The sequence below is a fragment of the Triturus cristatus genome, chromosome 1_2 (genome assembly GCF_964204655.1).
Source record: "Triturus cristatus chromosome 1_2, aTriCri1.1, whole genome shotgun sequence".
Classification (NCBI taxonomy): domain Eukaryota; kingdom Metazoa; phylum Chordata; class Amphibia; order Caudata; family Salamandridae; genus Triturus; species Triturus cristatus.
In genome coordinates this window covers 615,578,567-615,866,924 of record NC_140580.1, presented here as the reverse complement: position 1 = coordinate 615,866,924, position 288,358 = coordinate 615,578,567, and positions in this window count along the sequence as shown.

Sequence of the window (288,358 nt, the reverse complement as noted above, 5' to 3'; positions counted from 1 at the left end):
CCTTTAATTTTTTTAACTCTTTTTTTCAAGAGGAAGGAAGTGCCCCTGAGTCTACAACTTCCTGTTCCTGTCCAGCAGGCTCCTCCCAGTGCTTTATGCATGTGATGTTCACTTTCATTTGGATTTGGAGCTGGAAGGCTCACTTTTTGTGTCTGTCTGCTGCATCGTACCATTGGATTGGATTTATTTGAGGACTTTTGATTTGAGATTTAATTTTCTATAAGTAAGTTGGAGAATTGGTGTGTTTGTTTCATTGGGCTTGTATTACCTACATTTTTCTGGGTTTTTCATTGTTTTTTAAAATTATTGTTGTGGCGGGTGGCCTGTGCTTTCAATAGGGGCCTAGTTGTTTTTCTCTGCAATTTCAGCCAGTAGGGTACCCATGGGTCCATGTTTCGTGGTGTTTGTAGAATTTTCAACATCATGTAGGGCATGGATGGCATAGGATTATTTGAAATGCTAAATGTGGCTGTGGTGTATTTCACTGTTGGTGTGTGTGTGTGAAATACCTTTGTTGGATGTGTGTGCTTGATGTGTAACTTCTTTCCAATCCTTTCATAGCCCTGTTGATTTTCATTTCCATATTAAAGCTGTGTTGTTTAGCAGGCCTCCTTTGTCAGGTCATATATTATAGGCCTGCTTCAGTTCATTGTTTTCCATGGCCTGTGAGTGCCCATGTGGCTTGTGGCTTGTGGCAATTTTGTGGTGGTAGTTTAGTAGTCTGTGCTTCTTTTTCCATAAAGGCCTGCATTTCTTTTATTTGTTCCCCTTGGCTTATGCTTGTTGTTGTTGTTGTTGTTGTTGTTGTGTCCTCCTGGCCATGTGTGTGGTGGCCATTTTGTGAAGGCAGGCATTGTGCTTTTGCCATAGGCTTACATTGACTGTTCCAAGCTTGTGGCCTAGTCTGCCAGTAGGCCCAGAGGTAGTGAGCCTCAAATCTTTGGTGCGTTATTTAAATTTACAGTTTGTGTTGTCTGTTGATTTTTTTTTTTTACACCATGGATGGCTTTGGATTTTATTGCAAACTGGTAACTCTGCACAGCGCGACAACGGGGACTTAATAATAATAATAATAATACAGAGTTTTGTATAGCGCGAACAGCTACCTCACGAGGAGGTGTCCCGGCGCTGAGAGAACAGGTGTATCAGACCATGGAGGCTGGAGAGGGTAGCATTTAGCGAGACTGGGTAAACAGCCAGGTTTTCAGCAGGTGTTTAAAACAGGCTTCAGATGGGGCCTGTTGGAGGGTGATAGGTAGTGAGTTCCATAGATTGGCCACATTGGCCGAGAAGGTTCGTCCTCCCAGCCGGGCTCTTTTTACTCTAGGGGCTGTCAGACGCACATGGTTGTTGGATCTGAGCGAACGAGATTGGGAATACCTTGGAAGTCGAACTTTCAGGTAATTTGGGCAGTTTCCATATAAGGATCTGAAGGCCAGAGTGAGTGCTTTGAATTTTATTCTACTAGCAACTGGTAACCAGTGAAGGGAGAGGAGGTACGGAGAGACTGAGTGCTTGAACGGAATCCTCATTAAAAGTCTCGCAGCCGCATTTTGAACCAGTTGTAGTTGCTGTATAAGGTACTTTGGTAGGCCCAAATACAGACCGTTGGCGTAATCCAGCCTGGATGTGACTGTGGCGTGGACTACGGTTTTTCGGCAGCTGACTGGTAGAAGTCGAAGAATCTTACGTAGATTCCTCAACTTGCTCATACAGCAGCCAGCAACTTGCTGTATGTGTGAAACAAAGGACAACTTATCATCCCACCGCACACCTAGATTTCTTGCAGAATGGCTAGGCGAGGGTGCTATACCCATCTCTGCCGGCCACCATAGATCAGATGGTGGGGGGGGGTCTCTGCCAAAGAAGATCACCTCAGTTTTACTAGTGTTGAGTTTTAATTTATTGGTGTTCATCCAGCAGGCTACGTCTTGTAGGCACCCCTTAAAATTTGAGAAGGATGCCTCTGACACTTCTGAGTATGGGAACACCAATTGGGTATCGTCGGCGTATGAGATTGCCTTGATCCCCCAATTGGCGATCAACGTAAAGAGTGGAGCTAGGTAGACATTAAATAAAAGTGGGCTCAAAGCCGAGCCCTGTGGGACGCCACAGTTCAGCGCTTTAGGTGTAGAAAAGACGTCCCTTAATGCCACCTTCTGAGTTCTTTGAGTCAGATAAGACTGTAACCACTTTAGTGCCTGACCCTGGATGCCTATCTCCGCTAGTCGAGACAGTAGTATAGCGTGGTCGACCGTGTCAAAGGCGGCCGACAGATCCAGGAGCACCAGCATCGCTGAGTCTCCCGAGTCCATCGACCACCTTACTGACTCTGCCACCTCAATTAAAGCTGTTTCGGTGCTAAAACCAGGTCGGAAGCCTGATTGCGTCTCATGTAGAGTTTTGTTGTATTCAATGAATTGATTTAATTGCCGCTGGATAACTTTTTCAAGCATTTTGCCTGGTGCTGCAAGGAGGGAGATTGGACGGAGATTATTGAGATCCTTAGGGTCCCCATTAGATTTTTTCTTTAGGGGGAGAAGAGTGGCATGTTTCCAAGTATCCGGGAACACCCCCGAAGAGATGGACAAATTCCAAATGCGTTGAATAGCGGGGGCCACAAAATCAGCTATGCGGCTCCAGAGTTTAGGAGGGCAAGGGTCGTCTGGCGAGCCCGATTTGCAACGACTTAGTTCCTGCTTGACCGTATTTAGGTCTATTGAATCAAATTGTGTCAGGGTAGCATAGTTCGGTGTTAAGCCCGCTAAATCGGATTTAACCGTGGTCTTCACTGGCCCAAAAGACTCATATACTTTCTTGATTTTAGAGTCAAAAAAGTCCGAAATGCTGTTGCAGAACGAGATTGATGGGGAAACTTCCCTCTCAATACATATGGGTTTGAAAAATGACTGAACTATTTTAAAGGTTTCTTTGCTTGAATGTTCAGCTAGCTGAATCGAGTTCGCATAGTACTGTTTTTTTGCTTTTCTGATGGCTTTATGCAGTTTTTTTGAGGCTTCCTTATAGTAGGCCTTCTCTGCAAGATCATAATTTAGCCTCCAAAGTCGCTCCAGCTTTTTGCAGTGCGATTTTTGCACTCTGAGCTCCTCAGAAAACCAGGGGGCAGATGGGGAGTCTCGTTTGGATATTGTGGCTGTTGCCGGAGCTATAGAAGTTAGCATATTCCCGATCCAGTCATTAAAAAGCTGAGCATCGGTGTCCGCATTGGAGGAGAAGGTCGGCATGGTCTCCGCTAGGTGTGGACCCATAGTGGCTGGGACCAGCTTGCTCCATTGTCTCTTCATGAACGAGCACTTACTGGTCATAGGTTTATCCGCCGTTACTACAAATTGAAATGGTATCAGGGAGTGATCTGACCAAATCAGGGGTAATGGGGTGTTAGCCATCATATTAGTGATGTTGGAGAATATTAAATCGAGCATGTGGCCCGCTCTGTGTGTAGGGCCCTCGTTGACAAGTTTAAGGTTGGCTGAGTTCAGAGTGGACCTCAGTAAATCCACTGAAGAACAGTCTGTCCTGTCCATGTGAATATTAAAATCACCGACGACCAGAAACTGAGGGTGAGAGAGTGAGCTCTGGATGATAATATCCATCAGAGTGGTCAGGATGGGCTCTTCCCCCCCCGGGGGGCGGTAGATGACTAACCCCGCTAGAGATAGCTGAGCTCCAATCTGAAAGCAAAAGTGTAGTCCCTCCAGACCCTGGATGGCCATGGGGGCAGAAGAGGAGAGTGTGAGCTGTTCCTTAAATATGACAGCCACTCCCCCACCTCTTTTTCCACCTAGCCTGTTAGAGGAACACATTTTGTACCCAGGGGGGATGGCCAGTGCAATGGCGGTCATGTTATCATCATTGAGCCAAGTTTCTGTTAGAAACAGCAAATCCCACTGGTGCTCAACCAAAAGCAGCCAGATGTCAACGGCATGTTTTGCGAGGGATCTGCAATTCAGTAGTCCCGCTCTAATGTCTTTACTAATCGGTGGGTTGATGAAACGAGCAGCCCTTCTGCCGACTGGACTATCCAGTTGAAACCCACAGGTCTTGCAGACATATGGGGGATTGTGGGACCCAAGGTCAATGTTGTGAGAACATGTGTCGGCCAGAGTGTTTAGGGACCAAAGGTTTTCACGCGTCCAAACAATCTTATCTATGTGTGCAGTCTTACCGGCAGAGTGCCCGGCCCCGGTCGCGGTCTGGTCGCGGACGGGCGCAGACGGGCTTGCCTTTGGCGCGCCTTCGGCGCGCTGGCGGCGCGCCCGCTGCGCGCGTCCGCTGCGCGGCCGGAAAATGCACATGATTATTGAGAGAGGTGGGAGGGTAAATGGGGGTGTGTCCGCACTAAGGGGGCGTGGCCTGAGGGATCGACGGTGATGGCGTGCGAGGTGTGTGAAGCAGGACCTGCTGCGGCGCCAAAAACTGCCCAAAATCCCTGTCAGAGGCGAGTTCGAGCCCCAATTAGTGCCCAGGAATGAGGTAAGAACAATTTTAAAATACAGAAATCAGTGACACTCAAATTTATAAAACGACTAGCTTACTCCCGGCTTCCGCCTCAGGAGGATACGATTCTCAGATTGGTTTGAAAGCCGGAGACCTTTAAATAGTCTCGGTAGGGGGCGTGTCCGCACTAAGGGGGCGTGGCCTGAGGGATCGACGGTGATGGCGTGCGAGGTGTGTGAAGCAGGACCTGCTGCGGCGCCAAAAACTGCCCAAAATCCCTGTCAGAGGCGAGTTCGAGCCCCAATTAGTGCCCTTACAGTTTTCGTCATTTTTGCGCTCTCAATATGCGTGTTCACTGGATTCCAGCTAGCCTGGCTGATGACGGCTGATTAGCCAGAAACTGGTCCCAGGATGCTTGTTTCCGGTCAAGACACTGCCGCATTGTTAGTCATTGGTTGGACAAAAAAATTAGTTTTTTTGATTATAAGTGTGTTTAAACTCGCATTTTTAGTGTAACACACGGCAAGCATGGCAAATTTTTTAGAGTTACACTCCATGTTGGAATGGGAAAACTAGTTAGTGCATCTTTGTTGTTTACATTGATTGGTCCGTCATCGCTTTTTGTGCACGCTTCTGGATGAGAAGCGGAAGTAGTACCGTAAGAGTCAGATAAAGCAGGAATGTGGTGTTTTACCGACGCGTCTTTTTGAAGCTAGCCAGTTTGACGGGAAGAGGTAGACGAACTATGGTCTTGATGGATGCACGTTAAGGTAAAGAAGCAGGATAACTAGCAGAGAATCACTACTAGATAGAGGCTTTTTTTGAAGTGAGGGTTACAATGCATTTACTTTTCAGGTGGTTTCATCGAGGCGAAAGCGGCTGTTTCAGTTTATCAGTGGCTATAGAAGATACTGGGTGAGAAGTTTAGGGAATATTATTGTTTCTTTTGGGCATTTTTCATCAGATGTATCTATTGGATTCTTTTTAAGCATTGAGTGGCACTACGGAGTTAGTCTGCACATTTCGGTATTGTCTTTAAACACACCAGAGGTGTCTGTAGGGTCTTTCCTATGGAATTTCTTTCTTCAAGTTTCAAAATAATTGTGATTGATAAGAAGAAAAGTACACGCTGGCAATTATTCAGTGATATATGGTAAAGCTCATAAATAATGTGAAATGGACATTTGTGTTTCCCTGTGCAAAATATGGAATTGATGATTAAATAAGTACCGTTTGTATAATTTACAGATGTCTATCCCCTGAAGAAGGGCCAAAGGGGCCCTAAATGCATTGGGCAAGGAAAAGTTGAAACGCAATCTTTTCTAAAAAAAAAACGGATTAAATGGACATTCAGTATTATCTGTCTAAAGACTTTGTGTTTTGTATACGTTGAATTAAAAATACACAAACGAAGTGATGTTCACATAAAGCCTTTGATTTATTCAAAAAATTTGTTTTTTCAATCAACGTTGGCAAAAGGTTTATAAGTTTATTTTGTGAAATGTGATAAACTTTATAATAAGCAAAAGCTCTAGGCAACAGTGCGCAAAGGTCAAGGTGATATTCTTGATTTATTTTGTTCAAATTCATGACCTGTGCAGACAGCGGGTCAACCATTGCAGCACGCCAGTCATTCTAGTCAGTCCATGGAAAGTGAAAGTTGGTGAATTAACAGGAGTGCTCCACTTCATTCAAATAAAGTGAATTGATTTGAACCAGAAAATGACATATATATACACACAAATAAAGGAAGGTAGAAAGTAACAATTTGAAAGCCTAGTTGTCAGGGAAGAGGAGCTCGTCCTCAAACTCTGTTGGGTTGGACAAAAGTAGGTCAAGTAACCCACTACTTACGTAATCAAAGTCGCTCTCCTCTTCCTGCTGTGATTCACGTATTTTGTACTCCGGTGGCATAAAGTACTGATTCATTTTGATCATGGTTGACCTCTCCACGCTTTTGGGCGAGAGACTGGTCCTTTTCAAAGTTACAATTGCACCAGCAGCACTGAAAACACGCTCAGAAAAGATACTTGCGACAGGGGAAGCCAGATACTTTATCGCCAGCCGGCTGAGCACTGTCCATTGGCTTCTTTTCCCATACCAATACACCAATGGGTTTTGATCCATGAAGACCTCTGTTGGGTCATCCGGATAGGCCTGGACCGTCCTCTCTATGCTCAGGGGTGCTCCGATGTGCTCAGCCTCTTTTAGCTTTGCATCAGCACTGGACTTACCATACCCCTGCCGTAGAAACCAATCAATTGCCGATTGTAGTGTGGATGATCCTATTCTTGCTGTTGTTGATGTTATTGGTAGTATTGGTGTCGGTGTCGGTGACTGCTGGGAGGCAAACGCACTGCCCTCAGGCTCTGAAGTAGAACTTGACTCTGGAATCTGCCCTGTAGTAATTGTTCTGGCCTGGGGTGAGGGGCCTCTAAGTACCAGCCGTACATTTTCAAAGTCAATGGCTTGCTCAGCCATCAAAGTTTTGTACTTGTTAACATCCACTTCGGAAAAAGGAATTACTGCCTTACTGTTCAGGAATACTTTGTACCATGGATCCAAAATTGTGACAGTAATGTAATGTGGATGTGACACAATGTTATTTTGAATCCTTGTATTTTCAGTTATGCGAAAGGCTAAGGAGTCCACCAAATAATGGGCGTCTTGTTAGTCATCCACACCTGCATACATTTCAGACACCTCCTTCAGCTGTTGCTCTAGCATGTGCAACAATGGTATAGCTTGGACCATAGTACAGTCCTCCCTGCTGACTTCCATGTGAAGACCTCAAAAGGAAGTAGCATCTCTGTCAGGCATTTATCAAGGTCCCATTGGCCCATCTCAACGATCATGCCTCTCACAGTAGGATCCCCTAATCTTTGCATGACTTAAGCATTGAGTGGTATGTACTACTCAAACAGACGATCAAGCATGTAATAAGTTGAGTCCAATGTGTTGGCACCTCCTGGATGAGTGCTCTGACTGGCATTTTATGCTCACATTGAATGACCCTCAGCTGCTTCTGGGCTTTAAAAGAATGGCTGAAATGCGTGCATATTCTTCTGCAGGTGGCCAGTAAGTTGCTGACTTTGTTTTCATTTTTCAGAAAGTCTTGAGCAACAATGTTAATTAGGCCTGGGCGAAAATTTCGTTCCGTTCGTGGAAATTGCGATAATTTGACATTTTCACGTTCCGGGGAGAGCACAAAAATGTCAAATTTTCCGGTTTCCGCAGCTTGGCGATAATTTGTTTCTTGCTCGCGCTGTAAAATAATACATTCTCGCGCGCGATCGCCTTACCTGAATCCCTGCGTTCGCCGACAAGTTTTCTTGATCCGGTCGCGTTCTCCATGAGATGTTATATTGTTTTAGCCATTTGCGCTGTCTCGCGACAGTTCGCGCCTGCAGTGACGCATGCATCGCGCGATCACGTCTTTCTTCTCGCAATCATGCACCGCGAGACAACTCAAAAAAAGATGGCCGCGCCCGCAAGCAACCACATGGGTAAGTTGGCGACCTGCAACCATGCAGAAAATCTCGCAAACATGCGGGAAAAAAACTTCCGCATTTTTGCGATATTTCCGCCTGTTTACGATAATTTTAAACATTTTCGCAATAATTTGCAAAAGTTAATTTCGCAAATTCCGCCCACCCCTAATGTTAATGCCGTGTGCCAAACACGGGACCCTGAAATAGCCACAATCTTTCATGGCCCTAACTACATTACTGCCATTGTCCATGGCAACAAAACCAATGTTAAGCCCTCTTGGGCGCAGCCACTCAAAGACCTTGCTGTTAAACTCATCCAAAGTGTTTGCAGCAGTATGAGATTTATCCATGGCAAACATGGCTACAGTTGCATGTTTGCGAGTGGCATGAAAAGTCTCAGCAGGATCAACACCAGCAGATATCTGTTCTCTAACCCCCACAAAAGAGATCCATTGTGCAGTGATGCACATGTAATCAGTGGCTTGGCAACTGGTCCACATGTCTGTTGTCAGGTGGATAATCTGAACAGCACTCTGCTTCAAAGCTTTTCCAAGCAATTCCAGCACGTTGTGATGTAGTGCTGGAACAGCAACTCTGGCAAAATAGTAGCGGCTGGGAACCTACCATTTTGGGCAGATGGCTGTCACAAATTCCAGAAAACCCACCCCTTCAACAAAAGAAAATGGCAGAAGGCCCAGTGCTAACATTTTAGCCAGCTTTACATTGTACAAAGGTGCTATTGGCTGGTTGCGTTCGTACTGCCCCTTCCCCAACCATAGGTTTCAAGGGCGTTATAGTTGGTTGGACATTTCACTTGCACAAAACCATAGAAATTCCCTCGCTATAGTTAGTTCAGCTCACTATAACTCGCGCGCCCGCAATGCACTGCTGATGACGTCACATATTACATCACTCATGACATGGTCAGTGACATCACTGATGACATCTCAAATGACATCACTGATGACATCATCCAGTGAATGTGTGTTTTTCTGAAAATTAAATATGTTTTATATATGTATATCTCAAGGTCGATGGAATAATAAATTGATGATTTTTTTGTAAAATTGATTGTATAACTGACTGATTAAGTGTATCTTAGTGAATACATGGTTAGTGAGTAATGTTTAAATATGTAAACATCTGTATCATTCTCTCACCTTGTGTATAAGTGGCTGCATGGGTTGGTGAGTAGCTACATGAGTATCTATATGGGTTATTAGTTGGTTTTTTGAGTATCAGTATGAGTGTCTGAGTGTCTGTATGGTTCGGTGGGGGTATTAGTTAGTGCATTGATGCATGAATGAGCGACTCTCTGTTTGTATGTGTTGAAGACAGTATGTGTGCAGGACTGTATAGTTGGATGAGTGTGTGTATGGGTGTGTTAGTGAGTGAATGACTGTCTCATTAGTGTCTTTATGAGTAACTACATAAGTTTTAAACTAGTATATGTGAGTATTGGTGTATATAAGTGAGTATATGTGAGAGTGAGAGATTGGAAGAGTTCCTGTACAAATAAGTAGGTGTTTCTATAAGTGATTGTTTAAGAGAATAAGTATGTGTAAGTTTCTGTAGAAGTAAGTGTGGTAGTGTGTGTATAACTGTATATGCAAGTAAATGGATGTTTGATACTTTGTTTGCATGTGTAACTATGTGTGTGAGTAACTCTATGGATGAGTGGCGGTGTGTAAGAGGATGTATAGGTGGATGAGTACATATAATGAGTGGAGTGTTGGTGAATGAGTGGGTGTGTGTGTAGATCTTGGAATTACTGAATAGGTGTGTTGTCACTAGGCCTGGGCGAAGCACTACGCTACGCTCGCGTAGTTTGCGAAGTTCGCGCTACTTCGCACTACGCGAACTGCACGTAGCACAGTGCGAACACGCGTAGCGTAGTGTTGCGTAGTGCTGCGGTCATTTTTTGCTTGCTCGCGGTCCTCAACGTCAAGTTGGCGACCGCGAGCAAGCAAAATGACATCCTGGCGAGACTTTTTCCTTGTTCGCGATCGCGAGCATGGAAAACAAACCTCCCGGCGAGATTCCCAACGCGAGAAGGTCAGGTTTCTCATTGCGAGGGGTCGCGTATGCTCGCGACCGCTCGCGATGAGAAACTACCAGTTCGCGTTGAGAAAGCTGCAGCTCGAGTAAAAATCTACTCGAGCAGCAGAAAACTACAGCTTGCACTGTGCAAGATGCCATTTTCAATGATTGCACAGTGCCGGTTGCTTGTCCGCACTGTGCAATCATTGAAAACAACATCTTGCACAGTGCGAACATGTTACTTCGCAGTTCGCGAAGTGCTACGCGTAGCTCGCGTAGTGCGAACTTCACTTTGCGTAGCTTCGCGAAGTGCTACTTCGCGAACTACGCCCACCCTTAGTTGTCACTGGTATTGGTATGTCCATTGTTTTGAAAATGTTAGTTTGTATTTTTGAGTGTGTGCATCAAAGGTTATATTAGGGTGAGAGGAGGTCTTCCACTCTATCACAAGGATGATGTCATCAGTGATGACTTTTGAGATGTCATCAGTGATGTCATGAGTGATGTCACTGACCATGTCATGAGTGATGTAATATGTGAAGTCATCAGCAGTGCATTGCGGGCGCGTGAGTTATAGTTAGCTGAACTAACTATAACAAGGGAATTTCTATGGTTTTGCACGAGTGAAATGTCCAACTGACTATTAAGCACCTGAAACCTATGGTTTTTTCAGTGAATATATATATTTGCATTCGGATGGGGGACCCCAGCCCCAGGGACCGCCAACCCCTGGGGCTTTTCAAATATAATTGCGGGGAGGTCACCCCCGGGGCTTTGGAATGAAATGTGTGGGGGGCTCAAACGCCCCCCCCAAACCCCATGGACTGCCACCCCCCGAGGCTTATCTAAAATATTTGCAGGGGGCTCACAGCTCCCCCGCAGCCCCGGGGTCCGCTACCCCCCGAGGCTTGTTTTTCTTTAAAAAAACAAAAAACCTGCGTGGGGGGCCTGGGGGCCAACTAGCCCACCAGGTATCTCCAGTATGTGCCAGGGAGCTGCGTTGCAGAGAGGTATTCAGAGACCATGCCCCTTTTTACACCTCTCTGCAACGCAGCTCTGTGGTGCTTACTGGAGGTGCCTAGTGGGCTAGTTGGACCCTATGAACCCTCAGGATTCAAGGGGACTTAATCTCCTAAATTAAAATGGCCACAGGGCGTGTTTACACAGTGGTGAAGGGAGGGGACGGGGCCTGAGGTGACGTGTGCAAACACGCTCTGTGGCGCGTTTTAAGTTGGGGAAATAATTCCCCTTCAATCCTGAGGGACCCTGAGGGCCAACTAGCCCACAAGGTGTTTCCAGTAAGCGCCACTGCGCTGCGTTGCAGAGAGGTGGTCTAGGCTGTGCCCCTTTTTAGACCTCTCTGCAATGCAGCTCTGTGGCGCTTACTGGAGGTACCTAGTGGGCTAGTTGGACCCCAGGGACCCTCAGGATTCTAGGAGACTTAATCTCCCAAATTAAAACAGCCACAGGGTGCGTTTACACGGTGGTGAAGGGAGGGGACTGGGCCTGAGATGACGTGTGCAAACATGCCCTGTGATGCCTTTAAAGTTGGGGAAATAATTCCCCTTCAATCCTGAGGGCCCCTGAAGGCTAACTAGCCCACCAGGTGATTCCAGTAAGCGTCACTGCGCTGCGTTGCAGAGAGGTGGTCCAGGCCGTGCCCCTTTTTACACCTCTCTGCAACACAGCTCTGTGGTGCTTACTAGAGATACCTAGTGGGCTAGTTGTACCCAAGGGACACTCAGGATTCATGGGGACTTTATCCACCAAATTAAAACGGCCACAGGGTGTGTTTGCACACGTTAGCTCAGTTCCCCCCTCCCTTCACCAGTGTGCAAACGCGCCCTGTGGCACGTTTTAAGCTGTAGTTTTAATCCCCCTGGCCTATTATGTACTAGGGTCTTACAGAGGAGGCCATGGTAATCACAGGGGTACCCCAACGCATAGTTTTCCCTAGTGTATGTAGGTGTTTTAACGGTATTCTAAGTGTCTTTTAGCATAGCACTGGCTCTAGGACTGGTTAGTCAGAGTCAATTACCACCAGTACCCATCTGAAAAAGTTGAGGGTACAGGATGATTTTGCAACAAGGCCTCTTTCTTTTCCTCTGTTTGTTCTTTCTGCACGTCTTCCTTCTTCCTGCACTTTTCTTCGTCTTTGAGGACTTCTGTTGCTTCTTTCTGCATTTCTTTTTCTTCTTTCTGTGTGTTTTTTCTTCTTTCTTCACATGTCCTACCTCTTTAGGCATAGTTAGAAACTAGCATGTAAAAAACCATTGAAATTAACTGAAAAAAACATAGTTTTCAGGCACGTTATAGTTACAAATTAGCATTTAAAAAACCTTAGAAATTCACTGAAAAAACCATAGGTTTCAGGGGCGTTATAGTTAGATGGACATTTCATAGAAATTCCCTGTTATAGTTAGTTCAGCTAACTATAACTCGCGCACCCACAATGCACTGCCGATGACGTCACATATTACATCACTCATGACATGGTCAGTGACATCATTCATGACATTACTGATGACATCTCAAATGACATCACTGATGACATCACTGATGAACTCACAATAAAGTAGTCCGATGTGCTCCAAGGTGTTACATTGGATACAAGCACTAATTATAAATTTTACTACTAAGAGCACCGACAAAAACTATAGAGGAACGCATTGATTTAAGCACTGCACACGGTTTGGACCTGCCCAGTGAAAGGTGGGCAGGCAATATGTACTAATATCTTTGTCACTTTATCTCCTTGAACAGATACTACGAGTCTGATTTCAACCGTATGAATTTAATTTTGGTGCTCACACATTAGGTGTGCATCTGTTCTTTATTATATTATTTCTTTAGTATAGAGATTGTTTTTCTCACGGAGTGGTATGCATGGGGCTGGTCCCCATGTGGTCCTAAAGAAGAGGTTTAGGGGCACCTCAAAACATGTTGACCAAATACTAGGGACAGTATACACATAACAGTTACACTTCCTCCCTACTATTAACCCCTTTTTATCCATACCAACTAGGAGCAGGAATAAATTAATCGCTCACTAGCTAGGTATTTTTAGCATCACCATCACCACTCCCCCATACAGTGCACTACACATTTTTTCACAAAAAGCGCTCCTACGTAGTTACGCAAGTTGCAGCATGCCCCAGACAGTAGCAGTCTGGGATGACCCCAATGATGAAGAATGTCACCTAGGGGCAACCCTTGGTGAGTGAGGGGACTCAAGAAGAGAATTTTCTCTTCTTAGATTCAGGGCGTTGTTTCCCTTTGTTTAGGTTCTCTGATCTGTCATTTACAGATTTGTTAATAACTATACACAGTCTGGAGGATGAACCTAACGTCTACCTCCATCTCCCCCCTTTTTTGTTTATAATCAAACTGGTAGACCAAAAAAAGTGTATATTAACCACTATCCTAGTCCATATAAGTCTATACAAAGCTACACTTGGTTATAGATACTGATGTGTGTGGTTGAATCTGACAACATATTCTGTCAAGTTTCAATGTCTCACCTTTTCCGTTTCTCAGCCATGTTTGTACTTGTACATGAAGTCAGAGATGTGTGATGCAGCTGATGATCTTAATTTGAAAACTCTCATGCCATCAGACAGGCAATACTCAGGCACTGATCTAATCACTGAGACACTATCCATGCACTCTTCCAATCATCAAGGGATTTCTCTTCCAGTCATCCAATCACCCAGGCACTACTCATTCTATCATCTATTCACCCAGGCACTACTCATTCATTTATACATCAACCATTTCCTACTCATACACTCATGCAATTGTATAGCACTACGTATACACTCATCCAATCACTGAGACAGTACTCATCTACTCATCCAACCACACAGGCACTACTCATATACTTATCTAATCTAACAGGCACTACTCATGCACTCATCCAGTATATCTGGCATTACTCAAGCACCTATTCAATCACAAAGACAATACTTATCAAACCACCCACGCACTACTCATGCACTCATCCAATCAGTCAGGCACTACTCATGCACTCATGCAATCACCCAGACACTACTCATACACTCATTCAATCGCCCACACACTAACTAAAATGTTATCTATTCACACATGGACTACATATGCACTCGCCCAACTACCTAGGCAGTTCTTATGCATTGATCCAAGCATGCACACACTACTCATGCTTTCACCAGCTACCACTCAGATATGTATCCAATCTCCCATGCACTACTCAGGCACTGATAAAATCACTCAGGCAGTACCCATACACTCAGACAATCACCAAAGCTGTACTCAAGCATTGATCCAATCAGCCACAAACTTTGCATGACCTCATTCAACCATCCACATAATATTTATGCATTCATTCAAGCAGCCATGCACTACTTATGTACGTATACAATTGCCTAGGCACCACTTAGGTAGTCATGCAATTTCCCATGCACTACTGTTCCACTCGTTCAATCACTGAAGTACTACTAATGCACACATCCATTCACCCAGTCAAAACTTATGAACTCCTGTAATCATCCAGGTACTAGAAATTAACTCATCCAAACACTCAAACACTACTAAAGCACTTATCCAATCACCAAGTCACTTCCCATACACTATTCTATGTACCTGGGCAATCAACACTCACCATGCATACACTAATGTACCCTTTTACGCATATATACATGGAATCATCCACCCATTCAAACACACATACACAGAATCACCCACCTATATGCTCAGTAGAACATGTAGTCAAACACTCATTCACTTACCCATACATACACACATGTACCCTTCCACTCACACATACATGCAATCATCCACAACTTCAAACTGAGAAACACATAATAATCTACCCATATACTTACAGATACGTAAAGTTACACACCCATTCACTAAGCCATACATACACTGTTTCACCCATTCAGTAATATGTATATACAATTATCTACTCACTCAAACACACATACACGCAATCATCCACCCATTTAGTGCCTCATACATTTACTTATGCAACAGCTCTGAGAAAAATACATGCACTGATGCACCTATTCAGTTACACACATATGCAAGTATCCATCCTTTTAAATACATGCATGCAATCATACATCCATTTATGTAAACATATATAGATAAACATACCCACTCTCTCATACATACATACAATTATACATCCATTCAGTCTTACCTACATGTACTGATGCAGTCAATGACTCTCCCATATACACATTCATCCAGTCACTCACTCAACCAAACAAGCTCTGATGCACCCACACACTCTCCGATACACAGAATCATATATCCATTCAGAAATCCATATGTGCACTTATTCATACATGTACTCATACACCAAATTCCTTACCTATATATGCACTTCTCCAGTCATTCACTGATACATACTCATAAAAGCAGTTATGTACCTATTCGCTCATACATACATGCACTATTGCACAAATCAGTTAGCCATACATCCACTAATCCATTTCATAACATACAGTACATATACATTATCTTTCTTTAAACCACAATTGGTGGCTCCATATGAAACTTTTTTTTAACTATTTGTACATTTTGAGGGGGGGGGGTTCTTAGTTATATTTAGATTTTTTGGTGTTTTTTGTTTTTCTTCAGGAATTAAATAAAAATCAAGCACAAAACAGTGTGCTTTATATTGAGAAAAAAAATTCAACAACAATTAGTATTACTTGTCTCCAAAATTTTAGCTACTACTTGTTCTCCCACACTTAAGACAGTCCTACACTTTGGACAAAACAATCAAGTCTTTGAAAAATCAGGTGAGGTTACAGGCATGTTCGGAATTCTTTCCCCTTGAGTTGATGTTCAAGGCTTTGCATCTCCAGAACCTTGTGCACCTTCTTGCTCCATCATCCTGATAAACTCTGCTCTTGCAAGCCAGGTGCTGTGCATGGTCTACAAGTGTTTATACATGGAAGATGTTTTTCTTTCTGAGCTGAGTGACAGCACTTTCTTGCACAGCAGACAGGTAATTTTCTTTTGCCTCTCAGGAATGCTGAAAGATTTCCATACCAAACTTTATTTTTTTTTAGGTGGCTCTTCATTCTCCTGAAGCAAATTCTCTTCCTCCTGCTCTTCAAACTCTCTTGATGCTGCCATTTTCCTTTGCAGAAAACAAAATACACCAAAACACCTCCAAATAGCTTCTGCTCTAATAAATGCAACTGTAGCCATCCACACCCTTATGTAGAAGAAAGAGGGTGGGATCTGTCTTGGTTTATGATGGAAAACATGTCTAACCAATCATATCCTTTTATTTTTGTATCACATAGGGTGTGCGACCCCTAGGCGTATGGTAGCGTACCCAATGCAATCCCATAAAGTATTTTAGTTTTCAATTTAAACTAACTTTGGTTACATACCATAGTATTTCACTGACTGATAATTATACCTCTTCATTCAAACTAAACTAAATAAATCTTTATGTATATATATTAATAAGGTAAAAAATCTGTAGAGTCGTGTCCCATGTGCAAACCCAGAAATAAGTGCCGGCACCATACACAGACATGTTGTGACGCCTTAAAATAAAATAAACTAACCTTTTTAATATTTTCTATTTAATACTATAAAACTTTCTTTAGTATCTTAGTGAAACTCCAACTTTAAAATTAACCATGCAAGTATACATATATATGTTTTGATATTACAAAAACACGAGATGTGGAGGTGGCACATATTTTAAGCAAAACTGTTAAAGTAGCACACAAATTAAATCATGCACAACCACAATTAAGACTTTAAGATATCCCGTTAAAAAAAGTATAAAAAATTCTAAATTTATACGAAATAGAAAGATTACACCTATGTTTAAATCAGTATATACTATTTTAAAATATTAATATAAATCATAATGAGAACTACCATAAAGAGTCATTAAACATATGCAAAATCTTTTAAAAACCTTAGACATTCCCTGAAAAAACCAAAGGTTTCAGTGACGTTGCAGTTAGGAATTAGCATTTAAAAAACCTTGGAAATTCACTGAAAAAAACAAAGGTTACAGGGACATTATAGTTAGTCTTACGTTTCACTTGTAAAAAACCACAGAAATTCAGCAGTTATAGTTAGCTGGGCTAGCTATAACTAGCGCCCTCGCAATGCACCACTTATGTCATTAGTGAAGTCACTGACCATGTCATGTGTGATGTAATATGTGAGGTCATAAGTGGTGCATTTATACTGTATATTTAGTGCGTTAGTGATTGCATCATACTCAATACCATTATCTATAAAACCTGCCAATTATTTAGGTGACACCTTGTTGGTAGCTATTGTTAATGGTGATCAACCTGTTCATTTTCTCCTGGTCAGTTCAGATTCTTCGTGGGTTGGGCATGGCTCTCATTTTTTACATGAATTCAAGTTTATATCCAGAGCTGCTAAATCACAATTGATATATAACAAAACTTGTGTAACTTTTTAAAACCATGGACAATTGATGTTTATGCTTCCAAATTAATGTTCGGGAACTTGATCTCCTAGCAATCTGGTTTCAGATTGGGTTGCATAACTGAGAATGCAGCTCCCTAGGCTCCTGATGCCTGCATTAAGTACTCATTGGTGGTGTTGCTTGCTTGCTGATGCTGTCGTATGCCTCAGTTTCTTTCCACCAAAATTCCATGGGTCATACCTGAAATCTTTGTAAAACACAGGAAAATCAAGAGTGGATATTTTTTATTCTTCTCCAGACCATATCCATTAACTCAATATGGCAACTGGGGATAGCTCCTTTATTACTTGAGTGAGAATTCACATAACCAGTTTTTTATAATTTGGTGAAATTGTATGGAATTCTAACAAAATGATACTGTTATACATATTGTGTCCATTTTTTTTACTGGAGAGGATACCCCATGTTAAAAAAATGTGTCAGGTATTTTTGATGTGAGATAGCCTCCTCCTGGTATCTTACAAGGCTTTCTCTGGCAAAAAACGTTATTCATAATTTAGTAATATGACATTTTGTAAATTCACTTAAGGGCCACATTTGGGAATTTTTAAAATGTTGCAAGAATATTTAAAGTTTTTCTTACGCCTATTCCTGATCCCAAATCTTGTGTTCCTTATCGTCTTCCACAAATGACATAGTACAGATTCTTGGTCCCCAATATGACTCACAGTGCTCCCTGAAAGTGTTACTAAAACCCGAAAACACTCTCACGAGCAGGTGGAGATAGCAGGTGAGGATTTAGATAATTTCAGTTAATTTCTTTTGGGAATTTAGACTTAAGTGAGAAGACACTTGGTGCTAGGGGCCATTTCAGGTGCAGTCCTCTTTGCAGACTGTGCCCAACCAATAACTGGAGCCAGTTCTCGTTAATTTCCAGAGAGCACATTCCTGGTCTTAATCCCAGATTTCTCTTACCTACAAAAAAAGTTTGCCGCTTCAAGCCTGCATATCAGCTCTAATGAGACACTTTACCTTGCATCGAAACCCCGGCAGCAGAATCCTAAACACCTCACAAAAATGAGAGGATTAGAAATAAAAAGGTTTGTCCCTATACTTTTAGGAGACCCCCACAAGTAAAAGAATTCAAATTGTTCAAGTCCTTAACAGGACCAGATCCTCATTTCTTTTTATCCCTTTCTTGACAAATCATCTAGAAGGAGTATTTATGACACAGTTAAAAGTATATCTTTCACTAGTTCACTAACTAGTGTTGAACTAAGCGCATAATATAAGAGCAGAACATCGGAATAACTTCATCACCTATCTGACTAATAAGTCAAGACTGCATTTGTGAAGTAACAAGCACAAACTTGCAAACCTTGATAGGATGTTAGTACAAAATATATTTAAAAAAAATGTGTAACATAAATATTTTGTCAAGAATATCGTAACACATTACTATTGATGTATTTAATATCGATGTATTTAATATTGATGTATTTAATATCGTTGATTATATCAACTTTTAGTAAAAAATAGTGTTTAAATTCTATTTTTGTTTTATATGCTTTTCTATTTACAGTAATTCTTTATAATTGTTTTAGTACCTTTTTTACTAAGAATTTTTCTAAATTATATTTTGAGGAGCAGGAACACCAAAAAGTATTCCTGCATGAAAATGTCATGCTGTGCAGGAACTGGGGTGCATGCACACAGGTGGACACATATTATGCCCCCATGCATACCTCCCCATGCACATGGGCAACAGGGGGCCCTGTGGGGTCCCTTTGTTTCAGGACCGCCAGCCTTTTCCTTTTGGAAAATCCTCCAAGACACCGCTGGCAGTCCTTAAAATCGTGATATTCATGGCGATGCTACAGCTGCACCACCAGCATATTACTGCAGCCCTGACAATGGCGGTCCAAGTGCCAAAATTGTGATATTGCTGTTGGACGGCCGGTCCAGAGGTGGCTGGATCACCATCATGCGCCCCCATGAATCGGGCGGTCCATGGGCCGCCAGACTCGAAATTAAGCCCTTAGTGTTCAGCACCTTCCTTGAGTTTCGCTATATTGGAGTAAGAATATTAAATATTGCCCCTTTAGTGTCCAACACCTTCTCTGAAATATTTTATTTTGGATTTTGGAGTGTGAATAGTATATTTGATAATGTTAGTGTCCCAAACCTTCCCTGAGATACATTTTTTGGCAGTGGGGATGGATAATGTTGTGTCTTAGGTGTTTAGCAGTTTCCTGAGTTAAGTTAAATTGAAGTGTGAATTGTAAATGTTGCCCCTGTAGTGTCCCACACCTTTCCTGAATTATTTTTTCTTGGCATAGGAATTGTATGTTTAACCCTTTTAGTGTCCAAAACCTTTCCTGAGATAAGTTTTATTGTAGTGGGAATGTACACTGTTGACAGTTTAGTGTCCACAGGGTGCAGGGTTTTACACAAACTCCCATTTCTCTATGGAATCGTGGGATACGGCTGGTTTACAGCTGTAGGACAAGCTTCCATAGAGTAATGGGAGTATGCGACAACACCGTGTCATGTGGTCGATTCCATTAAGATGTCCGTTGGAGACAACTCTGGTGGACATCATAATGAGGCCCTAAGTGTCTAAATCCTTCCCTCAAATAAGTTTTATAGTAGTCGGATTGGAGAATGTTGCCTCTTTAGTGTCCAGCACTTTCCCTGCGTTAAGTTAGATTGGAGTGAGAATAATAAATGTTGCATTTTTAGTGTTCAACATCTTCCCTCTTGGAGTTGGAATATTAGTGTCCAAAACCTTCCCTCAGATAAGTTTTAATGCAGTGGGACTTAACAATATTGCTTCTTTAGTGTTCAGCGCTCTCCCTGATTCAGTTAGATTGGAGTGGGAATAGTAAATGCTGCCCCTTTAGTGTCCAACACCTTCCATGAATTATTTTATCTTGGAATAGGAATAGTATATTTAATCCTTTTAGTGTCCAACACCTTCTCTGGGGTACAGTACGATGGCAACCGTTGAGCATGACACGGATTAGAAGTGCAATCAGTAAGTGCTCTCTTAGAATGCCAATGGAAGGGTGTTTTATTTATTTTTTATTAAAAGCAGAAATATTCTTAGCCAACATTCCACCAGGATTAAAAAACTCCTATAAGCAATTTTGAGGGATATATTTAAACATAGGTTGAGGGGGATAATAAGGTGTTGGTACAGAGCTCCTGGTCATAATAAACAATGTCCCCTCCTCCCTTTGCATCTAAGTAAAGTTGAGAAGGACAGATGGATGAATGGAATGAGATTTCACAATGTAGTCATAAGCTGTTTAGTGGAGCAAACTCAAGAAGGATGGAGTTTTTCTCAAGATGGCTTCTCTATTATATCCTTAACCCCTTCCCTGCTCATGACGGAACCGTTCCGTCATGAGCCACGGTTGGCGTGTGCTCATGACGGAATGGTTCCGTCATGACAATCCTGTTGGCGGCCGCTCCGCCTGCGCGGCGCTGTTTCCCCGCCTGTGCGGGGGGACAACGCAAATGGGCGTAGTCATGACGGAACCGTAGCGTCATGAGCACAGCTCAACTGTGGCTCATGACGGAGCGGCTCCGTCATGAGCACAGGCCCACCGCGCTGCCCCCCTGCCCCCCCCAGCGCTGCAGCGGAATGTCCGCAGCAGCGAAGGGAGTTTTAAAGTGGTCAAAACGTTGTTTTGTATGCAAGTAAAACGGAGGTGCTATTTGGCTGCACATAATGAGCACTTGTCAGAGTCTTAGGGTTTTCTGAGAATGTGGTTTTGTTTTTCGAAGTAGTACATTTGGTATCATTCTCTGCTATGAGGTTCAGGTCATTTTGTGTGGCCATGTTAGGAATTAATTAACTCTTTTAGGTACTTAGTGCAAGCATATTTTTATATCTGTGTCCATTGCTTGCTCATTGTTTCTGCAAAGATGGAGATAGGTGGACATGCCTCAGTTGGGACATTAAAAGGTAAAAATGAAACAGGTGGCCTATTTTAAATTAGTCTACACCAAAAGGAATATTCAGTTAGATAAAAACCGGGCTAAATTACATAGAATGGATTTTTAATTGCACCGGACCTCATAGTTACTTTTTGTTTATCCCCAAGGTAATTAATGGAGTGAGAGTGAGCTACATAAGGATATTTGTTTGCTAAGATTAACTATTTAATCAAGAGTTTAGGGATATCTTCTTATTTCTTTTATGTGTTTGCAATTGAAAACATTATGGATTTGGGAGTGCACTCTTGTATCTAATGTGTATATGACCTTTTTGAAAATATTGCAAAACCCTTTTTTGTTTTTTGAATCTATGAAGACATTGTTGAATTTGGTCACATTATGTTATACATGTTGCAATATATTTAGAGAAATAGCATTGTTTAATGGTAGTTTAGGTAATTAGAATTAATTTTGTAATGTGATATGTTTTGGGGGTCTCTATTGATGAATTTTCTGTTGTTTCTTTCTTTTTTCTGTATGATGTGCTGACTCTACTCAACAAATGAAAAGGTAAAACAGAATATACTAGGAAATACTTTTTTTAAAAAACTCCACACCCATATCCCTATTAACTCAACATCCCACTAATAAAGAAATTATTATTCAGTTTTAAATTACCAAAATAAAAAACCTAAATCATAAAACAATTTTAACTAAAGCACATAATAAATATATAGTTTTAATTTAACAAATATAACCTTTTTTTGAAATGACAACACATGTATATCTTAAATTAAATAACATATGAAAGTGAAAACATTATCAAAGTATCAACAACTATTTTAATCTGAGAAATAAATAATTCAACTGCAGTATTTTTAAATTATAAAAATTAAAATAGAGAATTTGAACAAACATACTTAAAACTCTTGTCATCATGTTGCCTTAAAAACGTTCTCAGGAGCTCAAGAGTAGGAAGAGGTTTGGTGGCCAGGTCCAGCTACATAAGTAAAGCATGTAATGAGAAGTTGTATTGCTTGTAAAGTTGCAGATAAGAGTTTAAGGGTGTTGCAGTCTCTGTTTTATCCTGTTACATGCCCAATATGCTACTGGAAAGAGTGACTATTGACATTGGAGGGGTCCCATCCAAAGTAAAATGCCATTGTTTTAATTGATTACTTATCTAAGTGGCCAGAAATGTCAGTGGTTTGTTGTATTTACACAAATAAAATAAAACAATTCTTAAAAAATGTTTGAAAGAGATGGTGGATCAGACTTGTTAGTCATTGATAGAAAAACTCAGATTAAATTAGAGGAGGTTAGAAGGTGGCTCCAAGAATTAAAGATAGACAGAAATTCACATCATTATTTAATCTCAGCTGTGATGATTGCATGGACATGTTTAATAGGGTTACCATGAACTATATTCAAGTGTCATGCAGGAAAGATGAATTACAGGAACTGTTATGAGCATACAGAGCAACAATGAACCACAAAATATGATTTAATCTCTTAATTAAATATTTACTAGGTTGGATGAAAAGATTGAGAGGATTAACTTGTTTTTGGATGTGCCTGGGGAAAGTCCAGAAATCACAAGAGGTTGGACCACTCTAAGTTATAAACACAATGAAACAACCTCACGTAAGAACATTTTTGAGGTTTTTTTTCATACAAAGAAATAAAATTAGTTGAGCAATTGATCCTTGCATTATATAATTCAAAACCATTTTATAGAAATAGTTCATATGGTTATAGATAATTTCAATATACCATACGTACACAGAATATGAGTACACATAATACAGAATTCTTATGTACAGGTCATCCATTTCTAGAAGATATAAAATGATACAAAAATATGAATTAAAAAAAGATGTGTGCCAACACCTTGTTTTTGTGAGAATGGACAATGGCATGTATGCTTTCTTTAAATATTATTAATGAACCCCAGTTCATCATTTTTTGAAATGTATGTATGGGTATTTTATTTGAAATAATCGCCTGTCTGTCTTCAGGATAAGGGAATTTGTTTGCGGAGAAATGGAATTCAGCATAGATTCCAAGCCTACCTCGGTGAATAAAAAGGTATGGTAAAGGAGCCCCAGATGCTGGAGCATTATGGCCTGCGGAAAAACAATGGTGTGTGGTGTGAGTATGAGGTTTGCCATAAAAAATGTTTGGGGGCTGAAAGCAATGTGCATTAAAATAACTTTGAAATACCTTCAGTCACCAATTGGCTGGAAATGGTTCTTCAGTGATTTGAGATCTGTAATTCTTTAACAGAACAAGTCACATGTCAGGCTGCTCAACAGTGGTTGTGAGCATTGTGGGAGAGATCAGGTGTATTTACTTCAGTAGTCGAGAATGTACCAAGGGAGTTCTAGGAAATGCGGGCCCAGGTGTGGGAGCGGTCAAGTGGTGAGAAAGGACCAATGGAACCGTAATCAATAACAAACAGAGATGGGAAATGCAGTTTGTTGAAGTCCGTGGTACAGTGTAATGCAAACATTTTAATCAACATTAAAGATAGTGCATTTGACATTAAGGAGTACAAATAGTAGTATTTGGATAGAAATACTTCACAGATGAAAAATAACGGAGATTCAAAGACCATCATCAAAACATTTGAGAGTACTGCAATGCCCTGTATCTAAATGTCAACCAATACTCCCTAAACAAGCTCCAAATCATCCAGAATGCTGCCGCAGGACTGACATCTCTTCATTGGCTGCCATTAAAGAATTGAGTGTCCTTTAAAGCTCTCTGCTTGACACACAAGGCTATTCACTCTCAGGGGTCAAGTTATCTCTGGACAACCATGAATGGATATGTCCCTAAGAGACTGCTGCATTCGGATGGACAAAACAAAGTGCCAGTACCTCGATATAAGAAAGCTAGTTGGGGGAACATGCCTTTATAGTGGCAGCTGCCAGGCTTTAGAATTCACTTACGGAGCAAAGCAGGTGCCTTAACTTGCACCTGATGTTACGCAAGCAAGTTAAAACTTGGCTTTTTGTGGATTAGCCCTCCTTTTGTTGATGGGTTGGTGCGGATCATGTTGTTCTGAGCTGCCACCTCCCTCACAGTTCTCTCCTCTGCACAACACTTTGATGTCATTTTGGCCTAATGCACTCTTTAAAGCTACAAATACTTTCTTGAAGAATCTGAAATAGTGTGCCTTTAACGGCAGGGGTAGGGTCTCCAGGGATCTACCATGAAAATTCCTGATGAGGTGTCCCTCTGTCAAGTATCCGTCTTCATCTCAAAGAACAACTGCCACTCCCTTGTTTGACAGCTTTATCACAATAGATTAAATGCAAATTGGATTAAAAGACCAGCAAGGGCAAGCAGGGCCCCTAAAAATCCTATTTTCAATATTTCTGATAGTTTAGGCCTCTTAAAGCAGTGTTGAATTGCAACATTAAACGTACCTCTTTTTTACGGTTGATGGCTTCCAAATCACCCCTTCTGGGATTCGGTGTGATTGTGTTAAGTGCAGTCCATCTGATGTCATCTGCACCATGAGAGCATGATCTGAATTGATTCATTAAAGAGGCAGCTTGTTTTTTGCACCTAATGTGAGATTTGTGTTGTATGATTTGTGGGTGGAGTTTCTGGTCTGTTTCTCTAACACATCATCTCTCACAAGGACACAAAATGCCATAAACCACATTCTTGGTCTTAATGTTTGAGAATTTGGAATGTGTCCTCCCGGTGCCTGCATGTGTGAAAGTGGTCCTTTCTATGGTGTAGTTGCAAACTGAATAATTCCCACTCTTATGGTGTCCCTGTATGTGTTCAAGGCTTCATAGTTCTCTCAAAGACTGTTTTGAAGATGATTCCGAGATAATATTGGCTCTAACAGGGTGGTTTCAGATAATTCTATTGTTTTTAGGAGCAAAACAAATTCTCTCCACTTTGCATATGATGATTGATGATTCTTTAAGAATTATTCATACTTGGGCAAAAAGTAGAAATGCAGATTATTTTTTTAGAATCTTACTTCTCCCGTCTTTCAGACAGACATTCTCATGGAGTGAACCAAGGTTCTTTTGAAGCATTTTTAATGAGTTTCCTTTCGCTAATCATATATGAGACAGAATATCTGCTTAGGTGAAATGACGAACATGTAGAAATTGCTCATACATTGGGTTATCTCGTTGACTTCTCAGGTGTAAATTCTTATAACTCAGAGCATTACTTTTGTTTCTAAGCTTTCTGTATAAGGATACACAAAATATTGTTGCGCATAAAAATATCGTTGTCCAAAAAATGTATAGATGCTTCTCCTTTTGACATGTTGAACTTGATGTCCAGTGATCTGTATTTAACTATTGAAAGAATTAATTCAGGAAGGATTAATGACCCGTCCAAATACAAAATATGCTATCAATATATCGTACCTGAACAGCAAAATGTTCAAGAAAAGGATTGTAGTTGTTTTCAAATCTATCTTTGAATTCAGTGCTAAAAGGTATGGCTGTTTCTGGAGAAAAAGCACATTCCATACCTGTGCCCTATACTTGCAAAACAAATTCATTGCTAAACAGAAAAAAAAATGTTGATAACAGTTTTAGCTGCAGCTAAAATGAAATGAGTGGGTACACGGGATGCTCACATTTCTAACTCTTCCAGAGCTTCATCCCGAGGTATATTTGTATAAAATAATACAACATCAAGGGGTCCTTTACGATGTGGCCCGTTAAGGCTCTGACCAACTGTTGGAGCGTTCAGGGCGGCATCATAATGGGCTATTTGTTTTACTTTCCAATCGCCTAATTATGACATAGCCAGTCAAAAAGAAAACTGGACGGTTATTCTGGCTCGCTTTTGACGGTCTCCAGGAGCCCATCAGCCAGTCAGTAGCCGGCCAGTAATTTCAAGGAGGGGCCTTTCAGCCCTAAGGATTACATTGCACGGTTTCCAGCATGGTGTACATGTTGGACTGTCTGACATGGAAAACCATGTCAGAAAGCATGCTTGGGGTCCCCAGCAGGGTGAACTTGTGCTTGTGGTCTCTGGTTGGGGCCCCCCCTGTTGATCCCTGCACCCCGTGGCAGGCACCTTGAAGTGCCTGCTACAGGTTGCAAGGTTGAACTGCACCTCCCATTTCCCTATGGGAGAATGCATTACGGACGGTTTATGGACTTAATGTATGCTCCCAAAGGAAAATGTAGGAATGCAACCAAACAGTTCAGTTGCATCCTAATGAGGCAGTCGGGACTGCCGACCAGAGGTCGGTTGATCCCAGGACCGAGTTAGTGTTGGGTGGAAGCAAGAGCATCCAACATCGAAATTGGCCCCCAAGTGTCTCTAGCCATTGTGTTTCATTGTCAAAAGCGAGGCCATTCACAGTATTAATTAAATAGTTGATTTCACTTTAGGTATGAATGGACATAGGAAGGTATACATGTACTTGGAGATGGGTTCCAACATAATGTCCAGATACAATTGGTCAGCCTGGAGGATGTTGATGAACTTTATGAACTGCTGGAGGCATATACAAAACCAGAATGCTGGGTGTGATATGATTGAGAAACTGAAATTCTTTCGGTCCAATATAACTATCATTAAAACTTTGTTGAGGAATATGACATAGGGCCTGATTATGACCCTGGTGGTCGGACCGGAACACAGCTATCGGTGATGGTCTGACTATCGTATGTCTGATGGTCTGACAGCCGCCTACACCAGGATCCTGGATCCTGACAGGATGGCGGTGTGGAAGGCAGTGGTCGGCTGTGGCTGTGCCGATCCGCTGTGCAGATTGCAACCGGCCATACCAATGAGCTGTTCATGGCGGAGTACAGGTTGGTGGTAAGGAAGGAAAGTGGGTCCAAACAGGGCTACCAGCGGTTATTTTGCCCAATGGGCTTTGTGGTGGGGGCACATTTCATGCCCCCCCTATGCCTGCACTGTCTTGGAAGGCATGATATGGTGCATGCTGCACAGTGCACGCATGACCTGGAGGTGCTGTTACAGCGGCATTATGCTTTATGGGCTCTCCTATGGGCCATGCATACCGCCACACTTGCACCGCCAGCCCTGGATTACTAATCTGGCGGGCGGGAGAACGCAGGCTTGTCGGTCTTCCTGAGTCCGTCACTTCGGCTGTCCGATGGGAAGACCAACAAAGTCCAAATCGGGTCCTTAGTATGTCTTTAATCTCAGGAGTACAATTTCTGATGAGGTGCCCCTCTACCAGGTACTTATCTTTATCAAGAACCACTGATCAGCCCTTGTCTGTCGGCTTTAGCATGATTGAATTAACATGCTTTAGATGAGCTCTCGCAGGCAGCAACATTTTCTCAAATGAGAGGTCTTTGCTAGACATCTCATTCAAGGGGACTCTAACACGGCCAGTTGGTCTTGAGATAGATGGAGAGAAGACAGATTAATAACTGAAGACTTAACGTATTCATGTAGGTTATGTGTCTCGTTAGCAACTTCCATGAATGACTGGCATGTTCGTATATTCCTTTTCCTCTCTGTAATAAAAGGACAGAATAACTACAAAAGGCAGAATGTTGTTCGGGTGAGAGCTAAGATACCAAGAACTGTCAGAATCTTAAGGTGACAAAATTACTCATGAAGTAAAAGTCCAATCCAAATGTTTAGATTATTTTAGATTAGATGAAGCTCTGAGCAGTGCTGTCAAACTCGAGGATGGGTAGGCGTGACATATGGAAAGCTTGCTTTAGGCAAGAGTGATGGTAGGCCAGTGGAAGTTCCTCAGATTCATGGTCAGTATCTGTGGTTGATTTATCCTGTTTTTATTATTTCCCCATATTAGATTTATCTTTAGTCATTTAAAAGGGGAACGTAATTGTAGTGTGTATTGTAGACATGTCTATACTTAGGCACTGAACAAAATGTTACTTGTTGTTAGACCTGGCACCTTGGCGTGCCTGGCACCCGCCTGTTAGCAGGAAGAATTCTATCGCTGCGAACTTGGTTGCAGAGCCGGACGCTGCTGTGTGGATTCGTCACAGAACAAGCCAAGATCATCGCACCGCTCGTTAGCGTGAGTAATTTTATCGCTGCGAAAATCGTCGCAGACTCGACCAAGATAACCGCTGGTGAAATTGTCGCCCCGCTCGTTAGTGGGCCGAATTTTGTCGCATTGTGCCTTAGCGTGTAAATTTCTACCGGATAAGCTACACCTTGATTTTCAACGCTGAAGTGACGCTAGGAACTTTTTATCGCATCATAAGGTACTGTGGGTTAGAACGGATGCTAAGGTGAATGATTTTGTCGCTAACCTAAGAACTCTTTCTAAAAGCATATTCTTGAACTGTGTATGTCATTTTTTTCGCTATTTGGTCTTGTGCTAAGCCTTTATATAAAAGATCACTATTTTTTATATAAATCTATTGTGGTGTCCATTTGTGCTGTTGTCACTGGGTTACTGTATGTGGTCACAAATGCTTAACCTATAACGCTCTGAGATAAACCTTGTCTGCTCGCTCCAAGCTACCTAGAGGGTGAGCAGGGGTTATTTTAGGAGTGTAACCCCTTACCCTGACTAGACTAGAGGAGAGGGTCCCTGCTTGTCACAAGTACTTACCTGTGCCAACCAGAGTTCCCCAATTCTAACACTTGTATATAGGAATGTCCCTTTACGTATGTGTTTCTAATGGTTGGAAGGTTATACAGGAACCTCACTAAAGTTCTAAACAGACATCGAAGGTAATCAGTTGCTAAAGGTTCAATGGTGAATCCGATGTGTGGATTTGAGGAATATAGCTAATTTGTATTCCCTGATTGTCCGTTCTTCTTAGCATACCAACACTATAGGGCTGTCAAAGGGAGCACACGGGTGAAAAATGAAAGTGTTTCCTAAATGTAATAGACTGGAGTGGACAGGGCAATGCAGGGAGAATGTCAGGCATCACATTAGAACTGTGCAGGTCTGCATGGGGGCACTCAAGTTATAACTTTATCAAAGATTAACAATGCTAATGATACTTAGAGCACATTAGGAGCCCACGGAACATTTAAGCAGGTTACATTATGGACGCAGTGAGTATGGTTATACATCGAAATAGATCGTGGGTTGGGTTAAGGGCATCCAAGGGAGACATGGTGGGGCACTGTTTGAGAGTACAACAGTATAATAATGCAGCTGCCACATTCTTTCCCTTCATTTAGGGTTGTTGTGAGTAGCCAGGCCAGGGCTAAATTAATGCAATGGGTGGGGGGGGAGGGGCTCAAGAGCTTCTTTTTTACCAATTTCACCATGGTTTTTGTGCCAAAGGATATTTGACTTTTCGAGTTCACATGGCCAGCACTGACAAAACACTCAGTAAGTCTAGATTTCGAAGGTCAGAAATGCCTAATAATACATATAAGGGTACACTATTATTTTTTACCCAACAGGCGCTTTCTTCGCATCAATAACCTGTGAAGCACATGCGTGATGTGGGTTCTGTCATCCTACATGCTCTTAGTCTGTCATCTCTAGCTGGGTATCGGGGCATTTGGTTATAGTAAAAAGAAGTTTTCATCTGAGTGTTTGAAAAGTTCTCTTGGCGGCTGACGATATACAAATCGCCTCTGTCACAGGTAGAGGGCCCGTAGACAAGGAGCGGGCTTCTAAGGGTCATACCATAGCTGGAAAGGCAGACTGGTAGAAATGAACGCCCTCCTTGGGTAAAAGCCGTATAATAATGTACCTGTTGTCACGGGACCATTTACATGTACACGAATACATATATTGTGCTATTAATATGCATGAAAGAAATGTCAATTGTCAGATAAGCCTTCGCTTGGACTCTCTCTTTTTTATGTTTGAAAGCTTTATTAAAGAAAAATAAGTATTACAGTAAGGTGATATCAGCAAATATGAGAAAAAAAAAAGGTATAAAATGGGACAAAGAAAATAGAAGCAGCCAATATCACAGCAAAAAATAAAGCATTTTTAAGTTATGGGGAGGGAAGGAGGGGGGGAAGGGAGGAGAGAAGAAAACAAAAACATGGTATTTATCGTAGAAGATGGATAAGCAATAATAGGAAATACAGTAAATGGCAATCAGTAAGTACAGTAAAAAACCATCATATGAGTAATTGCATGAATGAAACAGAAGTATGGAGAAGGTCAATACAAAGCTAAATAATTACAATATTGAGACTGAAAAATATCATGAAAAACTGCAGGGAAGAGTACATGTGTTCAGGGGGGCTTGAAATTATCCGAAGATAGTGGAGAGTAACTCTTTTTGGCGGATTGGTCAAGGTGTAGAGTAAGAGGTAGCCAGTAAAATTCAACATTTCGGGAGGGTTTACAGGAGGAAGCAAAGGCAACATCAAGTCTGTGTGAGTGACATACAAGACTCCACCAACAATTGAGAGACAATTTGTTCAGAGATTTCCAATTAGAGACAATATGCTGTAATGCCAGAGCCAACATAAGGTCAAAAAGACCGCGAGAATGTGAGGGGAGGTCTAAATCCTCTGAAAGGCTACCAAGAAATACTAAAGAAGGAGAAAATTGAATAGAGAGGTTGAAAATGCGAGAAAGGCGAGAGAATAGCTGAGACCAGAAAATACGAGTTGAAGGACAGAAGAAGAAGAGGTGGAAAAGATCCGCAGAAGGGGCATTACAGGTCCAACAATTAGATACAGCATCAGGTTGAAAGCGAGAGATAGAAAGAGGAGAAAGGTATAGTCTGTGGTAAAAGAAAAATAGGGATTGAGTGAGAGAGGCAGTACGGGAAATCTTCAAGGATCGAGCCCATATTTTGTCCCAGAGAGAAGTGGGCCATGAAGAATGTAAGTCTGACTCCCAAGACAATTCTAATTTTGATTTGAGACGATCTGGATTGGGGGCTGAAAAGTACCGGTAAATGACGGAAGCTTTAGGAGTTGTAGAAAGGACAGTGAGTAGAGAGGAAGATGAGGTAGGTAGATCTTCAGAGGGGAGAGAGTAATAACGATCTAGAATGGTTTCCATAAGGATAGGGAATTTCTTTGCAAAAGAAGGAGGGCAATGGAATTGAGACCGAAATGCAGGAAATGAGCAAGGGGATGACCCATCAAAAAGATGACGTATCCAAATGATACCTTTCGCTCTCCATGAAAGCCATGCAATAGGTCGGTTGTTAATTAATAGAAGTGGGTTGTACCATATAGGCAATAGTAGGAAGGATTCCTGCGTTACTGAGGAAGGTGAAACTAAAGGGCGCAGAAGAGAAGAAGTATGCTTGAATAAAAGGGGATTAAGGCATGGGGCTTTAGAAGTAAAACGAATTACTTCTTGGAAAGAGTACGGAAGCAGTAGTTCCTGTTCAACAGAAAGCCAGAGGGGAGAAAAAGGGGAGGGTACCTGAGATAACCAGCGGGAAGCCTGTCGAAGGGAAAAGGACTTATGATAGAGGCGAAAGTCTGGAAAGTTGGTACCACCATTGAGTTTAGATTTACGTAAGTTGAAAAGCGATATGCGGGCTTTTTTCTGCTTCCAAAGAAATTTGGACAACGCAGAATCAATGCGACGGAAATAGGAGTTTGGAATACGAAGTGGGAGCATGGATAATAAGTAAATCAAAATAGGGGCAATCATCATTCTGATGGAGTCAAGACGGCCCCACCAGGAAAGAAATAGTGGATTCCAAGAGGTGAGTAATGAGTCTATCCTAGATATGACTGCATTCATGTTGAGTTGAATGGAGGAGGATATAGAGCTAGAAAAAAGAACACCGAGATATTTAATTTTTGTAGAATTCCAAGCAAAGCCAGTAGCCGTGAAAAAGTGGGGGAGACAAAGTTTGGTTAAAGGAAGAATCTCTGTTTTGTCCGAGTTTATTTTGTAACCGGAGACCAAGGAGAATTTCTGAAATTCGTCTAGTAATGCGGGGACTGAGGTAGGCGGATCAGAAATAAATAAAAGAATATCGTCAGCATATGCAGACAGTTTAAGATGACGTTTACCGTACGGGAAGCCAGAGATGGATGGATTATTGCGTATGGAGGTAAGGAAAGGTTCAAGCGCTAAAATAAATAAAAGGGGTGATAAGGGACAGCCCTGACGAACACCACGTTGGAGTGTGAATGGGGAAGTGAGTTGACCATTAACGAGAACAGATGCTTTGGGCATAGAATATATCAAAGAAATATAAGATATGAATTTGGGGTTAAAGCCGTGCCATTTTAAGGAGGCCAGAAGAAAAGACCAGTCGACTCGGTCAAAGGCTTTCTCAGCATCTACTGAAATGGCTGCAAGGGGAATCGATAGTGAAGGGGCTTTACTTAAGACATTAAGGAAGAGTCTAGAATTATCCGAGGTCAAGCGGCCCTTAACAAAGCCGCATTGTTCTTTCCCTATAAGATGTGGCAGGAGCGGGTCAAGGCGAAGAGCTAATAATTTCGCAAAAATTTTATAGTCAACATTAACTAGAGATATAGGTCGATAATTTTTACAGAACTTAGGGTCTCTACCATCTTTAGGGATAAGGCATATGGTAGCGTCCTGAAAAGAGCCTTGGGCTGATCCAGTAGAACAAAAAGACTGAAATAGAGATAGAAGGTGGGGTAAAAGAAGGTCTGAGAAATGTAGGTAAAATTCAACTGGGAAGCCGTCAGGTCCTGGGGTTTTCCCCTTAGTGAGGGAGGATAGGGCAGAGGACAGTTCCGAAATCGTAAGGTCAGAATCAACGGCCGAAATATTAAGGTGGGAAGTATCTGGTTGAGGTATGTTGTCAAAGTAGGATTGAATAAGCTCTGGGGTGGGAGGGTTTTCCGGAGTATATAAAGTTTCATAAAAAGAGTGGAATTGTTCCAAAATTTCCGCATTGGTATGAAGAAGTACATTAGATGGGGAATAAATAGAATCAATATTAGTACGTTCTTTACGAGATTTTAAATAGTTGGCTAACAGTTTACCTGATTTATTTCGACCTCCATAAAATCGCGCGCTGCTCCGGAGAAGAAAAGAGGAGGCAGAGTCTGTGGTAAGTTTGTTAAAGGCAATCTTAGCCTTAAACAATTCAGGAGACATAATCTTATCGGAGGAAGTATAGAATTGATGTTCCAGAGATTTAATATGTGCAAGGGTGACTTTACGTTTTTGAAGGAATTTTTTCTTTTTTTTTGAGACAAAATCAATAATAAAACCTCGGGCTGTGGCCTTGAAGGAATCCCAAAGAATATGAGGTGGGGTATCAGGCGTAGAGTTAAGATGAAAAAATTCAGAGGCAAAGGCACGAAAAGAGGAGGAAAAAAGAGGATCAGTAAGAAGAGAAGGATTGAAGCGCCAGCGAGAAGATTTAGGAGTAGGAGGAAGAAGGTCAAAAACAGTAATAATAGGAGCATGGTCAGAGATAACAATCGGTTCAATAGAAGAAGAAATAAGATGTTGAGAAAGAGATGAAGAGAGAAAGATATAATCCAAGCGGGAGAAGGAAGCATGAGGAGGAGAGAAGAAGGAGAAATCCATAACGTCTGGGTGAGTGAGCCTCCATGAGTCTACAAGGTGAGTTTGGGTAATAGTGTCAAGGAATTGTTTATGTGGTTTATGAGAGGAAAAACGAACAGAGGATCTTCGGTCTAAAAATGGGTCAATGATCTGGTTACAATCTCCACCCAATAGAAAGGCATCATCTTTATGCTGAATACATTTTGCTGTAATGGAAGGCCAGAAAGAGGAGTCAAAACATGTGGGACCGTAAACATTGAATATCGTAAGTGGGATATTGTTAATTAGTAGTTTAGCTAAGACCCAGCGTCCCTCGTCATCCTTTTCTTCTAGAACTACTTTACACTGGAGTCGCTTATGAATCAAAATGGCTACTCCATTCTTTTTCTGAGAAGCAGGTGAAAATAAAACAGTTCCAACCCATAGTCGCTTTAGCTTTAAAGATTCGATGTCAGATAGGTGAGTTTCTTGGATAAGGGCGATATCTGGATTGTAAGAGGAAAGGTGGGAGAGTACTCTTTGCCTTTTGATAGGGTGATTAAATCCTTTCACATTCCATGAAACAACTTTGAAGGTGAAAGCTTACTAAATTGATCTAAATCAAGAATTGCAAAAGCATACTGTACATGCAATAATAATTCAAACTGTATAGAAGTATTAACCATAAAACTCTTCAAGAAGAAAGAAGGAAGAACAGGTAGAAAAGGAAGAAGAAAAAGGAAAAGGGAGGAGGAGAGGGATGGGAGAAGGGAAGGGAGATCAGTGGGGAAGGAAGAAGGAAGAAAAGAGAGAATGCATAGAAGACAGTACAAATCCAGAAGGATGACTGTATTAAACATACCTGAAAGAGAAAAAATACACATAGGGAAGGTGGGGAGGTGGTGATGCTTTACAAGACGTACGGACCAGGATCAGGAGGAAAACCACATCGAGACCGCACAAAGGAACATGGAATGGGACAAGGTGTTGAGAGGAGTATCCGATACATATCCGTCTGGGGAGGAAAAAAGGGAAAAATGTTAACCTAAATAACATGTAGACGTAAAAACAGAAGTCCAGAAAGTAGAAAAAGGAAATATAAGGATATATAGGAGATGCCAGAAACAGATAAAGGAGAGAAGAGATACAAAAAGAGAGTGTAAAAACTGAGATGGGAAGTAAGGAGAATACATGAAGTCAAAGACAAGCCATTAGGAAGACAAACAAGTTAAACGATAAAAATCCAATTCAGCCACTGGTCGAAGCAGAAGAGGAGGCGTCCATCCCTTCTTCACGGTGTAGAAGAAGAAAGTTCCTTAATTCTCCAGGTTCCTGAAATGACCAAGTCTTTTCTCGATAGGTGACTCTGAGAGTACAAGGATGAAACAAGCCATATCTTGCTCCTAAGGCGCGCAGAGAGGGACGCATAGCCAGAAATTCTTTACGTCTGGAGGCAGTGACGTTAGAGACATCCTGAGATAGATATACTCGTTGACCTTGCCAAGACACTTGTTTTTTACTCCTCGCAGCTGAGAGAATCAATAAAAGATCTGTGTATTTCAGAAATAAAATGATGACTCCACGAGGTTTTGAAGAGGAGCCCGTTCTGGCACCTAGTCTATGGGCTCTTTGTATACTAATGGAGGTGGAAGGTGGTAGGTCCAGAAGTTTCGGCAAGAAAGTGGTGAAGAAAGTTACTGGATTATCTCCCTCAAGATTTTCCGGCAGATTGTAAATACGGAGGTTATTCCTCCTATTTCGATTTTCCAAATCCTCTGTATGCTTTTGGAGTGAGAGGACCGTTTTTTCTAAACAGTCTATACGTTGTGTGTTGGACTGAACTTCAGGAAGGTGCTGTTCAACAGTAGAAAGACGGGCATCCATATTTTCCCATTTATCCTTTAAAAGCTGCATATCTGAACTCGTTTTTTCAATAAATGGGCGCAGCGCACGCAATTCCTCTAGAATTTGGTCAGTAGAAGAATGTGAAGGATTGTCTTCTGGGGTAGGAGAATTTTGCTTGAGGCGCTTGCCCGCCGGAGCGGGTGGGGAGGACTTACTGGTGTTAGTATGAGCCAATGATGATTTTGGGGTCGTCATTTTCGCAGATGCAGTGGCTCTATTTGTATCAGATGAAGATGCTCCTGAAGTACTCCCCGATGGTGTGAAGACAAATTTAGGTTTGCGTAAGTTGACCATAGAAGGAAATGAACGTGCTACAATATAGTCTCAATTCCCTGTGAGGCGACTAAAGGTGCATGTGAAATGTTCCATAAATATCTCCAAAGAGAGGGTGAAGCACCAAGACGTAACTCAGTGGAAAAGGCGACAGGGAATTAGATTGTGCTAAATAACGAGTACAAAAAGGGGAGGATGACTAAAAAGGAAGCACAGGAAGGAGCATCCTGAAGTAGCTGAGGCGCAGGAGAAACGGGCAGAAAGTCTCAGAGAACATTGATGTCATAGCGTCATGAGGAAGAAATTTAGGCTAAAAAGTATTTCAGAGCAGTGAGCATGTTAGGGCGGGAAACATCCAGTTGTCAGGGGTGAAGCGCCGTAAAAACTGCGTGTTTGGACGTTTCCTCTAATGTGGAGGAGGAGAGAAAAAATGCAGCAAAGGCGTCTTGCGCAATATATATAAATCTCACCCCTGAAATGAAGTCGGTGTCTGAAAGTTCATTGGTGTCCAGTGACACATCGTGTAATGACAGCTCCTGTCAGCAGAGGCTCCGATGTTCGGAAGAGCTTCAAAATGGCGGCTCCGTGAGGGGCAGGGAATTCATCGCGGAGAAGGGCGAAAACGGCTCCACCAGCGGTGAAAAGCTGCTCCGCTGATTCCGTAAATGTTCCGCCAGCCAAATCCGGCGACGGTGCTCAATAGCGGTCCCGTTTACATCGGGAAAAATACGCCGTGAGGTGATCGATGCGGCGGAGCTCCGTACCTAGTCAGCCATCTTGCGCGGCATCCAAGCCACGCCCCGCTTGGACTCTCTCTTAAATTTCCAGAGGAGTAAACAGGTCCACTGCAGCAGTTTTAAACCTATTTATTTTGTGGAGTCATAAAATACAATGCAGAGATGTACTTTATTGCAGGCTGTATGCACGTGAACTTGTATTTGGTGACTGCTTGTTATTTTGTTATCGATTTCTAAGCCCTTTGAATAGATAATGCAGAAATGGTTTGCTAATCTACACTAACTAGGCTTCATACATTGGAAACATGGAAAAGAGAACTGGCACTCTGGATGTTTCTATCTTCTATCTTTCAGCAGTGTAAATCAATCATTGTCCACCATTATCACTTCGCCTCTCAAAGTAAATGGAGAAACGTCTGCTCTTTTTATGATATTTCAAGGTGTATAAATGATAAAACAAAAATATAAACTTTATTTCAAAATGTAGGTAGAGCAGAGGAGATAATCAGCATTCAGGGGTGCTCTGAGAAGTCCGATGAGAGCAGACTCTCATCTAAATACAACTCGATACACTCAAAGCAGTGCCAGCCTTCTTATAGAAGAAAATGGAATCAAGCTTCAACGCACCTTGGAACAATTTAAATGCAGATTTGTGTCTGGCAGTACTTGGCTGTCTCAGTAAACCTGTTAAAGAGCATCCCAGGCACGAACGTTCATGCTGTTTTAAATGGAGCCTGCTCACCTGCTATTCTGTTCAAAATGTAAGTGATGAAAGAGTTTACCGATTTCCATATTTTTAGCAGACTTTAAAGACTGCCAATTAAACTGCAATGGAGATGGTCTTAAGTTGTTAGCTGTCTTCGATAGAAGACAATTACCTTTATGGCAGAGAGGCTGAAATCTGAAAAAAACGTCAGTATTGCAACAGTAATCATAGATTTATAACAGTACAACAGTAATGAAACATGTTTTATTAGTTTTCAATGACGTGGCATACATCAAAAAGTTGCAACTGAATTACAAAATGAAGTAATGTATACGGCTTACTGTTACTATGTAAAAGGCTGCTGGTGCATCCTTGGTGTTTTCCCAATATATCGAACTAGAAATATCGATATACAAATACCGTCATTTAAACGTTTGAAGAAAAGAATATTGATTTCAAGTGTTGTGTTTAAAATTGTAAAAAAATATTGAAGTATATATTTAGAGGATGTGATATTCTTTTTCAATAATTTTGTAGTATTTTAAGTATTATATGTTGTTAATTATTTTTTATCAAACTATTAACATATTTTAGGAGTGGGATATTGTTCTTCTGGAGGTGTGGGGTAGGTCGATTTATTGAAAATACACATTTTTGATTTTTGTTATGTATAATCAGAAGTTTGCTAAATCCAATGTTTTAAAAAAATGTAATTTTATATTTAGTTTTTAAATTGTGTTATTTTTTAAATATTTTGTATGATGTTTTTAATGTTGATGTTTCTAAACAATTCTTGAATGTAAATATGTTTTAGATATGTTTAATTTTTAATACATTTTTTTTAAGTTTTATTGTACAGTTAACAACATAGTAAATTCACTTCTAGGTAATTTTGAAAAGTTTAATATTTTAAAGCTATATAATTAAAATGAATATTTGGAGGTAATTCAAATATTTAAATAATTTTAGTATTTTCAAACATTTACTCACATTTTAGTTTATTAAAGTTTTCATTTACTTTAAAACTTGTAACCAAAATGTACGTATTTATTTTTGGTGCATTTAAAGTAGATGTACACTGTTTTTAAAATATTGTTTTATTTGAGTGGGAGTTTAGCTTACATTGGAGTATTAATAGTACATCCAATCCCTTTAATGTCCAACACTTTCCCCAATGTAGCTTAGATTTTTGTGGGAACAGTAAATCTAACCTTAACAATGTCCAATACTTCCCAATACTTTTCCAAGTGTAGCTTAGATTGAAGTGGGCTTTCCCCATGGTGTCTTTGATTGGATTTGGAATTGTAACTCTAACCCATTTAATGCCCAACCCTTACCCCAATGTGGCTTAGACGGGATGGGAACCCAAACCAACCCCCTGCAGTGTCCAACTGTAGGACTTGGCCTTTTTGGCTAAAGTTCCCTAAACATTTTGCTTTCCCCCTAGACCGTTATCCTGACAAGTGTTCCCCATTTAAAATGTAATGGTGATTGGTTGGCCATGATTGGTATGTTTGCCTTACTAGTAAAATTGCTAGTGAGGTGCACTGTGTGTGCCAGGGCTAGTAATGCAAAGGCGCACAGGGAAGGGAACTCAGGCCTGCAGTGTAGGGCCTGCGCACATAGTGCTAAGTTAGCATCTTGTCCTGACAAGTGCAACCACTTGTCAGGCCTGACTTTCCCTTTTACATACACATTGGGCACCCCTGTGGTAGGTCCCAGGTAGCCCCAGGGCAGGGTGCAGTGTAGGTAAAAGGCAGAACATATACTGAGGTGTGTGATATGTTCTGACAGTGAAAAACACTCCATTTCGTTTTTCGCTGCTGAAAGGCCATCCTGCACATAGGACAGAATGGGGGAGGCTGGGTGTTGTGTTTGTTAGCCTAGTTTCCTGTCAGTTGATAATGGAGAGGTGAAGTTTAGTATGTGTGAACTCACAGTGTCATAACACATCTTTCTGTGAAGGTAGTTTTGTCACTGTGTGTTCAGAAACAACTCTTTTAGAAAGTGGCTGAGTTATGTGTTCTAGGCATTCATTGTGTCTCTGCTGAAATGTGGATTGTCTGTCTGGAACTGAAAGGTGAGAGGAGCTGGGAGAGGTCTTGACCCAGGAAGGCTTTGAGATGGCACCAGGCTGCCCTGCATCTGGAGTGTAGGTGGAGGAGAAGCCCGGGAGGTGAAAAGGCCTGGGCTGGTGCTATACACCAATTGACCCATCTCCTGCTGAGTGATTAAGGATCCAGACCCCTAGTTTCAAAGGGAGAGAGGTGACACTGGGAGGAAGACACCCACAACTGATTTAGGGAGGGGTCAGGGACCCCTGAGCACAAACAAACTTCAAAGACATTAAGGGGTATAACTATTAGTGCTGAGGCCCTTGAATGTTGGAATGAAACAGATATGGATTGGGACTGAAAAGGCTTGGGCCTCTTCTGTGGTCAAGAGAAACCTCTGCTAAAGAAGGAGCAATTGAAGAGACTGCTGTGGAAAGACCAATCTTTGCGTTGTGATCTGGGGCTGGTCTGCAGGTTGCTGTTCTAACTAAGGGAGAGGCTGTTGGGACAGTGCTTGGGGGCGCTGGGTCCCCATGCTTGAAGAAGACTGTGCTTTGTGCTGTGTCTTGTAACCCCAAGTGCCAAAGGTGAGCTGGCTCCCTGTTTGGAAATACAGGATCATAAAAGTTTCCAGAGAAGTCCCAAGCAACGCTGTGTGCGTGTACTTTTGCAGCTTGAGACCATCAGAAGTTGTGCCTTGTGATCGAGGGCACGCAGGAGTAAGCTGATTCTCTGATGCACTGGGTGCATGTCGTGGTGCAGGCCAGGGCGTTGGTGAGGAGCACCTTGTTGTGGTGTGCACGGGGAGACAAAGTGAGACTCGGACATTCACAGTGCGTGTCGTGATGCCGCCAGGGCATTAGTGAAGAGCGCCTGGGCATCCTGTGCACCAAAAGAGGAAACGAGTCTCAGACATGCAGAGTGCATGTCATGGTTCAGCCAGGGCATTAGTGAAGAGCGCCTGGGCATCCTGTGCACCAAAAGAAGAAACGAGTCTCAGACATGCAGAGTGCATGTCATGGTGCAATCAGGGCATTGGTGAAGAGCACCTGGACATCGTGTGCACCGGGAGAAGAGGAGAGACTCGGACACGCAGGGTGCATGTCGAGGTGCAAGCGGGGTGTTGGTGAAGAGCACCTGGTCGTCGTGAGCACCAGAGAAGAGGCAAGTCTCGGACAAGTGGTGTGCATGTCGAAGTGCAACCCAAGGCACTGGTGAGAAGTGCCTGGGTAGGGGGTGCACCAAATTTGAAGTAAAGTCTCCACAATGCTGAGTGCGGATCTCGGAGTAGACTGAGACCGCCGGAAGGAAGGCCAAGTCATTGGGCCATCGGAGAAAACCAGCAGCGGCCTGGACCCGCAGCTCCTTAGGAGCTGAGCTGACGGCCCAAGAACGCCGCACCCCGTGACGGAGTTGTGGATTATGGCCCAAATCGCTGATGTCGGAGAGGAGAGTGGGGTCGCGCCCCCTCAGGTAATGTGTATCACCACCTGGGGTGGGGTCCGGGCCCAGAGGACACTCTCTTGGCCCCTTGCTTCTGTCAGCTGCACGAGCCATTGCTTCAGCTCGGCTCTCGGCCCGTGCTGACCCAAGGAGGAGCAGTACTGGGGCCGGAGGGGGAAGGAGTACTTTGGTGTCATTATTTGATCCATAATGGGGGCACTGTTAACGAGGCACCTGGAACTGTTGTATTACACTTTGCATTATTGCTGCTAACGAACTATCGACCTGTCATATGATGCCTGACCTCATTTGTGCCTGACGAACTACATACTTGGTGCACTAAGCACTGCATTATTTCTCCCTTGCAGATTACCAGATTGTAATGTGGCGCATGGCATTATTTCTTCAGTGCACAGTATCTGATTATAACATGGTGCAGTGTATTATTTCTTCATTGCACCGTACAGGATTGTAGCGGGACGCATTGCTTTGTTTCTTCCTTGTGCAGGGAATGCTGGTGGTGACTGTGGCGCTACGTATGGCATTCTTTCTCTGTTGCACAGTACAAGAGAATATTGTTATGCATTGCAGTATTTGTTTCCTTTTGCAATGTGTGTGATGTGTGATTCTAGCAATACGACTTGCCTAACCTTTTGGAAACGGTTAGAAGTGAGCTTAACTGTTGGTTAGAAGCAGTGGTTGGGATTAGAACCTACCAACCGACTGGAAAAAATACTGCCCATTCTCATATGTTGATTTTGTATTGTGTGGTCATATCGTATAATTTCTTCTATGACAATTATGCTCATTTTATCAAAGCTCGTGTGGAGTCTATTAGTGGTGACATCATTGGGTTACTGCAAGCGTGGTTGCACATACTGTACACCCGTGCCTTGGAGATAAGCCTGGCTGCTCGTGCCAAGCTACTAAGGGGGTGAGCAGGGCTATCTCAGATGGTGTCCTTACTTAGCCTAACGTTGAAGCGAGGGGTCGGGGACTCCCGCCTCCAGCTTTTGGTGGCAGCGGTAAGCGATAAGGACCCACACTTCCAACATCAACACATTCCCCAATTTGTATTTATATTGGAACTAGCAAATCTAACCCATTCAATGTCCAACACTTTCCTGAATGAAGCTTAGATTGTAGTGGGGATTGTAAACCTAACCATTTCAATGTCCAATACCTTTTTCAATGTTTCTTGCATAGAAATAGTAATAGTGTATTTAACTCTTCAATGTGAAACACTTCTCTATGTAGCTTAGATTGGAGCATGAATAGTAAATGTAACTCCTTCTATTTCAAATGTTTTCCCCAGTGTAGATTAGATTGGAGTCATAGTATTAAATGTAATTCCTTCAATGTTTAACAAATTCCCCAATGTAGCGTAGATTGGATTGGGAATAGGAATTCTGACCCCCTTCAATGTCCAACACTTCCCTGTTGTAGCTGAGGTTGGAGTGGAAATAGTAAATCTAACCCCTTCAATGTCCAACAGTTTCTCCAAAGTAGTTTAAATTGGATTGGGAATTGAAAATTTCACCCCTACAGTCTATAACGTTTTTCCCTATGTAGCTTAGATCACAGTAGTAATAGTGAATATAACCCCTTCAATGTTTAATACTTTCCCCAGTGTAGCATAGATTAGAGTGGCAAAGATAAATTCATCCATATTAACATCCAACATTTTCCCCAATGTACTTTTATTATAGTTTTATAGAGCGTGAACTCAGCCCATTCAGATTGAAGTACTGTACAAGATCACCAGATTACATTACACAAGGTCAGATACATTTTTATTTTTTAGGCTTACATAGTTTAAGTGATTGTGATTTTCCCAGAATCACAGGATGTTGAGCAAACACCAGTACTCAAACCTGGTTACCCAGTTCCAAACTCAATAGCTCTCGCCTTTGTGCCACATCTTTGCTCCAACCGTCAATGTAACTTGAATTGAAATGGCAATTGTAAATGTATGCCCTTTAACGTCCAACATTTCCCCAAAGTAGCTTAGACTGGAGTGTGAATAGTAATTGTAACCTAATCTTTTACCGATGTAGGTTAGGGTGCAGTGTAGTATTATTAAAAATAATTTTGACAAATTGGTTTTTTAAATTCACTTTTTATTTTTCAGTAGCAGTTTTTTTATACACGATTACAGATGTAATAATTTTGAAATAGTTTTTATTCATTTAATTATTTCGTCAGATCAAATAAAAATTAATAAGCACACAGGCATAGGTAAAAAAACAGGTTACATGATAAGATCAATAAAACATGCAGTGCAATATGTTAGCATTGAGAAGAGAATAATTAAAAAAAACATAAATTATCAAGAAACATGATGTATAAGATCAAGATTGAACTAATAACAATTTTAAAACAATTTCAAGCATGGCTGTACCAATTAATAAATCATAGGGCTATTGGGTGACCTGGATAGGGAGGAGACCATCATGCGTAACCGAATCAGCTTTGCTGTGTACAGAAATTTAGATACAGCAGTCACCATGAGCATGCAAGTGTCGGTTTTGCAAATTCATAGAGCATTTACCCAATTTGTTAGCCTTAATAGTCAAGACATAGGGAAAATCCATCAAGATCTAGGTTTTCTATATGCAGGGCAGAATAACAGTAAATGCTTGTTTGTCTCTACAGGTCAGTTGCACAATGAACATGTCTTTGAATTATTCGTGGATGATAACTAAGATGAAGTAAAGACAGCAGTGGACAGGATGCTGTTTCTAAAAATATCAGAAAATATGACACCACAACCTTGGAATTAATGTAGTCTAGGAATTCCTCAGCCCTGAAAACATGTTTTTGAGTACGGAAATATTAGGACAACCTGCCCGTATTGATGGTTGACTTTGTTCAATATACTTGCCTCAAATCTATTCTTCACAACAACCTTCATAAAAACACAGGTAGATGACAGATATGCGTACAATCTCTCAATCCTAGATCGAGCAGAGACTGCTTGACACAAGCCAACCAGAGAATCCTCTGGCTATTCGGGCAACTGATGTTACCTGTAAGGGAATCTTTACATGTGTCAGCTATTTAGAGCTCCATACTCTGATCCACTATAGAATAGGATGAAAACATAGCAAGATCTGAGATTGGTTTTAAAGCAAGTTCAAGTCACTGGGGAAAAAGAGGGGTGCCATGGCCAAGGTTTAGGAGGGACCTAATAAAATTGTTTTCATTGAAGAGCTCCATTACTGGCAATATGAATGGAAGAGGGTCTTCTTGGCAAACCTAACTAATGCCGAAGCCCTGTGTTTAATCAGTGAACAAATCTTGAAGATTTGAAAAAATCATGAGTTTTGTTGGACAGTCTAATCCCTTGATGAACAAATCTTTTACTCTCTCCAAGTTGATGCTTCCCAAGCACATGTTCCCCTTGAAGTTCTTCCAATTGGTATAGGCCATAAATCTAGTTTTCGAAGCATTAATTTCTAAACCAATCAGCTCACAGAATAATGAAAATCTATTGATGAGCGCTTGCAACCTATCTGCAGTTTTGGAAATTAAAAGGGTATCATCCGCGAATAATAAGGTGGGCGTCATTTATCCTGCTAGAACAGGAGAATCTTTAGCTCAGTTCAAAAGAAAACCAATACTATTGGTAAACAAGAGAAAGAGTTTCAGGCCCATAACACAACCCTGGCAAACTGCATTCTTAACAACGATTTTCTCAGTAAGAACATGACTGGGTCCGAACAGTATCCAGGCATAATATCCTTCCTGAAGGTGCTTTATGACACCTAAACATTCAAGCTCACATTAGTGCCACTATTAGAGGTGCTAGTCATCAGCTCAACACCCTAAGGAAAGTGAAGCAATCCAGACAGCTGTATAATCCTTAGTTATCTTACAATTGGAATATGGGTTAGTGACCCTTGCAGGCCTTCCTAAAGCGAGTCTGGCACCGCTTAAAGCCACCCTTAACACTTTGGCCAGACTCGTCACGGGTTCCAGAAAACATGACCATATCACCCCGGACTTAATTCAGCTTAACTGGCTATCCACTGAAGCAAGGATTCGCTTCAAGATTGCTTGCCTGACGTACAAAGCGATACACCCCCCGTCTACCTAGCAAAAAAAACTTGAGCTATCTGGCTCGATTTGGAACTTAAGAAGCTCTAATACTCTACTTTTGAAACCACCCAAATTCAATAAGAAAATAACTTACAACCGTGCCTTCTCGGGTCAGGCTCCTAGAATCTGGAATGGTCTTCCTCCCGAGATCAGATCTACCCCTTCAACTACCGCTTTCCAAAAACATGTCAAGTGGCTAATACTGAACAAGCATATACTGCAATAGCTCTGATGCCATCTTTAATCTACTCCCTTCACCAGCTGAACAATCTTTATTTTTCTGATCACTCTTAATTTGTTATGTTTTCTCTTCACAGTTCCGTTTTGATGTATCACTGGCTGTAACGTTTTAGTAACTTCGTGGGTTCTGTTTTATACCGACCCCTGTTTTAAAACACTTGCCTTTTACCCTCCTGTGTACAGCACTCTGATACCCTTTTTTGGTTCAAGTTCGCGCTTCATAAAACTCTTCAAATAAATACATAAATGATGTTTGTTAGAACCGGCGGTCTCTAGTTGGCAGAGGTATACACTTCTGACAAATAGGGACCAACCAACTCTAGTCAGGGCAAGGGGATTACACACTCAGATAACCCCTGCTACCCCCTTGGTAGCTTGGCAGAGCAGACAGGCTTATCTCAGAGGCAGTGTGTTAAGCATCTATGACCACATACAGTAATAAAGTGAATACACTACAGATGGACACGACACAGGAGTTATTATAAAAATAGTATTTTTATATAAGGCTTAGCACAAGACCAAATAACGACAAAAATATACCACAGTCTTAATAAATACTCTTTGGAAGGAAAAATAATAGTTCAAGTAAGGTTTCTTCTTGGCAAATAGTTCTTTAGCAAAGTATTCTTCTGAGCACAGTTCTTTGGCAACAATGTAACCCCCACAGGAGTCACACGCCGTCGAGTCTACAAGATTCCCAAGGTTCGGCGTCGACCGCGAGGAGCGCTACGTCGAGCCTGGAGTCGCAACAGACCCCACAAGTACAGTACCTTGAGAACCGAAGGAAACGATGATCCACGGCGTCGAGATGTCGGCGTCGATCGTGCCTCGGAGTCGGGTCAATCCGCCGCGGCGTCGAGGGATGTCGGGCCGGAGCAGCGCTCACGGCGTCGAGAAGGGCGTCGAGTCGATGCGATCAGCAGCGGCGTCGGGACGGGGTCGCTTGGAGGCAGAGCCGATACTCACTCCTCACTGGCGTCGATACCGGCGTCGAGACGGGGACACTTGGAGCCGGGGCCGATACCCACTGCTCACTGGCGTTGCTGCTGGCGTCGAGACTGCAGATTTTCCCTTGTGTACTGGAAACAACACTTTCCAGCAATTCAGCAAATGGTGAAGTCCTTTGGCCCTGTGACTTCAGCAGGAGACTGGCACTCTTCCAGTCCTTGGAGATTTCCTAGCAAGTGTTCAGAGAGTACACACCAAGTTCCTCTCTCCTTGTTCCTTGGCAAAAATAAAGAAGCAGCTTTCAGGTTCCTCCACAGCAAAACAGCACTCTGGCAGAAAGGGGAGGCAAGTCCTTAGATCAGCAGGCTTCTTGTCCTTGGTACAGGTTTCCTTGTCAGAAGTGATCTGAGTTCTTGGTTCAGGGGTCCTTCTCTTATACCCCTTTTTCCCTTTGTTCCCTTTGTCCAAGCAGGGCGATTCCCACCATCTCAGGTTTGTTGTGGGTGTTGCCAGGCAGAGGCACCTGGCCTATTCACTGAGCAGGGCAGAGTCCTCAGCCGCCCAGCAGGAGGCGGAGCCAGTATTGTCACTGGTAGGAGCAGGGCTATCAGTCGCCCAGCAGGAGGCGGGGCCAGTATTGTGTCAGGCAGGGCAGGCTACTCTTCCCTCACTCTACGTGTAAACGCCCCATTCACCCCACACTGACCCACTCAGACCTCTGGAGCCACCCAGCCCCTGACACACACACCAAACCAGCAGAGACCGGTAGATAGTTGGACAAGAAAATAGCCACTTTCTAAAAGTGCTATTTTCAAACATAGAATTTAAAAACCATCCATCCTAAAGGGTGTGTTATTAAATTCTGAGTTCAGGGATACTAAACTCGACTTGCTACCATGCTCCCTGAGTCAGATAGATTATAATGGAGTTAATAATCAGTCTGCCCAGTCTGGCCTATTGGAGGCAGGTAGCCCTTCAATAGTGAAAAACGAAAATGGCTGTAATTCACTATTAGGTCATGCCACACACGTCAGGGCATGACCTACCTTTTACCAACAATGCACCCTGCCCTAGGGCCTACCATAGAGGTGTCTGAAATGTGGCAAAGTGAAGGTTTAGAGACTGGTAAGTAGGTTTCCTTACCAAGTCGACATGGCAGTCAGGGACTGCACGCAGGCGCCGCGGTGGCAGGCCTGAGACACATTTTGCACGCTGCTTCTGTGGGTGGCACAACCAGTGCTGCAAGCCCACCAGCAGCAGTTAACTTACACGCCCTTGGCACACGCAGTGCACTAGACTAGGGTCTGAACAGTAAGTCAACCAAGCCAATCATGGTAACACCAATCAATGTACAATTTAACATAGGGAGCACTTGCACTGTGGCACTGATCAGCAGTGGCACAGTGCCCAAAGCAATAATCCAGCAAAAACATCGTAAACAGAGGAGGCAAACAGAAAAAATGGAGGAGAGACTCATGCCAATGATGCCAGGTCTAACACGTGTCCCCTCCAGCTGAAATGTGGGGAGAACTACCCTTCACCCAGGGAGTCCTCATCACTAAGGCGGAAAAATCTGGACAGACCATCAGCATTGGCGTGATCTGTACCAGGGCGGTGTTCCACCGTAAAGTCCATCCCCTGTAGGGAAATGGACCACCTCAACAGCTTTGGGTTCTCACCCCTCATCTGCATTAACCATCTGAGGGGCCTGTGGTCCGTCTGAACCCGGAAGTGAGACCCAAACAAGTAGGGTCTTAGCTTCTTCAGCGCCCAGACCACAGCGAATGCCTCATGCTCGATCGCACTCCACCTTTGTTCCCTGGGAAGTAACCTCCGGCTGATGAAGGCTACAGGTAAGTCTCGGCCCTCCTCATTCATCTGTGCTAGAACAGCCCCCACACCATGCTCTGAAGCGTCCGTCTGGACAATGAATTCTTTTGAAAAGTCGGGTGCCTGGAGGACCGGTGCTGTACACATTGCAGTTTTCAGGGTGTCAAAGGCTTTCTGACAGGCGTCAGTCCAGATCACAAGTCTCGGCTGCTTCCTGGAAGTCAGCGAGGTCAAGGGGTGCACAATGTTGCCATACCCCTTGACAAACCTCCTGTAGTAACCCGTGAGACCCAAGAAGGCTCTCACCTGAGTCTGGGTTTTGGGCGGTTCCCAAGCCAGGATGGTATCTATCTTGGGTTGCAGGGGGGCCACCTTGCCGCTCCCTACTTGGTGCCCCAAGTACACCACTGAACCCTGCCCAATCTGGCACTTACTAGCCTTGATTGTGAGGCCTGCTCTGCGCAGGGCCAACAACACTTCCTGGAGGTGGCGCAAGTGTTCCTCCCAGCTGGCGCTGAACACTGCTATATCGTCCAGGTAGGCGGCGCTGAAATCTTCCAGCCCGGCCAATACCTGGTTAACCAACCTCTGGAATGTGGCAGGGGCATTCTTCATCCCAAAGGGCATCACACGGAACTGGTAGTGCCCATCTGGTGTGGAGAATGCAGACCTCTCTTTTGCCCCATCAGTCAAGGCGATCTGCCAGTACCCAGACGTTAGATCAAACGTACTAAGGTACCGGGCAGCCCCCAACCGATCGATGAGCTCATCAGCTCTGGGGATGGGGTGCGCGTCAGTCTTGGTGACCGAATTGAGTCCTCGGTAATCCACACAGAACCGAAGTTCAGGTGAAGCACCAGGCGCTGCAGCCTTTGGGACCAAGACCACTGGGCTGGCCCAAGGACTGCTAGAGGACTCAACCACCCCTAAGGCAAACATCTTGGAGACCTCCTCCTTGATGTATGCTCTGACCTTGTCAGTCACCCTGTAGGCCTTGTGCCTCACAGGAGTGCTGTCCCCAGTGTCCACATCATGGACACACCACTGAGTGACACCAGGGATCAAGGAGAACAGATCAGGGAATTGTACCAACAGATGGCGACAATCTTGCTGCTGCTCAGGGGTCAGTGTGTCAGAGAGGACAACACCATCCACTGACCCATCTTTTTCTTTTGCACACAGGAGGTCAGGAAGAGGCTCACTCTCCTCCTCCATCCCAGCATCTGTGGCAAGGAGCATGCCCACTTCGGACCTTTCTAAGTGGGGCTTTAACCGGTTGACATGCAGGACCCTTAAGGGGTTCCTGGGAGATTTCAAGTCCACCAAGTAGGTGACATCGCTCTTCTTCTCCACAACCTCAAACGGTCCAGTCCACCTGTCCTTGAGCGCACAAGGTTCCACAGGGGCCATGACCCAAACTTTCTGACCAGGTTGAAGCTCAACCAGAGTGGCATTCTGATCGTACCACCGCTTCATCTCTTCCTGGCTGGCCTCCAGATTTGCCTGAGCAAGATCTCTGAAGCGCCGAGTCTGGTTCCTAAAGGCCAGCATGTAACTATATACATCCTGGGGAGGTTTCCTGGGAGATTGCTCCCAGCCTTCTTTGACCAGACTCAAAGGTCCTCTTACCGGGTGACCATACAAAAGCTCAAAGGGGCTGAACCCTAGAGACTTCTGTGGCACCTCACGGTAAGCAAACAGCAGGCATGGCAAGAGGACGTCCCATTTACGCCTCATTGGTTCTTCAAGACCCATGATCATGCCTTTTAGGGTCCGGTTGAATCTCTCAACCAGCCCATTACCTTGAGGGTGGTAAGGAGTGGTAAACTTGTAGGTTACCCCACACTCCTTCCACAGAGACTTCATATAATTCGAAATGAAGTTGGTGCCCCGGTCTGACACCACCTCTCTGGGGAACCCCATGCGGGAGAAAACACCCATCAGTGCCCGTCCCACCACGGGGGCCGTCACTGTTCGGAGAGGGATGGCTTCCGGGTACCGGGTGGCATGGTCCACCAAGACCAGGATAAACCTGTTGCCCATGGCTGTCTTGGGGTCCAGTGGCCCCACAATGTCAATTCCCACTCGCTCAAAGGGGGTACTGACGACGGGAAAAGGTTGGAGGGGAGCCTTCTGCTTCCGCCCACTTTTCCCACTTGCCTGGCAAGTTTGACAGGTCCTACAATGGATATCTGAATCCCTTCTCATCTGAGGCCAATAAAAATGGGTGACAAGCCTGTCATAGGTCTTGTCCTGCCCCAGATGTCCAGCTAACGGAACGTCATGAGCCAACCCCAGTAGGAAGGCTCTGAAGCGCTGGGGTACCACCAGCACACGGGCTGACCCAGGTTCAGCAGCCTTAGGCTCGCTATACAGGAGGTCGTTCTCCCAGTAGACCCAATGTGATCCTGACTGATCACCTGTCGTTTGGGCTGAGGCCTGCTGCCTCATACCCACAAGAGAAGGGCACACTTTCTGTTCAGCACAAAATTCCTCCCTGGAGGGACCACCATCCTGCTGCCAATGGGTCAGCTCGGGCAGGTCTCCCAGTTCGGCCACTTGTTCTCCTGTCGGTTCCAGGGCATCCCCCTCAGGGTCTGCTCCCTCCTGGACCGCGGGAACGATGGGGGACGGTTTCCCGCGCCCCCTGCCTCTTCTCTTCACGGTTGGGACCTGGGCCATACTTTCAGGCTCCGGGCCCCCATCAACACCCTTACTGACTGACATGGACCGGGTGGTCGCACACACCCACTCAGGCAGACCCAACATTTCCAGATGCGCTTTTCTCTCCACCTTAGCCCAAGGGGAGTCCTCCAAATCATTGCCCAAGAGACAATCAACAGGCATGGCGGGCCTCACAGCAACCTGAAGAGTACCTGAGACCCCCCCCCACTCAAAGGGAACTTGAGCTACCTCACACTGACTCTGTGAGTTGTCGGCAGCTACAACGGGGTAGAATGCATGAGGGACCACCTGCTCTCTGGACACCAAGTGACACTTGACAGCTGTCACACTCGCTCCGGTGTCTCTGAGAGCTTCCACCCTATGGCCATTAATGGTCACCCACTGCCTATATTTCTTAGTGTTACTAGGCAGAGGGGTTGGAGGGACCATTTCCACGTCTCCTAAAGAGACCAGGGACATTTCTGCGGGACCCCACCCACCGGGGGCACCCATCTCATCCCCTCCCAGGGCTACACTCGCTACCTGACGAGGGGGTGCACGCGGCGGTGCATTCGAATCCTTCATGGGACACTGGGGATCATAATAACGGTGTCCCACCTGCTTACAGGCATAGCAGGTCATGGGGCCCCTGTGAACAGGTTTACCTGTCGGGGCCTCTGGCTTCTTTACAGGGGGAGGCTGGGAACCCTTCCCTTGGTTCCCTTGGGGACTACTTTGGGGCCCTTTCTGAAACTCCCTCTGTTTACCCCTGTCCCCCCCACTCTTCTGCTGGGGACCCTGCCCACCTTTGGCTGAGTCTCCCACTGGACCCTTGTGGACCCTGGTACTGACCCAGCGGTCCGCCTCCTCAGCAAGTTTTCTAGGGTTAGATAGCTTGCTGTCAACAAGGTGCTGGCGTAGCTCTGGAAAACAGTTATTAGACAAGTGCTCCCAAGCAAACAAATCATAAAGAGCATCATAACTATCAACCTTGCTACCCTTTATCCAACCATCCATGGTTCTGCAGAAAAAAGACACATATTCAACCCACGTAGTACCAGGCAACTTCTTACATTCTCTAAAGGTTTGTCTGTACTTTTCTGGAGTTAAGCCATATCTCAGCATTAAAGCATCTTTCATATGAGTATAAGACATCCTATCCTCAGCAGGAAGGCTCAACAAGGTATCTCTCCCCTCGTTTGTAAAGCGGCTCCACAACCCCGTTCCCCAATCCTTCTCAGGGACCCGGTGGGCCAACAATGCTAACTCATACGCTTTAAACCATTGGCTAATATCTTCATTCTTACTGTAATCCTTGATCACATCTTTAGGAAAATAAAACCTACTTTCTGCAGGCACGGATGGAGTGCTGCCACCAGAGGGATTCAACTCTAAACTCTTAGTTTTAAGCTCCATCTCCCTCACCATCTTCTCACGTTCAAACGCTAATTTCTCTCTCTCAAAATCTAATCTTTTGCTCTCCATTTCAGCTTCTCTCTTGCTTCTCGCATTCTCTAATTCCAACTGCCCTCCTAATTTAAGTTTCGCCATTTCTAACTTGTACCCCCTCTCCTTCTCCCTGTCTTCTAATTCTTCGGGGGAAAGGCTCCTAGAGGACGCACTACTGCCTGGAGATGACACTGGCCCACCTGTGGGCTCTTCCTCTTCCTCTTCTTCTTCCTCTTCCGGTACCACCACCGGATCAGAGGGATTTCTGGCCTCTAACCAGGCCTTCAGCGCTTTGAGGAAGTCGTCTTTCCTTGTGAGACCTGTGGTAGGAACTTTAAACTGCTTGCAAAATCCTTTTAGATCTTTTAGCGTGTAGGAATCTATCTTCTCCTTATCGAATTCCCCCACAACATTCTCCACAGGTGTAGCAGCTCCGGCATTCTCCATGGTCAAAACTGGCAGTGTTTAAGAAAATAAGCTCCAGGAAAGCGGAGAACAAAAATAGAATATCCTACCAAAAACAGATTGTGGCTGCGTTATGGTCTGCTTTCACTATGTAGCGTACACTAATCACTGCACATGAGTCATAAATGCAAAGTTCAAATCCTCACCGCTGACCACCAATGTTAGAACCGGCGGTCTCTAGTTGGCAGAGGTATACACTTCTGACAAATAGGGACCAACCAACTCTAGTCAGGGCAAGGGGATTACACACTCAGATAACCCCTGCTACCCCCTTGGTAGCTTGGCAGAGCAGACAGGCTTATCTCAGAGGCAGTGTGTTAAGCATCTATGACCACATACAGTAATAAAGTGAATACACTACAGATGGACACGACACAGGAGTTATTATAAAAATAGTATTTTTATATAAGGCTTAGCACAAGACCAAATAACGACAAAAATATACCACAGTCTTAATAAATACTCTTTGGAAGGAAAAATAATAGTTCAAGTAAGGTTTCTTCTTGGCAAATAGTTCTTTAGCAAAGTATTCTTCTGAGCACAGTTCTTTGGCAACAATGTAACCCCCACAGGAGTCACACGCCGTCGAGTCTACAAGATTCCCAAGGTTCGGCGTCGACCGCGAGGAGCGCTACGTCGAGCCTGGAGTCGCAACAGACCCCACAAGTACAGTACCTTGAGAACCGAAGGAAACGATGATCCACGGCGTCGAGATGTCGGCGTCGATCGTGCCTCGGAGTCGGGTCAATCCGCCGCGGCGTCGAGGGATGTCGGGCCGGAGCAGCGCTCACGGCGTCGAGAAGGGCGTCGAGTCGATGCGATCAGCAGCGGCGTCGGGACGGGGTCGCTTGGAGGCAGAGCCGATACTCACTCCTCACTGGCGTCGATACCGGCGTCGAGACGGGGACACTTGGAGCCGGGGCCGATACCCACTGCTCACTGGCGTTGCTGCTGGCGTCGAGACTGCAGATTTTCCCTTGTGTACTGGAAACAACACTTTCCAGCAATTCAGCAAATGGTGAAGTCCTTTGGCCCTGTGACTTCAGCAGGAGACTGGCACTCTTCCAGTCCTTGGAGATTTCCTAGCAAGTGTTCAGAGAGTACACACCAAGTTCCTCTCTCCTTGTTCCTTGGCAAAAATAAAGAAGCAGCTTTCAGGTTCCTCCACAGCAAAACAGCACTCTGGCAGAAAGGGGAGGCAAGTCCTTAGATCAGCAGGCTTCTTGTCCTTGGTACAGGTTTCCTTGTCAGAAGTGATCTGAGTTCTTGGTTCAGGGGTCCTTCTCTTATACCCCTTTTTCCCTTTGTTCCCTTTGTCCAAGCAGGGCGATTCCCACCATCTCAGGTTTGTTGTGGGTGTTGCCAGGCAGAGGCACCTGGCCTATTCACTGAGCAGGGCAGAGTCCTCAGCCGCCCAGCAGGAGGCGGAGCCAGTATTGTCACTGGTAGGAGCAGGGCTATCAGTCGCCCAGCAGGAGGCGGGGCCAGTATTGTGTCAGGCAGGGCAGGCTACTCTTCCCTCACTCTACGTGTAAACGCCCCATTCACCCCACACTGACCCACTCAGACCTCTGGAGCCACCCAGCCCCTGACACACACACCAAACCAGCAGAGACCGGTAGATAGTTGGACAAGAAAATAGCCACTTTCTAAAAGTGCTATTTTCAAACATAGAATTTAAAAACCATCCATCCTAAAGGGTGTGTTATTAAATTCTGAGTTCAGGGATACTAAACTCGACTTGCTACCATGCTCCCTGAGTCAGATAGATTATAATGGAGTTAATAATCAGTCTGCCCAGTCTGGCCTATTGGAGGCAGGTAGCCCTTCAATAGTGAAAAACGAAAATGGCTGTAATTCACTATTAGGTCATGCCACACACGTCAGGGCATGACCTACCTTTTACCAACAATGCACCCTGCCCTAGGGCCTACCATAGAGGTGTCTGAAATGTGGCAAAGTGAAGGTTTAGAGACTGGTAAGTAGGTTTCCTTACCAAGTCGACATGGCAGTCAGGGACTGCACGCAGGCGCCGCGGTGGCAGGCCTGAGACACATTTTGCACGCTGCTTCTGTGGGTGGCACAACCAGTGCTGCAAGCCCACCAGCAGCAGTTAACTTACACGCCCTTGGCACACGCAGTGCACTAGACTAGGGTCTGAACAGTAAGTCAACCAAGCCAATCATGGTAACACCAATCAATGTACAATTTAACATAGGGAGCACTTGCACTGTGGCACTGATCAGCAGTGGCACAGTGCCCAAAGCAATAATCCAGCAAAAACATCGTAAACAGAGGAGGCAAACAGAAAAAATGGAGGAGAGACTCATGCCAATGATGCCAGGTCTAACAATGTTAATAATGCTACTAGAAACATTCTAGCCAGTACTTCCCAGAAATTAGCTCTAGGGACCAATCAAATACGGCACGAAGATCTATGAAGGCAACAAAGAGGTTTCCACCATTGATAGCTACAGTCCTCAACTTGATCAACAAAAAACAAAAGACTTGTTCCACAGTTTCCATCTTTGATCTAAAGTCTGCTTGTAAGTGTGTTAGAATATCATTAACCAGAATGTACTTTGATGACTACCCAAGTACATTCTTGCAAAAAATCTTTTGCAGGTTTTCCAAAAGACTGATAGAGCAATAGTTGCTGGGAAGGTTGTAACAACCTTTTTTGAAGGCTGTAACTATCTCAGCTCCCTTCCAGGTCAAGGGGATGGGGCTCCTGTGGCTATTGTGTTGGAAATTAGGTTAATATAGGGGACTCAAATAGTGAGATCATCATATCAGCTGAAAACTTGTCCAACCCAGAAAAAGGTCTGTCGCTTCACTTCTTTTAAACACCATCATTGTTAATAAACTGACAGTCCCCAAGAAAACTCTTTTAACTAAAAAGTAAGATCACAGTGGTAGCCTTATATAACACAGGAAGGGCCTAACTGCACCAGTTGTGTAATGCTCAATGGTTCAAGTGAAATAAAAAAGTGGCCCTCTACAACACACCGAAGGCCAGGGGTGTACCAGTGGTGGAACACTCAATGGTTAAAAAAAAATAAAAACTATCTTCTCCTTCTCTAGCGTGCTGACTAGGGACAAAATTATCTATGTGCTTGTCCTAGTTTTCCACACGCCACATGCTGGGACCAAGGATTAGGTGTAGTCTTTTACCATTGTGACGGTGGCCTCTGCCCCCCAGATTCAACAGAACTAATAATCAATTATGGAGTCTGATTACCGGTCTTGTTGCGCATATGTGAATCCATTTGGGAATGGGTCCTTGTCCTTCGGCAGCAGTCGGGCTCTGGAAACCAATCTCTCCCATCTGGATTGCCAAAATGTTGCTTCGATAGGAATGTACCTTGAAAAAATTTAAAGACAAGAGGCGTTTGCAAAATAGGAACACAATGGTTTAAGATAACGCAGCAGCCAGGAACCCATAAGCAGAGTAGCGTCTGAAGACAGTCTCAATGTACAGAAATTTTGGCTGATTATATATACAGTTTGTGAGGTACAAGAACCTGATTTCACATTCCTAGAGATCATGTGGGTCTTGGCCTAGTCCTAAATTATAAGTAAGGGTGGGCGTAGTTCGCGAAGTAGCACTTCACGAAGCTACGCAAAGTGAAGTTCGCACTACGCGAGCTACGCGTAGCACTTCGCGAACTGCGTAGTAACATGTTTGCACTGTGCAAGATGTTGTTTTCAATGATTGCACAGTGCGGACAAGCAACCGGCACTGTGCAATCATTGAAAATGGCATCTTGCACAGTGCGAGCTGTAGTTTTCTGCTGCTCGAGTAGATTTTTACTCGAGCGGCAGCTTTCTCAGCGCGAACTGGTAGTTTCTCAACGCGAGCGATTGCGAGCATACGCGACCCCTCGCAATGAGAAACCTCGCGTTGGGAATCTCGCCGGGAGGTTTATTTTCCATGCTCGCGATCGCCAACTTGATGTTGCTGATCGCGAACAAGGAAAAAGTCTCGCCGGGATGTCATTTTGCTTGCTCGCGGTCGCCAACTTGACGTTGAGGACCGCGAGCAAGCAAAAAATGACCGCAGCACTACGCAAAACTACGCTACGCGTGTTCACACTGTGCTACGTGCAGTTCGCGTAGTGCGAAGTAGCGCGAACTTCGCAAACTACGCGAGCGTAGCGTAGTGCTTCGCCCAGGCCTAATTATAAGTACAATTATCTGATAAAGGGGACACAGGTGGCTCTTGACCTCGGGAAGAGCTAGTGTGGGTCAGTGTGTATGTGTCCATATATCCGGCATGAGGAGCGCCTGATCGCTACATGTGGTGTGCGTGATGTGGCCAGATTGGCTGAGCACTCCTAACTACATGTGGCAGCTAACTTTGTGGTATTTTGAGAACATGAGCTTTTGGCCAACCATATTTTATTGGGGCCTATTTCTTCTGATATGTTTGTGATGTAGCTGTCTATCTATGGGATCCATCAGGGTTTTCCCTGGTTGCTCATTTGTCTTTTGGCTGAGTGTAACCCTACCTGCAACCTATCAATCGTTAGGCCTGGGTTGGGGTCACAGGACCTGTGTGACCATGTATCTGTGACTCGGGTTGATGGGGAGGTCATCTTGGGTGAATTCGACAGCAATGATATGGGCTCGTTATTGCATGTGCAAAGAACATGGTAGTAATTGATATCTTTTTTACCAATATTCTCATTATTATGCACATCATTGTCATAGCGTACATCGACATTGCTTTTCCTAGTTTTTAAATTGTTATGCATACATAGTTTATGGGGTACATTGACATTGCATTTACTGGTATTGCCACTGTTGGGCCTGCACATTTCATGGTGTACATTGACATCTCATTCACTTATATTAACACTACTTTCCTCGCAATTTTCATAACTTTTTAAAACATTTTTATAAAAAATGTTTTCCAATACCGCACACGTATTATTAAAGTGTATTCATCATTTTCCATTGTTTTTTGTGGATATCCAGTCTTTTGTTAATGTTCTTTTATTGGCCACTTTTTTTACCACTACCGTTATTTGTTAGTGCATCAGCTTCATTTTCGATGCAGTTGTGATCTTTGTTGCTGCTCCAGGAATCAGGTAAAAGTAATGTTAAGTTATTTTGGTGGGATTTTGTAGCTGGGCTGTTTTCAGGGTTAATATAGATAGTAGAGGTTACAGTTGTGTTATGCTTGAGTGGTTAAGTGTTCGGTTGTAGATTCAGCTTTGGTCATGTAGTTTGGTAGGCCTTAATGCATTAGGAATGGTTTAATTTAACATTTTCTTGAAGTTTATTGTATGTACATTATTTTACAGTCAAGTTCATATTAATTGTTAAGTTAAGGGCATATTTGTGTTATGCGGGTGGGCATTTTATGTTTTCTTTACAGTTGATTTTTAGACTCAAGGTTTTTTCCCAGTTTTTGGATCCATTTTTTTTTTTATTATAAAGGAAATAAAATGTGTTGAAAGTTAAACACTATTGTTTTTAATTTCCTTGAAGTGTTTGGTTTTCCAGGAGTGGCTTTTATACTTTTTTTTCTAATTTTGGATGCTTTCCAAGAACTTTTACTTTGACATTTTGCATTTTTGGGTGATTTGTTTGATCTGTTTTTGTGAATGTATTTTTGGGTGTAATATTTCGAGATGATGGAAATCAGCAACTGCACTGTAAGTTATATTTCATTATTTGAATTCTTTTTTATTGGGCGGGAAACATTTATTTATTTTACAGTTATTTGCACTATTCTATTATTTGCCCGCTATAATGGTTTGTTATATGTTATGTGTTTTAGTAAATTGTTACAGTCGTTTTTATTTCCAGTCTGACTGGATTTTGTTCTTATTCATTTCTTTTTTTTAAAAAAATATCTTAAAAATGGGTTTTTGTTGGAATATTAGGATTTATTTAGAGCAGATTTCTATATATAGATTGCAGGTATGTTAGATTTTGGTTGTTAGTAAATGTTTGTACTTTGCAATGGAGTTTTTCATATACTTCTTTAGTTTGTTTTGATACTTTTGGTTTTAGTTGGGTTTTTAAATTGCTACGTTCTGTGTGGTTAGCAGCTTTGCTCTTTTTCAAATTTTTGTAGAAATTGATGCAGTGTAGGGTGGCTTTGGCCTAGTGCCCCTCAGATGCTTTGTTCCACTCTTCCACTGCATTGTTTGTTTTGACTTGTAGTGCCATGGTACTTTCATTTACGTTCCACCATTGTATTTGATACTTGAGTTGGCATTTGTGACTGAAACAGTACTTTCTACCAACCAAAGTGTCTTTAAAATAGTCAATTAGGGGACTTTGTATGTTCTCGCAGGTTTGGTAATAGGATGAATCTATTAGGAGGTTGCAGTGAATTACTTAGTTACTGGGATCCATGCTGAGGCAATTATTAGTGTACTCTAAAGGTATATTTGTGCTGTGATATTCACTATGGTTTTGCATATTTGTGTGAATTGTGGTGAGCACAATTAAAATGTGTTATTTGGCCATCACCACATGTTGCTTTGCGTTCATCTTAGAAAGTTCCTTTCCTCATTATGTGGTGTACATTAATTATAGAGGATATTTTAGTTTTTGATTTTTTTATGTGCTGCATAGTCTCAGTTGTGACTAATCTCATTCTGGCTATGAGCCTTTTTCAAGTTTGGGATACCTGGAGTTATTCTGCAGTATCATCAACAATATTGGGTATGGTAGATTTTTAAATAGTGTTATTTAATTTATTTTTATTTATTTTAGGTTTTATAGAGCGCAAACGTGACTTGTTAGGGTATCACTTTACAGGGAGTCACGTTACGTACAGCTTAGGCACAGGCAAAAGACAAGGATGGGGATTAGGGAATTGACTCCATTAGGACAAAAGCCAGAGTTATATACAATAATAAGTACAGTACCATAATCAGCAGAGAGACATGTCTGCGATAAAAAGAGAAAACCAGCAATTGTATAAGAGGGGAGATATGATAGCAAAAGGCAGAGATAACCAGCAGAACATTTGAAGGAGTGAGAATTGGTAAACGAAAAAAGGCCAAGCAGTAAAGGAGATTATGCACAGAAACAAAAGCCATGACAAAAGGCGGTATGTGCGACAAAAAAGAGTTATTGGAGGAATTTGCTCATTAGGAAGGTTTTCACTTCCTTTTTGAAGATTGACAGAGATGGTATTCTTCTGATGGAGGATGGTAGCGAATTCCAGATTCTTGGTGCAGCCCCAGAGAACGCTCGGTTACATGTTTTTTCCTTGTGGAAGTGGGGTGGCTGGAGCACACGGTCTCTGGCAGACCAGAAGATTCTGAATCTCCCAGATACCACGATTTTCTGGGCGAGATATGCTGGGGAGTTTGTGTACAAGGCCTTGTGTGTGATACAGGCCAGCTTGAGTTGGATTCTGGCTTCAAAAGGAAGCCTGTTCAAGGCCTTTAGATGTGGTGAAATGAGATCAAATTTTTTAGAGCCAGATAAGTGTCTAGCTGCTGTGTTGAGGCAAGCTTTCAGAGGGGCAGTGGAAGTCTTTGGTAGGCCAGATACGGTAGAATAGCCTTATTCAATTCTGGAGATAACTAACACCTGAACTGGGGTTTTTAGTTCGGTGGTTTCAAGGAAGGGTTTTAGTTTTCTCAAGTAGCTCAGGTGGAACCTGGCAGTTTTGGCCATTGAGTTGATGTGTTCACGCATATTCAGATTGCTGTCCAAAGTACCGAGAAATTTGACAGAATCCACTATGGTCGGTGTGCAGTTGAGTGCTGTGATCAAGTTAATCAATTCCAGTATGTCATTGGAGTTTTTAGGGGGAGGAGATGAGATGGAACTCTGTTTTTAGGGCATTCAGTTTGAGCTGGTTGTTGGCGAGCCATTGAACAGTCAGTTTTAGGGCATCATTCATATAGGTAATCTCCTCTAAAGAAGAGATTTTTATGTAAATCTGGGTATTATCGGCGTACATGTGGAAGGAGATGTCCGTGCGAATAATTTCAGCTAATGGTTCAAGGTAGAGATTGAAGAAGGTAGGGGACAGAGTAGAGCCTTGAGGGACACCGATTGATATCAGGGAAGGGGCAGATAGGTTGCTGTTGACTAAGAATCTCTGGGTGCGGTTCTGGAGGAAGGCACCAAATCATTTAAAGACGGTACCTCCTCGACCCATCCTGTGTTTGAGGTGTTCAAGAAGTTTCTTGTGGTTGACTGTGTCGAATGCCAAGGAAAGATCCGGAAGGATCAAGAGGCAGGGTTTGGCTTGGTCAAGGGCTTGAAGAGCATCATCTACAATGTGAAGAATAGTAGTTTCAGTGCAATGCCCAGGCCTGAACCCAGATTGGAATTCGTCAAGCAAGTTGAAATAAGCGATATGTTGGCTTATTTGTAGCTGAACAAATTTCTCCAGCGCTTTCGCAAGAAGAGGAATATTGGAAATTGGTCTGAAACTGTCTGGAATTGCCGGATTCTGAGTGTTTTTTTAGGATGGGGATGACTTACACGGTTTTCAGGGATTCAGGTATGGACCCTTGAAGGAGGGGAGCTTTGATAATTGTAGTTCAAATGGGAACAATGAGTAGGGAGGTCGCTGCCAAGCAGTTGGCGGGGAAAGGGTAATTGAAATGGGTATTCGGTTTTGAGGAGGATAGAATTTTCGAGATAGGATGGTCATCATATAGTTCAAAGTTGGACCAGTGAGCTTTTTTTGGGGTGTTTCCTGGGGGGGGGAATAGAGGAGAGATGGGTCACGATAAGAGGAGGAGGGAAGTTTGAGGTGGCATTAATTTGCTACCTAGAGAGTTAATTTTGGTTGTAGAGGAGGAGAACTCATCACAGGTTATTAGGGATTTTGTAGTTTCCTTGGATAACTTAGCTAGTTTGTTTGATTGAAGTTTGACTATTCTGAAGAGTTTGCGAGGTCTGTTCTTGATGTTTTCCAGTTCTGATCTGAAGAACTCTTTTTTGGATATGAGGATGTTCTTGTTGTAAGTATTTCTGGCTTGATAGAGAAGTTTAAGTTGGGAAGCTGAGGGGTGCTCTCTCCATTTTCTTTCTGTAAGCCGGAGAGCTCTCCTTTCTCTATTGGGGGATCTGCTGAACCCGGGGTGTTTGTCTTTGATTTGGGACCTTTTAAGCTTTAACGGGACCAGATCATCCAATATGTTGGACCTAGTCGAGTTGTAGTGTTCTGTGAGGTTGATGCCGTTAGATAAAATTTGGGGGGTGGTGTAGGTTATTCTCGCAGCGAGCAGTCAGCTTCTCGAGGTCAAGGTTTGTAGAGTGTCTGAGCCAGCGTTTCGGTTTCACCGGTTGCCCAGGTCTTTTCATGCAGTAGTCAGGTAATAGGAAAGTGATGGCATGGTGGTCTGACCAGTCGCATGGATCTATTGAATTTAGCCTGACCGCCAATTCCTTAGCGATAATCCAATCAAACGTGGCTCCTTTTGAGTGTGTTGGAAGGGTGCAGGCCTGGGTGAGTGATTGGTCAGCGAGGGAGTCATTGGGGTCATTCTAATGCAGATTAAAGTCACAGAGGAAAATGTCATTGGAGTGGGGAGAGACCTTAGCTGTAATGATTTCCATGATTGTGTCATTCTTGCCTGGGGGGTGGTAGAAGATATGCAATTTGCCTAACTGAGTGGTGTTGTTACTAATGGAGAGAGCAAGATATTCACAGGAGTCCGTGGGGTCTGCATGGAGTTCTGTGACAAGGAGGTCTGACCGGTAGATGCATGCAATGCCTCCCCTTTTTTTTTGTCTATCAAGTCTAATGATGTAGATGAGGATTCATTGAGCCAAGACTAACCCTGGGCATAGAGGGCGCAGTGGGGCTACGTGGAGCATCGCGTAGTGTGGCCAAATCTCGTGAGAAATGCGCGGGTGTCCGCGCATGCGCATTTGTGAGAAGAAGTTGCCGTGAACCAGGAAGAGGGAGCCCCGGGACGCCGCACCGCAGGTAAGGCATTTTACCTACTTTTAAAATACTTTACATTATTTTAAAATGAGGGCGGGCGGGAGGCGGGTGGCGGGTAGCTCTGCTCCGCCGTGGCGTGTGCGTAGCGCTGCCTGCTACACCTACTTCCTGAACCGCGAAGCAGGCAGCACTACGTACATTCCGCGGGCGGAGCGGAGCACTACGCCCACCATTGGCCAAGACTCGTTGAGGATAGCTACATCAGTTTTATGGCTTAGGATGAGTTCATGTTGATTCCCTAAGATCATGTAACACATTTATAACTTCAAATTCTGCATGATTTAGAGGGTGTTCTCTAATATTTTGTACAAGTTTTTTTCTAGTCGTATACCTCTGATTTAAAAAAATACTTTGTACATTTACAATCCGTATTGCCTGTGATTGTGCTCACTTGACCAGAAGCATATCTCACAAGGCTCTATAACAGTTTCCCTTTTTGAGATTTCATGCAAGTGTCTCTTTTGAACATTACATATGTGGGTTTAGAATTATATTTGAATTATATGTTTTCAAGAAATATGGGCCTCATTACGATGCCGGCCAAGCCGGCTTCCACGGTCCTGGCGGAGGCGGTCGGACTGCCACAGTCTTGTGGAAACGGTCGGTACGACCGCTGGCTCATGATGCATGGATTGTGTACTTTGAACAACCACTGACTGTTGTCTCCCACAGCCTTTCTCTGACCGGAGAGATGGCCTTTGGAGACAACCAGCATCCAAAGGGCACTACAGGATCTCCAACCGCAGTCCTGATTTCGCTGTAGATTTCCAACAACCGAACCGTGGCAGTCCGACCAGCTGCCTTGAGTCATCAGAAACAAAGGATTTGGGGGGGCATGGTCACCCAAATCTACTTCTTTCCAGCTGTGTCCACCATTATTCCCTTCCTCAAGGCCCCCCGATACCTGGGCATCTGAACCCCTATGACTCTAATCCTGTGGGTGCCGTAATCCAGGTAAATCCTTCTGTGAATGTATCCCCATTCACTGGACTGTGCACATTCTGCCACAATGTGGTACTTGGTGCACAAGGCATATCAACACACATGCCATGCATGTCTATACAATTCACATGTTTAACATGATTTTATTATGCATTGGCAGCAACATATTCAGAGATATGTGCTCCACCGTAGCTGTGATTTCTTTGATAGCAGGGGCTGCATCGTAATATGATGTGGGAACCTTTCTGGCATCAGCAGTCAGAAAGGGCTCACGAGGATGGTGGTCAGATGGTCGGTCCGAGCGGCATCGTAATGACCCCCTACATTTTTTTTGGTAGCATTCATATTTAAATGTCCATTACTTATTTTTATATTTTTTGTTGTTATATCTTTTATGTTGTATTATTTTGGAAATATGTTTATTGAGGTCTTCTGTCCTGTTGGAATGTTACAGGACTGGTGGTTGATTTTTGCCTGTTTCAAATTTACCAATTTGTCAAACTTTGTTTGTTAATTTGAGAGTTTAGAAAGATGATATTCTTTTTTTAATCTACTGAGTTTCATCATTTTGCCATTAGTGTTTGCTATATTAAGAAAATATATATTAGTATTTAGGTGTAATTTACAAGTTTGGCTGATGGTGTTATTTATTTAGATTTTATTTAGCTTAGATGACATACTTTTTGCTGTAAACTAATGTACGCGTTTGTGTCCATGTTATAGTGGTCATTTAATTAGTAAGGTTTTTATATTAGTTAGTTTGTTTGCAAATTAATGTCATTGGTTGTTTTATTTGATACATGAAATGTTTATTTTGTTTAGTTCTTATTTAATGGTTGTTAATTATTGTTTATGTGTTAATGAGATATATTAAGTTATTTATGAAGTTCTATATTATTAAAATGTATTTATGTAAAATATTTATTTTAATAAACATTTTTATAGGTGTTGCATTAATCTGTTTCAGTGTATCATTCTGATTTAATTTTGGTTCAATGCTATTTGCATTTGTATAGTTTAATGTTACTGTGCTATATTTTATTAATAATTTGGAAAGTTGTATTTTGTGTTTTTGTGTTGAATAAATGTGTTTACATGTTTCAATGTGTTATATAGTAGTTTATAAAATATTAAATAGGTATTTGAGTAGATTTGAATTCTAGTTGTTTTTTAATTATTCCCAATGATATTTTGATTGCCGATATTTATATTTTGACACTTGCGTAGTGTTCTGAATATTTACTATGCTCACAATATTGTGTATGTCTTTATATTTGAGTGTTTTTAGCTCCGATATTTTAGTAATTATTATTCATTTTTTGTTTACAATGAAGATATTTTTGTGATCAATATTTGTTTTGCCAGTTTGTCTGTATTTCATGTTCTCAATATGGTGTCATACATCTGCGTGCTCAATATGCTTCCAATTTTGGCAATAACAATTGAGGTTAAACAAAAAAGGGCTGTTGAACAAGCATCTGTATTTTGTTACCCATCTTTATTTGAAATAAATGTGCACCTACGACCTATTCACCAAACTACCTGAACTGTGAGACCTTCCTGTGTTCCATAGTACGTTTTGGGTTTGATTTAATGGTGCTTTCATCGTTTTTTGCTACAAATGAATGTGTCTGACATACAAAATGGGGTAGTATGAAGAACTCCTTTGTGACTAATTAAAAGGCAGTTATGCAAGCAACATAGGGCAAAGAGGAGATTTAATTAAAAAAAATGCTAGTTTCTTATTTGCTGTATTGCATTGGTTGCCTGATGGTTTGGTGGAAATCAAGGGGTCTTAAATAGACTTTGGCAGATGGGACTCTCCATCACAAATGTGATACATGTAACGTCTGCAGGATTAAAGTGCATTAAAGACAATGGCACATGTGATATGGTGGTTGGGATATCTGATGTGTTTTGATGGAGTATTCCATCCACTAAACTATTAAAATAGGGGTGTATGAAGTTTGCATAATCTGCGTCCAAAAAATAGCGTTAAGGGCGATTAACGTTGTGCAAGAAACAGCCAAAAAAAGGGCTAATGGGAGGCCATTAGGGGTTGCTTTATGTTGAAAAAAAAACATATAAATTCACTGAAGCATGTGAAGATTAAAGTAGAGATATTTGTATGTCATCTAGTGAAAAAAAACTACGGATTCAAATAAAAAAAACATTGAAATGCACCAGTATATATTGATCTACTTTCATGCCCTGCTTATGACCTCAAATATTACATCATGGATGACATAAAAAATCTATGGTGGTGCAAGTTATGTTTGGGTTGGATGGAAGGCTATGCACATCTTTGACAGGAAACCGACCGCAGGGAACTCTATTCTGCAAGCCAGCAGTTGCCATTCAGGGAAGACTATCAGCAGTATCCCGTATGGCGAACTGCTCAGGATTAAAAGGAACTGCACACGTACATGTGATTTTGAAACAGCAGCAGAAGACAGCATGAATAGATTAAAGGCCCGGGGCTATTGCAAAGAGATCTTAGAAGAGGCAAAATCCAAAGTAGACAAGAAATCTAGAAAGGATTTGATAGTGGGCTGTGATCGTAATGCACAGCAGGGAAAAACAAAAGAAAAAGCAAAAGTTGCTGTAGTTAACAACCTTAGGATGATCACCAACTACTCGGATGATGCCTCAGATATAAGAGAAATCTTTGCAAGAAATTGGCACATTTTGAGGTCAGACCCAGTAACAGGGAAGGACCTGTCTAAAGTACCCTTAATGACATTCAGGAGAGCAAGATCCCTAAGGAACAGTCTAGTCCAGAGCCATTGCGGCAATGAGAAAAGAGTTCAACCCTTTGGGGGAGTGGCAGGGTTCTTTCCATGCCTTAGGTGTAGGGCATGTAAAAATAGCAAGAAAGTATTGGAATATGCAATACCAGGAGTAATGGAACCCTTAAGAATCAAAAGCCTGATGAACTGTAACACCAGCCACACGGTGTACTGTTTGGTATGTCCGTGTGGCCTACGTTACATCGGCAGTACGATCCACCCCACCAAGATACGGATTTTAGAACACCTTAGGGCAATACAGAACAGGGATGTCACCTATCCAGTGGCCAGACACTTTGAGATGTGTCACCAAAGCAACAGGGATCTGTTAAGCTTTTTCTGTATAGACCAAGTACCCATGAATGTAAGAGGGGGAAACAGACAGTTACTATTACACAGATTAGAGTCAAGACACATTATTGACAACCAGACTAAGAAACCAGGAGGTCTCAACAGTGGTGAGGAAATGGCAGTACATCTGTAAAGTCAATTTCATAAATATTTGCTTTTGCGAATGTTCCTTTTGAAAATATGTTTTCATTGAATTAATGGCACTAGTATCACATTAAGAGTTGGAATTAATCAACCGGTGTAGATACTGAGGGCGGTTGATCATTACCGTTAACATACAGATTGACTAGCATTATGAAACTAGGCCCATTCAGGGCAAAAAAATTGTGAATTTGGTTCATTGGAAACTAGTAGCAACATGTACATTAAAGCCCATTCAGGGCAGAATACTAACTGATTGCTGTACGAATGCTAAATGCCTATGTACATACATTCGCACTGATATACATTTGCTATGCTGTAACAAATAACATGTTTAGTAATGGCCGACACCGCTAACCTAAGTAAGGTTGGTGTCCTTTGTTTGTGTTTAACAGTGTATACAGATTTAAGTGTGTCTCATACCGGCGCCGGCCACCATTGACAAAGGCGACAGCCGAAACGCGTCTGGTCGTGTGAGAGAACCCAAAATAAATCTTGGGAAACCCGTTCCTGTGAGTGCTTGGTCCATTCGTTTGTGCCTCGAGCTGAGGATTTTGTCGATCCGTGCGGTCTCCGTCACCGCACTATTGAGCACCCGATCGTGAGTGAAGGGGAGGAAGGACGGGAATTGAGCGTGATATATATATATATATATATATATATATATATATATATATATATATATATATATATATATATTCACTGAAAAAACCATAGGTTTCACACACGTTATAGTTAGGTATTAGCATTTAAAAAACCTTGCAAATTCACTTAAAAAACCATAGGTTTCACACATGTTATAGTTAGCTGGACATTTCACTCGTGAAAAACCATTGAAATTCCCCCATTATAGTTAGTGCAGGCAACTATAACTCACGCGACCGCAATCCTCTGCTGATGACGTCAGATATTACATCACTGTATTTAGACACTTATTTACCCATGTCTTCTTCCATTAATTTTTAGCTATACATATATTACAAATATTTATTTTTCAGAAAGACACATATGTCATCAGTGATGTAATATCTGACATCATCAGCAGAGGATTGCGGTCGCATGAGTTATAGTTGCCTGCACTAACTATAACGGGGGAATTTCAATGGTTTTTCACGAGTGAAATGTCCAGCTAACTATAACATGTGTGAAACCTATGGTTTTTTAAGTGAATTTGCAAGGTTTTTTAAATGCTAATTCCTAACTATAACGTGTGTGAAACCTATGGTTTTTTCTGTGAATTTGTACTGTTTTTTAAATGCTAAGTTATGTATTTTATTTATTTTTTACGGTTTTTCACCGTGCGCGTACCGTACGCGCACGGTGCGCTTCGCGCTCCGCTCGCCCACGTTACGCAGTTCGCGGAATTTTTCTGTTTCTACCGTACGCGCACGCTACGCGTACTCCGCGATTTTTCGCAAAAAAATTAAAGGGAATTTTGGCCCTTGGGGGTCCTTCTGGGACCCCCTGACAAAGGCTAGGGGGTCAGGAACTGTCCACACTGCCCCCTTTTCATGTTCTCCACCTTTGTTTTTCACCCCCTCAGACTGCGAGAGACAAAATGGCGGCCGAAACTTCCTGGTTTCGACCGATTCGAATGTTTACTAAAATCTAAAAACCAATCAGAATCGCGCTCGCATACGGCAGCGTGCGCGTACGGTAAGTTTTACATATATGTGCGTTTAAATGCTATTTTCTCAGGAAATACTGAACATATTTACACCAGACCTGCAAAAGGCAAATCCCTGACCTGAGGACTACCTCTCTGCCAAATTTCAAGTAATTCTGTTCAGCCGTTCGGGCTGTAGCTTGGAATAAAGGTCCTATGGAAAAATGCATAGGGAAAATGCGTTTTGGGACCCCCCCTTTTTCTCAGCCCCCGCTTGACAAATCCCCCCGAGACTTTCAGGGAAGGAGCGGAGCGGAGCGCCCCACCTATTTTGAAAATTTCGCGAGGATTCGTCAATCGGCGCCAAAGTTATTCCAAATAGAATGTTACAGATTTCCTATGGAAACACGATCCTAACTATAACTATCTACTGGCGACCGCCAGTAGATAATATACATATATAAATATATATATATATATATGGAGGGCAGTGGAAAGGGGGCAGGGACAACAAACCAACAATACAGGACTGGCAAGAGAGGCTGTGGCAATATAATAGACCATTGTGGGCAGAAGGAAGAGGCAGTGGTCATACAACCATACATGCCAACAGACCCGTTTCAGCCAGGAAACGTCCAATGTTTTTAAGCTCATATGGGCTTTACTTGATCTGTTTCCTGTCTGCAATCTTCTCTTTTTCAATGTAACTCAAAGGGGAAAATCAATACCCCAGTTTTATTTCAAAATCTCCCTCTTACCAAGTTCAAAATGTTCGCAAGAATGGTACATTGGATCATGGTAGGCAGGAGGAATTGGGGTAGGGACATGGACTCGGATAACAGAGGACAGGAGGGACATTGAGAGGTGCACCAAACTGACCCTACATGGCAGGCATCAGGGTTTGCAGCAGCACAATACACCACACAGGGCATGCGGGATGGGAGTGCAGCACAACAATCCATAGAAAGCAATAGGGAGGGGACAGGACCATGCACATGGACAACAGACAACAGAGGGGAAAGAGGCAATGGTAGCTAGCTGACCATAATGGACAGACAGGAGAGAAAGCTGCAGCATAACAGACCATAAAGGGCAGGAGGGACGGAACAGGGGCATTACAATGGAACCGACAAGCCAGGAGGGAGGGAATAGGGGTCTGCACATGGAAACAGAGGGCTGGGGGCAAGGGGGCAGGGCAGGAGCAGCAAGATGACCATGGAGGTCAGGCAGGATGGGCACTAGAAACAAGACACACCATGGAGAGCAACAGTGAGACTATGATGGCATACACACAGACCATGGAGGGAAGGTGGGAGGGGGTCAGGAGCAGTGAGCTGACCACACAGGGAAGGTGGGAGGGGTCATGGCAGCACAAAGACCATGCATGGCAAGTGGGAGGGTTAGTGGCAGCACAATGGCTATGATGGGCAAGAAGGAGGGTGCAGGGGCATGCACAAAGGACCATGGAGGATAGAAGGGAGGGTCAGGGCCTGGGCACAGACAAGAGAGTTCAGGGGAAGGAGCCTCACAACAGACCGCGCGGGGCAGGCAGGAGGAGCAGTTGCAGCACAACAGATCAGGGAGGGCAGAAGGGTGTGGCAGTAAAAGGGACCATGGAGGACAGGAGGAAGGGGATAGGGGCATGGCATGTGGACAGGCAGGGTGGAGGTGGCAGGGACAGGTTACAGTCATCTGACAATGCTAGGCAGGTGGTAGGGGAGTGGCAGCTCAACAGAACACTCGGAGTAGATAGGAGTGGCAGATCCATGGAACATGGTGGTCAAAAAGGATGGAGCAGGGGCATGCACAAAGACATTGGAGGGCAGGGGGAAGGAGAATAGGGGCAGCAACAAAGCACAGAGGCTAAGCAGGAGGTCAATGATGGGCCATAGAATTGGGCAATGGAGGGCAGGATGAGTGGACTGGTACATCATGCTAAATGCAGGGCAGTGGCAGCACATCAGACCATGCATGGCAGGAGGGAGGAGGCTAGTCCATGGATTCAGACAACAGAGGATAGGGAGGAGGTGGATGGGGCAGCAAGCAAACTGTTCATAGAAGGTGGGTATTAGGAACTTTATTGTTTTTAAAATGTGTGTCTGTGCGAACTACTTAAAATATGAACAAGTATGCAGAATAATCTCACTTTTATTCAGGAAGAATAGGACGTTTGGGACTGCGACTCCGGGCTCACTTGGCAGAAACATCCCCCGACCCTCCACCCCCCATCGCAAAATGTAATGCCCGTGAAAAGGATAGTTGGACGCAGTGTTATATAGAACATAGTCCTGAGAGCACGATTGAAAATGAAAACTAGATATAGTATATTGTATAAACTATGCACCAAAAAGTGTGATATAAGATGAACCGGGCGTGAAATATAATATGCAATACATTGTGCGCAATGACAGATTCATTGGAGAGCGCGAGATAGCACAGGCACTAGCGCTTGCTATGTGATATGCGCCTTGGAGTGTAATATGCACAGGGCAGTGTTGTGTAACCTAAGTAGTCTCTAAAGTTGTAATATCAAATATGTGCTGGGTAGTGTAACATTGCATATGCACTGTGACAAAGATATGGATCCCAGATTGTAATATGTATGGCATAGCGCTGTGCTTTATAACATAGGCATCGAGGAAGGCCCGTTAGATGGGGCAATATAACCCGTGCGAAGGCAAGTGTGGCATGACATATTCACGGGGTGGTGTTACAGTGCACATGGGCTAGAGAGTGTCATAGCATACGCACTAGCTGGTGGAATACAACACAGAGGTGTGTGGCACTCAGCGGGCACTGGTGGGTGTAACACAGCATTGGGCTCAGCCAGGAGCACGCTGTGACTCTCAAGTGAGGTTTGTCTCCTTTCCAGAGAGTAAAATAAAAAGTATTACACATCCGGCGGTCGATGTGTGTTTTATTAACCGTGAGGGGGTTTCTTGCATAGTTTGGTCGAATTTTTGTCGAATCCCCTTTGAATGGCTTGGTGTGCGTGTATATTAAATGTGCCCGTCAATAGCTACGCATGTTTGTATAAATAAACGACAAGGGTGTCTACTTGGAGAGTACCCACCAGCGGGGGCGCCGGGATTAGGCACGGTAGGGTGTCAGACATGTCAGAGCTTCACTAGAGGTGTGAATACATTCCACGTGGATTCATTGTATGCATAGTTGCCTTTAAATGAATATCACGCAAATAGTCATGGTGATAGGTGCATACGGTTTGTCCAGCATGTCCTAGGTGTTTCTATAAATATATATTTAAAAAAAAAACAAAGGCCGTCCCCGGGGGATGGGGTCCCCGGGGCCATAAGTGGCTTGAGGAGGGGGGCAACACAGCCCCCCCCCCTCCTAAAGAATATTTTTTTTTTAAAAGGCCATGACCTGGGGGTTGGGGTCCCCGGGGCCGATTAAGGCCTTGGGAGGGCCAAATTAATTTTTTTCAACAAAAAAAATTAGGGTGCAGTCCCTGGGGATGGGGTCCCCAGGGCTAATAAATTAGAAAAAGAAAGAGGGCCACACAGCCCTCCTTCTTAAAAATAAATGAATAAAAGACCGGCATCGCGCCGGAGGCCACGCCCCCTCCTTGCAGCACTCTGCAAACGCGTCCCCTTCAATACTGAGGCTCCCTGAGGGCCAACTAGCCCAACAGGTATCTCCAGTATGCGCCAGGGAGCTTCGTTGCAGACAGGTGTTCTGAGGCCATGCCCCTTTTTACACCTCCATGCAACGCAGCTCTGTGGCGCTTACTGGAGGTACCTAGTGGGCTAGTTTGACCCTAGGGACCCTTAGGATTTAAGGGGACTTAATCTCTCAACTCAGAATGCCCACAGGCCTAGTGGCGCGTTTTTAAGTTGGGGAAATAATTCCCTTTCAATCCTGAGGGACCCTGGGGTCCAACTAGCCCACCAGGTGCTTCCAGTAAGCACCACTGCTCTGCGTTGCAGAGAGGTGGTGCAGGCCGTGCCACTTTTTACACCTCTCTGCAACGCAGCTCTGTGGCGCCTACTGGAGGTACCTAGTGGTCTAGTTGGACCCTAGGGACCCTCAGGATTCAAGGGGACTTAATCTCCCAACTTAAAACGGCTACAGGCCGTGTTTACACAGTGGGGAAGGGAGGGGACGGGGCATGAGGTGACATGTACAAACACACCCTGTGGTGCATTTTAAGAGGTAGTTTTAATCCCCTGCCCTATTATATACTAGGGGCTTACAGAGGAGGTCATGCTAATCACAGGGGGACCCCAACACATAGTGTGCCCTAGTGTATGTAGGTGTTTTCACTGTATTCTGAGTGTCTTTTAACATAGCACTGGCTCTAGGACTGGTTAGTCAGACTCAGTTACCACCAGTATCCGTCTGAAAAAGTTGAGGGTACAGGATGATTTTGCAACAAGGCTTGTTTCTGCTCTTCTGTTTGTTCTTTCTGCACGTTATACTTCTTCCTGCACTTTTCTTCGTCTTTGAGGACTTCTGTTGCTTCTTTCTGCATTTCTTTTTTTTCTTTCTGTGCATTTTTCCTTCTTTCTTCACATGTCCTATCTCTGTAGGCATAGCTAGAAATTATCATTTAAAAAACCTTTGAAATTCACTGAAAAAAACATAGGTTTCAGGCACGTTATAGCTAGGAATTAGCATTTAAAAAACCTTAGAAATTCACTGAAAAAACCATAGGTTTCAGGGGCCTTATAGTTAGCTGGACTTTTCACTCGTACAAAACCATAGAAATTCCCCCGTTATAGTTTGTTCAGCTAACTATAACTCGCGTGCCCGCAATGCGCTGCTGATGACGTCACATATTACATCACTCATGACATGGTCAGTGACATCTTTCATGACATCACTGATGATAGAGTGGCAGACCTCCTCTCCCCCTAATATAACCTTTGATACACACATTCAAAAATAGAAATTAAAATTTTCAAAACAATGGACATACCAATACCAGTTACAACAACCTATTCAGTAATTGTAAGATCCACATCCACATCCACTCATTCACCAACAGTCCTATACAGTCACTCATACATGTACTCACTCATCATATATACTCATACACCTATACATCCTGTTACACAACGCCACTCATCCATAAAGTTACTCACACACATAGTCACTCATGCTAATAAAGAATCAAACATCCATTTACCTGCATATACAGTTATACACACACCACCACACTTACTTCTATAGAAACTTACACATACTTTGTCTTTTTAACAATCACTTATAGAAACACATACTTATTCATACAGGAACTCTTTCAATCTCTCACTCTCACATATACTCACTTATATACACCGATAGTCACATATACTAGTTTAAAACATATGTAGTTACTCATAAAGACACTATTGAGACAGTCAATCACTCACTAACACACCCATGCACGCACTCTTCCACCCATACAGTCCTGCACACATGCTGTCTTCAACACATACAAACAGTGAGTCACTCATTCATGCACCTATGCACTACGTAATACCCCCCACCGAACCATAGAGACATCAGACACTTATACTGATACTCAGAAAACCAACTAATAACCTATATAGACACTCATGTAGCTACTCACCAACCCATGCAGCCACTTATACACAAAGTGAGAGACTGATACAGATATTTACATATTTAAACATTACTCACTAAGCCATGTATTCACTAAGATACACTTAATCAGTCAGTTATACAATCAATTTTACAAAAAAATCATCAATTTATTATTCCATCGACCTTGAGATATACATATATAAAACATATGTAATTTTCAGAAAAATACACATTCACTGGATGATGTCATCAGTGATGTCATCAGTGATGTCATTTGAGATGTCATCAGTGATGTCATGAGTGATGTCACTGACCATGTCATGAGTGATGTAATATGTGACGTCATCAGCAGTGCATTGCGGGCGCGCGAGTTATAGCTAAACTAACTATAACGGGGGAATTTCTATGGCTTTGTACGAGTGAAAAGTCCAGCTAACTATAACGCCCCTGAAACCTATGGTTATATATAACCTCCTGGCGGTCGCCAGTAGGTAGTTATAGTTATGACCTATTTTGCATAGGAAATCTGCAACATTCTATTTCCAATAAGTCTGGCGCCAGTTGACGAATCTTCGCGAAATTTTCCAAACTTTGGCCAGCTCCTGTCCGCTCCTATCCTGAATGTTTCGGGGTGATTCGTCAAGCGGGGGCCAAGAAAAAAGGGGGGTCCCAAAACACGTTTTCCCCATGCAATTTCCCAAAGGACCTTTTGACGCAGCTACAGCCCGAACTGCAGAACGGAATAACTCCAAATTTGGCAAAGAGGTAGTCCTCAGTTCAGACTCATGCCTTTTGCTTAAATGGTGTAAATCCATTCAGTAGTCCCTGAGAAGATTAGAGTTAAAAGTACATATATATCTATGGCCTCGGAGGATCCGCGCACCCTATGCGCACCCTCCCGCGCACCCTCCCGATCACGCGCTGAATGCTAATTGGCTGTCAAGTGTCAACATTCGAAACCAGGAACTGTTGGCAGCCATTTTGTGCCTCGGTAGAAGCGAGGCTGAGGAAGTAAGGGAAATAAGTGTGTGAAAGATGTAAAGGGGGCAGGGTAGAAATACTCTGACCCTCTAGTGTTGCTTGGGGGTCCCAGAAGGACCCCCAGGGCCCCCTTTTTTTAAAAAAAGTGGCAAAATGCGCGCAAGGTGGGCAGATCTGGCCGTGAAAAAAAAAAGGAAGTGCAGGCTTTCGCGCTTCCTCAATAATTAGCCCCCGAAGTGCCAAATCCCGGGGGCAAAATGCATGAAAAATTTAAAGGGGGGACCACTGCCCCCAGGGCTACAAAATAAATAGGTTGGGGGGGCTGAATGGCCTCCCCAAGCTCCGGGGACCACCACCCCCCGGGGCTTTATTTATTGAGGGAGGGGGCTTATAGTTATAGTTAGTTCAGCTAAATATAACTCGCTCCCCCACGATGCACTGCTGATGACGTCACATATTACATCACTCATGACATGGTCAGTGACATCACTGATGACATCCCTGATGACATCTCAAATGACATCACTGATGACATCACTGATGATGGTATTCATGTGATCATTTGATGCTTCTTGTCACACCCTAATATAACCTTTGATACACCCACTCTAAATTACATACTGCCACTCTCAAAACCATAGACACTCCAACACCAATAAGTACATACCCCATCACAGAGTCTAAACACCCATCCACTCACTCACCTGTACAGTGAAGTCACTCATACTTATGGTCACTCAGTACAGGACTATCATATGCACTCATACACCTATATAGACACTCCCACACCGCTACTCATCCATAGAGTTACTCACACACATACTCAGTCATGCAAGTAATTAATCACACTGCCATTTACTCACCTATACAATTATACACACACAAGCTCAATTAGTCATACAAATACTAGCACATTCTTATGTTCTTATACAATCAATGATACAAGCATGCACTCATCCATACAGCCACTCACACTATCACACACTCTCAGTTATAGTTATTTCTGTACTCCAACATACATATATACTGCCGTTCACATATGTAGTAAATTACACATGTACTAATGAAATATATATTCACACACTAACACACCATAGAGATATTCACCCACCCATACAGTCCATTACAGACCTAGTGTTGAAACCATGCACCCAGTGAACCGCCCACTGACACATCTATGCACAGAGTCACACACATTCCACCCACACAAACACTCAGATACTCATACAGATATTCAGACACTCAGACAACCAAACAATAACTTATATAGACAGTCATGTACCTATTCACAAAACCAAGCATCCGCTTAAACACCAACAGACAGACGCATACAGTCATTCACACAATTTAGTCATTAACTCATGCATTCAGTAAGATACATTTAATGACTCACTTATACAGTCAGTCACGCACCTACAAAATCATCCATTCACACTTATACACTCACTCATTCTTCAATATGCCTTTCCCTATATATAATAAACATATTTAAAGTTTATAGAAACACGCAGACACTGGATGATGTCATCAGTGATGTCATTTGAGATGTCATCAGTGATGTCATCAGTGATGTCACTGACCATGTCATGAGTGATGTAATATGTGACGTCATCTGCAGTGCATTGCGGGGGCGCGAGTTATAGTTAGCTGAACTAACTATAACAAGGGAATTTCTAGGGTTTTTTACGAGGGAAATGTCCAGCTAACTATAACGCCCTTGAAACATTTGGTTTTTTCAGTGAATTTCTAAGGTTTTTTAAATGCTAATTCCTAACTATAATGTGCATGAAACCTATGGTTTTTTCAGTGAATTTCAAAGGATTTTTAACTGTTAATTCCTAACTATAACATCCCTGCTCCTTCTGTCTCCCCCCGCCCAAGGTAGGCAGATCGCCCAATGCTGGCGGAGCGCGTCGACTTCCAAATCTCCCAAATTAATGAATTTGACGATCACACAAGGGGCTATTTTTTCATCACCAGATCTCCTTTAATTTCAGCTACGCGTTTCCCCTGTCACAGCAGGCTTGTTCACACACTGAAGTGTGGGATGAAGTTACGTATATACTATTGACAGTTAAGACAAAGAAAGGACTTCATTCAAAATGTCCATACACAAGTCAGGTCTTTTCGGCGGCCATTTTAAGCTAGTCAGATACAAACATTATATATACATATTCTGTTCCATTTGGTCTGTATGTGAATTAATCCTTCTTTCGACATAGTGACATATAAATTGATAATTTAATCATTTATAAAACTAAATCCATGTGGATTCAATTCTATTCAGTCCATGCATGACTTATTTACTTTTCATTTGACATAGTGTCTAATGCTTAAAGCCATCATTATGAATAGTGTTCATTCACACTATTTTTACTTTAGATATAAATCACAGTAAATCATTCATTTTATGTAATATGTTCTCGACTTAGTGCCAAACTCCATATGCCCTGTCCATCTTTAGCTCATTCTTTCTTGTACATAACGATTTTTTTCCCACAAATTAAATTTAAGACCAACACCAAAAAGAAAGTGAATAGATGTAAATCCATACATTGATAGTGCTACCTATTTCCCTTTACTAAATATAAATATACAGAATAGAACATAAGCATATTATTAGGAACATGAAGGTTCTCTTATCTGTAATATAACAATTTCATATATGTTTATTTGACGTTCTGGAAGAAAAGGGTAGGGGTGAATCTCGATTCCCTTCCGGAGTCGGCCCCTTCCTTTCCTCTTATAGTGGAAACAAAATACAAAAAAACAATAAAGAACTATTAGTATCTAATAGTAAAGGTAAAAACACTCTAAATAACGTTTTCACATTGCATTGTACGCTTTATCTAATTTTCATCAAAAATTGTCAAGCAACTCTTTTTTTCTCATATTGTATCATAGATCTCATTATTATCTCCTAAAGTTCTCGGAAATGGACACTCAGTTCTTCATCCTGATTTAGACCTCCCGGATGTTTACTCTGCACGTTAATGATGTGCCAAGATTCCCTTTGTCTAAGTTGTAACTCTCTATTACCGCCCCTTCTGTTATACTCTATTTGTTCTATTGCATAGAATGATAACAGTGAACTATTCGACAAATGGTATTTGGCAAAATGGCTGGCTACAGGATAATGCGGGTCTTTGTTGTTTATTGCCCGCATATGTTCCATCACTTTTTTCTTGACTACTAGAGTAGTACTCCCCACGTATCTAAGATGTCATGGACATTCAAGAATGTAAATAACATTGGTGGTTCCACATGTCAGAAATTGTTCTATGTTTTTTCTGCTACTGGGGTGAGATATTTCTTTCGCATGTGGCTGTTACGGCACGCCCTACAGTGCCCACATGGGAAAAACCCTTTTAGATTGAGACGCGTATTGATTTGGGTTTTAGATATATCTCCTTTCATAAGAATGTCCTTTAGATTTTTACCTTTTCTGTACGTTAGTAGGGGGCGTTTGGGTAAATCATTCGTCAGAGTAGGTTCACATTTTTAAGTGTTCCAGTTTTTATTGAGAATTTTGGCAATGTTGTTCGATTCTGCGCTGAAAGTGAGGATAATTCTAGGTTGGTTGGTTTCCCCTTCTTCCTCCCCCTTAGATCTTTCTTCAAGGGTTTGTTCTCTAGGGATACATTTTCACTTTTTCTTTAGCTCTCTCTAATGCCCATTTGGGATATCCTCTTTCTCTGAATCTCCCCAACATGATTTTCTGTTCAGTGTGAAAGTCTTCCATGGTACTACAGTTTCTCCTTGCTCTAAGCAGCTCCCCGAATGGTATACTCCATTTAAGGGTTTCTAGGTGGCTGCTAAGAGCATGGAGTAGACTGTTCCCAGCTGTTTCTTTTCTATGTAGCTTGGTGCATATTTTATTCTGGCGTATTTCTACCACCAAGTCTAGAAATTCAATAGCTACCTTGCTGATGTTATATGTTAGTTTCAAATTATAGCTATTGGTATTCAATGTTTCAATGAACGTTATAGCTGATTTTTCATCCCCTTTCCATATAATGAAAAGGTCGTCAATATATCTAAGCCATTTAATTATCCTTTCCCCTGTTTCCATATGATCAATATTCCTTTGTACTTCCTCCTCCCACACCCCGAGGAGCAGATTTGCAAAACTCGGGGCAAAACAAGTCCCCATTGCTGTACCGAGGACTTGTTTGAACATTTGCCCATCAAACAGAAAAATATTGTGTGATAGACAACATTTTATCATTTCCAACAATATCATAGTATGCTCCATATAGCAAATTCTTCTCTTTTTGAGATAATGATAACAACATTGTAAACCTAATTCATGGTCTATTATCGAATACAGTGAATTAACTAAGCCTGGGCAAAGCACTACGCTACGCTCGCGTAGTTTGCGAAGTTTGCGCTACTTCGCACTACGCGAATTGAACGTAGCACAGTGCAAACATGCGTAGCGTACTGCAGCGGTCATTTTTTGCTTGCTCGCGGTCCTCAACGTCAAGTTGGCGACCGCGAGCAAGCAAAATGGCATCCCGGTGAGACTCTTTCCTCGTTCGCGATCAGCAACTTCAAGATGCCGATCGCGAGCGTGGAAAATAAACCTCACGGCGAGATTCTCAACGCGGGGAGGTCAGGTTTCTCATTTCGAGTGGTCGCATATGCTCGCGACCGCTGGCGATGAGAAACTACCAGTCGTTGTTGAGAAAGCTGCTGGTCGAGTAAAAATCTACTCGAGCGGCAGAAAACTACAGCTCGCACTGTGCAAGATGCCGTTTCCAATGATTGCACAGTGCCGGATGCTTGTCCGCTAGCTCGCGTAGTGCGAAGTGCACTTTGCGTAGCTACATGTAGCGCTACTTCGCGAACTATGCCCAGGGTTAGAATTAACATCCATTGTAATTAGTTGGTAATCATCTTCCCAAATAATATCTTTTATTTTTCCTTGGAAGTCTTTGGTATCTTTGGTATATGATGGTAAGCTTAGAACATATTCTCGTAGAAAATAGTCTACATATTTAGATATGTGTTCAGACACACATCCAATTGATGAGACTATTGGTTGTCCTGGTGGAGTAATGGCATTCTTATGGATCTTGGGCAATAGGTCAAAACTGGGTAATTTTGGATAATCCTTTTTTAGATAACAAAATTCCTCCCACTGTAGGAGGCCTTGATCTTTCAATGTTGTCAGTCAAGTTGTAACTCTCTATACCGCCCCTTCTGTTATAATCTATTTGTTCTATTGCATAGAATGATAACAGTGAACTATTCGACAAATGGTATTTGGCAAAATGGCTGGCTACAGGATAATGCGGGTCTTTGTTGTTTATTGCCCGCATATGTTCCATCACTCTTTTCTTGACTGCTAGAGTAGTACTCCCCACGTATCTAAGATGTCATGGACATTCAAGAACGTAAATAACATAGGTGGTTCCACATGTCAGAAATTGTTCTATGTTTTTTCTGCTACTGGGGTGAGATATTTCTTTCGCATGTGGCTGTTACGGCACGCCCTACAGTGCCCACATGGGAAAAACCCTTTTAGATTGAGACGCGTATTGATTTGGGTTTTAGATATATCTCCTTTCATAAGAATGTCCTTTAGATTTTTACCTTTTCTGTACGTTAGTAGGGGGCGTTTGGGTAAATCATTCGTCAGAGTAGGTTCACATTTTTAAGTGTTCCAGTTTTTATTGAGAATTTTGGCAATGTTGTTCGATTCTGCGCTGAAAGTGAGGATAATTCTAAGTTGGTTGGTTTCCCCTTCTTCCTCCCCCTTAGATCTTTCTTCAAGGGTTTGTTCTCTAGGGATACATTTTCACTTTTTCTTTAGCTCTCTCTAATGCCCATTTGGGATATCCTCTTTCTCTGAATCTCCCCAACATGATTTCCTGTTCAGTGTGAAAGTCTTCCATGGTACTACAGTTTCTCCTTGCTCTAAGCAGCTCCCCGAATGGTATACTCCATTTAAGGGTTTCTGGGTGGCTGCTTAGAGCATGGAGTAGACTGTTCCCAGCTGTTTCTTTTCTATGTAGCTTGGTGCATATTTTATTCTGGCATATTTCTACCACCAAGTCTAGAAATTCAATAGCTACCTTGCTGATGTTATATGTTAGTTTCAAATTATAGCTATTGGTATTCAATTTTTCAATGAACGTTATAGCTGATTTTTCATCCCCTTTCCATATAATGAAAAGGTCGTCAATATATCTAAGCCATTTAATTATCCTTTCCCCTGTTTCCATATGATCAATATTCCTTTTTACTTCCTCCTCCCACACCCCGAGGAGCAGATTTGCAAAACTCGGGGCAAAACAAGTCCCCATTGATGTACCGAGGACTTGTTTGAACATTTGCCCATCAAACAGAAAAATATTGTGTGATAGACAACATTTTATCATTTCCAACAATATCATAGTATGCTCCATATAGCAAATTCTTCTCTTTTTGAGATAATGATAACAACATTGTAAACCTAATTAATGGTCTATTATCGAATACAGTGAATTAACTAAGCCTGGGCAAAGCACTACGCTACGCTCACGTAGTTTGCGAAGTTTGCGCTACTTCGCACTACGCGATTTGCACGTAGCACAGTGCAAACATGCGTAGCGTAGTGCAGCGGTCATTTTTTGCTTGCTCGCGGTCCTCAACGTCAAGTTGGCGACCGCGAGCAAGCAAAATGACATCCCGGCGAGACTTTTTCCTCGTTCGCGATCAGCAACATCAAGTTGCCGATCGCGAGCGTGGAAAATAAACCTCCCGGCAAGATTCTCAACGCGGGGAGGTCAGGTTTCTCATTGGGAGTGGTCGCGTATGCTCGCGACCGCTCGCGATGAGAAACTACCAGTCCGTGTTGAGAAAGCTACTGCTCGAGTAAAAATCTACTCGAGCGGCAGAAAAAAGAGCTCGCACTGTGCAAGATGCCGTTTTCAATGATTGCACAGTGCCGGATGCTTGTCCGCTAGCTCGCGTAGTGCGAAGTGCACTTTGCGTAGCTATGTGTAGCGCTACTTCGCGAACTATGCCCAGGGTTAGAATTAACATCCATTGTAATTAGTTGGTAATCATCTTCCCAAATAATATCTTTTATTTTTCCTTGGAAGTCTTTGGTATCTTTGGTATATGATGGTAAGCTTAGAACATAATCTCGTAGAAAATAATCTACATATTTAGATATGTGTTCAGACACACATCCAATTGATGAGACTATTGGTTGTCCTGGTGGAGTAATGGCATTCTTATGGATCTTGGGCAATAGGTCAAAACTGGGTAATTTTGGATAATCCTTTTTTAGATAACAAAATTCCTCCCACTGTAGGAGGCCTTGATCTTTCAATGTTGTCAGCATAGCCCATATTTTTATTATGCTTTCATTATATTCTTCCATGTTAGTTTCCACATAGTATTTAGTGCCCCTGAGTTGTTTCAGGGCTTCCTCAATGTACATCTTACGGTCCCAAAGGACGATATTTCCTCCCTTGTCAGCTGGACGAATCACCATATTTTGGTCTTCTGCTAGCGATTTCACCAATTCGCATTGTTTTTTTGAGAAGTTTTTTCCAGGTGTTTTATATGTGGATTTGTTAATCTTTGTTCGAAAATTTATGAGGTCTTTTATCACAGTCTCATGGAAAGTGTCTATATTATCATGAGATGTCGTAGGATAAAAGATTGATTTTGGTTTGAATCCAGTTCGGGCTGGACAATCAGTAACAATTTCCTCTGTATCTGTATTAGTTTCACATTCAGGGTCATCATATAGATCAACAAGAATTGTTATTGTGTTGAAATCACCTATGCTGGTATAGGGTGTTTCCTCCCTCACCTCATTTTATGTGCTATTATTGCCAATCATATCTGGTGGTCTTAGTCATTTGTTACTGTGCCATTTTTTGAGTTTTAGTTTACATACAAATTAAAATATGTCAATTCTTGTTTCTGGATAATTAAAACTTCAAGTGGGACAAAAAGAAAGTCCTAGACACAATGTTCTTTTGGTCTTCTGCTAGTGATTTCACCAATTCGCATTGGTTTTTTTAAGAAGTTTTTTCCAGGTGTTTTATATGTGGATTTGTTAATCTTTGTTTGAAAATTTATGAGGTCTTTCATCACAGTCTCATGGAAAGTGTCTATATTATCATGAGATGTCGTAGGATAAAAGATTGATTTTGGTTTGAATCCAGTTCGGGCTGGACAATCAGTAACAATTTCCTCTGTATCTGTATTAGTTTCACATTCAGGGTCATCATATAGATCAACAAGAATTGTTATTGTGTTGAAATCACCTATGCTGGTATAGGGTGTTTCCTCCCTCACCTCATTTTATGTGCTATTATTGCCAATCATATCTGGTGGTCTTAGTCATTTGTTACTGTGCCATTTTTTGAGTTTTAGTTTACATACAAATTAAAATATGTCAATTCTTGTTTCTGGATAATTAAAACTTCAAGTGGGACAAAAAGAAAGTCCTAGACACAATGTTCTTTTGGTCTTCTGCTAGTGATTTCACCAATTCGCATTGGTTTTTTTGAGAAGTTTTTTCCAGGTGTTTTATATGTGGATTTGTTAATCTTTGTTCGAAAATTTATGAGGTCTTTCATCACAGTCTCATGGAAAGTGTCTATATTATCATGAGATGTCGTAGGATAAAAGATTGATTTTGGTTTGAATCCAGTTCGGGCTGGACAATCAGTAACAATTTCCTCTGTATCTGTATTAGTTTCACATTCAGGGTCATCATATAGATCAACAAGAATTGTTATTGTGTTGAAATCACCTATGCTGGTATAGGGTGTTTCCTCCCTTGCCTCATTTTCTGTGCTATTTTTGCCAATCGTATCTCTTGGTCTTAGTCATTTTGTTATTGTGCCATTTTTTGAGTTTTAGTTTACATACAAATTAAAATATGTCAATTCTTGTTTCTGGATAATTAAAACTTCAAGTGGGACAAAAAGATAGTCCTAGACACAATGTTCTTTTATCCTCCATGCTAAGTGGTCTATATAATACATTTACAATTGTTTTATTTACTGTTTCATCTTCCATTACTTTTGTTGGTTTGGACCACTCTTCTTGTTTCCTATTGGTCTTTGTCCACGTACTCGTCCTCTTCTTGATCCTATGTCTGAACCGCTGTCTTCTTCGCCAGTTTCTTCCGTGTTTTTTCCTCTGCCTCTGTTCTGTTGTCCTCGACCTCTCCTTCTTGTTTTGGGTGGTTGCCCTGTTCGCATGAGGTGAAACTCCTCTAAAAAAATCCGTCTGTGGCCTTGTTCCACTTGCTACTTCATTTAAACTTGTGCTTGTTTCCGGTGTCTCACCCTCCGTGTCACTGCTAGTTATTGATTCTGTGGCACTTGGGATACCTGATACATCTTCTAATGTTGCCCCTTGTGCAAGTTTCTCGTATAAATTATCATATTTGTGACTATACGTTTCAATTCTGCCACTTTCATAATCACAACAGTCACAATGTAACTTCTGTTGTTTCCTTGCTTTTATATCATCTTAGTGTCATTTCAATCTCCCTTTTAGGTCCATCATGAATTTATTTACAGCTTCCTGTTCTTCATGTTTCATTATTTCGTCTTCCAGGATTTTAAGTTTTTTCATATTGCCTCTCTATCTTCCCAGGCATACTTGATTAAGATCATAAGCATACGTTTTGAACTTTGTGCTATGTTCTCCACCCATTCTGTGGAAATATGGACTTTTCTGATCAGTTATGTCCCCTATCTTGGACCCCAACGGTTCCATGTATGTATCACAAGTACATGTATGTTCCCTCCAGTTCCAGTTATGAAGACGCAAACACATGTGCGTCCACCGTCAACATGTCCTCTGTCAGATCCGCCATGAATAGGCCGGATATTCCATTCCTAAGTATGAAAGGCCACCGGCTTTATATGGTTCACTTATGCCATTTTACAGTCCAGGCAAGTAGGCCCTGATTCTGTCATCAAACTCTTCTTGCCTTCTGCCTCTGAAAGCTCCAGTCTGAGCCTGCATCTGTGACCATGAACTTTGTCTCATTCTCTGCGCGGCTCACGGAGCCGACATCGGCCGGTTTGCCTGCCTGCCAAAAACTGTATTTCACCTTCGAGTTATCTGCTCCGTTCCCTGCCCAATGCATTCCTGTCTAGTAGTTTAAGTAAACATTCTTCCAGCTACCGAGCAAAGGGCCCGGCTTCTCTGTCTTTATGCAAGTAATTCATAGCCCTGTTACTATGGAAGATTCCTGCCCTCGCATCTAGTGTAGACACTTAGACGCTTGTGCACGCACACACAGTCAGTATAGAATAGATTTTGTCCAAGAGTCCTTCCTTTGTGGATAACATAGTTCTTTAAACATAGGATGTTAGATATGATTTGGGATTAGGTTGACTTGACCCCCCAGACTTCTTGTCTCCACATGTAGAGCTAAATGTCAAGTCCCCCTCACCCCCTAGTTGCACGTCAATCACACGTCATGCTGCTGCGCGCGCATCTATGCCAAGTATAATCTTATAGATCCACCTATATATGACATCATAACCAATTATGTTCCTTTTTACTCCTCATTACGCCCATTTTCGGTTACGCAGGTGAATCGTCATTTTCCTTATCAATTGTTACGCCTACCGCATCTATTTCATTGTAATGTATGTTCTATAAAAGTCATTTCTTGTCAATAATGTATGTACTTCACTTCCTGAACCTTCGTGGTGACAGAACTTGGAGCAACCGATTATAATCGATCATTGGAATAAAGCCCATTCCGAACCTCTAATACCACGGATTCTGCCTCTTATTTACTGAGCTATTTTATTATGTTTCCGTATCAAATTAAGTCCCGGTAATTAAATTATTTACCACATGAATGGCGCCCGAATAGGGACACTTTCTCATCTCACGCGCCGGCGGTGAGTTGCAGGCCCGGTCTCCTGCCACAGCTGGACGGACAATAACGCGTACCAGCAGGATTTCCTGTATCTCCCTCCGGTCAAGCGGGGGCGACTGAGGCTGCGATCAACACCCAGACGAGGCGGTGAGAAGTGCGAAGTATCCCGACCAGAGCCTAGCTGAGAGAGCAAGATCCGAGGTATACAGAGGCCCACCAGTTTCCGAAGTCCCAAGCCAAGTCCAGTCTCCGCAGTGTTCGAGTCGAGTCCAGTCCGGTTCAAGTTCAGTTCAGTTTCCGAGGCCTTCCGTTTCCGAGCTACCCGGTGAGTACCATTACTGGGGAGGCTTTCTGACGTGCACATAGGTTGTGCCGGTCAAGACGGGTTTGGGTACACAAATCCGGTCTGCACTGTTTCAGCAGTGTATCTGTACTGTTTAGCAGTATATCAAGTATATAATTCAGAATGATTCAGTTAATGTCGAGTATTATGTTTAGTGTTTTAAGTTCTCCTTAGATCGTCATCATTATTGACTGTTCAGGTAAATGTTAAATGTTAAATGTTTTAAGTACGTTCTGCATATTGTGGTATGAATGACTGTTCATTATCGTGTTTACTATATTAAGTTTGTTCAAAATCAAGTATCAGATCAGTTTTCAATATGCCGCTCTTTTCGAAATTAAGACAGATCACAACAAGAAAAGGGGTACTCGAAGAAGCCGTTCCTATTCCTCCTAGGGACACTCCAGGGTACTTCATGTATCATAAACATGGCTTAGATGCTATATTATTTCTTGATTTATGGGTAGACTACACCAAGGAATTACCAGAAAGTCAGAGGTGGCCCGCAGCGGGGACCTGGGATGCAGAGTGCATCATGAAAGTCGAGGAAGAGTTATGGAAAAGGAAAGTCAGACAGTCACAGAAAGATGCCGTTGAGTTATGGCGTAAAGAATCTCATAGACGTACAGAAAAAGCACTCCGACAGGAAGAGAAGAATAAAGAGAGTTCAAATAAAGTTCGAGAAAATCTATTAATTGAAGAAGGAATCCGAGTAAAATCAGAACAAGTAGACAGACAAAGAAATGCCCTTATGAATGGTATGTATCCCCTTCTGGCCGAAGGATTACCTAAGGCTACTCCAGAGATACCAAAAGACTTGCCAACCCCATTGTTTCCAATAAAGGTACATCCTAAGGGGCATCCTAGAACCGCAGAAGATGTTTTTCTTTCCTCATATTTAGATGACGCAGCTCCCGAGTATGCAAATTCCGCCCCACATAGACCGCCTGCCAGGGAGGTTCACCGCCAAGATCCAGTACCCGTATCTCTACAGCAACGAGTTCCGGCAAGCACATCTGTTTCTACATCTGTCCCTGCAGATACTTCTATAGCTGTGTCCACACCTATAGTTGCTGTATCGCGTTCAACAAATCCTTTCACGCCCGACACCCCAGACGGGGCTACGGGAGGTACTAGCAACACTTTTTCTATGCCACCCAGAATGAATAAACTTACCTTTCAAGAGTCAGCACATTCACGTACCCCCAAACTCATAAACGCCCGTACGCTTAAGGAACTTCTTGTAGATTGTAGATATGACCCTGTGCCCGGCAAAGAGGACGAAATGACCCTGGCATCATTACGTATCAGACGAGCCGCGGTGTATTTAGGGAAGCTACCAGGAATGACTGCGCATCTAGATAAAATATACCATTTTGTTCAAACAGGGCGAGATTCTGAATGTATTAACAGAGCTATGGAATATCAGAAAGTGGAGATACAGGGGGAACTGTTACGTTTCCTCATAAATTGTGTGATCAGAAATCAAGACCGACCAGGGGTAGACCCGGAAGCAATGCAAATTCTTACCAGATGGAGTCAGAATATATCAGAAGGAAGACATGATAAGCAGAATTGTATAATAGCCATGTGCCGAAAGATCCGAAAAGAAATAGAACGCCTACACGAAGAAAGATTAGCGGTAGACCAGTTCGAACAAAACGGAGAAGAAGGATCAGGACTGCCCACAGGACAGTCAGACACTATAGCCTATGTAGGTAGAGGAAGATCTTGTAATAGTAATAGATGTCTTATTGACCCGTTACGTCCGATATATCCAGACAATAACAGGAGTTTCCCAACACCCATAGTCCATATAAGGTCTAACGAGCATTCGTTCCAAGCAGCTGACAAATTACTCCGAGAACGAAGGGGTTATCATTTTCTCGATTCTATGGATGAACAAGAATTAGCCAGGTCAGCTGTCCATTGGGTTGACAGTCCCGGAAAGTACAGTGATGATACAGTAGCACGCACGTTTTTGAATCTCACCCCAGATGAACAGCGTTTAGCTGGAATTTATATGATTCAACAACTCCTTATACTATATCAGAGTCAGCATTCGGACCCTGGTCCCTTACCTGATATATTGACTGAATTACTCATGAATAGATGGAGAGGTTCAGGTACTAAATTAATTAAAGAAATACTAGAATCAAGAAAGCAATACATTCTTTTTGTATGTTCAGAACATGTTTCACTACCCATTAAGGAAAGAACCACGTATTACATGGACAGACAGAATCCTTTACGAGAAGTACACCCAATAAAGGGCGAGGACAATGAGTTTAAACGCGTATTTGTATACACGCCCATATCGAAAATAGAATTGTTAGAAATGAAGAAAGTGGTACCCAGTCATGACAAAGATCCAGCGGGTTTTCACCGAGAAATTAAAGACATGTTACTCATGGGAGAGTATACCTATCCCGACATTATGACAATATTAAAGGTATTGATGCCTGCTGGCATTTATGAGAAACTCAGGGAAAAAGAGTGGGAGGTAGGAGACCAAAAGATAGAATGGTCAGTATTAGAAGCAGAAGAAAAGGCCCGAACTGCAGGAGCAGGGCTTGGGGATAAAACTAAAGGGATCACTGACATAATATCGACTACAAAAATATAGACTTACAAAAATATCGATGCCAAAATATAGAATGCCAAAATATCGAAGTCCTATCTCCAAACAGGAAATTACAAAAATATCGAATCCAAAATATCGTTGTAAGTAATATAGTTAGTCAAAATATCGAATTTTTTAAATGTTTTAAAAGTAATGTTAAATAAATGAAATAATACATATAATTAACTGACACATACTTAAAAATACTTAAATAACAGTAAACTTAATGAATAATTAAAGTAAGTAAAAAAAAAATTAATACATATATCTTAACGTGATATTAATTAAAAATATTCAATATTTTCTGTGTAGGATAGCGGGCGCGTAAAATTTACTATTACCACTCCAGTAAGTGCAATAGTAGGGAAAGCGTTGGATAGCGGGAGGGTAAAAATTACTATTCCCACTCCAGAGAATGCAACAGTAGGGAAAGCGTTGGATAGCGGGAGGGTAACATTTACTATTCCCACTCCAGTGAGTGCAACAGTAGGGAAAGCGTTGGATAGCGGGAGGGTAACATTTACTATTCCCACTCCAGTGAGTGCAACAGTAGGGAAAGCGTTGGATAGCGTAGGGGTAAAAATTACTATTCCCACTCCAGAGAGTGCAACAGTAGGGAAAGCGTTGGATAGCGGGAGGGTAACATTTACTATTCCCACTCCAGTGAGTGCAACAGTAGGGAAAGCGTTGGATAGCGGGAGGGTAACATTTACTATTCCCACTCCAGTGAGTGCAACAGTAGGGAAAGCGTTGGATAGCGTAGGGGTAAAAATTACTATTCCCACTCCAGAGAGTGCAACAGTAGGGAAAGCGTTGGATAGCGGGAGGGTAACATTTACTATTCCCACTCCAGTGAGTGCAACAGTAGGGAAAGCGTTGGATAGCGTAGGGGTAAAAATGACTATTCCCACTCCAGAGAGTGCAACAGTAGGGAAAGCGTTGGATAGCGGGAGGGTAAAAATTACTATTCCCACTCCAGAGAGTGCAATAATAGGGAAAACATTGGATAGCGTAGGGGTAAAAATTACTATTCCCACTCCAGAGAGTGCAACAGTAGGGAAAGCGTTGGATAGCGGGAGGGTAACATTTACTATTCCCACTCCAGTGAGTGCAACAGTAGGGAAAGCGTTGGATAGCGTAGGGGTAAAAATTACTATTCACACTCCAGAGAGTGCAACAGTAGGGAAAACGTTGGATAGCGGGAGGGTAACATTTACTATTCCCACTCCAGTGAGTGCAACAGTAGGGAAAGCGTTGGATAGCGTAGGGGTAAAAATTACTATTCCCACTCCAGAGAGTGCAACAGTAGGGAAAGCGTTGGATAGCGGGAGGGTAAAAATTACTATTCCCACTCCAGTGAGTGCAACAGTAGGGAAAGCGTTGGATAGCGGGAGGGTAAAAATTACTATTCCCACTCCAGTGAGTGCAACAGTAGGGAAAGCGTTGGATAGCGGGAGGGTAAAAATTACTATTCCCACTCCAGTGAGTGCAACAGTAGGGAAAGCGTTGGATAGCGGGAGGGTAAAAATTACTATTCACACTCCAGAGAGTGCAATAATAGGGAAAGCATTGGATAGCGTAGGGGTAAAAATTACTATTCCCACTCAAGTAAGTGCAATAGTAGAGAAAATAATAAATGTATTTTTATTTTTAAATTAATTAATTATTAATACAAAAACAAGTATTACCATTAATTACCAATCACACAAGAATTGATCATTTTTAAATACCAATACATTTTTGTTTAATTAATTAACAATTAATAATTAATTAACAAACAATTGTTTTTCAATAACAATCATTAATAAATGCAAATAATACCAATTAATAATTAATTTATAATATATTAATTAAGGATATACACAAATTATTTAAATAAATTTTTTTTTCCAATTATATTACTTCCCACCATATTCCCGTATAAACACAATACCCGCTACAAATATTAATTGAATACAATTAACATAATTATCAATTTACCTATTATTACTAATTAATTACCAATTAATACTAATTATTTACAAATTAATAATTAATCAACAAACAATTAATTTGCAATACCAATTAATAATTAACTAATAACAATTAAATTACTTCCCACCCTATTCCCCTATAAACCCACAACCCGCTACAGAAGTAAAATGCAAAATTAAATTAAAGATATATTAATTAACAATATACACAAATAAATTACATAATTATTTATTTACAATTATATTACTTGCCACCATATTCCCCTATAAACACACTGCCCGCTACAAATATTAAATGAATACAATTAACATAATTATCAATTAAACAATTAATACAAATTAATTACCAATTAATACTAATTATTTACCAATTAATAATTAATCAACAACCAATTAATTTGCAATACCAATTAATAATTAACTAATAACAATTAAATTACTTCCCACCCTATTCCCCTATAAACCCACAACCCGTTACAGAAATAAAACGCAAAATTAAATTAAAAATAATTAATAATTCCTATAAATTATTATTTAATAATATATAATTAAATGACTTCCCACCCTATTCCCCTATAAACCCACAACCCGCTACAGAAGTAAAACGCAAAATTAAATTAAAAATAATTAATAATTCCTATAAATTATTATTTAATGTACTATAATTAAATTACTTCCCACCCTACTCCCCTATAAACCCACAACCCGCTACGGAATTAAATTACAAAAAAATAAAAAAACATAAAATTCAATAATTTAAAAATATTCTAACATACATTCCAATATTAATACATACTTTTAACACATATACTAACACTTAAAACACTATAAAAAAATCGATATTTTTAACAACTATATTATTGCAATCGATATTTCTTACCTGTTTTTCGATATTCTTCACCACTATATTTTTGCAAGTCGATATTCTGTCCATTCGATATTAAAAACTCGATATTCTTGCTACTCGATATTTTTTTTTCGATATTATGTCTATTTACCACTTAAAGCACTACCAGGTTTATTAGTACAGGTACTGCCACGTTTATTAACTACGAAAAAGGAAGATTGGGGTACAATTTCAGCCTGTAAACAGAAGCAAGATGAAGACACTAGTGATTACTATGCCCGATTTGAAAAATGTTTTGGTATAAATAGTGGCATAAAAGCAAGTAGCGAATCATACCCGCATCTGTTTGTAACAAAATTAGTAGAAAATGCCCTGCCCCAAGTAAAGAATAGAGTATTAAAATTCGAGAGTACCTGGCAAGGTAACACTCCATCACAAATGTTACAAATGTTACAGTACCATCACAATAGAATTAGAGAGGAACAAGAACATGAACACAGACGCATGAAAGACACGAAAATGAAAATGCTAGTTTCTCAGACAGTTCCAGCTGAAGGACATAAAAAGGGTATGACACATTCCGGTGATTCAGCAGGACCTGTAAAAGGGACATGCAATTATTGTAAAAAGCCAGGTCATTATGTACACGATTGTCCAGTTTTGAAACATAATATCGCCATAGGTAATACAAAAGAAAGACCACGGCCACCTAGACAGGATCAGAATGAACAAGGAGCCTCGCAGCACGCACAGTCCATGCCAGCTCCACCACAGTCTGTACAGTTTGTGCCAGCTGCACCAGCGCTACCTGTTGCTGCCACACAAACCACGACACGACAACTGTACCAGACCGCACAGTACGACTATCCTGATTACCAACGATACGCATGAACCAGCCTAGAGAGGGAAGTTGACTTACCCCTTATCGAGATCCCTGTAGATCAAGAAGGACCTTATGTACATAGTGAATTATTAGGCCAAGACAGAAAATTTTTACTCGATACAGGGGCAAGTCGAACAACTATAAAACGTAGTGAAGTTCCAGGGGCACCCCTCTCAGGCTCTCAGAATATTTCCCTTGGTTTTTCAGGAAAACCTATTGTTAATGAAGTGTCACAACCTCTTCCACTTACGATAGGACCTTTGACCCGAACTACAGATTTATTGCTTACTAAATCATGTCCAGAAAATCTGTTAGGAATAAAAACACTGAAAGCTCTAGGAGCTATAATATGTTGTTCTCCGGAAGGAGTAAGATTGTTTTTACGTGATTTTAAAGGTCACTATGTATCTAGAGACATGGATCCCCGACTGCAGACTTTACCTACACATCTACGGGCACAAGGCCCTACTGATGTTGGTTGCATGAATATTACACCATATCGAGTCACATTAAAGGCAGGAGTGGTACTACCACGAATGCGACAATACAAGTTACCCCCAGATGCTGTAGTGGCTTTGCTGCAAATCATTGACGAGCTCATTGCCCAAGGAGTAGTTGTGGAAACAGACTCCAATGTATGTAATTCACCAATAATTCCGATTCTTAAACGAACAGATCCAAAGGCCCCGCCAGTATATCGATTGGTTATTGATCTGCGCGAATTAAACAAGTGTATCGTGCCACAATTCCCTGTGGTCCCTGATATCTCGTCATTATTGGCAGCCATTGATTCCGAAGCAACATTCTTTACTGTAATTGATCTCAAGAATGCCTTTTTCAGCGTCCCAATAGATCCGGAAAGCCAATATTTGTTCGGATTTAGTTTAAATGGACGTAGCTTTAAATTCTCACGCGCACCTCAAGGATTTACAGAAAGCCCCAGCATCTATAGCCAAGCACTGAAACGAGAACTTGACAGTATCCACATGCCAGTTAACACTGCTCTGCTTCAATATGTCGATGATCTGCTGATCACCGCGAGAAGCGAACCCGAATGTGAGAAAGCATCACTGACAGTTTTACAATTTCTAGCTGAAAAGGGTCACAAGGTGTCCCCTTCTAAGCTGCAATTCTGTGTCCAGCGAGTTGTTTATCTTGGACACTCGCTGTCCAAGGAGGGAAGGCAGCTTACACCCGATCGCATTCAGTTAATAGCTAACATGCCAATACCCAAGACACAAAAGGAGGTACGGGCTTTCATAGGCCTCACTTCATACTGTAGGCAGTGGATCCCTCAGTATGCATTTCTAGCAAAATCGCTCATTCAGTTGACAACCCAGGAGGCAGCCACATCGACTGTTCTCCCTTGGACTCAGGAACATACACAAGCTTTTGAAAGCCTAAAGAAAGCTTTATGTCAAGCACCTGTTTTAGCAACACCATGTTACAATAAACAGTTTACACTCTTTGTTACAGAGCGCGAAGGTACTGCCTTGTCAGTACTCACACAGGAACAAGCAGGATCACACAAACCATGTGCTTATTTTTCTAGTACATTAGATCCCGTAGCTCAGGCTTTGCCTGCGTGCCTGAAATCAGTGGCAGCGACAGCTTTAGCAATAAGACAGAGCGACGCCATAGTGTTAGGACATCCATTGACAGTTCAAGTACCACACGCAGTAGAGGTTCTTGTAAATAGAACGCAAACACAACACTTGACTATTGCGCGACTTACAGGGTACGAACTTACATTGTTCCAGCCACATATAGAAATAAGACGCTGTAACACCTTGAATCCTGCCACACTTTTGCCAGTAATCGGAACAGACCCACTAGCTCATGACTGTATTGAAGTTATTACTATAACGACGAAACCCAGACAAGACTTAACCGATGTCCCATTGTCAGATCCAGACCTGACATTGTATGTAGATGGTTCATGTATGAGAACAAATACAGGAGAGTTAGTGGCTGCTTACGCAGTCACAACAGATACTGAAGTCATTGAAACAAATCGTATAAATACTTTGTCAGCTCAAGCCGCAGAGCTCATCGCTCTGACACAAGCCTGTATTCAAGCCACAAATAAAAAAGTCAACATATACACTGATTCACGTTATGCATTCGGAGTTGTACATGACTTCGGCGTGCTGTGGCGAGAGAGAGGTTATTTAACTTCCCACGGTGCCCACATTCAGCACGGACCCCTCATTCATGCCTTATTAGATGCGATACATCTACCGACTGCGATATCAATTATGAAATGTAAAGCTCATACGAAAGTCACTGATATCATTTCTCAAGGCAATGATCTAGCCGACAGAACAGCTAAACAGACTGCTCAAACACAAACATCCGACATGACAAAGACAATAGTCCCGACACATTGTATGACAGTTAAAGATCCTACTTTTGACGTAATTGACATCCAGACACATGCTACACCAGATGAAATAAAGAAATGGACCGAGTTAGGAGGGATCCAAACGGATCAAGGATGGATGATGAAGGAAAAGTCTGTGTGGTTCCTTCCTGATTCAATGGTCCAAGTTATAATTAACACTATACATAGTCCAGCACATCTAGGAGAAAAAGCTATGCTAGATAGCATTCAACACATTTGGTTCAATAAACATTTACGAGCAGCAGCCAAACAAAAGGTCCGTACCTGTATGATCTGTTGCCAGTTCAACCCAGGAAAAAGCGTTCCCGTAGAACAGGGTGGATTTCATCCTCCTGATCACCCTTTTGAAGTCCTCCAGATGGATTATATCCAGATGGAACGATGTCGAGGATTCAAATACGTTCTCGTAGTTGTTTGTGCTCTTTCCCGTTGGACGGAGGCATACCCGGTTTCAGATTACACTGCCCCGACTACTGCCAAACAGTTGGTTCGAGAATTCTTCCCACGATACGGTTTACCATGTGTTGTTCACTCAGATAACGGTCAGCCGTTCTCATCCGAATTAATGAAACATGTTTCACTTTTGTTAGGTTATCAGTGGAAATTCCACTGTGTCCGACACCCTGAGGCAGCAGGTCTCGTAGAAAGACATAATCAGACCCTGAAAATTAGATTGTCCAAAATATGCAGGGAGAAAGGTGTCGACTGGGTAGTAGCACTACCAGTTGCACTCTTTTACACGAGAATGGTAGCACACTCTCGAACAGGGCTATCCCCGTATGAAGTGATCTTCGGCAGACCACCAAATATGTGGGGGACGCCTATGCCACGAAAAATAACTGATATTGACTGTAATATGCTGACAGATTACTTGGCTTCCTTGATGTCTGCACTACAATCTTGTCGTTCACAGGTAGCTGCAGCTTTTCCCGACAACACTGAGGTGAAACCCCTTGACGTAGTTCCGGGGGACCTTGTTCTTGTGAGGAATTTCGACCGAAAGACTCAGCTGGAGCCCAGGTGGAAATCACCCAAGTTGGTCCTGCTCACCACAAGGACAGCCGTGAAGATCGAAGGCAGAAAAGGATGGGTGCATTCAAGTCATATCAAGAAATTTCATGGACTTCCTTCGGATGTGAATAGCCCACCTCGTGTGTCTTCACCCATTGACTCAAAACTACCTTTGACTGAGGCCAACAGTCAGGAACTTTATAAACTAAAACTCAGGCCTAAACCGTCGGACGATTTGATTGTTTAAGTCCTCTCCAAGGTGAAGCGGTTGAATCTGTCTCCGACATGTATCCCTTAGACCTGAATCATGGAAAATCGCGAAAAATGTTGAAACGACAGGCGTACTGTAAATCACTGCGTAGCCATTGCATAATGACGTTATTAATTTTGTTTTTCTTGAGTCTTTTAATAATTACTGCAAGTATATTGTTGCACATATATTATCCTATTTCTAGACATGTTTACAATGTTACTGCTGAACATTCTTTTAGTGAATTACCTCCGCTTGAGTTGTCTTATAGATTTGCGCTGCGCAATAACACTTTTATTCGTATGTTACATCATTCCCATCAGGTTAGCAATGCTACAGACTGCTGGGTCTGTGGCCGACTCCCCCCCTATCAGAACTATAAGGGAGTTTTGCCCCTCTTTCTCTATCCGTTCACACACAATGGCTCCTGTGGAGCATGGTTTAGTTTGATTAATTCCCTAGATTCGAATTCCGCAGTTTATCAAGACAACTGGGTATGGGGAAACCTGAACTTAGTTTTACTTAAGGTCTGCTACCCCAACAAGGAGGGACTTCCCCAGAGAACAGGAACTGATCTAGAAAATGAAGTGTATGGATTAGGTAATTTCACGCTTAACCTTATGATCCTAAATGTCGAATCCGAAGCTACTCCAATTTTGCCCGCTATGTCAATATTTCCAGTAAAGGGTGAACTATGTGTAAGGAAAAATGGTTCCATACATATGGGCCATAGTAAATGCACCACTGTAGTAGAATTTAGTGATCAAGGCAAGTCTACATTTAGAGCTTCTCGCCATTCTTATTTCATATGTGGTCAGACGGCATATGTACGTTTGCCTCTAGATTGGGATGGTACTTGCTACATTGGATTCCTTTTGCCCCCTGTTTTTTTAGCTCCTCCTGATTATCACAGAAATATTCATTTAGTAAATAATAGAGTAAGGAGAGATCTCCCAATAGTCGATTACACTGAAACAGCATGGGAAAAATACACAGATTTCAATAAAGGTTTCTTTCCCTATATAGGTACAGTTACCAATAGTAAGCTGATACGTAGATTAACCAGAACCCTTGAAGCAGTAGTGAATGAAACTATTTCCGCTTTAGGCAATTTAACAGAAGAGCAGTCTGCTATGCGGATTGTTGTGCTTCAAAATCGTCTTGTCCTTGACGTCATCCTGGCTGATAGGGGCGGAGCTTGTAGGGTCATCGGATCAAGCTGTTGCATTTTCATACCAGAAAATTCGCCATCTGTATATAAGGCCATAACTCGCCTTCATAAGATTGTAAGCCAGATACACCAGAACCCAGGCACCTGGACTTGGTCCGGTTGGTTTTGGAGTGTATTATCTACCTTTGGATGGAGGGTCCTATCTTTCCTAGGTATTGGCCTTCTCATACTATTCAGTTGCTGTCTATGTCTACAATGTGGACCAGCGATCTGTGGTCTGTGTGCCACATCGTGTATTCCACCACCAGGATTTCATTCATCACGGAAGAAGAAAGAAGAACAAATGATGTTATATGAACAGATCAATGGATTGATGAAGATTGATATCTCTTAACGGGCAAGTAGGGGACAAGGAGGGAATGTGGAAATATAGATTTTTCTGATCAGTTATGTCCCCTATCTTGGACCCCAACGGTTCCATGTATGTATCACAAGTACATGTATGTTCCCTCCAGTTCCAGTTATGAAGACGCAAACACATGTGCGTCCACCGTCAACATGTCCTCTGTCAGATCCGCCATGAATAGGCCGGATATTCCATTCCTAAGTATGAAAGGCCACCGGCTTTATATGGTTCACTTATGCCATTTTACAGTCCAGGCAAGTAGGCCCTGATTCTGTCATCAAACTCTTCTTGCCTTCTGCCTCTGAAAGCTCCAGTCTGAGCCTGCATCTGTGACCATGAACTTTGTCTCATTCTCTGCGCGGCTCACGGAGCCGACATCGGCCGGTTTGCCTGCCTGCCAAAAACTGTATTTCACCTTCGAGTTATCTGCTCCGTTCCCTGCCCAATGCATTCCTGTCTAGTAGTTTAAGTAAACATTCTTCCAGCTACCGAGCAAAGGGCCCGGCTTCTCTGTCTTTATGCAAGTAATTCATAGCCCTGTTACTATGGAAGATTCCTGCCCTCGCATCTAGTGTAGACACTTAGACGCTTGTGCACGCACACACAGTCAGTATAGAATAGATTTTGTCCAAGAGTCCTTCCTTTGTGGATAACATAGTTCTTTAAACATAGGATGTTAGATATGATTTGGGATTAGGTTGACTTGACCCCCCAGACTTCTTGTCTCCACATGTAGAGCTAAATGTCAAGTCCCCCTCACCCCCTAGTTGCACGTCAATCACACGTCATGCTGCTGCGCGCGCATCTATGCCAAGTATAATCTTATAGATCCACCTATATATGACATCATAACCAATTATGTTCCTTTTTACTCCTCATTACGCCCATTTTCGGTTACGCAGGTGAATCGTCATTTTCCTTATCAATTGTTACGCCTACCGCATCTATTTCATTGTAATGTATGTTCTATAAAAGTCATTTCTTGTCAATAATGTATGTACTTCACTTCCTGAACCTTCGTGGTGACGGAACTTGGAGCAACCGATTATAATCGATCATTGGAATAAAGCCCATTCCGAACCTCTAATACCACGGATTCTGCCTCTTATTTACTGAGCTATTTTATTATGTTTCCGTATCAAATTAAGTCCCGGTAATTAAATTATTTACCACAATTCCTGGAGCATTAGAGGGTTCGGGGATTCGTAACTTGGCGTAGTATATATTCGTAGACCTCTAGGTATCATTTCCTTTTCAACATAATCCTCCAATGATTTGGCCTCCCACCATTTGGAAGTTTCAGACTTCTTCAGTTTTTCAAATCATTTAGTTTGTCTTGTAATGAAGTGTCCTTTGTATTTATTTCTTTAGTTGTACTTGTAATTTTATTTGTGGCTCTTGCAAACAAACTTTGTGCAGCACTTCTTTTCTCTGTTTCTTCATCCATTCTGCTGTCATATATTATGCTTCAAATAAAAAGAAAAAAGAAGGAAAAGCGCCAATGCTTCTGTGAAAAATAACAAATTGTGTTAGACTGAAATAATTTGGGGTGAAAAAGACAGCCACAGTCTTTTCTCTAAATATTACAGAAAAGATTTCTGCTGCAGTTTAAGCTCTGTGCGTGCTTCTAAATGTTCTGTGGCACGTTCTCATATAATTAGTTATGGAACTCCAAGAAAAGAGGGAATGTCTGCTCAAACTGTATATCAAAAGGTTTTATAAGTTCATATATAATTATGTTCACTGAAGTGTGTAAGTATAATTTCCAAATTGTTTGTAAGTTTAAATAACATTCAAGATCGGCAAACGTCACTCATCCAGGTCAGAGTTTTTTGGGGCCATCAGTTTTTTAATTATAGTGTATCCTTTTTCCCTTTTTAAAGAAAAGCACTTTATTCTTTTCCCTCACATTGCGAGGGTGCACTCCGGATTCCCGGGAGATACTCGTATACCGTGGCACGAGACGCGGTGGAGGGAAATGATGCGCGTCCTCCGACTCGCCCCCTCCCCTCCCCGTTGCTAAACAGTGCACTCACCTCCTTATTGCACCCTCGTTCGCCGTCCACCTTATCGGCTCCTTGTCCTCTCCAAAGACGTCTGACTGTGCTGGGCCATTTTGCCGATATACACTTCTCCAAATGAAAATTCTTTAACAGTAGCAGGTACCTCTTATTCCTTGTTGTCGCTAAGCAGGTACAAATCCCTCATTTCAAATCAAAGTTAGTGCTGAGCTTTTCACCGCCGGCCCTGAGAGACTCCATTAACTTTCCCAATCGTTTGCTCCGTCTGTCTCCCCCCGCCCAAGGCAGGTAGATCGTCTGATGCCGGCAGAGCTCGCCGACTTCCAAATCTCCCAAATAATGAATTTGACGATCACACAAGGAGCTATTTTTTCATCACCAGATCTCGTTTAATTTCAGCTATGCGTTTCGCCTGTCACAGCAGGCTTGTTCACACACTGAAGTGTGGGTTGAAGTCACGTATATACTATTAACAGTTAAGACAAATAAAGGACTTTAATCAAAATATCCATACAACAGTCAGGTCTTTTTGGCGGCCATTTTAAGCTAGTCAGATGTACATATTATGTTCCGTTTGGTCTGCATGTGAATTAATCATTCTTTCGACATAGTGCCATATACATTGATAACCTAGTCATTTATAAAACTAAATCCATGTAGATTCAATTCTATTCAGTCCATGCAAGACTTATTTAATTTTCATTTGACATAGTGTCTAATGCTTAAAGCCATCATCATCAATAGTGTTCATTCACACTATTTTTACCTTAGATATAAATCACTGTAAATCATTCATTTTATGTAATATGTTCTCGACTTAGTGCCAAACTCCATATGCCCTGTCCATCTTTTTCTCATTCTTTCTTGTACGTAAAAAAAATTCCCACAAATTTAATTTAAGACCAACAACAAAAAGAAAGTGAATAGATGTATATATATTCACCGAAAAACCATAGGTTTCAGGGACGTTATAGCTCGTTGGACATTTGACTCATATAAAACCAGAGATATTCTCCAGTTATAGTTAGTTGAGCTAACTATAACTCGTGCGCCCGCAATGCACTGCTGATGAAGTCACATATTACATCACTCATGACATGGTCAGTGACATCAATGATGACATCACTGATGACATCTCAAATGACATTACTGATGACATCACTGATGACATCATCCAGTGAATGTGTGTTTCTGTAAAGTTTAAATATTTTTCATGTATATCTATGCCAAGGTGTATTGAAGAAAGAGTGAATTTACAAGTCCCTGAATGGATTATTTAATAGGTGAGTGACTGACTGTATAAGTGAGTGATTGAACATGTGTTACTGAATGTATGGGTTAGTGACTAAATTGTGGGAAAGTCTGTATTAGTCTCTCAGTTGGTGTGTAAGCGGCTGCATGAGTTGGTAAGTATCTACTTAGGTGTCTATGTGGGTTATTGATTTCTTGTCTGAGTATCTGTATGAGTGCCTGAGTATCTGTGTGGGTCGGTGGAGAATGGTGTGACTCTGTGCACAGATGTCTGAGTGGGTGATTCACTGGTTGTATGGTTTCAAAAGTTCATCTGAGAATGGCTGTATGGGTAACTTAGTGTGTGTATGGGTGTGTGGTGAGTGAATGAATTTCTCAGTGGTATATGTTTGAGTAACTACATATGTTTTAAGGCAGTATATGTGAGTGTTTGAGTATATAAATGACTATATGTCAGAGTAAGTTATTTGAAGAGTGGGTGTATAAATGAGTGTCTGCTTGTATCACTGATTGTATAAGACAATAAGTATGTCTTAGTATCTGCATAAGTAAGTGATGTGGTGTGTCTATAAATAACTCAGTTGGTGTATATAACTGTATACATGAGTAAATGAGTATGTAATTCATTCTTTGCATGACTAACTAGGAGTGTAACTAACTCTGTGGATGAGTGGTAGAGTGTGACTATGTATAGGTGTATCAGTACATATTATAGTACTGTATTGATGAGTAACTTTATGTGTAAGACACTGGATGTGTGTTTAGAACTAGGAAATAGTCAGTGCTATGTAGTGTCTGGCATTCTTGTGTGTATGGTTTAAAAAATAGTAGTATGTATTTTAGAGTGCGTGTATCACAGTTTATATTAGGGCATCAGTATTTGCATCAGATTATCACTTGGATGATGTCATCAGTGATGTCATTTGAGATGTCATCAGTGATGTCATCAGTGATGTCACTGACCATGTCATGAGTGATGTAATATGTGACGTCATCAGCAGTGCATTGCAGGCGCGCGAGTTATAGTCAGCTCAACTAACTATAACTGGCGAATTTCTCTGGTTTTATATGAGTCAAATGTCCAACTAACTATAACGTCCCTGAAACCTACGGTTTTTTCAGTGAAATTGTAAGGTTTTTTAAATGCTAATTCCTAACTATAATGTCTGCAAAACCTATGGTTTTTTAATTGAATTTCAAAGGTTTTTAAAATGTTAATTTCATATTTTAATATTAATAAAACCTATATTTTTTCTAATTGTGTTTTAATATTTTGCAACTCTATTATCCTTTTTTTAACTTTAAAAATGTTGTAATGTTTTATATCTTACCCAAAAAATATGCATACCAAACTTTTTTTTTTTTTTTTAGAAAACTACAGTCCCGTAGCGGTACTCTACCAACCTCAATCAGCACACAAATCCTATCCACCACATTTAAATGATGCGCATTTCGTATCCGACAGGTTTGTGACACCACGTCCCGCATAACAATGTACGTATGAGGTCGCGCCAGCTGCTACTTTAGTATGCGACGGGTACCCACTACCGAGCTTTGCGTTACTTCATGTACGTATGGGGTCGTGCCCGCTGCGCGTTGCGAATGTGACGAGTACACGCTGCCACACCCCGTGTTACATCATAAACGTACGGTGTTGCGCCGCATTTGCCGTTCCCTCATTTTTTTTGTCTCAAAACTATATCTAAATAACTTTAAAGTGTATATGAGAGCAATCAATAATATAACATATTTTAAACATTTATATATTTCTAACTTCAATATACTTATATTTTAGCAATTATATTTTCTCAAAATCACATCGGGTGCGGTCTCCTTGTGCACTAGGTGCGCGATTGCCATGTGACCATAAAAAAAGCACTTAATTAGTTCATAACATTTCCCATTGTAACAGTTGGAAAACGCCACCCATTTTAGTCAATCTCTGTACTGCATTTGATGAGACACACCTCTTCTGCTTAGAGACCTTTTTTCTAACCTTTTTGCAATGTACACATAACTTACACTACACACAACATGCAACCATCATCTTCATCAATATTTATGGTCTGTAAAGTAGCCTTCCACCTGTGATAGCCATACACCTACAAGTTACATAACCAAAGTTTTCCCCACTACCAGAGGTAACATAGTTACATACACTGCCCACAGCACAATGTAATATCATACGGCCTAGGGGCACTATCATGCATAGATAATGAACACACAGACACAGATAGATAGTGGAAGTGGGTATGAGCACATGCGCTCGGCACCTTTTTGTTACCAGGGTCACATATCCAGTAACGTCTGTGGTGGATGCGTGTGGAGTCAGTGTAAACCATTCCTCAAGGAATAGTTGCTGCTATCATCTACTACAACAGTAATCATTGTATCAGACACAGACATTTAATAATAAAAGAATCAATAGTTTGTACTGCAGTAAGGTAGGGACAGTAGATGTGAAGTAATACAGAAATATATTCTATCGTAAAAGATACACAACTTATGGTATACTGAGACACAATTAATAGATCAGAAATAATACACAAAAAGATTTTATCATAAAGGGTCCATCAGTTGTAGTGCACTCAGAAAGCCACATCAAAATCATTCACCATGTCTACAACCAGCAGATGTGTGCTGTAGACGGGCAGGCCATACTTGGAGTAATATCTGTTGCCATCAACAGAACATCATCAGCAATAGCAACTCAATCTAAATTGTGAACACTGTTGTCTACAGTGTAGACCAGAGAGAGCGGACAGCAAGGGCCTACAGCTATGTAAGGTGAAATTCAGCTACACAGTTTGTCGTACACGAAGCAACAAATGTCTGGAGCCTGTAATAATACATATTCATGCACTGGAGCAATGTCTTTTCCTACAGGACTGCGTCATCTACAAGACCAACTCGATCCGAATTGTGAACACTGCTATCTGCAGTGTTAATTGTAAACAGTACTCACAAAGACATTCATGAATACGTTCTCTCACTTCCTCTTAACAAAAGAAAACAACATAAATTGCAGCGAAATCTGCAAGAAATAAAACAAAACAATTCAAATACCATTTCTGATGCCTACAGTGTAGACTATTTAGTGTTCCTTTGCACTTGCAAATTAAATTTGTCATTGTGCTAAACCTATAAGACATTTAAAAAATGTCTTCAAAGAAGTATACCAAAAACATAATTTGTATATTCCAAAATACGTTGTAGTTACTTGACTACTGGATTCTATAATTAAACAATCAGCACTCGATCTGAATTGTGAACACTTCTGTCTGCATTGTAGGCCAGACTTACTATTCATTAACACCTGACAGCCATGCACCGTTAAATTCGAAGGCATGGACTTGCTTGCAGCAGATCAGAAGGGGTACACAGAACTAATATCAAACTTCAACTTCTGATATCCTCAATCATACAATCAAGACCCCATTTCACTGTTCAGACCCGCTGGACCACAGTGTACTCCACCGACTAGTGTCAACCAACCACAATAATAATGTGCAACAGTTAGCTACAGACACACCAAGTCGGATGCACCTCAACGGAGGGAGTTCTATGAAAACCAAGCAATAAGTAATATCGGACATCTTCCATTGTGGAATCAAGACACCGTTCCACTGTTGGGACCTACAGTTGCTTGCAACTGGTCGAAGGGAGTACCGTCATCTCCACTCTCAGATGAAGTTCTAACATCCTCCATTGTAAGATCAAGACACCGTTCCACTGTTGGGACCTAGAGTTTGATGCACCTCATCGGAGGGGGTGCCACAAAACATCACAAACTGTAACTTCTGACATCCTCAATCATAAAATCAAGACCCTGTTCCACTGTTCGGACCTGCTGTACCGTAGTGTACTCCACCACTACAGTCAACCAATGCCATTAAACATGTGCAGCAGTTAACTACGGAAGCACAAAGTCTGATGCACCTCAAAATATGGACCTCTGAAAATTCACCTGCACGTTATATTGGACATCGCCCATTGTGGGATCAAGACACCATTCCACTGTTGGGACCTAGAGTTGGTTGCACCTGGTCAACAGGAGTACATTCATCTCCACTCTCAGATGCAGTTCTAGCATCATCCATTGTGGGATCAAGACACCGTTCCTCTGTTGGTACCTAGAGTTTGATGCACCTCATCAGAGGGAGTACACAGAAATCATCACAAACTTTAACTTCTGACATCCTCAATCATAGAATCAAGACCCTGTTTCACTGTTTGGAACAGCTGTACCGCATTGCAATTTCATCTTTATGCATAGCAATGGCTGCTTCATTTTCCAGTATTGCTCGTCCAAGAAGATCGTGACTACATGGACCACTAGTTTCACTATCTTGAGAACTTTCATTACTAATTTCAGCTGTAATAGTCTTTTTCTGTTCAAATTCATCATTCAACATTCTTAAATATATAGCAAAAATTGTGCATGCAATGCTACTTTTACATGTATTACAAGAAACGGTCGTAACAGTCAAAGTCTCCAAATAATTCATTTTCACTACACCATGAATTAAACAGTTGCAGAAGTGCTAAATAGTAAAATTATCCCTTATCTAAACTTTCACAACTAACTTTCTTGTGGTTTATGAGATTACTCTTTGCATGTTTTACTAAACAACCATGACATCCAACTACTGCATATTTTCCTTCTTTTATATTCTCTTTAACATTTCAAGCTGTAGTGTTGAAGTACTTCATACAGACATAGCTGTTCCAGATGTTGACTCCTTTACGGTTAGTACGTGTCCAACACATTAGCTTTAAAATTGTCTGTACTGTCTGCTTCATTTACTGCAAAGTCTTCAATTTCTTCAAATCATTTCAAGACTCCATTTTGTTTGCAGGCAAGACCTAAACTTACCCAAATGATTCCTCATGACTTTGAATTTAAACTTGAAGAGCACAATCAGTCTGAACATCCATACAATCCAATTTCTCGGTGGGAAAGTATTTTCAAAGTAAAGCTGTACAATTCTTTACTAAGGCTTTTCTCTTGTGTAATTTCTTCCCACAGTTCTTTCATTTCAATTTTTTCTGATTGTGTTATGTACAATGTAATGTAACATGCAACAGCAATTGAGTTATCTGCAACATACTGAATGTCCATGTTCGCATTCCACATTTTTAAAATGACTGGATTGTAATCATTGATATACATTTACAGAAGAAAAAAAAAATGTACTCTTCCTTTGCAAATGACTGGACAGGAGAAACCAAACCGACATCTGGTATAAAATTTTCCTTTAAAGTTGTAGTTTCTTCTGCAATACATTCAACAACTGTGACTTTGGAAAAGTAAAACTTGCTATCTCAAACTTCTATCTCCTTCTTCTCTTGGTATCTCACATGTCACATACTATTCAATGAAAGACAATATTGTTTCATCAGAATCATTTCCAAATTTAGGTTCATCCTGGATCCATAGTAGCATATGGTGCACCTCTTGCTGTATTCTTTTTATTGCAGATAAAAGACATTATAGGTTGAAACCTAGCATTACAATATCTGCACACATAGACAGGATCCAATGAACACAGTTCCCCACGAGTCTTTATTTCAACATTTTTTATAATGGAATTCGCTTCAAAGCAAGCAAATCTTCCCATGCATACTCTCCACACCTAAGTGAGACAAACCATGTTCTTGTACCTACGTTCCATAACATACACTTGACGACAATACCAACACTCATTTGTTCCACTTTGACATGCCACCAAAATTGATTAAGTGTCCTTCTAAATTTGCATCTCTTTCTTTAAGTTTCTCCACAAATTCTTTCGCAGAAAAAACTTATTGATGAACTTTAGTTGGAAATCTTTCCATATTTTCCATTTTTTTGTTACTACAACATTTACTAGAATGACTACTGCCTAATTTTCCTCTTTCACTCCAGCAACAATTTCAATATTTGTTAATAACTTATTGATGAACTTTAGTTTTAAGTATGTGGTTCACTGCATATGACAAAGAAGACAGATCACTTTCAAACAAAAAGGTGAAACATGTATAAAATGCACTGTCGAAATCTAGGATCTTCAGAATATATTCTGAAATTTCAAGTGGTCAAATAGAGAAAGAGGACAAGTCAAGGACTGAAGATATTTATGAACATTACACAATATGTCCTTTGCATTGAAGTAATAGGAAGAAGCATTGAGTTATTTGAAATGAAAAAAACCACAGGGAACTCCAATAAGTGTATTGGAGAAAACCTTGAAAGGTCATTATTTTCCACAGCTGTTTCCTACAGGAGAAGGTGGACGGTATAATGATCCACCTGTACTGATTACACCTTCAGAATATCGATCAACAAGATTCATTTTCTAAACTTATTACCTGTTCACCCACATTTACAGTTTTGTAATAAATATTGTTCTCTATAAGATATAAGGTAGCCTTTTCAACTTAATTAACACCCACAAAATCTTTCCATATTTTCTGTTTTTTTGTTACTACAACATTTACTAGAATGACTACTGCCTAATTTTCCTCTTTCACTCCAGCAATAGTTTCAGTATTTTTCTAAAAATCCTAAGGTAAGTACTCCACTCTTCCTTCAAACCTCTTTGCAAGTCTTTTGGTGACGGTTTACATGTTTTAGGTGCCATCCGAATTATATTTTGAAAAGAATTAACACATTGAATTAGAACAGACTCATATGTATTGAATTCTGCCAGTTCCTCCGGAATAGCTACTAATTCTCAGTTATTATGTACTGCTCTAAAAGGCATTTTGTTCTCTTCTAATTTGTTATAACAATATTTACATATACGTTGATCACTACCTAACTCAAATTGACCTTCCACCAACAAGTAAATTGTAAATTCGACCCACTTACCATTGTTCTCCTTTTCACTTTTCAAATACAAATCAACATTCCTACTTTGACTTTTATAATCAGTACGTCGACAACAAACACAAACATAGTCTCGTATTTCACACCACACTACATTAAACTTTCCAATTTCTTCTTCAAACTGATCAGTGCTAATCACTTTCCCATCATCTCCAACATCTCTAATTGTCAAACTTTCACGTTCTATGAACTGCTCTTCTGAACCAAAATATCGCATTTCAATATCATCACACTTTTTTGGAACAACTAATAAAGAAGCATATAAAAGACTTGTACTCAGTTCACTTAAAAATAATGCAGAACTTTTTACATAGTACACTTTCCTCACAAACTTCCTCATTTCTGAATAACATACTGCTAACATCCTCAAGTGATAATAAAAACTTTTACAAACTTTTATTCAAAGACAAGCCAGAGAATGCCCATACTTCTGAGTATATTTTCCTACGTGACATAGATCTAGTCCTTGTAACAACTTAACATTCTGTTTAATATTTTCTCTTCAAAATCACAATGAATAACTTCTGTTTTAAATTGAAAGCACTATCCACTATACTTTCAATACGCTGTTTCTCTTTCAATTCAAAAACATTCCTTTTATATTTGAAGCATTCTTTCATTGAATTCTGAATCACTCTAGATCGAAAAAGTCTCTGACGATTTTCATGATACTCCTTTTGTCGCCGAGTAACAGATACTATATTTTTATCATCTTTCCTTTTCCTGGTATTTGAAATTGAACTGTAATTCACCTTACTTGAAAAATTCCTATTTTTCCTCTTGTGTGATCCTTTTATCATTTTGTACTTATAGTAGAACAGAGTTTTCCTGTACTACTCCCACTTTTTCCAAATGCAAACTTTTGCCTTTTGCACAAATATATATTTTTCTTCTCTTTTCCCTTTTTTTTTTTTACTTCTTCTTGGCATTTCCAAATTTTAATCCAAACGAAATAATTTTCTGAAAAAAAAATAGATTCAATTATTTTTCACATTTGTTAACATACAGTTACAAAACTTCCACTAACGACTTCCAAACCCAGTGCTGCAACGTGATTGAACACAACAGAGCAGCACTAACATGACAAGTAGTGCCATAGAACATACATCAAGTATTTATGTAATTATTTACAAACACCTTCACAATTTATATGTAACTGCACTACCTCGTACTATTCAACTCTCCGCCACACCCCACCACTCCACACCACTCTCTCTGCAACCCACCACAGACAACTTTATAGATAGTATTTTTAAACATTTTTTATCTATGTACTTAAGATGATATTATCAACCAAAAAGCACACACACAAATTACCATTATTAGCCTACATTTTTATCTACAACTTTCCAAAAGTGCGGGGGGTCTGTGGGGGTCTGAGCAACAGCACTTTATTTTAGGTGGACTCGAAACAGGTCTTTATGGGGGTCTACCTCGCAAACCTCATCTCTTTGTTTTTTTCTTTATTGCACTGCAGTGAGACTGTGAGAGCATGCACATTGCTCACTACTTAGAAGTGCAGACATCAGGTGACTCGCATTGTAGGAGAAGGGAAATCCTTTAAAAATACACTTTTTCTCTCAGAATTTCCCTTCTCTTTTTGCGACGCAGGAGCAACATCATCGTGGGGTAATTAGCAAACACACGACAAGGCGCGCATCGCCCATTGCCCTGGACTCTCTCAAACAGCTTCCCAAGCGCACACACACAGCCACACCCGCGTACTTCACAGGTTTTCAAAAGATCATTTTTTGGTAAAGAAGACTCTGTTCTTTTTCACCCCTTTTTACAGCCCCTACAGCCCCACTCTGCTTATTGCTGAAAGAATTAGGGTCCCCTGAAATTTCGCTCTGGTTGCGCCTCTTGAAACGACCACATGCAAGCAACTCCAGCACGAACCTGCTCTGACCTTGAACATTCTCTTGTTTTAGGGCTACGAAAACACACGCTTTGCCTGCCTCACTTAGTTCTCACACCCCCTCTTTAATATGAACATAAAAGCTTTCCACTTACTTTTATATTCCTATACTGTACTTCACATGGAAATATAGAAATCAAGGTTCCCACCACCCCAAATTACCTCTCTGGTATACTTTCTCAAATGTAAGAAATACAGGTATTCAGTATCTGTCAGTCACGGCCACTTTTAAACAGTGTACCTATATACAACTCGACAAAACGTTATGTTTTTAAATTAACGTCTTACACTTAAAAGCTCCTTTACATTTCTTTTGCTATATGTACCTTTCTTTAAAACACCACCAGAGAAGGATGGTGAAGTATGCTCCACAAAGAGCAACTCAAAGCTTTGTTATCATTTATAAAATATTCTGCCTGTCAATGCTTTTCGCAAACCTTTTCGACCCCTTAACAGGCTGGATGAATGAGTATAACACGTCCTACTTAGGATCGGGGGTGGACGATGCACGAAAATAAGAACGTATAGTTGAATAAAAGGCGAGTGGATTCATGGCCAGATGCATCAATGCATATATACATAGGTGGATGTATCAATGTATGAATGGAAGGATAAATGAATACAGGGACCAGTACTTATGATAGACTGGTGGACTGATAGATGCTTAGGATTGGTTATGGGACAGATGTATCTATGGATATATAGGCTTATGGCTGCATGAATGACACAGTGCTTACAATAGGCAAGAAAGCAAAAGACACAAATTTGATGGACAGAATGCAGAACAAATCAAAACATTCACCCCCCGTCAAGAGATCTGGGTTAAATCCATCATTCTTTTGCTCACCATGCCACCCCATTTTAGACCTGGCTATATGCAAATCAGTCTTGACCCTGTGCCTCATGGGAACAGTCCCGCCCGAACTGCCAAGCCAGGTCCTCCCTGGACCGAAACAAGCATCCTACGACCGGTTTCGGGGTTTCACCCCACTTCAGCCAGGATAGCTTGATTCCAGTGGCACAGTGAGCCCATGACTCATGTCTGAGCATACCTGGTGTACTTAGGGCGAGAAAGCAAAAGACACACATTTGATGGACGGAATGCAGATCAAATCAAAACATTCACCCCCAGTCAAGAGATCTGGGTTAAATCCATCATTCTTTTGCTCACCATGCCACCCCAGATTAGACCTGGCTATATGAAAATCAGTCTTGACCCTGTGACTCATGGGAACAGTCCAGCCCGAACTGCCAAGCCAGGTCCTCCCTGCACCGGAAACAAGCATCCTAGGACCGGTTTCGGGGTTTCACCCGTCTTCAGCCAGGATAGCTTGATTCCAGTGGCAGAGTGAGCCCAGGACTCACGTCTGAGTATACCTGGCGCACTTAGGGCGAGAAAGCAAAAGACACACATCTGATGGACAGAATGCAGAACAAATCAAAACATTCACCCCCAGTCAAGAGATCTGGGTTAAATCCATAATTCTTTTGTTCACCATGCCACCCCAGTTTAGACCTGGCTATATGCAAATCAGTCTTGACCCTGTGCCTCATGGGAACAGTCCAGGCCGAACTGCCAAGCCAGGTCCTCCCTGGACCGGAAACAAGTATCCTAGGACCGGGTTCGGGGTTTCACCCCTCTTCAGCCAGGATAGCTTGATTCCAGTGGCACAGTGAGCCCAGGACACACGTCTGAGCATACCTGGTGCACTTAGGGCGAGAAAACAAAAGACACACATTTGATGGGCGGAATGCAGGAGAAATCAAAACATTCACCCACAGTCAAGAGATCTGGGTTGAATCCATCATTCTTTTGCTCACCATGCCACCCCAGTTTAGACCTGGCAATATGAAAATCAGTCTTGACCCTGAGCCTCATGGGAACAGTCCAGCCCGAACTGCCAAGCCAGGTCCTCCCTGGACCGGAAACAAGCATCCTTGGGGGAAAAACATATTCCATGCCATATGACTTTATAAGTGCTCCCAGTGGTACTACATTACCTTTAGTACCTCCACGTTACTATATTCTGTGTTTCAAACAGCAACATAACGACCTCCCCCACACCCACCCCTGCCCTTGCTTAACAGTACAAAATCAAACAGAAATCCCCCCATTTCTAGTAGCACCACTATACCCATATACAACGTTAATTTTAACAAGTGTCTGCTGGAATACTTATCAGCAAAAAGTATTCAAACATGCAAATTGGCGGGTAAAACATAAACCATCCCATAGCACGGTTTATAAATGGGCCCAGTCGAACTACACCACCTTTACTAGCTAGACATCTATATGTTACGAAAGTCATTTAAACACTCTGTAGAGTGTATAGCAGGGCATGGGGAGAGTATTACTTATAATCACATGTAGTTCTCTAATGTCAACAAACTCATACAGAAAATATACCGCACATTTACATTTTTTTTTTATCTCTCACACATTTATAAAACATCTCTTCTAAAGAAGCACTTCCCAACTACTTCTATTCCATAAGAACAGACAATAATTCATATGTTTACTACTATATATTTTAGTATATCTACCTTTTTATTATTCACTAGTCAGAAACTACCAAAATTATTCACTATACCCAAATGCAAACAAGAAACCATATTCAAATTTATCTCAACTTAGGATCACATGATTCAAACTATGCGTACATATAAAAGGAACGTATCACTTTTCCTATCTCCATCTCCATGTAATCTCCAAACATTGTACACGGCCCCACTGTACAACAACCTACCCTGACTTACATGCAAACCTACCTCTCAGTGTAAAAAATAAGACCACAACCTGCCCACATAACATTTCTGCATTTCGTTTAATCGCTTTTAACTTAATAACACATACGTCTCCTACCACCGCCCCCCACCCCACTATTTCCACAAAAAGTATCAGTTGCAAATGTGCAACATGTTCTTTATCTCCCCAAATACATTGCAAACTCAAAATAACGCTGTACCTCATTTTCAAAACAATAGAGCCCTATAAAGATGACAAACTACACTTCTTCTCTGTGGAAAATTCCTAAACATATATAAAATACTTATATAACAACAGCTCAAATGTTATGCATATTTCATACCCAATATCAAACACCACACTTTACTAACCCTATATTACTTTGAAATAAAAAATACTTTCAAAATTAAAAATATCACCTCAACACCTTGTTAATTTCTAATTCACCTTTGTAGTAGTTATCCAGATTTCAAATGACACACGCATACAATTCTCTCTTTCTTACAGAGTACATGTAAAGCTCCGATTTCTTCAAGAATGAAACCAGGAATGGCACAATTTCTCTGTCGCTCCACACATAAATACATGTAAAGAACAAATCAGAATACTTCATTCCTTCAACGACATTCCAAAACTTACCTCCATTGGTTTATTGTGAATTTTCCTTCCAAAAGCTAATTATTATTCCGCGCCACATACAGGTCACAAGTGCAACCTATTTTATAACCACACTTTCTGGATCCTTCTACGACACCTGCAGGTTAAAAGTTCATCATTTTTTTTTAACACACAGTGTGGGCTCACGCTTTAATCCTCGAGTCGCACAAAAGCTCAACTTAGATACATCACACAGTAGCCAATGCCTCACTTAATTTTCGTAGTCTAGAACTTGCACACCGGTAGGTATGATTAGTTCACTTCGCATCCCCTCTATAGCACACCCTAAATACCACACAAAGGTTACAGTGCTCCTAACCTCCTCTTTCCCACATTTTTTGCCCTTTAACCCCCTTACTGTCTTAATGCACTTCTTAAGGGGTCCCCTATTCCAGAATCTTGGAAAGGAGCAGAGGTGATCCCAATATTTTAAAAGGGTTCCAGGGAGGACCCTGCCAACTAACGACCCATCAGCCTCATCGACGCTGGTCAGAATATTGCTGGTAGGGTCTTGCTGGAAAGAATCCTGTTGTGGGTTAACGAGAATAATATCCTCTCCCACTGCCAAGCGGGATTCAGACCAAATATAAGCACCATCGATCAGGTCTTCAGACTTCTCCTTCTATATTGGAAGGTGGTTCTGATTGGTAAGGGTAGCCTTCATTTGGCGTTTATAGATCTCAAGACTGCCTTCGATCTGGTTCCTCGAGCTCGTTTATGGCAGGTCTTGATGGACATGGGTGTGCCCTCCCCCGTCCTTGAACTTTTGGTTCGATATCATGAAGGCAATTATGCCCAGGTGAGGTGGGGCACCCAGGCCCAGAAGACTGCAAAGATCCCTGTAAACAGGGGAGTTCGACAGGGTTGTGTACTGGCCCCCACCCTTTTTTCTTTATTTGTAAATGGGGTGGTGAAGTTCTTACAAGATATTCCTGCCGATGCCCCGAAACTGGCTGGCGACAGAGTCCCAACACTATTATTCGCTGATGACACCCTGCTAATCTCCAAAACCTCGGTAAGGCTGCAAAAACTTCTGGACAGATTTCACCTGTTCTGTAATCAAAGAGGCTTGAGTATCAACACCCTAAAGACCAAGCTCCTCTCATTTAATTCACGAAAACCATCTAAAGCTACTCTTAAGCTTGATGGTGCACCTTTGGAGCTTGTCAAAACATTTGATTATCTCGGTATAAGAATCTCCGATAGATTAAGTTGGAGGCCCCACATTGATAAGATGCTGTTAAATCACAAACAGGTAGCGGGAACAATCAGTAAAGAACATCGCATCTCGCACAGCAGACCAATCGCTCCCGCATTGGTGATTTACCAGGCCAAAGCTGTCAGTTCGGCACTGTATGGTGCCGAACTCTGGGGCTTTGACAATCACGAGGACATCTCCAGGTCTGAAAATAAATGTATGAGAGAATTGGTCTCACTCCCAAGGGGAACCCCATTAAAACCTCTTTTAAGAGATCTGGGTAGACGTACGATTAAAGACATGGCAAGACTACGTCCCCTGCTCTTTTTGGCCCGATTATGGCGTACCCCAGAACTAGTGAAATACACAGAGGGCCTAAAAGAAGTAATGAATTCTCCGGGGTCCCATAAAATAAGCTGGCTTTGTTGCATTAAGAAGTCTCTTTTGCTGCTAGGCCTTAGAGAAGCTTGGGAGCAAGGTGTACCCTTGAGCAAGGCAGCCCTGAAGAAAGCCTATTGGACCTGGATAGATACCCAGGAGTCCAACAACCCTAATCCAGGTCGCCTGACTGAAGCTTTCTATATACATAAACAGGCTGTCAGCTTTGAGCCGTGTCTGGATTTTGTACAGAACCCCAGAGACAGATCGCTGTATATTCAATTTAGACTTGATATACTGCCAACCCGCGAGCGCACTAGCAAATGGAAGCCACCCCATCAAACTCCGTCAACTTGCTTGAGCTGCAGCGGGTTGGTAGAAAACACGGCGCATATTATGTTCGAATGCCCAGCCTACAAAAAACCAAGAAGTCGATGGTTGGGACCTGTATGCCGATTGCTGGGCACGCCGAACTACCGGGTTGCTCTTAGAATATTACGTTCCGATACCAGTCCAGTGCTAGTTTGTGGTGTGGCAAAATTCTTTGGGTGGTCTTGGAACATTAGGGCTAAACTTTTATATTCACAACAATGATTTTTTTTTTTTTTTTAAATGCTTTTTGTACAAATGGCCTAGCAAAATTGTCTTTTTACCATGAAATGTAACATTTTTAACGAATACATTTTAAATTGACACTTAATGCACATTCCCCAATTTGGTATTTTTTGTACATTGGTGTCAAGAAGTTCTGCCTCCCTTTCTAATATATTGTATCTTATATGTTTGTATTTCAATGATACAATTTTTATCGAAATAAAGCTTTTTTGACTTGACTTGACCTTACTCGCTTCAACGGAATCCCAAAATGGCGGCCAACACTTCCTAGTTGCAAACGCTCGCAGCGCCCGCAGCACATCAGCAGCAAGCTCGTAACGCCTCAGCCAATCAGATGGCAGAATTCCCAAATATCGATATCTGTAAATTTCGGTATTTCTCAAAAATTACTGAACGGATTTACACCAAATAAACAAAAGTGTGCTTTCTAGACCAAGACCCTTCTCCCTGCCAAAATTGGGGTAATTCCATTTGCCGTTCGACCTGTAGCCTTGTCTAAAGTTTCCAGTGGAAATTAACATTGAAAAAACACGTTTTGGGACCCCCCTATTTTCTTGGCCTCCCCCTTGACGAATCAACCCCAAACTTTTAACATAGGAGCTGATCTCAACAAAGAATTAGTTTTGAAAATTTCAGGAAGATTCATCAATCGACAAAGTTATTGCGAATAGAATGTTGTCATTTTCCTATAGTAACTAGGTATAACTACCTACTGGCGACCGCCAGTAGGTAATATATATATATATATATATATATATATTCAGTGAAAAAACCATGGGTTTCACACACGTTATAGTTAGCTGGACATTTTACTCGTAAAAAACCAATGAAATTCCCCCGTTATAGTTAGTTAAGCTAACTATAACTCGCGCACCCGCAATCCACTGCTGATGATATTACATCACTCATGACATGGTCAGTGACATCACTCATGACATCACTGATGACATCTCAAATGACATCACTGATGACATCACTGATGACATCATCCATTGAGTATCTGTTTCTTAACAATTTTAATATGTTTAATATATATAGAGAAAGGCCTGTTGAAGAATGAGTGGGTGTGCAAGTGTGTAAATGGATGATTTTCTGTGGTGCATAACATTATTCTTTAAGTAAGTCATTAAATGTATCTTACTGCAGACTAGCGACTAAACTGTGTAAATGTGTGTATGTATCTGTATGTTGATGTATAAGTGGCTGCATGGTTTTGTGAACAGCTATATGAGTGTCTATATGGGTAATTGATTGGTTGTCTGAGTATCAGTATGGGTTCGTGAGTGTTTGTGTGGGTAGGGTGTGTGTCACTCTATGCATAGATGTGTGAGTTGTGATTCTATGGGTGAATGTTTTTAGGAGTGCATCTGTGATGGACTGTATGGTTGAGCGAGTGTATGTATGGGTGTGTTAGGGATTGAATATATATTTCAGTAGTACATTTGTGACTAACTACATATGTGAAAGTCATTATATCTGCGTGTAAGAGTATATAAGTGAGTAGATATGAGAGTGTATGATTGTGAAAGTGACTGTATGGATGAGTGTGTGCTTGTATCAATGATTCTATAAGAGTGTGAGAATGTGATACTATTTTTATGAGTAAGTGAACTTGAGTGTGTTTTACTGCATAGGTGAGAAAATGGGAGTGTGATTATTTGCATGACTGAGTTGGTGCAACAGTAGCTCTATGGATACTTGTTAGTGTGTGAGTATCTATATAAGTGTTGAAATGTATATCATAGTTTTGTATGGGGTGACTGTAAGTATGAGTGACTTTACAGGTGAGCAAGTGGAGGTATATGAAGACCAAAGAGTTAATAAGTGGGTATGTAATGATTGGTATTGCAGTATATATGGTTTTGAAAATGGAACTGTTAAATTTTTACTCGGTGTATCAAAGGTTATATTATGGTGTAAGAAGATGTGGTAATTTTTCTCATGGATGACTTCATCAGTGATGTCATCTGTGATGTCATTTGAGATGTCATCAGTGATGTCATGAGTGATGTCACTGACCATGTCATGAGTGATGTAATATGTGACGTCATCAGCAGTGGATTGCGGGTGCGCGAGTTATAGTTAGCTTAACTAACTATAACGGGGGAATTTCATTGGTTGTTTATGAGTAAAATGTCCAGCTAACTATAACGTGTGTGAAACCTATGGTTTTTTCACTGAATTTGCAAGGTTTGTTAAATGCTAATTCCTAACTATAACGTGTGTGAAACCCATGGTTTTTTCACTGAATTTGCAAGGTTTTTTAAATGCTAATTCCTAACTATAACGTGTGTGAAACCCATGGTTTTTTCAGTGAATTTGTATGGTTTTTTAAATGCTAATTCTTACCTATAACGTGTGTGAAACCCATGTTTTTTTTCAGTGATTTTGTATGTTTTTTTTAATACAAATTCTTATTTTAAACGTGTGATTTTTTTTTTTTTAATTTGCAAGGTTTTTTACATTTTTTTTTTTTACTTTATATTCTCTAAAAACACTATGCTTAATTTTTAAAAATTCTGCAATATATTATTTTTTCTCATTTTCTTTTTACCAAACAGGAAAGATATATTACTATAACATAGTGATTCTTTTTTTCCATTTTTTTTTTTTATTTTTTATTTTTTTTTACGTGCGCGTACGGTACGCTTACGGTAAGCGTACGGTTTGCGTAATGTGCGTAATATTTTTACTCTTTTGACGTATGGTTACGCAATTTACGCAGCCGTGCGTACTGCGTACGTGTCGCGTAAGGGCATACGCTACACGCGCATGTTACGCGGAAGTGTTGCGGCATGCTTGTTATGCGCATGCGCACGTGCGCGTGTCTTTTATACGCGCATGCGTACTTTTACCGTAAGCGCTCCGTAAGCGCACCGTAAGCGCTCCATAAGCGTAACGTACGCGCACGGTGGGTCATGTGATCAAGAAACAAAACTTTTGATTGGTTTAAAGTAGTTTCAGTTCTAGAACTCTCCTACACCACACCCATTCCCCTCATTTCTACTTGTGATCCCTTAGGAGAAGGAGCTGAGTTGTCTTTGGGATACGATGGCAGACCAGCACTCCACTTCTGAGAGTGAGGCTAGCAGCACCACCATCAGGCAGAGAAGGAGGAAACAGAAGAGCTATTTTATATGGGAGTATTTTACTTTTCCTGAGGGTGAGAAAAAAGTGAATGCTGCATTAGTGACTTGCAAGCTGTGCCAGCGTGTACTTTCAAGAGGTAATCCTAACAAGAAGTATTCCTTCGGGAATCACACTATGTTACGACACCTTGAGGATGTACACCCTAGGACACATGCTCGACATACTGGAGGTAACCCTTCAGTAAGTCGACCAAGCACATCCACAGCAGCTCAGCCGAGTCCATCTTTGGCAGCTCAGCTGAGCCCTTCATCTGTGGGGGCAGATTCACCTTTTTCTGATCCTGTGGAAATTAACCATCGATTTGCGAGGGTTACAATGCGGTGTTCAAATTGCCATGGTCTAATTGTTCATAGGGAGACCAGTGTTCCCCTAATTAACAACAAAATAGACCAGCACATTTGTCCTACCAGCTAATATTCCCATTCTTCCTTTCCTCTGTCCCTGCATGAACACAACGGCTCTTTTAAGTGCCAACCTTACCTCTCAACTTTTTTTAATTTTTTCTTAAAAATTTGTTTTTTTTTTTACCGTACGCGTACGGTAAGCGTATTTATTTTTTTTTTTTTTTTAAAAACACTAAAAAACAATTACCACATTACAAGGTCTTTGAGGGATTAATAATGAAATACTGAAAATCTGTTTGAGGAGAAGTGGAAGAAAGGGACCATCTAATTTCTGACTTACCTGACCCACCCAACAATTTAATTATCAATTTATATTTAATTGAAATTGCTTGTAAAAATGTTTTTTTTTTTCGTAAATTTTCTTTCTCAATCTGAAAAAAAAGAAAAAAGTATTTATATTTATTAAAACATTATATAATACAGTACACGTATTTACATATTTTCCAAAAACAATTTTTTGCCATTTTTTTGCTGTTTTCAGAATATATTGCATTTCACTATTAATCGTGAAAGCAATTGCATTCATCACTTAACAGCGGGCAAAAAAAAAAGAACAATCTCAAAGATTGTTTTAAAAAAGCCCAGAATCTCTTTTCACTTAAACATAACATTATAGAAATGCAAAATATTAAAAAAAAATATCATCTAATAACAAAAACTTTTTCTTTAAAATACCGTCTGACAATTTTGTTACAGAAGCATAATCACAAAAATAATACTTCTCAAATAACTCCACAATAGATCTGGTTACCTTTAGGCCAAATAGTAATTTTAAAATTCTTTTTTGATTAAAATTGCAATGGTAATCCAATAAAATTCCAAAATTTAAATTGTACAGATGTTACCGATTTTCTCTACAATTTTGGTTTCCAAATGATTAATTAGTAATTAAATAAGTCCACAATACAATTGGTTACCTTTCCTTTAGGCCAAATGGTAATTTGAAAAATCTTTTTTTTTGAAAATTCCAATGGTAATCCAATAAAATGGTAAAATTGTTTTGTACAGATCTTGCCAATTCTCTCTAAAATGTAGGTTTCAGGAAGATTAGATAGGAATTTGCTAAATCAAAAGGCAAACTTTGCTTGAAAATCAATTGGGAATCATTACACAGTGTCCAGCCTTTTTCACATTTAAGATCAACTGTGTAATGTCCTGAAGTTACAGTAGGTCCTTCATGGAAAATTATTGCAACTGTTACAAAAGTTTTTCCTGAAATTGATAATTGCTGTCCTATAAACTTCTGTATTAAAGTATCCAATTTTGAACCATCAGCTCTACATCGTTGCATCATTAAAATTACATACTGTCCGTATTCCTTTAAAATTAACGTTGAAAACATGTCTGATTTACACTCACTGCATTCCATGCTATGATTAGCATCTTTAACTAATTTAGCAAAAGTGACTGTTTTACTCTCTGGCAATGTTAAATAAATAAACCTTTCAGAATCAACATTAGAGCCACATGTATTGAAACAGTTTTCACAACTATGTTCCCATTTATAAGAGAGACCAAACATATTTTCAATGTGTACCCCTTCTTCTTCCAGTACCTGAAGAAAATACATCAAGAATTCCTGTGCGTCTTGCTGTACATTTTGAGAAAACTGTGTTCATCCTGAACATACATCTAAAAGTTTTCTAATTTCAGTAGCACTTTCTATTTTAGTTTTATCATTACTCAGCTTTTCAAAAAGGAGACTCAACTCAGAACAGAATCTTTTTCTCTGATTTACTATTATCTGTTCTTGCAAACTTTCCAGATAAAATACAACATTCAGCACTACATTAGCGTAGCAGTTGACACCAGAGCTATTTTCAAAATGACAACCTACAACCTCTTCAACATTTTCCTTTTTCTTTTTGCTTGCAATTACATCACTCCTCTTTTTTTTCTCCTCTCTACATCCTCATTATAGATATTCTCAATTCTCCTTATTCGAGAAACAACACGTTTTTCCAACACAGGATACTGACCTAAATGAGGAGCATAGGTTCTTCTTAATCTATTATACTCCTTTACACAATTTGCATCAGCACTAACTTTTGAGTCATCAAAGTCTATCATAAATAAACCAGATAATGTTTTCACTCGTGACAAAGCAACATAAGCCATACCTTCTTTGAACTCAGTTGAACCAATGTTTACAAAAGCACAATCTACAGTCAATCCTTGAAACTTGTGAATAGTTACAGCATATGCTAGAGAAAACGGAAACTGTTTCCTACGTACATATAAGTCTTTCACAAGCATGAAACGAACTGTACAACGACAAATGTCTATAACTTCTTCTATCTGATCAAATTTTATTTTTAAACATTCAATTCCATCTTTTTTCTGGAAATTAATAAAACCCACAACTCTTCCCATAGCTCCATTCACTAAACCTTTTTCAACATCCAAATTTCTCCTTAAAAATACTCTACAGTTCATGCAAACATATAGATTTTTTTCTAATCCAGCTGTTTTGGAAATGTTCTTCTCTAGTGAATCCAATTTATTTTTCAGTTTGCCTGTTAATGTAATAGTAATTCTTTCATGCTGAATTTTGTCCACTGCTTCCAATTTCCTAATCTCTTCCTTTTCCAATTTCAAAATTGAATATTGAGCATTCACGTAGAGTTGGCATTAAGCAGATGACACTTTTCTTTTCTGCAATGTTCTTGTATATTTTTTCTGCAACTATTTCTTCCTTTGGGAATAAATTATGTAGCAACCGACTCTGTAATGCTTTCGTGCCAGCTTCAGTGAGTAGTCCAATTCTGATATCTTTCAGAATACTTCCATATTCTTCATCGTTTGCTTGCCTCATATTAGTAGTAAGTTCCTTGTACTCAAAGAAGGACCAAATATTTGCATTACCAATGCTTCCCAATGACTTCTTTGTGTCTTCATGTGTCACAGTATTAAACACTGGTTGTCCTTTAACTGGAGTAAGCTGTAGAAGATCCCCAAAAACTATGACATGTTTTCCACCAAATAACACGTCATAGTCTGTCCTTAGAATTTGCTGCATTCTTAAATGCACAAAGGCAAGCATTAAGTTTGATACCATGCTCACCTCATCAATAATGAGAACTTGCATATTCTTCAATACTCTTGAAACTTCCAAGCAAGCTTCTCCAGTTAGCTTGTGGTATTGTATTTTGTTCTCATGCTCCACTGGTAACATTAGCAAACGATGTAAGGTGATTCCTTTGATGTTATATGCTGCTAACCCAGTTGGAGCAGTAACCACACAAGACAAAGTTGAATCTGTTTTTTGCTGTAGATAGCTTCTGATGACTTTTATTAAGAAACTTTTTCCAGTTCCAGCTTGTCCGCTTACATACATCCTGATTGGTTGAAATGATGTGCATGAGCACTCTTTTTTTTCATGTAGTAATCCGTGATCAATTTTGTTTCTGATCTCTTCATAAATTTGTTGCTGCTCTTCATTTAGTTGTCTTTCCAAATTTGGTAAGTCTATAAATTCTTCTTGAGCTTGATTCATAGCCGTTTCCACTTCAGTCATTGCTATTGCAGCTTCATTTTCAACGATAGGTTGTCCTAGGGGATCTTGACTGAGTGTTCCAGAACTTTGGCTGTCTTGCGAACTGTCTCTAGCTACTTCAGCTGCAATTGTAGTTTCCTGTTCAATTTCTTCATTTAACATTTGCACATAATTTGTGAAAGTACTGCATTCTATGCTGTCTTTGCAAGCATTAAAGGAATCTTCATAGCTTTGAAATTCTCACAGTAGTTCGTCCTCTGAACGCCATGGTTTAAACAGCTGTAAAAGAGCCAAGTAGTAAAATTCCTTTTTGTCAGTAGTGTCGCAACTCAGCTTCCGGTGATTTATCAAACTTCCTTTTGTTTGCTTCACCAAACATCCTTCCTCACCAATGACTTTATATTTTCCATTGTTGATGTCTTCTGCGGCTTTCCGTGAATAAATGTAGTTCTGCAGCACTTCATAGAGACACATGTTCTCTAGATGAACACTTCTCTTTGGGTAATATGTGTCCAACATGTTTGATTTCAAAATATCTGTACTTTCTGGGTCATTCTCGGCCAAATATTCAATTTCTCCAACAGATTTTAGTACCCGATTTCTCATTGCTGCAAGGCCTAAACTTGCCCAAATTATTCTTCTTGATTTTGAGTAGAGACTTGCAGAAGATAACCTATCTGAACATTCGTAGGATCCAATTTCTCGATGCGATAACATCTTTAAACTGAAACTGTACAGCTTCTTACTGACAGTCTTCTCGTGAGAAATCTCTTCCCACATTTCTTTCAATTCAGTTTTTTCTGATTTCGTAATGTAAGACGTTACATATCGAGCAACAGCAATGGAATTGTCAGCTACATACTGTATATCCATGTTAGCATTCCACATGGATAAAATGACTGGGTTGTAGTCATTTATATTTTTTGATTCTTCTTTTCTTTTTAGGTTGTAGGTATTCTTAGGTGATTTTCTTGTAATAGTATGTCTCACAGCTGACATAAAACTGTTTACTCTTCCTTTTGAAAGAACAGGTCTAGGAAATCCAAATCGACATTTAGTGTAGAATTTATCTTTTGTCTTGTATTTCCGTCGACAGTATTTTCCACACCGATGACTTTGGAAACGTAAAACTTGCTCTTTTAACTTTTTCTCTTCTGTGCTTTTTGGTATAGCACATGTTGCATATTCTTCAATAAAAGATAACACTGCTTCATCAGTATCTGTTCCAAACTTTGGGGCATCCTTGATCCACAACAGCATATGAATATGAGGAGCACCTCTTGCCTGGTATTCTTTTCTCCAAAAGAAATCCACAACTTCTCCAAGAGGTGGATTTTTTTTATTGCAGATGAAGGACATCATAGCCTCAAATCTATGATTGAAATATCTGCAAACATTAACCGGATCCAATGAGCACAGTTCTCCTGCTGTCTTGTATTCAATGTTTTTAATGTTTGAATTTGCCTCTCGTAGAAAATCCAGTAAATCATCCCAAGCGTACTCAGCACAGCTTAGGGTAAGGAACCATGTTGGTGTTCCTAAATTCCGTAACATGCATTTTAATTCACCATGGCGTCTGTACCAATATTCATTTGTCCCACGCTGACAAGCCATCAGATTGATCAGTTGTGTTTCCAAATGATCATCTCGGTGCTGCACTTTCTCCATAAAATCCTTAGCAGACACATTTTGTAAATGTACTCCACTTTTTAAAATGTGATTTACTGCATAAGACAATGCAGACAAGTCGCTTTCAAATAAAAGATGGAACAAATAAGGAATACTTTGTCGAAATCTTGGATCTTCTGCATATAGTCTTGTAGTCCGATACTCAGAAGCTGGAATCTGTTCTGGACGTTCATCGTATCGTCCTCCTTTTCCTGTAGGCAACAGCTGGGGAAAACATCAAGCTTCCAAGCTCTCCTCCCATACACTCACGGGAGTTCCTTTTGCTTTCTTCATCTGAAACAGATCAATAGTGTCTCCCATAACTTCTTTTGAATGAAGAGGATGTATGCTAAAATGTTCATAAATTTCTTCTTCCTTTGACTTGTCCACTTTTTCAATTTGTCCAGTTGGTGTTTCTGTGTCTTCTTGTAAATCTTCTTCTTCTTCTTCTTCTATATAAATTGATTCATACCATTTGTTATTCCTTTTCAAATACAAATTTGCTCTTTGTACTTTCCGTACATCTACCAGCCCCTGCCAAATCTTCTTATTCTTTGTAGGTACACCATTAACCAGAATAACTAATGGTTCAGTTTCCAAAGTATCTGCATCAATAGTTTCCATATTTTTTTTCAAATCCAAGGGCAAATACTCCACTCTACCTTTTAAACCTCTCAGTAAATCTGAAGGAGGTAATTTACCAGTTTTGGGCTCCATACGTACTATGGTCTGGAACGGATGAACACATTGAATAAGTATAGACTCATATGTATTTAATTCAGAAAGTTCAGCAGGAATAGCATCCAATTCTAAATTATTATGTACAGCTCTGGTCGGCATTCTATTTTCTTCTAACTTATTATAACAGTATTTACAAATACGCTGATCTTCACCCAAATCAAAACAATTTTCAAGAAATATATATGTGGCAAAATCCTTCCACTTATAATTATCTTCATTTTCACTTTTTCTGTAGAGATCAACATTCCTGGTTTGTTTTTTATAATGAGTTCTGCGGCAACAAATACAAGTAATATTTGGTCTTTCATTAGAGATGATTGCAAATTTTGTCATTTGATCATCAAATTTCTTACTTACAGAGGGTTCTACATTCTCTTCCACATCTTCCTCGATAACTGTGTCATTACCTGCACTCTCTTGTTCTGGACCAAAGTAACAAAACTGAATTTCATCAGTAACCTTCTCTACATCTGATACCGATCCACGGAACAACGCCCTATTCAATTCATCTAACTTTATTGCTGGACTTTTAGCAAAATACAATCGTCTCACAAACTTTCTCATTTCAGTATGATGAACAGCCAGCATCCTAAAATGATGAAAAACACTTTTACACACTTTTCTAGATAGACAAGCCAGAGAATGTCCCTGCAAACCAGTATTCTCTCTAACTCTGCATGGATCTAGACTTTGAAGCACCTTAATCTTCTGTTTAACACTTTTTTTACTATATTCTCTTAGAAACTCTCGAAATTTATCAATAGATTCCTGACGCACAGTGCAAATACTACTACAATTCCAAGTATACACTGGGGCTTTAGGACGTCTCCCCATAGCCTCATCCGCCATCACTTGTTCCTCATCTCTTGGAACCATTTTCTCCTTCTCCATTATACAACCATTTTTCACTTCATAAGCACGACCTCTGGTGTCAACTGCATGCAGCAAACTATTACTTTGAAGATAACTCTCTTCATTAAAAAAAGGTTCACTACTTGAACTATGCATCCATTCTCCTAAAAACACTTTACAAAAGTTTGTTCTTTTCACTAGTCTTTTCCTTTTGCTTTGTGATTTCAGTACATTGACCATTTTATCTAATGTACGCATCCTGTTCAAAATTAAAATGAATAGTTTCCTTTTTAATTCTAATGCCTTTGCTACAATGGCTTCAATTTATTTTTTTCTCTTATAAAATTTAGCTTGTTTCTTATATTTCTTCACATCCTTTATTAAATTGGACATAACTCTTCTCTGAAACATTTTTCTACGAATCTCTTTAAACGCTGTTTTTCTTTTTAAGTTAATCTTTATTGTTTCTGAAGGTATATTTGCATTAACTAAATGCTCAATTTTTTCCTGTTGTTTTCTATTTAAAACATTCTTTCCAGTACAGACATTTTGTACATTTTTCCTTTTTTTGAAGATATTGTTTAAAAAATCTTTTGTCTGCTTACCAGAAGACTTTCTCTTTTTCCCAACATGAGCATCTCCAACTAACTTAGGTCCTCCAGTTGTCTTCAAATATAGATTTTTTTTGTGGTTTTTCATTAGTCTTGATTTTGTAGGCATCTTAAATTTTGTTTACTGCTCTTCATCAATATCTGAAAAAAACAAAAAAAAAATCCTTTATTTTATTTAAATATATTACTATATTTTTTATGATCTTTTCAAATCTTAAAATACTATGTACCCCTTTCCTACAAGTGAAAATCACAATAACACCATCACAAATTAAATATCTAAAAACAACTCCTGTGTGCACACAGAGTCATGGTTTGATATTAGTCAGAAAACGAAATTTCTTTGCCAATTTGAAAGCACACTTACTACTCTTTTTTTGACAAGCGATAAGTACTTTTACTGTCTGACACATTTTGAATCCACTTTTCAGATTCTGAAAACAGCACATGTCCAAACAGCTTTTTGAGACCAGGAACATGTGTAACCTGGGTGAATGACTACACTCCAGCAAGGGCAACCAGCCTTAGTGATGCTGAATGTATTTGCATTACTGACTGCAACCTCAAACCCCACTCGGTTGTGAATACTATGCATGATTCTACAGGATAAGCAGCTGGGTGTGTGCTAAGAGTCTGCTTCTGCAGAAAAATAGCTGCCCCTTTCCTACTAATGCAAATGTAAAATTACCAGAGTAATACGCAATACATCTCTGTCTATAATTCCTCTTTGCACACAGAGTCATGGTTTGATATTAGTCAGAAAACGAAATTTCTTTGCCAATTTGAAAGCACACTTACTACTCTTATTTGACAAGTGATAAGTACTTTTACAGTCTGACACATTTTCAATCCACTTTTCAGATTCTGAAAACAGCACATGTCCAAACAGCTTTTTCAGACCAGGAACATGTGTAACCTGGGTGAATGACTACACTACAGCAAGGGCAACCAGCCTTAGTGATGCTGAATGTATTTGCATTACTAACTGCAACCTCAAACCCCACTCGGTTGTGAATACTATGCATGATTCTACAGGATAAGCAGCTGGGTGTGTGCTAAGAGTCTGCTTCTGCAGAAAAAGAGCTGCCCCTTTCCTACTAATGCAAATGTAAAATTACCAGAGTAATACGCAATAAATCTCTGTCTATAATTCCTCTTTGCACACAGAGTCATGGTTTGATATTAGTCAGAAAACGAAATTTCTTTGCCAATTTGAAAGCACACTTACTACTCTTTTTTTGACAAGTGATAAGTACTTTTACAGTCTGACAAATTTTCAATCCACTTTTCAGATTCTGAAAACGGCACATGTCCAAACAGCTTTTTCAGACCAGGAACATGTGTAACCTGGGTGAATGACTACACTACAGCAAGGGCAACCAGCCTTAGTGATGCTGAATGTATTTGCATTACTGACTGCAACCTCAAACCCCACTCGGTTGTGAATACTATGCATGATTCTACAGGATAAGCAGCTGGGTGTGTGCTAAGAGTCTGCTTCTGCAGAAAAATAGCTGCCCCTTTCCTACTAATGCAAATGTAAAATTACCAGAGTAATACGCAATAAATCTCTGTCTATAATTCCTCTTTGCACACAGAGTCATGGTTTGATATTAGTCAGAAAACAAAATTTCTTTGCCAATTTGAAAGCACACTTACTACTCTTTTTTTGACAAGTGATAAGTACTTTTACAGTCTGACACATTTTCAATCCACTTTTCAGATTCTGAAAACAGCACATGTCCAAACAGCTTTTTCAGACCAGGAACATGTGTAACCTGGGTGAATGACTACACTCCAGCAAAGGCAACCAGCCTTAGTGATGCTGAATGTATTTGCATTACTGACTGCAACCTCAAACCCCACTCGGTTGTGAATACTATGCATGATTCTACAGGATAAGCAGCTGGGTGTGTGCTAAGAGTCTGCTTCTGCAGAAAAATAGCTGCCCCTTTCCTACTAATGCAAATGTAAAATTACCAGAGTAATACGCAATACATCTCTGTCTATAATTCCTCTTTGCACACAGAGTCATGGTTTGATATTAGTCAGAAAACGAAATTTCTTTGCCAATTTGAAAGCACACTTACTACTCTTATTTGACAAGTGATAAGTACTTTTACAGTCTGACACATTTTCAATCCACTTTTCAGATTCTGAAAACAGCACATGTCCAAACAGCTTTTTCAGACTAGGAACATGTGTAACCTGGGTGAATGACTACACTACAGCAAGGGCAACCAGCCTTAGTGATGCTGAATGTATTTGCATTACTAACTGCAACCTCAAACCCCACTCGGTTGTGAATACTATGCATGATTCTACAGGATAAGCAGCTGGGTGTGTGCTAAGAGTCTGCTTCTGCAGAAAAAGAGCTGCCCCTTTCCTACTAATGCAAATGTAAAATTACCAGAGTAATACGCAATAAATCTCTGTCTATAATTCCTCTTTGCACACAGAGTCATGGTTTGATATTAGTCAGAAAACGAAATTTCTTTGCCAATTTGAAAGCACACTTACTACTCTTTTTTTGACAAGTGATAAGTACTTTTACAGTCTGACACATTTTCAATCCACTTTTCAGATTCTGAAAACAGCACATGTCCAAACAGCTTTTTCAGACCAGGAACATGTGTAACCTGGGTGAATGACTACACTACAGCAAGGGCAACCAGCCTTAGTGATGCTGAATGTATTTGCATTACTAACTGCAACCTCAAACCCCACTCGGTTGTGAATACTATGCATGATTCTACAGGATAAGCAGCTGGGTGTGTGCTAAGAGTCTGCTTCTGCAGAAAAAGAGCTGCCCCTTTCCTACTAATGCAAATGTAAAATTACCAGAGTAATACGCAATAAATCTCTGTCTATAATTCCTCTTTGCACACAGAGTCATGGTTTGATATTAGTCAGAAAACGAAATTTCTTTGCCAATTTGAAAGCACACTTACTACTCTTTTTTTGACAAGTGATAAGTACTTTTACAGTCTGACAAATTTTCAATCCACTTTTCAGATTCTGAAAACGGCACATGTCCAAACAGCTTTTTCAGACCAGGAACATGTGTAACCTGGGTGAATGACTACACTACAGCAAGGGCAACCAGCCTTAGTGATGCTGAATGTATTTGCATTACTGACTGCAACCTCAAACCCCACTCGGTTGTGAACCAACCCTTTTCCAAAAGTACCCTTCCCCCAACTTGACTTCTGCCTAGTACCCTTCCCCCAACTTGACTTCTGCCTGCTACCATAGCAACAGCTCATGGAACACTGCTGTGTGAAGTCAGGTCAGAAGTTCACCACACAATGTTTCATTTTCAAAGAGCAAGAGTGATTGACTTTTCTAACCTAACAGCAAATCCATAGTAATGTTCTTTGGTAACACATTTTTCTGTACTAATACAAAACATGCTTCTATAAATTGACACGTACAGCCTAGTTTTTAGTGTAGAATGGTATGAAACAGCCAATGAGTTCTTTTTATTTAAAAAAAATATGTATGCCTCCATTTCCAAACTGTCTTTCATTTCTTTTTCCCTTTCTACTGAAATACACCTCCTGAGTGCATCCAGATCTCCTTTGAAGATGTTCACAGTGTGGATTGTAGGGCACAGCTATGTCTTCTGGAGTGAAAAGTATGCAGAGAAAACAGGTATGGTGAGAGACCTTGCTTTGCCAAATGTAGACATTAAATGGATTGGTCAGAGAGGGTTAAAGTGGCACCAATTGATGCCATTGGTGAAATCCTTCATACAAATCCAACACCCTGACCTCATAATAGTGCACTGTGGTGGCAATGACCTAGGCACTTTGACTGGGGTAGGTCTGGAAATGCTTATGAAGGAGACCTTTGCACAACTGTTTTCACTTTTCTCTAAAACTGCCTTTGTGTATTCTAACATATGCCAAAGGCAAAAATGGAACTGGTCCAATCATTTTTGTCCGCAGATTGACAAAGCAAGAAAGCACGTCAACAAATCTGTTTCTGCTTTCCTCCGAGACTATGGTATGGGTTCCATTTACCACAACAACTTGTGTTACGACATGCAAGACATTTATAGAGGAGATGGTGTACACTTCAATGATGAAGGGAACAGAGTCTTCCTCTTGAACCTTAGACTCTGCGTCGGTACTTACTTGTAGGTACCACTAAAAAATCACTTCAAAAACACAACGGCTCTTTTTAGAGCCCCCTAATATCTAAACACTTAAATCTGAATTTTATTTCTTTTGTTATTTTTTTTTTCTACCGTACGCGTACGGTAAGCTTACCGTAAACTTACCGTACGCGTACCCCGTGATTTTTTTTTAAAATTAATAAATGTTTTTTTTGTACTTTTGTGTCCTTCTTTGACCCCCTTTCAAATGTTAGGGGGTCTGTAACTCTCTCCCTTGCCCCCTTTTCACGTTATCTCCCTTTTTTTTCTGTGTGAAACACACGAAATGGCGGCCGACACTTCCTGATTTCGTCCGATTCGAATGTTTACAGTCATGTGACAACCAATCAGATTTGAGCTCGCGCACGGCACCGTACGCGTACGGTAAGCTTACCGTAAGCGCACGGTAAGCGCACGGAGCGCGCTTACAGATATATATATTGATTTAAATGCTATTTTCTCAGGACCTACTGAACAGATTTACACCAGACCTACAAAAGGCACTTCCTTGACCTGAGGACTACCTCTCTGCCAAATTACAAGTAATTCTGTTCAGCCGTTCGGGCTGTAGCTGTGTCTAAAGGTCCTATAGAAAAATGCATGGGGAAAACGCGTTTTGGGACCCCCCTTTTTTCTCAGCCCCCGCTTGACGAATCCCCCCGAGACTTTCTTTCAGGGTAGGAGCGGAGCGTAGCACCCCATTAGTTTTGAAAATTTCACGAGGATTCGTCCACCGGCGCCAAAGTTATTCCAAATAGAATGTCGCGGATTTCCTATGGAAACAGGGTCCTAACTATAACTACCTACTGGCGACCGCCAGTAGGTTATATATATATATATATATATATATATATATATATATATATATATATATATATATATATATATATATATATATATATATATATATATATATATATATATATATATATATATATATATATATATACTCCTCCCTGGGGCTTTATCATAATGGAGGCGAGGGGCCTCGTGGGCACCCCCAAACCCCAGGGACTACCACCTCCCCGGGGCTTCCTTGATTAATGAGGGGAGGGCCTTGTGGGCCCCCCAAGCCCCGGGGACCACCACCTCCCTGGGGCTTCCTTGATTACTGAGGGGAGGGCCTTGCAGGCCCCCCAAGCCCCAGGGACCACCACCACCCTGGGGTTTACTTCATTAATGAGGAGAGTGCCTCATGGGCCCCCAAGCCCCGGGGACCACCACCTACCCGGGGCTATGTTAAATGTTGGGAGTGGGGCCATGCAGCCCCCCTTCTGGTGCCCTAGATGGCCCTGGGGAACGCCACCCCCCAGGGCCGGCTCCTGCAATGTCCCGGGGTGCCCACCCCCAGGACATTGCCATTTGCCATGCAGCTCCTGCCCTGAAATTGCAAACTCTGCTTTGCTTCATGGAAGTGAGAGCAGGAAACCTGCTGTCACTTCCAAGAAGCAAAGTAGAATTGCTTTTGAGCAAACAGAGCTGCAAATCAGCAGCTCCCCTTGCCCAAAAGCAATGCTGGCTCCTGCAGGAGGTGGGGAGCTGGCAGGGATTGAGGGGGCTTTGGGGCTTCCCCCACGGTCCCCAACATGAGGCCAGGCCCCGGGGGATGGGGTCCTTGGGGCCAGAAGTGGCCAAGGGTAGGGGGGCCATGGGGAATCCCTCCCTAATAAAAAGATTATTATTATTGTTTAAAAAAAAAGATTGAGGCACAGCCCTGCGTATGGGATCCCTGGGGCCATAATTGGCCTCTGGAAGCGGGCCACATGGCCCCCCTCCAAAAATACAACAAGGCTGGCCAGGCCCAGGGGGATGGGGTCCCCACAGCATGGGGTCCCCGGGGCAATAATTGGCCTCAGGAGGGGGGCCACGCGGCACCCCTACCAAAATGTTTTACAAATTAGTAAAGGCTGGCAAGGCCCTGGGGAGCCCCCTCCCATAAAATAAAAAAAAAGAAACCAGCAACTCGCCGGAAGCCCCGCCCCCTCCCTACATTACTCTGCAAACGCGACCTCTGGCATGTTCTAAGTTGGGGGATTAAGTCCCCTTCATTCCTGAGGGTCCCTGGGGGTCAACTAGCCAACCAGGTACCTCCAGTAAGCCCCACACAGTGGGATTGCGAAGAGGTGGTCTGAGGCCACCCCCTTTTTTACACCACTCTGCAAATGCACCTCTTGGTGCATTGCTGGTGGGGCGATGAGGTCCTCTTGTGTCCTGAGGACCTCAGGACACAAGTGGACTTCATCCCCCGAGCAGCAGTGCACCACAAGGCGTGTTGGCAGAGTGGTGTAAAAAGGGGGCATGGCCTTGTGCCACTCTCAGCCATCCAGCTGTATGGGGCTAACTGGAGGTAACAGGAGGGCTAGTTGGCCCAAGGGACCCTCAGGAGGAAAGGGGACTTAATCCCCCAACTTAAATCATGCCAGGAGGCACGTTTGCAGAGTGGTGGAGAAAGGGGGCATGGCCTGTGTCAACCTCTCAGCAATCCCACTGTGTGGGGCTTACTGGAGGTAAGAGGTAGGCTAGTTGGCCCCTAAAGGACCACCAGCAGTGAAGGGGACTTCAATCCCCATTCAATAGCACGCCAGGGAGCACATTTGCAGAGTGGTGGGCAAAGGGGCGTTGCCTGCTATGAGAACTTAGCAATCCTGTTGTGTGGGACTTGCTGGACTTAATAGGAGGGGTAGTTGGCCCCCAAGGATGGGATTTCTAAGATATCTTCGGAGGTCATGCCCCTCTGCAAACGCACCTCCTGGCAGACTGTGAGAAGTGGGATGAAGTCCAAATTACTCCTGAGGGACTTTGGCAGCCAAGAAGACCTCCTGGTACCTCCTGTAAATCCTACGCAGCGGAATGCCTGCGCGCTGTTCAGAGGCCCAGCACCCTTTCTCCACCACTCTGCAAACGCAACTACTAGTTAAAGAAGTGTTTGCGATGTAAAAGGTTTCGCATTTGCGAGAGTTAAAGCTATTGGCATTGTAAATGTAAAAGTTTTTTACTAATGTTTATGGGAGTGGAGTGATGTACTTTGTGTGTAGTAGAATTATGTGGTATGTTGTGCAGTGAAATTATGTGGATAGAAAGTATATGGTATTTAGTGTATAGGAATTATGTAGAGTGGGATTATGTGTTATGGAGAGTAATTATGTGGTATTGTAGTCTGTGTTGTGGAGTGGTAACCTCAGGTTCAGTCTTCCTCGTTTCCTTAGAAGCTCAACTATGAACTCAGTGAGACAAAAAAAGAAGGAATCACTGAGGAGTACTTGTGGACCTAGTCAGAGGTATGAGCAGGGCCACTGGAATTATGCAACTGTTTGGCTGCATCGTCGTCTGCACAATTAAACATTTTCTGCATTAGCCACCTAACTAATCACCTGCTCCCTAACCTGCAGATTTGAACAAAAAAAGCCTTGTTTCTATCTCAAATGGCTCAAACGTTACCCAAAATGCAGCAACACGTGTTACAGTGTGGTGAAAGGCCCTTTGCAAACCTAAAATGGTCACCTTATACTTATTGCTAAATGTGGGTGTTACATTAGTACTAATGGTGTGCAAGCCACTCTTGCTTCCTTTGGCGACTCTCTTGCCTCTTTCTGCATTTCTGTTGGTTCTTTCTGCACATTTCTTTCTTTTTCTGCACTTCTCTTTCCTCTTTCTGTACATCTCTTGCCTCTTTCTGCACCCCTATTGCCTCTTTCTGTACCCTTTTTCCCTCTTTCTGCACTTCATTTGTTTCTTTCTGCACCTCTCTTGCTTCTTTCAGCACCCCTCTTGCCTATTTCTTCACCCCATCTTCCCCCTTTCTGCATGTCTGTTGCTTCTTTCTGCACTACTCTTCCCTCTTTCTATACCGCTCTTGCTTCTTTCTGCACCCCACTTGCCTCTTTCTGTACCTGTCTTCCCTCTTTGTGCACATCTATTGCTTCTTTCTGCACCTCTCTTGCCTCTTTCTGCACCCATCTTTCCACATTTCTTTTGCTTGTTTGTGCATTTCTTTTGCCAGTTTCTGTACTCCTCTCGCCTCCTTCTATACCTCTTTAGTTTTCTACTGCACCACTCTTGCACATTTCTACACCACTTTTGCCTCTTTCTGCACCCCTCCTACCTCCTGCACCTATCTGTGCTGCTCTTGCTTCTTTCTGCACCTCTTTTGCCTGTTCCTGCAACTGTCTTGCCTATTGTTATACTTTTCTTGCCTCTTTCTGTACCTCGGTTGCTTCTTTATGTCCTTCTTTTGCTTCTTTCTGCACTTCTCTTGCATTTTCTGCACCCATATTGCCTCTTTCTGTACCCCTTGTTCCTCTTTGTGCAACTCTCTTGACTCTTTCTACACCCCTCTTCCCCCTTTCTACATGATTCTTGTCTCTTTCTCTACCTCTGTTGCTTCTGTGTGTACTTCTCTTCCTTTTTCTGCGCCCCTCATGCCTCTTTCTGTACCTCTCTTGCCTGTTTGTGCACATCTCCTACCTCTTTCTGCAGCACTCTTGCCTCTTTTTGCACGTCTGATTGTTCATTCTGCACTGCTCTTGCTTATTTCTGCACCTCAGTAGCCTGTTTCTGTAGTTCTATTGCTTCTCTCTACACCTCTGTCACTTCTTTCAACAATTCTCTTGCCTCTTTCTGCTATTCTCTTGATTGTTTCTGCACCTCTCTTCCTTCTTGCTGCACCTCTGTTGCCTCTTTCTGCCCTTCACTTGCTTCTTTCTGCACCTCTATTGCCTCTTTCTGGACCCCTCTTCCCTCTTTGTGCAACTCTCCTGCCTCTTTATACACCTTGTTTCCCTCTTTCTGAACCATTCTTGCCTCTTTCTGTACCTCAGTTATTTCTTACTGCACTTCTCTTGTGTCTTTATGCACCCTATGTGCCTCTTTTAGCACCTCTGTTGCTTGTTTCTGCACTTCTCTTCCTTCTTTCTGCACAGCTTGTGCCTCCTTCTGTACCTCTGTTGCTTCTTTCTCTACTTCTCTTGGTTCCTGTCTGCACTGCTCTTGCTTCTTTCTGCATTCCTCTTGCCTCTTTGAGCATCTCTTTTGCTTTTCTTTGTACTTCTCTCTCCTCTTTCTCTACCCCTCTTGCCTCTTTCTGCACCTCTGTTACTTCTATCTTCGCTTCTCTTCCTTCTTTCTGCACCTCTCTTGCTTCTTTCAGTCCTCTGTTTCTTTTTTCTGCAGATCTCTTGCCTCTTTCTGCATCCTCACTTGCCTTTTTCAACACCTCTGTTGCTTTTTTTGCCGATCTCTTGCCTCTTTCTGCACCCCTTGTTTGTCTTTCTTCACCTCTCTTGCCTCTTTCTGTACCCTTGTTCCCACTTTCTGTACCTTTCCTGCCTCTTTCTGCACCTCTCTTGCCTCTTTCTGTACCTCAGTTGCCTCTTTCAGCACTTCTCTTGCCTCTTTCTGCATCCCTCTTTCAGCACCTCTGTTGCTTTTTTTCTGCAGATCTCTTGCCTCTTTCTGCACCCCTCTTTTCTCTTTATGCACCTCTCATACCTCTTTCTGTACACCTGCTCCCTCTTTCTGCACATTTCCTGTCTGTTTCTGCACATCTGTTGCCTCTTTCTGTACCTCTGTTGCCTCTTTCTACACTTCTATTCCTTGTTTCTGCACTCTTCCTGCATCTTTCTGTACCTCTCTTGCCTCTTTGTGCACCCCTCCTACATTTTTCTGCACCCATCCTGCCTCTTTTTGCACCTTTGTTGGTTCTTACTGTACTGCTTTGCTTCTTTCCGTACCTCACTTGCCTCTTTCTGCACTTCTCTTTCTTCTTTCTACCCCTCTGTTGCTTCTTTCAGAAATTCTCTTGCCTCTTTCTGCTATTCTCTAGCTTGTTTCTGCACCTCTCTTGTGTCTTTCTGCACCTCTGTTGCCTCATTCTGCACTTTACTTGCTTCTTTCTCCACCTCTCTTGCCTCTTTCGACACCTATTTTGTTTCTTTTTTCACCCCTCTTGCCTCTTATTGCATCCTTCTTCCCTCTTTGTGCAACTCTCTTGCCTCTCTCTCCACCTCTCTTCCCTCTTTCAGCACCACTCTTGCCTCTTTCTGTACCTCTGTTGCTTCTGTTTGCACTTCTTTTGCCTCTATCTGTACCCCTTGTGCCTCTTTCAACACCTCTGTTGCTTATTTCTGCACTTATCTTACTTCTTTCTGTACCCCTTGTGCCTCCTTCTGCACCTCTGTTGCTTCTTTCTGTACTTCTCTTTTTTTTCTGCACTGCTCTTGCCTCTTTCTGCATCCCTCTTGCCTCTTTGAGCACCTCATTTGCTTCTTTTGTACATCTCTCTCCTTTTTCTGCATACCTCTTGCCTCTTCCTGCATCTCTGTTGCTTCCTTCTGTACTTCTATTGCCTCTTTCTGCTCCTCTCTTGCTTCTTTCTGCACCTCACTTGCCACTTTCAGCACATCTGTTGCTTTTTTCTGCAGACCTCTAGCCTCTTTCTGCACTTCTTTTTTCTCTTTCTGCACCACTCTTGCCTCTTTCTTCAGCCCCGTTCCCTCTTTCTGCACCTCTCTTGCTAATTTTTGTACTTCTGCTGCCTCTTTCTGTACTTCGCTTGCTCTTTCTGCACCCTTCGTGCCTCTTTAAGCACCTCTGTTACTTATTTTTGCACTTCTCTTCCTTCTTTCTGCATCTTCCTTGCTTCTTTCTGCACCTCACTTGCCTCTTTCAGCATCTCTTTTGTTTTTTATGTAGATCTCTTGCCTCTTTCTGCACCCCTGTTCCCTCTTTCTGTATCTTTCCTGCCTCTTTCTGCACCTCTCTTTCCTCTTCCTGAATTTCTCTTGCCTCTTTCTGCACCACTCTTGCCTCTTTCTGCACCTCTGTTGCTTCTTTCTGCACTTTTATGACCTAATTCTGTACCTCACTTGTTTCTTTGTGCACCTCACTTGCTTCTTTCAGCACCTGTGTTGCTTTTTTCTGCAGTTCTCTTGCCCTTTTCTGCACCTCACTTACCTCTTGCAGAACCTCTGTTGCCTTTTTCTGCAGATCTCTTGCCTCTTTCTGCACCCCTCTTTTCTCTTTCTGTACCTCTATTGCCTCTTTCTCTACATCTGTTGCCTCTCTCTGCACTTCTCTTGCTCTTTCTGTACCCTTTAGGCCTTTTTCAGCACCTCTGTTACTTCTTTCTGTACTTCTCCTTCTTCTTTCTGCACTCCTCCTGCCTCTTTCTGTACCTCTCTTGATTCTTTGTGCACCCCTCCTACCTTTTTCTGCACCCCTCTTGCCTCTTTTTTTACCTCGGTTGGTTCTTTCTGCACTGCTCTTACTTCTTTCTGCACCTCACTTGCCTCTTTCTGCACTTTTCTTGCTTCTTTCTACACCTCTGTTGTTTCTTTCAGCAATTCTCTTGCCTCTTTCTGTACTTCCTTTTCTTCTTTCTGCACCCCTCCTGCCTCTTTCTGTACCTTTCTTGCCTCTTTGTGCACCTCTCCTACCTCTTTCTGCACCCCTCTTGCTTCTTTTTACATCTCTTTTGGTTCTATCCGCACTGGTCTTGGTTCTTTCTGTACCTCACTTGCCACTTTCTGCACTTCTCTTTCTTCTTTCTACACCTCTGTTGCTTCTTTCAGCAATTCTCTTGCCTCTTTCTGCACTTTTCTTGCTTGTTTCTGCACCTCTCTTGCATCCTTCTGCACCTCTGTTGCATCTTTCTACACCTCTGTTGCCTCTTTCTGCACTTCACTTGGTTCTTTCTGCACCTCGTTTGCCTCTTTCGGCACCTCTGTTGCTTCTTTCTACACTTCCCTTTCCTCTTTCTGCACCTATGACTTAGAGGTAGTTTTAATCCCCCAGCGCTATTATGTACTAGGGCCTTACAGGGGAGGTTATTCCAATCACAGGGGTACCCCAACCCATAGTGTAACCCTAGTGTATGTAGATGTTTTCACTGTATTCTAAGTGTCTTTCAGCATAGCACTGGCTCCGGGTCAGTTACCACCAGTACCAGTCAGCAAAATGTTGGGGGCACAGAATGAGTTTGCAGCAAGGCTTCTTTCTGCACCTCTGTTGATCCTTTCTGCATATATCTTGCTTCTTTCTGCACCTTTCTTTGTCTTTCTGGACTTCTGTTGCCTCTTTCTGCATTTATCTTGCTTCTTTCTGCACTTTTCTGCCTCCTTCTGCACATGTCCTACCTCTGTAGGAATAGTTAGAAATTAGCATTTAAAAGACCTTCAGAATTCCCTGAAAAAACTATAGGTTTTAGGGACATTACAGTTAGAAAAAAGCATTTAAAAAACCTTAGAAATTCACTGAAAAAAACATAGGTTGCAAGGAAGTTATAGTTATTTGGACAATTCACACGTACAAAACCAGAGAAATGCGGCCGTTATAGTTAGTTGAGCTAACTATAACTCGTGCCCCCGCAATGCACTGCTGATGACGTCACATATTACATCATTAACGACATGGTCAGTAACATCACTGATGACATCTCAAATGACATTGTCTGATAACATCACTGATGACATCATCCACGTGATAATCTTATGCACCTCCTCACACTCTAATATAACATTTGATACACCCGCTCTAAAATACAGACTACTGTTTTCGAAACCATAGACACACCAATACCAGTTACTACATACCTACTCACTGATTCCTAGGTCTACACACACATCCACTCATTCACCCATAGAGTCACTCATACATGCAGTCACTCATTAATACAGCACTATCATATGCACTTATCCACCTATACAGACACTCACACACCGCCACTCATCCATAGAGTTTCTCACACACCTAGTCATTCATGCAAAGAATCAATCAAACTCCCATTTACTCACCTATACAGTTATACACACACCACCTCACTTATTCATACAGATACTAACACATACTTATTCTCTTATACAATCTCTGATACAAGCACACACTCATCCAAACAGCCACTCTCACAATCACTCACTCTCACATATAGTCATTTATATATTCCAACATTCTCATATACAGCCTTTCACGTATGTAGCTACTCACACATGTACCACTGAGACATCCATTCACTCACCAACATACCCATATACACACCCCTTCACAGATACACTCTTGAACCCATATACCCAGTAAATCACCCACTCACACACCTATGCACAGAGTCACACACCCCCCACACACCCACACAGACACTCAGACACCCATACAGAAACTCAGACAACCAATCAATAACCCATATAGACACTCAGGTAGCTACTCACCAACCCATGCAGCCGCTTACACACCAACTGACTGACTGATACAGACATTCACACATATTAGTCACTAACCCATGTATTCAGTAGGACACGTTTAATCACTCACTTATACAGTCAGTCATGCACCTACTAAATCATCCATTCAGATACTTATACACCCACTCATTCTTCAATACACCTTGGTATATATATATATATATATATTCACTGAAAAAACCATGGGTTTCACACACGTTACAGTTAGGAATTAGCATTTAAAAAACCTTAGAAATTCAATGAAAAAACCAAAGGTTTCACACATGTTATAGTTAGCTGGACATTTCACTCGTAAAAAACCATTGAAATTCCCCCGTTATAGTTAGTTCAGCTAACTATAACTCGCGCGCCCGCAATGCACTACTGATGACGTCACATATTACATCACTCATGACATGGTCAGTGACATCACTCATGACATCACTGATGACATCTCAAATGACATCACTGATGACATCATCCAGTGAATGTGTGTTTTTCTGAAAATTAAATATGTTTAATATATGTATATCTCAAGGTCGATGGAAGAATAAATGAGTATATAAGTGTCTAAATTGATGATTTGTTTTTGAAAAATTGATTGTATTACTGACTGATTAAGTGTATCTTTATGAATACATGGCTAAGTGAGTAATGTTTAAATGTGTAAGTACCTGTATCAGTCTCTCACTTTGTATATAAGTGGCTGCATGGGTTGGTGAGTAGCTACATGAGTGTCTATATAGGTTATTAGTTGGTTTTTTGAGTATCAGTATGAGTGTCTGAGTGTCTTCATGGTTCGGTGGGGGTATTATGTAGTGCATAGGTGCATGAATGAGTGACTCACTGTTTGTATGTGTTGAAGACAGCATGTGTGCAGGACTGTATGGGTGGATGAGTGTGTGCATGGGTCTGTTAGTGAGTGATAGACTGTCTCAATAGTGTCTTTATGAGTAACTACATATGTTTTAAACTTGTATATGTGACTATTGGTGTATATAAGTGAGTATATGTGAGAGTGAGAGATTGAAAGAGTTCCTGGATGAATAAGTATGTGTTTCTATAAGTGATTGTTTAAAAGACTAAGTATGTGTAAGTTTCTGTAAAAGTAAGTGTGGTGGTGTGTGTATAACTGTATATGCAAGTAAATGGATGTTTGATTCTTTATGAGCATGAGTGACTATGTGTGAGTAACTCTATGAATGAGTGGCATTGTGTTACAGGATGTTTAGGTGTATGAGTACATATGATGTGTGAGTACATGTATGAGTGACTGTATAGGATTGTTGGTGGATGAGTGGATGTGTATGTAGATCTTAGAATTACTGAATAGGTTGTTGTAACTGTTATTGGTATGTCCATTTTTTTGAAAATTTCAGTCTCTATTTTTAAATGTGTGTATCAAAGGTTATATTAGGGTGAGAGGAGGTCTACCACTCTGTCACAAGGATAATGTCATCAGTGATGTCATTTGAGATGTCATCAGTGATGTCATGAGTGATGTCACTGACCATGTCATGAGTGATGTAATATGTGACGTCATCAGTAGTGCATTGCGGGCGCGCGAGTTATAGTTAGCTGAACTAACTATAACGGGGGAATTTCAATGGTTTTTTACGAGTGAAATGTCCAGCTAACTATAACGTGTGAATCCTTTGGTTTTTTCAGTGAATTTGCAAGGTTTTTTAAATGCTAATTCCTAACTATAACGTGAGTGAAACCCATGTTTTTTTCAGTGAATTTGCAAGGTTTTTTAAATGCTAATTTTTTTTTTTTCTTCTTTTTTTTTTACATATTTTTATTTTAATTGTCTATCCTTTTTTAAAGACTATGGTTACATTTTAAAAATTCTACAATATGTTTTTATTTTACAATTTTTTTAAAATAAACAGGTAAAATTTATTAGCAATACATTTTTTTTTTTTTTTTTACCGTGCGCGTACGGTAAGCGCACGTCTTGCTGTAATTACGTTAGATTTCTACGCTGTTTGCGTTCATTTACGCAATTTGCGTAGATGCACGTCACGCGCGCATAGCGCGTAAATAACGCGTACGCTGCACGCGCACGTTACGCGGAAGTGAAGGGGCGTGCCTGTGTTGCGCATGCGCGCGAGCGCGTGTCTTTTTTACGCGCATGCGTACTTTTGCCGTAAGCGCACCGTAAGCGTACCGTAAGCGTACGGTAGGTCATGTGATCATGAAACACAACTTTTGATTGGTTGAAACTACTTTCAGTTCTAGAACTCTCCTACACCACACCCATTCCCCTCATTTCTGCTTGTGATCCCTTAGGAGAAGGAGCTGGGTTGTCTTTGTGATACGATGGCAGAACAGCAGAGCTCTTCTGAGAGTGAGGCTAGCAGCACTACCTTGAGGCAGAGAGCGAGGAAACAAAAGACCTCTTACATATGGGAGTATTTTTCTTTTCCAGAAGGCCAGCAAAAGGTAAATGCACCCTTAGTGACTTGTAAGCTGTGTAAGCGTGTACTTTCAAGAGGGAATCCCGACAGGAAGTATTCCTTTCGGAATCACACCATGATGAGATACCTTAAGGATGTACACAGAAGGACACATGCTCGACTTACTGAAGGTAACCCTTCAGTAAATCAACCAAGCACATCCACAGCAGCTCAGCCTGGACCATCATCTGCAGTGCTGAGTCCTTCTTCTGCAGGTCAGGTGAGCCCTTCATCTGTGGTGGGAGCATCTCCTTTTTCTGGTCCTCTGGAAATTAACCCTCGGTTTGCGAGGGTTGAAGTACGGTGCGCCACTTGTCATGATCTAATTAGTTATAGGGAGACCAGTATTTCCCTAGTGAACAATAAAATGAAATAGCACACTTGTCGTACCATCTAATATTCCCAATCTTTCTTTCCTCTGTCCCTGCATGAACACAACGGCTCGTTTAAGAGCCAACCTTACCTTTCATCTCTTTTTTAATTTATGTTTTTAAAAACTTTTTTTATTTTTTTTTTACCGTACGCGTACGGTACGCGTAATTTTTTTTTTTTTTTTTAAAAAAACACTAAAAATCAATTATCACATTACAAGGTCCTTGAGAGACTACAATTAAAAACTGAAAATGTGATTGTAGAGAAGTGGAAAAAAGGGACCATGATATTATTGACTTACCATACCCACTCAAAAAAATATTTATTCATTTAAATTTTTTTTTAATTGCTTTAAAAATGGTTCTAGTTTTCGAAAATTTTCTATCTCAATCTGAAAAAAAAGAAAAAAGTATTAATATTTAATAAAACATTTTATAATACAGTACACATATTTACATATTTTTCAAAAAATATTTTTGCCTTTTTTTTGCTGTTTTCAGAATATATTGCATTTCACTATAAATTGTGAAAGCAAGTGCATTCATCATTTAACAGCGTGCAAAAAAAAAATTAACAATCTCAAATATTGTTTTAAAAAAGCCCACAATCTCTTTTTGCATAAACATAACTTTATAGAAATGCATAATATTCTTAAAAAATATCATCTAATATCAATACTTATTTCTTTAAAATACCGTCTGATATTTTTGTTTCATAAGTATAATCACAATAATATATCTCAAATAACTCCACAATACATCTGGTTCCATTTCCTTTAGGCCAAATAGTAATTTTAAAATTCTTATTTGGTTAAATTTCCAATGGTAATCCAATAAAAATCTAAAGTTTAAATTGTACAGATCTCACCGATTCTCTGTAACATTTTGGTTACCGAAAGATTTATTAATAATTAAATAAGTCCACAATAGAATTGTTTACCTTTCCGCATGGCCAAATAGTAATTTTAAAAATCTTTTTTGAAAAAATTTCCAATGGCAATCCAATAACATTCCAAAATTTAAATTGTGCAGATGTTACCGATTTTTTCTAAATTTTTGGTTTTCCAAAGTTTCCTTAAAAAATGGAAAAATTCCACATTACAATTGGTTACCTTTCCATTAGGCCAAATGATAAATTGTTAAATCTTTTTATTTGTAAATTCCAAATGGTAATCCAATAAAATGGTAAAATTGTTTTGTCCAGATGGTGCCAAATCTCTCTAAAATGTAGGTTTCAGGAAGATTAGATAGGAATTTGCTAAATCAAAAGGCAAACGTTGCTTAAAAATCAATTGGGAATCATTACACAGTGTCCAGCCTTTTTCACATTTAAGATAAACTGTGTAATGACCAGAAGTTACAGTAGGTCCATCATGGAAAATTATTGCAACTGTTACAAAAGTTGTTCCTGAAATTGATAATTGCTGTCCTGTAAACTTCTTTATTAAAGTATCCAATTTTGAACCATCAGCTCTACATCGTTGCATCATTAAAATTACATACTGTCCGTATTCCTTTAAAATTAACGTTGAAAACATGTCAGATTTACACTCACCGCATTGCATGCTATGATTAGCATCTTTAACTAATTTAGCAAAAGTGACTGTTTTACTCTCTGGCAATGTTAAATAAATAAACCTTTCATTATCAACATTAGAGCCAAATATATTATAACAGTTTTCACAACTATGTTCCCATTTATAAGAGAGACCAAATACATTTTCAATGGGAACCCCTTCTTCTTCCAGTACCTGAAGAAAATACATCAAGAATTCCTGTGCGTCTTGCTGTACATTTTGAGAAAACTGTGTTCGTCCTGAACATACATCTAAAACTTTTCTAATTTCAGTAGCACTTTCTATTTGAGTTTTATCATTACTCAGCTTTTCAAAAAGGAGACTCAGCACAGAACAGAATCTTTTTCCCTGATTTACTATTATCTGTTCTTGCAAACTTTCCAGATAAAATGCAACATTCAGCACTACATTAGCGTAGCAGTTGACACCAGAGCTATTTTCAAAATGACATCCTACAACCTGTTCTTCATTTTCCTTATTCTTTTTGCTTGCAATTACATCACTCCTCTTTTTTTTCCTCCTCTCTACATCTTCATTACAGATATTCTCATTTCTCCTTTTACCAGAAACTACACGTTTCTCCAACAGAGGATACTGACCTAAATGAGGAGCATAGCTTCTTCTTAATCTATTATACTCCTTTACACAATTTGTATCAGCACTAACTTTTGAATCATCAAAGTCTATCATGAATAAACCTGATAATGTTTTCACTCGTGACAAAGCAACATATGCCATACCTTCTTTGAACACAGTTGAACCAATGTTCACAAATGCACAATCTACAGTCAATCCTTGAGACTTGTGAATAGTTACAGCATATGCTAGCGAAAACGGAAACTGCTTCCTACGTACATATAAGTCTTTCACAAGCATGAAACGAACTGAACAACGACAAATGTCTTTAACTTCTTCTATCTGATCAAATTTTATTTTTAAACATTCAATTCCATCTTTTTTCTGATAATTAATAAAACCCACAACTCTTCCCATAGCTCCATTAACTAAACCTTTTTCAACATCCAAATTTCTCCTTAAAAATACTCTACAGTTCATGCAAACATATAGATTTTTTTCTAATCCAGCTGTTTTGGAAATGTTCTTCTCTAGTGAATCCAATTTATTTTTCAATGTGCCTGTTAATGTGACAGTAATTCTTCCATCCTCAATTTTGTCCACTGCTTCCAATTTCCTGATATCTTCCTTTTCCAATTTCAAAAGCTCCTCATTGAATATTGAGCATTCACGTAGAGTTGGCATTAAGCAGATGACACTTTTCTTTTCTGCAATGTTCTTGTATATCTTCTCTGCAACTATTTCTTCCTTTGGAAATAAATTATGTAGCAGCCGACTCTGTAATGCTTTTTTGCCAGCTTCAGTGAGTAGTCCAATTCTGATATCTTTCAGAATACTTCCATATTCTTCATCGTTTGCTTGCCTCATATTAGTAGTAAGTTCCTTGTACTCAAAGAAGGACCAAATATTTGTATTACCGATGCTTCCCAATGACTTCTTCGTGTCTTCATGTGTCACAGTATTAAACACTGGTTGTCCTTTAACTGGAGTAAGTTGCAAAAGATCTCCAAAAACTATGACGTGTTTTCCTCCAAATAACACGTCATAGTCTGTCTTCAGAATTTGCTGCATTCTTAAATGCACAAAGGCAAGCATTAAGTTTGATACCATGCTCACCTCATCAATAATGAGAACTTGCATCTTCTTCAATACTCTTGAAACTTCCAAGCATGCTTCTCCAGTTAGCTTGTTGTATTGTATTTTGTTCTCATGCTCCACTGGTAACATTAGCAGACGATGTAAAGTGATTCCTTTTATGTTATATGCTGCTAACCCAGTCGGAGCAGTAACCACACAAGACAAAGTAGAATCCGTTTTTTGCTGTAGGTAGCTTCTGATGACTTTTATTAGGAAACTTTTTCCAGTTCCAGCTTGTCCGCTTACATACATCCTGATTGGATGAAATGATGTGCATGAGCACTCTTTTTTTTCATGTAGAAATCCGTGATCAATTTTGTTTCTGATCTCTTCATAAATTTGTTGCTGCTCTTCGTTCAGTTGTCTTTCCAAATTTTGTAAGTCTATAAATTCTTCTTGAGCTTGATTCATAGCCGTTTCCACTTCATTCATGGCTATTGATGCTTCATTTTCAACGATTGGTTGTCCTAGGGGATCTTGACTGAGTGTTCCTGAACTTTGGCTGTCCTGAGAACTGTCTCTAGCTATATCTGCTGCAATTGTAGTTTCCTGTTCAATTTCTTCATTTAACATTTGCAGATAACTTGAGAATGTACTGCATTGTATGCTGTCTTTGCAAGCATTAAAAGAATCTTCATAGCTTTGAAATTCTCCCAGTAGTTCATCCTCTGTACGCCATGGTTTAAACAGCTGTAAAAGAGCCAAGTAGTAAAATTCCTTTTTGTCAGTAGTGTCGCAACTCAGTTTCCTGTGATTTATCAAACTTCCTTTTGTTTGCTTCACCAAACATCCTTCTTCACCAATGACTTTATATTTTCCATTGTTGATGTCTTCTGTGGCTTTCCGTGAATAAATGTAGTTCTGCAGCACTTCATAGAGACACATGTTCTCCAGATGATGACTTCTCTTGGGATAATATGTGTCCAACATGTTTGATTTCAAAATATCTGTACTTTCTGGGTCATTCTCGGCCAAATATTCAATTTCTCCAACAGATTTCAGTACCCGATTTCTCATTGCTGCAAGGCCTAAACTTGCCCAAATTATTCTTCTTGATTTCGAGTAGAGACTTGCAGAAGATAACCTATCTGAAGGATCCAATTTCTCGATGCGATAACATCTTCAAACTGAAACTGTACAGCTTCTTACTGACAGTTTTCTCGTGAGAAATCTCTTCCCACATTTCCTTCAATTCTGTTTTTTCTGATTTCGTAATGTAAGACGTTACATATCGAGCAACAGCAATGGAATTGTCAGCTACATACTGTATATCCATGTTAGTGTTCCACATGGATAAAATCACTGGGTTGTAGTCATTTATATTTTTTGATTCTTCTTTTCTTTTAAGGTTGTAGGTATTCTTAGGTGATTTTCTTGTGATAGTATGTCTCACAGATGACATAAAACTGTTAACTCTTCCATTTGAAAGAACAGGTCTAGGAAATCCAAATCGACATTTAGTGTAGTATTTATCTTTGCTCTTGTATTTCCGTCGACAGTATTTTCCACACCGATGACTTTGGAAACGTAAAACTTGCTCCTTTAACTTTTTCTCTTCTGTGCTGTTTGGTATAGCACATGTTGCATATTCTTCAATGTAAGATAACACTGCTTCATCAGTATCTGTTCCAAACTTTGGGGCATCCTTGATCCACAACAGCATATGAATATGAGGAGCACCTCTTGCCTGGTACTCTTTTCTCCAAAAGAAATCCACTACTTCTCCTAGAGGTGGATTTTTTTTATTGCAGATGAAGGACATCATAGCCTCAAATCTATGATTGAAATATCTGCTAACATTAACCGGATCCAATGAGCACAGTTCTCCTGCTGTCTTGTATTCGATGTTTTTAATGTTTGAATTTGCCTCTCGTAGAAAATCCAGTAAATCATCCCAAGCGTACTCGGCACAGCTTAGGGTAACGAACCATGTTGGTGTTCCTAAATTCCGTAACATGCATTTTAATTCACCATGGCGTCGGTACCAATATTCATTTGTCCCACGCTGACAAGCCATCAGATTGATCAGTTGTGTTTCCAAATGATCATCTCGGTGCTGCACTTTCTCCATAAAATCCTTAGCAGACACATTTTGTAAATGTACTCCACTTTTTAAAATGTGATTTACTGCATAAGACAATGCAGACAAGTCGCTTTCAAATAAAAGATGGAACAAATAAGGAATACTTTGTCGAAATCTGGGATCTTCAGCATATAGTCTTGTAGTCCGATACTCAGAAGCTGGAATCTGTTCCGGACGTTCATCGTATCGTCCTCCTTTTCCTTTAGGAAACAGCTGGGGAAAACATCGAGCTTCCAAGCTCTCCTCCCATACACTCACGGGAGTTCCTTTTGCTTTCTTCATCTGAAATAGATCAATATTGTCTCCCATAACTTCTTTTGAATGAAGAGGATGTATGCTAAAATGTTCATAAATTTCTTCTTCCTTTGACTTGTCCACTTTTTCAATTTGTCCAGTTGGTGTTTCTGTGTCTTCTTGTAAATCTTCTTCTTCTTCTTCTTCTATATAAATTGATTCATACCATTTGTTATTCCTTTTCAAATACAAATTTGCTCTTTCCGTACATCTACCAGCTCCTGCCAAATCTTCTTATTCTTTGTAGGTACACCATTTACCAGAATAATTAATGGTTCAGTTTCCAAAGTATCCGCATCAATAGTTTCCATATTTTTTTTCAAATCCAAGGGCAAATACACCACTCTACCTTTTAAACCTCTCAGTAAATCTGAAGGAGGTAATTTACCAGTTTTGGGCTCCATACGTACTATGGTCTGGAACGGATGAACACATTGAATGAGTATAGACTCATATATATTTAATTCAGAAAGTTCAGCAGGAATAGCATCCAATTCTAAATTATTATGTACAGCTCTGGTCGGCATTCTATTTTCCTCTAACTTGTTGTAACAGTATTTACAAATACGCTGATCTTCACCCAATTCAAAACAATTTTCAAGAAATATATATGTGGCAAAATCCTTCCACTTATAATTATCTTCATTTTCACTCTTTCTGTAGAGATCAACATTCCTAGTTTGTTTTCTATAATGAGTTCTGCGGCAACAAATACAAGTAATATTTGTTCTTTCATTAGAGATTATTGCAAATTTTGTTATGTGATCATTAAATGTCTTACTTACAGAGGGTTCTACATTCACTTCCACTTCTTCCTCATTTACTGTGTCCTTCTCTGCACTGTTTTGTTCAGGACCAAAGTAACAAAACTGAATTTCATCAACAACCTTCTCTACATCTGATACCGTTCCATGGAACAGAGCCCTATTCAATTCATCTAACTTTATTGCTGGACTTTTAGCAAAATACAACCGTCTCACAAACTTTCTCATTTCAGTATGATGAACAGCCAGCATCCTAAAATGATGGAAAACACTATTACACACTTTTCTAGATAGACAAGCCAGAGAATGACCCTGCAAACCAGTATTCTCTCTCACTCTGCATGGATCCAGACTTTGAAGCACCTTAATCTTCTGTTTTACACTTTTTTTACTATATTCTCTTAGAAACTCACGAAATTTATCAATAGATTCCTGACGCACAGTGCAAATACTACTACAATTCCAAGTGTACACTGGGGCTTTAGGACGTCTCCCCATAGCCTCATCCGCCATCACTTGTACCTCATCTCTTGGAACCATTATCTCCTTCTCCATTGTGCAACCATTTTTCACTTCATAAGCACGACCTCTGGTGTCAACTGCATGCAGCAAACTATTACTTTGAAAATAACTCTCTTCATTAAAAAAAGGTTCACGGGGGAGGAGCCTAGCGCGCATCCAAGATGGTCGCGTGAGCACAGGGCTCCCCGGACCCTCGCTGCTCCTCGGAATTTATCCTGAGATTATCCTGATATAGTTTACGGAATCTGGAAGATGAAGGCTGGCTGAACACGGATCTCCTTTCAGAAATCGAATCGGACCTGGGAATCCTGATTTATCGTGGTCTTAACTTTTGGGACCCACCTGACGGCGGTGCCCGGTGCGAGGGCAAACTGTGGAGCCGGGGCGTAATTGAACAACAGCGGCTACAGCGCTGTGCCAGGGACCGCTCCATCACTTTCGGTTTCACTTTTGGACTTTAAAGGGGCTGGACGGCGGAATCGCTTGGTGTGGCTGGGTGTTTCCTAGGCCTCTGCGTGAGGCCTTTGTCTCCGCCTGCTACTAGTGTGCCCATTGCCTTGGGTCCCCTCACACCGCTATATTGCGGACTCTGGTAAGGCACCCGTCTGCGGTGCCGGTGCCCATTCGACCCTTGATCGACGGTCCCCTTCGGTGAGCGTGGCCCAAATGGGGGGCAAGGGGGGCCCCGAGGGGCGTAAGACTAAAGCTTCCCTCCGCGGGGGGCCGGTCCAGGCGAACAACATGGACCGCTACACTCATGGCAGAGGGTCCCCTGGAGCTGCCGGCGCCCCCCCAGACGCCGCCGGTGGTGGCACGTCCGTCTCTCCGGAGCTGTCCCTGCAGGACATCATGGGTGCCATTGATGGCATCAGGGAGACCATCGCCACGCAGTACGAGGCCTTGGCCCGTAAAATCGACACGGTGGCAATCGATGTCACATTAATTCGGGCGGATCTCTCTAAAACCAACGAGAGGGTTCAAGCGCTCGATGTGCGGACTTCCACCCTTGGTGCGGATGTATTGGACCTGCAGACCACTCTTGGCGACATCAAGATGGCCAACGATCAGATGGCCCGGCGGCTGGAGGACTTCGAGGGACGAGCCCGACGCAATAACATCCGTGTCATAGGCGTACCGGAGTCCTCCGACAACCGCCCGGTTGACCTCCTGGTTGAGGAACTCATCCTCCAACAGCTGGCCCCCGCTGGCCTAAGTAAGTTCTTTGCCGTGGAGCGGGCCCATCGAGTTCCGGGCGGTCGACCGCGGCCGGGGGCCCCCCCGAGGCCTATTGTAGCCAAACTTTTCCACTATAGAGACCGAGATGCGATTCTGCAGGCCTCACGGGTCCACGGCCCGGTTCGTCATGAGAACTCGTCAATTAACTTTTATCCGGACTTCACCCAACTTGTCCAGAAACAGCGGATGGGTTTCCAGGGAGTGAAGCGTCGTCTCCGTGACCTGGGCCTTAAGTACTCTATGCTTTATCCCGCAAAACTTCGAGTGGAACACGAGGGTCGGACTGCCTTTTTTGACTCTCCCGCGACTGTGAGTGACTGGCTGGACTCGCTGCCGGACAGGGGTAACCGGCCTGGGCCCTCTGCCGGTACCGAAGGTGACGGGTCCCCTTTGGAGTGACTTTTGGTCCTTGACTTTGCCATTTTGCACTGTTCGGCTGGGTTTTACTTCCTTTGTTCATTTTGTCTTACTATGACCTGTGTGGGGGGGCGGGCGGGGACGGGTCCCTTTCCTCCTCCGGGGTCTTTTCGTAGAATGGGGTTAGTAGGGCGACAGGCACACTGCAAGTTGGGGGGGTTTTTTGGACCGCAGGGGTGCAGGGTGGGGGGAGTTGGATTTGGGGGGGGGTTGGGGGGTGGGGGGAGTTGTTTTAATGTGTGTTTTTTGTTTTCAGGGCGAGGTATTGACTTTTGTCCAGTTTCCGGGGCTGTGCTACTGGCTGGGGGACCTTTGATCTACTGGAGGGGATGGGGGGGGACGGGTTGAGGTTGATGTCATGGAACGTCAATGGGTTGGGTGACCGTATCAAGCGGGGTGTTGTGCTGCAGTATTTGCGTCGTCTGGCTCCTGATGTGGTGTTTTTACAGGAGACGCATCTGGTTGGTAATGTTTGTCATGCAATGAATAGGGGGGGATACCGCCTCGTGGCTCATTCTGGTTTCACCACAGGTTCTAGAGGGGTGGGCATTCTCCTGCGATCCTCACTTCCGTTGGAGATCACCAGGGTAGTCTCGGATGATAGAGGGCGCTATGTGGGTCTGACTGGGAGGTGGGAGGGGCAGTCCCTTTCCTTGGTCTCAGTTTACGTCCCCCCGGGCCTCCAGAACTCCACCTTTTCGGACTTGGGTCGAATGCTGCTGGAACTTCCCGACAGTCTTTTGCTTATGGGCGGGGACTTCAATTCGGTGCTTTCGGGTGACCTGGATCGTCACCCGCCCAGGGCCCTCCCCGCTGCCCAGGCATGGCTCGGCGGACTATTGGAGACCTTCGGTCTGGTAGATAGTTGGAGATTGATGCATCCGACACAATGTCAGTACACCTTTCACTCTGGGGCGCATGGGAGTCTTTCCAGATTAGACTATTTCCTTATGCCCGCGGCCCAGACTGCTCGAATTCGAGAGGTTAGGCACCTGGCGCGGGGTATCTCTGATCATTCCCCGCTGTGGCTGCTCTTTGACACCGGGTCGCGGTCTGCAGGGCGGATCGCTCCCATTAACCCTTGGTACCTGCGAGACCCTACGACTCGCGACAGCTTGATCAAGTCGATTGACCAATACTTCCTTGAAAACGAGGGGTCGGTGTCGTCCGCAATGTCCCTGTGGGAAGCCTTTAAAACCGTGCTCCGCGGACACGCCCTCGCCCAGATAGTGGTGGCTAAGAAGATCAAGAGTGAGGCAGTGGTGAAGCTGGAGACTGACATCTCGGGGCTGGAGTCGGCCTTGGAGGCGGGTGTCACTCCGGACGGGCTCCATGCCCTCAGCTTGAAGCAGTTTGAATACAGGTCTCTTGTTACTGATGCTGCCAAGACTATGTATAGGGAGCAGCAGGGTAGATTGTATGACGCCGGGGACAAGGCGGGTAAATTGATTGCTTGGCTGGACAAGAAGGAGAGAGTGAATCGTGTGGTCCCGGAGCTTCGGGCCTCGGATGGAGAGTGTGTGACTGAGCCTGGTGAGATTGTGGAGTGTTTCGCTGACCACCTCCGGGCCGTGTACTCCCCGGTGACGGATAGGGATGAGGAAGATTCTCGCCTTCTGCTGCGGGATATTGCTTTGCCCGGCCTGTCCGTCGAGGACCGTGAACAGCTGGACACCCCCTTGTCTGTTGACGAGATTGCCACTGCGATTCGGTCCCTTCGCTCTGGCAAGGCTATGGGTCCCAACGGCCTGCCTATTGAGTTGTATAAGTTGCGCCCGGATAAAATCGCGCCTTTCCTCCGTCGTATGTTCCAGGAGTCCCTCGAGACGGGTTCCCTTCCCGCCGACCAGCGTCTGGCTACCATAGTCGTGATCCCCAAGGAAGGTAAGCCACGAGACCGCTGTGCCTCCTACAGGCCTATTTCTCTATTAAACGCCGAGCCTAAGATACTGGCTAAAGTCCTCGCCAATCGTTTGCTGAGCGTTATCTGTGATCTGATCCATCCTGATCAATGCGGCTTCATCCCTCATCGTAACACCGCTCTTAACCTGCGGCGGCTCCACGGCGCCCTCGCTAGGGCAGAGTACCTCTCCGAACCAGCCGTACTGGTTTCTTTGGATGCCACGATGGCCTTTGATACCATCGAGTGGCCATTCCTCTGGGCTGTCTTGACCAAATTCGGCTTTGGGGAGGGATTTCTTGGCTGGGTGAAGCTTCTTTACACTGGACCAATGGCTCAGGTGGTTGTCAATGGGCGGGTCTCTCGGCCTTTCGCTCTCGGTAGGGGTACGAGGCAGGGGTGCCCGTTGTCCCCTCTGCTCTTTGCTCTCGCCTTGGAACCGCTCGCTGCCTGGCTCCGCTGGGAGCCCTTGATTAGAGGGATCTGGTGGGCCCCGGGCTTCGAGGATCGGGTCTCGTTGTACGCGGATGATATTCTTTTGTATCTCACCTCGCCGCGACAGTCGCTTAATGTTCTCTTTGATGTTCTTACTTCCTTTGGGAGAAACTCGGGTTTGACGATTAACTGGTCTAAATCCTGTGTCTATCCTATCTCTGGTGGCCCTCCCCTCTTGCCGCCTCGGCTTCCGATCCAACTATCTCTGTCCGGCTTTAAATACCTGGGGGTGTACGTCTCGTTGGACCCGGCCGTTCGCTATGAGCAGAACCTCCTGCTTCCGCTTCGGCGTTTGAGGGAGGATACGGCTCGGTGGTGTAAGCTGCCCTTGTCCCCGCTTGGTCGCGCAGCGCTGTTTAAAATGATGTCCCTTCCCAGATTCCTTTATGCACTACAAAACTCCTTTGACGTCATTCCGGTGGCCTACTTTCGGGAGGTGGAGAGCCTGCAGAGGAGACTGGTATGGGATGGGCGGGCGCGCATCGCTCTGGCAAAGCTTACTCTCCCCTGGTACGACGGGGGCATTGCGCTTCCCGACATTAGAAGGTACTATTGGGCCTCACAGCTATCGGCCATTAACCATGCCACGTATGCGCCTGGCTTGAACCCGGCGTATGAGATGGATAAATTCCTGCTTCCCGGCGGTAACTATAATAGGGCGCTTTACTCCCGCTCGGCTAGAAGGACCCTTACGGGCCCTACTAAGATTGCGGTAAGGATCTGGAAGGCAGCTAATGTAGCCATGGGCTGGAGTGAGCGCTTAACATGTGCCACTCCTTTATTTGCCTCCGACCGACTGGGAAGCCTCTGGAAAACGAAAGGCTTTGAGCGTTGGGACACGATCGGTATTAGCAGAGTGGGAGACCTATGGATTAAGGGCGCGGTTAAAACCTTCGCGGCGCTCCAGAGTGAATACGAGCTTACTGAAAGGGAGTTCTTCCGCTACGCCCAGGTTCGGCACGCCCTGTTATCGGTCTTTGGGGTAGGGACCAAGGTCCCGGCTTCTTCGCCCCTCGAGGACCGCATACTCGATGGTCACGTGCCTGACAGCACTATCTCTCTAATTTATAAAAAACTTATTAATAATCGGGCTGACCTCTTGGTGCGTCTTCGGGAGGCATGGACGGGAGATGGGGTGGAGCTGGACGACGAGGACTGGCAGTCCGCACTGTCGTCCCCTAAGGAGGTGGCCATCCCGGCCCGTCTCCGTCTGGTCCAGCTTAAGATTCTCCACCGGGTGTACGTGACGGGTCCCCGTTTGGTTTCGATGGGATTTTCTGAAGACGGGCTCTGTAAGCGGGGCTGTGGGCTTAGTGCCACCTTTCTCCACATCCTTTGGGAGTGCCGCGAGGTGGCGGAATACTGGCGCCGGGTGCATGTGGTAATGGGACAAGTCACCGGGGTCGCCCTGTTGCCGGAGGTGCGTCGCTGTGTTCTGAATGTGTGGGAGCCCAATGATTATAACGCGGCCCAGGCTCGGTGGGCGGCCCTGGGGAACATGATTGCCAAGAGAGATATAGCGCAGCTTTGGGGTTCCCAGCGGCCGCCCACTGTGTCTGTATGGAAGGAGAACATGGACTAGTGCATGTTCAGGGAGAAGACTGTGTATGTGGCTCGTGGTAAACCGGGGGCATGGGGTAGGATCTGGGGGCAATGGAATCAGTATCGGGGAAATATCTGTGCTCCCCCCCTGGTGGACACTTCCGAGGTTGCCTTGTCCCCCTGACCCTTGATGGTTCCTTGCGTATTTGGAATATCCGAGTGTAGACCTGGCTCTCCCGTGACCCCCCCTGACCTCTTAGTCCTCCTTTCCCTTGACCGCCATCTGGTGGTCGGATGTAGGGTCCCCCTGCTGTAGTCTGACGCCCACTTCATGTCACTACGCCTCGCCTTTTGTTTTTAGTTGTTATTTATGGTAAACGTATGTATCCTGATTCCATTAGGAGTATCCGGAGCTTCTGTAACGGGCTGGGGACCTTGGGTCGGTTGATGACTTTAACACTGTGTGAGCCTTTTTGATTCTAGCGGCCGGCCCTGGTGGTTGTAGGCCTATGCTTGTATCCTTTTTTCTGTTTAATAAAAACCTTTTAAAAAAAAAAAAAAAAAAAAAAAAAAAAAAAGGTTCACTACTTGAACTATGCATCCATTTTCCTAAAAACACTTTAGAAAAGTTTGTTCTGTTCACTACTCTTTTCCATTTGCTATGTGATTTCAGTACATTAACCATTTTGTCTAATGTACGCATCCTATTCAAAATTAAAATGAATAGTTTCCTTTTTAATTCTAATGCCTTTGCTGCAATGGCTTCAATTTCTTTTTTTCTCTTATAAAACTTAGCCTTTTGCTTATATTTCTTCACATCCTTTATCAAATTGGACATAACTCTTCTCTGAAACATTTTTCTACGTATCTCTTTAAACGCTGTTTTTCTGTTTAAGTTAATCTTTTTAGTTGCAGAAGGTATATTTGCATTAACTAAATTCTCAATTTTTTCCTGTCCTTTTCTATTGAAAACATTCTTTCCAGTACAGACATTTTGTACATTTTTCCTTTTTTTGAATATGTTCTTTAGAAAAATTTTTGTCTGCTTACCAGAAGATGTTTTCTTTTTCCCAACATGAGCATCTTCAACTAACTTAGGTCCTCCAGTTGTCTTCAAATATAGGTTTTTTTTGTGGTCTTTTTTTACTCTGGATTTTGTAGGCATCTTAAATTTTGTTCACTGCTCTTCAGTAATACCTGAAAAAAACTAAAAATAAATTCCTTTATTTTATTTAAATATATTACTACATTTGTTTTCACATTAGTCACAAAACGAAATTTCTTTGCCAATTTGAAAGCACACTTACTACTCTTTTTTTTGGCAAGTGATAATCACTTTTACAGACTGACACATTATGAATCCACTTTTCAGATTTTTTAAAAAGCACATGTCCAAACTGCTTTTTCAGACCAGCACCATTTGTAACCTGGGTGACTGCCTACACTCCAGCAAGGGCAACCAGCCTTACTGATGCTGTATGTATTTGCATTACTGACTGAAACCTCAAACCCCACTCGCTTGTGAATACTGTGCATGATTCCACATGGTAAGCAGCTGGGTGTGTGCTAAGAGTCTGCTTCTGCACCAAAAAATGGCTCCCCCTTTCCTTCTAATGCAACTGTGAAATCACCAGAGCAATACGCAATAAATCTCTGTCTATAATTCCTCTTTGCACACAGAGTCATGTTTTCACATTAGTCACAACACGAAATTTCTTTGCCAATTTGAAAGCACACATACTACTCTTTTTTTTGGCAAGTGATAATCACTTTTACAGACTGACACATTATGAATCCACTTTTCAGATTTTTTAAAAAGCACATGTCCAAACTGCTTTTTCAGACGAGCACCATTTGTAACCTGGGTGACTGCCTACACTCCAGCAAGGGCAACCAGCCTTAGTGATGCTGAATGTATTTGCATTACTGACTGAAACCTCAAACCCCACTCGCTTGTGAATACTGTGCATGATTCCACATGGTAAGCAGCTGGGTGTGTGCTAAGAGTCTGATTCTGCACCAAAAAATGGCTCCCCCTTTCCATCTAATGCAACTGTGAAATCACCAGAGCAATACACAATAAATCTCTGCCTGTAATTCCTATTTGCACACAGAGTCATGTTTTCACATTAGTCACAAAACGAAATTTCTTTGCCAATTTGAAAGCACACTTACTACTCTTTTTTTTGGCAAGTGATAATCACTTTGACAGACTGACACATTATGAATCCACTTTTCAGATTTTTTAAAAAGTACATGTCCAAACTGCTTTTTCAGACCAGCACCATTTGTAACCTGGGTGACTGCCTACACTCCAGCAAGGGCAACCAGCCTTAGTGATGCTGAATGTATTTGCATTACTGACTGAAACCTCAAACCCCACTCGCTTGTGAATACTGTGCATGATTCCACATGGTAAGCAGCTGGGTGTGTACTAAGAGTCTGCTTCTGCACCAAAAAATGGCTCCCCCTTTCCATCTAATGCAACTGTGAAATCACCAGAGCAAAACGCAATAAATCTCTGCCTGTAATTCCTCTTTGCACACAGAGTCATGTTTTCACATTAGTCACAAAACGAAATTTCTTTGCCAATTTGAAAGCACACTTACTACTCTTTTTTTTGGCAAGTGATAATCACTTTTACAGACTGACACATTATGAATCCACTTTTCAGATTCTTAAAAAAGCACATGTCCAAACTGCTTTTTCAGACCAGCACCATTTGTAACCTGGGTGACTGCCTACACTCCAGCAAGGGCAACCAGCCTTAGTGATGCTGAATGTATTTGCATTACTGACTGAAACCTCAAACCCCACTCGCTTGTGAATACTGTGCATGATTCCACATGGTAAGCAGCTGGGTGTGTGCTAAGAGTCTGCTTCTGCTCCAAAAAATGGCTCCCCCTTTCCTTCTAATGCAACTGTGAAATCACCAGAGCAATACGCAATAAATCTCTGCCTGTAATTCCTATTTGCACACAGAGTCATGTTTTCACATTAGGCCCTTAAACGAAATTTCTTTGCCAATTTGAAAGCACACTTACTACTCTTTTTTTTGGCAAGTGATAATCACTTTTACAGACTGACACATTATGAATCCACTTTTCAGATTTTTTAAAAAGCACATGTCCAAACTGCTTTTTCAGACCAGCACCATTTGTAACCTGGGTGACTGCCTACACTCCAGCAAGGGCAACCAGCCTTAGTGATGCTGAATGTATTTGCATTACTGACTGAAACCTCAAACCCCACTCGCTTGTGAATACTGTGCATGATTCCACATGGTAAGCAGCTGGGTGTGTGCTAAGAGTCTGCTTCTGCACCAAAAAATGGCTCCCCCTTTCCATCTAATGCAACTGTGAAATCACCAGAGCAATACGCAATAAATCTCTGCCTGTAATTCCTCTTTGCACACAGAGTCATGTTTTCACATTAGTCACAAAACGAAATTTCTTTGCCAATTTGAAAGCACACTTACTACTCTTTTTTTTGGCAAGTGATAAACACTTTTACAGACTGACACATTATGAATCCACTTTTCAGATTTTTTAAAAAGCACATGTCCAAACTGCTTTTTCAGTCCAGCACCATTTGTAACCTGGGTGACTGCCTACACTCCAGCAAGGGCAACCAGCCTTAGTGATGCTGAATGTATTTGAATTACTGACTGAAACCTCAAACCCCACTCGCTTGTGAATACTGTGCATGATTCCACATGGTAAGCAGCTGGGTGTGTGCTAAGAGTCTGCTTCTGCACCAAAAAATGGCTCCCCCTTTCCATCTAATGCAACTGTGAAATCACCAGAGCAATACGCAATAAATCTCTGTCTATAATTCCTCTTTGCACACAGAGTCATGTTTTCACATTAGTCACAAAACGAAATTTCTTTGCCAATTTGAAAGCACACTTACTACTCTTTTTTTGGGCAAGTGATAATCACTTTTACAGACTGACACATTATGAATCCACTTTTCAGATTTTTTAAAAAGCACATGTCCAAACTGCTTTTTCAGACCAGCACCATTTGTAACCTGGGTGACTGCCTACACTCCAGCAAGGGCAACCAGCCTTAGTGATGCTGAATTTATTTGCATTACTGACTGAAACCTCAAACCCCACTCGCTTGTGAATACTGTGCATGATTCCACATGGTAAGCAGCTGGGTATGTGCTAAGAGTCTGCTTCTGCACCAAAAAATGGCTCCCCCTTTCCATCTAATGCAACTGTGAAATCACCAGAGTAATACGCAATAAATCTCTGTCTATAATTCCTCTTTGCACACAGAGTCATGTTTTCACATTAGTCACAAAACGAAATTTCTTTGCCAATTTGAAAGCACACATACTACTCTTTTTTTTGGCAAGTGATAAACACTTTTACAGACTGACACATTATTAATCCACTTTTCAGATTCTTAAAAAAGCACATGTCCAAACTGCTTTTTCAGACCAGCACCATTTGTAACCTGGATGACTGCCTACACTCCAGCAAGGGCAACCAGCCTTAGTGATGCTGAATGTATTTGCATTACTGACTGAAACCTCAAACCCCACTCGCTTGTGAATACTGTGCATGATTCCACATGGTAAGCAGCTGGGTGTGTGCAAAGAGTCTGCTTCTGCACCAAAAAATGGCTCCCCCTTTCCATCTAATGCAACTGTGAAATCACCAGAGCAATACGCAATAAATCTCTGCCTGTAATTCCTATTTGCACACAGAGTCATGTTATCACATTAGGCCCTTAAACGAAATTTCTTTGCCAATTTGAAAGCACAAATACTACTCTTTTTTTTGGCAAGTGATAAACACTTTTACAGACTGACACATTATGAATCCACTTTTCAGATTCTTAAAAAAGCACATGTCCAAACTGCTTTTTCAGACCAGCACCATTTGTAACCTGGATGACTGCCTACACTCCAGCAAGGGCAACCAGCCTTAGTGATGCTGAATGTATTTGCATTACTGACTGAAACCTCAAACCCCACTCGCTTGTGAATACTGTGCATGATTCCACATGGTAAGCAGCTGGGTATGTGCTAAGAGTCTGCTTCTGCACCAAAAAATGGCTCCCCCTTTCCATCTAATGCAACTGTGAAATCACCAGAGTAATACGCAATAAATCTCTGTCTATAATTCCTCTTTGCACACAGAGTCATGTTTTCACATTAGTCACAAAACGAAATTTCTTTGCCAATTTGAAAGCACACTTACTGCTCTTTTTTTTGGCAAGTGATAATCACTTTTACAGACTGACACATTATGAATCCACTTTTCAGATTTTTTAAAAAGCACATGTCCAAACTGCTTTTTCAGACCAGCACCATTTGTAACCTGGGTGACTGCCTACACTTCAGCAAGGGCAACCAGCCTTAGTGATGCTGAATGTATTTGCATTACTGAGTCCAACCTCAAACCCTTAAACTATTCTTTTTTTATACCAGTACACCTTAATTTATCGTGAAAACATAGTCCATATTATTTTACATGTTCCTCACATTTAAATTTCTCCCAAAACAGAAAATAATAAACACAACTTCAACAAAAAGAATTGCATTTCTATTATTCATTTCTTAATTTACCATATACATCCCCTCTCAAACTCTAAACTCACCTTTAAAATTAGTTAGTTGTGAAAGAAATGTGGCACTCAAACAGCAGATTATCAGAGCCAGGATCTCTGTTCTTTACACCTCTCTCCTCTCAGCAGAACCAGATAATGGCAAACTTTCCCTCTCTTTTTCCACATATATACATGTTAATTTCAAATCTCAGTGCTTCCCCTTTTTTTCAAATGTAATCACACATTTCTATTGGTTGAAAACCAACCCTTTTCCAAAAGTACCCTTCCCCCAACTTGACTTCTGCCTAGTACCCTTCCCCCAACTTGACTTCTGCCTGCTACCATAGCAACAGCTCATGGAACACTGCTGTGTGGAGTTAGGTCAGAAGTTCGCCAAACAATGTTTCAATTCCACAGAGCAAGAGTGCTTGACTTTTCTAACCTAACAGCAAATCCATAGTACTGTTCTTTGGTAACACATTTTTCTGTACCAATACAAAACATGCTTCTATAAATTTACACATACAGCCTAGTTTTTAGTGTAGAATGGTATGAAACAGCGAATCAGTTCTTTTTTTAAAAAAAAATATGTATGCCTCCATTTCCAAACTGTCTTTCATTTCTTTTTACCATTCTACTGAAATACACCTCCTGAGTGCATCCAGATCTCCTTTGAAGATGTTCACAGTGTGGATTGTAGGACACAGCTATGTCTTCTGGAGTGAAAAGTTTGCAGAGAAAACAGGTATGGTGAGAGACCTTGCTTTGCCAAATGTAGACATTAAATGGATTGGTCAGAGAGGGTTAAAGTGGCACCAATTGATGCCATTGGTGAAATCCTTCATGCAAAACCAACACCCTGACCTCATAATAGTGCACTGTGGTGGCAATGACCTAGGCACTTTGACTGGGGTAGGTCTGGAAATGCTTATGAAGGACACCTTTGCACAACTGTTTTCATTTTTCCCTAAAACTGCCTTTGTGTTTTCTAACATATGCCAAAGGCAAAAATGGAACTGGTCCAATCATTTCTGTCCACAGATTGACAAAGCAAGAAAGCACGTCAACAAATCTGTTTCTGCTTTCCTCCGTGACTATGGTATGGGTTCCATTTACCACAACAACTTGCGTTACGACATGCAAGACATTTATAGAGGAGATGGTGTGCACTTCAATGATGAAGGGAACAGAGTCTTCCTCTTGAACCTTAGACTCTGCATCGGTACTTACTTGTAGGTACCACTAAAAAATCACTTCATAAACACAACGGCTCTTTTTAGAGCCCCCTAATATCTAAACATTTAAATCTGCATTTCATTTTTTTTTTTTTTTTTTTTTACCGTACGCTTACCGTACGCGTACCCCGCGATTTTTTTTAAAATCAATAAATGTTTTCTTTGTACTTTTCTGTCCTTCTTTGACCCCCTTACAAATGTTAGGGGGTCTGTAACTCTCCTCCTTGCCCCCTTTTCTTGTTATCACTCTTTTTTTTCTGAGTGAAACACACGAAATGGCGGCCGCCGCTTCCTGGTTTCGACCGATTCGAATGTTTACTAAGATCTAAGAGCCAATCAGAATCGTGCTCGCGCACGCCACCGTACGCGTACGGTAAGCGTACCGTAAGCGCACCGTAAGCTGGCTCAGATATATATATTTATTTAAAGGCTATTTTCTCAGAATCTACTGAACAGATTTACACCAAACCTACAAAAGGCACTTCCTTGACCTGAGGACTACCTCTCTGCCAAATTTCTAGTAATTCTGTTCAGTCGTTCGGGCTGTAGCCCTGTCTAAAGGTCCTATGGAAAAATGCATGGGAAAAACGCGTTTTGGGACCCCCCTTTTATCTCAGCCCCCGCTTGACGAATCCCCCCGAGACTTTCAGGGTAGGAGCGAAGCGTAGCGCCCCACCTATTTTGAATAATTCGCGAGGATTCGTCGACCGGCGCCAAAGTTATTCAAAATAGAATGTTGCGGATTTCCTATGGAAACGTGGTCCTAACTATAACTACCTACTGGCGACCGCCAGTAGGTAATATATATATATATATATATATATATATATATATATATATATATATATATGTATGTATATATATATATACACTTAAAAAACCATAGGTTTCACACATGTTATAGTTAGCTGTACATTTCCCTCGTAAAAAACCAATGAAATTCCACGTTATAGTTAGATCAGGTAACTATAACTTGCGCGCCCACAATAAACTGCTGATGACGTCACATATTACATCACTCATGACATGGTCAGTGACATCACTAATCACATCAATGATGACATCTGAAATGACACATTGTGGATTGCGGTCGCGCAAGTTATAGTTACCTGATGCACCGCGCGCGCACTGTGGGCACTCGGTGCGCTTCGCGCACCGAGCACCCAAGTTGCGCAGTTCATACCGTGCGCGCCTAGCCTTTTTTTACACAGTAACAATTTTTTTTTTCCCTTTTGGGTCCTTCAATTTATTTAAATGTGATTGTTATTTCGTTTTTTTTTTTTTTTGCCGTGCGCATACGGTAAGCTTACCGTACGCGCACTCGGCGATTTTTTTTTAAAATTATTAAATGTATTTTTCGTACTTTTTGGTCCTTCGTGGACGGCCTGACAAACGCTAGGGGGTCTGCAACTCTCTCCGTTGCCCCCTTTTCACGTTATCCACCTTTGTTTTTCAGTGCGAGAGACAGAAAATGGCGGCCGACACTTTCTGATTTCGACCGATTCGAATGTTTACAGTCATGTAACCACCAATCAGAATTGAGCTCGCGCACGGCACCGTACGCGTACGGTAAGCTTACAGTAAGCGCACGGAGCGCGCTTACAGATATATATATTGATTTAAATGCTATTTTCTCAGGACCTACTGAACAGATTTACACCAGACCTACAAAAGGCACATCTCTGACCTGAGGACTACCTCTCTGCCAAATTTCAAGTAATTCTGTTCAGCCGTTCGGGCTGTAGCTCGGACTAAAGGTCCTATGGGAAAATGCATGGGGAAAACGAGTTTTGGGACCCCCTTTTTTCTCAGCCCCCGCTTGACGAATCCCCTCGAGACTTTCAGGGTAGGAGCGGAGCGCCCCACCTATTTTGAAAATTTCGCGAGGATTCGTCAACCGGCGCCAAAGTTATTCCAAATAGAATGTTGCGGATTTCCTATGGAAACACGGTCCTAACTATAACTATCTACTGGCGACCGCCAGTAGATAATATATATATATATATATATATATATATATATATATATATATATATATATATATATATATATATATATATATATATATATATATATATATATATATATATATTCCAAAACGGTCTTTTAATTAGAGCAAAAAGGCAAAACAACTGAGTAAGTTGTTTTGCCTTTTTGCTCTAATTAAAAGACCGTTTTGAAGCTCATTTGGTGTCCGTGGTTGCTGAGGATTCAAGGAAGGAGGAATTACAACGTTGTTGGAATACTTAGAGGTTTGCCACCTCGCCGCGGACCACCGTCAAAAGTGGGTAGGGGGAAGGCTAAAAGTAGCGTTTTACGCTACTATTGCGGTGTTTGATATTTTTAAACCCCCTACCCGCGCATTTCTTTCACCAAGGATGATTAAAGGACAAACGGGATTGAACGCTTTATTATAGTTCAGGATTGTTCCCGTCTAAGCTTTGTCATACCGGAGTGGTGTTTACACTAATGCGCTGATGGGTTAGAAAGTCAAGGTGAATGCCAATAGACTTTTGGAGCGATTAACGGTCACGCTAAGTAGCGTTTAAATTGAAAGAGCAAGCAATGGCAACAACAAGGAACATTAAACGCGCTGAAGCGGCTGACAGGATGTTCGATAATGCAGAGACTGTGGAGACAGTTGAAAATAGACCGTCAACTAGCAAGGACATATCGACATCGAATAAACGACAATTATGGGATCAATTGTGGAAGGCATTAAAAACGGAGCAGAACAAATGGTGGGAAGCCACCACCCTACAAAAATATATTGATGTAGGTAGAGTACCCAGAGGGTTACGTATCTTTATTACACCTACCTTCAGCGATCTGGATCCTGAATTAGTAAATGACTGGGCGAGTAATAACCATAACTGCTCAACCAATATGTTAACGTTATTGGTTAAATATGCCAAGAAAGATTGTGAAAGACTGGCAGACACCATTATCAAGTTAACTGAACAGATTAAAGCGCTCTGTGAACACGATGAATTTAAGAAGGAAATGGACAAAATAGAAAGAAATTTGGAAAAGATTGAGGATGACATTAAATTAAAAAAGCAGAGAAAGTTTCAACGAGATTTGGTAGATTACCAAAAAGGACAAATCCTAACCTTTGCAAAAAAATATGACCAACTTCGAAAGAATCCCCCCGTTGAAATGCCAATAATTGAGAACACTAATAGAGGCACCAGTCTACAAGAAGAACTAACAGACACTGAACCCCCGAAAGTATCGCCAGTAGCAGCGAAGTTTCGAATATTTCTAATTTCGATGGGGCAAAAACAAGCATTTTAACAGAATTCAACATGATGGCCAAGGGGAGACAAACCAACAACAAAAAAGGAAACGTACAAGGTCGTGGAAGAGGAGGCAAAGGAGCAAGAAGAGGAAACAAGCCAACACGGAAAGACAATATGAGCCCAGTGGGAAGTCGTACAAGGGGCCAAAGCAAGACGAAGTAATGGATAAGAAAACGGTAATCAATTTATCTGACAGAGTGCTCAGTGATTTTGAAGTAGAACTACTTGCCCTTGGACTTACCTTTTGTCCATCCACTGACTTTAATTACACGCAAAGCCGAATAGATCTTTTCCATTTCACTAGGAAATTACGTATAAAAAAATGGTTTGCTACCAAGGTTGAAACTGAAGTAGAAAACATCAGTGACAGTCCAAGCACAGTGAGTATTAATGATGCCGAGTTACTTCATACAGCTAATGTGTTGGCAGGTTTAGCAACGAGCAACGATAATCCTTTTTCTGATTTTGAGAATGAGAATGTCATCCTTAATTTGAATGCTAAAAATCCTTTTAAACCAAAGTCCATCTTTTTGCCACAAGTTAAAAACGATGCAATTGAGGTATTTGAGAGAGAGAGAAGTAACTCAGGAGTTAATGAAACTTTCAAAGAAAAAATGGCAGGGATGGAGAAATGTTACATTAGCACAAAGAGATGCCATCAACAGTTTGAAAAACGATAACTCTATAGTTATCAAAAAATCAGACAAAGGGGGAAACGTGGTTGTTCAATCACGGAAAAAATATACAGAAGAAGGCTTGCAACAACTAGCAGACAGTGAGAAATATCAAAGAAGTAATAGGATGGAGTACGAACATTCTATAAGACTGTTTCAGGCAAGCTTAGAAAAATGGAAGAAAGATGGGGTATTAGAGAAAAATGAGTATGATTTTTTGATGTGTAAACATCCTAAGTTACCAGCTCTATACCTATTACCTAAGATTCATAAGACTCCAACAGACCCTCCTGGAAGACCGATTGTTTCTTCCAGAGGTAGCTGTATGGAAAACACTTCCAAATACGTTGATTTTTTTCTTGCAACCTTTTGTCACAAAGCTTCCATCGTATATAAAGGACACAGGTCATTTTTTGAAAGTGATTGAGAATCTTGAGTGGAAGAAAGAATTTTCACTCCTATCCTTAGATGTTGCAAGTCTCTACACGTGTATACCACATGAGTTAGGATTTGCAGCATGCAGATACTATTTGAATGAAAGATCTATCTCATATCTCAGACACACTGAGATGCTCGTTGAAATGATATCTTCTTGTTTAACATAAAACTTTTTTACTTTTGATGGCAAAATCTATAGACAATCTCTCGGTACTTCAATGGGGACTTGCTTTGCTCCTTGCTTTGCAGGTCTCTATTTGGGGTACTGGGAGGAAAAGGTTGTCAAAGAACATGATGTTTTCAAAGAAAAAGTAGTAGAGTGGGTACGGTACATCGATGACATCCTTTGCATTTGGAATGGCAGTGAGACCGAAGCAAATTTGTTTGTTGAAAGTCTCAATGACAATATTTTCAATCTCCAGTTCACAAGCCAATGGTCACAAACTACCATTGAGTTTTTGGACCTTTCCCTTACTATCGAAAATGACAAGTTAAAAAGCTGCTTATTCAGGAAGAAAACAGCTGGGAATAGCCTTATGCTCGCACGTAGCTGTCACCCAAAACCTTTGTTAGACAGCACCCCTTTGGGAGAACTCTTGCGAGCTAAGCGTAACTGTAGCTCCCTCGATGATTATGAAAGGGAAGAAGAAATAATGACTTTGAGATTTTTAGAAAGAGGATACTCTAAATCTGTTGTTAACAAAGCAAAGGCAGAAGTGGCTAAAAGATCAAGGGAATCATTACTAACCAATAAAGAAAAGAATGATGAAGAGACAGAGAAAATAAGGTTCATTACCACCTACAACAATCAGGCCATAGATTTTCGCAAAAGCCAGTGTTACACACTGACAGTGACCTCTCAAAGAGTGTGGAAATGTTCCCACAAGTCACGTACAGAAAGGCAAAATCACTAAAGGATACATTGTGCAGAGCCATTGAACCTACACATACCAACATTTTAGGGGTACAAGGTTTTTACACATGCAGAAAATGTAAAGCATGTAAACATAGCAAAAACTGCAAAGAATGTATTCTTTCTCCAAACAATAAGCCCTACAAAATTTTGAAGCACACATCATGCAACACAGATTTTGCAGTTTATGCCCAGTTCTGTCCCTGTAAAAAAGCTTACATTGGCAGCACCATACATAAGGCAAAAATCAGAATTTTAGAACATCTTCGCGCCATAAAACATGGCGATAAACAATACCCAATTGCACGCCACTTCCTGAGTCACCATAGTCAGAACAGTGATTTACTCAGTTTTTGCGTTCTTGACTCCATAAAGATCAATGAGAGAGGAGGTAATAGAGTTCAAGACCTTAGACGATTGGAGTCGAAACTCATAATCCAATATGGTACTTTGGCCCCCATCGGTCATAATTGTGACGAAGAATTAGCAGTGCATTTAGGGTGAAAGAATATGTAAGTGTTCCCGTCGAATCTTCACAGTCCTGTATTATCGATACGAAAGTCAGCAGCTATTTTATGAATGTAATTGCCAAAAAATGTTTTTAATATTTTATAAGGTGTAAAGTCTCAGGGAATGTAGTCTAAGTGATTCCTTTCGACCAGTGGTTGATTGATTTATCTGTTTTTTCTTGTAGATGCAAACTTTGATCTATTCTGGTGACGTATGGAAGATTGAGTATCTTTTATAAGCCCACTGGGGCAAGAAGTATTAACTGAAGATGCATTTATTATTGTGACGTTTTGTTTACATGCAAAGTGGAACTTTATCTCGTTGTTAATTATGGACATTTGATATTAATGCCCACATGGGCTCTAATGGTTAATGTTTAAGGAAATTATGATTTAATTGTGACTGTTTTTAAAGGTACACATTTAACCTTTATGATCAAAAAAGACGAGAATTGCCTTTACAATGCACTGCATTTTCGGATTATATCAATTGTTTTGCTCAGCCCTGCACAATGCACTTTTTCTGAAATGTTAATCATGTTAAAGTTGCATTCAAGGGGAAAAAAAAGTGGCCTCGTGAAGTAACGAGAAGCCTCGAAGTCTGTTTTCTTTGTTTATCAAAAAGAAATCACATGACTATTTATTACACTTCCTGGTTAACTTTCACTTTACTCGTGATCAAGGGAGTGTTATCCCGAAACGCGTAAGAGTAAGTTGTTTTGCCTTTTTGCTCTAATTAAAAGACCGTTTTGAAGCTCATTTGGTGTCCGTGGTTGCTGAGGATTCAAGGAAGGAGGAATTACAGCGTTGTTGGAATACTTAGAGGTTTGCCACCTCGCCGCGGACCACCGTCAAAAGTGAGTAGGGGGAAGGCTAAAAGTAGCGTTTTACGCTACTATTGCGGTGTTATATATATATATATATATATATATATATATATATATATATATATATAATTTATTTATTTTTTTCCTGCTCCAATGCACCGAAAGGCAAAAGCACTCCACAGGCGGGTGCCTCGTTGCGGTGGTGCTTCGCAAAAATAATATAAACGCTCCAATAACCCTTTCCACTATGGAAATGATACCAGCACTCGCTGTTTTTTTTTCAAATCACAGCAGTGACTTTATTTTTGTAACAGACGCGTTTCGGATATACTCCTTCGTCTTTCACAACTGGCGCTGGGAGACACCATCTTTTTTATTGTCACACTCTTAGACATAGAAACAGATGAGGGATCATACAGTACCTATGATAGGCGCCATCTTGTAGTGTGGTGAGTATTCGTTGTTTACATAGTTTTCAATGTTAATACATTTCATTATAGACATTCCATTCGATATAGACACAAATAATGCATTGTAAGGCTAATCCTATTAATAATTTCATTGTTGATTTCATTATTATCATGTTAAAAATTATTGCCGAAAATCGGCATAAGACTAACTCTCATATCTCATTGATGGGGTCCTCCATTCATAAGAAGCCCAATGCGTATATTCACAACTCATGCATTTCCTTAAGTGCATATGTGTCAATAATGGATGCAAATGTTAAAAAACATAAACACAAACACTCCACAAAGGACATAGTAAATCGCCATTGCAAAAGCAATTATTTGCTGTAATATTGCCGTGGATCGGCACTATGCAACCTCTATTGGGTTGCCGAGATTCCCTCTGTATTTCATGTCACCGTGTATCGGCGTCTGTTTCACAAGAAAAGTTCACAAGAAGAAGAAAGTTTACATACAAATATTATTGTCGCAATCGAGAATTCTATCATAAAAAGAACTGACACTCATATGTACCCTATTACCCTTAGGAACTCCTATTCTTGTACCATCTAGCTCCCTAGCTGTACTGTCAGCTCCTCCCCGCTATTTAGCCCATTGGGGGTTTTTGTATGCAGGTCAATGATATAACGTGATTCTAGTCGTCTTAACTTTAACACTCTGTCTCCTCCTCTACTCTGAACCGGAACACAATCAATACTAAAAAATTGCAAAAGATCTCTGTCACTCTTGTGCTTGATGGCAAGACTTCTTAAAATATGAAGTAAGGATACGGACTTGTTAGCGGTAAATGGTTTGGACACCTTGGAATTATTAGAAGATTTGCGTCAAGAAGGAACAACAGAAGATGTGCGAACTGCAGTAACCCTGTCACAAAGATGCAGACATCAGGGTATAGAACAAGAAGCTCCGGGCAGTGATTTTAAACTACCTTCACAGTTCCTTCCACAGATGCCATTAGATGCAATAGATACTTTCTCAGAAGCGGTGATCAAAGATCTAATGAAGTTTAGAGAAAATCCAAAAACTTCCAAAGAAAAAAACAATCTGACAAAAGCACAAAGAATGCAGTAAAAAATTTGGAAGAGGATACGTCGATAATATTCAAACCCTCGGACAAAGGGGGGAATATCGTGTTGATGTCTCGAGATTACTACACTGAGGAAGCTTTACGACAATTGGTTAATCGAAATTGTTACGAACTGACAACTAAAGATGATTATCAGAACAGTATCCAACAAATGCATACTATAATAAAGAAATGGCATGAGAAATCCATGATAGATCTGGATGAATATTTATTTTTAAGGATAACAAACCCTATGTTACCGACTTTTTATCACTTACCCAAAGTACATAAGGACAAACTAAGACCCCCTGGGAGACCTATAGTCTCCTCTTTGGGCAGCCTTACTGAAAATCTTTCTAGGTTTATCGATCATTTTTTGTTTGAAATGGTATCACAGTTAGACTCCTATATTAAGGATACAACTGACTTCATTAGCCATATTGAGGACATAGAATAGCATGCATCATATAGCATGATTGTACTCGATATAACAAGTCTGTACACCTGTATAAATCATTCACAGGGACTGAATGCAGTCAAATATTTTCTACAGAAAAGACCATTGAAATTTGCTCAACATAATAACATGCTATTGGAGCTAATTGAATTTTGTCTATTTAATAATATCTTTCTCTTTCAGGGAGATCTTTATAGACAAATATCTTCCCCAATTTATTCGTTGGCTGGTGGGAGGAGCAGGTGGCCTGGTCCGCAGACAATAAGAACTGGACAAAGGAAGTGGTCTCATGGCATCGTTACATCGATGACCTCTTTATAATATGGAAGGGCTCTGTAGAAAAAGCAGAACAATACATAGCTCACTTAAATATAAATGAAGTCAATCTATGATTTTCTGGGGAGATTAGCTCAGTGGCAGTGAGCTATCTAGACCTAAAAGTGGAGATACAGGATGGGAAACTGACAACAGCCCTATTCAGAAAACCTTCAGCAGGTAATAGCACGCTACATGCGTCCAGTAGTCACCCTCAAAAACTTAAGAACAGCATACCCATTGGGGAGTTTCTTAGATTAAAACGAAACTGCTCATGGCAATGTGATTTTGATCAAGCAGCAAAAGAGAGTTTTGATCGTTTCATAATAAGAGGGTATGGCAAAGGTCTACTAGAAAACACTCTTAGGAAAGTAGAGCTTCTACCAAGAAAAGAGCTGCTAAAACAAATGATTAAACAAGAAACAACTAATGAAGGGATATTCAGACTAATTACCACCTTCTCGGAGGATGCTGATACCCTGAGAAAGATTATGAAAAGAAATTGGCACGTACTGAGAACAGATGTTATCATTGGTGCTGATATTCCAACAGCCTCAATGATTACTTTTAAGAAGGCACGGTCCCTGAAGGATAATCGCGAGTGCTGGTTTCCTTCCCGTAGTGGAAAGGGTTTTTGGAGCTGTTGTTTTCTTGTGATCCTTCATCTTCAAGTATATATATATATCTATATATCTATATATCTATATATATATTCACAGAAAAAACCATAGGTTCCAGGCACGTTATAGTTAGGAATTAGCATTTAAAAAACCTCAGAAATTCACTGAAAAAACCATAGGTTTCAGGGGTGTTATAGTTAGCTGGACTTTTCACTTGTACAAAACCATTGAAATTCCCCCGTTATAGTTAGTTCAGCTAACTATAACTCGCGCGCCCGCAATGCACTGCTGATGACGTCACATATTACATCACTCATGACATGGTCAGTGACATCACTCATGACATCACTGATGACATCTCAAATGACATCACTGATGACATCATCCAGTGAATGTGTTTTTCTGAAAATTAAATATGTTTTATATATGTATATCGCAAGGTCGATTGAAGAATAAATGGGTATATAAGTGTCTAAATGGATGATTTGTTTTTGAAAAATTGATTGTGTAACTGACTGATTAAGTGTATCATAGTGAATACATGGCTTAGTGAGTAATGTTTCAATATGTAAATATCTGTATCAGTCTCTCACTTTGTGTATAAGTGGCTGCATGGGTTGGTGAGTAGCTACATGGGTGTCTATATAGGTTATTAGTTGTTTTTTTGAGTATCAGTCTGAGTGTCTGCATGGTTCGGTGGGGGCTATTACGTAGTGCATAGGTGCATGAATGAGTGACTCACTGTTTGTATGTGTTGAAGACAGCATGTGTGCAGGACTGTATGGGTGGATGAGTGTGTGTATGGGTGTGTTAGTGAGTGAATGACTGTCTCAATAGTGTCTTTAAGAGTAACTACATATGTTTTAAACTTGTATATGTGACTATTGGTGTATATAAGTGAGTATATGTGAGAGTGAGAGATTGAAAGAGTTCCTGTATGAATAAGTATGTGTTTCTATAAGTGATTGTTTAAAAGACTAAGTATGTGTAAGTTTCCGTAGAAGTAAGTGTAGTGATGTGTGTATAACTGTATATGCAAGTAAATGTATGTTTGATTCTTTATTAGCATGAGTGACTATGTGTGTGAGTAACTCTATGGATGAGTGGCATTGTGTTGTGGATGTATAGGTGTATGAGTACATATGATGAGTGAGTACATGTATGAGTGACTGAATAGGACTGTTTGTGAATGAGTGGATGTGTACGTGGATCTTAGAATTACTGAAGAGGTTGTTGTAACTGGTATTGGTATGTCCATTGTTTTGAAAATTGTAGTCTCTATTTTTGAATGTGTGTATCAAAGGTTATATTAGGGTGAGAGGAGGTCTGCCACTCTATCACAAGGATGATGTCATCAGTGATGTCATGTGAGATGTCATCAGTGATGTCATCTGTGATGTCACTGACCATGTGTTGAGTGATGTAATATGTGACGTCATCAGCAGTGCATTGCGGGCGCGCGAGTTATAGTTAGCTGAACTAACTATAACGGGGGAATTTCAATGGTTTTGTACAAGTGAAAAGTCCAGCTAACTATAACACCCCTGAAACCTATGGTTTTTTCAGTGAATTTCAAAGGTTTTTTAAATGCTAATTTCTAACTATGCCTACAGAGATAGGACATGTGAAGAAAGAAGAGAAAATGCAGAGAAAGAAAAAAACAGAAGTGCAGAAAGAAGCAACAGAAGTCCTCAAAGGCGAAGAAAAGTGCAGGAAGAAGGATAACATGCAAAAAGAACAAAAAGAAGAGCAGAAAGAATCCTTGTTGCAAAATCATCCTGTACCCTCAACTTTTTCAGGTGGATACTGGTGGTAACTGAGTCTGACTAACCAGTCCTAGAGCCAGTGCTATGTTAAAAGACACTTAGAATACAGTGAAAACACCTACATACACTAGGGAACATTGTGCGTTGGGGTCCCCCTGTGATTAGCATGACCTCCTCTGTAAGCCCCTAGTATATAATATATAATAGGGCAGGGGGATTAAAACTACCTCTTAAAACAGGCCACAGGGCGTTTTTGCACACGTTAACTCTGGCCCCGTCCCCTCCCTTCACCACTGTGTAAACACGCCCTGTGTCCGTTTTTAGTTGGGAGATTAAGTTCATTTGAATCCTGAGGGTCCCTAGGGTCCAACTAGCCCACTAGGTACCTCCAGTAAGTGCCACAGAGCTGCGTTGCAGAGAGGTGTAAAAAGTGGCACGGCCTGGACCACCTCTCTGCAATGCAGCTCTGTGGCGCTTACTGGAAGCACTTGGTGGGCTAGTTAGCCCCCAGGGGCCCTCAGTATTGAAGGGAAATGATATCCCCAATTTAAAACGTGCCATGGTGCGTGTTTGCACACGTCACCTCAGGCCCCGTCCCCTCCCTTCACCACTGTGTAAACGCGCCCTGTGGCTGTTCTAAGTTGAGAGATTTAGTCCCCTTGAATCCGAAGGGTCCCTAGAGTCAAACGAGACCACTAGGTACCTCCAGTAAGTGCCCCAGAGCTGCGTTGCAGAGAGGTGTAAAAATGTGCTTGGCCTCAGAACACCTGTCTGCAGCGCAGCTCCCTGGCGCATACTGGAGATGCCTGTTGGGCTAGTTGGCCCTCAGGGACCCTCAGTATTGAAGAGGAATTAATTTCCCAACTTACAACTCGCCAAGGGGCACGTTTGCAGATTGCTGCAAGGAGGGGGCTTGCCCTGCGGCACGATGCCAGTCTTTTATTTATTTTAATTTTTTAAGAAGGGGGGCTGTGTGGTTCCCCTTCTTATTCTAATTTATTGGCCCTGGTGACCCCATCCCCCAGGGCCTGTCTCCTATATTTTTTTGACCCCAATCCCCAGGCCCGGCCACTGCTTTTTATTATTTTTAAAAAATATATATTTATAGACACACCTAGGACATGTTGGACAAACCGTACGTACCTATCACCATGACGATTTGCGTGATATTCATTAAAAGGCGACTATGCATACAATGAATCCACGTGGAATGTATTTACACCACTAGTGAAGCTCTGACATGTCTGATGCCCTACCGTGCCTAATCCCGGTAGACACCCTTGTCGTTTATTTATACAAACATGGGTACCTATTGACGGGCACATTTAATACACATGCACACCAAGCCATTCAAAGGGGATTCGACAAAAATTTGACTAAAACTATGCAAGAAACCCCCCTCACGGTTAATAAAACACACATCCACTGCCGGATGTGTAATACTTTTTATTTTACTCTCTGGAAAGGAGACGAACATAACTTGAGAGTCACAGCGCGCTCCTGGCAGAGCCCAATGCTGTGTTACACCCACCATTGCCTGCCGAGTGCCACACACCTCTGTGTTGTATTCCACCAGCTAGTGCATATTCTATGACACTCTCTAGCCCATGTGCACTGTAACACCACCCCGTGAATATGTCATGCCACACTTGTCTTCGCACGGTTATATTGCCCCATCTAACGTGCCTTCGTCGATGCCTATGTTATAACGCACAGTGCTATGCCATACATATACAATCTGGGATCCATATCTTTGTCACAGTGCATATGCAACGTTACACTCCCCAGCACATATTTTATATTACAACTTTAGAGACTAGTTATGTTACACAACACTGCCCTGTGCATATTACACTCCAAGGCGCATATCGCATAGCACGCGCTAGTGCCTGTGCTATCTCGTGCTCTCCAATGAATCTGTCATTGCGCACAATGTATTGCATATTATATTTCACGCCCGGTTCATCTTATATCACACTTTTTGGTGCATAGTTTATACCATACACTATATCTAGTTTTCATTTTCAATCGTGTTCTCAGGACTATGTTCTATATAACACTGTGTTCACCTACCCTTTTCACGGGCATTACATTTTGCGATATGGGGTGGAGGGTCAGGGGGTGTTTCTGCCAAGTGAGCCCGGAGTCACAAACGTCCTCTTCTTCCTGAATAAAAGTGAGATTATGCTGCATACTTGTTCATATTTTAAGTAGTTCGCACAGACACACATTTTAAAAACAATAAAGTTCCTAATACCCGCCTTCTCTGAACAGTTAGCTTGCTGCCCCATCTCCCTCCTCCCTATCCTCTGTTGTGTGAATCCATGGACTAGCCTCCTCCCTCCTGCCATGCATGGTCTGATGTGCTGCCACTGCCCTCAATTTAGTATGATGTACCAGTCCACTCCTCCTGCCCTCCATTGCCCAATTCTATGCCCCATCATTGACCTCCTGCTTAAACTCTGTGCTTAGCTTGCTGCCCCTATTCTCCTTCCCCCTGCCCTCCGATGTCTTTGTGCATGCCCCTGCTCCATCCTTTTTGCCCACCATGTTCCATGGACCTGCCACTCCTATCTACTCTGAGTGTTCTGTTGAGCTGCCACTCCCCTCCCACCGGCCTAGCATTGTCAGATAACTGTAACCTGTCCCTGCCACCTCCACCCTGCCTGTCCACATGCCATGCCCCTATCCTCTTCCTCCTGTCCTACATGGTCCATTGTACTGCCACACCCTTCTGCCCTCCCTGGTCTGTTGTGCTGCAACTGCTCCTCCTGCCTGCCCCGCGCGGTCTGTTGTGAGGCCCCTTCCCCTGAACTTTCTTGTCTGTGCACAGGTCCTGACCCTCCCTTCTATCCTCCATTGTCCTTTGTGCATGCCCCTGCACCCTCCTTCTTGCCCATCATAGCCATTGTGCTGCCACTAACCCTCCCACTTGCCATGCTTGGTCTTCTGTGCTGCCATGGCCCCTCCCACCTTCCCTGTGTGGTCAGTTAGCTGCCCCTGACCCCCTCCCACCTTCCCTCTGAGGTTCTGGACTTTTAAGAGTCCAGAGGTGTCAGGGAAACAACACCCGAAGACCCCTGAGTTCCTCCTGTCCCGGTGCACAAATAAACAGAGACACGGGCTTCTCGATGGCGGCGTCAAAGACCAAGGTTTATTTACTGCAGGGACACAGAAATCATAGGAACCACACAGAGGCAGAATCTACGAGACTGTTCAAATTGCATTAAGTGGGTTACTCTTTAAATATACGCAAAAATGTCTTTAGGCTACATTACACGAATATTTCTCATGCCCAACCCGGTATCCCAAACAAACAGTAAATTTGACATCAAACAATAATTAGTCGTAGGTTTTCGGTATTCGATCAGGTCCTCTCGACAGTTTTCCATTCTTTGCCCGATCCTCCCCATCATAAAAATCGTAACCTCCCCATTGTAAAAGCCCAGAAGGTAAGGAGCAGAGCCAGGTGCAAAGGATTGAAATGTAGGATAAGAGGTGTTTATGGATCATAAACGGGCATGGCTACCGTCTTCGGCCTTTCAGTCAGGACAACGGACACGAGAACCAGTACAGCAGGACTGGCCTCAGGCAAGGGGAGGTAGCTTGATTCTGCCTAGTCATGCAGCGTCAGCCTTTCTCGGGGCTCGAGCTTACGTGTCCTTAACAAGGTGACTCTGCCGGGGTCATCGTCCGTTCATTGACTATGTGAGGGCAAGAAACAAAATGGATGCCGTAACTAAAATGGATGCCACGACTTTACCACAGAGTGCCCTATTTCTCAGTGAATTCATGCTAGTTGCGTAGCGAAAACACTGTCATGCATGCAATGGATCATTTGCGGTTCATTGGTACCAAAATCGTGTCAGTACTACGATACCGAATTCACGGTACAGAACCTCAGACCGTCCTTTTGCCCTTACATAGGCAATAACTCACTCTATGTCAGAGTCCATCTCTATGTTCATCAGGTCACTGATATGTTGTTGGAGCATTACTCTATCCCGTGGCGTATCTCTAAAAACAGGTGGTCTTCTTACGCATGTAGAAATGCAGAGATTACATAAGGCAGGACCACACTGAACAATGAGACAACACGAAAAAAAAAATACTAATGCAACACCAGTGACTATCAGAACCTTCCATCCCCACGCAGACAACAGGCTCCAGAACCATCCCATTAATGACCAGTCACCTTCCTCTACATGAATAGAGTCAGAAATCTTATGTAACTTAGAGATGGCCTTGTATACTGTTGGCGCATTATCTGGAATAAAAACGCAGCAACTTGATTGGATCATCTTACATACTCCACCTCGATCTGCAAGTAACACGTCAAGGACCATACGGTTCTGTAACGTCATGAGGCGATCCGCTTGAAGCTCAGCTGTCAGGTTACTAAGAGCACCCGCCGTTTCAGTGATAGTGGATTCAACTACCCGTGTTAGTTGACGTAAGTTTCTACTGTTGGCCATTGGCCCCCAGAATGGGAGGAAACCCTTGAAAAAGTCTCCTGCTTCTTGGCCAGCAGTATCTTCTTTACTGAAAACACCTCTCACAACTCTAGTTTTGTGATAGTCCGGCGCAGCAGTATATGTCGGAGGTAACAGTTGAGCGATGTAACATGAGCCTGAGAAGTCAGCAGGCAGCCATGTGTATGCTCTGTCTTGGCAAACAAAATAGGTACCCTTAGCAGCTAAGAATGCCGGGGAAGACTGTGACGGAAAAACATATGTTTCGATACAGTCACTCTTCCCTAGTCGAGCTTTCGGGTTCCTCCCACTTCCTTGCAAACAGACTTGACCTTGGTGGGGTACGACCCAGATCGGAGTTGAGCTCTTACGTTTGTTCTCACCCAGAGTAATGCCATATTCCGTAACATTCCAACCCATGTAAACTCGCAATTCATCCTTGGGAATGAACGGAGTATTATTGACATCTCTCACCATGTCAGTGATTCCTTTTACCAAGGCTCTATTAGCAGAGTTATACCGGGTGGAACGCGGAGGTCGTGGAGGATAGGTCTCTAGGGCATAAGCGAACATGGTCTGGAATGCCCAGAATGATCCATTATAACTAAAAGGCAGAACCAAATAAGGGATGCCCTTGTCCATGGTATGTGGTATCAAACCACACACCCAGCAGTTTGTTGTATTAACCACTAGTTGATGTTGGTGCAAGAGTTGAATGAAAGTGTTATTTATAAACTCAGAGCGTCGAGCTTGCTCGTGGGCAGGAAAAGGATGGAAAGAATGAAGAGAAACAACAGTCGGAGAAACAGGAGCATGGGGAGATACTGTAGATGCAACAGGTGTAAAGATCAACTGAATACCAAAAATAATTCCGCCTACCAAAGTTATTAAAACAATTAGAAGTGTCAGAGTACATTGCATTAGAAAACATTTGCTATACAATATGTCATATAGCTTTGTCTTGTGCACATTTATGACATTAACCCGTCGTAATTCAGGAAGCTCCATCTTCTACAACCGTTCGCAACGGATGGTTTGTACCTGTTAAAAACTTGCCTCTGTTTATCCTGGGAGTTCCCAAGACAAACAGAAGAAACCGACCTAGTGTCTGATTCCCTGCAAATTAAAACAAGGCACACGTTGCGACCCTACGGTAACCCAGATGGCAAGGTGAGAGAAACAATAAAAAAACAAAAAGATAAAAATTTTGAGCAAACTTCCTGACTGAATGGAATGCAGTAAGATCAAAACAGTTTTCAAACAGAAGGGTAATTATGCAATGTCATTAGTTCATAACATGAGAACGTAGATTATATCTGTACTTTCCGGGTCTTGTCTGGTCTTGAAATAGCTGGTCTACAGGTGCGGAAATGTTCGACTCCACAGGTGACAAATGTTCACTTTGTACAGTACTCGGTTCAGGATTCAAAGGAGCGGTTCCTGCTGGGGTGTCAAAGTTCTGTGTTTCCGTTCGTGGGTGGTCCGTTATGTACTCTGCATCACTGAAAGGGATGTGCCTAGGAACAGGTTCTGTCTTGGATGCACCAATTCCCTGTCTAACCCAGTTATCATAGGGGAGTGGAAGAGGGACACGCTTCGTATGGCTGGCGTGCACCCAATTTTTCCTTCCAGCTAGGCGTACTGCAGTTCTTGTTGTGAGGAGGACTTGAAACGGACCCACGAATCTTGGCTGGAGGTTCCGAGTACGTTCAAAGTTCCGGACTACCACTTGGTCGCCTGGTTTCAACGTGTGGCCTGGACTCTCCGGCAGTTTAGGCAAGGATTCGAATACCTGTTGATGAATAAGGCTCAATTTAGCAGTCAGATCATGAAGGTAATCAATCAACATTGGGTATTCAATCTGTTTGAATTCCTTTGGCCTAGGGACTCCCCAAACATTAGCAGGGCGGCCGAACACAATCTCATACGGGCTAAGCCCTACTCGAGAGTGTACAGTCGCTCTGGTGGACAGTAAAGCTAAAGGTAGTGCGTCTGGCCAAGAGAGGCCAGTGGAAGCTTGAATTTTCGCAAGTTTCAACTTCAGGGTGCCGTTGTACCCTTCAACCAAACCCGCTGATTGTGGGTGATTCGCACTGTGGTATTTTTGGGAAATACCCAGACCCGCACACACACTCTTCATAACTTTCCCTACAAACTCACTTCCATTGTCCGACCAAACAATCCGCGGCATACCATACCTGGGGAAGTATTCTTTTAGGAGGATTTTGGCAGTGGACATAGCAGTGTTGTCCTTTAACGGATATGCCTCAATCCATCTTGAGAAGGCACAGACTACCACCAGGACGTATTTGAGATTGTTACACCTGTCCATGTGGATATAATCCAACTGAATCACTTCAAAGGGACAAGAAGGGGGAGCAAAATGGCCAGTTGGGGTTGGGGTTCCCTTGCCAGGATTATGCATCAGGCATACCATGCAATTTTTCACCACTCTTTCTGCACACTTAGTAATTCCATCGTTCTTCCATACTGGAGCTAACATTTTACAGATCCCTTTCGAACTGATGTGCGCCGCTCCATGCGCCATCGTGACTACTGCAAGTACATACGCATCAGGTAACATCCAACGCTGCTGCTCAGACAAATCGACCCAACATCCACTTGAATCCATTTTACCCGTTTTCTCCTTCCATTCGATCTTCTCATTTTCAGTTGCTTCATTCTGGATTGTTTTCACACTTTCAATCGTATTCTCACACATTCCTGATTCCGCAATCCATCTTGCAGACGTTGCAACGTACATTCGGCTCGTCATGTTCTTGGCCGTTTCTTTAGCGACCTCATCAGCAAACGCATTGCCACGGCCAACATCATCCGTAATCTTCCGATGTGCACTGCACTTCACAATTGCAACTTCATTCGGTAGACTCAGGGATTCCAATAGATCGCTGACTAACTGTCCATGTTGGATCTTAGTCCCATGGGACGTGAGAAAACCTCTTTCTCTCCAGAGACGCCCAAAATTGTGGGCAACGCCGAAGGCGTATTGGCTATCAGTAAACACATTCACTCTCTTTCCCTCAGCTAAAACACACGCTCTTGTTAGTGCAATTAATTCTGCAGCTTGGGCAGAATTCTGACTTACTCTTGCAGTCTCAACAATCGTACTCAAAGTCGTAACTGCATACGCGTCCGTCACATCACCATTCTGTAGCTTAAAACAAGACCCATCGACATATAAAGTGCCGTCTGGATCTAGTAACGGAGTGTCTTTTAAATCAATCCTACCTTTTGTTTCTTCCTCAGTTCTGAAACAACAATCATGGGGCTCTGAATCACTCGACTCCTGAGTAGTCGGCAACAGTGTTGCTGGATTCAATATGTTGCATCGCTTGATCTGAATATGACTTGCCAAAGGCGTCAGCTCATAGCCTGATAGTCTAGCACTGGTGAGGTGCTGAGTTTTCGTTTGATTCATGAGTGTATCCACAGCATGTGGAACCATGACTACTAACATGTTGTTCATGACTAGTCCAGCAGACTGTCGAATAGACACTGCAGCTGCTGCTGTAGCTCTCAAACAACTTGGCAACGCTCTGGCTACCGGATCTAATGTGGATGAGAAATATGCACAAGGCCGCTGTTTGTCACCAAATTGTTGCGTTAATACACTCAATGCACAACCTTCTCTTTCATGGACATATAAAGTAAACGGCTTACTGTAGTCAGGAGTACCCAACACAGGAGCTGAACACAGCGCATCACGTAAGTCAGAGAAGCTCTGTTGACATTCATCAGACCATGGCAAAGGGCTTGGAACACCTTTTCCAGTCAGGGCTACCAATGGTTTCGCCATGAGAGAAAAATTTGGGATCCATTGCCTACAGTATGACGTAATACCCAAAAACGCACGCACTTCTCTTTGTGTGCTTGGTACAGCAGTCATCTGTGAGATTGCTTTGATTCTCTCTGGGGTCAACCTTCTTCCCTCCTTTGACAAAAGATGACCTAAGTAGGTCACTTCTTGGCAACAATATTGCAGTTTAGAAGGTGACACCTTGTGATGTAAGTCTGACAAATGACGCAACAAAGAAATTGTAGCTGCTTTGCAAGTTTCCTTGTCATCAGCGGCTAGTAAAATATCATCTACGTATTGGATCAGAGCAACACCATGAGGTAGTACAAGGGCATCTAATTGACTCTTCAATGCTTGGCTGTAAATTGAAGGGCTTTCACAATAACCTTGTGGAGCGCGTTTGAATCTGAAACTGCGACCTCCTAAGGAGAAACCAAAAATGTCTCTACTTTCCTCGGCTATGGGAATGCTAAAGAAGGCATTTTTCAAGTCGATCACTGTAAACCATGAAGCTGAGGCAGTAATCAACGTCAGTAATGCAGTGATATCTGGGACTACAGGAAACTGTGGGATCACTATTTTGTTAACTTCTCTGAGGTCAATCACAAATCTGTAAATTGGAGGTTTGGAAGGGTCGGTACGTTTCAAAATCGGCAGAACAGGACTATTGCAGACGTTCCCTCTAGTTTCCTCAATCACATCTTTCTGTATTAAGTCTTTCACAATCAATAAGAGTGCTAGTTCCCCTTCATTTGAAATCCGATACTGTGGGATTCGTGGGAATTTAACATTAGCTTTCAGACTTACCACATAAGGGGGAATTTCCAAGAGGCCTACATCGTTAGGACCAGTCGCCAAAGAGTATCAGGGAGAGAACGCAGCTCCGGTGGGAGCTTATCCATCGACATATACATTGGAGAGATGACTCTTTTGCCTAATGTGAGCTGTACTCCTGAAGGAGAACAGTACAGTGTCGCGTGCAGGCGTTTCAACAGATCTAAACCAAGCAGATTCTCACTACAACCGGTTGTTAAGATAAGGGGTGCTTCTAGTTCGCATGGCCCAACAGATATTGACAAAGGACTAGAAACAGGATTGTGAACAGGGGCGCCTGAGAATCCTACCGAAGTGTTCGTTAAGCCAGACAAAGGTGCGCCAGGGAGTTTCGCATGCATAATTGAACTTTTTGCCGCACCAGTATCCAACAGAAACGGTTCAACCACGCCTGAGGTAACTACTGCGACATAAGGTCCGCTCTGATCAACTGGAACTGATACTACTCCCTCTCTTTGCCTGTGGCTGTCCTAGTGCTCGCTTTTTTGAATGTCTCCATTATGATCATAGTAATCTTCAACATGATACTGTGGAGATCTACCTGTTTGCGCAGATTGTGCATTTCGCTGATCGAAATAATTCGATTGGCGATCGGCCTGTGGTGTCATCGTACCACGTCCTCTACCTCTAGGAGCTTGCATAAACCCAACATTACCTCTCTGAGCTGGGACACCACTAGTTTGTGGGTGCAGTACTGGGCATTCATTCTTATAATGATCCTCCTTTTTACAATAAGCACACTGATTCCATGCTAACTGTTGTCGCGGAAAACCATAATTAAATCCTTGGGCCGTCCCTTGCTGGAATTGTGGTTGTGGCTGAAACTGGGGTCGCTGCTGTAAATCTGACTGATTCGAACGAGGCGGATACGCCTGTTGCAGAAGAACTTTGGTCTTTAGATCTTTCGTTTTCTTTTCTGACTTTTCCTTCTCTTCTTTCTCTCTATTCTCGTAATACTGAGCAGTTGCAAGTATCTGTGCTGTCGTCGACACTGCCCATGCACTTTCAGAATCCTTTAACTTGTTACTAAGTTCAGGTAGTAAATTAAACACGAACTTGTCGACAAAAAATCTCTGGCCTCCCTCAGTACTCATATCTTGCCCACTGTGGTCTACGAAGGTCTCTTCAAATCTAGTAAAGAAGTCAGAGACGCTTTCGTCCTTCTTTTGCTTGCATGCCGATAATTTATCCCAATTGACTCGTAACGCTGGCATCAGCGTTTTCATCAGAGTAATTATTCTGCCAGGTAAAGCAGCAATCAGAGGTTCAGGTTTAGCACCGCCAACTTGTTGCGCATCTGCCGCTATAATTGCTGCCCAATCACCTCCTAAGGCGACTGGGTGGTTTTCTTGCCGAATTTTGGCCCATATAGGCTGTGGCACTACATTACCAAATAACATTTCAATGTCTGCCAAATTCATGAGGCACGCTTGAACTGTTTGCGTTAACTCTTTGTAATAACCAGCAGGATTTTTACGTGGGTCTGGTAATGCTTGTTTTACGGCTAACACTTCGGCCCGTTTCCAAGGGATGTGTATCCACACTCTCTGGAAATGTGCCGGGGCAGCGACAATATTATTAGCCGCATCAGCTTGAACTGCATCCCGCCATATCGGCGGAACATCCCTCATCGGATATTGACCTCGTTTTTTCCTAGTAGTAATCGGTGAACCATCAGGGTCTCTTGTCGCTCGAAGAGGGGACTCATCCCTATAAGCTAAAATCATTTCTATCGCTCCCCTTACTTCTGGACCTATCACCATTCCTGCAGCAAATTTCTGTTGAATATTTATCAGGTCAGAGGGGACGGAGTCTAAATCATCATCTTCCCATTCTTCACGCACAAGAGAACACATCACGTCAAAAACATAACGTTGGGTTGGTTCATTCCATTGCATAAAGGTATCTAACACTCTTCGTGCATCATACTTCGCAGCTTTCGACATCCACCTAAGAGCTGTCGAATCTAACGTGTCTCGTTCCTGGGGACCAGGAAGCTGGCTACGTCTCTGTATAGAGTCAGAAACGGGGGTCTCAATTAAAGACCTGTAGAGAGGAGTTAAGATATTAGTTACAGAGTCGGTTATTTTCCGACGAACGGAAAGCGGAGTCAGAATGTTCACAGGGTTCGGGGACAGAACAGCTGAAGCAGATGAAATAGTAAGGGTAGGAGTAGCAGGTAAAGCAGTTTGCGAAACGACAGGCAAAGGCGCAACGGGCGCCCCAGGAAGAGGGGGTGCCGAAGGAACATTAACCACGGGAAGGATAGGAGCTGGAATCAAAGGAAGTCGAGCAACTATTCCAGGCTGACCAGCAGCTGGCTGTACAACAGGTAGCAACTGTGGTACTGTAATACCCTGTGCATACGGTGGGGGTGAATTCAACAGGTAAGACAACAGAGGATCCTTTTCATGATCCTCCATCGGCTTAGTAGGACATGATGGCAATACAGGGTAACATTTATCAATTGCCAAATTATATTTTCTATTCGCCATCTCCATTGCTTTCTCAGTCTCGTTGACATGCAGCTGCCTAGCAGACTCCATTAAAGTCAACCCTTTCTCTTTCTGTTCTTTCTTTGTTTTCCTAATTTCTCTCGGTTTGGCTTCTTTGCGCCATACGCGAAAAGAATCAAACATTGCCGGCCGGGCTTTTTTCTTGAACAACTTCATTTCTAGATTGTCTAGTATTTCCGTTTCAAAGCTACCATGCGGTTGCCAACTAAGGACACCATCTCTTCTGGTATAACGGACCCATACTTCATTATACGCAATAGGACCAACACCATGTTTACAATAGAGCTCATATGTAGGAGTTCCAATCGGAGGAACCAAACACGAATCCTCCAACCGGGAATCCCCGTTGCAACGTAACCAGGACAAGAAACAGTTACTACTGGTAGTCATGACAACAAAGACAAATTCCAACCAAAATGCGCAGAGAACTTAGGCCTACCAAAATGAACTAATACCAAAACAGAGATTATCTAAACAAGAGCAACCAATGATAATCTACGAATTAAACCAGAGCAACAAGGAACAACCAAACTGAGCGTAGCCTACTTAACTGAAATGTGGAAGACGTCACCAAGGAGAACCCGTCTACGTCTCGCCGTACTAAGGTCTGCACCTCGGGTCCAAGACAGGGCGACAGTCAGGGCAGCGGTCCTCTGTAGCCGTCTGGGAACGGGAACCCTCGTGGAAGAGATCGTCGGGCCACTTTTACGACATGCAGGGATCGATGAAGCGGGGTACCTCCCTCCGGAATCTTCACACAAAACTTCTCGAACTTTTCAGGCTTTGGACCGGTACCGGATGACGTCGCCCTACGTTGGGCGCCAATTTGAGGTTCTGGACTTTTAAGAGTCCAGAGGTGTCAGGGAAACAACACCCGAAGACCCCTGAGTTCCTCCTGTCCCGGTGCACAAATAAACAGAGACACGGGCTTCTCGATGGCGGCGTCAAAGACCAAGGTTTATTTACTGCAGGGACACAGAAATCATAGGAACCACACAGAGGCAGAATCTACGAGACTGTTCAAATTGCATTAAGTGGGTTACTCTTTAAATATACGCAAAAATGTCTTTAGGCTACATTACACGAATATTTCTCATGCCCAACCCGGTATCCCAAACAAACAGTAAATTTGACATCAAACAATAATTAGTCGTAGGTTTTCGGTATTCGATCAGGTCCTCTCGACAGTTTTCCATTCTTTGCCCGATCCTCCCCATCATAAAAATCGTAACCTCCCAATTGTAAAAGCCCAGAAGGTAAGGAGCCGAGCCAGGTGCAAAGGATTGAAATGTAGGATAAGAGGTGTTTATGGATCATAAACGGGCATGGCTACCGTCTTCGGCCTTTCGGTCAGGACAACGGACACGAGAACCAGTACAGCAGGACTGGCCTCAGGCAAGGGGAGGTAGCTTGATTCTGCCTAGTCATGCAGCGTCAGCCTTTCTCGGGGCTCGAGCTTACGTGTCCTTAACAAGGTGACTCTGCCGGGGTCATCGTCCGTTCATTGACTATGTGAGGGCAAGAAACAAAATGGATGCCGTAACTAAAATGGATGCCACGACTTTACCACAGAGTGCCCTATTTCTCAGTGAATTCATGCTAGTTGCGTAGCGAAAACACTGTCATGCATGCAATGGATCATTTGCGGTTCATTGGTACCAAAATCGTGTCAGTACTACGATACTGAATTCACGGGTTCGGATCGCTACAGAACCTCACCTCCATGGTCTGTGTGTATGCCATCACAGTCTCACTGTTGCTCTTCATGGTGTGTCTTGCTTCTAGTGCCCATCCTGCCTGACCTCCATGGCTATCTTGCTGCTCCTGCCCTGCCCCCATGCCCCAAGCCCTCTGTTTACATGTGCAGACCCCTACTCCCTCCCTCCTGGCTTGTCTGTTCCATTGTAATGCCCCTGATCCGTCCCTCCTGCCCTTTATGGTCTGTTATGCTGCAGCTTTCTCTCCTGTCTGTCCATTATGGTCAGCTAGCTACCATTGCCTCTTGCCCCTCTGTTCTCTGTTGTCCATGTGCATGGTCCTGTCCCCTCCCTCTTGCTTTCTATGGATTGTTGTGCTGCACTCCCGTCCCGCATGCCCTGTGTGGTGTATTGTGCTGCTGCAAACCCTGATGCCTGCCCTGCAGGGTCAGTTTGGTGCACCTCTCCATGTCCCTCCTGTCCTCTGTTATCCAAGTCCATGTCCCTACCCCATTTCCTTCCATGATCCAATGTACCATACTTGCGAACATTTTGAACTTGGTAAGAGGGAGATTTTGAAAAAAAACTGGGGTATTGATTTTCCCCTTTGAGTTACATTGAAAAAGAGGAGATTGTAGACAGGAGACAGATCAAATAAAGCCCATTTGAGCTTAAAAACATTGGACGTTTCCTGGCTGAATTGGGTCTGTTTGCATGTATGGTTGTACTACCATTGCCTCTTCCTTCTGCCCACAATGGTCTATTACATTGCCACAGCCTCTCTTGCAAGTCCTGTATTGTTGGTTTGTTGCCCCTGCCCCCCTTTCCACTGCCCTCCATAGTCTGTTGTGCTGCCACGGCCCTTCCTGCCTGCTCAGTGTGGTTAAATTGTTGCCTTTGCACCCTCCTACCTGCCTTCAATTTTCAGAGTCCGTGCCCCTGGCCTCTGCCTCTCAACAGTATCCTAATGAACAACTAGATTGCTAACATTCTATATTTATTACAAAAGTGTGGAACGCCTGACGTCATCTTGATGTAATCAAAACTGTAATACCTAGAGCATTTCCTTTAGAAATTACAGGGTCTTATTGGCATCAAAATTATGGTTAGTGCTCTAAAAGACTAAAATAAGGACATATTTTCTGAGTTTTCAAATAGCGACAAAGCACTTTTAAATTATTTGTTATCTTTATGTTTTTTTATCCAGCTTGACCACTTGATTAAATGTTGCACTTAGGGGATAGGATGTGGTGCTACTTCCAGAACTGCAGACTTTGCAACTGGGAACCAGGTTGGAGTTTCTGCTTCAGCTCGACATTCTGTGATTCTGGTCAAATCACTTATTCTCCCCATGTCTACTACCAAAATGGATTTGTTCTTGTGTGATGTAACCAATGCTCATGTAAAGCACTCCCATACCTGACAAGTCTGCACTATATAACACTGCAAAAACACAAAATAATAAGTGTTTTGCACACTTCTGTCATTGGGCTATATTTGGGCTACATCTGGGTGATTTTGGGCTACATTTGGGCTCTTTTGTCTCCGGCGGCCATCTTGGGAAATTTATTTGTTATGAAGTTTCCTCATTTCCTCATGTACTGCAGTCTCCTCAGTAGGAAATGCTTTCAGTTTTTTACTTTGATTCCATCATGAAGGTATTCAGATATGTCACACATTTGCCATAAATTCTGAAAGTTAGCACTCTAGTTGCTCATTAGATCACTGTAGTAAAACTACTGTTCACCATGGAAGTCTGCTCCTGGTATTAAAACTGCATGTTTCAGTCTGCATGTCAGATTTTTTTAATGAAATGGAAGAGGATTTGAGGAGTCACTCAAAATGTGCCCTCATTTTCTTTCTTCAGCATTAATCATAATTTCTATGGCAAAATGAACCCCCTCATTGCATTCCTTTTTAAATTAAATGTTTTAAGTTTTACCAGTTTATTCCAATCAAGATGGCTTCAGGTGTGCCATACTTTTGTCATAATGAAGAAAGTAAGCGCTCTAGTTGTTTTTAAGAACACTCTGGGACATTCTGTCATTGGGCTATACTTGGGCTACATCTCGGTGATATTTGGGCTACATTTGGGCTCTTTTGTCTCTGGTGGCCATCTTGGGAGACTTATTTGTTATGAAGTTTCCTAATTTCCTCATTTACTGCAGTCTCCTCAGTAGGAAATAGTTTCAGTTTTTTACTTTGATTCCATCAAGAAGGCATTCAGATGTGTCACACGTTTGCCATAAATTCAGAATGTTAGTACTCTTTTTGCTCATTAGATCACTGTAGTAAAGCTACTGCTCACCAGGGAAAACTGCTGCTGGTATTGAAAGTGCATGTTTCAGTCCGCATGTCAGAATTTTTTAATGAAATAGAGGAGGATTTGAGAAGTCACTCAAAATGTGCCCTAATTTTTCTTTCTGCAGCACTAATCATACTTTTTATGGAAAAATGAACCCCCTCATTTTGTTCCTTTTTAAATTAAATGTTTTAAGAGTTACCACTTTAATCCAAGCAAGATGGCTTCAGGTGTGTCATACGTTTATCATAAGTAGGACTGTTAGCGCTCTAGTTGTTCTTTGGAACACTCTGGGAAGCTGCAGTAGAACACAAAGGAATCAACTGACAGTCTCTGCCCTTGTTGGATGTACATGTTTTACTGAGAATGTCAGACTCCATTCTCACATGACTGAGAAAGATAATGTGAATTTACAGAAAATAAGCTCTCAGTTTAGCTTATAGATCACCTTCCAAACCTCTGTGGGAAAAGCATGAGAAAATATTTTTCTCTCAATCATGATATCCCAGCAGAAGGCTTTTTCACATGGTGAAATCACCTTAGAACATACCACAATTCCTAAAATGAGTATGGTACCGTCAACAAATGATTTATAATGTAACTAAAGTCTTAAAACCTTCTATTAACTGCAATGCTTTTTAATGAGGTGATATCATGTATATTGGTCCCAAGATGGCTGCCAACACTTCTTGGATGAAGTGCTGACAGCCAATCAGATCTCAGGATGAGATGTGTGGTTAGGCTCCGCCCACATATATATATGATTTTACTTTTGATTTTCTCAGGAACTACTGAACAGATTGACACCAGACCTGCAAAAGGCACATCCCTGAGTCTGAGGACTACCTCTCTGCCAAATTTCAAGTAATTCTGTTCAGCCGTTCGGGCGGTACCTTGGACTAAAGGTCCCTATGGAAAATTGCATGGGGAAAACGCGTTTAGGGACCCCCCTTTTTTCTCAGCCCCTGCTTGACGAATCCCCCCGAGACTTTCAGGGTAGGAGCGGAGCGGAGCGCCCCACCTATTTTGAAAATTTCGCGAGGATTCGTCAACCGGCGCCAAAGTTATTCCAAATAGAATGTTGTGGATTTCCTATGGAAACACGGTCCTAACTATAACTATCTACTGGCGACCGCCAGTAGATAATATAGCTATATATATATATATATATATATATATATATATATATATATATATATATATATATCGCACAACGCTGCTCCTTGCACTTCCCTTCCTCCGGGAAAAACGGAAGGCGAGACCACAACTTCGAGCTGCAATGTATGTTTTTATTCAGCCACCTTGTCCATCATGACGCGTTTCGGCCTCTCGGCCTTGTTCACATAACGCGCCACGGGGTTGCCATATTGTATTTAAAGTGATAGTGTAACCACACGTGATTTCATGTTATCATAGACATGAACAACATACTATGAGTGCAATTTCGCTTGTTAATGTGCAACATGATGCTCTAAATAAGAATTTAAAAACATATTTAAATAACAAGCTTGATTATATAGAATAATTTAGATAAAATACCAATTTCATTAGCCTAAAATTTCCTTGTCTAAAAGCAATTCTATTTAAAATGTGCAACATATTGAACAATCTTCATGCATTTTGGGATGTTTGACTATATATGCCTCATTTCTTGCATTCGAAGAGACCAGCATATTGTATCTATTATGTTGAACATTGCTATATCAATTTCTTTAGCATTCTTATTAGAGATGTGCACCACAGTACTGATTTATACTTTCACAGCGTATTTGTATATCTCTGTATGTTGAGCGTCTTAGGATAAAGTGCAAGTGCTAAAAATAAATAAATAAATGGTGCTAAATTATAAAAATTTGTAGATAACGTGTGCTGTTAAGATGTCATTGTGACCTAATGTCACGGCATCAGAAAGACAGCTTGAAAAGTATTATATATATATTATTCATCATATATATACATCTTTTTCTCTTTATGTTCCTCATACTGCTCACTTGAATTTGTTTATAGGCATGTATGAAAGTCTTCACTGGAGTTGTGTCCATTTGGAGCCTTAGTGTCTAACACTAATATATATTTGGTTTCCAGGAGACGAAGTTTGGCCTTTCGGTTACCTCCTCGTCTGGACACTGGGATACAGTCAATTAAAAAATATGTTAATAAATCCAATTGGCTATCGTGTTTCTCTTTAAAATGTCGTGCCACCGGGTACGCAGGATCACTGTTAGTATTTGCCCTCATGTGCTGCAGTATGCGCTTGTGGGCCAGTAACTTGGTACTGCCCACATACTGCAGTCCACAAGGGCAACCCAACACATATACCGCATACTCCGTACGACATGTCATCAATTTAGATATTTTAGCGGGATGCTGTGAGAAAGGTGTATCATACACAGTCTTATTAATCCCACATTTACATGCATGACAGCTATTGCATTTTACAAATCCCTTGCGCATAGTTAGCCAGTTTATAGGTGATTTATTTTCAGGGCTACTGCTTACTATAGAGTCTTTCATGGATTGTGATTTTCTAAAGGTGATGCTAGGATGTTTTGGCATCATCCTACCAATTATCGGGTCACTATGTACTATTGACCAATTTTTGTTCACAATCTTACGCAGCACTTTGTGTTGTTGGCTATATGTTAATAGGAGCCTAGTGTCGTCCTTTTTCTCCTTTTCCTGGTTCTTAGTTTCCTTGACTTTTTTTGCTAGTAGTACTTGTCTGTTCAATACGTTTGCTTTGTCTCTCGCTATATCAATAGTGTTAGCTTTGTAACCCCTCTCTATAAACCGTTGTTTACTTTGTTGTTGTGCTTCTTTTAAGTCTTTGTCACTGCTGCATGCTCTGCTAATCCTCAGCATTTCTCCATACGGTATGCTACGTATTAAATGCTGAGGATGATGACTAGTGGCATGTAGGAGACTATTGCCCGCTGTCGGTTTATGATAGAGGCGGGTTTCCATTCTCTGTTTTTCTACGTATACTTCCAGATCTAGGAAGTATACTGAGCGATCCCTTATAGTCGCTGTGAAATGGAGATTTAGTTCATTTTGATTGATATTTTGGACAAAATCTTCTGATGTTGCTATTGTTCCATGCCATATAACAAACAAATCATCATCTATGTACCGCAGCCATAGTCTTATATGTTTGTCTACAATTTGCTTGTGCTGTTTATTCAGAACCAACTCCTCCCACCTACCCCATGTGGAGGCAGGAGTAGCTGGGGGAAAACATGCCCCCATAGCTACTCCTCTTGTTTGTTGTAGGATTTGGTTATGGAACAAAAAATAATTATTGTTCAGACAATACCTAATCATTGTTATTAGCATTTTGTTATGTTGAGCATATTGGATTGCTCCAGTTTAATGAATCTCTTCAAAACTTTACACATTTAGACCGTTACCTCTTTCTACATTGGTAGAGTATGCATAGTTTTGTGGAGATTTGTCAAGGTGGTGCAAAGAAAAAAAGGGGTGTCCCAAAACACATTTGGGCACCAACGCATTTCCCTTAGACGTTGCACTCATGAGTTGTGCAAAAATGACTAGAGGGATTTGATTGAAATTTGGTAGGATTGCACATTATGGTGTGTAGATAATCCTTTTCAGTACTACAAGGTAAAATGTTAAGTTATAAGCTATCGTGATTTAGGGATGCCTGTAGTTGCTGTATTTTTAATAAAATTTTGCAATATTTCTGTTATTTTGTAGAAGTACAGCAGTACATAGTGATGACTAGTCATTGTTTGTTTGGCTAATGATTGCCTTGACAAAACTTAAAAGAATCCATGTTGTTTTAGGTACACTTTGCCTGTGTTCTGTGTTAAGCCATAAGAAATAGATAGGTACATCTAAATTGGTTCAACATGTTAACGCTACATCAGTTTTAATTATCACACTCCACTCTATGCCACTCACTCTATGGTATTGCACTGTACACCACTCCACTCTGTCACTCCACTATTCACAACTCCACTCTACAAAAATCCACTCTATACCATTCCATTTTACGCAATTCCACAGCAAATGCTGCAGTGAGATTATCAATTATGTCATAGAAGATGTCACAATTGATGTAATATGTGGGCTAAGTAGCAGTGTATGACAAGGGAGCACATTATAGTTACCTTGTGCATAAGTTATAGATACTTGAGAAAACTATAACTGTTGAATTTCTATGGTTTTGTGAGTGTAAAATCTGAACTTAACTATATTGTATCTAACCTTTTATTTTTTTGTGAATTTCTACGTGTCCAAAAAAAATATTTCCTAGCTAGAACGTCCCATCATCCTGTTTTAGTTTTTTCAGTGATTTTCTGTTGTTTAATAATGATATTTCCTAACTATTGCATGCTTGTAAACTTTTCTTTTCAGTGAATCTCTTATGTCCATGTAACCTGGGTGTGGAAGTGGGTATGGGTTTTTGTGTGGGTGTGTAAGGGGATATGTTAGTGTGTGGTAGGTATGTCAGTGGCTGCATGGGTTTGTATGTGAGTGTATGAGTGTATAAGTGGGTGTATGAGTGGTTGTGTGGGTCAGTGAGTTGGTGTGTGAGTGGATTTGTGGGTCTCTGAGACCCACATACACACCAACACAACCACTGACACCCACTCACACACCTGTACAGCCACTCAAGCACCCACTCAGAGACCCAGAAAACCACTCACACACCCACTCAAACACCCATACAGCCACTCACAAAACCAGTCAGAAACCCAGAATCCACTCACACACCCATTTACACATTCACACAGCCTCTAACACATCAACTTATAGACCCAGTGAAACACTCATGGAGCAAGTGGGAGCATTATTTCACACACTCGGAACAAAGACGCCAGTAGTTTGGGTGGGAGACTTCGGAGCCATGCCCTGCCTTCGCCTCCTTCCCTGCCGACCCGTGCGCGCCCCGACCCCGTGCCTTTGAAGTCCTGAAACATTTCACACCACACCGATTCGGGAGCCGTTCAGGAGCCTGCTGTTGCCTGCAAGGGAGTGTTTGACCCGAGGACTGCGAGGTCCAGCAGCCCTCCAGCTCTTACCTGCTGCCTCTTCCTCGTGACTCCGCCTCCTGTGTGTGGACACTATTTAATGCCTCACGGCCCCCGCTTCGCGGGAGCTGTTCGGGAGCCTGCTGTTGCCTGCAAGGGAGTGTTTGACCCGAGGACTGCGAGGTCCAGCAGCCCTCCAGCTCTTACCTGCTGCCTCTTCCTCGTGACTCCGCCTCCTGTGTGTGGACACTATTTAAAGCCTCACGGCCCCCGCTTCGCGGGAGCCGTTCGGGAGCCTGCTGTTGCCTGCAAGGGAGTGTTTGACCCGAGGACTGCGAGGTCCAGCAGCCCTCCAGCTCTTACCTGCTGCCTCTTCCTCGTGACTCCGCCTCCTGTGTGTGGACACTATTTAACGCCTCACGGCCCCCGCTTCGCGGGAGCCGTTCGGGAGCCTGCTGTTGCCTGCAAGGGAGTGTTTGACCCGAGGACTGCGAGGTCCAGCAGCCCTCCAGCTCTTACCTGCTGCCTCTTCCTCGTGACTTCGCCTCCTGTGTGTGGACGCTAGGGATATAAACCTGTGTGCGTATCATGCAGCGCGGGACGCAGCGCGGGCGAAGCCCGGGCAAAGGGCGGGCCCGTTCTAGCCCGTTACAGACCGTTTAAGACCGGACCGGGCCATCTCTCTTTCATTTGTTTCCTTGTGTTATCACTGCTTTCCCTGTCCAGTGTTTGTTACCTTTAGGGATTTACCTGTTTACTATACGCTCAGGCAGAATGTCCACTAGGGAAACTAGAAGTAAAGCTCTTTCCTCTAGTGTATCAATGTCAGGCACATTAGATTGTTTCTTGCTTAGAGCAAACTCCCTAATTTCTAATGAGATAACCATTCTGGAGAAACGGCTATCACAAGGCATTGAAAATGCCAAAAGATCGTCATTGGGTCATATAGCCAATGCAAGAACACCTGAAAGGGAAAATATGCTTCTTAAATCCGTACTCCCTAGTGACTGTCTAGAAGTAAATACCCCCTCAGTCCCCGAGCGTTCCTCTGGTGTTAATACTGTTCTCCCTGAGTCCTCTAATGGCCCAAATGCTCCCCCTGTATCTAATCAAACCCCTGATGGAGGACTTGAACCCAGTCGCAAGCGTCTTAGAGCAAATAGGGAGGGGGCTGTGTCGAAAAGAAAAAGGGGCCCACATGCTGAGGGAGGTAAAAAACAAAGGGCACCTGTGGCCACATCCTATTCAGATTCCTCTCGTGGAGGTAATTCTAATCCTAATCTGAGCTACTCTGCAGTACATGTTCAGGCCGCCTTGGTACATCAGTCTCCGCATATAGCCAATAGTGGTAATACTTGGATAAGGCCTGATCCTCAAAAGTACGATTTCGAGGGCCTTTTGAAATCTTCACTTAGCCCCCTTCTTTTGGAAAGGATAATTGAGCCTGGCTCCGAACATCACTCTACCCTATCATCTACGGGAAGGGGGCGGGCTGACACTGTATTAACTAAGAGGTTACCTAACCCTATCCTTCCACTAGTTTTACCAACCTCGGCAAATTCTCTGGTGCTTTCACAGGTTGCTGCTACAGGGACTAACCTCCCCGTGCCCCCCTCCCTCACTGAGGTTGTTGACAAACCCGCACTGGGCTTAGACCAAGAAACTCAGGAGGCCACTACCACTACCACTACCCCGGTGAAAGAACAAATACTAAATCTACCTCCGGAAGCAGTGCCACTGGTTGTTGTTCTAGCGGGAGTTCCTAAACTCACTGTAGCAAAAGAGGAAACTTTTGTGTCACTTAAGAACAAAGTAGTAAGTTGGTTAACCAAGCACAGACCACTTCCGCAAAAATTCTCGGGTGAAATTCTGATGGTCCGAAGGGTGCAATGGGTGGGTCCATCTAAGAAGAGTATTACCAGGGACTGTGTGGTTGTAAATCTGAGGGATGCGGGTGCAGTCTCCTTTATTTCGAATGGTCTTCACACAGAGAAAGAATCTTCTATTCGGACTCTGCCACTGGCTTTCTTCTATCCACCACTTAATAGAAACCAGGTAGAGGACCAGGAACCGGGGAGGACGAGGGTGGGTCAAAGAAGCCGTTATACCTGGCCCTTGAATACCTACTACCCCTTAAGTACCTCACTCTACCCGAGGGACTATAATAGGTTTAGGTGTTTGAGCGAGATAGACTGACTAACTACTAATTCTAATACAGTGGGACGTCAGATTGTTGCTCCTAGGGATAGGTTGGAAATCTCTTGCATTGAACTTACAACCACTGAAACGACTAGGGAGGGGACGGCTGGGGCGGGTGCAGCTAAAAGTATATCACCCAGGCCTTCTTGTGTCAATTTACCCCTAGCCCAACTGACCGTAACTAATACGAACGGCTCGCGGCCAGTAAATCACACAACCACTGTGGATACTGCCAACCTAACTTTAGAATATCCATCTTTCCTTGCACAGATGAAAATTATATCTTGGAATTTAGCTGGCATTGGCAATAAATTAAGGTGTCCCGATTGGGGGCAGTTTATAGATAGCAATGATATTTGCCTTTTCCAAGAAACCTGGGCAAGGGATTCACACTATCGGACTGGTTTTGCCTCATTTTCAATTCCAGCTCAGTGGGGGGGGCGGGGTAGACCATCCGGGGGCCTGACTATCTGGGTCCGTACCCATCTTGGCTGTAAGGTGAATGTGGTGGACACGGCATCTTTAGATGTGCAGTGTGTGATTTTAATATGGCCAAATGATGTCCGGCTTACCTTGGTTAATGTCTACTCTAGACCAGTGAACATTACAGCGGAGTCAACTACTATTGACCAGTTTACGACATTTTTAAACACTCTCCCTCAGGGCCCAATCCTGCTAATTGGGGGAGACTTCAATTGTCATTTTGAGCCTCTCCCGGGTTTGATAGACGATGATATTCAGGAGGAGGATGCCTACTGGATAATACCCCCAGTTGCGGGAAATTCTCCCAGGTCATGGACCCCTTTGGTTGTCCAGATTACGGCCCTAACCCTACAGTTTTCTATTAGGGCATGTAATGGCCGTACGAAATCTGATGTCCCTGCTAAGTGTACTTTTAATAAACCCGGGAAAGAGTCCATGCTGGACTACATTATTGTCGAGACTCGCTCTTGGGACAAGGTGCTGGATTTTATGGTTTTGACAAGGGTTGATAGCGACCACAATCCATTGTTCCTTCAGTTCCTGTTACCGGGGATTTTTGTACTACCCCGGATACTGGAATGACGGTTTCTGATACTGGTTATCATCTATCCAGCAACAGACGCAGGGTGAGGTGGGAAAAACTTGTTAACCTCCCCGGCGCAATCCCCGAACTTTACGGGAAGATAATTCCGCTACTGGAAGCTGTAGGCTCCTTATCACTGCAAGCTCCTACCATGGAAACGTATAAAAATTTTGAGGACTTAAACTTGGAGCTAAACACCATTTTGGCTAATGTGCTTAATCCCTTAATCCCTATGGATAGGAAGAGATTCACCACACCAACGTGGTATAACTCTGCTTGTAGGAAAGCAAAAACACAACTTCTTGAAGCCGTTAAGTCTAAAACCAACAAGGCTTTGATCAGACAGAAACGCTGGGAATACAAACAATTAATTGTCCATGCTAAAGCAGAGTGGGACAGCGATAATTGGGACAAACTAACTCAGGCACTTAAAAACAAAGATCCCCGTCAGTTCTGGCAAATTGTCAATACGGGATCATCCGCACCCACATCAGCAATAGTTCCCAATATTGCTTCTAGTGTCTGGGAGGATCATTTTTCTTCCCTCTACGCTAGCGATCTTCCCACCTTTGCCCCGGCGGAGGGGGACAATTTGTCCAATCTTACTACTCAGCAACATGGAGATGATTTTGGGGTCCAAGAAGTCTCAGATATATTAACTAGTCTCCCTGCTGGTAAAGCGCCGGGCCTGGATAAACTTCCTGGCGACCTTTTTAAAAATGAGCCATTAGTCTTAGCGGCACTATTTAACGCAATCCTTGAGGGCATGGCAATTCCCACTACATGGCGTGGTGCCGAGATTGTTCCAGTTTACAAAAAAGGCTCTCCTCTACTTCCGGTGAATTATAGGCCGATTAGTCTTATAGACGTCCCCCAAAATTTTTTTGCTAGATTGATTTTAGAGCGAGTCAATGACTGGATGGAGGAATTCTCCATCCTTAGTCCCTATCAGGCAGGGTTTAGAAAAAATGTTTTTACTGTAGACCAAATTTTTCGCCTCATGTTGTTATATAGGAAGACTGTAAAGGTGGAGGCTGGTTCATTATATACTGTGTTTGTGGACTTGCGCACGGCCTTTGATTTGGTCCCTAGAACAAAATTGTGGTCCGTCTTATCAAAGCTGGGTGTCCCTCCCTCGCTATTGAATATGATAATCCGCCTTCACAAGGGAAATTTTGCACAAGTTAAGTGTGGGAAGTATGGGGCCTTAACATCTAAATTTGCTGTTGAAAAAGGAGTCAGACAGGGCTGCGTTCTGGCTCCTACTCTTTTTTGTCTTTATGTTACTGGAGCCTTCTCGTATCTAGACAAGGTCATCAACAGCGATGCCCCCAAACTGGATCGCAAGAGGGTTCCTGCGATAATGTTCGCAGATGATACCCTATTGCTCTCCAAATCCCCTCTAGGCCTACAGAGGGTTGGATTTATGATTTTTAATCCTCCAGCCACGACGCGCCCAAACCCCTCTATAGGTGGGACTATCTTAGAAAGGGTTCATACCTTCGACTATCTGGGGCTTACCCTAAATGAAAGAATGACCTGGGTTACACACCAAACTAAGGCTCAGTTGAAATTAGTTCAAACAACAGGGGGGAAACTAAAATTTTTTAACACATCAAGTGTAAAATCGATTGGTCCACCTATCGAAATATACAAACTTCAGGCCCGTGGGCGTATAGTATATGGAGCTGAACTTTGGGGATCTAAATGGTGTTCAGAGATCCTATCTATAGAATCTAAGTTCTTAAGGCAATTGTTAGCCCTCCCTTTGAGCACGCCCTTACTTCCACTGAGACTCGATCTGGGTTTGCGCCCCATTGAGGAAGTCCTTGGTTAAACCCTTGATCTTCTGGAGGAGGATTTGGACTACCCCAGAGCTCATGGTCTATAGAAAAGAATTAATGGAAGTACTGAGTCTACCTAGTGCAGGGAAACATCCATGGTTTACTTATGTGAAGAAGCAACTAGGTGCACTGGGCTTCTCAGATCTCTGGACAGACCCGGCGTCAGCTTGTTTTACTGTTTCTCGAAAGCACCTCATTCATTCTTACTATGAGTTTAAAATAGCAGAATCTATTTCCAAATCTCAATCTTCTATTTTAATACAAACCTTTTTATTAGGTAAAGATTTCTACCACTTTGAGGAGGCTTTGAGCGAGATTAGACCTCACTTTACAAGAAAACTCTTTTTGCAGTGGAAATATGGCACACTTCCCATAAGAGCATTTACCATTAAATGGTCACAGCCCTCCCCGGGAAACTGTCCTAGCTGTGATGCAGACCAGGAGACTGATTTACATATACTATTTTTTTGCCCTGCCTACAAAAAGACTAGGAACTATTGGATTGTCCCTATTTGCAAGAACCTGGGGTTTACACATTGTAGGACAGCTTATAGGGTCTTTAAAACAGATCTATCTAGGCAAATAGTATTTGCAGTTTCATCATTTCTTGCATCTATGTGGAGGAAAAGAAGATGTATTGTCCCTTTATCATGAAATCTCATGCATTTGGTTTTTCCTACTAAATTGTTCTGTTGAGGTTTTTTTCTTTTTAGCCCAAAGCCTCTATCTATGCATTTTACATTTCTACTAAGGTAGGGTAAAAGCTTTGGAACTGGCTTTTCCCTGCTGCCAAAATCCTAGCAGTTTGTTGGTTATGTTGATGTATTTTTTTTAAACTTAAATTTATATTTATTATTTTGATTGATTTTATCCTTTGTATTGTTATTTTGTATGAACTTTTATGGCTAAATTGTCGAAATAAAGATTGAGAAGAAGAAACACTCATACAACCGCTCCCAGGCCCAGAAAACCCCTCAAACACCCACACTGTTACTTACACAGGTACTTACACACCCACTCACATACTCATCAATGCACTCACCTACACATCCACTTACACAACCACTCAGACCGAAAAAACCACTTACACACCCACTAGAACACCCATACAGCCATTTACACAAACACTGAGAGACCCAGGAACCACATACACACCCACTCAAACACCCATTCACACGCTTACAAACCCAGTCACACATCATACAGCTACTCATATACTCTCTCACACACCCATACATTCACTGATTTATACGCTCAAAGATTCATTGAGAGACACTCATACACCCACTCACAGACCCACACAGGCACTGATAGACCCACTCACACACCCACATAGACACAGTCACACAACTACTCATACACCCATACAGTCACTCCATTACCCAGAAAACCACTCACATGCCAACTCATATACCCATATAACCCAGTCAGACACCCAGAAATCACTCACAAACCAATTTACACACTCATAGAGCCTCTGAAAACACCTACTTACAGACCCAGATAACCATTCATATATTTACTTACAGACCCACACAGCTCTTTACACACCTACACAGTTAGTCATACACTCACACACAGGCAGTGATACAGTTATAGACATTATAATAGGATATACTTGCATCAAATGTGTTATTGTTTTGTATTGAATCTCTGCTCTAGGGTGCAAACAGATCCGCTGATCAATCATGGATCGGCCTGCAACATAGCCAGCATACCTCTTATTTGACAGGAGGACACACATAGGATGCCCGGATCTGAGAGAGAAATTAGAAAACATTATTTGAACACCAGTGTTAGAGAAAACGTTGGCTCTGAAAAGGGTCTTTGTGTTTGAGGTGTGTAGATGATAACTACTCAAACAACAGGATACAGTCTTTTAAGTAGTTCAGAAAACACCCTGTTGCCTGAGTGTGTGAAATAGACTGTCTTTTCAATGATTTATGTCCATGTCAAATAGTTGGTATGGTATATGGAGCCCATGTTGTGGTCTCACAGAAATGCAGAAACAGCTTTTTTGACATGTTTCCTGATTTTCTCTCTCTGTTGACACAATTGGTTTTACCACTGCCAATTTTGTGAAAAGTGACATTAATTTACCAACGGTATCCTTCATTAGGATTTCCAGTCTTTCAACCAAAGACAGCAATTGATGCCACTTTAACCCTTTCTGGCCAACCCAAGTATGTCTACATTAGATAAACATAGGTCCCTGTCAATGGCACTCTTTCTAGTACTCTCTCTGGCCCAAAACAAACAATTATGTCCCACAATCCAGACTCTGACAATTTTGGAGACAATCAGGAGTAACATGCAGGGAACTGCTGCAGTAGAATGTTGCAGTTTTGAAGATGAAAGGCAGCTACAATTGACGACAGCAAGTAAAATATAAAAGAACATGTAGCAAGCTGGCTCTCTATATTGCATACTAAAAAGAAGTGCAATGTGCAGAGAGTCCCGAGAATCCCCAAATGTTACACAGAGTTAAAAGCAGATAATTATAATGCTCTTTTTGTGGTAGTGTGGGTGAACAGTTAGGCTTATCAGAGGGTAGTGCTAAGCATTTGTTGTACTCGCAGAGGCAATAAATGAGACACACACTCCCAAAAAAATATAAGAGGTCAATTTGTAAAAAATAAAGTAGATTTTATGTAATTTTTAAGACCAAAAACACAGTAATGAGGTAAGTACTTTCGAAGTTGCGATTTTTCAATGTTCAGAAAATATATCACTTTTGTGTGCAATTACGTGCCATGGGAAACAATAGGGAAAAAGAGGAAAAGTGCATATTAAATCAGGCAATGTTTTCACAAAATTCAATTTCTCATTTCAGGTCAATGCCAGGACCAGGTCCAAAGTTTAGCGGGAGAAGTTTGGGAGCACCCTGGATCAGGCGGGAGCAGAGTGCTGATGTTCTTGGAAACTGGTGCGCAAAGATGAAGGGGACCACTTGAAGATGCTCTGCACAGGTGGACTTACAGGTAAGTCTGGTGGGGGTCTCCTTGGAGGGAGGAGGTCACAAGGGACTGGGGACCATGGGAAAAGATCTGGGTGGTTGGTGTTAGGGCTATTGGGGCTGCGTCAGGGCTAACATGGCCAGATGTCATGCGTCTTCAGGGTCATTACAGTCAGGAGCAGTCATTTTGGAGAGGCAATTTAGGGACAGCTGGGCCACTCAGGAAGTGGGCCTTGGGTGTCTCGATGTCGCTTGATGGGTGCTTATTCTGGTGCTTTGGAAGTCTGGAGTGGACTGTTCTCCTAGGTTTTTACCATTGGGCATCGGGTACCTTGGGTATTGGAGTGCCGCAGCTCCAGTAGGTTCTGGTACATCCAAACTTGGTAGAGAGACAGTTCTAGCCCTCTTTTGTACCTCTTCTTGTTTTTGTAATGCATCGAGGTCAGTGGCGAGCAGCAAGTCGACAAATCAGACTTTACAAGATTGGTGCCTGTGGTGTGCAAGGGAGTGATACCTTCACTCCAAGGACACTTCTTGGTGATTTCTCAAATGCTTGAGGTGCTCAGGGGTTCTTGGAGTCCTTTCAGGGAGTAGGATGACACAGCAGCAATGACTGTCAAATCCTTCTTGCACCTTGCAGGATTTGGTCATTTTCTTGCTGCAGCAGGGCTTCTGTTCTCACATAGCAGGTTTTATTTTGTCTTGGTCTTCTTTGGTCGTATGAATCTGAGGTTCAGGTCTTGGGGAGCCAACTAAATTCAGAATTTAGGGATGTTGCAAGAGGAGACAGGTAGTAGCCAATGGGCTACTTACCTTTAGGGTGTCTACGCCCTCCTGTGGAAAGAGGCACTACCCTAACCCTGATTAGAGGTTTTCTCATCATCTCAAGATGGTGGAATTTGCGGAGAGGGATTCAGCCCACCTGCCCTCCCCTAGGAGTCGCGAAGGCTGAGGAGGGCCCTCCTCCTCATCTAACTAATTTTCCCACCTTTCCTCCCACCAAAAGTGGAGCAGGAAAGGGAGATTGGCCTCCCACACTATCTGGGGGTTAATGGGTTGAATTTTAAAGGCAGCATTGCCTAAGAAGCTTCTTGCCTAGGAAGGCCATCCTGTCCTGACGTAGGTGTGAAACAACTCAGAGCAGGTATTGTTTCTGTCCTCTGAGAGCACTGACTCTCACTCCTTGAGCTCCAAAGCATGTCTGGTGGTGACAAGGTGGCAAGTTGGTGAAAACCGTTAAGCGACCCAACTAGTGTTTCGTTTGGTTTCAGTTGGCCCAATAATAGGGGCTCCTGTGTGAATGTATTAATAAATGTAACAATGGCATCACTGAGGATTTATTAAGACAAGCTAGGAAACTTGTGTTGACAAGTATGCATCCCATGTACTATTTATGGTTTCCTTATTTACTTACAACATCACATAATGGACAGGACATTATAGGGGCATATCTGCACATGCTGATATGCCCATGCATAGGATATAGCGTACCCTGCTTTAGGGCTAAAGGCCTGGGCAGGGGTGACCTACCTATATCTTATACAGTGCATGGGACACAAGACACACAGGGCTGTGTGTCATGGTGACTCTTCAAATTCTCCTCCACCAAAACACGCAGCCTGCAATGGCAGGTTACAAAGCCTTGGTGAGGGGCCCCTGGGGTGGCACACCCAGTGTTGCAGCTCCAGAAGACCCTCTAATGTATCCATACCCTAGGTTCCATTGGTACCATTTCTTAGTGACGTATAGGGTAGCTGAAGTTGTGTCAATCGTGTTAAAGCATTTTGGGAAAGAGACCTGGCACTGGGGACCTGGTTAGTAGGGATCCAATGCACTTACAATTCGAAATAACATTAGATATCAACAAAAAAATGGGGCTGACCCTGCAAACAGAGGCCCTTTCCTACAGAACATATTTGATTGAAAGGTGGAGATGAACAGGGAACTGAAATTAGGTAGTGAGATTAACTAACTCTGTAATTTGCTTTGGTAAAATAATATAGAATTATGTTATGTTATGTTGTTTGGGATATGCTTGCAATTGCTAACAGTCAACCATACCTGCTACAGTTAATGTGAAGCTAGTATAGCAAAGGCAATTGCAAACATGGTTACTGTGGAAACAGAGATAAAACAGTGTGGGAGACAGGAACAAAAGAGACCGCAGTGTGAAACTGAAAAGCAGACTAGTGTAAACGTATTTCTTAGTAGGGAGTGTATGACTTGTAATTGACCATATTTTACAAAATAAAATATAAATGAAAAGTATTAATAGCAGATTGTTGAATGCTTTTAAAGGATTCTGTGTGGATCCATGCATCTGCCGCAGATTCACACGGAGTCTGCACTGAGAGCAGCAGTGGATTTGCATATCCACGAAAAGCCTACCAAAATAAGCTTAATTAGAGGAAACCCTGAAAAGGGCAAAAAATAGTGACCATTTATAAGTGGCAATGCAAAAATAAAAGATGAAAGGAAGTGTGTGATTTGCTAAGTACAGAAGTAAAGTGAGAGCACAGTGGCAGGGTGGCTATTTTAGGTACTTTTGTGCTGAGAGTAGAGAAGGATTGCCATATTTCTGACTTCATATTTGAAGTACAATGGGGGGTGCACTCTGGGCCTTTTACATTGCAGGTTGATCTGCTGGCTGCAATGTAAAAGGACTCGCAATGTAAAAGGACTGTGCACAGTATTACAATGCACAGCATGGCAGGCACCACGTGGTGTCTGCCACGTAGTGCATTGCAATGAGGGGGGAACTATAAGTACCCCTCATGTGCACCCCCCAACACCCTGGGGGCTCACAATGGGTCTCCAATGTCAAAAACTGCATGCCTTTCCATTGCGGCATTGCCGCCATGGCAAGTCAATTCTCCGCCTACATAATAATATGGATGGCGGTATCTGCACCCTATTGTGTCCCTTTTCCGCCCGGTCAGTATTTCGACTGGCGGAATAGCGGCGGACAGTCTTTTGATCTGCCACGGTGCCCCTGGCCATACTAATATGACAGTGGGATAACCAGGGACATATGGCGGGTTGATCGCCACCACTGGGATGGCGGAGAGCACTGCCGGCCCAGGGGTGGCGATCCGCCCGTAATCATAATGGGGCCCTAAGTGTCTTTCCTCATATTCCTGCTTTCCGCGTATCCCATACCACTTTTACCCCTACACTCCCTATGTTCTCTTTAAGAAATTGGGGGATCCACATCCTCATATGTTCATGGTATTCTTCGTTAAAAAGTAAAGATCGAGCAAAGCTCCAATTGGTCATGCCCATGTTTTTAGACACTATCCCTTTAAGTTCTACTACTAAAGGATTGTGGTCGGACAATATATGTGGGGCTTTCTCAATTGAGCAAGCATGAAGAATAGTGTGAGATGCTAAAATAAAATCTAATCTTGCATGCTTATTGTGTGGAAAGGAATAAAATGTAAAACCACGGTCCATGGGGTTCTGCCAATTCCAGATGTCTGAAAGTTTCTGCTCGCGCCAAAGTGACCTCAAAGCTCAAAATACCTTTGGTTTTCAACCACTATAAATCCAGTCATTATCAAGAGTTATATTTTGATTGGTAGGCAAATTTATATTAAAATCTCCGCAGATAATTATGGGTTGTGGCCAGGCAGCTAATTCATTATTCATATGATCGAATACAGCTGGATCGTCTAGGGTGCTTCCATAAATAATACATAAAGTGAGTGGATCCCCATTGTCTCTACGACATTCTGTGATTACCCACCTCCCATTCTGATCAACTACCATTTGGGTAAATTGAAGAGATCATTTAGCTGTCAAAATTGCTACCCCACGCGTCCTCAAATTTTGTGTCGTGGCCCCTACCAATGTGTACCCAAGTGTTTCCAATAAATGCTTCTGAGCTCTTTCGATATGCGTTTCCTGCATACAAATAACATTGGCCTTTAGTAGACGAAGCTCCGCTGCAGTATTCCGCCATTTTTTAAGATCGTGAAGGCCGCAAATGTTAATTGTTGCTATATGCAGTTTACTCATTAATAATAACGTATCGCCCAAGAAAAGACAAACCAAAAACCAAAATCTAACCACCGAGGTGCTAACCCCTTCCCCCCAATGAACCTGCACCCCCTCAGAATCCTTCCCCACCACTTACCACTGAGGTTACCTGGCATTGCATGAGCCAGGATGAGGGCATCTGAACAGTCGTGACCCCGCACTCCCACCGGTTACAGCCCCACCCTCTACTATACCTCCTCTGTGAGACAAGCCTGACTAATTAGCTATTTCTATGCAGTAGTCATTTCTATTGCTAGTATTCAACCACAAAACCAAGATACATTTTCCGAGCCCCATTTCCTCCCCAAATTATTCAAGAAATGTTCAGTGCAGCCAAGCTAGTTAACTATTGATAAAATGAGAGGGGTGAAATAATAGAGCCAGAAGCTATAAGCAATATAAAAATTCTACATTAATGCATTAAGAAATTGTCCTTGAGTCTTTAGTCTTTAGTTTTTATCTCCTTTTCTATCAATGATCTCTTGTAAGTGAGCCTGGGCCTGATTTTCAGATATGAAGTTTCGCGTAGACCCTTTGAATATGACCATGAGGCGGGCTAGATTCTGTAGATAAACTGCTGCACCAAGATGTTGAAACAGAGCAAAGAGTTGTCTCATCCTCCATCTGCGCTCAACAGTGGCATTGGCGAAGTCAGGGCTGGTGAAGAAGGTGATACCATTAAATTCTTTCTTGTTTGTTGGCCTTGCTAAATCATAGAGTAACTGACACAGAAGGAAATTCCCGAAGTATTGTAGCATTGCTTGTGGGTATTGCGAAGGAGAGGTAGGACGTTTGGATGGTGTTAATGGGAAACGATGAGCACATTGTATCTCCTTGTCCCAGTCCCAGTAGTGTAGTTCCAGGAAGGCTCCCTTAAGGAGCGTGATCATAAAAGTCCTGGGATCGTTCCCGTTTACTCCCTCCGGAATACCAAGAACGCGTAGATTATTACGTCGTAATCTGTTCTCCTGCTCCTCGACTTTCAGCATTAGAACTATACCATCATGTTCATCTCCTTGCATCTTCAAAGTGGCGATATCCTTCTTGAGGTTTTCAGTATGTACTTCGACTGAGGCCAATCTGTCCGCAATTTCGACACACATTCTGCCCACTTACCTTACGGTGCCTTGTAGATTTTGTGTGGCGAGGCTTGATCTTCGGTTGTCTAGCTTGACCTCTTCTTGAAAGCTCTTAATTGACTGTAGCACTACTGCAGAGGTAGGTTCACTCTTGGTATCAATGACTCCATCCCCTGTGCTTCCTGTAAATGTATGGTTGCCCACTGAGCACACCATTTGGTCAGTCAAAGTTGATAATTGTGAGGCAGAGTAGTCCCATCTGAGATCCGCCGTACTACCTCGATCGGGGATCTCACACCTCTTGTGCCGACTAGCCTTTTACCTCAGGGATTTTTTTTGTGGACAGGCTTTCATGAACGGTTCTGAATCTGTGCTGCTGTTCAGGTTATGACTCCCTCGTTCGCTGGAAGCGGATGCGCTTACGTCTGAGATTTCAGATTCATCCATTAATGAATACAAATGTTTCATGTTATCTGGCGTTTTTGTTGGGCGGCCATGAGTCTTTTCATTTTCTTTGATTTCACTCAAGATAGCAACATCCTTGTTAATTGTTCCAGTTTTCCCAGCAGCGTTAACTTCGGGGTTTTGTGTGTCATCCAAGGAACAAGAAGTTGGAGGTTTAAAACGAATCTCTTTGTGAGTCATTCCAGGACTGGTAGCTGGAGTTGATTGTAAGCTAGGGACAGCAGGTATCTCCAATGCGGCTTCGGGGGAAACAGCAACATTGATAGCAACAGTTTGTTCAATCAGGCCCCCTCCTCCAACCACTTCAACAGTCAACACACTATGCATTTTTGCATCAATCTGGCCAAATATGTTAGAGATAAGTGGCTGGCCAATGTGAGCTTTGTGGGCAGCCTTGCTGATATTAGTAGCTTTGGGAATTTTCATTTGTATTTTTTTCTGTTTGAAAGTCCTGTCATTTATATCTATGGAATCAGCTTTTTCAATCTGCTCCACGTTTTTTGCCCCGCGTGTATCAGGGCATTTCTGGCAATTTACGACTAATGCAAGGTTAGGCTGCAATAGTTCATTACCCGCAGGGGCTGTCAAATACACACTTCTGCCTTTAAGCGGTTTCGCCCCCCGCCCCGCCATCCTTACTCGTCTGACTTCTGAGTCCCGGTAACAATGTATCCTGCGCTCCCAGACTACGGACCAGGGGCCGCTGAAGCTCCTTTGTGTCAAGGTTGTTCCCCTCGTGGTCGGCAGGACTCCATGGATAGCCAATAGTATCCTGTCCAAGAAACGCATCACAGGTAAATACCGCCGCAGGGCAGCAAGGGTCGAGGATGCAGGAGCGGAGCAAGCCGATACCGCCGATGACCAGGGAGAACGCTTCACCCCTGCATGGAGTTCAACCCGTTCTCTTGAAGCTGATGCATGTATCAGATTTTTACGAGTATTTTAGGGTGATTTATTGTAGCATATCAAGGGCTTTTGCCATATTTGAAGGATCGGACCGGCAGAGCTGAGCAGAAGTGACGGCTACTCAGACGCCATCTTGCCTCCCCGGAGAAATATTTTTAAATGTGGAAGGAATTCTTTGGAGGTGGTAAGTTTTTTTCTTCACTGTCCTACTCTTTCCCGTGAAATCGAAATAATTGATTTAGGGTGAGGTTTCCCATGTGGATGGATGGAGGTGTACTATATCCAATGAGTAGTTGAGGTTGGGAGAGTACCTGGATTTTTGGCTAATTTGTGGTGTCATTATAGCAGATCCGCGGATCGATAAAATTAATACAAAAAAGAGAAAGACTTGCTGTATTGCATTTATGGAAAGTTTACATAAGTTATGCATTTATAAACTTGTAAAAATTACTAAATTGAGATTGTAGTGCAATTTATATTAAAAAAATAGTGAAATTCAATAAAAAACAGGTTACAGATACATTATAGTTATGAAATAGAATTTTTAAAACCTTATTAATTAACTGAAAAAAACAAAGTTTACAAGAACATTATAGTTAGGCTCAGATTTTACACACTGAACCATAAAAATTCAGCAGTTATAGTTTTGTGAAATACCTATAACATACGACATTGCAATGCACTGCTTATGACCTCACATATTACATTACTCATGACTAGGCCTGGGCAAAAATTTCGTTCCGTTCGCGGAAATTGCGATAATTTGACATTTTTGCGTTCCGCGGAGAGCGCGAAAATGTCAAAAATTCCGGTTTCCGCAGCTTGGCGATAATTTGTTTCTTGCTCGCGCTGTAAAATAATACATTCTCGCGCGCGCGCGATCGCCTTACCTGAATCCCTGCGTTCGCCGACAAGTTTTCTTGATCCGGTCGCGTTCTCCATGAGATGTTGTATTGTTTTTAGCCATTTGCGCTGTCTCGCGACAGTTCGCGCCCGCAGTGATGTCATGCGTCGCGCGATCACGTCTTTCTTCTCGCGATCATGCACCGCGAGAACAACTCAAAACAAGATGGCCGCGCCCGCAAGCAACCACATGGGTAAGTTGGCGACCCGCAACCATGCAGAAAATCTCGCGAACATGCCGGAAAAAAACTTCCGCATCTTCGCGATATTTCTGCTTGTTTGCGATAATTTTAAACATTCTCGCGATAATTTGCGAAGGTTAATTCCGCAAATTCCGCCCACCCCTACTCATGACATAGCCAGTGACATCACTCATGACATCCTAAATGATATCACTGATGACATCACATATGAATTCATACAGCAATAAACTTCAATATACTTCATAAAGTGCCATGTCAATAATTTAAACATAGACACAGGTGAGGGTTCTACAGCACAGATCTCACTGTAACCTTATCATCTCGTGCAATCACTTATTACCTAAGACAGTTCTCAGTGCATAGTCCCGTCTTTTCTGAACCACTGTTCTGAACACTAATGACCAGTCTATTGGTAAGCCACAACAACTCCATTCACGAACCTAAAAAATGAAGTTTTAGTGTAACTGTCAGATTTACACAAACAACTATAGCATACAACCAATTGAGAGGTCTTAACCGACAGGCCACTAAAGTTAGGACTCCTAACTTTACTACTACTAAACTGAGAATACCCCTAATTTTAAGGCTTTCGGTATTCACAGAAGACACTTACGAGTCCTAAAGTTAGGAGTCCTAACTTTACTACTACTAAATTGAGAAAAATCCTAATATTAAGACTTTCGGTTTTCACAGAAGGCATTTAGGAGTCCTAAAGTTAGGAGTCCTAACTATACTACTACTAAACTGAGAAAAATCCTAATTTTAAGACTTTCGGTATTCACAGAAGGCATTTAGGAGTCCTAAAGTTAGGACTCCTAACTTCTGTGAATACTGAAATGAGTAAGTGCCTTCTGTGAATACCAAAATGAGTAAGTGCCTTCTGTGAATACCAAAATGGTAGTAAGTTTAGGATTTTGTTTTAAGTTAGTTCTGTGAATCGGGCCCTTGGTTTTTTCAATGAATAGTAATATCATTTGAGATGTCATCAGTGATGTCATTGACCATGTCATGAGTGATGTAATATGTAAGGTCATAAGCAGTGCAGTGTGGAGGCACAAGTTATAGTTAACTCCGCTAGCACTATAGCAGCTGAATTTCTCTGATTTTGTACGAGTGAAATGTCAGCCTACCTATTTGATCCCTGTAACCTTTGTCTTTTTTAGTGAATTTCAAAGGATTTTTAAATTGTATTTGCTAACGATAAAGTCCCTGTAACCTTTGGGTATTTTAGTGAATTTCGAAGGTTTTTTAACTAGAAGTCACATTTGCAGAGTGGTGGAGAAAGGGAGCTGGTCCTCCGACCAGCTTTCAGGAAATCTGCTGCGTAGGACTTACAGGGGGTACCATGAGGGCTTCTTGGCCCCCAAGGCCCCTCAGGAGTAAAGTGGAACTAATTACCAACCAGTAGTGCACCAGGAGGTGGATTGCAGAGTTGTGGAGAAAGGGGGTGTGGACTCCGAAGACCTCTTAGCGATCCCAATGTGTGGGACTTACTTGAAGTAACAGGAGGGGTAGTCTCCCCCATTCCATCCCACTAAGTCAAGAGTCTTGGGGTGACAATAAAAAGTGACCTTACTATGAAAACTCAAATTGGATCGGCAATTTACTTGCTTCTTTAGCTAAGGAAGATAAGGAAGATCAGCAGACTCCTCACCAGGGAAGCGTTGGTACAGGTTGTTTTTGCCATGGTTATATCGCACATAGACTATGCCAACTCCGTATACTTCTGAATGCCACTACATCTAACTAAACGACTGCAACTGGTGCAGAACCAGGCTGCTAGACTGATCTTCCAGCAGCCTAGATGGAAACACATCTCCCCTCTCATGAGGAAGTTGCATTGTCTTCCCTTACCGCAACGATGCGCCTTCAAAGTTGGTTGCCTTATTTTTACTTGCATGGCATGAGTATCTCTAGCCTTATTCAAAGGCATATACCTACCTGCAAACCGTGTTCAACCCACACGAACCTTCTGGTCACACCCTCCTATAAACTGAAGTGACAGGGCAGATGAAGGTTCGCAGTGCTGGCACCTAGATTCTGGAACACCCTTCCACTTGACATAAGTTCCTGCACTGACCTTTCGAGATTCAGAAGACTTCTTATGAAATGGTTATTCATCCAGTATAGAAAAACAATTGGTCTTAGGACTATTTGAATGCAATTAAAGCTGAAGATTAGTACAATATATAGCTATGTTTAATTCAATGAAAAACAGCATAGTTATGCACCTTAGAAAAGATACGGTAAACCACTGTATATTTATCAAGCTGGTCTATTTTATTTTAGAACCAATGCCAAAGGTAAAAAACATGTACCCATAATCAAATCATCAAGAGGTCGCTCCAAAGGGGAAAGAAAAAATGAAGAAATAGTGCTCATGTGAAGGAAAAGACATAGAATGGAGATAGTATAACGGAAAATATGGTACTTTTTTCACTCCAACTGGTTTACCATTAGCACCAGCCGTTTTTTTGCCTGTCCAGTATATCTTAATACTTGGGAAATATGTATTTGTTCATAGAAATGAGGCAGAGAATTTATCATCTGTTCCAATAAGGGGTAGGTGATAAAATAGACCAGCTTGATAAATATGCAGTGGTTTACCGTATTCCTTTTCTTAAGGTGCATAACTATACTGTTTTTCAGTGAATGAAACATAGCTATATATTCTACTAATCTTCTGCGTTAATTGCATTCGAATAGTCCTAGGACCAATTGTTTTTCTATACCATATGATACCCATGTCCACGGACAGTGAATGGGTCACCCCATTAGTCTATAATGGTTATTCATCTAAGCATACGATTAAATCAATAGGGCTCCAGCAACTCCTAGAAATAGCGCCAAAAAAAACAATCGGTGTACGCGCACTCTATAAGACATTTTAACATAACATTAACAGTCGGTCCCCAAGGACGTCCTTAGGAGCCAACTACCCCTCCTATTACCCCCAGTAAGGATTGCTGAGTTCTAATAGCAGGCCACACCCCCTTTCTCCACCAATCGGAAAACGCACTTCCTGGCGCACTCTTAGTTGGGAGATGAATTCCCCTTCGCTGCTGAGGGTACCTGGGGACCAACTAGCCCTCCTGTTACCTCCAGTAAGCCCCATACAGCTGGATTGCTGAGAGGTGGTCACAGGCTATGCCCCCTTTCTCCACCACTCTGCTGCAAAAGTGCCGCCTGGCGCACTGTTGCTTGGGTAAGAAGTCCACTTTAGTGCTTATGCCATCAGGATGCAAGGGGACCTCATCGCCCCACCAGCAGTGTGCAGAGAGGCGCATTTGCACAGTGGTGGAAAAAGGGGGATGACCTCTGACCACCTCTCAGGAATGCCATTGTGTGAGGTATACTGGAGGTAACAGGTGGGCTAGTTGGCCCCCCAGGACCCTCAGTAGCGAAGGGGACTTCATCCCTCAACCAAGAGCACGCCAGGAGGACCATTTGCAGAGTGGTGGAGAAAGGTAGTGAGAACTCCAGCGAGCTGCTGGCTTCATTTCTTTGTTTAAATATTTTAGGAAGAGGGGGGTGTGGCCCCCCCTTTCCTTAACCCTTTTGGGCCCCAGGAATCCCCTACCCCATGGATATGCCTTTGTTTATATATATTTTTTTAATGGGAGGGGGGCCGTGCAGGCCCTCCTCCCCAGGTCGATTTCAGCCCGGTGACCCCATCCCGCAGGGCCCGAACAATTTTTTCCAATTATTTTGTTCAAGGTAGGGGGGCAGGGCGGCCCTCCTCCCCAGGCCAATTCTGGCCCCTGGGACCCCATCCCCCGGGGCCAGGCCATTTCTTTTTTTAATGAAAAAAATGACAAATATTTGTAATCATATATATATTTTAACAATTCACATAATGCAATGTTTATTAACAGTGATCATTATGAAAATGTTTAATAAAGTTTTAATTTAAGATCAACGTGTCTGTGAGTCCTTCTTACAATGTAGTTTTTATAATTACATGTCTCAGAGTTTTCATTTTAACATTTTTCAGCTCATGAAATAAAATCATCAAAATAACCACAGGAGGGCATTGCACTCCAGCTGAAGAGCATAGAGTTTCAGATAAGAGTGATTTAAAAAATATGTTATGTTCTTCTGGGGTCATGTTTTAAAAAAAAATGTAATATTGTTGAGAGCTGCTACTCTTATTGCAGCCCCCACAACATTAAAAAAAGGTTTGTTGGTGCTCTTGCCTCGTGTGAGGGCTCCACCAGTAAGAAAATATTTGATAAAAATTAGCCCTACGACATTTTGGGGTATTCAAATAGGTGAATTATAAATGTGTGACTCTGGCTGCTCATTTAAATTCACTGTATTTTTTAATGTTTGTGAGTGTTTCTGCACCTTTCTGGAACATCCACATTTTTCATTTTGTTTGGGGTGGCAGCCTGATCCCCTTGTGGGTGCTGGCCACTTTATTTGTAGGTGGGTGTCTAGTTTCCCACCTGGGGAACCCACACTCCAGGGGTCATTAGGGGCTGCGATGGATGCCTTAGTGCCTAGGGGTCCCTGCTAGCCACCCTACGGAGAGATGGGCACTTTTATTTGTAGGTTTGTGTCTGATGCCCACACTCCAGAGGTCATTGGGGCTGTGGCCCCTACCAGTTCTTGTTGTAGACGCCAGCCGCCTATTTGAAGGTAGGTGCTTATAGTAACTCATGGCGGGGAAGCGCAAGACCCCCTTCCTTTAATTTGTTGTTTGGCTCCTGGGGAGGGTGCCCAGGCCTTGGAGAGGATCAGGAGGAGGGGGCACTTGCTCCCTCCCCTTTTAGAATATATTTATTGTTATTTCAGATAGAGCGTCTGTTGACAAAACAATATAAAACATCATTACCAACACAGGAGACAAACAAACAAATCTTAAAATTAATTAAAAGCTGTAAAATTAAAAAGCGTGTATCTGGCCCATTCCATCATGCCCTTCCAAGCACCAATTTATCGTAATTGGTCCAGTGGAAAATAATAAATAAAGGACCCCATTCCTGAACATTCGTAAAGATATGTCTAGGAATCACTTTAGAAACTTTAGATCAAATGCCCCAAGCAGAGTTTAAAAACGTGCCTACTGCAAGACAACCGTAAGGTTCATATTGGTCCTTTAAAATTTGTAATCCCACAAGATACTGCCTACAACAGTATAGATTACAAAGCAACTTTACCCATTTGGTTCTTGATCTACTATACGCTTTATATAAAAATAAAATATTACTTTCTTTTTCATCCTGGTGTTGTGTAGTTCCTACTAGGACCTGCATATTTGTGGACAACATAAACTTAGGGTATGGTGCCTAAACTAATTCCATGCACCCCTTAGTATATGTTGACCTAGAGACCTGCTAGCTTACAGTGCTACCATAAGCCACCCTAAACCAAACAGGGAGCAAATGGTTTTTGGCAACTACTGAACATGACAACCCTGCTCCCTTAGGGATATTTGTAACATATTAGAACCCTCCAGCTCAGACACTGGTGCACTCTTGTTCTCAGAGAAATATTCAAAGAATAAACAATGGAATATTTTCAATATATTTATTGAACCAGCGTTATTCTTGTTTAAAATACATTTGCAACAGACGCATTGCAAGTGAAATGAGGACCAGCCGAAATCGCTCTCACAGCCAGAAACACTGGGAAAAACATCTGTTTCCTCATTCTTGCACCTAAACTTGAAAGGTAACTCCCAGTATTCATATACAAATCCTTCATCTAGCACTTCATATCTGCCTGCCTGGTGATTTTGTAGACATTATTGGACTGGGATGTCGTGACTAGTTGGATAATGTACCCATGGATTATCCAATCTGTGGAATGAGTTTCGGCAAAAGTGAAAGGTAATTTTTCGAATATTTCAATGTGCAACAAAGCATATTTTGCATCTCTTCTTGCCATTAAATATCTGTCTTTCTGTTAGATTGTATAACAAAAACAGATTAAATGTGATAATTTAACAGAACAATTGACCAAAGTTGTGACTGTCCATGTTGTAAAATAGATATGTCCTGTTGCATTTTGTCAATCAGAGATGATACTATATTTCCCAAAGAATATATCCTAGAGGATAATGTGGTCATGCCATTTTCAACCACTGACAAAGCCTTTTCTAGATTAAACCTATCAATCTCACCCAGTCTCTCAGCAGCTTCCAGTTGAGAGACCTTTCATAGCTAATTGTATATGGAATGTAAGAAGCTCTTTTGGAGTGGATTTCGGGGACCTATTAAAAAATCCCTGAGATCCATATCATTAGACAGAAGGGGCAAGTGTTGCTTCACCTGAGAAAGTGTTGAGGTTTTTTGCCACTCAAGGCACAACTTCCCAACACTGTATGATGTCACCACCCACAAGTGCTCTGATTGTATATATCAAAAATCAGGCCTATTTATCTTGAACCCCTTGATATTAACCAGAAATCTGGATTGACACCCATTAGTGTCAAAAGTGCAAACCAACTATCACTCCCAAATGGGGTCTGATTAATTGTAAGAACAATTGTGTATTATGGCATATAGTGTATCCTCACTGTACTGTAGGTAATGATGTTGCCAGTTCTCAAATCATGTGAATATGGGAATACGCGGTGTATTCAAAACCTTTATCTTGAATATTCCAAGACAGTAAGTTTGTTGCACAATTTAGTTCAGGAAAATCATTTGATATGGCATTAGGCATGCTCTAAACTTCCCAGAACTTGCCAATTTTTTGTCCTCCAAACAGATTTTAGGGCCTATTACGATAGCGGACGGAAAGCCTCCGACCTTTGGTCCGAGGTTTTCTGACTGCCATCGTCAGTTTTAATTTTGACCTGCTGATTATGATGCCTCCAGTCAGAATTGAAACCAGCATGCCATGCCGGCTGGCTTCCAACGGGCTCAAGGAGCCTGTCTGCCAGTCTGACCCATCTATTAATCACAAAGGGTTGGCCTTTCCACCCTTGGGATTATGATGCATGGTTTCCAGCATGGTTTGCATGTTGACCTGTCACTCATGGCAAGTAGGTTGGAAAGTGTGTTTTTGTGACCCCAGCAGGCTACGTTGGTTATGCAGCCTCTGGTTATGGGCCAAGGGGTCACCTATGGTGCCCCCTGTTGATCCCTGCACCCCGCGGCAGGCACCTCGGTACCTGCCGCGTGGAGCAGGGATGAACCAAACCTCCCATTTTCCTATGGGAGCATGTATTATGACGCCATCAAGACTAATTAAACAGTCTTACAAATGAGCGGCCAAAAATAAACGTGATGCTCTGTTAGAGGTTTCTGTTCCTAAAGCACCCCACGACAGATTGACATTTGTGAACACCTTCAGTACATCCTCCAATCGCATTCAGAAAATCGTGCGTAAACACTGGCGGATTCTGAATAGTGGCGATGAAAAACTAGCCTTTCCCCTTTTTTCATATAAAAGGGGCAACAATTTGCGCGATGCGATGGTTCACACTAGACCTCGTAGTATACCACCAGCTATTGCGAACTCTTTATGGAATCTTCCACCAGTTCGGGGGCATTTTCCCTGCGGAGGATGTGTGGTTTGTGCTCAGACTAAACATACCACTGAGGTCAACATTGGTCTTCCGAAACCATGGAAGCAACTTCGTCACACCAATTGTAATAGCGAGAGGGTTATCTATTTAATTACTTGCCCCTGTCAGAAACAATATGTGGGTATGACAACGAGAAAAGAGAAACAACGCATCATGGAACATAAGAGCACCATTCGATGCAAGAAGGCATCAACGAGACTGACTAACCACTATCTGTAGCATAACCATGGCCCTGATCAGATGTCTTGGACTGTACTTGAACAACCCTTTATCCCTATGCACGTTGTAGATGTGTCCAAATTTCTGTTTAACAAAGAGCAACGTTGGGTGTTCAAGCTACAGAGTGACCTCTGTGGTCTTAATGATTCTATACCCTGGTCTGTTCTGTAGAAGCGTAGTGGCATCTTGCCTCTGTATGGTTTCACTTTCGACAGGGATGATGTCTTTAGCTTCACACTGTCTATTTGTTAGAGCCCTTGATCGGGGTTCTATGATATGGAGTTGTGACATTGATGTAATATAGTAGCAAAGTGTATGCCGTGGATTGTCTACCTGAAGATGTTGTGTACGTGTATTTTGGTGGTCAATACCAACGGTCTTGTTTTAGTCATATTTAGGGACTTTAGCGTGAATACGCGCTTCAAGGACGTATACGATCAGTTGTGCGTCCTTTTGACGGTGTTACACTCTGACTCACCCGATTAGAGGTCATTACAATCATTGAACTTACAGCTCGTTGCCTGCTGTGTACTGGCCTGGGGTACCTGAGTCCGTTTACTACATTTCCCATATGGCCCGTGCACGCCGCCACGTCATCACTCAAGGCCTTTTGCTTTGTTCTGACGCTCCACGTTATGGCGTACATTGACGCAACCAGTCGCTTGTTTTTAAATATCGGTGACCTCAGTATTCCGTTGCCGCGGCTAGCATTCAGGAAGAAGGCCCGGGGCTGCGACGGAGAGGTAGGAGACACCGTTGCATGAATAACTGAAATACTTGCTCTGGCTGGTTCAGTGTACTTTGTGTGTTTACTATGGGGCTGAGGCTTGCACCGAGTTTGGTTATCACCTCACCTCCCTGAGTGCCGCTTTCTAATGATTTCTACTGGTACTGACAGCATGCTCGGTCGCACCTTTTTGGTCCAAGGGCAGGTGCTTCTTAGGTACATCGGAGCGACCGCTCTTATGATTACCGCCTAAGCGGAGACACATGCTTATAGGAGTAGAGGGGATTACCGTAAGCAAAGTGTCGCTATGCACACTACTATTGCAACCTAGACACCTCTATAGCTGTTCCGTTCTGTCGTGTAGGAACATTGAGCCTGTTTTACTATTTAGCCACCAAGAGGGGGCTATTCTAAATCTATAGCATGTAAGGCTGTTCTCTCCATTAGAATGGCGGAGGCCTCTCATTCACATCTGGGTAGTTTGAGATTCTTACCATTCATACTAGCTACATCCTTGATTGGTTTGCCCTGTTATTTAGGATTACTGAGCCAAGGGTTCACTGGTCAGCTACTAAGAGAGGGGGCTACTCCTCTATACTGTCTTCGCCTCTCGTTTGATTTTTGATTTTTGATTCAAGCCTGATGATTGCTGATAGGCTGAGTGGCCGTTGACGAGAGGTAAGTTCTGGGTAGTTTGAGATTTTTACCACTCATCCTAGTTACATCTATGGTTGATTTGCCCTGTCATTTAGGATCACCGAGCCAAGGGTTTGCTGTTTAGCTACTAAGAGAGGGGGCTACTCATCTATACATCCTTCTCCCCGTCTGCGGAGAGATTTATTTTTAATGTTAATTAGTCGAGACAGTGACAAGCCTAGCGGCTTGTTACATCTCTGTTGTTTTCTGTTCACTATCCTATATGCTGTTTTTATTCTCTGTTCACAGAGCGTTGCCTCACGCCCTAAGTTGCTACCAGGAGCGGCAGGCGCAGTCCCGATTTAATTACGCGTAAGACTGACATGTAGAAGTCCGATTGGCTTATTGTATGTGGGCCTGAGTCTTGTTTGAATTACATTGCCCAGTCACTAATTTTTCTTGTATGTTTTCCGTTTTATTGACACAGGTACTTACCTTCTTGACCGGTAGGATTCCAAAAACTTTTGAAATTGATCCTGCGGTACAAGGTTGGTTGTATCGTTCTGTCATCACTTAGACACTAGTTTACGTGAGTGCCTTTTGCACTCCTTTGCAGTTGCAGTAGTTTTTGTTGTGGTCCTGATGAAAGCCTTGATCCTATCTTGTTGATCATTTTTGGCTGAAACATGTAGACCGTTTCTTGATTGATTGTAAGCGCGTTCGCCAATTTGGTCAGACCTCGCTACTACTCTGCTTTTAATATTGGCACAGGGATATTCCTAATTAAAGTTTTTTAAGTCAATTTTAAATCAATTAGTTTCACACTGCACTTTAGGTTTTCACCTGACTTAGGCCAGCCTCATCGATCTTTAGGAGATCCCGCTCCATTAGCGTAGATTAAAACATCTGTGAGCTCCTCCCTTAGTTGTAGATTGGGAGTAGTAGCTCCTCAGCCAAACCAGGTTTGGTTGAGAGGAGATCCCATATGATGAAGCATGCCACCACGGTGGGTGATGGGATTATGTCCTCTTTTTGAGGACTTCTTGACTTGGCTTTAGTTTAGTTTCATTCAGGCTCTGCGTGCTTCACTGCAGTTTTTGTTTGTTTAGTCTTTCGGTTGTTTTTCTGTAGCTCCATACCCCTGGACTTTTGCGTTTATAGCATGTATTATGGCCAGTTTACAGCAGGAATGCATGCTCCCAAAGTTAAATGTTGGTATGCGCCCAAACAGTGTTCGGTCGCATCCTAATGAGGTGCGTGGGACTACCAACCAGGTCTTGGTCGGTCCTGTTTATGAGACGGTTTTGGGCAGAAGCAATTCCGCCCAACATCAAAATCGTCCCCTTTGTGTCTATTGTGCCCTTCCAAAAGTAGAAACCCTGTACAGACAGCTGGGAAAGAACAGAAGCAGAAAAAATCAGCTTGGTGTTTGTTTGGGCTCTGCGGGTGAAGGTAGAAGCCTGTAGACATATGAGGCTGGGTCTGATGTGTCAAAACCAGAGAAATAGGCAAACATCTCTGCCAAGGTTTTTGAACTACCTTTCGGTGGTGGTGGGCAGTGTTATCATTGTGTATAATTATAAACAGCATGTGGCATACTCGTTTTATGCAGAAAATGGTGACTATAATGTTGATAACAGAACATATCACTGTAATTAGTTGTACAATCATACAATTCATCAGAAACAAAAACAGTTGACTGCTTTTGATCATCTAGCAAATTATGTACTGTATCAATGTCCCTATCATTAGAGAAAGTGCTAGAAGTGATGATATAATTTAAAGACATCTTAAGCAAATATGGAATTTGTAAACGTTTAGTTGAACCATGCACAGCATGTGATACCCTCTCCCACACTAATCCTTCTGGAAATGGAATTGCTGCAATGTTCACCAGGGACAGGTTCCTTTGTTCATGGTGCGATGATGCATTTGGTTTTAATTCCAATTGTACAATGTGCACTGCAGAGCGTTCTGGGAGATAATGTCTGTCAGAAGCAATAAAAAGACAGTCACAAACCTGATTCAAGGGACCAAGAAAAGTAATCCAAGCGTAATCCAAAGGTGTTACCAAGGAGTAACAAAGTATGTCAATGACAGAGAACACACATTCATAGCTTGAAAGGGAAAGGCGATGGCCATGGTTGTTCAGGTTCAGTTGAATCTGAAGAGAAATTGTCTTAGTCTACAAAGTGGCCAGATGACATCCGGTCTATTATTTGTAGGTCAGCAGGTTTTTCAAACCAGAAGATGACGCTGTCTTTGGTATATTTAATTGAATCTTGTTTTCTTCAAGTTGTTAATTTAAATGTGTGTCTTTGTACTAGTTGATTGTACAGTTAGTCTTGTTTCAACAGGGAGATGCAGCATTTAATTGTTGTTTCTTGCTGGAGAGAGGAATATTCTTTAGTTGTTAAAGCTTCCATTTCAACTTTCTGTACGGTAGTGAGAGGAAATTGATGGCCTACTGTTGAGAATCGGGAACATAATGTGGTTTGATAAGATCAACGGAGACAAACATTTTGTCTCAGTGACTAGCAAGGGATGTAAGATGTACAGTTTTGGTACCTTCGACCGCCAGGACAGGCACAGGTGCTCGGTATGATGGCCAAAATTCTTTCTTGTCCACAATTTTTTCCCTGATCTGATCCCCAATCTTTGGGACCCAGCCGGGTCTTGCCGGTAAAACCTACACTTCACCAGTGGTGGTGCATTTTACTTGGATGTTGCCTTGTGTGTCCTGAAATTCATTTAGTTCCTGTAAAACAGGCAAACGTTCATTGATGTCATACGGTGTTGTTGTCTCAACTGTGCCAACACTGTTGAGGTCTGGGACCCACTTTCCTTCCTCAAACAGGATTGCGTATGGAGCACGACCACCCAGGGATTTTCTTGAAATGTTATTGAGTGACCTCTGGACCCTATATCGTTGATGGACACAACTGCAACCTGAACCTAGTACCCTTGCTGTTCAGGGTTGCTTTAAGTCCTGGTTTTTCTTTTCAACTACTGAATTTCCCTCAGGATGATAGGGGGGAGTACTGCAAAGTCACACCCAAACCTACCATGGCTTCTTTGTAAGCTCGAGAGATCAAGTCCAGACCATGGTTGAAATGTAGTGTGCCAATTGTGTGTGTACAGACTCACAAATCCTATAGTTCAGGCATCAGCCGATTTTTGGGGCATACCCATATGAACTAGAGCATGAATCTACTGCCACCAAGATGTGCTTGGAGCCACATCATATTGTAAGAGGCCACAGTGATCCAAACAGACACAGGTCAAAGGCTTGTTAGAAATCTAGAGAGGTGTCTGTGGTTGACGTGCTATGGTTGAGCCCTTCATCTGCTGGCAGATGTCACATTTGAGGACAAAGTCCTTGATCTGTTTAGTAAGTCCTGGCCACCAATAGTGCTACTTCAGTAATTAAATTGTAGCACTAATCCCTGTATGTGCTGAACTCTGACCCTCATGTGCAGCGAGTATTAACCCCAATCTGGGATCAGTCTTAGGTATAACTCTATCCCCCACTCTTGGAATCTGAGCATATGGTATGTTTTGCACATTTAACTTGTAGGAGCACTTAAGTGGAAAGCCCCTCGGCAGGTATGTGTCATTGTGCACATCATTGACAGCCACTATCATGTCTCTGTCTATTCTCATACTAGAACGAGTGATTGCAGCAATGGTAGCAGTGTGAACTGTTGCCTTAGCAGCTTCATCAGCGATTGAATTCCCTACAAAGTGAACACCAACACATTGATGACTCAATGTGTGTATTACATGAGCCTGTGGCAAGCACTCTTTTAGCTGGCTCCATAAATACATTTTAGCTGGCCCCAGTAATGAAAATATTCATTGTGTGACTGGACACAGTAAAATGAATTGCACACTATAAGTGTAGGGAATCCACGATCCATACTATGGCCTTGAGTTTGCCAGCTGCGCTACATGGGTAGCAGCCTTTACGCCAAAGTTTTTACTTCGTATTACATTTTCCAAACATTTTTTACATCGTGAAGATGGCTGGCACACAAGCCTTAACAACGCAAGACAAAACCATGCCTTTTAGGGTAATTAAAAAGGGGGCTTGGGGGGCCTCCCCCAAAAAGTATAACATTTTCAAATAGTACCACACATGTAAATGACAAATGCAAATAAAAATATATTAAGAATTAATGTATGATTTGTGAACAGTAGGTGTCAGTGTAGATGATATATTCATATCAATCCAGAGGCATTATTTAATTCGGCAAAGGATATTCTTGTTCATACTGCAAAAATGCTTGTGTTTGCAGTGTAGAATCAAATCTGTAGTCTACATTCATTGCAGTGAGAGGTTCACCCATTGTATCCATTGTGGATGTTATGCTTTGCCATTAGGTACACTTACTTTGTTGAAGGCCTCTAAGGTTGGTACTGAGGTTATGACAATTATGCCCTTACCTTAAGCTAGTGCTCTAGCTCTCACTACATCAGTCTTTCCCACTGTGACAATTCTTTCAGTGGGTGTAAAATGCATTTCAGCATTTGTGTAGAAATTTGATTTTAATGCAATAGGTTATGTGTTACCTTTGTTGAACGTGATGTATGTATACCCGATGAGTCCAGCAACTACGCAGATCACCAGGTTGGTTGTGTTTACATGTGTGTGCAAATGTTTGGAATCTTTCATGTCAGCTTGTATGGAACATAACATGTTTGTATGTACCTGTGTCCAATGTGTTATTGAAAAATCAGGTTTAACTAAATCGTAGAATGCTTTTACTCATTTTGCATAATCCAAAATATTTGTTCTGCCAAAATATAAAAATCCTAAAATGGATTGTAGTATTTTCAGAGTCGTCGGAGGTTTGAGCAATGGACATTCTTCTAAAAAATGTGCTGCCAGGCTTTTGTCATCACTTGACAATTCATATCCTAAAAATAGGACATTGAGATAGGACATTTTTGACTTTGTGTAATTACATTTTTAGCCCTGATGATTAAACCCCGGAATGATATAGTCACCTCTGTCCATGTGTTCCATCAATTTATCATCCATCAAGTATTTATGATCTGCATAGGACAATGTCTCCTCATCAAAATTTTTAAGTAACTCCGTCACTTGGGCTGAAAATAGCCCAGGGCTATTCTTATACCCTTGAGGCAAAGGTCAAAATTGCCTTTGTGAGTCTAGCGCTGAAAGTTCAGGCAAATATATACTTCCATGCACTATATTTTGGCAGAAAAATCCATTTGAGATATCTAGGGCCTCATGTAGGTAAATAAAATTTACCGATTCTAAAATACCGAACCGTACCGAATCGGTATTTAAGAATCGGTAAGTTATATGTAGGTAATGATTCGGTAATATTTACCGAATGGGTAACATTCGCTATTCAAGAATCGGAATTTACCGATTCGGAAAATACAGCGGTGGTATTTACCGAATCGGTAAATACTGAGGTGGAATTTACCGAATCGGTAAATACCGAGGTGGAATTTACCGATTCTGTAAATACCGATTCAGTATATACCGAATCGGAAAAACGACATCACATGACTGTTTGAAACAGCCAATCCTGTGCAACCAAACCCCACCCAAGTAGGAAGTGGCCACACCCAGGCAGGTGCACTCAATCAACAGACTCAGGAGAGGCTGGGAGTGCAGAGGAGAGGCAGGGAGCCAGTGCCTGATTGTTGAGATCAAACTTCACTATGTCCAGCCAGAGGACACAGAGAGAAGGAGGGGAAAGGAGGCGCAAGGTGAAATTCAGCCCCAAGGAACTCCAGGTGCTAGTGGAGGAGGTGGTGAAGCAGCACCAGAAGCTTTTTGGGAGGCAATCCCTGCAAGTGGCAGAGTGTGAGAAGCGCACTATTTGGCTGGCAATCCAGGCGCAGGTAAATGCTGTGGGAGTGACCCACAGGGACATTGACGTACTAAAAAAACGCTGGTACGACCTGCGGATCATGACTAAGAGGAAGATGGGGGACATCCAGAAGGAGGCCAGCCGGACAGGAGGTGAAAGTAACAGGGCACCTGCCCTCACCGAACTGGAGGAGCTGGTGCAGTCGACAATCGAGCGCGAGAGTGTCGTGGGCCTTGGGGATGCCGACAGCTCAGCCAGAGCCGCCACCCAACAAGGTAAGAGGAATGCACAGCAATGTAGCCCCCCCTACCCCTATCCCACATCCCCCATAGTGAAATGAGTATCCCACTCCAGTCCATGTGTTACTGCAGACAGGCAATGCATTATGGGAGATGTAGTCAGGGATCCCCCACCATGAACAGAATAGCACAGAACAATGATGCATGGTACACACATTAGCCTAAAGCAGACAGAGGACAATGTGAGAGTGTTACATCAATTTATTGTCATGCTTGCAATGCATGCCTTCAGGTACACTGAGCTGATGTTGCATTTCTGTCCACAGACGTAACATCGCGCAGGACTGCACATGGCACAGGAGAGGGGGCACACCGTCAATCCAGTTCAGCTACGGGCAGCACAAGTTCTGGCCAGAGAGCGTTGCCACTGCCACCATCCCTAGTACCTGAGCCAGCATCCCCAGTACCTGAGCCTGCATCCCCAGTAACAGAGCCAGCATCCCCAGTACCTGAGCCAGCATCACCACTCATGCTGGAGTCACCGGCCACATCACCGCCTGCAATAGTGAGGTCGAGGAGGCGTGCTGCTGCCAGGCTGCGTGTGTTACCTACATCATCTGATGACAGCAGGGGCCCGGAGTCAAATACTATGCCCCAGGATGGGAGACATACCACTGTGCCCTCCACCTCACAGGGAGAACACACGGGTGCAGGACAGCGCCGCAGGTCGCGTGAGCAAAGTCCACCACCAATCGATCACAGCCATGGGGTCTTTGGGGGCCTTGAGGCCAACATGTTAAAACAACAGCGCCTGCAAACAAAGGCAGTCATTTCAGTACAGCGGCATGTGCGGGGATTGAGAACCACATTCAAACACATGGACAGGAACATCTGCGCAATGGCGGCGGGGATTACTGACATGGCAGCGGGCCTGCGGGACGTGTCACAGTCCATGCAGCTGTTGTGCAGCAAGTTGGACGCAGATAGAGCTGCAAGGCGCCGGGAACGGCAGAGGAGAGACAGGCACACCAGGGCACTCAACCGCCTGGCAACTGCAACATCACTACTCTGCCGGCGCTCAGTGAACATGCAGGAGGGCCTGACACACTGCAGCAGCGACGTTACTAGGGGGATTGTGCAGGTCACCAGTGCCCTGGAGGTCCTATTGACCAGTCAGGCGGCCACAAGTGGTGCAGGGGATGCTGCTGAAAGCATGGACACCAGCAGCAGGAGCAGCATCACACCCCCCGTCCCAGAAACACGCAGGAGCAGCAGGCGGCATGGGGCTGGCACCAGTGAGGAGGCTGAATCCGTGCCATCCCACAATGTAGCGCGTGGCCGCAAACTTTGATGCTGCACCACGTAGCAATAGACTATTGGGTGACGTAACCCTGGACTTCACACTTGTGAATAAGCAATGTTGCCAGAATGGCATAATCTTGGTTTCGTGGCGTAGTGGCGCATTATTAAACTACTACATGACAACCAACAACTGCCTGTGTCCCCTTACTTACTCAGAAATAGTTGCATGTGATCTCTGCCCGTCTCACTCTCCCATCTGTTGCTGTTGGCACTCCATCTGCGTTGGCCTCTGGCTGTCCTGAATCATCCTCATTGTCCTCAAAATCTGTTAGTTCCACCTCTGTACCTCTCTTCATGGCAAGGTTGTGCAGCATTGCACAAGTGGCGATGATCTTGCAACAGATGATGGGTGTGTACTGGCGTGCGCCTCCGCTCTTGTGGAGGCAGCGGAACCTGCTTTTCAATAGTCCAAACAAGCGCTCCACCACGTTGCGTGTTGATTTGTGTGCCACGTTCTATCGTCTCTCACTCTGGGTTGATGGGTGTAGGTAGGGAGTGAGGATGAATGAGCGCACGGCATATGCACTGTCGCCTAGGTGAGTGAAAGGGAACCATCAGTCACATGGCTCAATACACTTTGATTTGCAAGTTTAATGGTGCGTGACTGTTACTTACCTAGCAGGTATCCCTCTCCATATTCTCCGGCAAGCAGTCGTGTGTAGATCCCACTGTTCTGGAAGATGTGGGAGTCGTGGGTGCTCCCATGAAACTTGGCAACAATGTCAGTGATGATGTTCCCTGCATCGCAGATAACCTGCACATTGATGGAGTGGGTGGACTTTCTGTTCCTGTAGATGTGCTCAGTGGCAGCTGGTGGGCAGATTGGGATGTGTGTGCCATCAATACAGCCAATTACATGGGGGAACTGTGCCATGCGATAAAAGTCAGTTTTAGTTTTCTGCAGTTCAGCCTGTGTGTTTGGGAAGCTAATGTAGTGGTGCATTCTCTGCATCATGGCATCCAGGAACTTCCTGAAGAAACGGGACAGGCAACTCTGGGATACACCGCCCACCGCAGCTATCACCCCCTGGTAACTGCCAGATGCGAGGAGATGTAGGCTGCAGAGTACCTGCACATGTGGTGGTATGGCATGCGCCCTTGGTGTTGGCTGGTCCAGGAGTGGGTGCAGGTCCCTTATCAGGTCCATGATGGTTTGGGGGTGTAGCCTGTACCTTTCATGTATCTCATCCTCAGTCAGTTGGAATAGTGTGATGCGCTGTCTGTAAATGCGTTCCTCCCGTCTCCAAATCCTCAGTCCTGCTGCCTGTAGACGTAGACGCCTTGCAATGACATACAGAGCGGCCATGTTGTCCACGCTGATGCATTTTGGGATTTCTTTTATGCACTGTTGATGATTACCACCTGCTTTCAATCTGTGTTAATTACCAACTCTTAATTACCGAATTTCATGGATTTCTAAATTACCGATTTTACCTACATGTCTTTTTCCGTGTTACCACTTCATATTTACCACTTCATATTTACCGAATCGGAAAATATGTATTCGGTAAATATGAATCGGTATTTTAGAATTCGGTAAATATGAATCGGTATTTACCGATTCATATTTACCGAAAACTGGTTTTTGGCCTCCTACATCTCACTTGACTAAATACCGGTCGGTAACGGGATATTTACCGAATTTCGGCCGTTACCGACCGGTATTTAGCTACCTACATATGGCCCCTAGTGTTTTATATTTCTTCCCGCAATGTTATTCATTAGTGCTGCACTGTCTGCATTCAGTAATGCAAAGGTGCAAATAGCTGTGTTTAAATGTCTACAATCTAATACAAGATGGTATGAAATATCCGGTTTCACTTCCTGAAAGCAATGGGTTATTCATTGATCAGGTGCAAATTCCTATTACACCCTGGCATTCAAGTTGTTCTAGGATTTCCCTTGCTTTCTTGCTTGTTTTTTGGCTTCATGTTTCATTGGGTATTGTCTCTGGGGTTGAGGAGTTCATTTTAATGGGATCTCATGTTGAGGTGACTCATCATCCTATCCAACATGATTTTGTTATAGTGCAGGAGATAGGACTAGCACCCACTCCTGGAGTAAGAATGTCCAACTGATTCCGGAATGAGGCCATAGAAAGCAGATAAAATTATAGTTTCCTGTTTGGGCATTATATTAAGGACACCCAACCCATGATCTTAGCTTGTCTTTATTTGTTTGTTTATTATCCCAGCTATCTTTTTCAGAATTAAACTTAAATTGTGGTTTCCCAGGTCTGGCTCCCAAATTATCTCAAGCTAGCGAAGCATAAGTTTCTAGATAATTTGTGGTAATCCCCATTCCTGAGGTGCAGGTGTGAAATCCCTAAAGTGTTGGAATACAGTTAACAAAGCTGCCCCTCCTTTAAATTACTTAACATAATGGTGGATACTGCAGAAATTTTTTCCTTCAGTTGCATTCCTAAGTACAGAACGGGAGCTGCCCCGTACTCGTTCATAGTGCTACGCAGCCAAATGATGGACAGAATGCTGACTAAATCATACATCCACTCCCAGTCAAGAGATATGAGTTAAATCCATTGTTCCTTTGCTCACTATGCCACCCCAGTTTAGACCCAGTAATATGCAAATCAGTCTTGACCCTGCTCCTCATGGGAAGAGTCCAGCCGAACTGCCAAGCCAGGTCCTCTCTGGACTGGAAACAGTCATCCTGGGACTAGTTTGGGGGTATTGCACTGCATCGACCAGGCTAGCTTGAATCCAGTGGCACAGTGAGCAAGGGACCCACGTCTGGACTGTTCTCATGAGGAGGAGGCTCGAGACTGATTTGCACATGGCTGGGGTCTAACTGGGGTGGAGTTGTGAGCAAAAGAATGATCGATTTTACCCAGATCTTTTGACTGGGGTGAATGTTTGATTTCTTCGGCATTCCGTCCATTATTTGTTGCTGAAGCATATACTCATTGATAAGCTGCTTTAATACGTCAATTAAGACTTCCAATGAAGGGGTACCATGTGGTCTGGTATAAACTCCAGCAAAGAATGTACCCCAAGTGCTATAGTTTCCCACTGGGGGAGCAATCCCTTATGGCAAGCAAATAATCAGTATTCTGTGTTTTTCCCGTGGCACTGTACGGGGAAAAACTATTGAAGCTGGCTCATTTTTTATGCTATCCAGAACGGAATTTGCTCACAACTAGTGGGAATCTTTCTGATAACAGCATTCAGTGTTTGTGGGCTGATACCCATGGTAGCCAATTGTGTTTGTGCATCTTGAGTGGTCCACACAGGGTTACTTGTGAGTGTTCGCAATATGAACTTTGTAAGATTTCTGTACATGTTTACGGAATCTCTGTATAGTTTACACATTACTGCTGCAGTTGAATAAGCAGTGTCTGGATGGGGTGTATATGTATCCAAGACCAGACATATCGCTCCTTCTTTGCTGAGCGAAACGAGTCTCACGTTTTCTGTAGAGTGGAGGAGGGTGCCTTTAAACCAATTCATGTGCTCTTGGTAAGAGAGGGAAATGTATAGTTCTTCATATAGGGTGTATTCTTCCGGTGTTTCATTCTCAATGTAGGTATGAAAAATTTGTATATGGGAATTTAATCCAGGAATAGAATACCTCTGTCCTGAATACTTCTTGTGCTTCAACCATGAAGATAATGTCTTCACCCATAGCCGGGAAACCATTATTTAGCAATTTGAGAGTAACTACATGTCTGCAGTTTTCTGCTGTTTAATTACCCTTCAACATCTTCAGCATTTTATTTGTTTATATATATTGTTTGGAGAAAAAAAAATATGTAGATGCATTTATGGAGATAAGCAAAGCAGTTTCAGACAATCTTATCCCACATTGTTACAGACAAAAATATATGCAAAAGATCACAACAAATTTTATTGTGCAGAAAAGAGGATACTGTAGGAAAATGTGCAGCGTTGCTGCATGGGCCGATCTCAGGCACATAACACTGGGACTTACAAGTTGGACAAGCAAAGGGGGCTACGGGCACCTCTCCCTGAACCTATTATGGCCCCGGGAACCCCATTCCCTCGGGCCTGCATTTTTTTAAGGTGGGTGCCCTGGTGCCCACCCAGGGCACCCACCGTGCACAATATTGGGGGCTGCAAGGGGAGCCCAAGGCCTCCTGTGGCCTTATCTGGTTTCCCACATGCTGCAGGAGTTGGCATTGCTCCTGTCTGGAGGTAATAGCTACTTATGCTGCTCGTTACAGGTGAGAGCAATATCTTGATCTATTTCCCTCCCATTATTAGTGCGGGCAACAGAAAAGATCTCAAGTCTGCTGCTAGCTGGTGGTACCATTTTTAAAACTGCTACCCTCTGGGAGCAGACTGCAGTTGCTCCGCTTTGGGGGAAGTTTTAAAAATGCTCCCACCATGTGGGACCAAACAAATGTTTACATGCCCACCCCAATGCGGACAGTGAAAATACTGTGTACTTGGGAATGGGATCCCTGGGGCAATTAATGACTTAGGAAGGGGTCATGCAGCCTCACTCCCTTTTTTTTTTAAAGTGGCAGCCATGGGAGATGGATTCCACAGGGCTTTTTAAAAGCCTGGGGAGTGGGGCTGTGTGGTCCCTCTTCCCTTGAAAAATACAGAGGGCCCATGGGGATGGGGTCATCGGGCCAAATGCAGCTTGTTGAGAGGGGCTGTGTGCCCCCTTTGATAACTAATTCAATTGAGCCCCAAGGAATGGGATCCCTGGGTCAAATGGAGCTCTAGGAGGGAGGCTGTATACCCTCTCCACATATAAATTCAATCGGACCCAGGGGATGGGTTCCCCAGGGCCAAAAGGTGCCTAGGGAGGAGGGCTACATGCCCCCTTCCCAAACTAAAAAGTGTGCATCATCTCCCTCGGTCTTGGCCCACCCATGGGTGTTTTGAAAAAGAGGCACAGAAGCACACAGATACTTTTTTTTCTTTTCAGATTCTTTGGTCCTATGCAAATTCGCAGCAATTAAGAAAAAATGTTTTGGCGCCAATTGTGGTCCCTCTGAGAATGAGCCACCAGGACAAGGGTGTCAGGGTATTCCTATCCTGTCCCAATATGTCTTTTCTTTACATTACTACTTCCTGATTGAGGTGGTGGCAGCTAATCACATTTCAGTTTGAGATCTGTCTGCTCTGCGGATCTCAGCAGCATGATATATATAAAAATGTTGCCTTAATTTCTCCAAAACTACTAAATGGATTTACACCAAAACACAAGAAGAACTCTTTCTTGACCAAACTCCAGCTTTCCGCTGAATTCGGTGTAAATCTGTTCCGTGGTTTGGGCTGTAGGGGTATCTAAATTTCCTCTGGAAAAATTGAATGGGAAAAAACGAGTTCTGGGACCCTCCATTTTACTTGGCCCTGCTTGACGGATCACTCAAAACTTTCCATGTGCAAACTATTTAAAACTATTACTTTTTTAGAATATTTAGTGGAGATTTGCCAAAAGGGCCAAAGATATTAGCAACACAAGAAATGTATTTCCTATGGACACACTATCCTAACTTTAACTACCCAGTAGCACTATATATGTATTTATATAACGTGTTTTGTTTTGCTAATAGCTTTGGAGCTGTTTGATGAATCTGCGCAAAATGTTCCAAACAGAATGTTTATCAAATCATCTCTTTTTCAGAATGTTTGGGGGTTTGTGTATAGCACTCGTATTTGTGTTTTGTATTTTCCTCTAATTTGTTGCCATATTGATTTCTCATCAACTTATACACTAATGAGAAGTCCATGGTAAAAATATGAACAGATTACTCATGTTGTAGAGAGAGCAAATGTCCCATGTGAGAGCCAATGCCATTTTACATCACTGACATGAAAGAATTTAAATATATAACAGTAGAGCTCCACAAGTTGATTTGCGCCACTTCAAGCCAACCTGCAGCAATAACATATCACATTAAAACCATTTTATTTGCTTAGTTTTAACTCTAAAATTGCACAAGTGAATGGTTAAGTGTGAATTGAAGCTTGCAAGGCCCAGCTACATAATGTTTGGAAGGTAAATGCATGGTCTGGCATTAACATGTTCCTAAAGTGCTACATACTGCATAGGCTAAGGTAGATTTGCCATGGTCAATAAAGATTTTATTTAAAAAATGACGGGCCTCATTTATGAGAAATGGGTGTAGGGCAGCACGCAAGTCATTTTGCTGTGCTGCCCTACCCCAACTCAAAAGGGCAGGAATGCACCATATTTATAGTAAACAGTGTATTGCTGTCCTTTCAGCCAGTAAACAATTTTCAGCCGAGTGCCAAGACCGGCACTCTTGCACCATGGTACAAGGATATCTGTGTTGTTGGCATGATTGTTTTTGTGCATGAAGGGTCACCTTCCTCCACAAAAAACTGTAATGAGAAGTGTTTTCCTCATTCTATGTTTGCTGCAGAATGCAGCACACTTGAAAAGAGGACAGAACTAGGGGTAGGCAGTAAACTTTGTGGAATTTTCCCACATTGCGCTCCGCGTGGAGTTTGGCAAAGAAACTCCATCATTCGCCAACGGAGAGGAGTGTACTGATGTGCGCCGCTGACTCCAAATTTTAATGAACATCATGATAAAATTAGATTTGCTTTTTCAGCGCCAGGACACCTACTTGGTAATCGTGCGCTTTATAAATCACCATAACATAACATAACATAATCACTCATCCACAGCTGGACAGGGTCATCAGCTGTTGTCCTTTAGCTCAGGCGTGTGTCTCATTACCTCCCTGTGGGCTGTGAGTGATGTTGAGACATTAATAAAAGGAGACACTCCACCCCAGGATCAAGCCCTCAGTAATGACAATACTCCTGGAGATATGGACGTGGATGACGATGCTGGTCCATCTAATCAGCCTGTCAGATGGTAACAGTGACTCTCACTGGCCCACAACAACACCCCCACCCCAGCTGCAACACCTCAACCAACCTCAGTCCCCACAACCTGTGTACCTAGCAGAGTTTCAACCAGCATGTAACCCCAAACGCCTAGATCCTCATGTGACAATCACCACCACGCTAGAGAGGAGTAAGGGTGGGCGACAATTTCCGTTCCGCTCGAGGAAATTGCGAAATTTCGACATTTTCACGTTCCGCGTGGAACGCGAAAATGTAAAAACTTCCGCGATCCACGGCGGAACGGAAATATGCAGCGCAGGATTTATTCTGGCACGATGCTCCTGTCATTAAATCTCAACAGGAAGCACTTACAGATATAAATAAAGCAGATGCCCGAGTTGAAGGTCAAATTCAGTAACTCATTAATCAGTACAAAAGATTTGTGAGCACGGTGGAGGCTAGGCAGGTGTGCTTTATCCCCATATCTACCGTCGACAATTTGCTGTAATCATTAATGGAGGTCTGTGCATCCATGAGTTTCTCGAGCGCAATCCCCGTTTAGTTCCTGACACCAGGAGGTTCTGTCTCCTCATTTGCTGCTTTGGTCGGTCTCTGACCCTTTATAAACAAGAGGCATGTGAACTGCATAGAAACCCTGCCCGTTTGGCCCCAGCCCACACACCAGCAGTGTGCAACGTCTTCCTGCCCTTTCCCCACTATGATGGACAGCTCACTCAAGGGACCCCGGCGCCCATGGGCACGGTGGCAAAAGTTACAGACACACATTGTCGCTGGAGACAACTCTTCTGGCCCTTTACGCAGTTGTAGTGTAGGAAAAGCACTATACATTTACCCACCGAGGTAGCACTTTTTGATTAGCCAGTAGAAAGTACTCCAGTTGAGTAGAGGTATTGCACAAAACGGTGGCATCTTCTTTGAAAAATATGCAGGGCAGGATTCCTTCTGGTACGATGCTCCTGTCACAAAAATTAAACCTCAACAGGAATCACTTACAGATATAAATAAAGCGGTTGCCTGAGTTGAAGGTCAAATTCAGTAACGCATTAATCAGCACAAAATCTCTGCGAGCACGCGAAATTTCGCGTGTTCGCGGAGATTTTTTGCCGTTTCGTGAAATTTTGCGACAGCCAATGTCGCAAATTCCTCCCACCCTTAGAGAGGAGCTAGGACCTAATGGGAGATGGCACCCTGAGCAAAGGTTACAGGCTTGTTAGGGTAGGGTTATAGGAGGGTAACTGTGGGCCGGCAAAGGGAGCCCACTGAGGACACTCCTAACCAGGCCACCATCGGCCAAATCTTGGAAGCCTATCAGGAGTCCTAAGGCGTGATCACCAAGCTACTTACCGAAATCCTTCTACCTCTTCCTGTGGTCCAACAACATCAGGCCGATCATCATTTGTGACAACCACAGGATGGGTAGCACTGCCAGAGGAAGACATACCTGCATACATCCCTGTCCCCCTCAGCTGTGGATCCCCCTGCACTGCCAAGCAAGGACGTCCACTGAAATTTCCAGGAGATGTGGATAGCAAGAAAACTCCACCACCACCAGAAAGAAACCTCAAACCAAATTTCCTCCAGTGTGTATAACACATTCACTCTGTGGACTGCTTCTGGACATGTTCTCTTTCTGATGGGAGCAGTATTTTGGACATTGCGATTCAAACAATTTTTTGCATTTACAACTATGGTTTCATTCACCACGACTGACTTCTTTACTTTTCTGTTTTCCTGCTTGGTTTTGCAATGCTTATTTTCTCCTTGTTCTCTACAGTAAATCCCCTAATCTGAAACTCATTGCCTGCTGTGGTATATCACACATCTAGCAATGTATATCTACTCCCATCTGAACTTTACAATTCCCAGAATATCAACTTGTGTAAGCATGGATGTGTTGCATATACACAATGTTTAGCTCAGGATCACAACCATATCTCAACAACACATACATTTAATTGTATTCTCATACACCATCTGTATTCCAATGTACCAACAATAGCATTGCATAATGTCAGAAACACAGCAAATCATACATGACTCAGATATACTGTGCCAGTGATGACGTTTACAGTTGTAGACCTTGAAAACATGGAAGGAGGGGATACGTCAGACAATTTCCTACTGAATAGTCAAAATAAAATTGGTCAATGTCATCAGCTGGAGCTATATCACCCTGCTCAGAAAAGGAATCCCACATCAATTACATCAGTGGACTAAAACATGGCAATACTACATTTTCTGATCACAGGAACATTCCAATGCATTGTTGCAGTTTCTAATGGAATGCCAGAACCAAATTTCAGTGGTGTGCACAAACACTTTGACCTACAATGAGGCGACACATCAACAGCTACATACACGTTACACACAATAAGAATTTAGACAATCTGAAGGGACAATAGCATTGTTTAGCCCCACAACAACATTTTGTTGGAGCACATGATTACACACATATTGCATTAGGACCACCACACAACAAGGAACAAGTCCAATGGATTTCTAATAACTTCCATCCAATCCCTGTGCAAGCATCTTGGTACAGGATTTGTACACCAAAAGTCTGTGACTGTCATTACCAGGAACAACCCATGTCCGCTTTATACCTGCAAACAGATCATATACTACAAATGTCAAAACTCTGAAATGTCCAAATAAGGATGCCATGGTGAAGGTACCTAAAACAGACCAAAACAAAGAAATTAGTGAACAAACCATATATATATATAAGGCACACATAGTCAACACAAACAAAATGACCTTGTGTCTAAGTCTTATTAAAAAACACCTTTCACCTGGATTTCCCACAGATTGAACTTCCCAATATTTTACTCTAACATACTCCTCATATCATCACCACAAGAGTTGCTATAACAGTCAAAGTAATGACATTTCACAAAATACTTACACTCATGAGAAGAAGTTGTTGATGAGATCTTGAAGCAAGTCTGCTCCTTCCTCTTCACTGTTATCATCATCATTTAGCACTTCAGGATCATCACCCAGTGGCACTTCATGGTCTCTATCCTCTGTGATATAAGGAATGTTCCATCACAGGACAATGTTGTGGAGCATACAGCAGGCACAGTGATTTGACACACCTTCCCAGGTAAGTTAAGGAGAGCTCCACCATTCTTGTCCAGACATCTAAATCTGGCCTTCTGGAGCTCAAACACCTGCTTCACTCTCCTCTGTGTCCTTCCATGGTCCTCATTAAAGTGGTCCTCCCCTTGCTATGTTGAATTCCTCAGCAGTGCCAACAACCATGGACAGTTGGAATAAGCTGTTTCTCCTAGATGGAAGACAGACATAAGTGCAACAATAAGTTACACACTTTCAGATTTGACTACCTTACATAATCCACGCAAAGTTAGGACAGATCATATTTACCAACAAGCCAGGCCCTCTCATTTAGTAGTTGTGACATCAGAAGGGGTATGGTGCTGTTCCCCAGCATCACGGAATCATTGGCTGATCCACGGAACAGGGTACAAATGTTTTATATATACAAATCCAGTAAGCAGACAACGTGCATGTAGATAGAATGGACGGGATTTCTGTTACAGTTAACTTGTTCCCTGGCTAACAAAGGCAATGTGGGTGCCATAATTGGATCCAGCCACATTTAGGAGGCAACTAAGTCCATAGAAGTCAAACTTCTCATTGGCCTAATCCTTGCATCTGGGGAACTTAATGTAGCTGTCCATGTGCCTCATCATTGCTGAAAACATGTCTTGTAGTACTCCATCAAACATTGGCTGTGACATACTACCAGCTATCGCCACAGTGTATTGGAAAGAATCTGTGGCTAGAAAAAGCAATACTGCTGTAAGTTTCACAATTGGTGGGATACATGTGGGATTAGTGTTTTGAGGAAGGAGATCAGGCTCCAATTGACGACATAAGTCCAGTATGGTTTGCCTATTCAAACAAAACATCTTCATGATATCCCTTTCTTCCATCGTCTGAAGGACTGGAAGTGGGCAGTACACTTGGGGCTGTCGTTTCCTTCCTCTCGCAGAGTACCTGTATGAATTGAAAACAGTTATTGATCATTGGTCACAATATCTATAGTGGCATATGTGAAGAGTGTGCCAAAGCTCAAGTGACAGTAAATTAATGTTTCAGATTGCAATATACACATATTACGTTCAAATAGTGTATTGTGCAACATCCATCACAAATCCTCATTATTACCTTAACATGTGTCTTGACAATTCTTGTGTAAATAATACATCTCAAATGGTAGATGCCAGACCTCGCATCTTGAACTTTGTGTTATGCACGCCACTTGCGGACGTCCACTGAACACTTGGCTGTTGACTCGATGACAGAAACAGCCATAGGTTAACGGTGATTGTGACAGTAATTTCCAATGGCTCTGTCCATATATGCTGATGACAGCATACGTCGTGTACATGTATGCTGCAATTTGAAAAATACCTCACTTGCCTCGTGACACTGCTGTTATCAAGACCTCCTCCACTTTAGCTGCTGTTTGCCACCTCTGGGAGCAAACATGCCAGGCTAAGAAGGTGAGAGGGCTGCTGCCTTCACTACAGAGGAGGTGGAGCTGCTGTCTGATGAGGTCCTTTCCCTGCGTGGTCAGCTCTATGTCTCACCAGTGAAACAGATAACTATCTTACATACATAGGTTACTCCACTTAACTCCATCATTTCAATTACCTTAGCTACAATGTGCCTATGAGTTCCAGAGTGAAGTTTGACTACTGTTGTAACATTTTAAGGGCCCTACATAGGACAATCATGTCAGAGATTATTGAACACTCTACATTGTGTACTTAACATCACTATTGGGATGTGTAACCTGAGGTAAGCCCTATATTCTACTTGTGGTGCATGCCCATATCTGTGCATGTATACATTTCATGGTACCTATGATATATTTATTAGTCAGATCATGCTACATGTGCAAACAAATGTATAGCCTTTACAGCATGAGCTGTGTATGTATTTTGTAAAAAATAGTTGATGATTATATTCGCTATGTGTACAGTCCCAAATATTTCTCAGCCTAGATCCGGGCATGCCAAACTGTTGTCTGGGAGCTAGCAATATCTCACAGAACCCTTCAGAGTGCCACTCAACCTTGAGGTCACATATTGGAAGGCCACAACATATACGTTTATATATTGAAGTGGTGAAAATGTGATGTTAATGTGGGATCAGTATGCTCAGCCTGCAGAGAGCAAGGCATGACAATGAGTTGTGCCTAGACTGGACAATGGGCCAGGCTGGGGCAGAGTTACTGTGGCTATACAACTGATGCACAGAGTAATATCCATATAGACCTGCAGTTCTTTTGATGATCCTACAACTGATTTTCAGAAACAGTAGTAGCCCTGATTGCTTTTACATGGACTGCATTTGGAATGGGGATGAGGTAACCTCCTTACCTGATAGTACTTTCCATTGACCTGCATGGTCAATGGGTATCATTTACTCATGACCAGCCCCTTACTCTCACATGTCTGTTTTCACTTTTCCATAAGTCATGCTTACATTGTACAGGCCTATTTCACATGAGACACATTAACAGTGCAGATAGTTGGCTACTTCAGAAGAGGTTTTGGTATGTGAATCACCAGCTTTTTTAGATTCAACCAAGCAAATAAGAAATACAATGGCATGTTGATGTCTTCCTTGTAGGAGTGCCACATATGGCAAAAGGTGTATCCTGTGATAGTAGTACATACCACACAAACTCACTCAGATGCAGTATACAATCCCATTAAGTAGTCCACATTTGGCCTGGGTGTAAAACTCTGCTCTGCTCATGGAGTTTGCAAAGTTCAACAACTCTACATTCCACATAGAACGCAGAGCTACCAATAAACTCTGCACTCCGTAATGGAGAGGAGGTTTTTTTAGTGCGCTCCAAATGTCCTTTTATGCACACTGGAGCAACTTTCCAGGAGCTCGCGAATGCCGACAAGATTTCCTAGCCGTTCAGGGTGCCCCAAGATTTGCTTACTGGCCACAATCTCCCACATGATTTTATGATCCCCAATCCTTCTTTCTGGCACCCCAAGAACTTCCGACGGATGTTTTGTGATGTACATGATCCCAAACATGCTGGATCTACTGTGGCTTCTCTCTCATCAAGAAGCATCAAAATCTTCCTGAAATCACAATTTGGAGGCAAAACCTCCAGAAATGGGCAGTTGGCATTTTTTTGTGCAAGGTGTCTTTTTTCTAACTTTTTTTCAACAGGAAGGAAGTGCCCCAGAGTGTCCAGCTTCCTGTTCCTGTCCAGCAGGCTCTCCTGAGTGCATTGTCCCTCTTCTGGTCACTTTTCATTGGGATTTGGAGATGGATCACGTTCCTTGTCTGCTGTATATATAACATTGGATTTAAGATCTTTGTCTTTGAGAATTCACAAGAAAATATAAAAACTGGTGTATACGGGTGTTGTTTGTTTGATTAGGGCATGCACCTGGATTTGATTGTACTCTTAATTGATTTTTTTTTTAAAAAATGGGTATGGGTGGCCTGCAGTTTCAGTACAGGCCAAGGAACTTTTTGCATGCAATTTTTCTTCTTTTATAAAGAAAAATGTTGCACAGTTCACTACATTTTCTCAATGTTATTTAATATATCTGCAAGGTTGATTTAATTCACTATGTGGCCTAGTCTGCCAATGGGTCTTTCTTGGCATTGCTGAATAAATGCTGTGCTCTCTTGGTTACTATGCCTCCTATGTCTGGCCAGTATGTGTGTCTGTGTGTGTGTGTTTGCCATAGGCGACCATTTGCCTTTGTTTCCCATGACATGCAGCCAGGGGTAATTTTACATAGTCAGTGCCCATAGGCCTGCATGTGCTTTTTGTTTTCCAGGCCTCCTGCTTATTGTAACCATGTGGCTGGCCGCGTTTTTGTGTAGCCAGCCAATGTGGTTTCCCCACAGGCCTGCATGTTTTCTTAGTTTGTTCCCCATGCCTTCTTGCTTGTTGTTGTGACCATGTGGCTGGCAGCCATTTTGTGTAGCCAGCCAGTGTGCTTTCTCCATAGACCTGCATGTGATCTCTGTTTTCCAGTCCTCCTCATTCTTGTTGTAATCAAGAGCCTAGCGGCCATTTTGCATAGGCAGTCAGTGTGCTTTTGCCATAGCCTTGCATTTGTTCCTCATCTGCAGCAATGCCTTCTTGCTGATTGTTGTTGTTGTTTTGTATGTATTTTTTCTTATTTTTTATACGAAAAAAGTTGTACAGTTTAGTACATTTTCTCCATGTTATCTAATATATGTGCAATATTTTTTTTATTTTCTATGTGGCCTAGTCTGCCGATTGTCCTTCCGGCCAGAAGGTTCAGTACTAGTCATGGAAAAATGAAAAACCTATTTGTCTGGTGTCTGCTGGATTGAAACATTATTAAGGCCATGGATGACATCGGATTAAGATGCAAAATTTGTTTTGTTTGTGGTATTTCACTTTTTTTCTCCTCCAAACAGTGTATAGGTTGGGTAATGCCTTTAGAGGATGTGTGCTGTTGTAAACATTTTAAGCCCTGTTAATTTTCATTTTTGACATTGCTGTATTAATGCTGAGTCCTGGGTTTTACCATGCCTCCTTTGTATGGCTACTGTGTGAGTGTTTTTGCCTTAGGCCACCATTTGTCCTTTTTACCCATGCCATGTGGCATGGGGTCATTTTGTCGAGTCAATGTCCATAGGCATGCATATGTTATTTATTTTCCAGGACCCCTGCATTTTGTTGTGACCATGTGGCTGACAGCCATTTTATTTAGTCAGCCAATGTGCTTTTGCCATAGGCCTGCATGAATACTTCTTTGTTGTAGCCATGCCTTCTTGCTGGTTGCTGTTGTTGTGAACATGAGGCTGGCAGCCATTTAGTGTAGCCAGCCAGTGTGCTTTCCCCATAGGCCTGCATATGTTTTTGGTTTTCCAGGACTCCTACTTCTTGTATTGTGGCTGGCGCCCATTTTATGTAAGCTGTCCATGTGCTTTTGTCACAGCCTTGCATTTCTTCTTTGTTTCTGGTCAAGCTCCCTTGCTAGTTGTTGTAGTTGTGACCATGTGGTTCATGGCCATTCTGTACATCCAGCCAGTGTGGCCCTTTGCCATAGACTTGCATGGATGGTTGGGAAATGAGATAGCAGTCTAATACATGATAATTATATATGCTTGAGAATAATTTCACTTATTGATATTTTGTATTTGAATTGTTTTAATTTCAATTGTTTTAGATTTCTTTTTCAATTCTATTTTTTATTTTTTTTATTTCAATTTTTTAGATTTTTTATTTTATTTGTATTTAATTTTTGTACTTTTATTTTTTACCATTTACATTACATCTGGCATCGATGAATCAACCCTATGTCTGCTATAGGTGCACAACATAATTCATTATCTAGGGATTATTCAATGTCATAGTTTGTCGCTGTACCTCCTTGAGTGCCACATCCCACATGATGCACATAAAGCAAACAATTACACCTGTATGCTGTTGTTGTTGCTCTTGTTTATCCTTCCTGAGTGTACAAACCATTAAAGGTTATGTAGGTATGGTTTTACAAATGGATAGTGGATACACTGTATTGTTCAATATTTATATAATAACTTAAGAAACCAGTGACCACACTTAATTATATTGTTTGTTTGTACTACTAATTGAACTGCAACAATGCCATTTTTCACTGATGTTCTTCTTGCTTAATTGCTTTTAGGTGCACTAGAGACAACATCACCCACAAAATTGCCAAACAGAAGGCATGTGCATGACATGATAGGAAACCTGACCTCAAATCACTGACATCTCTTCAACTTGTGAAGCTAAGTGCCACTGCCAACTGACAGCTTCAAGATGGCCTAAAGGAAAGGTGCTACTAAGAAAGTGGCCAGTGATAAGAAGAAGGAGCTTACCACCACGAGTATGTCAACACAGACCATTTTTGGGGAAAAAAACCTGTGCCTGCTTTACCAGCCTTTGTGGATCAGCGGACCCACCCCAACATGCACTGCAAGCTGAGTGATTCTTGTTTGTGAGTGTGTTAAGATGATTTGTGTGGTGGCAGGCAGTGACACTGGGTGTCTGTTTATCTGTAACTATTACACTTGAATGTGTTTGTGAGGATTTACAATGCTGGTGACCTAAGTAACCACAGCTGATAAAAAAAATTCTGAAGGTGATTTTCCCTTTCTCTTTGAGACTTAGCGAGATTTGTTCACTGGGTCCACTCCGCACTGCTTTGTTTTCTGTTTCATACTCCTCAAAGACCCGACCAGTCCCTTTAGGTAACACAAACACAAATCTAGTCTACACAAAAAAATACTCAACGTTTCTCTTGTTATGCATCAATAGCATTGTACTACAGGTTGATCTAATGCATTTGAGAAGGAACTCAGTCGATATTGGGTTGGACACCTTACTTGGAATCAGAAGGATGATGGAAGGGCTCTGGGCGTGAGTGTGACTACTTGAAGAACTGCCACCAGAAGAAGGATGTACTCTACTTCACTGAAACCAACCGATTTGGTGATGACTTTAAAGTGGCCTACCCAACTTTGTGGAGTGATGGTGACAGCAGTGCATTGATATTACTTGAAACTGCAATGTTGCTGGGTGTGTGTGCTCAGTGCTATCTGGCTCAAATTTCAAGCTAAGTGGTAGGTGGGTGGGGGGCTGTTGCTGTAGGTAACTGGAGACAGACATGTGGAAATGAGTGATTATCACATTATGCACATGCTGTTAGGCTACATATTATTTTTATGATTCATAATGATGAATTGATGATCATGACAATTGCAAGTTTGATCAGCCCAATACCAATAGTTACGTACAGCTACTTTTGTGTGATTGTTGGTTGTTGTAAAATTGCTCTTGCCAAATTTTTCACACAATAGTCATAAAATAAATTAGTAAAAAAATGACTATTCTTCTCTTCTCTCTTGTGCTGCCTCTCATTCTTCTCCGTGCACTCCTTAAGAGGATTACCTTCAGTCCTTCTCCTTGGTTCAACAATATCATTTTTTTTTTGCAATCTGCAGGCCTTCTCTTATCCTGCACCAAACTGGAAAAGCACCATTACACTCACGCTTACCTTACCAGACACATTCAGCCAGGCACCCAAGACGGATGGACAGTTCAAGAAGAATGCAGATGCAACTCCCAATTTGGTTATGCAATGTCATTTTTCTTTTAATGATCATTAGAACTGTTTGTGTTGTTCACTTGACTCCTACATAATTTGAAATATATTTGCTATCTTTGAAAGCTAGGTAGCAGAGCATTTAGATGTAATATAACTTGGATCTCCACGGGGACAGACGGACTGTTTGTTTTGCATTGCATTTAAGTTACCTGTACTCATTCCTTTGTTTTCTTTTCCTCCCAAAACAGATTTATGATGGCTGGCTGTTCATTGCCCAGGTGAAGGTTGTCATTGTGTAGTGTTTGTCTCATTCAAACCTTTTCTCAAATACCACTTGCCATCCATTCTAACGGTGGGCGGTAAACTCCACTTGATGGAGTTTTGCCCACTCGACGATCTACTTAGAGTGCGGAGTTATATAAAAACTCCAACAACTGCTGCGGAGCCCAATTTACCCCACCAGCTACATCTCCCTCTGCCGTAGTTAGAGTAACTTTCATGACACGCTGAAATTTAGGTGAAAGAAGCAGATGGGAGCAGAATGTTACTGCTGACATGAGGAAAAATTAAAAAAATAGTACATTACTAGAATGTCAGCTGCAGCTGGCAAGGATTCAGGAGCCAGCCAGATAAGTAAACCGCACCTCAGGATTTTTGAGGCAATGCATTGCAAACATGATTTTAATTGACAAAGTTGGACTTGGAATCCACGTTCTGATAATAGCTTATTGTAGTTTTCTGTTTACTTGTCTTCTAAAATGGTGTGTCTTTTTGACGAGCCTTCAAAGAATGTGTTCCCCAAGATTTTACTTGAACATGTTTATTTTTTTTGTCTTCCTGAGCCCAGTTCTGGAATCTGATGGATGGCATGTTCACATACTGAAACCAAACAAAAACAAATGACAGGCACAGCGAACATAATTTTTGTCACACCGTGTTTAGCTTGCAATATATTTAAAATAGCACACCTCAGACTTATATTTTTTCAATCAGGGAGCTGTTCATTTATACAAAGACACCCACAGATTCAATGCCATTTTAGATGTTTTTATGGGCAGGATTATGTGAAATGTGCAGAGGGTTCGTAAAAATTCAATGTTTCAGCGACTGCGCAAAGCGTCAGTTAGGAGACTGTAACAACATACTAGTAAGAAGCCCGTTGTCAGTCATTGCTTAACGCCAGTGTGTGCAGCGCGACCGTGGGGGAAGTGCACTACAGCCCCTAGCCTGCAACGCGGCACGATCGCTACCTACACTTAATCCTCATACCAGGAGGTGCTAAAACAACAAGGTGAGTGCTTGCCATCACTAACCCCCTGGCTTACTTTAGTTGCTATGCACTGACCTGACTTTTATAATGGGGAAGTGCACCAGGACTTCAACTGCACACACTATCACTAGCAGTTTCAACAGAATGCTTAAAAGGGTGGTGAATATTGTATCAGGGGAGATAGAATTGACGGAGCGTCGCCTGTCTCTGGGCAACGAAGGCCCATTACTCAGTCTACATCCTAGAGGAGCACCTTCCGATTCTGATTTCATAATCAAACTGGGACAACCAACTGTACAGCACCCCCTGCAGCCCCATGGGCCCGGTATTTCTACTACCCCTAATACCTCGCATTGCAGCGTGAGTTTTACTGATTGTAATGTAGCTGCGCTTCAACCCACCATTGACACTCCCACAAAGCACACAGACTGAGGTGTCACTAGCTGGGGACATTTTTGCTAACTACGCTATTGATACTGTGTATAAGCGACTCAATGAGCTCTGTTAGACTCTAAACTCACCCCTCTCCTGGAATATTTTGATCATTTAGACATAATGGTGGGGAAACTTAGCTTACCGCTGGCGACAGAACAACCCACAGCCATCCCGGGTGATGGGCTTTCTGCTAGTGTTAGCCGATCTACAACCAACATTGCTACTGTCTCTGTTCCCGTTATGCCCCCACTCATCAGTCCTTCAGGCAGCAGTGCATGTTCAACATGTAGACAAGTTTGTGAATTTATTTTAACTAAAGCCAATGCGGCACCAAAACCCAATTTTAAGAGCGGTCTATCATCTAGACGACCCAGCTACAACCCTGCCCCTGATCCAATTTCAGGCCGCACAAGTATTCTAGATCGGACACACGCCGGAACAATGCCAGGCAACCCAAGCAGCACCATAACAGGTGCCTTATGCAGAAAACACCTAAGGCCAAACCCAGATGTCCTTAGCTTACCCCCGGCTGCTTGCCCATATGTGCTGGTCTTGGCTGACATTCCAACCTTTAAGAGGGATCAGAGGGAGTCGTGGGCTGATTGCGCAATAAATGTGCGGACTGGTTAACAAAGAATAGGAGGTTTCATCCATCAAATTTGAATCAGATTATCAAGGCATGGAGAGTTGGGTGGGTTGGCATGTCCCCTACGTATATATAGATGGAAACTGCATTGTAATTAACTTCCGCCAACCATCCATGGTGTGATCCCTATTGAGAGCCCATGAAAGGACACTTAACCACAGCTCTAATATCTGCTCCCTACCGCTTGGTTACTTTTATAAAACAATCTCAGGGCCCCCTGTAACTGAGCATGCCTCCCCAGTTTTAAATAAGAGGTTCCAGGCTTTCTCTGGACTTGACACCCAGGACTGACTACTGATGCTGTCGAAACCCCTTGATTCTCCCCATGAGCACGTACTGTCTCCCCATGTAATCCTGACTGATGTTTGACATGCTCCATCTAGGGTCCTGGCCAATTCAGATCTGAGCATCCTGAGCTGGAACATGGCAGGCCTCCAGTCTATGTGGTGGGACCCAGATTGGCTAAAACTGGTAAGTCATCAGGACATAGTTATGTTCCAAGAGACATGGGCAACCCAAGAATTGCATGTTGGTGGGTTTGAATGCCACAATATTGTAGTCTCAATCCCCAAGTCTAGTCAACCTTCGAGAGGCTTGTCAATTTGGGTAAACACTGCTGCAGGATGGTAGTACCAAGGTTGTATGCTTCCAAAGTATTATTTTTCAAGTTCTACTATATAAAATGGGTGTCTCTCTTTATTTAATACATTTTATAATAATGAGTTTTATTCGACACACAATGGAAATTATATCAACTAATTTTATTTCATTGCTAACTTAGATCATCATAAAGAACTCACCAAAACAGTTGGCATCTGCCTGGGAGGTGATTTTAATGCAAAATTACCACAGACACCATCCAGCATATGGCCCTGCAGTAGTGGACAAATCTGCCGTAGGGGTCTGGAATTGTCAGCACACTTAAATACTCATAACCTTTTTAATGTTATGGAAATTGCAGGTGTAACCCTGCATAATAATCCTCCAGAGTCTCCACCGAAGACTATTTCTTTATCTCTCCAGTTCTGGAGGGTTATCTAGTGAAAGCTGAAGTCCTTTTAACCATCCATGGGGATCCCAACCCAATTAAAACCGTGCTTAGATTGTCCCCTCGTCCCACGTTCATTTCAGAATGTGGTGCCAGGAATTTTTTACCTTCTACCGACAACCTAAGATTAATTTGGCGGGCATTAATTGTACCGATTTGTTCCAGATATTATCCAAGGCCAATTTGCATATCGGCCTCTGATCCCCACCTCAAGGCAGTCCATGACTTTATTAAACTCTGCTTGGCCACTATCGAAGCATGCTCCACCATGGCAGTGTGGACCTAGATGGTTCGATCACAATTGTTCTGAGGCAAATAGACACCTACGTAAGGCACTGCTGATTAGTCCAAGGTGTAATTCTCTTGTGAAATTAGCATGGGAGAGATACAAGACAGCGATAATTAAAAGGAAAGAACATTTTTTAAAAGCCCGCTGGGAAGCACTCTCCAAAGCTGCAAGCTTAAAAAAGGGTAATACTTTTTGGGCAGCAGTCAAAGACTTGAGGGAAACGGGACAGCTACTGTCTCCTATAAGCTGTACCATAACAAGCGGGCATGGGAAAATCATTTCTCCAATACCTACAATGCCCCTCCACAAGAAGGTGATCACTTTAAGTACAGGGCCCTAACCAGCATCTTGATAGTGCTGCCTGAGGTTGAGGAAGCCATTCACCAGAGTGTGGGCAATAAAGCTCCGGGCCCTGTTGGCCTACCTATTGATCTCATTAAATGCAAACCAGACTTTTGGTCACCTTTTCTCTTAAATGTTTTAAATAATTTAAAACGTGCCCCGCTACCAAGCACATTGGCAACAGTCAGTATTGTCCTGATTTTTAAAAAAGGCGACCGCTCCCAACCCAACTTTTATAGACCAATTTCTTTAATACATAATTCCTTAAAAATCCTCGGCAGAGTCTTATACAACAAGATCTTAGACTGGGCAAGGTAAACAGCATTTTAGAGCCATGCCAATTTGGTTTAGGAGCAAAGTGTAAAAACCAATGAACAATGCTTAAATCTAAACCTAATCATGGGCAAATATACCATAGCCCATCGTTCGCCAATATATTTGGCTTTCATGGACCTTACCTCTGCCTTTGACTTTGTCAACAGGTCAAGACTATGGTCCATTCTTTTAGCCTAGAGCTTGGACAAGATATTGGTGCACTTTTTGGCACACCAACATAAATACCTGAAGGCCCGGGTCAGCAGCGGGGGCGATGTCTCCAATCATATTAAAGTAAGCAGAGGGGTCAGACAGGGATGTGTTCTAGTCCCTCTTCTCTTTATTATGTACATTAATAGTGTGCATAAATCATTGATCACCTTGACTAATGATGTTCCCAAAGTAAATGGAAGAACACTTCCCGTTCTATTATATGCCGATGACGCGGTCTTAATGGGCCGCTCACCCAATGCCTTACGCACATTAGTGCAGTGATTTGTCGACTTTATGGCCAGTCTGGACTTGAGTACTAATTTTGGAAAATCTTTTATAATGTCTTATGGTCCGAGGAAATATCCACTTAATTCTATATCCATGGGTAATCAAACACTAAAAAGCACTAGCACTTTTCCATACCTTGGTTTGGTCTTTGCTGTGAACAGTTCCTGGTCCGAACATATGGTGTTTTGCAGGAACAAGTTCTCAAAGGCCACAAACTCTATCCTTAGTCTTCCCCGGCCCAAGAGAACTGGGGCCATTTTAGCTATTTTAATCTTTTTTTAAATCTCAGTGGTTACCTACAGCTATTTATGGCGCAGAGGTTTGGGGCATGGCCAGAAGCCATAGTATTCATCAAGAAGAAAACAGATTTTGTAGGAAATGTCTAGGTGCTTCAATCTCTACCGCTCAGTACGTTTGCCATAGAGAACTTTACTTGAACTACACTGAGAATTTTTTAAGGAACCGCCCTACCTTATTTTGGCTCGCAATATGGAAAATTCCGGTAACGTCTCTCATAAGAGAGATTATAAGTGATTGTATCAGATGTGAGAAAGGGCTGCACATCACGTGGTTGTCTGGGGTGAAACAGAGCCTATGCAGCGTCATTCATGGCAGGGTTTTTCTAAGTCCAAGCACAGCTGTGACCATACACAAAAACACACTTAGGACGGCACTCTACACACTCTATGGCACGGAAAGGATGGAGAAGGAATGCAAGAAATAGTCTGTCCTTAATTACATGACCATTGACCGTATTGTGTATCCTTTAGCTACCTACCTCACCCTCCCTATGAGTCTCTGGGAGAGGGGTCTTCTCTTCCGCTTAAGGGAAGGCACTGTATCCAATCCAATCCAATCCAAAAGACGTTATTCGGATAACAAGGTATCCATAAAAGTAAAACACATGCAAGGAATAAAATCACAGCAAGAACAGTTAAATCGCATGTCAATCCATAAAATGGCCAGCATTAAACAGATGAACTGCATGATTAAAACAATTATGATGACGTGATCAGAATACATATTAAAATAGGAAAGTGCAAATATGCTTCACGGGTCATACATAGATTTACGGGCCCCTGTGGCTAGTCGCAGGAAAATACCGACGTGCAGGATCAATTCATCATTTTCCAATTTGAGTATGCAGTTGAAGGCATCAGTTAACTTAATAGGTAACATTTTTTTTTTAAAAAGGGATTAGCAGCCATTGTGCATATTTCATATAGTAGTTACAGAAAAATAAGAAGTGTAAAAGTGTTTGTCCGCTGTGGCTATCACATGGACATGGCAGGTAGTCAAGTTTTGCATTATACCCAAGGGGAAAGCAGAGCAAATATCTTATAGTCCCAGCTCTTAGATGAAAGAGAAGACCTATCTTCCAATGCAACATTGGTAATACGATATAGCTAGATAAACAGTGTTCAATTTGCTCAATGGGTATGAATTTAGCAACAGTTTGTTTCTTTGATTCCCTCTCTAATCTTTCCGCACTGTAAAGTGTATACAGTGCTGACCTTGGGGCTTTTTTATCAACTGTTGCAACTGTGTTTGGGTTAAAAAACAATCCTCTAAGATTAACACTTTCCAAACTCTTGATGACCCCAGTAAGCCATGGAATGTCTAACCCTTTCTCTCAGCGAATACAATCATCTATTATGTTCCTTGTAAGAGATGCTTCCGCGTTTTTCATTATGGCTAGCCAGAACAAGGCAGGGCATGCCCTTATAAAATCTTCGATGTACCCTAGTTTTAGTTCTCTGTGGCATATGTACTGTGGAGTAGAGATTGGTCCACCCAAGAGTTTTTGCAAAATCTATTTTCCTTTAATTGAATGGTAAGACTTTTAGCAATGCCCCAAACCTCTGCACCATAGCTGGGTATTGATATGCACGGTGACTTAAAATCTTTAGAATTGGTGGAATTGTCCCTGATCTTTTAGGACGGGGAAGACTGAGGATTGAGTTAGAGGCCTTCGAGAACTTGTTTTTACAATGCACCATGTGTTCAGACCATGTGCCATTCGCAACGAAGACCACCCCCAGGTAGGGAAAAGTGGCAGTGCAGGTTAATTTATGGTCTCCCATGGAAATAGAATTTAGGGGATGTTTCCTTGGCCCGCAAGACATTATAATTGATTTCTTAAAATTAGTGCATAGTTCTAGATCAGTCATAAAATACGTAAAACCTCGGACTAAAGTGCGTAGTGCATTTGGTGTGCAGCCACTTAAAACCGCATCATCTGCGTATAAAAATACAGGGAGAATTTTACCTTTAAATTTGGGGACGTCATTGGTGAGTGTGATCAGTGATTTGTGCCAGTTATTTATGTAAATAATAAAAAGGAGAGGGGCTAGGACACACCCTTGCCTAACCCTTCTGCCATCACTGGTATCAGGCACTGTAAAATATCTGCTTTGTTTTCCTCTAGGGTATCCCGCAAGTCTCGACTTCCTACCCTGCCCGTGTGATGCACAGAGCGAATAAACCATTTTACATTTTTTATTTTTTTGTAAGTTTTATAGAAGGTACGCCAAATTGCTTTTAGTCCCATTTAAAAGAAAAAAATGTGCCCATTAGTCTGGTAGACGCTCACAGAAGCATCCTCACATTGGCAGATGAAGAGCTAAACCTTCGCGTTGGCATCTTCTTGAGACTTGCCATACTGGCCCGCAACACGATTTGTAACCCTTGAAAATGTGTTTGATGTGCTTCAAAATACCACGTATTTATACCTAAATGTCAATGAATTTTCACTGTGATTATTAATTTATGTTTTTAATTTGTTGTGTTTGATGAACTTTTATGGATGGTTCCTATCTGAATAAAGTATTTTGAACTGGAACTTGAACTAGCAAGAACATTCAAAACGGGCCCATCATTCTGAATAAATCTTTTTTATTTTAAGAAAACTTAAACCGGCACGCCATCTCTTTCAAGCAAGCCTTTGAGTGCTCGACAATACATGCCCAGCTTAAAATGTTGGGAAAATGCAATCTCAGACTATGGGATAATACATAACAACCAACTTAGTCGCCAAAACATATATTCTTGCAGAAGACTCTTCATCCTGATTAACTTAACTGCTTACTCTTGCATTAGTTATCGCCGCACGAGCTGAATGGAGTTCAATGTATGCAATGTAATCTTGCGTCGCTATGCACCGACATGTGGATGCTGATGGTGTTGTTTATGGGATAATATCGGATTTAAAAAGTGGTCAAGCAATACTCAGCCTGCCCGCAGAACTCTGTGGAATTTTACAGAGTTTTTTGGTAACTCGGTGTAATTCCATGGAGTGAAACTCCTCAAGCAACGCCCAGGTTAATCCACTCATCAAACCCATAACCCTCTTTCCCAAGGGCTGTTTGATTTATTGAAGTGTGACTTAATTTTCACCATCAATGGACCACACACTTGGTTGGGCAGATATGGTGAAAGCAACACCAACTCAGTGCAGGATCTTCAGTTGTTCTCCTATGACTGAAACAATAGCCCAGACTGGCCCCATGTATCCACCCACAAATAAGAGTGATCAATATTTTTGTTATAGAAGAACATTTGTCAGAATCATCATTTAGGCACTGTGTGTCCATTCCAGACTTTGAGCCCTCCTCCTAACGAATCACAATGCAAGATTAAGCGTCACTTTTGTTTCCTCTAAATACTAGCTCGCCAACTATTGCTCGGACTAATTTAGCACTGTTTCTTCTTTGGTATTCTGCATCAGGTATTCTTTGTTTTGTGCTAGTCTTGTCTCAATTGATTGTAAAGCAAATAATATATGAAACACTCAGTTTTTTTATTTCCATTTAGTTGCCTGCGATGAATAATCCTTCGTATTAAAATCCTGCAGTTTGGGTTTACCTAGGTGGGACCTGAATTCTGATTCCTGCACTATTGTTAGTGCGCTAGCCCTCTACTACTACCACCACCACCATGTCATCTTGGGAAACCCTGCAGCCATTGCTTCTTCTATTTGGTAAGAGAACTATAGTTTGGTGTTTTACTAAGTTCTTATAGGAGAGGCAATGCAAAGCACCATCTCCCCTTTAGTGGTCAATATAGTTGTAGGCTGCAGAGACTAAGAGATTAGTAGGTCAAAAGGTACCACAGAGGCATAGCATATACCTAATTGCTGTTACGCACTATGAATACATTGCCTTAAAAGGCAGCTTTGAAAAGTAAAACACCCCCAAAGACCTTGATTAGAGGGATAAAAAAAGAAACTTAAATATTTAATATTCTATTAAAGAAATACACCACTTCCACCCACCAACTGGCCCACCCCTCTCCCCAAACAAATACAATGTCCTCATCCCCGACCATTGTCTGTGAAAAATTCCAGAAACCCAGATACCAACTCCATATCCCCACCCTCCTCACCCGCAACAACAAACAAGTCCCACCCACCATAATAAAAGTTAAAAAAGGGGCAGAGGCATCTATAACCGGTGTAGGATCTCGTTGAGGTGCTGGCCCATTCTTCTTTGCCGTGCCTTAAATCACGCCAGCCTTGACAGAACAAGGAGTAGTAGGGTGCAGTTGGGAAGTTAGAGGTACTGGAGCCTGGCTGGGGCCCTGAGCTGCTGCCTCCTCCTCCTTCTCTTGGGCCACCAGATGCTGTTATTCGCCCCTTATTGCCTACAACTCCCTCTGCCGCATCTGGGCTGCTGCATCCTGGCGACCTGGTCCCTGGTGACCAGGAGCAGTTAGAAAAAAAAAGAATTTGTAAACAATGCTCTGTCACTCTGTGCCAAAAACCTGTTTAAAATCGTGTATTGGGTGGCACATTAGCAGTATATTGATGGCACCCTTGGCCTATCTGATTTGATGTCATTAGAGTCACAGCCACCATTACCAGCTCTCATAAAACTAAAGGGAAATGTCAAAAGCACTAACTGTCTGAAAGTAATTAAGACAGAATAATCACAGCAACACACTAGCTTTATAAAACTGCTATTTTTTTCTTTTGAAGGACTTCCTAGATGGTTTGGGGCTTTACCAATTAGGTCCATTTGCTAATGAATGGTCTACTTTTAGCTACAATAATGTTTCTGTATGATCAGACAACTTGAATTTTCTTTTAACATCTATAGTCTGACCTTTTCATTTGAATATTGTTCACAGAAAATCATAGGAGATCAGTCCACTACAAACGGTCCAAAGTGATTCGACCTTTGTCTCACTCTCTGTGAGGTTTGGGAAACCTGTTGGATCTTAGGGTCAAGGTCTTTAGATTTTATCTTAATAGCTGGTCATAACAACTGTCAACAGGGATTACCAAACAAGAATCCTTGTGTTGCTATGTGCATGTTAATTTTGTAATCACCTCAGGCCTATTTAACCTTTAAGTCCCTCAGCTAAAACCTATATCCTTTAGAGGAAGTAGACAGTGGTAAAAGCGATGTACTGCAGTTCAGTCACTGAAAAGGTTGAAGGACCCGTATATAATTTTGGCACGATCGTCACAAACCATCCCATCCATAGAAGTTAATCAAATTACATTATCCATTCAACATTGCATTGTTCTTCTAGTAATCTTAATCTTCACCCTTGTCTTTGATATGTACAATTTAAGCTTTACATTCTCTCATCCACTCTTTCGCCATAGAAATCTAGTCATCATTATCCAATCAATCCATCCATTCAAACATAGCTCCGAACAAACCTTTCAGCAACATCCATTTAACCACCCATTCATCCTTGCTTTCACTATTCCATTCACCCATCAAGCGTTGCCTTAACTCACCCAAGCATTAATTTCAACCATCCTTCACACAGCCGTGCAGATTGATTCCTATCATCATCACCCACCAATATGCATCCTTTCACACACATATCTTTTCACTCATATATTACATACATGTCAACCAGGGTTTCTCCTTCCATGCTGTTTTGTCTTTTCCATCAACCCGTCATTCTTAAAGTGCATTTATGAACTTCTTTCTACTGAGTTGCAGATAGAAGAGGACATAACTACTCAACTCCCACTGTATCTGCTAAAGCAGGGTGCTGTTCACGAATCAGTCAACACCCTCATAGTGAGTATATTACTGTTTGTTAATAAGTAAGCAATGTGACTTACCACTGCCCGATCCTGCTGCAGCTGGTTCTCACCCTCAGTTGTGACCACTGCAGCCGCATCCCCGCCGCTGGTGCTGCCATCCCCATAACTGGTGGTCTGTGCAGCTAGAATAAAACATTACATATTTATAATTTGAGATGCCAGATATGCCTCCTCCTGTTTTTTTAAGCAATATACAACCACAAAATAAAACATCACTACAGTTCGGTTACAGCATCTTAACCCCTTCGACGCGCATGACGGAGCGGTTCCGTCATGCGCGATGGTCGCGCTGTGCGCATGACGGAACCGCTCCGTCACGGCCCCGCCCACGCACGGACCCTTCAGCGTGGCGCGGAAATCCGCGCCGCGCTGAAGGGGTTAATCCATAAAAAATTCAAAACATCACGTTGGGCATTTGTTGGTTGGCAATCATTGGAAATCCAGGTAGTGAGGCCAAATAAACACTTTTTGCAATTATGGAGGGACAGAGCTATATTGAATCTGAGTTATTGAAGCGCAATCAAGTGGTTAAATAATTGTCAATGCAGGTCATATGGTCTTAGTTGGCAAATACTCCTCTTCATTCTTCCAAGTTCCAGCCATGCTGTGGGTCATTAACTGCTGGTATACTATAACAATAATACATGCACAACACTGGGGGGTTTACAGTGACCATGGCCATTCACTCGTTTTACAGTACTGTTTGAGCATGAGCAAGAAAAATAAAGCCTTTGCAACAAACATTCACAGAATACCTTAACTTGCATTTCTACAACTCACTCCCTTATGCATGTTACCGGTCAGTGAATGAATCTTGAAACAGTATGGCAGATGAAATAACAACAGGGAAAGGTACACTGAGCAACATGTAGGCACTAATGCTGATGGCACCTTTAAAGTTTACCTGGAAGAATCAAAAAATACAGTAGAGCATACTTTTTTCACATCACTATCACTATGCAGCTAGAGAACCTCACATTCTTACCTTTAGCATCATCACTAAGCAACAATTCTGTTAATGGTAGACACATTAATAATATAGCATTCACGGCCGGTAGGATTGAGCACCACCGGCTAAATGACACAGTTGGGATGACTCTTTCTTTGATGCCACACAAAGCATAAAATTAGAAATATTTGCATTTTAGTTCCTGCGCATACCAAAACAGAGCACCAGAATGGACTACAAAGTAGCATTCTTCATTAACTCTGAAGATTGTAAAGATTCTTATAGCATATCATCTATCAAGTGGCAAGGATCTCTTTCAGGGAAGCACGTCAGCTCAGGTATCGATTTTGACTGGTCATCACACAACTTTTTCATATACATAGCTGAATCACTGCAAATACAAACAACATTACTCCAATCTTTGAACAAATAATTAAATATGTGACAGGAAGTTAATATCCATGGTACACAACAGAACAATTAAGAAAATGTCTTCCCAAATGAAAACACAATAGTCAGCGTTTTTGCTGTAGAAAAACGATTCCTTTTATTCTTTCAAATTCTTTAAAATCACAGTCACGTCCTGGATCCTTTGCACCTCGCTCTAATAAAGATACTATAGCCATTTTACGCCATAACGACTGGTGCAGGGTATTGCTGCCCTGACCTTTTTCCCTCACTCCAATCTTTGATGAACTTGGTTGGAAAGTTTTGCAGCAGCATTTCAAGTGACACTGCGTTCCATGTTTTCCAAACGTCTGGTGTCATGTTTTCAGTACTGTCCCAGATGCTTGGCGACATCACTCTTTTCACATATACCTACCACTACACCTTGCATTAAATGTTTAAAGCTTGAGTGTTTTGAAATTCAAGTACTATCAATACTGACTCACTAGAAAAGGGGCCTGGTGTATCAAAGGGTTTCACCCATTCTCTGTCTGTCAATACATTTGATGGTACATATTGGTAAAGATTCTGATGAAACCAGAGATTTTATCTATCAGTGAAGCAATCAAACACATTCAAAATATCAAATATGATTTTGATATTTCATTATTATCTGCTGTTTATAAAATAATTGAATAAGACCTAAAACATGCTTCTAAACCCTGCATCTTTAGACCAGCAACCACAAAATAAGGAATCTCACATTTTGCGATTCCCTATTTTGCGATTGCATTTAAGGAATCACAAATTGCGATTCCTTAAATGCAATGTAAGAAGCACAATAAAAGTGCAATTTGGCCGCAAGGAATCGCAAAATACCACCAACTTCAAGTTGGTGGTAATTTGTGATTTCTTTGAAAAATGCACTTTTTTTGCATTTTTCAAAGTGCCATGTGACTCACATACATACCCTTAGAGCATGCATGAGGGAGTACGCGAATGAACAAGTGCGGGCTAAAAAAGAGTGGGAGGAACAGTACTGGCAGGACCTTAAATATGCATCCAAAATGAAAAATGCTTCTCTGTTTTGGGATTTGATTAATAAGGCCAGAAATTACAATAGGCCTTTATTGGCCAAACACATTACTAGCCAACAATGGTATTTCCATTTTTCAAATTTATACGGCGGACAAGATACAACTGAATCTCCTTTTTATGATCCAGCCAATCGGGCCCCTCTTGAGGAGCCATTCGTGTTTTCGGAGGTAGTATTGGCCATAAGACATCTAACCCCGAAGAAGGCTGCTGGTCAACATGGTATCCCGGGGGATCTTCTTTTGAAAGAACCCATAGCCTGGGCCACACTCATTGCATTAATAATGAATTTAATTTCCAAGGGACATCCTGTCCCAGATTCGTGGAAGGGTGCTGAGGTGATCACTGTTTATAAAAAGGGTGACAGGGACGACCCTGCCAACTACAGACCAATCAGTCTGATTGACGTGAATCAGAAAGTGGTTGGCAGGGTCATCATCTTGCGAGTTGGTGCATGGATGGAGGAGGAGCAGGTTCTCTCCCATTTCCAGGCCGGATTTCAGAAAAAAGTGGGCACGATGGACCAGGTCTTCCGCTTCTTTGTGATCTATTGGAAAACTGTGTCAATTAACCATGGTAGTCTCTACCTGGCGTTCATAGATCTCAGGATGGCGTTCGACCTGGTCCCCCGAGCTAGGCTGTGGGATATTTTGGAGAAGATGGGCTTTCCGGGCCCCCTTTTGGACCTCATAGTGAAGCTCCACGAGGGTAATTATGCGAGAATCAGATGGGGTACCCAAGGCCAATTGACCGAGAGGGTGCCCGTGAGAAGGGGAGTTCGTCAGGGATGTGTTATGGCGCCGACTCTTTTTTCTTTATTTGTGAATGGTGTGGTGGACCATCTGAGGGAAGAGTCGGCGGACGCGCCATCCCTGGCTGGGAAAAAACTCCAACCCTCCTCTTCGCGGACGATACCATTCTGATCTCGAAAACCCCAGTAGGCCTCCAAAAGTTATTGCATCGCTTCAGTGAGTTTTGTAATGACAGGGGACTCACAATTAACACCTCTAAAACCAAGCTCATGGCCCTTTCCCCTTCCAAAAGATTTAAGAATAATCTTACGCTCAATGGCGAGTCTTTGGAGATGGTGGACTCCTTTGACTACTTGGGTGTTAGGGTGAATAGCCGGATGCGCTGGAATGATCATCTGGCTAAAATGCTATTACATTTTAAAAGAGTCACAGGGGCAGTAATGCGAGAGCATTGGGCGTCTACGAGTAAACCTGTGGCTCCTGCCCTCGCAATTTATGAAGGCCAAATATTACCAACTGCCCTGTATGGTTCTGAACTCTGGGGTTCGAGAACATCCCGGACCTAATTACTTCAGAAAATAAGTTCTTGAGAGAATTGGTTGCCTTACCAGTTTCTACCCCATTAATACCATTACGTTTAGATATGGGCAGGCGCCCTCTTAAAGAAATAGTGCACCTTCGCCCTCTACTCTTTTGGGTCCGACTGAGAAGGACTGAGGAGCTCAAGAACTATGTAGCTGCTTTGGATGAACTTATCTTGCTAGATAAAGGCAATAGGATTAAGTGGCTGAGTAATTTGAGGCAGCTGGTTGGATAAATAGGCCTAAGTGACCTTTGGAAGAGTCAATCCCCGCCACCTAAACTAGTTATTAAGAAGCTGTACTGGGAGTGGGTCCAGCAGGAGACTTCCTGTAGAGGTGTAGGGGGTTCTCTCACTGAGCGTTTTCTAGAGTTTAAAGGGTCTAGGTAATTCGAACCATTCCTTGACTTTATTGAGAAACCCTTGGATAGATCACTATATTTAAAAGTCAGGTTTGGAATTCTTCCTGTAAATGCTTTTACTTCTGGGTGGAACATTCAAAGTGGCTTATCAAAGGCCTGTCCGTGCTGTGTAGCCCCTATTGAGTCTGTGGCGCACCTTATGTTTGCTTGCCCAGCTTACAAGGTGGCTAGGAGGATTTGGCTAAAACCCCCATGCAAGGGCTTGGGCCTTAGATGCCATGTAATGGCCCTGCGTGTCCTCTGTACCGATACATCCTCTCCCTCGTTGGTGTGTGGTGTTGCCAAATTCATCGGAAGTGCTTGGATGATACGTATGAGAAGACTTAAGCTCCAACTCACCTTGCAGGCTGGAGCGCGTTCATGAAGGAATGCTCCTAGGGTCAGGTTAGTTGCCACAGACATTTATATAGCAGGGGAAATGTGTAGTTATGCTGTCTAATGCAGAGTAAGCCTGATGAGTTTTAATTGCATCCCCTTGTATTGTGATATATTATGATGTCTAAAGTAGAGCAAGTTTAATGACTTAATTGTATTCTTTTGTATTGTGATGTTTATATAGCTCATGATTATTGTATATTTACTTTTATGATGAAAAAATTTTTTTATCGAATAAAGTATACAACAACAACAACAGCATGCATGTGTGCCACATGTGCACACATGCACATTTCAGGGGTGCAACAGGGTGTCCTTTTGACACCCTGGCACCCTTGAAATTGCATTCTCAATTTGCGATTCTCTAATTGCGAATCACAAATTGAGAATGTCTTCCCATTCATTCGTATGGGCCTCTAGGCCCATAGGTATGCATGGGGAGGTATTCCTTAATTGCAAATCGCAATTTGCGATTCCAAATAACGAACATGTAGGAATCGCAAGATTTTTTGCAAATCCTGCTTACGTAGCGTTTTGCAATTCTCAAATAGCGATTCGAAAAAAATAGCTATTTGAGAATTGCAAATGGACATTTTCATACATATGGCCCTCTGTTCTTTGCATTTTGAATATCTATCTTCCAATACTTTGGCCCTTATTGTCTCCAGGCTACCTTTCTATGCTACATGTGATACATAGCAAAACTACTTCAGTACAGCTTTCATTTGACTTTTTGACAGTAGACATATGCTGAAGTTTTCATGTAAAAAGTGACATCTGTGTTAAATGAGTAGTTACATGTGACTTTATTTCTGCTACAGCATGTATTGCTGCTACATTGCTGTTTAACTTGACCTTCAAGACATCATGATGTTGTTTCAAGGTAATGTAGCATCCATGCATGCTCTAATGCTAATGTTTAAGCCTATATAGGAGACCATGAAGCTGGTGTAATCTGTGCACTTTAGAAATGTTTTGTGTTGGGGGGGGCGTGGCTTGGCGCCCGCGAGTGATGGCGGCGTCCGTGTAAGCTCCGGAGCGGCACCGTGAGACTAACCGGTTCCTGCTTTCCGTTCCTGGGGACGAGCGGATGAAAAAGCGTCGGAACATGCCCTGATCAAACTGGACGTCGGCTGAAGCCTCTTCGCGTCTCCGCGACGCTGAATTTGCCGCTTGACAGCTCCCTCAGACTTCTCTTGATGCGGCGGCCATCTTAGCTCTGCAGATCAATGTGTGCCATCCTGAGGTAACTGCCTCGTCAACTCGGGGCTACGAGCGCTCGCTATTATACATTATTTGGGGCCCATTTTTCACTTTCCTGATTATTTTTCCTCTTCACATCGATTTCTGCAATGCCTACCTTCAATTTGGAGCGCCAGTCATACACGCTGTATCTCAATAATGTTCATTCATGAAGCGCCCTTCTCTCCCATGGTTATCGCTGAGCTTATTTTCCAGACATGATATTTTCAACGCTCCATTAGGATCCCCTCATGCCTTCACCACGAGTGCGCACCTGGCTGTTTTTATATCACCAATACTATTAGCTGCTGCAGGCTTCTTTGAAGTGCGTGAGAAGTCATTTCGCTTCATATCCTGCCAATCTGCCTAAGAATATCCTGCGCAAGTGATGTTATCGACATTCTGTAATACAGTGCCTCACTAGCAGCATCCAGGCATCACCACAGTTGGTTCTTCTGTTTGAATATTGCGGAGTTGGTTGCTTTCTCTGCTTGACGTACTTGGCACCTGCGTACTCCTGATGCGCCTTCTCCTGAGCTCTCTTTGTTCTAGCTCTTTGTGACTTATAACAAGTCAACGTTTATACGGCTTTGTCATATGGGCAGACTCAAATCAATGTCGCATTCATCTCGCCCGCCCAAACCTCAGATTCTGAAGAACTCCAAGGTTTTTTCTGCTTTTTCACAATTAGAAGATTCTCTTAACTCGTCTGACTCTGCTACGCCAATGCATCCTTCAAGGCACTCGCCGGATAACTCTAAATCTAACACGAAGAGGCTTAAATCGGACTCCCTTTCACCTCCAATGCACTCTGGTTCAGTGTCCATGGAATTGTTGTTAGAAGAAATAAGATCCTTACGTCCTTTCATGGAAGAGACAAACAGTAAGCTCCAAGTCCTCACGGACAATTGGTCGCAAATGGAGACGAGGGTCACATCAATCGAGAAATCCGTTCCGTCGTTCCAAGAAACTTCCTCTGTTGTCTCAAACCTGAAATCCCAAGTCTCGGATCTTCAACAACAAGTAGAGCAGTTGGAAAACAGAAACAGACGCAACAATCTTCGTATTTATGGCCTAGTTGAAGGACTTGAAGGGTCTGATCCAATTGCTTTCTTCAAGACGTTTCTTCCCAAGCTCCTCCATCTGCCACAGGACAAAGTTCTCAATATTCAGCGGGCTCACAGATTGGGTCGGCCACCTTCTTCTGCCTCCTCCTCACAGAGACCTAGAGGGGTCATCATCTACTTTTTGGAATATTTAGATCTCTTGATGGTTTTGACGGCGGCCAAATCCTCTCCGAATCTGTCCTGGTCTGGCTCATCCCTATTCTTTGCACAGGACTATGCCAAAGCCACCGCCAACCGTCGCAAGGTTTTTTTGAGCCTGAGAGAAGATCTGCGCGCAATGGGGGCACGTTATGGCCTTTATCACCCATGTTTATTCAAAGTTACATACAATAATAAGACTACAACCTATGAAGACCCTGTCCGTTTACAAAGCTTCATCAATGCGCACAAATCATCTACCATGGATGTCTCCGGACCATCATCCTCTGCTCCTGGTTGACTAGTGCCTATATGATTATTTGAAGGCGCTCTCTATCTCATTCTTGTTTCATGACCTTATTGGGTTGCAGTTGCCCCTAGTTTTTCTGGTTATCTAAATATTCGCTAGGCCGATGTTCTATTGTTCTATTGTTCTATTGTTCATACATGATGATGTCTCTTGTTCTATTTGTTAGTTTTAGTTTGTCATAATCCCCTAATATGCTTTAATTTTTTGCTCTTCTTTTTTGTCTCACAGGAATTCTTTTCGTGTTCAATGGTGTCTCCCGGTCCCTGCTTCGTTGCTCGTGGATGTGCTGCCTCACCCATGTGGTTCCTTCCCTCCCCCACTCTTTCTCGCTCCCTTCCTCTGTAGGTATGTTTTTTCATTACTCCCTTAATTGTTTTCCCCGTGCATCCGCTATTCTTCCCCTATATTCCTTCCTATTCTTTCTTCCCTTGTTCCCATTTTTGTTCATTTGTATTCATTTTGTCTTCCTACTTCTGATCGGAACTTTTAGTATGTGTAAGCAATGCATCCTTTGTCTCTTTACATACATTTGTTTCTCAATTGTTTTCTTACTTTTGGCTTTCTGCTCAAATTTTTGTACTCCTTCCTCACACTTGTCCTTTCTCGACAACACAAATGCTCTTATTTGCCCTTTTTTCCTTCCTTTCTTCAATATTTTCACGCTACTTTCTCTTCTCTCTTTATATCTTTTTTTCTTTTCATGGGTTTTTTATTCATTACTCATATTTTTCACATTTTTTGTTAAAATATTACTTTTATGTCATTAAATATATTGTCATGGAATGTGAAGGGTATCAATTCTCCGATTAAGCGCCAAAGGATTTTGTCACACCTAGCCAAACTGAACGTTGATATCGCATTTCTCCAAGAAACGCATTTAACGGATATTGAATCTGTCAAACTTAAACGTGGTTGGGTGGGTGAACTCTTTTACTCGCAGGGTGACGGTAAGCGGAATGGTGTGGCAGTCCTTTGTCGTAAATCCCTCCCCTTTCAGGTTCTTACTCAAGAATCTGACGCTTTAGGCAGGTGGGTTTATGCCAAGCTATCACTCAGAGGTGTTCCAATCTCTCTCCTTAACGTGTATGGCCCAACCACGGGTGAACCTTCTTTCTGGTCCAATTTCTCCCTACTCCTAACTAAATTTATGGACCACAATTTTATTTTGGCGGGAGACTGTAACCAACCGCTGGATCCCTTTATTGATAGATCATCCAAGACCCCCTATACTCCTAACAAGCCCCACAAGCTATTTAGTCATGCTATTTCACAACATAAGTTAGTAGATTCTTGGCGCCTATGTAATCCAAAATTGAGGGAATACACTTTCTATTCTCCTTGTCATCGCTCTCAATCACGCTTGGATTACATTTTTGTTTCCCATAATCTCACTCAATCGCTTTTACACTCCGAGATTGGTCCGATTTTGCTTTCAGATCATGCCCCTGTTCTCACAAGTGTTGATGTATTCCCTAAGATTGCTGGTCCCAGAAGGTGGCGCTTCAATAACTCCCTCCTTGCCGATTCCAAGTTTACAGCTGCATTCACCTCCTTTTCTGTCGATTTTTTTTTGACTAATGACGACGCCACCCTTCCAGAGCATACTATTTGGGATGCCTTTAAAGCAGCGGCACGTGACTTTATCATTAATTTTGTCGCAAACAAACGTAAAACTGCTCGATGGCACACCAAAAACCTCCTTTCAGATATTAAGAGATTGGAACATACATATTTCACATCCCACTCTGCTGATAGCTTGACGGCCCTTGTTGCAGCAAAAATGAAATTTAATGAGAAATCTACAGAAGATGCTTCCCTGTATTTGCTGAAGTTGACTGCTAAATTTTATGGGGGTAGGAACAAAGCGGGGAAACTCCTAGCTAACTATTTGAAGATTAAACATAACAAGTTAAATATTGAATCTATTTATGACCCCGATGATAATTTGAAACATGTGGATGCTGACATTCTTGCTGAGTTTTCACGTTTCTATGAGACTTTGTACACACCGGGGACTCAACCCTCTCCCAGTTCCCTTGTCCACTTTTTTTCTTCTATCCGCACACCCGCCAATTTCCCTCTTGACCTCTCCTCCTTAGAATCTGACGTCACACAAAAAGAATTGCTCGCTGCTTTGCAACTTCTCAAACTCAACAAGGCTCCTGGTCCAGACGGTTTTACCGTTGAATTTTACCTTCATTTTTCTAAGTTATTGATTCCACGATTGCATTCCCTTCTCCATACTTTTATTGCCCAAGGTGCTTCCTCAGGGACGTTTTCAGATGCCCATATTTGTTTGATACCCAAACCTGGGAAGGATGCTAAGTATTGCAAAAATTACAGGCCTATATCCTTAGTCAATATTGACTACAAGCTCTTTGCTAAGGCATTGGCGATTCGACTAGATCACCTTCTCCCTGATCTTCTGGGTGAAGAGCAGTCCGGATTTGTCAAAGGCCGACACATCACGGATAACACAAGACTCCTATTTAATATATTGTCAAAATCCTCCCGCTGTCAACACTCCCTTGCAGCAGTTGCCCTTGACGCTGAAAAAGCGTTTGATCGTGTTGAGTGGCGCTATCTTTTTCACACTCTCACTTGGTTTGGTTTTGGACCCAGATTCATTTCTTTGGTCTCCCTGCTGTACTCACACCCTAGAGCTGCAGTATTTGCAAACGGTCAAATCTCTTCTTATTTTGATTTAGGTAGGGGCGTCCGTCAGGGTTGCCCCCTTTCCCCCTTTCTTTTTAACCTTGCTTTAGAGCCTTTTTTGTCCAAACTACGTCAGAACCCCGCTATACATGGCTTCCAGATTGCAGATTCTCAAATTAAACTCGCTGCTTACGCAGATGATATTTTACTCTTTCTTTCTAATCCTGCAGAATCCCTCCCCGCTTTCCTAGATGAAGTTCGAAATTATTCCTCCATCTCTGGATATAAGCTCAATCATGATAAATGTGAGATCCTACCCTTGACTAAATTTACTTTCAAACAAGATTTTACTGTCTCCCAATTTACTTGGTGTCCCTCCCATATTAAATATCTGGGGTTATACATCACTTCCTCCATTCCAGCCACTGTCTCTTTATGCATGTCCAAATGCGCACAAAAGATTGCGGACCTCACTGCAAGGTGGCATCCTTTATACCTGTCCTGGTGGGGACGCCTGGAGACTATTAAAATGATGATTTCCCCCATTATTCTTTATACATTGTCCAACATTCCAGTATCAATTCCATCGAGATTCTTTAAAAAATTTAACTCACTATTATCCTCATTTTTATGGAACTCAAAAAAATCCAGAATGTCTCTTGCCAGACTTATTCGCCCTGCCTCTGAAGGGGGTGTCAACTTTCCTGATTTTCCTGCTTATCAGAAGGCCTTTTTGTTACGTCAAGCCTCCCTCTGGCTGCAGGATCCCATCTCTCCCTGTCCTCTGTGGGTTAAGGTTGAGCGTAATCTCCTGTCTCCGTTTTCTTTTGCAGAATATCTTGCTTTCTCCCGCAAACCCTCTTCGCTTCCCACTCCTATTCACAAGCACACTCTTAAGCTCTTACTGTCTGCTACCCCTAATCCACCTCTGACCATTGACGATTTCCTCTCCTCCACCATCTGGCATAATAAATATCTTTTAATTCGTAATAAGCCCTTTTACTGGAAATCCTGGAGAGCCCGAGGTTTGATTTGGATCTCGCAACTCTTTTCCGGTCTCACCTTTCTCTCTTTTTCCGATATTTGTTCTTTTTTTGGTCTACCCTCATCCTTTTTCCCCAAATACCTTTTACTTAAAGCTGCTATTCTCGAGACCTATGAGCGGATATTGAACTCCCCGCCTCCCCTTCTTTCACGCCCCCCTAGCTCTCAGCTTCACTCTCTCCTTCGTAACACCCCCAAGGCATCTCTTATTTATAAATACCTTCACACGCATGAGCTGCCCAGACCCAAATCCAAGATAGAACATCAATGGGAATCAGATCTCGGAATAGATTGGCCGATATCTACATGGGATAAGGTTTGGGCAAAACTTCGTAAAACCTCCAGAGCAGCTTCCCTGACACAATCCTTATTTTTTATTTATAACAGATTACTTCTCACGCCTTCTACACTAAATAAGCGTTTTCCAAACACCCCAGATTTATGTTGGTCATGTGATACCCCTAATGCTACCTTACTCCATATGCTATTCCTTTGTAAACATGTGCATGACTTTTGGTTACAGGTGTGGGCTCAAATTAATGTTATTTTCCATACTTGTATTCCGTTTTCTCTCTCTCACCTCTTCTTAGGAAGCTTCTCTTCTAGCTGGGATATTGTAGATATGAATGTCCGCATTGTTGATTTATTATTAGCTGTAGCTTTCCAACAAATTACTGTTAATTGGAAAAACGCATCTAATGTTTCCCTCAAAGCATGGTGGTACAATGTTTGCCACAACCACAGACTTGATACTGCCTTTGTTTTTCCTGTTCAATTAGCAGCTAAACGTGCAGACCTATGGCTTCCCATTACGTTGTATTTAAATAATTGTTCTGCCCGTTCTTTCCGTCCAATGCCTGTTCAACAAGAAGTTCCTAAACCTCCGTGATACCCTTTTCACATTCAAGATTCACTAGCATATTGTTTTGTTTTTATTCCTTTAATGATTTGCTGTTTAACTTATAACGGTTATGCCTTTTATGATTCCTTCTCTAATGCCCATGATTACTGTTCCATTGTATTTTTCTTGCCTCTCACATTTTGCATTTGTTATCCCTTCCCCCCCCCCTCTCTCCCTCTCCCTTCCCTCCCCTCCTTTATTGCTGACATTTTGTATTGATTCTTCTCTTTTCATTCCTTAATAAAATCTTATTGAACTTAAAAAAGAAATGTTTTGTGTTGAAATCTGATGGTCAGGAGTGTTAATGCAGTTCAATTAAACCAATTTTATATGCCATTTCAGATCCTTCCTTGGCAAGCAAAGGAGAAAGAGCCAACATCGTTGGGGAGGCAGCTGGTCACAGTGGTTCTGGTCGTGACAGTACAGAAGAACCCAGTGACAATGAGGTTGTGGGGAGTGCCACGGAGAACACAAGCTCTACTTTGTCATCATCAGAGTCATCCTCCAGTGGACACTCGTGAGTGGTAGTGGACACCACAAGATTTGTTCCAGCTTTATCCTTGTCTGTCACCCCCGGTTTCACTGCCAACCTCCCTGTTGCTCTCCAATCAACTGGCCAGGCTACTCCCCTAATAGGGAAGCTGTGTTCTTCACTGCTGGCACCTCAGCCCCTGCCCCTGCTCCCCCAGTGTGCATGGTGAGGAGGCTATAGACCTACTGAGAAACATCTCTGTGGGTCAGACTGCACCACTGAATGCCATCCAGGGGCAAGGCAGCCATCTGCTGCAGATGTGACCTTCCTGGATGACCTCAGTGCAATGTCTGGGCTACAGTGATCTTATCAGGCTCTGGCCTCCTCCCTCATCACAGCCTCCCATCACCCTCAACCATGTGTCCCTCCCCTGCTCCTTACCCATACCAAAACCCTATTCCCAAACCTATTCAAAACATACACAAACATTGCACACACCCACTCAAATAGACCCAAGCAGCACATCTAAAGATAAGCAAACACCTCACAAAAAGCAGGCAAGCATCCAAACAGACAGACACCAACAACTACAACCACTGGAATCCCCACCACCATCACATCCATGACTACTACTGACAACACCACACCTATATACTCACACCACCCCATCACATACCCACATAGCACATAAGACAGGATACACATCCACACATTCATACACCACACCACCACATCCACAGCCAGCAGAGACAACAGCACACCCACCCCACAACCACCATCACTTCCATACACACACCACACACAACCACACTGACTGTCACCACCACATCAGCATCTACAACACTGACACCTAGCACTTCCACCGCTGCAACATCCACAGATACACCATTCACATTCTATACACCTGAGAAATACTGATGCAGACAATCAAACTCTCAACAGACACCACAAAAACAAGACACCCCCCTACTGGTAGCACATACACCTGACACACAGGTACCTGCACCCACAATGGACCCAAACACATCACACACAGTCACCCCTTCTGCTTTCAAGACCACATTCCTTACCATTCCCACTACTATGTACTCTATCGAAGAGCCCTCATTTTCCCTTGACATCACCCCACCCAAACCTCCAACCACCACTTCAAAGGACCTTACTACCCTTGCGCACCCAAGACTTCCTTCTACCTCCAAAACTACCCCATTACAGACTTATCCACCCATTTCACTTCCACGGCACCCTGCCAAATGTTCCTCAACCTCACATTCACAAGTCCCCCCTTTCTAAGTGTAAGTCCAACCTCTCCTCTTCCAAAACCACCACTTCCCAACCTAAGGACACCCTTCCAATCTGACACTGTTTCAACAGTGATACCCTTACCGCCAAACTCATAATCAGCTATTAGTCATTATATCACAAGTCGTTCACTTTGAGTACTATTAATGCTCAACAAAGTGCATACTTACATTATCATTTCAATTTAAAGTAAGGTCAGAGTGACTCAAGCCAAATTCCGTACATGAAAGGATCATGTGTTCCATTGCCAACTGGATGCATGTTAATTGCCTAAAGCTAAACAGGAACACAACAGTAATCATCATGTTTAATATATCAGAACCCCTGTGGCCATCCTTCTGGAGGTCAACAGAAATAGGAAACCCTTCTACCCCATCTAAGGGACTGATTACGAGTTTGGTGGAAACAGTCCCGCCATTGAACCAGCATCAGATTTCCCACTTGCCTACTTGGTGGTCTGCCACCCTATTACAAACCATGTGGGTGCATAGTCAAAAGACTGCTGCATTCCTGATGTCGCCGCCAGGAAATCCTGACTGCATAAACAGTGGAATAGGGTAAAGCAGTGGTGTGAGGTTTGTTTCCCTGCTGGCCCAGTCACAATGTGCCTTCCTTCCGAAGTGACTGTGGCTGTACACTCTCCACACCTGAGCTGGTGGAATGGAACGCATATAACACAAACGGACCTTTACTCACTGTCACACTTCCTTTATCACCATGGAGCTGATCTTACAAGTCCTACCACTGCTCTTTGATGTCCAAAACCAACACCTTCATCAACACAACCAATGGTAAGCACTACACTTGCCCATTTCCATTGACATGTCAGTTAACAGATGCACAGGAACCATGTTTTTTTTAGATATCTCGGACAACCAATAGCAGAGCCAACTGCAATGCATATGTGGGTAATGATGAAGTACAGCGTATCAACATTAGCACATCTGAACATCACCTGATTCACATGTAGAAAGTTGGTGGAAGCTACCTTAAAAAAAGGGACACATGCACAAAAAATGTGTGCTAATCCCCCTCCAGGTGTGGATAGACAATATCTAACTTGCACACATTAAACACATATGCAAGACACATCATAAGGAGAAGTTCAATGAAACATGATGCTGACGTTGCTTTAGACAAGCTGCAAAGTTTACCATTTAAAAACCACCCAAATCAATGTCAGTCCCAAGTTAGAATCCAACCACGTATCCATCCATGCAACATTTCTCCTTTCCTGTGTAACTCCTACACTGGATCCAAGGATAATAGATACAAACCTCTTCAGATTGATCATCAATCAAAGTGAAACAAACACATCTGTAGTCACACATCCCAATGAATCACCTCACAACAATTATGTGGTGCAAGCCATTATTATTATGATGAATGGCTGAGCATAAACTCTAATGTCCATCACATAGCATAACGATCACTGTATGTACATAACAAAGTACACTGTAAAGTTAAATGTTGTATAGCCTGCCATAATTTGCAAACAAATAAATATTTTACACAATCTAAGCTCTGCTTGCTAGGTACCCAACAATAGCTATGCAAAAGTAATGCTAGGTCAAATGTGCTCAAATATGAATAAAACATTTATTTTAAAAACAAGAGAATCTCTATTCAGAACTAAAGGACAATAGCCCGTCCATATATAAACATGTCTGTTGTGCCACCAATATTACCTCAAAAGACACTGCCAGGGGACCCTTCTCAGGAAGGAGCATCCATTGGCCAGGGCAGACCCCTCATTGATGTTAGTGGGAGAAGGATGATTGAGCTTGGGCAAGGTTTACTTCTGATGAGAAGGGGAGGGTTGGGAAGAGGAAGAGTTGGATTTTGTTTAGGAGGAGGGGCTTTGGAAAAGGAAGAGGTGGACTTTCGTTTCAACGGGTATTTGGGAAGAGGAATTAGTGGACTTTTGTTTAGGAGTGTTAGGTTTGGAAGTGAAAGGGGTGGATTAATGTTTGAAAGGGATACATTGAGAAGTAGAAGGGGTGGATGGGCATGTAATAGGGGTGGATTCAGATGTGGATAGGGTGGTCTTTGGTGTGGGATGAGTAGGATCATGCGTGAAAGGTATAGTTGGAGGTTTTTGAGAGGTAAGGCAAGGAAATAGATTCTTCAGAGGTAAACTTGGTAGGCTGCTTGGGAAGGAGTGGGGTCTTTGTCGTACTTTGATATTCGGAACCGCGTAGGGGACAGGGCCCTACCTCTGTCTATCTTGGTATTAGCGAACCGCAAATGGTAAATGCGGCACGTACGAGTGTTTTATGTGCCGTTCTAGCTATGAATGCACTGTGTACACGTTATTCTGCTCAACTACGCGGGTTCCATTTTGGAAGCAGTGGCCATCTTGTCATTGCCCTCACATAGGCTATGATGGAGTTAATACGGGCCTCACAGTACATGGGCTTTCCCTCTGACTTCTCTGTGACCTGGGCAGCTGGCTCTGCTGCCCCGGGTCAAACCGGTCTCACGAGCTCCCCTTCCTCCGTCCACCTGTGATTCGTATCAGGGCTTGACCCGTCATAAAACCCTTTCATTCTACACAATCCCCCGGCTAATCTCTTCCACACCTGCTTGTTCTTGCTTTATGACTTGTTTCCCAAAACAGGAGATGCTCATGTTTATTGGGGGGTCTATTTACTTCAAACGTGGGATCTGAATCTTACTGTGTAAATCATTGTGGGCTGGCCGAACTGGAATGTGGGATGGTCATCATGACTCTGCCTTTTCTTTGTAATGTACACTTGTATATTGCCGTATCATAAAACCTAGGAATGTATGCTTGAGGCAAGGAAAAGCGTATTTAAGATGAAGTCCGTTCCTATGATTTTCAGCAGTCTCCTGAGAACATACACGCTGTTGTACTTCTGGGATACCTGTCATTGGTCTGCAGCCAATAAACGATTCTTTGACTTCACCCAGAAGACTCTGTGTTTCTGTAGGTCCGGAACAGGGTGAAACCCAGAAGTCATAGGGTGTGTGCCCCTGCACCGCTGGGACTAAAATACCCAGTACTTCAGTTTGGCGCCCAACTCGGGCCGATTTCAGCGGTACCAGTCCAAGCCAGAGGTTCGTGAGGAGCTTCGTGTGGAAATTCCGGAGGAAGGCCGCCACTTCATCGACCCCTGCATGTCGACGTGGTCCGAAAGTCTTTTCTGCGAGGTTCTCCGCGTCCCGACGGCTACGAAGGACTGCTGCCCTGATTAATCGACCTGTTTTGGACCCTTGACGAGTTTGAGAGAGCGAAACAATCGAGAGAGTCTTCTGGTGACGTCATCGATCAGCAATATTCAGTTAAGTATAAGTGGAGCGTCTCCCATTTGTTTTGGTATCCCTCGGGATCGTTTGGTTTGATTTGGTAATTGGTGATTTGGTGTTTGCAAACCCCAAAGCCAGAGGACTCGTGTATTCACGAGAATATCGTAATCGATAATCCTCTGACGTTTGGATCTAGACTAGTGAGCGAAGATGCCTGGTTCTGGACTATTTGGTAGGTTATTCTGTTTGGGTTGTGGAAAAGATTTCCAGCTAGAGGAATCATGTCCGGTTCCTCCGGTTGGAACTCCAACTTATGAGCTCTATGTGAAACATGGCGTAGGCCCCATTGCATATAACGAAGTGTGGATCCACTACACCAGGAAAGACGGTGTTTTAAAATGGCCCCAAAATGGTAGTTTTGATACCGATATTTTAGATAATCTGGAAATTAAATTGTTTAAGAAGAAAGCCCGGCCGGCGATGTTTGACTCTTTCCGCTTATGGCGAAAGGAAGCCAAACAGAAGGAAATTAAGCTAGCGAAAAAGAATAAGAGAGAGAGAGGTATGTCAGTAATGCAAGCAGCTGTACAATTTAAAGACAATGAAGAGGAGCAAATGAATGAGCAATTGCACAGGCAGCGTAAGTTAGGGATTGACAAATGTTACCCAGCTTTGCCACATTCTAAGCAGGATGAGTTAGAAGAAAAGGAGAAAGATCCCCTGATGTCCCATTTGTTGAGTTCGCCACCCCCGTATGCTCAAACTGCCACGGCGCCTCCCCAGCTTGTAAATATGCCACCTCCAGTGCATATACTGCAAGCCTTGCCGCAACCGCCAGTTGCTTTGCAACCAGTTCCTATTCCTGTAGCGCAGTCCTCTCAAGCGCCCCCGGTAGTGCTTCCAACTGCCCCCGCACTTCCTGCGACTTTGCTTAATCCAGTAACTGCCTCCCCTAACACTCTTCCTTCTACCACTCCAGTACCTGTCTCTACATCCTCTTTTCTTCCCTCTGTTTTTCCCCCTGTTCTCGCCTCAGCTTCTCCTTCAGCGCGACAGCGTTTAGCTAATGTGGTTACTACATTAATGTCGCCTCTCTTTGGGTCATCTGGTGCAACTCCTGGTGTACAGCGTAAGCAGTTGCGCAGCCAATTGCCTAACCCCGATGAGAAAAAGGTAATAGATCACATGGCGCGTAGATGGATCGTTTTTCCTTCACTGTATGATGTGGAATCGGTTGTTAACACTTTCCATCAATGGGATGCCCCGAAACAGAGATATGTATTTGAGAAAATGTGCGAAATTCTCTGTGAAGAATTGGAGGATAGTGGTAGAAATCCGAACCCGCAGGAATTGTGTAGAGTGAGGTTCGATTTTGGAACTGGTATAATTGTGGACCGCGAAGTAGATAAAGCAGTTGCGGTTGTATTGTCCTTAAGGAATGACGATTGCCAACAGTCATTGTTTGAACAAGAGGTCCTTGTGGGGAAAAAGGCAAAAGCGCGACAATACCCTATGAGAGAAGTTCCCCCGGTATGGAAGGAAGCAGTTGCAGCTGTCGGCAATAACCCCGCTGTGCCAGCGCATTTCCAACGTGTTTGGGTGCATGTTCCATGGAAGCGCTCTGAGGTGTTAGCACTTAAGCAGACATTGCCTGATCCCCGTAAAAACCCAGCAGGTTATTATAAAGAGTTGTCACAGACGGCAGGGTCATGCATTATGAATCTGGCCGACATAGACATGTTGTTTGGTAATGTTGTTCCACAGCCTCTATGGGGATCAATTCGTAATGTAGATCACAATGCAGAACTAGGGGATACATGGGCTAACATTGTCGCTGCTGATGCTAGACAAACGGGTGGTGCGAAACCAGAACCTTTAGTAGCTGAATTGCCTGGTAGAATCATCACGTATATGAAGACACTAATGCCTGCGATGCGCGTAAATTGGGACAAGTTATCTGCATGTAAGCAGAAGAAAGATGAGACAGTGTCAGACTTCTTTACTAGGTTTGAGGAAACGTTTATTGACCACAGTGGACAAGATATGAGTACTGAGGGTGGACAACGGTTGTTTGTGGATAAGTTTGTGCAGAATTTACTTCGTGACCTGTGTAAAAAGTTGAAAGATTCAGAAAGTTCTTGGGCCGTTTCCTCTTCAGCGCAAATACTGGCTTCTGCACAGTATTATGAAAACAGAGATAAAGACGAGAAAGATAGGACAGAAAAGAAAACGAAGGAATTAAAGACAAAGGTCCTTTTACAGCAGGCCTATCCACCACGTGGAGGTCAGAATAATTATAGGCAACCCCAAGGTGTTTATCACCAACCCCAACAATTTCAGAACAATCAGCAAATGAATGGGTATTATCACCCACGTGTCTCTGTAGGTCCCAACCAATGTTCATACTGCAAAGAGGAAGGTCATTTTAAATATAGTTGCCCTAAATTAATGCAACGGAACGGTAATACGTATGGCGCCAGAGGTAGAGGTGGTCAGCAAGCTCCTAGAGGCAGAGGGCGTGGAAGTGTTCCCCAAAACGCGCGTCCTCTTCCGCCCCAAAGCGCCATTAATAGTTTTGATCAGCAAGCTAACGCGACTGGTAATACGGCACAGTATTACAATAATGATTATTATGCAGAAGATGGTGATGCAGAAAGTAATGATTACTAGGACAGCCATAGACAAAGAGAGGGAGTTGTTTCAGTGCCAGTGGATCAGAGTGGACCGTATGTTGAGGTGACTACAGCAAATGTAACGGAGCCTTTTCTGCTAGACACTGGTGCTGCAAAGAGTTCAATCATGCATTCAAAACTCCCTGGCGCACCTTTGTCTGGCGATATAAATGTTTCAGTAGGTTTTTCTGGCGCCCCAGTTAGGAACCCGATTTCCAGTCCCATGTCACTTTCTGTTGGACCTTGCGAGCTGAAAGCGCCCCTGATCCTGACAACTGGTTGTGGTGAGAATTTGCTGGGATTAGATTTGTTGAAAAGATTGCACGCTACACTGTATTGTTCTCCTTCAGGAGTACAACTTACATTAGGCAAGAAAGTGGTTTCCCCAATGTATTTGTCTAAAAACACGATGCCACCTGAATTGTTATCCCTTCCGGATGCCCTTTGGGCTACTGGTCCCAATGATGTGGGCCTCTTGGAGATACCGCCATATGTGGTGACTCTAAAGGCTAATGTCAGACTGCCACGTATTCCCCAGTACAAGATCTCTAATGAGGGACAGAAAGCATTGTTAGACATTGTCGGCGACTTGATTAATAAGGGTGTGATTGAAGAAACAAGAGGCAACGTTTGCAATAGCCCGATTTTACCTGTCTTAAAGCGAACGGACCCTTCACAGCCACCTGTTTACAGATTTGTGATTGATCTTAGAGAGGTTAATAAGATTGTTGTGCCTCAGTTTCCGGTTGTCCCCGATATAACTGCCTTGTTAACGATGATTCCAGCCTCTGCTGCATGGTTTTCAGTGATTGATTTAAAGAATGCTTTCTTTAGTATCCCAATTGCAGAAGAGAGCAGAGACATTTTTGGTTTTAGTCTGGGAGGCCGAAGCTTCCGCTTCAAACGCGCTCCCCAAGGCTACTGCGAGAGTCCATCCATATACAGTCAAGCTTTGAAAGCGCAGCTTGATGCACTTGTTTTACCTAGTGGCGCTATCCTGATCCAGTACGTGGACGATTTACTGATCGCCGCGGATACTGAGAAGATCTGTAAAGAAGCCACATTGTCACTGTTGCGCCATTTATCCGCATTCCATCACAAAGTGTCTCTCTCTAAGCTGCAATATTGTCGACAAGAAGTGACCTACTTAGGTCATCTCTTATCGAAGGAGGGAAGGAGACTGACCCCAGAAAGAATTCAAGCCATTGCACAGTTGAGTGTGCCAAAAACACAGAGAGAAGTACGTGCTTTCTTGGGCATTACTTCATACTGTAGGCATTGGATCCCTAGCTTTTCCTTGCTGGCAAAACCTTTGTTAGCCTTAACATGCAAAGACACACCGAATCCTATCCCATGGTCTGAAGAGTGCCAGAAAAGTTTTGTGGAATTACGCAATGCGTTGTGTTCAGCTCCTGTGTTGGGCACTCCTGACTATAGCAAGCCTTTTACATTGTATGTTCACGAGAAAGATGGATGTGCGTTGTCAGTGTTAACACAGCCTTTTGGCGACAGACCGCGCCCATGCGCATATTTTTCATCCACCTTGGACCCTGTAGCGAGGGCATTGCCAAGCTGTCTGAGAGCGACAGCTGCTGCAGCGATGTCTATCCGACAATCTGCTGGTCTGGTAATGGACAACACATTGATTGTCATGGTTCCACACGCTGTAGACACATTATTAAATAGGACCAAGACACAACACTTGACTAGTGCGCGGCTATCAGGTTATGAGCTTACACTGTTAGCTAATCACATACACATAAAGAGATGCAATACGCTGAATCCAGCCACATTGTTGCCAAGTCCAGCAGACTCAGATGAGATTGAGCAGCATGACTGTCTGTTCAGAACAGAAGAAGAGACGAAAGGGAGAGTAGATCTCAAAGATACTCCCCTGACTGAGTGTGATGGCACTTTATGGGTAGATGGGTCATGTTTCAAGCTCCCTAATGGTGACACGACTGCTGCATATGCTATCACGACTTTGCACACGGTCGTGGAAACTGCACGAGTGCCACATAATTCGGCCCAAGCAGCAGAATTAATCGCCCTCACGAGAGCATGTGTGTTGTCTGAAGGAATAAGAGTGAATATATACACAGATAGCCAGTACGCCTTTGGCGTGGCTCATAATTTTGGGCGACTGTGGAAAGAGCGTGGGTTCCTGACGTCGCATGGAGCTAAAATTCAGAATGGCAAGTTGGTGAATGATCTCCTTGAGTCACTGACCCTACCTTTGCAAGTTGCGATCATGAAATGCAGTGCGCACAGGAAAGTCACAGATGATGTTGGACGTGGGAATGCGTTTGCTGATGAGACCGCGAGAGAAACCGCACAGAATGTGAAGACTAGAATGTATGTTGCAGGCCCCGCAAGATGGGTTAATGATGTGGGAATATGTGAGAACACAATAGAGAGTGTGAAGTCGCTTCAGGCTGAAGCTACGGAAGACGAGTTAAGCGAGTGGAGAGAGAGTATGGGTAAGTTGGATGAGAATGGTTGTTGGATTGACCTGACAGAACATAGGCGATGGTTGTTGCCTGATGCATATGTGCTTCCAGTGGTTACTATGGCGCATGGAATGGCACATATCAGTACGAAAGGTATCTGTAAGTTGTTGGCTCCAGTATGGCAGAATGCTGGGATTCCCAAGTGTGCAGAGAATGTGGTCAAGAATTGTATAGTATGCTTGAAGTACAACCCTGGTAGGGGAACCCCAACTCCGGCCGGTCACTTTGCACCCCCATCATGTCCATTTGAAGTTTTGCAGCTGGACTTTATTCACATGGGAAGATGCAACAACCTGAAATATGTATTGGTGGTTGTTTGTGCTTTTTCCAAATGGGTAGAGGCTTATCCTCTGAAAGATAACACTGCCCTATCCACAGCCAAAGCCCTTGTGAAGGAGTTTTTCCCTAGGTTTGGGATGCCAAGAATGGTGTGGTGTGATAATGGAAGTGAGTTCGTGGGTAAAGTGATGAAGAATGTATGTGAAGGTTTAGGCATAAAGCAGAAATTCCACGCTGCAAATCACCCTCAATCAGCTGGATTAGTAGAACGCTACAATGGAGCCTTAAAGCTCAAGTTAGCCAAAATTCAGGCGAGCACTGGTCTTAAATGGCCTGACGCTCTGCCTTTAGCACTCTTGTCCACCAGAATGACGATACACTCACGAGTGGGACTTAGTCCTTATGAAGTAGTCTTTGGCCGCCCGGCCAACGTATGGGGTGTACCAAGGCCTACGAAGTTCAGCGAAATAGAGCATCCAGTACTGCTCGATTACCTGTATGATTTGACTGTTAAACTGCGTGTTTTGCACCAACAGGTACATGATACTCTTCCCCAAGCCTCTGGACCTCCTGGACACCCCATCAACCCTGGCTCGTGGGTCCTGGTCCGGAATTTCCAGCGTAAGGGCAACGACGAACCTCGCTGGATCGGCCCTCATCTTGTTCTTCTTTCGACAAGATCAGCAGTGCGAGTGAAAGGGAAGAAACACTGGATTCATGGTACTCACTGCAAGGTAGTTCCCTTGCCTCTGCCATATGACCAGTGGGTCAAGGAGGGTATCGCCGACTCAGAGACAGACATTGTACCTCGCTTTGTACCATTCAGTGACGCACGCTTAAGAGACACAGCTTCAGTCCAAGAGAGTGACAATATTCTGCAGGAAGCTGTGCCGCCATCAAATCGACTGGACACCACTGAGCCTGAACTTTTGTTTCAAGACCAAACAGCACCTGGCCGTCTCCGCTATAATTTGAGACCTAGACCCATAGACAAATAAAGATTTCCTCATTATTTCCCTTTTGACATTTTTTGCTCTCCCATCTGAAGGACTTTCTTGATTTTTGTTTTTCGAACCACCATCCGGGTTCTGCCGCAGGGTCGCGGTGCCAAGACTTTGGGGTACAGGCCGAAGACGCTAGGTCAACGGTTCTGGTTGGTCTAGGGCGTTTCCCTGGACTGACAGGCGTACTCCTTAGCAGAAGAAACTCATCCACCGCGAGCGGCCCGAGTAGAGGATGGAGTTTTGTAAGATGGAGAGACCGATTGAGGAAATGAACTTTCAAACAAGGATGTGTAGAATTGTAAAAAGTAAATGTTTTGTCTTTTTGTGCTTTTTTACACTGTGTAGTATCATGATGTTTATTGTAGGATGTGTGCTTTTCTCTGCTCAAAAACCCATTGCACCCACTCAACAGCCTATATCTCTTTCTACTGCCTCCTCTCACTCTTTTCACCCTTTGCCTGAGCACGAACAGACCAGACGATCAGAGTTCGTAAATAACTCGTTTATCCAACTCTTGCACCAGCACCAACTGGTAATGAATACGACCAATTGCTGGGTCTGTGGGTTAATGCCACATACCATTAACAAGGGTATTCCCTACCTGGTGCTGCCATATAGTTACAATGGATCGTCATGGGCATTCCAGACCATGTTTCTCTATGCTCTAGATACGTACTCCCCTCGCCAACCGCGTTCCATCAGACCTGGTACAAATAATAAAGCCTTAGTGAGAGGAATTGCCGATATGAGTAGAGATATTGATGCATACTCATCCATTCCTAAAGAAGAGCTGAGACCTTATGTAGGATGGAACGCGACGGGGTATAGTATTAGTCTGGGTGAAAGACAACGAAAAATCTCATCTCCAATCTGGGTCGTACCCCACATGGGTCGGTTCTGCTTACAGGGTAATGGTCAGAATCCAAGGGCTCAACTGGGAAGGAGTGACTGTACTGAAACGTACACTTTCCCGTCACAGTTTTCCCCTGCGTTTTTGGCTGCTAAGGGCACATATTTCATCTGTAATGATCGAGCATATACATGGTTGCCCCCTGATTTCTCGGGCACATGTTATATTGCGAACTTGCTACCGCCGACATTTACTGCCGCCTCTGACTATCACAAGACCAGAGTTGTGAGAGGTGTGATTAGTAAGGAGGACACTGCCGGTCAGGAAGCAGGAGACTTCTTCTTGGGTTTCCTGCCGTTTTGGGGACCTATGGTCAATAGTAGGAACCTGAGACAGCTGACTCGTGTGGTTGAATCCACCGTCAATGTAACGGCTGGTGCCCTTAGTAATCTGACAGCTGAGCTCCAAGCGGATCGCCTTATGACTTTGCAGAACCGCATGGTTCTAGACGTTATTCTTGCAGACCGCGGTGGGGTATGCAAGGTCATCCAATCCAGTTGCTGCATTTTCATACCAGATAATGCTCCAACAGTGTATCAAGCCATCTCCAAACTCCATAAAATATCTGAAGCCATACACGTGGATAAGGGAGATTGGTCACTGATGGGATGGTTCTGGGAAATGATATCTGCCTGGGGTTGGAAAGTTCTGATGGTCATTGGAATGATCTTAGCCATTCTTTTCCTGTTCTGTCTATGCATACAGTGTGCTCCTACGATATGTGGCCTCTGTGCTACCTTATGTGTAAGGAAACCTGTATCGAGGGACGAGCTAAGTAATAGGATGATGCTACAGCAACATCTCCATGACTTCGTGGACATTGACCTAGACTCGGATTAAGATGAGTATAGTGATTGCCTATGTAAGGGCAAAAGGAGGGTCTGTCGTACTTTGATATTCGGAACCGCGTAGGGGACAGGGCCCTACCTCTGTCTATCTTGGTATTAGCGAACCGCAATTGGTAAATGCGGCACGTACGAGTGTTTTATGTGCCGTTCTAGCTATGAATGCACTGTGTACACGTTATTCTGCTCAACTACGCGGGTTCCATTTTGGAAGCAGTGGCCATCTTGTCATTGCCCTCACATAGGCTATGATGGAGTTAATACGGGCCTCACAGTACATGGGCTTTCCCTCTGACTTCTCTGTGACCTGGGCAGCTGGCTCTGCTGCCCCGGGTCAAACCGGTCTCACGAGCTCCCCTTCCTCCGTCCACCTGTGATTCGTATCAGGGCTTGACCCGTCATAAAACCCTTTCATTCTACACAATCCCCCGGCTAATCTCTTCCACACCTGCTTGTTCTTGCTTTATGACTTGTTTCCCAAAACAGGAGATGCTCATGTTTATTGGGGGGTCTATTTACTTCAAACGTGGGATCTGAATCTTACTGTGTAAATCATTGTGGGCTGGCCGAACTGGAATGTGGGATGGTCATCATGACTCTGCCTTTTCTTTGTAATGTACACTTGTATATTGCCGTATCATAAAACCTAGGAATGTATGCTTGAGGCAAGGAAAAGCGTATTTAAGATGAAGTCCGTTCCTATGATTTTCAGCAGTCTCCTGAGAACATACACGCTGTTGTACTTCTGGGATACCTGTCATTGGTCTGCAGCCAATAAACGATTCTTTGACTTCACCCAGAAGACTCTGTGTTTCTGTAAGTCCGGAACAGGGTGAAACCCAGAAGTCATAGGGTGTGTGCCCCTGCACCGCTGGGACTAAAATACCCAGTACTTCATCTTGGAGGTAGAGTGAGCAACACTGTTTGATGTGCCTGTGTCTAACAAGGGTACAGTTGCTTGTGGGTCTGGTGTATGTTCTGCAAGTATGGGTGTGCATGTGTCTGTTGAGTGCATGATTGTGTGAGTCTCTGTTTCTTGGGTGTGTACTGTGGGATTGGTGTGTTTGTGGAGGGTGTTGATGTGGATATGAAGGGTGTGGGTGTTGTGCATCGTTATGTATTAGGGATTGTGGGTATGGTTGTGCGTGCACTATGTGTGGATGTGATGGTAGTTGAGGGGTACATGTGTGCTGTGTGGATGTGATGGTGTGGTACATGCATGTGGGTTTGATGACATCTGTGCTGGGTGTATTTGTGATGGAGTGGGGTGTGTGCATGAGTGTTTGTTGTTGTCTGTGCTGGGTGTGGATGTGATGTGGTTGGGGGCTGTTGGTGTGGTGGTGTATGTGTTGTCTAACTGTTTGGGTGTGCTTAAGTGTTTCTTGTGTGATTTGTGTTTATGTGTATGAGTGCGGGTGTGTTGGTGCATGCATGCACATGTGAGCGTGTTTTTGTGACATGTTGGGAATACGGTATTGGGATGAGGTAGGGGTTGGGCCACAAGGTTGGGGTAGATGACATGATGCGGTGAGAGATGAGGCCAGATCCTGAAAAGATCTCTGTAGGCCAGTAATTGCACTGTCATAGCCTTCCAAGTAGGACACAATTTCTTGCAGTTGGCTGTCTTAACCCTGGATGGAATTCAGTAGTGCAGTCTGACCTAGAGATATATTTCTCAGTAGGTCTATAGTCTCCTTGCTCAGGGCAGCGGGGGTGACAGAGGCAAGGGCTGAGGTGCCTAGAGCAAAGGAGACAGCACTCCTCTTAGGGATGCGGGCCTAGCCAACTGGGTGGGGAGCAGCAGGGAGGGTGGACAATGGTGGTGGACAGAGATGATGGTCTCACAGTTCCTTTGGTGTCTTCCACCACCACCAACTGCCAATCAAGATCAGGATAGGCCACTCTACTCATGCTGGAAATTAGGGTGGTCAGGGTGCAGCACATGCCCTGCATGAGTTGGGAGAACAGTCCCAGCTGGACCTCTGCGATATTCCAGATCCAGAGCCTTAGGTCCTCCCAACGATTCCGGCAACGGAGGCTGCACTGCCTGTGGACCCCCAGGGTATGCACCTTTCTGGTGATGGCCTTCCACATGCCCCGCTTCTAATGGACATTTATCTGTATAGATACAAGAGAGGCAAGAAAAAGAAGGTTGCTGGAACTTTTTTAAAATTTAGTCCTCATAAGCCTTGTTGGTCTTACTGAAACCTCTGAGCTGCCTTCTTATTTGTTGAGTATCCTGCCCTGTTCACAGAAAAACTGAGTTGACAGCATTCTGGTCAAAGCAAGGGGGAAATATTGACTGCCATGTCAATTACCCTGTGTGGCTGCAATCATCAGACGCCAGGAGGGTGGATAGTATCGACCTGGGCCAGTTCTAAATTGTTACCATCCCTTTTTTCTAGCCATTATTTCAGGAGGAACCATACTTTGTTAACTTTTTTACCAAACAATTTCTCTCTATCTCATAAAAATAGAGAACCAAATCAAGCCATTCTGCTTTGGAGGGAGGAGTTGGGTGAATCCAGTATTTACAGATCAGCCTCCTTCCCAGTAGTATTAGATAAAATACCAACTAATTATCAGAGTTCCACTTGGTTCCAATCTCAGGTGGCAGTCCAAAATTAATTAATTCAAGGCTCACCTCCAGTTGCTTATGCAAGAGACCTGTCATAAACTTACACAATCCTTCCAAAAAAGCTGAATAGAGGGGCAGCTGTCAAACGTGTGGATGTCATCAGTGTCAATAAGCCAGCAATTCTTTCAGCTAGTCACCATCGATGCCTTAAATTTCTATAGCCTCCTCGGGGACCAAAAAGCTCTAGTGAGGGAAAAGAATTGTTTTTGAATTAGATACACTGGTTTAATCACCTTATATAATAACGGGAAGGATACTTGTCACAGGAGTTCCGTGTTTGTAGGTGGGATTAATCCACCCCACAGCTGCATTGGTGTATTGTTTCCTTCACCTTGAATATCCATAATCAAAATATATCAAGTTGCCACCACCTTCTTTTGTTGGTTACTTGTGATTAGATGCTCTTCATATTCACTTGTCTTGTATTTCTCACCTAGTGGGTACAAGTCTGTAGTTGTATAAATGTAAACTTGGACACAGTCATCTAGGTCATCTGTTGGAACAGGCCCCAGGAACACAACTGTCCTTCTTGAAAAATCTGGCCCCATTCTATCATTCCGTTTTCTCTAAAACCGACCGACATCCTGTCATTCAAGAAAACAGGTTATCCTGGGGAGTCCCACAGTGGCGTGTACTTGCTATAGTATGGTAGGTTTGTTGTGTGCTGGATCTGTGCCCACAGTTCGTAGTTACGTGCAGCACCTTTAATTTGATCTTTTTAAAGAATTTCTGTCATCCAAACTTAAACATGAAATTGGGCCCACTTCCTCGTGTAGGGCTTCATGTAGTCTCACACTACCTGCCCCACCTTTATCTGATAGAAGAAATCTTACATTCTTTAGTTGAAAAACCCAGACGTATAATTGGAAATCTGGTAGTGCGATACCCCCTTTATCATATTTCTTCCACAACTACCTTCTTGCGATTTGTATCACCTTCGCTGTCCAAATAAAGGAGTCTACCCTACTATGAAACTGTTGGAACCATGGGTTCTTAAAGTGTAGTGGTATCATATTAAAAAGAAATGTGCATTTGGGAGGTTGACATTTTGACTAAGTTAGCTCTCCCAAATATTGTTAGCGGGAGATGTGACCAGGCAGTTATTAACCTATTACTATCAGCCTTCGTTTTCCTGAAGTTTAATTCTGTCAATTTATCAAATGAGTGGGTTACTTTCATTTCCAGATATTTTATCTAATCTTTTATCAGGTCATGCTTGTTCTCCATGTTCCAAACCATTACTTCTGTTTTAATCGGGTTTGTCTCACATCCTGCAACCTTCCCAAACTCTATTTTCAATCAATCAAGGCTCTCCATTGATGATGATAGGTTTTGTGTGTAGACCATAATGCCATTGACGTAAATGGATATTTCTTTTCTGCCAAACACCAAATTTGAAGGGGGTAATTTGTTCTTTAAACAGTTCAATATATAACGTGAATGAGAGCAGAGAGAGGAAAGCTCTGTCTAGTACCCCAGGTTATTTTGAAGCATGGGTTTAAATTGCCATTCACTGAAATCTTTGCAGCAGGGCCCCTGTATATCTTCTGTATGGCCAGGCAGAATCTATTGCCCATATTATAGGGGTTCAGCATAGACTAATTGCCAGTTCACCCTGTGAAAGCTTTGGTTGCATCGAGGGTGATAATAGGTAACGGTTTTTATGTTCCACTTCCAGGTTTATTGTGCCAATGAGTAAATTACTTAGTTGATGCATGTGTCTACCTTTCATGAACCCCTTCTGATATTCTGCTACTAATTTCCCACTCACTTTACCCAGTCTATTAGCAAGGATAGTAGCATAACATTTTTAGTCGCAGTTTAATAGGGACTTTGGCCTGTAAACATCACATGATTTTGGGTCTTTCCCCTGCTTCCTCCGAGGACTTTGGTAGAGGTGCTACCCCTTCCCAAATATCTGTAAATAAGTCCGACAAAACTGGACACAAGGGACCAATGAGTTTTATACAAAAATAGTTTGGGAGACCGTCAAGTCCAGCTGCTTTATTCTTTTTCCATTTTTTCATGACTGCGTAGAGCTCATTCTGCATTATATCATCCTCTAAAAAATATTTTTCCTCCCTTGAGTGATTCTCCACTGTCTGACCCTACAGCCAACTGTTAATCTGAGTCTCTGAAAACACACAGATCCTTTGTGAATAGCTCCCCATAAAAACTGACAAAGGCTTGCTCAATCTCCTGTCTTAACCTTAAAGAATTCCCCGTTTCCCTATATGTTATCTCGTTTATATCATACTTTACAGATTCCGTTCTCGCTTTCCAAGTCCGTAGTTTCCCTGCACTTTCGCTATATTTAAAGTGCGCTAATTTGCTAGCTTCCCATTGATCTCGAACCATTCTATTAAATGTGGCAATAAGGGCATATGTATACTGGGAGATCTAATCCTGCCACTTCGCAATTAGATCTTCCTTTCGTGGTGGATCTCCACACTTCTGCTCAAGTGCAGTTATCTTCGATCTTATTCATGTCATTCTTTCTCCTTTGCATGAAATGCTAATCAAAAGTTCACTTATAAAGACCTTTTACGTGTCCCACACAACATTTTTAGGAGCCGTGTCTTTCTTAATCCCCAAAAATTCACTTGTCTTTTCCTTTAGCTTGTCTATTACAACCTGATCATTTAATAATGATTACTCCAATGTCCATCTTCTTTCTTGTCCTCCCATCTCCACCTTTATTTTTAATGCGACAGCTTCATGGTCCAACAAGTGAGCGGGAAGATGTCATGGAGATTTATCTATTAAGAAGAAGTCAATCCTTGAATGATGTTTATATTTTTGATTGTGAAAGGTAAACTGCATTTCAATATTATGCCTACCTCACTAGATGTCACACAAATCAAACTGTCTTTATCCGAGATTTAACATAACCATGCATTTGCTCATCTACCACATGTGGATGGAGCCATTGATGGCACCCATATTGCCTCAGTACCACCATATGCCAGAGAACAAGTTTACCGCAACAAGAAGCACTTCCATTCTATCAACATGTAAGTTGTCTGCTTACCAGATTTCTATATCTCAAACATCTGTAGTCGGTTCCCTGGATGAGGCCATAATTCATTTGTGATGAGGAATAGCACCCTACCCCAGCTGATGTCATAACTCCTACCAGAGACCGCAAGGCTTATTAGTAAGTATGATCTTTAATGGGTAATGTCAAGTAGATCTTAAAATGTATAACTTATTGTTGCACTTATGTCTGTCTTCCATCCAAGAGACTCAGCCTATCCCAACTGGCCATCGTTGTTGGCACCACTGAAGAATCCAACAATGCCAGGTAAAGTGGGCTTCAAGGAGGCCCATGGAAAGACATAGCAGCCAGTGAAGCAGGCGTTTGGGCTCCTAAAGGCCATATTTATGTGTCTGGACAAAACTAGGGGAGCACTCCTCTATTCACACGGGGTGGTGTGCCAAATCACCATGGCATGCTGCATGCTCCACAACATCGCCCTGTGGCGGAACATCCCTTATATCACAGAGGATGGAGACCATGAAGTGCCACCAGGTAAGGATCCTGAAATGCTGAATGAAGATAATTGTGGTGAAGAGGAAGGAGCTGACTTGTCAACATCTCATCAACAACCACTTCTTGTGAGTGTAAGTATTTTGACAAATGTTGTAACTTTAACTCTTACAGCAACTCTTGTGATGATAAGAGGAGTATGTTAAGGTAAAATCTTAGGAAGGTCAAGCTCTGGAAAATCTAGGCGAAAGGTGTTTGTTGAAAAAGGTTTTACCACATGGTCATTTACATTCTATGGCATTGTTTTGCTCCAATTTTTTTCCGGCTAATATTCAAACAAGTCATGTTTGTTTATTTATGATTGATACTATTTTTGAAGAACATTCTCTTACGTGGTTCAATAGTGTACGTTTTCTCCAAGGACCTTACACTTGCACATCGTATTCCATTTATTCACAATGGCTTACTGTTGTTTATGCAACTACTTTGCTCTGATATGTCCTGATAATATTAGGTCTGATTGGACTGAATCAACATTTGTGTAGTGGGAGAGTGCTTACATGGTAGGGTTGTAAGATAATACTGAATTCTTATTTCTGATTTGCTAAAATGTATTCCCTTTGCTCACATCATGATGACTTTGCACTTTGCATGCTTGTCTATGTTGAAATTTCCCATGTTTTGGGGGGTGAGCCAGAGAACCATTCCTAGTGTATGTTGTTGCAGCATATTTAGGACTTAGTCTATTTTTGATTTTGCCTAATAATACGAATTATCCTGTATTGTGCCTTTTGATTTTTTTAAAGAAATCTTTATATATTTCCAATTCTACCTAGAACTTACTTAGTGAGTTAGACCTTTCTCATTCAACTATATTTTTTTTGATATGCTGAGTTTGCACCATATATTGGAGAGGATTGCCTCATGAAATTGAGGTTTAACTCCATCCCTGATCTACCCACCTGTGGGTGTGCTATTGAGGTGGCGTTTGAGGTGTAGTATTTTAGGGGTACAGTATGCACCACAAAATGTTAGAAGCAGAAGACGGTTTTGAGACACGTGCTGCTCTTTTTCTCCCTGTACCTAGACTGTATTTTTGTCTACATTCCAGAGTCTGCCTTTGGATTATTTGCAGCATTCCTGACAGCACTACAGCTGTTCCTGACCAAAAGGATTCTGAGTATCACTAGGGTGGAATGATCTCTGAGATTGAGAGTGTTCGATGTGCTACTGTTGCATTGTAGAATGTGTAGTTGATAGTGTGGATTGTTACTATGCAGCTAAGATTTTTGGTTATGTGTTATTAAGGGAGAAAATGGCCGTGGGGAGGGAGCATTGAGATCAAGCTCCCAGGCACTGGGATCACCGCTGAAGGGCATACCCTCCACCATCCCTTCCAACGAAGAACGAATATTCACCAAATTATTCCCCGAGTTGGACAAGCCTGGATGGACCTCACACCACCACCAAGTGAAGAAGTTACAAGGATCGGCACCGCGACACCATCAGGACTGAAACTGACGCCTCAAAGGTGATCGGCGGCTTGCAGACTTCAATCAATCCCAGGACACCCCATCTTGGACCCGCGAGAGTGCCGACAGCCCCGGACATGGACCGCTCCCTGCACCTGGGCATCGCAAAGACTTATATCCAAAAAAGGAGCGCGAGCTCTTCCTATGCCCCGTAACGCCTGACCCTAAAATGGCTGCACAATCAGGACAGCTTTGAAGAAAAATGTCAGCTAACAGGCTGCAGGCAATTATATGACACTCTGCAGTTGGTGCGAGAGAGCCTCGACCCTCCCTGATCTCCAATCTGGCACAATGGGAACCTCAGGCAGCTGTATTGGAGCTACTGCAGAGCACTGCAGTGCCTGTCCATACAATGGCTGCCCCGTTGACACAGCACCTATTACCCGAACCACGGATCAAACGGCTCACTCCTTAAGTACGCCTCTCAGACCCGTGAGAGTCCAGACAGCCCTGGACACAGACCGCTCCCCTCACATTGGTCAACAAGAGGAGTACTATTCTGAAAACGGTGCTCGAGCTGCTCCAGAGCTCCGCAACGCCTGACCTTAAAGTGGCCGCACAGTTAGGTCACTAATTGAAAAACTCCTGGGAAACGGATAGCAAGCAATTTGTTGACACCCTGCACGGGGCTCATGAGAGCCTCGACCCTCTCTGATACTCAATCTGACACTATGGGGACCTCAGGTAGTCGTCTTTGGGCTACTGCAGAGTTCTACAGCGCCTGTCCATAAAATGGCCACCCTGTTGACCCAACGATAACCTGAACCACTGAACAGATGGCTCACAGCTCAAGGGCACCCTGCAGAGGTCCCAAGATAGCCCAGACAGCCAAGGCCACCAAGGACCACCAGGCTGATACCAAGGAAACCTGAAAAGTGTACTACGAACTACTTAGAGCTCCACAACATCCAGACTGTGCCGGTGAGTCCCCTTCACCCTGAATGCCCCCTGTTCCTGTGGATTCACCTCACCTTAATACAAATATGGCCCCCGCCTATGCGATACCTCTTTCCATTCAGATACAGTAGCGCTACTCTTTCTTGTACACCCCACAGACGAGCCACTGACCAACCCCTAATAACGGTCTGGTCCACCCAAATCTGCGGCCAGGCTCATTAATCTCTAATCCAGCGTTAGCATTGCTGCGACGTTTGCCAGCAGCATCCCTTCCTTGCAGCTCTTATCTATTCATTCGCCCTGACCACCTGGAGGCTATCCCATTAAACGCTGGTGGGTTACATAATTCATAATTCAACAACTGGACAACAGAAACTAGCTCAACCCCTCCAGAAACTAAATTGACACAGGCCACACCGCTCTTACTCTCTTCCTGCCTAACAGAGACCGCGTATTAGCAGCCAACCAACCCAACCCATATAGAAGCGTTCTGATCTCACTAGCAGTCCCGTCCTCCACTACAACCCCCGACCCCTGTGCTAACATAACACACCTACCCGGAAAGGAACCAGCCCCACCGCCAACTTAGATAAAATGCCTCCTACCATGTCAACCTACCCCAACCCCCTCACCACCCTACGTAAAACCGCACGGCCCAAACTCCTTCCTGATCAGTCTCCCCCTCAACCTCTCACCCAAAGCG